General features: G+C 42.4%; 1 protein-coding gene across 1 annotated transcript; it reads right to left on the bottom strand.

The window, feature by feature from the left end:
- Positions 1-87,245: 87,245 nt before the first annotated feature.
- CPLX1 (complexin 1) lies at positions 87,246-216,690 on the bottom strand. The gene is made up of 4 exons (XM_049796405.1): positions 216,485-216,690; positions 215,455-215,557; positions 132,085-132,260; positions 87,246-92,053 (listed from the first exon to the last, which is right to left on the bottom strand). Exons 2-4 carry the CDS (start codon positions 215,483-215,485, stop codon positions 91,856-91,858), a joined length of 405 nt encoding a protein of 134 aa, XP_049652362.1. The 5' UTR covers positions 215,486-215,557; positions 216,485-216,690; the 3' UTR covers positions 87,246-91,855.
- Positions 216,691-288,358: the final 71,668 nt, after the last annotated feature.

Below are 288,358 nucleotides of genomic sequence, written 5' to 3'. Positions count from 1 at the left end.
GATCATCAATGTGTTTTATCTGTCAAAAAAAAAAAAAAAAAAAAAAAAGAAAGAAAAAAATTAACATGGGAAAGATATTCTGAAGTGGACAGTCTTGACTGCTTGTGCTGGGGCAGACAGTCCTCCATAACTCATGTGGTGCGGGGCTAAGGAACATGGACATGACATTAACAGCACTGAAGAACACAGAGCCATCCCTTTTGTATGTGCTGGCTTGTTAGGAAGCAATCCACAGGAGTTACTGTAGGATGCCAGCAGCAGTTGAGAAGTCTTGAGTTCCTTTTAGAATCGAAAAATCTGGAAGGCATTTGGCTGGAGCTCTGTTTCAGCACTCGTGTCCACCTGATGCTAATAGCAATACATCACATTTTTTCAAAAGGAAAGCACACTTCCCAGTCCTCTTGTTCTTGTTCCCTTCTCTGTCTTAGTAGGTTGCCATAGACAGTTTCTTGCAAACACACTTGGTAAGAGTTATGCTGTGATTCTTTGTGAATTTGTCCCTTGCTGAATGCCAGGTGACCCTATCATAGGCTCTGCTCTGAGGCTGCTTAGACTTCAGGTAATTCAGAAAATATCTGTGGTTTTGTTTGCAGCTTACCATGAATATATTAACTCTACAGTCTAGAAACCAGCTTTCCAGACCATTTCCAGGTGCAGACTCAGTGCTGAAACTAATACTTGTATTGCAGCAACACTTCTCAGCATTGGAGAATAGTCTTGAGGATGACATTTCCTGTGTGCATATAAACTCAGGATTGAGCGGTGTGCCTGCAGGAGCTGTTTGTCCCATGAGAAATGAAGACTCTTCAGGTATTTAAAACCTTCTCTTGGAATGCTGAGTAACTACAATTTTCCAAAGATGGACTTTCAGGGAGGCAACTGTCCCTTCTGATTTTCGGGCTGCTTCTCTAAACTGGGAAGCATTTCTGAAGCTGACCAAGTGAGTACTCAAGTGGCTTAATTTGCAAGATTATGATGTTGCAGGACTGCAGAGTTTGCAAAGAAGACATGGCAGTAAACCTAGGTGTTTAGGAAGCCTGGAACACCATGTAGCTAACTGGGAGAGGCAGGAAGCAATGGGGAACATTTGGTCTGCATATCTGCACAGGGAGTAAAAAAGAAGTTCCACAAACCTGGTGGAAATGGGCAGCAGGACTGAAAGGACGGCTATAAAACAAGGCTGGGAGAAAAACAAAAAAATACACATCAGTCATAATCTAAGCAACAGTGTCAGGATGGCTTGAAGATTCACACTGAAAAGAAAAAGGATTAATATACCCAACAGCATGGATTTCATAAGTATGGAAGAAATATGTATTTCTTTAAGATGCCATAAAAGAACAATAATTCCAGACACGACCGTTAGATAAGCAGCCTATTTTTTATCTATTATTAGAAACATATTCAAAGAAAATGCCTGATGCAAAAGAAAATTTCTGATGTATCCCATCAGCATCAGGCTGGCAGGCATGTCTGGTGTCAAATAAAGCTAACTGCATGTATACAGCTCTCATACATAGAAAATCGCATCTGTGGAAAGTAGTTGCTCTGCTGTGGAAAGCAGCTGCTCTTCTTAAAATGTATATGTATTTTTAATGCTTTCAATGCTTATATGTAAGGTTGTATGTTTTGATGCTGTAGACAAACAGTCCGAATGGCTTTTAGCTTGGATGACAGAGTATATTTTAAAATGTACTGAATACAAACAGAAAAATAAAAGGCTACATTTGACTCAGAAATTTGTAGAGAAATTAGTACAGTGAATTAGAAATTAGTACTGTGAATTAGGAGACCCGATGCCTTGGTGCACTGAAGAACTGCTGAACAACCCTCCCTGTTATTCTTGGTTGTTTTCCTTAAAACATGACTAAACAACAGAATTGAAATACTTAATAAAAATTAAATCTTACAGGAAGTGTAAGCATAAGAGAAATTTTACTCCCACTCAGATTTTGCAGGTGGGCCACATGCTTTGGCTACGAGTGCTAATTTAGGAACTGATTGCACATTTCAGCATATAGGCTACCAATGGGAGTTTGCAAGTGCAGTAGGAGTCATTGAACAGTAGCATACCTTTTCAGCAAAGTCCCATACTCTTGGGATTAACAGAAGCATTATGAAGATTCATTTTTGCTTGGTGGTAAGAGGAGGCAAGAATAATAGATGAAATATTTCCAACCCTGTCAGGCATTTATGTCACTGAGTGGTTTCTTAAGAATAGAATACTTTGCTTGGGATGTACCAGCATCAGGAGTGACTGCATCTCATTGCCCACCTGCAATGTTACACTCTGGTCCCTCCCCACTCCAATGTAACAGGCTAAAAGCTCACAAACTGAGAAGCATTTTAAAAGCACCACTCTCCCCTCTGATTGAAAAGATGTTTGTAAGTACAACTGCCATTTCTTAAGTTAACTGCAGCAATGTTCTGATGAGAGGTGTTCTTTCATCTGGCATTAGCCAAAGGAAATGACTTTATGTAGACATTAATCTCATGACAAAGGAAACTGCAAAACTAGAGCACCATCATCGCGTTCCAGGAAATCAGTCACAATCCACCCTGACTCAAAAAGTGCTGCTCACCCCAGAACTGTTTCATACCTTGATACAACCAAAAGCATCCTACTGTAATCTAGAGACAGCCTCAAAAAAGCAGCAATGATTTCTTTGTATTTTCCCCACAGGTATGACTACCAACCAAACCCAACTTCAAAACTGTATACAGGGGAAAAAGCTATGCATTAGTTTCAAAGCTGTTCCACTTCCTGAATGCCTAACCCCCACACCCTATGACATCAGCCTGCAATGGACCTGTTGCTGAGGTTTTCCTGGTTTTTTGCCTCTTCTTCCTCCCTTCTCCTCCCTGTTCTGGGGACATTGCATCGGAGTCATGAGATCTGCCTAACAATGTTACATCAAGATATATTTGCTGATTATCCAGGTTAAATTCTAATGGGCTTTCTGTCATTGTCTTCATCATGGCCACACCCACAGGACCTGCAGCACCTAGTAGTGGTTGCAAGAAAAGTGGAGCTAGGGCTCGGAGTAGGGCAGCAGACTGCAACTTCTCCTTGCACAGAAACAGTCTCAGACACAAGTCTCTGCAACATGTGTCAGCAGAAAATGCCAGGTGGTACAACTAGCACAGTCCTACACTCAATTGTCGCTGAGGTCAATCTTAGGCTGTAGCTCCCATGAACAGGTTCTGTGCTGTGAAAATGTATTTTCTGCTTGCTCCCTCCCCACAGTTTTTGCACTTTTCCTCACTCTGCTGCATGCTGAAGAGTAACATTGTATCCAACTAGCTGTGGTCTGTCAAGTATGAGAAATGCATCTAGGCAAGATGGATTACACCTATTGGGTCATCTACAACACAAATCTTGCTGAATCCTCTTGTTAGAGATTATGGAGTCCTGGACTCCCTTGCTTATGCATCTTGGCTAAGGCACTCTTGAAAATCAAGACCTACCAGAGTACCTCTTGCTTTCCACATCCTTGTATAGCCATATTATTGGGCTCTGGTTAGATTCATGTTGTTGGTGTGCACTCCTTTGACAATTACACTGGAGATGAAAAAATATCACAGAAGAAGGCTGTCAGGGATGGTGACTCAACCACTTCCCTGGGCAGCCTGTTCCAATGCTTGACAACCCTTCCAGTGAAGAAATTTTTCCTAATAGCTGATCTAAACCTCCCCTGGCACAACTTGAGGCCTTTTCCTCTTGTACTATAGCTTGCTACTTGGGAAAAGACACTGATACCCACCTCGCTACAACCTCCTTTCAGGTAGTTGTAGAGAGCGATAAGGTATCCCTCAGCCTCCTTTTCACCAGGCTAAACAGCCCCGGTTCCCTCAGCTGCTCCTCATGGACTTGTTCTCTAGACCCTTCCCCAGCTTTGTTGCCCTTCTTTGGACATGCTCCAGCACCTCAATGTCTTTCCTGTAGTGAGGGGCCCAAAACTGAACACAGTACTCAAGGTGCGGCCTCATCAGTGCTAAGTACAGGGGGTAGACCACTTCCTTAGTCCTGCTGGCCACACTATTTCTCATGCAAGCCAGGATACTATTGGTCTTCTTGGACAGTATCTTTGCAACTACATCAGCCAATTCCCTCAGGACCCTGGGATGCACCTCATCAGGTCCCATAGATTTATGTATATTCAGGTTCCTCAGATGGTCACAAACTGGATCTTACCTTATGGTGGGAGAGACTTTGCTCCTCCAGTCCTTGTCTTGTGGTCCATCCACTTGAGAGGTGCAGGAGAGAGTTTGCTAGTGAAGACTGAGGCAAAAAAGTTGTTAAGTAGTTCAGCCTTCTCCTTGTCTATTGTTACTACTTTGCCAGTCGTGTTCATTGGTGGTGGAACACATTCTTTGACCTTTCTTTTTTGGCTGACACACCTATAGAAGCCCTTCTTATTATTCTTTGTGTCCCTCGCTGAGTTCAGCTCCAGGTGTGCCTTAGCTTTTCTGACCCCATCCCTACAAAACCAGGCAGCATCCCTGTACTCTTCCCAGGATACCTGTCCCTACTACCACTGCCTGCGCATTTCCTTCTTGCCTTTTAGTTTGACCAGCAGGTCTCGACTCATCCATGCCAGTCTCTTGCCTTCTTTTCCTTATTTCTTACAACTGGGGATAGCAAGATGGAAGCAGCTTAAAAATTTGGAAGAACAGGACATTCATATGAGCAGTGACACAATTCACTTTCCTACATTTTATGGTGTTTCTGTAGGTTGGGGAAAATACTTGTAAGAGCTGTCAGCACAGACTCATAAGAGGTAACAAAATTTTCTAATCTGCCTTCTTGATTTGCCCATCAGCCTTAGAGCAACAGCCTTGGTGCTGGTTTGGTGCTGTCCTCTTAAGACCTAGATTCACAATGAACAGTCAACCAGCTACTGCCCAGAGTGTCCATACAACCAGCATTGTGAAAGACAAAGTACATACAAGAATGCTTCATATAAGCATATGCCATGACATTCAGAAGGCAAAACAAATAAAGGGGCATCAGAATAGAGCACATCTGTCTGTCTGGCTCTAAACTTCTAAGACAACCAAAGAGCAATTGCTGATCAGAAATTAGATTTGTAGGTCAAGCAAGAAACCTGCTTTAAGCCCTGACTAAATAATTTTCTGTCATTTGAATTATATGAATCTCTCAAACCAAGTCAAGCAAAGCTGAAGAGGGGCAGCAGCATTTGAAGTGGCCAGGGGGCACAGTGAATGTTTTGTAAGTCATACAAGTGTCTCAGATAATAATGAAATTAATGAGAGGCTATTCAGCTAGAATAACTTTTTCCTCCAGGAAAAACACTACTGACAGAACTAATGGGCTTTAGAAAACCAAACTCAAGCGAGAACAGTGTATTTAAAGTGACTGTTGGTACAAAACAATGTAATTAGATCTCTGTGTTTTCTTTACAGTCACAAATTATTGCAATTTGCCTTGCTCCCTGGCTTCCTGGGCAGTAAAAGGAAGATGAACATGAATAAATCTCCCTCTGGGCCTTGATATGCTAGCCAAGTCAGTCTAAATCAGACACTGCTCATTACAGAGATGTTAGTTCACCCATGGACATTAGAAGGATGTATGACATCTGTTCTTTATTTAGAAAGAATATGTATGGATTTATTAATCCTTTCATTTTAACTTTCTTCCTACCTTCCTACTTCTCCTCCCTGCCTTTTCTCCTTATTCAATATTTTCTCCATAGTTGCTTATGTCTAATCCCCAAGCAGCACAACAGCTCTTAGAGATATAAATACAAGCAGCTATTTAAACTCAGTAACTAGATTAATGGACTTTGAAAAAAAGTAATTAATGCATTTATCTCTGCTGCAGAACCTTCCTCTGCCTTGCATGTTTCCTACCTGATCTGAAGAGTTGCCAATGGACCCCTTCACACTGTCCCTCCATGTGTCCCTAGAGAGATATCACTTACATCCTTCTGTCAGAGTGAGTGGTCCTGCAGCCTCTCTAGGAAGAAGGTTGCCTATCAAAAACTATTTATGATGTTTTTTGTTATCAGCAGAATGAGCTCAGAGAGTTGTTTTCCCACGGGCTCTGGGAAATGGCCCTGAAAGTGAAAGTATTTGCTTCTCATGGCAGGAATCATCCCCAAATCAAATGCAAGGGAAGCCTCTCCCTGTTGCAAAGCATGTGTAATACCATGTTTGTAAATATGCTCATTCCAGCACAACATCCACTGAAAGGTGTCCTTTTAAAAAGGTATCCTATGAGTTGCACTGTTGCTGAAGCTGTTGGGACATTCTCAGTATCAGTATGTAGGGTCAGATACAGACAGCAGCAGACAATGGAAGCCTTCGGTCTTTGCGAAATGTTGCAAAATACACTGTCATTTTTACAAAACACAGCAGAAGAGAAAGAAGTTATTCTTCTAAAGACAATGGAAGCACTCTCACTCCTGTGTGGTATGTGACTAAGTATTTATGAAGTAACAATTAATGAAACTACCACTCAAGGAAAAACAAACCTTGAAACAGGAAAGATTAATGTTTCAGCATGGCCTTGAGGTTGGGAAGTGATAGAGGTGTTAGAACACTGAACAAACTCAGTGAGCCAAGACTCCAGGCCCCAGGGTACTATTACCCCTGGAACAGCTTACCCTTGGGGAATATATTTGACAAAATACATGAGAAAATGATTCTTGTTTCACTTATGTAAGAGGCCAAAAAAAAGAAAACATTAAATTGGAAGCTTTATCTACCCAGACAGCACCCTGACCAAAAGATGCCTAGATGAATCAATGGATCGATTCGACTTCTATGTGATTTTTGCCTCAAGGTGATGGATTTTACTCACAAATGTTATTCTTTGCATGTTTCAGAAATTTCCAGCTATATTACAACTGCTCAACATGCAGATGAGCTTCCATTTTCTGCATGCTTTGGGAGCAAAAGATCTGCAACGTATCCTCCACAAAAAAAAAAGAAAGGGGTAGAGCAGCTTCTGATGGTAAACAGCCTACAGGAAGGAACAGCTTTACTCAGGGTTCTTAGTTTCCTTTTTCCCCCAAGTTCTTGTATGTGTCAAGGCAGAAATTAATTCTGCTATCAGAGCTGAGTATAAAACAAGCATAAGTACATCGTGCCTCCTTTTGTTGTAAGATACACAGATACGCCTCTTGCAGCAGTTGTGTAGCACTTGCATATTGAAAGACATGAGCTCTGCATACTACATACGTTTTCAGTTTCTAAGCAACATTCACTTTTACCTTCACCCTTACCATGTAAATGCAAGAAGATGGATGAAATTTGTTACTGTGTGATGTGTGCAGTGTAGGTCAGGTTTCACCTCTGAAAACCACTTCTATCCCAGCCCAGTATCAATCAGCATGGAACAGAATCATAGAATCATGGAATCATAGAATCATAGAATGATTTGGGTTGGAAAGGACCTTTAAAGGTCATCCAGTTCCAACCTCCCTGGCATAAGTCTGGAATTCCGTAGATCTGCTAAATAACACTAACAAGAAAAAGAACACTTCAAAGCCATCTTCTTCTGTGGAGTTTTTAGGTGACCGTGTGCCAAATTAACACTTGTTTGTGATTCAGTTTTCCTTACTGGGAGAGGGGGAAAGATCCTGCCACGTTTCATGTAAACCCCTTCTAATGAGATTCACCTTCTTCCCCTGCTATCTCAGCCTCTAGACAGTTTAAAATGAGAAGAATAACAGTGATTACCACAGCAGGATCTTTGCTGCCTTGAGAAGGGAAACACTGATTGGCTGGACTGTAGCTGCAATCAAGCCATTGGAGGTGGAGCAAGCAGCAAGCAGAGTTAGACAGATACAGGCAAATGCATTGCAAGGCTCTCCTACATCTAGATTGTGCTAGTTAGGGAAGGCCATCAATGACATGCAAGTGCATTTTTGTACAGTGCTTTATAATTGCTGTGGACATATGGTCATAATGAGGAAAAAATCAACAATAAAATATTATAATCCACAATCATTCCTCTGCTTTGTTCAACTGGTAAAACATCTGTGTTAGATAAATGACTTTTTCTGCCTGACTATGGGATGCTAGAAAGCAATCAAAAGACATCCTTAACTTCACTCAAAAACCTACCATCTTTGGCAGTAGGGTAAACTGGGTAGATCAGTAAGTATATATCTACATCATTTCACTGACTTAAAAATGGTTACTGGATTGTTTTAGTGAGATGAGAAATTAGCCTATGCCACCCATGTGAGGAATCCAAAGGTGTGAGGTACAGAAGAGCCTGGTCTACAGTCAGAAGATGCTGTGGGTAGCTGCAATAGGTGTTGAAATGGTGAAAACAGAGGGATTGTAAGAAGAAAAGAAAAGAAAGCGTTGTCTAAAAGCTCAGACATCACTGATTTTTGCTGTTTACAGAGTTATTACATATTAGTTCAACTGTGGCAGCACACTCCACTTGTGTATGTTCTCAAATCATGTAGACAGAGTAAGATAAACAATGCTATTTAAAGCCTCTTTACTGCTTTAAGCTAAAAGGTTTTCCCTCATATTGAGGCAGGTTAAGGGGGCGAGCTGCTATGACACAGCTCATATGGGGAATGCATGAAGCCACTATACCCAAGTTGCGTGTCTGGACCTGAGTTCCCCATGGCTGTTTCCCATGTGCCTCTGAAACACAGCTGTCTGCCACACCTGTGTTGTTCTCTGCAATGTGGTGAACAGACAAGCAAGACATGGAGTGGTAGAAATATTTATGTAAAACAGTGCTGTGACACCTGAGTGGGAAAGAGCCTCGAGCTCAATGCAAGTACTTTGGCCTACCCTGGGAGGGTAGCAGGATATACTCCCACTCCCATAAAAGATAGATCTGTGGCAAGACAATGTAATACTTTTGTCTAAATTAATAAAACTGGCAGGAAATTAGGAACTGAAGGTGACCTATGGAAATGAAGTGACTGACTGCAAGAAAGGCCCAACCAGTTAGCATGTTCACATTCAACTTACAGCTTAAGAAAAATTGAGTCTTAAAATAGAAAGTTTGAGAGAGAAGGAACTGGAGGAATCAATGCAATGTGAAACAGCGTAAGTTTGCCTTTCATTCCTGCATTTTTCTTCTGATAAATAAAAGTGTGTATCACGCACAGCTTTGGCCAATCCTCAGTCCCAAGACAACCCTGAGAGTCTGATGGGAGGGAGTTGTCTGCTGAGTGACCAAAAGTTATGCCTTGGAAGTTATGGTGCTTTTCTAGCCTGTTAGTGGGTCAAACAAAGACAGGTGGCATCTGAAATCTCTGAAATCTCTTTAGCTACGTTGAGCTTTTTGCGACAGTGTCTGGGGTTGAAAGTGCAAAACCTTATTAAACCAGAGGATTTCATAGCAGTTACAGTAGGAGAAGCACACAGCAGTCAGTGGGAGCAGAGGAGAGTCTTGACAATGATTCCAACAGGTGCTCTCATAAATTCTGCCTGTGACCATGTCACAATCTGTTTCCAAAGCACAGAAAAGTTTTAAGGATCAGCTAGCGTATGGTGCTCAGAAGACAGGCTGTTCCTAGAAAATGAGTGCCTTTCCAGTGGCTAGACACAGAAATTTTATGGAGAGGAGTCTGTTGGTGAGGCCAGTGGAAAGGTTTTAAGTGCAGCAAAGCCTGTGCAGCATAGAAGGGCTGATGTTTCTCATGCAGCTCCTGGGATTCAGTATTTACTTTCTGCCACATTAAGAGAGAACCTAATAGATAAAGCACCAGGCAGCAATCCAGAGGACATCGCCTTTGTTTTTAGTTTGATTGAAGGTCTAGCCATGAGGTCTCTCATGAGGTTATCTCTTCATCCTGCTAGTCAGCGATGGTGTTTCTGGATCTCCTGGGAGTATGTAGACAGCAAATTCCATTGCAGTGTGGCAGCACATGTGTCCAGACAGCTGGGTTTAACTCTGGATAGCCAAAATCTTACTGGGATAGTTCAGATCTGGTTTGCTGATGACCAGAAATAATTTGAAATCATGAGGAAAAATAAATCATGTGACTATTACCCACTAAACAAAACATGAGTTTTAACACCATGCTACAGCTGTAGTACTCACCTATTGCTCCTCCTCATGAACTGCTTAGGAGTTTGAGAGTGAAAGAAACCATGTTTCTCTTTATGATGACTCATTTGCCACCACCTCAGAGTGATGGCATTTGTTAAAGTGCATGGTAAGAGTGTCTGCCACTAAAATGCTCCTATCTACTAGACAAGAGATGGAACTGAATCTCAGGGCACAGCCCAGGGAAACAGATTTCTTACAAAGAGGCAGAATACAGCTTTACATGTGGGTATCTAGATTCACTTTAGAGTTTGAGCTGATGGCATTTTCAGCCTGGTAGTATTTCTTCTTGCTTCTCATGCATTCAATTCCAGGGAAAATCTGGGCAAACAGCAGATGAATCCACCTGACAATTGAGGTCAATTTGTAAAAACCTCTTGGGCAGATGTGACAGAAGTGCTTTTTGTACCAAGACTCTGCAAACATATTATTTCTAATGACAAAACTGAAGGGACAAAATAAGAAGACGGGAAATGATTGGAAGCCACAGCTGTGCCATCTGCAAGTGTGCGCAGCTAAAAAGTTTTTACCACAACACTTTCAGAATGGTACTCACCACTTAACTCCTCTTCACAGCTGGACTCGATGATCTTAAAGGTCTTTCCAACAAAAATGATTCTATGATTCATTTCTGGTCACTCACAAGACACTCCGTTTATTTGTCTCTTTATACAAGTAGGTAAGCAATGGAAAGCTGATGCCCCACACTAGGAAAACAGAATAGGTTTTTACTCTCAATTATTAGGAACTGGCCATGAGAAATAAAATGAGACAAAGTACTGAACAAAAAAAGCCAGGTCATTAATGACTTTATGAATCCAAAACCTCAGGCACAGGTAGGACTGGATGCAAGCTTACAATCTAACATTCCCCCCCTGCCGCCCTGCCCTCCCCTGTTATTTCCCATTTGAACAGATTTTTTTTCCAAATAGTTTTCAGCTTCTTTCAAAATAGCCTGGGTCTCTGCTGTGATTGCCTGTTAGCTCTTACTCCTTTTTGCACAGTTAAGGTCTTGAAGCAAGTCTTCATTTCAGCCTGTTAGGAACTTTGCAGTATTATTCAGATACACAGTATGTGTGGTGACAATACACCTTTTTCAGAATCGTTGAAGTTGATATAGATTGGCTTATGATATTATAAGTACTGTCTGATAACTTGCTTAGAGGTAGGCAGTTGACCCTGGTCCATGCTAGCAATCAGCTTGAATGCTCTAAGCTGCTCCTTGAACTGTATTTCTTGGTTGATGGGGTTGCCTGCCTTGGCACTGAGAGAGGAATTATCCTTTTTCATTCTGCACCTTTGTCATTGCTTTTGCTTTGCCCTGGTGGTAGGAATTGCTTTGCTACCCCAAACCTTGCAGACAGTCTGGGTACATCAAGTTCCACAGCACCTCCTCAGTGTTGCCTTCAAACTATCCGGTATCCTGGCTATGCAATGTGGCTTGAACTCAGACCCAAAATTAATGAAACATCTGCACATGTCAGCAGAAGGCTTTCTGGAATGTGGTGCCTGCATAGCTGCAGGTCATATTCTTTCCCACACTCCTTGCACTTGTCAAAAATTCTCCTTCCTGATATTTGCAGACCTAACAACTCCCTAAGCCCTGCATAGGCAATTCTTACCCCAGAAGACACCTGTGAGGTGCCCTGCCCCCAGCTTCCAGCAGAAGCTCTGCCCCCCGCAGGCAGACCTATGCATCTGCAAGTCCTGCCCCTCTTCTGGTCACATGGTCTGTTTAGTGCACTTTGTTTTGCCCCCACAGGAAGCCATTTTGTAAAATGTCATTCCCCAGGTGTTCACAGGCTGCCCTGAGACTGGCTGGCAGCAGCTGCCACTCCCCATAATGCAGGAAGTCCCCTTCCACTAGATACACAGGGTCGTCCACCATGTTGTTTCTGCTGACATTTGTCAGAAAACTCTTTCCAACAAGTTGAAAGGGTTCATGTCCACAGACTTGGCTCTGAGAGGTCTGTGGAAATCATGGTTATAGCTCTTCATAAACTCTGATAACGCATGAGTGTAGCAAAAAGTATTGCACACTAAAATAATTCACACATCTTGGTTCTGAGTGTCATGTTAAAATGTTCTACAACTGCTGCATTTAATTCATTACTACTAAGAATATGATGAACATTGTACTGCTTTAACAGACTGTTTAAAACCTGATTTAAAAATTCTTTTTTCTGGTCAGTCAGTCTGTAATTTCTGAGGTGTCTGGCCACCTGCTAAAAATTGTTTAAAAAGCCTGGGCTGTTTCAGAGCTTGTTTTACCTTTTGAACTGATGGTTCAGGCATGCTTGACTAATATGTCTGTCACCATTAAGATGTACTTAACACCATTGTCATGTGTGGAACACCACTGCATATCCATTAAGTCTGCCTGCCACTGCGCATCTGCCACAGTCATCTGGTCTTTTAAAGTGTTTTCTTGCCACCTTGTGTAAACTTTAAATGTCCTGGTTTGAAAGCCAGGCTAACACTTGCCTTGTGTTCAGAGTGACCTTCCCAGGAACACAGAACATGTCTTTTAACAGAACCAGTGATGCAGGCCTGTCTAGCAACCTGCTGCTACTACAGTCATGTAAGAAATGCAACACCTGACAATCAACTGAACTCATGTATAGATAAACCGTATTAACAGCATATGAGGGGTATTGGTTGCTAAGCTTCTCCAGCCTTTTTCCGCTGAATGTCATTGTTCCATCTATGTCTATTCTCCTTTCTGTGATTGTGCCAGGCCCTGGACAGGAATATGAGCAGGTGATGGCAGACTTCTGCCTTCTGCCTCTTCAGTCAGCCAGCTGGAGCTTTTTGAAGCTTTCTATAAGGTCACTGACTTAAGGATAAGGAAATAAATTTAGCACAAGACTGCATTGCATAGTGGTCTTACAGGTAGCTTTAAGACACTCCCCCCAACTCTGCGAAAAGGGAGATAACCATTACCACTTGCCCTGTATGCGTGAAACTTACTGAAAATTTCACTTTTCAGTTCTTGGGCCCATTGGCCAGTTCTCTCAGTCTATGTGGTCTGAGTCAGAAAGGCTTTAGCAGCTTTTTGATTTTGTCCCCATGCTCACATTCTTCCAAAGTTGGCATTCTTTTCTGTTTTTCCTTTTTAATGCACTGTGTTGCCTGTGTCTTGCATCACTGTGCAAAACACAAAGTCTTCCCAAGTCGTACTGTGTGGTCATCCAGCTGGGCTGTGGCCAGGTGCAGGGGCCTATTGGTTCAGCTCATAGGACTGGTCTCTTCTGTGCATAGTACAGGGGTTGCACAGGGGACCACTTAATTGGTCTCTGAGGCTAGGTTCATAGCCCTCAGTCATGCTGTACCTTGTTTGTGTCTCCCACTCTTGTAATGCTTCCTGCCCTCACCCCACCCCAGATCTGATAAGGCGTGTTCAGCTGCCTTGTAAAGTAGGTGGGGACTGAACCTATCTTTTACTTTTGGTTAATTGCTTTTGAGTCACATTTAAACTTTAGTTATAAATTTCCTTAGCTCTTATTAAAGAGTATTTTCTACTTCTTATACCTACACTCTTATGAATATATACCTGTATATTTAATGTATGTCTTTACGTATGTATATACCTATATATGTGTGCAATATATAGGCATGATGGAGTCAAGAAACAGCCAATCACAGACCAGTATGAAAACACCTGGGGCATGACAGTTAACAAAATGGTGGCTACTTGCCATAAAGTTGTGGCTGAAACAGGTGTATCCTTGCATATTTAGAGGGTAGGGCTTTCCTGCTCAGAAGTCCTTATAGGGTAGGCAGGAAGGGATATCTGGTGCTGCCAGCCAGTCACAGCACAGCCTGTGAGCACTTGGGGTATGATATTTTACAAAATTGTGACACTCGAGGCAAAAACAGGTGGAGCAAACAGTCTCCATGACTGGAAGAGGGGAGGGACCTTTAGGGCACATAGACAAGTGACTGCCTGCAGGGGGTGAGCCTTCTTGGGTAAGAATTGTCATTATAGTACTTCCATACAATTGTCCTACCTTGTTCTTCAAACCGTTAACTTCTGATTCTAACTGCTTTTCAAGCTGCCTCTTGGGGAATTAACATATTTTCACAATTTCTACCAAGAGAATTCCAAAGGAGTGAAAGAGAGAAGTCAGCATTTCTTTCTGGGACATGGCTTATCTGACCTACTTTGTTACTGCTTATGACTTAGGTTAATCATAAAGTGAGTCTAATTCACACAGAGTCACCTACTCTCCAGATATTTAAAGTTATGTAAGGTGAAACATCCTACTCCTGGGAAACTACCCAGAAATAAGAATTATTAACACCTCCACTGCAAGAAAAACTATGAATAAGTCATAGCACTCTGCCAGACAATCAAGAATACCTCCAGGACACCAAAACCTGTAGAATACCAGGCTGGAATGATTTCAAGAAAGATTTTAAGCTGGCAGAGTTTGTATCTCAGGAAAACTCTTGAGGACTTTTCTGTTGAGTCGGGCCATGCAAATCTAATAACAAATCCTGAGACAACTTGGTTCTTCTGTAGAATTATTGGATATGACCCAAAGACCAGCTACATCTATCTTGGGGTCTTCAGGTTGACTCCTGTGCCTCCTTTCACTCAGAGCCAATTGCAGAATACTCAGGCCAACATAACCATGTTTAGCCTACAAGGTAGCCTCCAGTGAAGTAGCTTAGGATTCCTTACCTGCTTGAATTTGGCTGAAGTAGGAACCAAAACTGATTTTTCTTGTTCCACCTCTCACCTTCATTAGCTTTCACCTAGAGCTTAAGGCAGAAACTCAAGCATGAAACTAAGGGTTTTTCACAGGATTCTTAAAAGTGAAATGGGGAACACTGTTATTCATTTTTTTAACATTCCCCAGTCTTATCTTATGCTGTGTGTTCTAAGGAAATTGATGGCATACTCCTTATCTTTTAACTAATGCTTGATATTTCTTAAAATTGTGCAGCTGATGAATGCCTGCCAGGAGGCTTTTTTTTTTTTTTTTTTTTTTTTTTTTTTCTGCAGAGTGGTGAGGAATATTATTCTTGTGTTGAATCATAAACCTCTAATATCTGCCAACAGATTATGATCCAGCTATCAGCAGGGCACAGAGCAGAGTCTCTGGTTTTGGTGCCAGATCATGGTTTGAGGAGGAAATACATGCTCTATAAAGGACAGGATACTTCCAAATTAAGTTTTTATTCTTCTGCATACTATTGCAGAAACATTTTAATGAAATTAAAGTATGTGGGGAAGTACACTTTCAATCTCATGGTCTTATTAAATGTTTTTGACAGAACGTCGTCTTTTGTTGCTTCCTGCGTAAAGAGACCAATGATCATTAGACAGGAATGAGTTATATGAAGCAATAAAAAAATTATGATGCCCAGTGCCATCTCTGGAAATAAACAACTATAAATTAAAATGACAAGTTCTGTCCTGTACTGAGTATGAATTAGAGTTCAAGGTAAGTAAAGCACTGGAGTAAGATTTTTCAGTTGAGCCCACTAAGATACAAGATTATAAACCATGGAGGCTCAAGATATCCCTTGTATAAAAAGGTCCTGATAAGAGTTAAGAACTGAGGACTAAGCAGAGAGGAGTGAGAGAAGACCCACAAGTAGCAAAAGCAGATATCAAAGAGCATGACTTTGTTGGGGAGGAAGATTGTCCTTTTCCTGTGTGCATAAAATAGTTTGATTATTCCCTGATGAGTCTCATGGTGTGCTACTGCATGAAATTTTAATGATGGTCTGGTTATGATGGGATAGGTCATGCTGTTCACCAGGGGAGGCACACTGTGGAGCACACAGTGCTGCCTACCACCCTGTAGCACACTTCAGTGATGTATGGTAATCCCTCTGTGCCTGATCTTTTGCAGGAGAACAGCCGATTCCTGCAGCAGAGCTTCTTGTGCATGTAGGAGAGAAAAATCTCTCTCACACCAATTACAGTCAGACTCCTAGCATGTGAGGTCTGTTCACAGCACCTCAGAAGGCGACACTTTTTGGAGAAGCATCACTTACACAGAAACAGTCGCTTTCAGAACCCACAAGCTGTGATGTACGCCAGGATCACTGCTGATCTGCTTGAAGCCTGTCCTGGTTTCAGCTGGGACAGTTAATTGTCATCTTAGTAGCTGGTATAGTGCTATGTTTTTGAGTTAGGTATGAGAAGGATGTTCATAACACACTGAATTTTTTAGTTGTTGCTAAGTAATGTTTAGTCTAAAGTCAGGGAATTTTCAGCTTCTAACGCCCAGCCAACAAGAAGGCTGGAGGGGCACAAGAAATTGGGAGGGGATACAGACAGGGCAGCTAACCCAAAGTGGCCAACACGGTATTCCATTCCATACCGTGTGAGGTCACGTCTAGTATATGAATTGGGGGGGTGGGGATGGGGACTAACTGGGTGTCAGTCAGTGGGTGGTGAGCAATTGCTTTGTGCATCACTTGTATATTCCAATCCTTTTATTATTACTATTGTCATTTTATTAGTGTTATCATTATCATTACTAGTTTCTTCTTTTCTGTTCTATTAAACCATTCTTATTTCAGCCCACGAGTTTTACATTTTTCCCAATTTTCTCCCCCACCCCACTGGGTGGTGGGGAAGTGAGTGAGCAGATGCATGGTGCTGTTGCTGGCTGTGATTAAACCATGACAAACCCCTTCCTTGGAATAGTTCAAACTTGAGCCATGCACAGAGGATTTGGAAGACCATCACCTTGGTTTCTACCATACTTCAAACAAACAAGGAATGAATATTTTTCAGGTTTTTCCCTGCCAATTAGAAGATTTACCATTGACCCATCATGTGTGTCCCTTGGCCTGTTCTTCTGCTTTGTGTCTTGATTTGTTTCACTTTGAAGAAAAGAAAAATAGCTTTCAAGATCAATAATAGCAATTATTATTAAGAGTCTACTGTGGCCAGAACCCTCTCCTCTCTGCAAGTTTACTACTGGGCCTCCCCTGTTCCTTCCTGCCATCCCAGGCCTCTGACCTCTGAAAACCTGTAGCAGTACTCCCCCCCACAACAGGAAATAAAGCTTCTCCAGGCAGGGAGAAGAGAAAAAAACCCCAAACCCTGGAGGCTGCAGGTTGAAAGTTGAACAGACCAATCAAAACGTGCCAGGTACACTGAGGTGACCTTCTTGTCCAATAGGGATTAAATGACCAGAGGTCAAATTCGGCAGGGGTATAAACTGGGTCCCACTGGAGGACATGTTGGAATCAGTCCTCCTTGGAGCACAGGGTCTGCAGTTGGGTTCTCCCCCCTGGGTCGGGGCACCGCCCAAGTTAACTCCTTGGGGGAGAGGGCCCTCATCTTTTAGGTGCGTGATACGCTCGTTTTGGAGCCATCATTTTAAATCTTAAGGATTCTTAAGTCGGCTGTGTAGTAGTAATTCCATTTACATCATTGAGCCTGTGGTTTATAAAATGTTACCGGAGTTCTAACTAACTTTTCTACTGAGGTATAAATCTGAGCTTTAACACATGTTGGATTTGAATGTGCATGCATCCTACTGTGGCCAGAACCCTCTCTTCTCTGCAAAGTTTACTACTGGGCTTCCCCTGTTCCTTCCTGCCATCCCAGGCCTCTGACCTCTGAAAGCCCTCACACCATTAGTTGTATTTTTTGCTGCTGGAACACCTGTGGACAGTGGCTGTTTTCTAGCTTTCTCTCCCATATGCAGATGTGTCAAATGGCTGTGACTCATGTCTTCCTTGGCTAAAGCCAAGCCTTTAATGGTGTTTTCCTCCCAGCAGGAGAGCTCAGGTCTCCTCTCTGCTATGTGGCTTTGTAGTAAGTGGCACAGAGAGACAGAGAGTTGCATCAGGGCAGATGTGTTGCAAAATCACCTCCATAGCACCTGTGTGGTCCTTCTTCTGCCCGCTCTTATTTTAATTCCCCCTCTTGTTCCCTGCACACATCCAGGCTGCAAGTATGGTCTGCTTACCATACAGATGGTACTGTAGTGCTGAGAAGTCAGAGCAAGCTGTCTTCTTACCTCTCAACATCCTCAGCAGAAGGGAATTGCATGCTTGTGCTCACACCAGAGAATAAAAGACAATTCATGTTTGACAGGAAATGTAGTTGAATCCTCAGCACCATGAGGTGGGTGATCTTGCAGAAGCTTCTGACCAGTTGGTCTGTGTGAGACCATTGCTTCCTAAACACTTTGATATTTTTGCATACCCCATTGTCAGCACTGAAAATGTTGATTTTCTTCCCTTTTCTTTGACTTCCCTAATATTATTCCAGTCTTAGAACTGATTTATTTCCTTATGAGGCTGGAGAAGACCTCACAATCTTTGTAATGCTCTCCTTTCTTCCTTTTCCCCCTGATTTAAAATCTCCATTACACCCTCTGTGGTCTGCTATTTTTGTTCCAGTGGAATAATTTCATCCCAAGATGACTGAACATCTTAATTAGAAGTGTGTGGTAAGCAGAGGTTGTTCAAGATGTCCTTTGTGTATCCACCCAGCTGTGACTCAGACACAAAAGCACAGGATTCAGAAAGCACATGACACTGCTTCCATGTCACTGTCATCACAGTGCACCCTGTTGAAATAAATGCTCTAATCTAATGAGACAGCAACTCTGCCATTGCTCCTTGACCAAGTTCTTCTTTGACCTGAGACAGGTCAAAGGCAAAGCCAGAGCAGAAAGCTGCGATGTTTAGAGTTGATCAGCCAGATTGGGACAGAGAGTGCATTCAGAAGGATGCAACCTGTACCTCCTCTTTTGATGAATTGAGACAGGCTAAAATATGCAAGTAAAAGAGTATCCACATCTGAAGAATCTGAGACATGAACATGAAACCTACTAGTGACTGTGTTGGACTCCTAAGGGCCTGACGTCCACACATAATTACAGGTCATCCCACAGTTGTTATAAGGTAGAATTGATCTCAGCTGTGGGATGGAGTGCATGATGAAGCTTAGGATAATGTTTGTTATCCCTTTGTCCCCCCCGTGCCATCATTCTGCAAAGGGCTTTCCTCCCTCCGGTTCTAAGTGACCAACTGAGGGCACCCATGGATCTTTGTCAACCTCACAGCTCTTTCCACAGGCTACAGTTCTGCTCACTTTTCAGCTGGCTGGTGACTGTCTATTTCTATAGCTGCAATGATTAAATGCTTCCTTGCATCTCGCCCCTGGCAAGTGCCATGCCCTTCTACATTTTTCAGTGGGACGTCATCCAGCCTATGTACCATTCATAGTGATCTTCTATTAGATGACCATTTCCTTCCTTCCAGACTTCCCTTGCCCATGTCAGACTAGGTATGATAGAAGTTCTTTCTATACCAGTGCATCTACACAGTTCAATGCCCTTATACCAGGTTCCTCCAGATTCTTCTGGATGGTGGTTGCTAGGCCTCCAGCAAAGTTCACAGCCCAGCAAAACAGCTGTTGTAGATTTCACTAGGTTCAGAGGCTTACAGATCAGATACCTGTTCTTAAGTTCTGATTTACTCTATTGTGCAAAACAGAGCAAGTATTTTCATTCATATTTGGGGAACATATCTCAAACATAATACCCTTCACTTAGACCTATGGGAGTACCACATTGTTGTGAGAAATGCAGCTGAATTAGGGTGTGCTGTCTATTCTCTTCCTGTTTGGCAGGGTACTGACAGAACCTAAAGCTGGGTCTGAAAGAAGAAATTGTCCACATCTCATGGAAAAGACAATACGGAGAAGACAGCATGGAAAAAAACCAGTGATAACATCTCTGGCAGACAGAGCAATTCTACTCAAGAATTCTTTGCAGGTGACATATGTGCAGACACAAGCAACATGTGTGGCTCCCTGGAGAAAATTCAGTCATAACTGAGAAACTTGAACTGTTGCTTTGGGTCCATGCCACAATGAGAAGAAAGAACTTGTGTGACTCAGAAGTCCACTCATCAGTCTAGCACCCTCTCTCTGGAATGCCTTCTGCTTGGGAAAATTAATCTGATAAAGAACGGTAGGATAGAATTTCCTTTGTCTAACTGAACTGAGAATTTTTCAAGGATAAAAGCTGCATGCAACTGTATGCTTAGGTGGAAGGATAGGCACACAAGCTGCTTGCTTAATGATTGATATGCCACTTGCAAATTTGCTGAGATGGCTTCAATTTCCTCCAGAAATGTAGAAGTGAATTTTGGGGGGTCAGACCCTAGCAGCTCCATGACCCAGCAGATCTGTGATGCTTAGAGTGAGAAAAATGACCTCTAAACTAAAAACCCAACATTGTAGACAAATATAGACTCTGGTGAGCCTTTGGAACTGACAGAGATAGGGTTGCACTATTCAGCATAAAAGCCTCAGTGTGCAGTAAATAGATTCACTGCCCTCATGGTAATGAGGATTATGACCTCAGTCAGAGAGAAGAGATGCTGATCAACCTGTGCTGACCAAGAGCAACTCTACCCTTTTCACATCACATTCTGCTTCCTCATTAATTTCAGTTGCTTCATATTTTTCTACTTTGCTGTCAACTAGGTCATCATTAGGCCTATTCTATGTAATTTTTCTGCTGGAAACGGAGTGATAATAATGAGAGATACCGCCATTTGATTTCAGTCTCTGACTATTTAATGAGTCATATATTCATGGAGTGGTTTTGCTTCAATAGATTGAAGTGGATTGATTTCTCTATAACATTGTTGGTTTTTGCACCTTGGAATTTGCAGGAACTTTATGCCATGATGCTGAAGAAAAGGTGAAATTTAAGAGGTGCTTTTACTATGTACAATCATTGCCTAGGAAGGATAGTTACATTCATGAGCTGGGTCTATTCAGAACCACTTGTAAAGGTCTGCACACAGCTGCTCGTACAGGTTGTAAACAGCATTTCATAGACTTAAACTTTTTCTTGTTTTTCAGAGATACACATGTATGTTTACTTTAGACTTATCTCTTAACAACCTCACATCTCATATAACTAGGTGCCTTTCCTTTGATTTAATTGGCTTTCCACTGTCTTTTATGTGACTGGGAATTTAGAAAATACATACATTTCTCTCTGCTGACTCACACTCATTTCTTTACCTGTCTTCCAAGGATCCAGTCAAAGATATGGTCAAAATTGCTTTTGTTGCTCTATTGAAAGCCCTAAGTTCTAAGCTGGATTAAAAACAGTAGTCTTCATACCTGTAAAAACCTCTCTCTTCTTTAATATTTTGCCTGTGCCTTGCCCTGAAAAGCTTTCCAAAGAACTGACTTTGCTCTGTATGAGAAGGTGCAAACTTCTCTTAAAGTCTGGCACTTGAGAACAATACCTGATGGGACTGTCTGTCATTTATGACACCTTCCTGCTTAACAGAGAATTTATTTGAAACTGTGGATGAATGGATATGGTAATTTTTTTGGTGAATTGCTGTCAGTTATGGGGGTTTTTTTGATCACTTTAATTTGCTTTTAATAAATAGCTTTATCACTGGAGTTTCCTTCCGCAGGTCAGAAAATTTCACTGATTTAATTAATTCTTCTGTTTTGTGATTCTCTCTTAGGCCATTTTACCTTGAACTAAATTTCTCTAAGAAAGCTCACTTGCATCAGGATCAGAGGAATATTTACTATTAAAGCATTCTGAAACAGGCTGGCTCCCTTTAATTTTTTAGTTGCAAACAAACTTGTCAACTCCATGGGTAATTTTTCAATACATTACTGTCTCCATTTTTGGTTAGCATTTAGCAAAATCTTTCTAAGTGTACTGAATGTTAGAGGTGTTTTTAACTGGAATTATGCATAGCTTTTTAATTATTTTTTTAAGAATACCTAAGCAATTTAGTTCTGTTTAGTCCTGTATGTGACTTTTAATGAAACTAACTCATTACACAGTTTTCCAGTTCATGCCAACAAACCCTGAAAAGCTGAGTGACATTTTTAGATGTTGAAGAAAATGAAATTTTGAAAGAAAAGGAAAAACATCACTTATTATACAAAAACTGTTCCCTCCAAAATAAATGCTTCCTCACCAAAAACTTTTCAATTAGAAATGTGGCTAGTCTGATGCATTGATAAGGGACTTTCCCCTGCTCTCACCTGTCTCACCATTTGTCTCTCAATATTCACACTACAGCATCCTTGCTTATGTCAATAATTTCCATCTTAGAAAAAACTCCTCCAGAAAGAGATGTGGATGACTCATTGGCTTAAATATGACTCTGACTCAATCAGTAGCACTCTGGTGATGTGCATAGACTGAGAAGTAGAGCCTTTTCCCAGGAGTCTGGAAGAGGGCAAGAGTGGTCTACCTGTGGTAGAATAACTACTGGAAGAAAAGCTGGAAGAGGAAAGAGGAAAACAAGACAAAGAAGCTGAGAAAACCCATAAACTATTCTGGAAAGAAAAGCACAAGTTAAGGGGGTAGGAGTGAAGAATAGCAGTGCAGGTGAAAGTAAAAGGCCAGTACATGCATCAGGGAAGACCACGCTCAGTGAGAACTGCCAAAAGTTAAGCAGTGACACCTCCTCCCCTGGTGCTTCAGGATATCCTTCCCCGTGTATCCTGGAGGCTTTGAAATTCTGTAGGGAGCATAACAGAACAAAATCAGGATACAACTGAATCCCTCAGAAGTTGACCATCTGAACTTCAGATCTCTTCCTCAGGTGCTGAAGTAGACATTTGATATTCCAGCTGGACTATTCTGAAATCCTGACAAGATTAAGGCATTTGCCAAATGACTTGTCTGAAGCACAGTGTGCTTCAACTCTCAGCCTGGCTCTGGTGGGCTCTCTCAGTGAGTAATCCAGTTTCCTTTGATTTGTCTTCAGTAGTGGCCAGCCATCCAATTACTGGTACACATGTACCTATCTGTGAGACTGGAGCCCTGAGTGATCATGACAAAGCACAGTAATACCTCTGAATACATCCCTCTTCAGGCAAGCAACATGGGCCTGTATACCACTGTTTGGTACTGTTTCATATTGTTCATCTGGTTCTTCTCTAGAAACAGCTCCTACCTCTGCAAAGAACTGATCTTTCCATATCACATGTGGTGTTCATGTTTCATAGAGAGACTGAAAGCATGATCCAGCTCTGCTCATGATAGTCAGAAATTTGCACTTGCTCTTTTAAAACAGACATTCCTGCAAAGCTTTTCATTTCCTCATCCATTTAGAGAAGACAGTACTTCTCATTCAATTTTTCTTGTTTTGAGTGTTCCAGCTGTGGGAGAATTTAGTAATTCATAGACTTTATTTTGTCCTAGAAAAGATGGGTTTGGAGTTACCCCATCACTTGCAGACTCTGACAGTTCTCATCTGGAACATCTTTTTACATTTCTTGACATCTTCTTTCGTACTCATACAGTAGTCACTCCAGTTATGCTCTTCTCAGCTATGATTCTGCAAACTGTTTATCCATGTCTTTGAAACTCAGCTGAAAGCATGGCTAAGCTGAAATATAAAAAATTGTGTCATTCTCCATGAAATTGCAAGACTGACCTATGGTTTGTACCTATAGCAGATGTGGAGTTCATTTTATTTGCCTTACAGTTTTAGAGCTCTTGCAATATTGTTGAATCATGTTATCTAGCTCTGTGCTATATTCCTGAGGGCTAGAGCGTATCGTACTTTGTGTGGAATTTGATTTTTTTTCTGTATTAATAGAACTCCAGTAGCCTTAAGAGAATAGATCAGCTCTCACAGAGCTGCCACTAGCGTTCAAATTCCCCTGCCAGGGTTCTCAGAGATGGCACTGAGTCTGAAGCTCAGCTGAGAATTTGCCTAATAAAACCTGGTCCTAAAAGTTCAAACAAGAAAAAGCTTGAAAAAAGTATTAAAATATATTTTTAAAGTTGTCACCTCTACTGTTTGAAGTGAGAGTCAGCAGATGAGTATTTCTAGAAATGGGGTTATTTGTGTGTCATTTAAGATTGCGTCTGTTCCAGGACTGGGTTTCCTTAACTACACTAAGAAAATACTCAGATCCTGTATACCCCATTTCTCTATAAATAGGAAACCAACCTGCAAGAAGACCCAGATATCTGCTACAGATCTGAAAGGGGCAATGTTGTCCCTTTGAAATATTAGTTTGCCGTCCAGGGGCCTGTCTCTCTCCTGCCTGTGGGTCTCTGAAGACATGTCTCCTTGCTACTTAGCAACATTTCATTTAGTCCAGGTTCAGATAACTGTTCGCTGTCCTGGGGAATGGGCAGAGCTCCTGAATGCCTTGTCAGTCACTCCTGTCTACCTAAGCCTCATGATTCACTGATCTCTGTAAAGAGCTCTGCATGGCCATGCAGAACAACAGCCACTCATAACTGGTTTGCATAGTATCTATTTAGTGCAAAGTACAGTATAGAGAAGGGGAACGATCAGAGATCTGTGATGGTTTTGGGAATGAGTAAACAGACTGCTACTACTATGAAAAATAATAAATAAACTTCACCATGGAAAAGAGAAAACTGAGAAGGGATATGGCAGGTGTCTGTAAGTTCTTGTGTGGTGTGGAGAAGGTGAATGGAATTTGACTATTCCCTGTCTCTTCAAAAAATTAAGGAGCAACACATGAAATTAGAAGGAAGGAGTTTCAAAACAGGATTGGTTCTTTGTACAAGTTACCATTAATCAGTATAATTCCTTGCCACAGGATACTGTGACTGTTAAAAGTTCATACAGGTTCAGAAGGCAACTTGACAGACTCATAGAGAAGAAATTCATAGGGGTCTCTTAAATACAAACCCAACTTATCTGGCTGGGGAAATCATTGAACTGGAAATTGCTGGTGGTTAGGAAAGTATTTATAAAGTATTGCTGCATGTTTGCCCTGTTCTGCTCTGTCCAATATATCTGCTGTTGTCTAGTGTTACAGACAAGCTGGGATAAATGGTCCTTAGGGTTAGACAAAAAATGGCCATTTTTATGTTAAAAGAAGAGATTGTGTGCACAGTGTTGGAAAACCCAATCCCTAAGATTTCCATGGGGTTGCAGCTATCCTCGAATTCCAGAAGATGGATATTATTTGTGGCAGAGGAATATAGTGCAATATTTTGCTTTCTCTTACCATGCTGCTGATTGTGACTATGTGATTCTTTGCTTATTAAAAACATAACAGTTGTTTCATCCCCTCTTCAAACTATACTCAGGCAGAGAGATGTCCTCCTTATCGTGCTACCTGAACACCTTCCAGGAGTGCACAGACTGACATAACTAATGACCGGGGGACAGCTGAGAGAAGGGCTGCATCTGTAGTGTTTAGGCACAGCCTATAGTGTTTCTCTGTTCTGCCTTTGTTTTGAGCAAGGCTGGCTAGAGAAGCTGCCTAGCATAGGAGATTAGTGGTTGATGTGCTTTTTGTTCTTGCAAATGCTCACACTGTAGTCTTATAACAGAGACATTTAAAGCCTTCTCCAATGCTTATAGACCTTCTTTGAAAGACAGGTTGATTTTGTCTTTTCTTGGTTAATTAATGTGCCTTTATATAAGCCTCTGCTTTGTGAAACTCAGCTTTTCTGCTCCTGTCATGCCTTTTGATGTTTCTGTTTTAGTTTTCCACTTGTTTCACTGTTATCTCCAGGAATTAAGACTTGTATTTACTTCTTAATTTCTAATGAATTCAGGATTTTTCTTTGCGTATTTTAACTGCATTTTATCCTTTCACCCGCCATCCTATTCTCCAGTGTGAAAGGATCTCCTTTGCTCTTAGAACTCCATTTATCAGCCCTCTTAATCAATTGATAGTGGCTAGGATATGCAGTGCACTTCTGGATATATGACACACTAGTGAAGTACTTGATCTTTCTGACTCCTGCTGCTCAGTCTTCTTGTCAAAGGAGCTTTAAGGAGGCATTATCGATTAATGAACAAGATGGTTGTCTTATGCCCTTTACTTCTTTCCTTGGCTACTCCAGCTGAGAACCTTGCGCTCTTTGTGTGCATATAACAGAGTGCAGTCCAACGTCCTGAAGCTCTTACAGCCCGAGGAAGGCTTGTGTTAGGTGGGGAAGCCATAGGTAACTGGTCTCTGGTTGACTGTCCATCAAAGAGGATAACCACCCCTAACCACTGTTAGGAACAGTGGATAGCAGGTTCTCCTGGAGTGGAAGAAGCCAGACCTGAATAGTTACATAGTCCTCAAGCCACGCAAGCACAGTCCTACTGGAGAGTGACACAGGCACAGTGGAGTTGTATCATCAAAACCAAGAAGTGAGTCTTGCTGCCCCATCCAGTGCCTTTACCCCTACAAGACCATAGTACCTTGCTGCTGGGTTAGTTTGGCCTTCTGATGAGAGGAGCTTGAGTCTGTCCACAGCCCTTACAGACAGGCTTAAAACAGTGTGAACTAATTTATGTGGATCACTACAGTGGTCCGGTGCTCCACAGGGCACCATGGCTGAATACCATCAGGCTGAACAGCACTGGCGTATAGTAGTGGTGATGGGCATTAACACCAGATGTTTAGCTCCCTGGGCATCCCCTCACGGAAGAAAAGCCTATCCTCTGGCAAGGTTGAGTATGTCTGTGCTTCCAGTAAGCTATCCTTAGAGCCTGTGTTGGGAAAACCTTTCTTTGAAAAGGAGTTGGTGTGCCCTACAGAAACAGTCATAAGATCAGAGACCGAAATGTATAGATCTCCAAATCCTCCTATGGTAGATTGTCCTTGTCTCTGTGTTAGGAACTCATTGATGCCTACTAAGCCTTCGTGCTTCTCCAAGAGCACTGGGAATGTATGCTGACTTATCCCAGCTCCTGAGAGGTTGCACGTCCCTCCTAACCCAGTAATCAACTCTCATCACCTTTTGCACAAGGCACTTAAGGTGGGCCCCTTAGTAGCAGCCAATCTTATGCTTCTCATGTTACCACTGGAGCATCAGTGACGCTTAGGAAGGTTCAGTCAGCAAAAGACATGGATGTCATTTTTTAAGCAAGAAGTCTTAACTCAAAAATCTGTAAGTGCCTCCAATCTTTCTGCCTTTTTTTGTAGTTGGGAGGACTTGAAAGTGAGCTTAGTACATAGTAAAGAAGGGAAAGGTGAGTACTCCATAAAGTTGAAGGCCGCTTTGGATACATTTGTGCACCCTCAAGGATGCTCATAACTTACAGCAGTCCTGCTGAAACAGGGAATTCTCCATGGAGTCTCTTTGCTCAGAAAAAAAGAGACAGTTTTATGTACCTCATTAGCATGCTTAGGGAAAGATTTACTTATAAAATTCTGCCTTGTTGGACAGAAGCAGTACAAGATGGTGATATTTTTTAATGATGAAAACATCCAGACACAACCTCCCCAGTGTATTTCCCCATAAATCTTCTTCGTATTTACAATCTGTTAGATCATCCAGGAGACAGAATGAGTCATGTGAAAACTTCTCTTGCTAAGTTATTGACTTCAAGCAGAGCAGGCAAAGACTCTTCAAAATGAACCCAGGGAAAGAGGCCATGTTCTACAGTTAAGACATCCTGACAAAAGACAGTGATTAAGGGTCAATATGAAATCTGGAAGGCTTCAAATCAAGAAAGCAGAGGAATCTATGTTGCACTTGGTTGGCTTGGTGTGTGAGAACCCTGAAGGGATACATTTACTATTGTAAGTGTATAGGGCCTGAAAGCTAGTATGCACTCTGTTTTAAGACTGCTTTCAGCTTCTTGTGCCTTGGAGGAGTCATTAACATTCATACCAACCTTATTTTTCCCCTGTTGCATAAATGTCCATAGGAATGAGAATTAGTTCCCAATTTTTGTTAATGCTGTATGAAGACCTACCCTAGCTGCCCAAATTCCTCCTCCACAGCCCAAACCTGCAGTAGCTGGCCTGTGCATATAGGCAGTTTTATAGCTGGCACTAGAAAGTGTTGTGGACAGTCTGTGGGGCTTGAAGACACTGGGAGTTAGAGAAACATGTACCTCTCAGGACAAGTATAGAAGTTTTTATTCCTTCTTGTGCTCTCCAGAGATGTCTCAGATGAACAGATACAAGCTCCATCAGTTCTTCCAGAAGTCACTTCCCTGTTACACCATATACATGTTTGAGAACAGTTAATGCAAATTTTTCAGAGAATTTTGCTGAAAAACTGCAGAAAATTTTGAGTGTGGGTGAAAAAGAGTAAAATTCAGAAGGAAAAATTACTTCCTGAAGAATAAATGCCTTTATCTTTTTTTTCTCTCTCTCTTTTGTGTTTGCTTGGGGTTCTGTTTGGTTAGTTTTGTTTTTACTAACTATTTTTACTCACTATTTAGTGAGACATTTCCAAAATTATGCTCTTAGCATTCCTTCGCAGCACATTTTTCTGTGTCAGTTTCTGAACAATTCTTTTAATAATGGATGGTACATGTGAAATCTCATGCAGTATAGTTGGTTTTAAACCCAGTTCTTGCAGAAATGTATGGCTGCTTTCTTCCAGCTGACAAACATACTTCTTTAATGTGTTTCTATCACAGCAGGGATCGTTTAAGCTTGATAAGCAAACAGACATGTACAATTATGTATGTGAGCAGCTGATAAAGTTATAAAGCTGGGAAGGATCATCAGTTTGAGATTAGGCCTTTAATTCCAGTGACTTAGTGGGTTGGATGGTTGTTGGTGAAAATCTGGGAAAGAAAAGGAAGAAGTGTCAACACAGTTCACATACACACAGTTTTTGACATGTTGACAGCTTGTTCTTCATTGCTTATAATTTTTTTTATTATTCTAGCTGGAATAAAGTGGAAAGTGTAAGCCAGCCATGGCTTTTTCCTAATAATTCAGTGAGCAGAAGTTTGTGGTCTGCATTTTCACATTGCTGGTAGGAGGGAGACTGAACATGCTGATGCCTGAGTGTACAGCTGCTTGCAGAGGTTTATCTTGCCCACCCATATGATTTTTCTTTCTCATCCTATTTGTCAGGGTAAAGAATTGCTATTAATAGTATGTTGGATGAGATATTACAGCAGTTCCTAGCTCCCTATCTTTCAGCACAGATGGCATTTTTCATGAAAAAGTAGATAAATATCTCTGCTGACCCCAGATGAGGATGTCCAGGAAGGTTGGACTGTGTGTTTGGTGTACAGTCTTTTATGTTCAGAAAACCTCAAATGAAAACCTGAAAATAATTGCTAGCTTCTATTAAGATAGATTTTCCCTTTTATTTGTATCCTTCTTTCTTTTATTCATTTGTTCTTTTTTTGGGGGGGAGGGAGGGGGAAGTATTTCAATTACAAAATCACCAGGGGGAGAGAGGAGGAAAAGATTGGGGCTGGGGACTATAGTCCAGTTTGGTTGCATTGGCAAAACCTGAATTTCTTTAGTTTTAATAGCCAGATTCTGCTCTGTGTCAAAGCCCTGCCAGTGAAACCACAGGCTAGGAAGGCCATCAGCAAAGGTTCTTGCTAATGTCACTGATCAGACCCTTCAAAGACCAATGCTGCTGCAAGGAACAACTTTCAGTGAGGCAAAACAGCTGTTCTTTGCTTATAACCTGGGTTGCTGAGTCCCAGAGATAGCTGGTGGAAAGAAGGTGAATTGTCATCTTTCTGAGACTTGCTGTCAGGTTTTATTACTGTGAGATGTAAGTTGGGCCCTAATAGCGTATCTCAGTAATAAAACATTTTTTCACTGTTTCAGGACTCAGAATGACACCAGCACATTGAACTGCTGTTCCCACCTGCTTGTTTACCTTTTAGCTTCAGTTTGTAGAGGTTTCTCCAGGCTATTTCTCTTGCTCTGTTAGAGCTGATCAGGCAGAGAATTACTACACAACAAAACACATCTGCAGCACAGCAGGCTAGGACATTCAGACAGGCAGATGATTATGTACTAACTTGCTGAGGCTTTCAGGTGCACACAGAGCTTTTTATTTTACCTTCGTTTGCCACTGATTCTGGATAATCAGCTGTGCAGTTCCTCTCTGGTGCACAGAATTCAATACCATGCACGGGGCACTGTCTCCTGCATACATAGGAGAAAGGAATGATCTGCTAGCATGTGGAACTGGTCCCAGGGGCCTGAGGTAGGGAAAGGTAGCAGAAATTACAAAGGAAAGAGAGGGAGAACAGACAACTATCCTCCACGTCTTCAAAGCATTAGCACTGCTAGGGTTGTATTATGAATCTGACAGCATCCATCTTAGCTCTTCCTTCCTCCCTAGTGCCACAGTTTGCAGAAGGCACCTAAGTTTTATCAGAAAACCAGAGACAAACTTCACTATGTCATTTACATCTCTCTTGCCCCAAAGTGTGCCTGATCCATCTGACTGGACCTCTTCCAGCAGTGGTACAAATATGCACAAACTTAGCAATAATGAGGTTTTGACTAAGCTTCAGACTGCGCCTGTTTAGTCTTGCACTTCTCATCTGGAGATTGGTACTGACTCCCCAGCCATTTCTCCCTGCAGACCCTTTTCTGGAGATGTCAGTGATGCATATGTCTTCAGAAAGACTGACTGTTTAGTCATTAGATATGCCACTTGCTGATTTGTGCTTCTCAAAGAAAGAGAGCTAGAGTCAGTCTGGACAGAAAGAAAATCACTATGACTGGTCCTGGTACTGCTGGGAGAGCAGCTAAGTATGCTCTGTGGCTGATGATTTCCATGACAACCCGCCTGACATGATTAGAGTTTGCTATACTCAGCATCCAGATTGATACTTTTCCATGCCAGGTGTGCGACTGGCTGAATGCTATTTAGAAAGTTTCAGCTAAACCTTCTCAGCTGTGGTTGTGAATGACACTTGGAAAAGCTTCACTGGCATAGTCCTGCCTTACACTGGAAAGAAACAGGCCAACTGGCATGAGCAAAAGGGAATTTCTGGTGAGAAACTGTAAATGTATGAGGTGCATCTGAAGGTCAGACCCACTAAATAAGCTGGAAACTACGTGTGTAACTGGGGCCCACAGGTTCTATCTACCAGGATTCCTTGCTTTCCTGACCCTTTTGCTGTCTGCTTATAGCTATATTAGCAACAGCAACCAGTGTCATACATTGTTTCTGAATAAGGCAGAAGATATTTCCAGGTCAGTATATCTGAGATTGCTTTGACACAGCTATGAAAAATTCACCAATTTCAGAGCATAAAGGAAAATTCCGATGGAGTTCATTTTTCAATTCTGTAATGGCTAGATTAACAGAAGCATTGCATTTATGAATCATTCAGAAACCCTCTACCACTCTGCCACTGCTCTATGTCTTGACACAAGGCTTTAGCCTTTTTGGCTTTAGATGAGCAATTCACATTGAAATTTTTATTTATTGGCTCCGTGCTGTTCAACTCCAAAGCACAGTTCTCTACTGTGATACTTTAGATCCCCAAAGCACTAGTCTTCTTGTTGTGTAATCTTGAAATAATTACAACGATAATCTAATATGTCTATATGTTCTGTACATGTACTGTGTTTGCTCTACATACTGATGGGTTTTATTTGACTGGTATATGGGGCAATCGCAGAACTGTTTTCCTTATAGTACTTTAATTTCTCCCCATGTGCAAAAGAAGGATAATTTATTTTTCCTCCTTTAAGGAATAATGGGGGCAGGGTGTGTGTGTGTGTGTCTTACTTGTCAACACACTAGGAAGGAAAAACAAACTAGTTGTGAAGGCAAATTATTAACCAAAAAGCATAGCACTGATCCTGGCTTCCTCGCTGTTTTTCCCTTCCTCACCATGACCATGAAATATCTTATGCACTGCATTCCCTCTCCACCTATTAGTCCCCAGTCCTGTCTCATTCAGAGAAAACTTATCTAGCCCATCACCAAACTTCGTCTCTGGCTCTTCAGCCCCATGTGCCAGATCTCTGCCTCCCAAAGTAAGGAGAGATAGATAGCAGAGTGGCATGAAGGAATATGTGCCACTTTACAAATGGCTCTTAGAAATTAATTTATGATATGGCAGAGACAACAAAACCTCAGTTGTAGTCTGTATCTTTGCTGCTTAAGTAAACACTCACTGTGTTTTCTGAGTCTCCAGTGTGAAAGAAAGGTAAAGACATTCCTAATTTGCTGAAGGAGTAGATAAATGGCATCAGGTCTGTGCCCCAGTTGCAGGGAAAGGGGTTGGCAAAGCCTGGGAGGAAAGTTTAGCTTTTTATTGCAAAGAACAGCTTATTCAAGATGCAAGACACAGCAATCAGTGTGATGGATCATGACAAGTCTGATAGACTAAAAATTCTCAGGAGAGCTGCTGTGACAGTTTCAGGGTTGCAACATTTGCCCATTTTCCTGTTCTGCTTCTGTTTTCTGTGAAGGGAAAAGTTAATTTAAAAACCATAATAGTAAAAAAAGACAGATTTTTTTTCCTTTTTTCCAGAACTGCAAAGTTCCATTATGCAGTATTTATCAACAAGATATATTCCTCATCATGCCTTTTGAAAGGATGGCTCTATTCAAAGATGAAGGGGAAGAAAGGCAAAGTCTGATTTCTGGACTTGAAAGCATTCTCATAAAGGCAGATGTTTTGATGAGGCTGAAATGGCCTGAAACCATCTTTATTTTTCTGCAATTCAGGCAGTCAGTTTTCCTGCTTTAAATTCCACACTCTTTAAAGATGAAATATATTATTTTGACGTACTCACTGGCTGCAAGACTCCCCATCCAGTAACGTATTTTGCAGGCAATGAGTTGCAAATAATATATGAATATATGTTGGATCCAACTGGGCAGTACTCCATACTGATCAATTCTACAAGCAAAACACATAAAGGACTTGCCAGTTAGCATGTACACTATGCCATAGTAAGCTAGCATTTGTCTTAGAGGCTGCTTAGATACATACTGGTCTCTGTATGGAGTTGCCAGACTCTTGTATTTGCGTGAACAGCCAATAAATGGCTGGTAACATCTATCTCCTTCCCCAGAAGTTTCATCCAGGTTGCACATAGCTTTCACCTTCACTCTGGTCCCACATGGAATGGGGAGGAAGCGGTCACTGATGTCACATGGCATGTAGATAAGCTGTGGAATAAGAGCATGCACCGTGGACTCAATTAACTATATAAAAAAAGCAGCATCTAACAACTAGGGATACAACTAGACACAGAGCAATAAAATGCAACAGACACTGAACAATGGAAATTGGCTCTAATTAAACAAATAAATCAAAGTGGCAGTTAAGGAGAGGGGATCACTGAGCAATTTTTCTACCTCAAAGGTGGATACCAGAAAGGGTCTGAGGAACCTCTGGAGTGGAGGACCATTCTCAGCTCTACAGCCAGTGTCAAAATATTTTTTGAAGTTATGAGCAGAGCTTGTGGGAACAGTCATACCCTTTCAGACTCTGAATCTCTTTAAATGATCATCCCACCTTTTGTTTCCAGCATTTGGACAAGCATGGATCTGTTGCATGTCTGAGTGCAGGGGCTGAACTTAGGAAGCAGAACATGTCCAAGCTACTACTTGCTACTACGTACTGCCACCTACTCCTGCATACTGCTTGGCTCAAAGACTGCAGTGGCCCATTTACACCAGCTGGGCCAGAGTGTATTCTCCCCACCAGGGGATGCTGCTTGCAGGCAGCAGCTATTCTTATGTTGGTCTGCCTTCTCTTTCCCCTCAAGTATTGGCAGTCCTTAGGAAAATGGAAATACTGTCTCCAGCACTGGTATCTCTGTGCTGTTGAAGCTGAGCAGTTGCAGCTTCCTGGAGTACCAGGAAAACACTTGCTTGTTCTCTTTGGATTGGTAGTGCTTTGGCACACTTACTGTCCTCCCCTTCCCTATTCAAATGCCTGTTGATAAGTATCTGAATGGATTTTCCTGGGCCAAAATTCTTCCTAAGCCAGAAGATCTCAATTTCTGGGAAAAAAATTTCAGCAAAAAAAATTAAGAAGGCTTTTTCTGCTGTTGGTCTGGCAGTGCCTTGTGAACATTTCCTGCCTGCTTGTTCTGCGTGTTTGTTTTCCAAACCAGATTGTTCTCTGAGCTCGCATCTACCTGTGGTCTTCCAGTTGCTCTTTTTTAAAATTTGTTTTTCTTTTATATAGCCACCATCAAGGAGGTTGATTCAGTCATTGTTTGCAGCTAGTTTTACCTCTAGATTGCTCTACCTTCTCTGCCTCCTGCCATATGATGCATGAGGCCACTTACACGTTCCCAGGCTGTCAGGAGAACTGGCATGAATAGGAATCATCCTGCTTTACTCATTATCCCTAGAAAATCCCACATCCACCATTTCAGTGTTGTTCCCTGCTTGCTCTCTCCTGCTAGATAGTGTCACAGAGGACAGCTGTGAGAGCCTGCAGAGGTGAACTTTGAGGGAAAAAATTCTTATTTAGGGAGATCATGGCAACCTGGCCACTTTGTACAGCTGTTCTACTCAGCTTGTCACTGGAACTGGGATGCTGAAGTTAAACTACATGTTGACAGGCTTGTTGTTGATGACTTTTGACACAGTCTGCCTATGACAGCAGATTCCACAAGTTTATTCCCTACTGGATTCTTTTATTGCTTTAAACCAATTTCCTACTAATTTCATTGAGTGTCCCCTTGCTCTAGAACTGCAGAACAGCTCTACATTTACCTTGTCCTCCACTTTCATGATTTAGTAAATGCCCATGTATTCCTCTCAGATTTCTCCTTTCCAAACTGAAGAGTCCTGGTCTATTTAGTCTTTTTCTCTAGAAGTCCACCACCTGATTGCCTTTATCTGTCTGATTCTCACCACCACCCACTTAGAGAGGTAGAGTACAGAATTGCACACAGTGGTTATGAGGTAGGTGTGCCCTGTTTTTATGTACAGAAGAATGATTCCCCCCATCTTGCTCTCCATCCTGCCCTGGTGGTGCTTAACATTCTTCTGGTTTTTGTTCAACTCAGTGCTATTACATGCTGAACCAATGATTGCAGACACCTGTCTGCAGTGACTCTGAGAGCTCTGTCCTAAGCTATAATTGCCAGTTCTGCTCTCAGTGCCACACTGACATAGCTTAGATTTATTTTTCTTTAGACATATTGTCTTGGTTTTATTTATGCTGGATGTCATCAGCCATACTTTTGCCCACTAAATCAGTTTTGAGAGGTCCTTCTGGACTGCCTCATCATTAATTGTGGCATTTGACTACCTGAAAGACTATCATCAGCAGGATTGGAGGTTTCACTGTACAGCTTCCTCATAAGTTCCCTGATGGGGATTCTAACTAAAATCTGAGGGACATCAGTACTGAATATTTTCCATCCAGCAAAATGACCTTTAAGCTTCCTTTCCTTTAACTAGAGTTCACTCTATGAAAGAACCTAGTTTTCTTAACAACCCTAAAGATTTTGGGATTCTTTCTCTCCTCTCCTTTCTATTCTCCAGTCAAGCCAAGCTATGAATTGCTCAGCCCCCTCAAAAAGGAAGTCTTTCTGGACAGGAGAATGGTGAGGTCCTGAGGGATGATCAGAGTTGATGGTGCTGGGGACCCAAGAACAGTCTGGTGGATGATGGTGGAATGAATCTCAGCTGAGATGTGCTGGGTTCTCACTGCTGTCTATAGAAGGGGCCTCAACTTGCACATATGTGCCTTACTATCAGACTGCTAAAATTAAGTGCATATATTTACCTGTGTCTCTTATTGCCACCCTGTTCTTTTATCTTGTCTAACATGAGTTGCACAAGGACGTTTCAGAGTCCTGTGGCAGAACAAGACAACTCGCTCATTCTGCTTGTCCTCTCCTCTTTTTGCTGGTGCAATGTAATCACTATTAAACATTAATGCACAAACAGTGTCAGCCTTACCTGCTGAAGGAAACAAAGCAAAGCTGTTGGGATCTCTGCAGATTCAGGAAGGGGGAACATAACCATGTTAACCATCAAGCAAAGAAATTAACAGATATTTTCTGCACCAGCTATTTTTTTCTGCATTTTCTATAGAGTGATTTACCATCGTTTGCTGTGATGGTTATTTCTAGGCAGATGAAGTATGAGCTTTCACTTATTGTAACCTTCATGTGTTGTGATTTGCTGTGTAAGTAATACTGCTTACAGATTTCGTACCCCCTTTATTCCTCCTCAGAGGAAAAATTTGTCTACAATCTTCATATAATGCATAAACTTTCTCTCCTGCACTGATGTCAGCAGAGCATTCTTCTGAAAGGATACACTGGCTTCTTCCAGCAAATTCCCTGTACCTTCACTTCAATACTGTGCAGGCAAGAAAATTGTTTCAGAGGGATATAAGGAGAGGTCCCTTTGTATATTCAGTGGCATTAGTATCTGAAAGACTCTAAATCATGGGTCAGTGTCAAGAAACACCTGTGTCATTCTGCTTTTACAGGGCTGTGAAGGGACGAGTTGGCCAGAAAACAGCTTCTTGGATTTCATCTATAGAGAATGATAGTCAGTTCAGGAGCCTGGAACTGCCAAGAGAAGGCCACCAGGAAAGTTCATAGCTGTTGGTAAGAGCAAGAAAGGATCTTTTATCTCCAGGATGTGCTTTTAGGAATGGACTACAATAAAGGGAGCAGGAAATAGCGTTGGGTTTTTTCCTTCTGTGGAAAGATATTCTGGTGTCTATGGGCTGTTGCTAAAAAAGAGCTCTATCTGGAAAGTAGAGATGGAGAGTTAGACCCCAGCTTTCAATGCTTTACCTCCCATTTTATTACAGAGAGGAACTCTACAGTGGGAAATAAAACACTTAACACAAAGGGATTTCTGTGTGAACTCCTCACTCCTTAGTCTGGGGCCAGATGCAGAAATCACAAGTTTAAGGTCACCTGAAACAGAGTTGCAGAACTGGATGGGTGGAGCATGAGTTCCATATTGCTGTCTCAGCTGTATTTCAGATGACCTTGAACTTGTGTTTCAAAAAAATGCCTTTGTGATATTAATTTCCCAAAGCTCTTCAGTGCATTGATAATTTGAAGGGACTCTTGGGCTAGGAAAATAGCATGAAACATCTGCACTTAGTTCTCTGTTGTAACTGAGAAGGCTACAGGTTTAGTTCTGCTGAGACAATGGAATGCATTAATCAAAATGATGGTAAGAACATTCCTGACCTCACTTCACCTGTCTTGTTGACAGGACGAGGCTGAATTCCTCTAAATAACAATGAAGTGCTTAAGAGCAGTGTGGTCTTAAAAAGTTCACCTTAACCATCCTGGTGAATGGCATATTTAATAGTGGCATTGCATGCAGCAATATGAAAGGAACATATCCCTTAATTATTGTGCACATTCATACAGGTATACCTCTGCCAGCGATTTCCATGCTTTCTAACTGCAGGATTCATTACTGTCTTTTTGTTAGGTGGGAAAAAAAAAGTTTACAAAGAATTTAGTCAGTAAATTGATGAAGAAGAAATCCATGATTTTAGACTTCTGCAGAGTGGCTAATCCACCACTCTCCTCACACCTCATTATGCTTTCACCCTGAGGCTCTAAGATTACATTTAAATCAACTGTAGTTGCAGAAGCTAACCCTAATAATAGCAAACTTCAGAGAAAAAGAAAGAGAAAGAGAAGACAAAAGAGAAAGAAACAAGTATAGTATTTTTTATGTATCCCCAAAAATGTTACACCTTCTTCTCCTTAAAGCTTCTGTTCCATTTGCTTGGTGGGCTCTGAGTCTCTAATGGATGCAGAAGTCAAGCGCCAAGGGTATAGAAAGAAAAGTGTCATAACTGAGTCTGTCATGTCCTGTCTGCAAGGCAAAGTCATTCCAGAACAAGACAGGGTTCAAATTTAAAGGACACAAGCAATCCCTTGTGTCCTGTAACTACAGCATTTCACTGTAGTTACAGTCACAGTTTAGGCTCCCTCTATAGTTGGTGGAGAAGGAGGCTTTTCCAAGTGTGATATAGCCCAGCTAGTATCTGCATCACTGGGGAAGAGCAGCTGTCCACAGGCCACAGTTCCTGTCAGAAAATATCCACCTCCTCTGGCATGAGATCCTCCATGGGCTGCAGTGTGGACATCTGCTCCTGCATGGTCCCCTCCATGAACTGCAGAAGAATCTCTGCTCCATTGCCTGGAGCACCTCCTCCTCCTCCTGCTTCTCTGACCTTGGTGTTTGCAGGGTCATTTCTTGCATTTTTTTGCCTCACTCTTCACAGCACTGTGCCCTTTCTTAAATACATTTTCCCAGAGATGCCACAAACTTGGCTGACAGGCTCAACTGTGTCCTGTTTTTGTTCTATTGGAGACAGCTGGAGCTGCCTGGCACCATCTGTGTCCCGCACAGGGTAGACCCTGGCCTCTTCTCACAGAGGTCACCCCTGCAGACCCCCTACTACCAAAACCTGAACACCTACATCAAATATTTTCCACCCCTTGCCTCTGTGAATCTGAAGTGCCATTAAATTATACATTCATCACACACTCTTTGCAAACTTCACTTGTATTAACAAAAAAAAGCTTCTTACCTGAAAACCAAAGGAACATCATCACAAAATCAACAAAGATGGACAGTTTTACACACAAGATCAAAGTCCACCCCTTGTCCCCTCTCCGCATTGCAACAACAAAATTACTGCACTATCTAGCAATGTCCAGCCTTTTCCAGTAAAGCAGGGCCTCAGCACATGTACCGCCACCTGGGGAAGACAAACGGCATAACCATGAACATGTCTCCTTCCTCTTCCTTTCCCCACGCTTTTATTGCTGAGTGCAAGGTTATATTGTATGGGGTATCCCTTCCGTCCACTGGGGTCAGCTGTCCTAGCTACATCCTTTCCCAACTCCTTGCTGGCCCTCAGCCTGCTCTCTGTGGGGCCAAGTGAGAAACAGAGAAGGTCTTCATAATATGCAAGCGCTGTTCAGAAATAACTAAACCACTGGTGTGTTATGAACATTGTTTTAGTCAGAAATGCAAAGCTCAGCACTATAGGGGCTGCTATGAAAAAGTTAACTTTGTAACTTTGTCGCAGCCAGAACCCAATACAGCAGTAAATCATTATTAGCCCTGCTTTCTATGGCTAAAAAAAGAGATTTGCCTCAGAAGAGTTACAGGCATGTCCTTTTGCCAAATAAATCCTCTCATGGGAACAGTCTGCCTAACTGATACTAATTAATCTATATAAAGAGAAATATGGACTCCTTTGGTTCAGGGATAAGGTAAGTTTTATCTTAACCAAGTTTTTCAAGATACGGTTTTCAAATGCCATTGTTGGACCTGAAAGGGTATATTACTGTGGGAGAAGGTTCTGTCTAAAAATCCCAAGCTCAACAGAGGATGGCTCAGCCATGTCAACTGCAAAACCAAAAAAAAGTGAGCAGTTTCATAGCTGATAAATGGGAGAAACCTGACTGAAATTTTCCATATTAATTCTAAAAGCTTCAGTTAGGGAAAGAAAAGTCTGTTATTTTAAAAGGCATTGCAGTGTCCAGTTGCTCAGATACTAAAAATGCGTTCATTGTAACTGTTCCTGAAATGTGCTGCTTTGATAAGAGATGGGACTGCCTGGATGCCCCATTTCTATAGGAAGTGGCATGTTCTTAGTGTTCTGTAAAATGTGACTGGAAGGGTGAAAATCCAGTATTTATAATGCTCTTTTTGAAGAACCATTGTAAATTTCTCTCCCTTCCCCAGCTCTGCAAGCCAAGATGAAAAGGCATCTGTTTTGTAGGCAATGAGACAGTGTCTCTAACTGCAAACCGATGAGTCCCCTTCTCCTGAAGAACATCTCCATGGGTTTCTGTGGCAGCACAGTGGGGAAGGAAACGGCTACTCTATCTGTGAATCCATAGCCCATCAGGTGTGTTTCTGAGAGGGAAAGGGTATATATGGGTGGACTCTTCTTGGGTTTTATGGAAGTAAAACAAATTGGATACCCAGGACAGACTCCAAAGACTCATTCCATATAATATCATGGGCATGAGTTAGCCTTCTCAGACCTAGGACCCTGAAGGTGTTTGCTCAAACATTTTGAGAAATTTATCGCATCCCATGGGCTCTTTTGTTTGCCAGCCCTCTTCCTGGTCTGTCCCTGAGAAGAGAGATAGTGAGAAAGGAAAGAATTAAAAATCCGTTTAACATTTCCTAATTCTGTATTGAAGGATTTGCATACAATACTCATGGAGGTGCCTCTCCTGTATTTCTGACATGCAGGATTCATTCACAGTTAAGAGGATGGTAAACAATCATGACAAACATCTTTTGTCTCCACATGTATGATGTTCTACCCTTCACTAGGAGCTTTGTCACACTTCTGCCCTGTTGCCTGTGCTCCTGGCTCTCTGGGAATGCTGAGTCTTTTTGCCTCCACTTGCCAAAGGTGACTGCATGCAGGCTGTGTTTCTCAGAGGGACTTTCTGCTTTTGCAAAGGGCAAATGCTTGACATATGGCATAAATTGTAAACTGGCAGTCATAAACAGAGCACAGCAAAAGCTCATGTTTTCAGAACATCAACTAAATAATGTGTCCCTGTGATCTGTGCTCAGTATCATCAATATCAAATACAATTCCATGGTGGGCAGAGAGGTAAGGGAATTGCTGGCAAGCTAAGGTTACAGCTATGAGCACTGTAAGTGCTGTAAGTTTGATGTTTCAATTTCAACAATGCAGTTTTTCTTCAAAATGTAGTTCCTTTATTGTAATTGCTATAGCTACTAACTTGTAATTGTTCAGTTTATGTAAATGCAGGATAGCGCTATTGTTTAATGAGTAAAGCAATCTCAGTCTGAAAAGATATGACTACAGAAGGAGCTTTTTCTGCTGGTACACTTATTACCTAAAAATGAATTGATCTTGCAAACAGAGAAAGATGTAACAGGCTTCCATGAATGGGTTGTTTATGCAACTGTTTGCAAATGTACTACCTGAATACTTTTTCTTCCAAAAAGGCCATTTCATCAGAATAAAAACCTTACAAAAAAAGTCAATTCTGATGACATTTCCTTGAAAAGATGGAGTACAGTGCTTTGATAAGTTCAACACTTTTCAGAGCAGACTTTCCACTTTCTGTGATGCATCATTGGTCTTGGTTTGTTTCAAAATTTTTTATAATAGTAAACACAAACAGTTAATATTGGACTGCAACATTGTGATGATGCCATAGTATTTGACTTATTGTGAGATAGTTCCTTCTTTTCTCAATTTTTTTTTTTTTCTGGGGGGCAATTAATAATTTAGTTTTTCTACCTTTTTATGATTCAAGAACGTGGGATTTCTCATGTCCTTTCTTAGCCACACAGCCAAATTGTTAGTGGGCAGCCATGAGCAGTTTCTCTCCTGTCATTTCTTCCTGTTATTTCTTGTTATTACTCCCTGGTAAGTGTTGTAGTGTTCTTAGGCAGTGATCAAGGAAACAACTGTATTGTGACCTTTCAACTGAGACAAATGTTTAAAATACCTTCAATAAAAAAAAAATTAAAAAAAAATTTATACACTGAACATCTTTATTTCTGTCCCATGCCTGAAAGGGGCCTTGAGATTCAGCTGAAGGAATAAGTCTGGTTGTGCTCTGCCTTGTGGCCATCTAGAACTGAACTCTGGAGAAGTCACTGAGTGAGGTTCCCTTTTTAAAACTAGGAAATCAATTAGAAATCTACTAAATTAGTTCATTTTCTGTAAGACACTGGGCTGTGTGTTTCTTACTGCATTGAAGAAATTTGCTGAGCAGAGATGGGTGACCAGCATGGAAACTTGGAGGTGCTTCAGCCAGCTTTGCTGAGTGAAGCTGGACTGTTGATTCATAAGGAGTGTCCAACAGAGTGTTTGCAGTTGCACCACGGAAGTCAGAGGATGCATGGTGGTTGTTTGATCTTTGTGATATGATGGGAGTTAGAAAGTGGTTTTATTTCAGATGTTTTCCAGTTTGTGGTGCTTGATTTTGAAAGTTCCCTTTAATTTTAATATTTTTGTAAATTTTTTTGGTACATATATGTGGGTGTATGTATAGTTACGTGGATCTTTTTAAACTATGCAGCAAATTAGATTCCTCTCTATTATGTTTAAAGACCCAGAGTTCAACATCTGTATCTCAGCTGGCTTCTCTTTTTGGATGTTAAGAAACATATCCAGACCTGTCTTGAACCCTTGTCTGATGAGGTGAATACCTCTGGTGGTCCTATTCTTTCCCTTTTTGTGTGAAGAAAGTCTTGAGTAACTAATTCGGTCTTACACCTCTGACTTCTAGGTAGCTCATTCAGGGCACATGAATCTCCTTTCATTGCTTCCACAATCAAAACAGAAATGTGTGGGTCCTATTGAGAAATATGTTTCATGGCACCTAGCCTTACATTAAATATTCTAGCAGAAACATATGACCATTACCAGCTCATGTACAAAACTCATGAAGTGTCAACCATTTCAGTCCTACAGTAACTTTTTCCTGAAAGAATTAGAACTCTGTAATGACTGTAACAGTAAATTCTGATGTTACCCCCTTTAATAGAAAGACAACACATTGCCATAGATAAACAGGATAACTTCTCAAATCAGATTACGCCTTTTGTTTCAAGCTCATGACTTATCCATGGTTATATGACATAGAAGTTGGTACCATGAAGCATGTGAAGTACTTGTGGAGCTACATGCAGCTCATAATTCATCTGTGCATCTACCATCAATTTACAGTTAAGTTTTGGGTGCCATAACTTAAACGAGATGAGATTTTCAGATTGTGTGTCTCACTCCTGGTCACTGCTCCTGCTGTCTCCACCAATTTGTGTATTCTCAACTGCCTGGAAGTAAGTATCTGGTAAGTACTTTTATTCAGGGGCAGGTGTGCATTGAATTCCCAAAGGCCCTAACACAAACCCACCCCCAGGGACTTCTTTCTTGGATTGGAAGACAGGCCTGCAGTTTCATAAATGGATATTGCGTTAGTGCCTCTGTAGTAGATCCAATGCCTTACTGTACCAGTTGTAGTACAAACAGAGGGTAAAGCCACAGACCTTGCCCCAGAGCTGTTATCTCCTGTAGTCTAAAGTTTTTGTCACCAGCCTAAAGCTGACAGTTTTCTCTCCTAGGTTTTATGTGCTTTCTTTGTTCATTCCTTAGAAATGAAGCCAGAGAATCTCAGAATACCTTGAATAAGATAAAGACCATCTGAAGATGAACATGAGCCAACATCAGAATGACTGAGGAAAGCATTGCAACAGGGATGTATAGTCTAATGAAATTGCCTGTGCTGTGGTTTTATGGGTTTACCTCTTCCTTGCTTGCAGGCTTTTGCAGATGTTGCAGTAGGCTACCATTCCCCATCTTCCCCATCCTCCCCAGCATGCAAGACCCCAGCCAGCCAGCCAGTGTGGCATGCATGTCTGAATGGTATCAGGTGTTGAGGGGGAGCCTGCAACACTAACCAGCAGTGGAGAGGAGAAGCTTTACCTGCCAGCAGAGCCTCAGGACCTAGTGAGAAAGGACCTATTGAGAAATAGGACTTAAAACAGATGCTGCACAATAGCACTCCTCTATTCTCTGATCCTTACAGATCACATTCAGGCTTAGCAGCTGCAAAGAGGGAACAGGAGACATGCAGTGCCACTGGCAGCTTAAACAATTTACATAATGCAGGGGACTGATGCAACTTTTGGGACTTTTGGGAAGTGTCTGACTAAGATCAAGTTCCCTCTGTTTTATGTTTCTAGCACCCAAGCTGTGTAGTTTGCCTCTGTTAGGTTCTGGTTTGTGGGTGCTGGAAATACTTGTACTGCATTCAAAGTAAATAAGGGCCTCCCCTGCTCCTGCTCCCTCCATGTGTGACTTTCTTTTTTGACTTCTCTGTGTATGGGCCAAAATGCAATAGCATTCACAATGTGGAGTCAGCGCTGTATATTTATGCATATGTGTAGGCACAATGTAGGGAGCTTGTGTATATTCAGTCATACCCAGGATCTGTGTAGCAAGCCTGCTACATAAGGTGTGTTTCGTTGTCCTCCATTTGTGTGTGTTTTGAACTCTCCAAGGTAGCATTTAGAAGGACGATCATCTGTTTGCAGTAACGAAAGGCACTATCTCCCTGTAGTTGGAGATAGGCTGTGCCAAGGCTGATCCTGGAACTGAGAAGGCATGATTGAAGATAATCCCTTTCTATTAAGGTCACAGAGCTTTAGAGGTAAATTTCATATAAGAGCAACCACTCAAAAAAAGGAGCACACAAAAAAAAGCTTGCTGTCAACCAATGAGTTGTTTCCTCACGAAGGTTCTGACTCAGTCACATACATTAGCATGCCTTAAGCATTTGCATATAGTTTCTGGTGAATTAGCTCTGAGATCTTTCAAATGTGCTGTAAGCCAATATATCCTTTCCAGAAGATACTTCCTCACTCATTGCAGTAATGTGTATGTGGTGGGTTATAGCCTCTTCAATTTAAGTTTACTTATGTGCTGTTAAAGCACTGGAGAGAAATGTTTTTCTGATTCCTTATTTCTAAGGTTCCAAACAATGCTTTTTATATCAGTGGCCATATACAGTAGATATAGTATTCTTTATGTTTCATTTTTGCCTCTCCCTATTTCTTTAAACATATGCCTTGGTCCAGGCTCTGCAGAAAACAAATCAAAGATGTGCATTAAACTGAGCAGAAAGCAGATCATCGTCTGACTTAATTGCCAAGATGCAACTAGAATGTTTTTCAAAGGGTAGAACTGGTATGTCATTCTGTCTCCAGGACATTATTTGCTTGTTTTTTCAAAAAACAAAAGTATGAACTGTTTTGTTCTTCCCTCTTGCAAGATCGATAGGCTCTTTTTACAGCTGGATTTGTGGTGGTAGGTGGTCACACTGTTGTACTAGAGTTCTCATCTCATCAGGTGCCTCTGGTTTTGTCACACTGTTGCTACCCAACTGTTTTGAAAAAGCAGTCTCAGACCACATAATTCTGCTCTCTGTGCTGGCACTGAATTCAGCCAGTTCTGGGCCACAACCCTGATTTTCAGAGCTCTGTGATGCAATTCACAGAGCATACAGCAGGAGGGATCCTCTATGATCTCCTAACTGGACTTTTTGTGTAACACAGGAGAAAGCCTCGCCTGAGAGTTCTTGCATCAGTCCTGGAAAGGGTGGAAGGCATAAGTCCTAGCTCTATCAGAGGAAACTCCCTCCTCAGTCATCACCCTCTTTGACAGCTGGCTTCCACAGATATTTCTCACAGTAAGTGAAGCTAGACACACAAATGACAGAGAGGATGGGTCGGAAGGGAAAGTGAGGACATTTCATGAGAGCTAGACTGACTGTTAGAATCCACTGCTATAAAAATAGCTTTCTCTGCAAATCCAGGTCTCCTCTTATACAAATGTTCTCCTTCTTATTTTGCATAGAAAGAAATAGCTAATAAATAAATAAAATCCTTTTGTTCCTCTTTTGTGAAAGAGGAGAATAGTCATTTATTATGAAAGGGTGGTATCTTAGATAATTACTACTAGTTTTGGGATTAAAGTCAAAGATGCATAACTGTCCTGGTTTCAGCTGGGATAGAGTTAACTGTCTTCCTAGTAGCTGGTACAGTGCTATGTTTTGAGTTCAGCATGTGAAGAATGTTGATAACACTGGTGTTTTCAGTTGTTGCTCAGTAGTGTTTAGACTAAAGTCAAGGATTTTTCAGCTTCTCATGCCCAGCCAGGGCACAAGAAGTTGGCACAGGACACAACCAGGGCACCTGACCCAAACTGGCCAACGATGTATTCCATACCATGTGACGTCCCATCTAGTTTAGGAACTGGGAAGGGGGGGGTGGGGGGGTGGCAGGGAATCGCAGCTTGGGGACTGCCGGGGTGTCGGTCGGCGGGTGGTGAGCAATTGCCCTGCGCATCATTTGTACATTCCAATCCTTTTATTACTACTGTTGTCATTTTATTAGCGTTACCATTGTCATTATTATTTTCTTCTTTTCTGTTCTATTAAACCATTCTTATCTCAACCCAGGAGTTTTACTTTTTTTCCCGATTTCCTCCCCCATCCCACTGGGGGGGGGGGAGTGAGTGAGTGGCTGTGTGGTGCTTAGTTGCTGGCTGGGGTTAAACCACGACAATAGCTCTTCTATCTTATGACTAAAATAGCTTCTGCTTAGTAGTTCATTGAAATGGAAATATACCGAATGCATTTCATCTACGGTAACTGTGGAAAGCTCATGATGACTAGTCATGCTTTGGCTTTTCTTCTGATGGTGCCAAATCTTTACATTTCTGCAAAATTTCCAATTGTAGATACCATCACAAAGTATAGGTATTCAGTAAGTCCCACTTCAAACTGGCTTTGATCTTGTCTTGTGCTGTTGGTTGTTTTTCATCCGGAAGGTTTCCCTCATGGAGCCTTTATTTTGACAAAGAGAACTTTCATGTGGGTATCTTCTTTCTCTACATTTTCCTTGACACTGTCTCATTCACCAAACAAATTCTGTTGCAAGACCTGGAGCTCTTTTCTTTTGTAGAACGTCAGCATAGTTAAAAATTCTACCAAGGATGAGTTTATCAAAGAAAGACTCATGGCAACAAAGGTTTGCAGAGACTACAGATCATGGGACCTCCTGTGAATTTTTGTTTATTGGAGTGGAGTCTTCATGTCTATTAATTCTGATTTTGATATCCATTTCCTGTCTGTGCTATTTTCTTATAGTCTATCCCCAAATTTTTCAACTATCCTGATGTTTCTTTGCAGAATTAGCTTGCTAACTCCCCTAAATTAAAGTCAAATAGTCTGTGGCAAACAGGATGAGCATAGTTAGGAGATGTTTACTAGCAGTATTCAATATTTGCATTCATATGTGTTTTTTGCTGTGTTTGTCTCTCCTTGTGGAATACAATTTTCCATAGCTCCTGAAGCACTCTTCAGCATGATACGGCACAATATAACAGGACTTGCTGTAATTAAAAACTCACAAATCTGAAGTCAAACCTGTTGCAGAAAGATTGCCTCCCACTTCTAGAGGCTTATTAAACACCCACAACAGCAAGCAGTCTGTTGGCTAGTACAGCTTGCTGGGAGAGGGCTTTAATCCTAAACCAATGACTGCCTCAGACTAAGGGTCTTTAACATGTCAATGACTTAGCTGACTTTGCTGGATGCTGAGAGTGGAGCCACATCTGTGGGAAGGGCATGTAGGTTACTAGATGAGGATCTGAATCAAAGTAACTTCATAGCTGGAAATGAAACATGGTAGTGTATGGATGCTGGGGTCAAAAGGCAGACAGGGGAGAGAAGCAAGAGCACTCAATACTTCTTCTTCTGCTACAGACAATGTGAGCAGATATGTTGATATTTTTAATAGCTTTTCTGGGAAAACACTGTCTGCTCCCTGAGCACAAAGAGAGCACAGATGCCACAATCTCAAGATTGCTGTTCGTTCCCTTGAAAACCTGAGCTTGACAAGAAGCGCCTCTGAAGCTGTTCTCCCACCACAAAATGCCTCGCAGGTTAAAAATATGAATAAGTGAGAGGTAAGAGAACTAATACTTCACTGCATCTGTTCTGCTCATGCTGTAGAGCTGGGGTCTTATAGGCAGCACACAGAAACCTCCTCTTCTCCCAAAGCTTTTGGAATAAGACACTGTTGCCCAGTGTCCTGGGTTATGGACAGACATATTAAACTAGCCCAATCAGTGGGCTCCTCCTCTTTGGAGAGTGTCCTGACTTGCCATTCAGGGCAGCATAAGTTACAGGTGCTAAGGAAAGCACCTTTTCATAGAGGAAATAACCTGATGGGAAAGGATCCACAGGCTAGAAACTACTTAATATGGTCTGTGGTCTACTGTAAGAAGAGACAAGAGGTAAGTTGATGACTGTTCACTGTTTTGACTTAGTTCTCCCTAGTGTCTTGTTTGATCTGCCAGTAAATTGGCTTCCTGAAGAAGATGACTGTAGAAATGAGAAGATCTAGGTCTCCCTTGCATGCTGCCTAAGGGTTGGAACAGAGATTACTTCTAGCAATAACAGTTCTGCTTTTCTCTCTGACCATTTGGCCAAAGATCCCTTTGCCCACACAGGTAGCTGAAGCCTGGTGTAATCAAGCTAAGTACACACAAACACAATTTGGGGGAGAGAGGCAGAAACAGCTCCTGCAATGTCAACTGAATGGATTAGGTAACAGCAAGATTCCCATACTATCTGAGGATTTCTGATTCAGAGTGGGCTGGAAGGAGGTAAGATTTTTCATGGCTTCCGGAGGAGATTTGGTCACCCAGATTAAATCACTGAGACAACTGGTAAAATACATGTGTGTCAGGATCGGTGGGTGGTAGTACTGGGGGTCATATTGTGATCCAGGGTAGAGGGGTCTTGGTATACATCCTGGCGTGTCGGAAGAGGACAGCCTTTGGTGAGAAACCACTTTGCCTCATGCACAGTGACATCAAACTCTGATGCCAGGTGCCAATGTTGTGGTTTAACCCCAGCCAGCAACTAAGCACCACACAGCTGCTCACTCACTCCCCCCCACCCAGTGGGATAGGGGAGAAAATCAGGAAAAAAAGTAAACCTCCTGGGTTGAGATAAGAACAGTTTAATAGAACAGAAAAGAAGAAACTAATAATGATAATGATAACACTAATAAAATGACAACAGCAGTAATAAAAGGATTGGAATGTACAAATGATGCTCAGGGCAATTGCTCACCACCCGCCAACTGACACCCAGCTAGTCCCTAAGTCGTGATTCCCTGCCCCCATTTCCCAGTTCCAATACTAGATGGGACATCCCATGGTATGGAATACACTGTTGGCCACTTTGCGTCAGGTGCCCTGCCTGTGTCCTGTGCCAACATCTTGTGCCCCTCCAGCTTTCTCGCTGGCTGGGCATGAGAAGCTGAAAAATCCTTGACTTTAGTCTAAACAGTACTTAGCCACAACTGCAAACATCAGTGTTATCAACATCCTTCGCATACTGAACTCAAAACATAGGACTGTACCAGCTACTAGGAAGACAGTTAACTCTATCCCAGCTGAAACCAGGACAACCAGCAATGTAAGTCACATCTGTTTTGAAGCAAGGACTCAAACCCAGTGTACAAAGACTACCAGAGTAGGTTTCCTCTCTGGAAGCTTTACCATGTAGTCAGGGAACTGAGTTTGGTAAGTGATGTTAGGAGTATGACCACCTCCTCCAGCAGCCCAAGAGTCCTTACTGCCTGGCTGCTTTAGTCCAGCCCGGTGCCCAGGGACCCAGAGTCTCTGCCTGTGATGAGGCACATGGCTGCTGTTTTCCCATTTGCACATTCAAACAGCTGAGCACATATCCCAGACTTATACAGATACATACACACACAGAGGACACTGACATGGCTGGTCACACGCACTGCCCACGCACTGCCACAGACAAGGTGTTGCCTCAGGCCTTCAGAAGACTGATTAACAAATAAGAAGGTGGTGATAGCTTAAAGAAAAGAACTAAAACATGAAAGGTGTGGTATGCTTGCTATTCAAGGACTATTTAGATTATGTGTAGTCAAGGTAAAACTTACCTAGTTTAAGATTCTGCTTAGAATAGAGGATGACTAGGGAGTGTTTGGGTAATATTCAAGGCACCAGATAACAGACATTTCAGAGTCACAGACTTGCTAATTAAGGACATACATCCTCCTTCGGCATCGAAAAATGAAGGGTTGGCAAGAGAAACAAACACCCTAGTGTCCTCAGATGGCTCATGACCACAAGAGGAGTAGGGGTATTCCCCAGACGACCACCAAAGACCACCAGAGACCCCCCCGCGGGAGTAGAAGACTCTGGGATGATCAAGAGAACAACATGTCATGCTTGCTCAACATAATGAATATGCCATAGTTAGGTGGAATATATGTATTAGACAGGCATGATGTTTTTAAATGTAGTTTATAAGTATGGACTGAAAAACTCAGTAGATGTGCTCAATTTGTAGAAATCTTCCACCTTGCACGTTGCACAGAATAAAGCAATATTTCCTTTCTAAACATAATTTTTGTGTTATGGGAGTTACTTTCTGATCAGGTAACAGTAGTTAGGAACAGACAGGACAGACCCTGGTGATCAGACGCAGGGCTCAGCCAGACAAGCGTACTGACCAGCCACAGTTTACAAATGACTGGCCCCTTTTGTACCCTTGTCTCTCTACCCCCCCTCTTTGTTCCTCCATGCTCCCTCTTCCCGTGCACATTGTCTCCTCAGCTGGCATAGTCCCACTGACCCCTCTATCCTGGACCCTCAGGTTTGCATTCTTATCCCTTGTAAAGTTCCAAGTTTGTCTGTGGTTTCTTGATAGCCCATCACCTGGTGTGACTGACCAGGTTTGTTTCTGGTTATTGTCTTTAGTAATGCTAATTGCTGAGATTTGACTCTGATTGTCTCCCTCCCTTTCCTTACTGTCACAGCTGAGAAAATAAACATTCTCACATTCCACATATCCACACATGACTGTCTCGTTTATAAGCTTTTCTGTCTAACCTCCTCTTCTGCCCCTTGCCCCTGCATGTCCCTCATGTGTCTGCAACTCTATTGATTCCTACATGCCACCAGTTTGGTGTCTGCCAGCTGATTCACAAGCTTATCAGTTGCAAAGGCCAAGATTCTAGTGCTGTGCATTGTGCCAGTAGCTGCTAGATGGCCCATCAATTAGTGAAACTGACAAGGTTTGTTTCTTAACTTATTGTTTGGGTTCTTTTTCAGATCTATGCCCCAGCATGTTTGCTAATTGTCTTTCTTTTCTTTATCATCACAATTAGAAGTCCTCAGTCAGATGCCTTGCTGATATAAACATTCTGAGCTCCACTTCTTTCTTCATCAATTAATTAGTGCAACCGAGCAGGTTTCTTTCAGGTCATTGTCTTTGGTAACACCAATTGATCAGGATTTCTGTCTGTAACTGTTTGTTCTCTTCCCTCTCCTGGCATCTCAATTTTGAGAAGCCTCTTGTCAGACAGTCGTACTTAAAGCAATAATCATTTTCACACTTCATATGTTCTTTCAGTGTTGTGTAGCAGTTGTCTCTAACAGAGTTGTCAGGTGAATGGAAAAATTCAAAAGTAGGTATTCCAGCCTGCCAGGTAGGTTAAGTTGCTGCTTAGCTTGCCCAGCTCCCAGATTTCCAGTCTTCCCAGCTACCTGACTTCCCATCTATCATCTAGCTTGAGCTGTGTTGACAGAAATAGTAACAGAAAGATTTTTTTTTTTTTTCAAAAATACCTATATAGTTTTGGGATTTTTTTCTGAAAATGAAATTATTAAACAAATTCAATCCCACTGCAAATGTTGCTTATCTATATTTTCATTCTAATTCAGGATGGAATAAATTGATATTTGAAAACTTGGTATTTTTCCAGTGGGTGAAATGTCCATTTGCTAGCCTTCTCTTTGTGTTGATCTCCTTCATAGACAATTGGAAAAGCAGTAACTGCACTATCTGGAGCCACATACTAAGGAATTAATTACTTTTTTTTTTTTTTAATTCATTTTGAAAGCTCTGACTCTTTTGGGGTGCACCACAGAGCTTTATAAACCTTCTAAGTGGCTGATTTAATTTAATAAGTAGTACAGTTGTACAAGATAATACATTTGTATAGAACGGGGAGAGGGTTTTGCTGAGTAACGCAGTAAAAACATTTGCACCAAAATTGGGCAGATGAGGCCTGATTGTTGTCTTTCTGTCATTTCATTTTATGAAGAAATATCCAGTAGTTTCTCCATAGAATTGTTTAGAACAATGTATCAAGAAAACAGAATAGATCAGACAGGAACTTGTAAAAATCTTGAGTATAACATATGATGTGACCTGGAAAAGATTAGATTGAACCACACCTTGGAATGAGCAAGGACTTAAATTTTTCATTTTCCATAAAGTCATTTCTCAATTTGAGGAGGTATTTTACTGAAAATAAGAAGCGGCTGACAGCAAAATATCAATAGAAGCTGCACAAAGGAGGGCTGTTTGAGGGTAGTTCTTACAAAAATTGTATGCATTTTTGTCACAGACAAAATCTCACAACTATCAGAAAACTCAAGACTTTTCTGTGTAACCTCACTGAAAATATGCAGATGACAATTATGCAGGAAAATAGCAATCGAGGAGAGGAAAACTAGCTGTGTATTGTCACACATGACAGACTGATGGCTGAAGGAGGAATTAATATTCTAAGTAAGCACCTTAATAAATTGAGCTGAATTAGTTGAAAAATGCTTAATTGTTAAATATCATTACACTTCTAAAATATTAAACACAGGAAAAATAATTCTATATTTTTCTGTTACCTGTCACAGTAATGATCAGAAACTCACTGTGAGAAGTGGGAATGATCGTTTTAGCAGAAGTTGTCAGGGGGCTTCTAGTACACATATTAGTCTTTCTGTTCATAGAAATCTCTGAATGACTTAAGTAATACTTTAACAGCTCTGGGACGAAGACTAGTTCTTTCTGTGGGCATCCAATAACTTGTATGGAATTTGGTTAATTAGTGGCCACTCAATTCATATTTTTCCCTCTCCCACTTCAACATCCTTCTCTTTATTGCATAACTGCAGTCTTCCTGCAGCTTTTATAGGAACACCCATTGGACAGTCTCTGGCAGGAACAGCATTTTTAATTTGTGTATGACTAATCCTTGTTAAAGGAACTCTGATGGCAATGCCAGACCTTCATAAAAGACACATGAAGATGCTTTCTAAACTCCTGGTGCTCTTCTGCCCAGCCTTGGCTCTCATAACCACAGTAACAGATGCCGCTCAGTCTCCTTGGAAAATGCTGATTTTTCTGTTAAAAATCACAGAATCATAGACTGGCTGAGGTTGGACAGGACCTCTGGAGGTCATCTTGTCCAAACCTCCTGCTCAAGCAGGGCCACCTACAGTCAGTTGCCCAGGACCATGACCAGGCAGCTGCTGAAGATCTCCAAGGAGGGAGACTCCACCACGTCTCTGGGTAACCTGTGCCAGTGCTCAGTCACCCTCACAGTGAAAAAGTGTTTCCTGATGGTTGGAGGGAACCTCCTGTGTTTCAGTTTGTGCCTGTTGCCTCTTGCCCTGTTGCCAGGCACCATTGAAAAGAGCCTGGCTCTGACGTCTTCTCAGCCTCCCTTCAGGTTTCTATGTGCATTGATGAGATCCCTCCTGAGCCTTCTCTTCTCCAGGCTGAACAGTCCCAGCTCTCTCAGACTTTCCTCGTATGCAAGATTCTTTAGTCCTTTAATCATCTTTGTATCCACAGCTCTCCGCTCATCTACCAAGACAGTCATTTCATCATAGAAGCTTATCAAGTTGGTCAAGCAAGACTTCTCCCTGGTGAATCCATGCTGACTTCTATGGATACCCAGGTAGAATGAAGATTTGAACATAGGACCTGGCTCCCTACACTGCGTTTCTTCAAGGTGTCTTGGAACAATATATAGAGTGCCTCATGTGACCTCTCTGCCAATCCCATCTCTGTATACAGAAGTGCAAGTATAAAACCTGGCTTCTCCTCCGAGCAAGTGTGAGGATGTGGTCATTCATTGCACACAGTTGCAATGTAGACCCACAGAGTGTAATGAGGACTCAGATGGCAAATATTTAGTTTGGGAAATCACGGGACCTCTGTATCCAAACACTTTGAATCAACCCAAGCCGTAGAGCCAAAGACAGCTTCTAAACATTCAGGGACTAGCTGTTCCCTTTCCTAGTAGACTCACACTGCTTCTTTCCAGCCCTCACAGTTTAATAGGTAGCTTGTGGAAAATACAGACTTTAAAAATATCTGTCAGCAGACACTTTTCTTTAGCACAAGGCATCTGTATTTTGAATGATCCTTTTATCCTGATTTGTCTTCTTCAGGCATATCTACAATGACCAGTGTAATAAAGATGTCTCTTGGTCTCTGCATTGTCATTTGTCTCTCTCTGTTTATCCACAAACAGCGCAGACCTTCAGAATAGATCTGGACAGCATTTCACGGATCAAAAAATGGCTTCTACCTTCCCCAAATATTTTTTTTTTCTCTGAGCTTTTCCTTTATTTCTTTCATTTTTCTTCTTTTCTGAGTGGCTGAATGAAAACTGAAGAAAGCAGTGACAGAATTCCTGACAAAGAAAAATGCCACTAACGCTCAAAGCCCCTAATAAAAATATTAATGAAATTTCTGAAATACTTCACTTAAGAAATTGTTTGCATTTTCCAAGGGGCTTTCAGTACAGAAGGAGCACTGAGAGGTAGCTGGGAATCTTTGTACGGCACACCACATAACAGGTCCTCTGCGCACCTGACACTCTTCATGTGATGCCCATTCTTGTTCCCTCTCTGTCTCTCCTATTTACATGTAGTAGTGTTTTTCCTCCTGTGTTTTCCGTCCAAATCATGTTTTAGACCTTCCAAATCCATCTGCTTTTTTGCCTCCAGGCACTGACCTATGGAGTGCTATCATTGTGCTATGTGATATGGACAACATTATGATCTCCAGTAGCTGACTGGCACTAGACCAATTCAATCAGCTTTTGAACTGATTTTATTAAAATGCAACTGATACAGAGAAGTGTATTTAGATTTCCAAATCATGCCTAGATGAAGCCTTCTGTGGAATCTCTCTGGTGCTAGTGTTTTCACAACAGCTTCTGTCAGCTTGCCAGAACATCCCTTCCTGTTAAATTTCTGCCTTTTTAATGACATTTAGTTTTGTTTTCAAGGCTTATTCTTTTTTCAGACATTCCAATTGTTCTGCCTTTCATTTTAATGGACTAATGAAAATAACAGCACCTGGTATCATTGTGCCCTATATTTATGAGCATTTAGAGTGTCCTTAGGGATTTTCTTTATGTAAATGACAATCTTTTCTTTAGTTGGCTTTTATTGCTCAGTTTCTCCCTGATGAAATGAACCTTTTTTTTACTGCTTTGGGATACTCTTTAGTGTTTTTCTCTAAAGGTTAGCCAGCTGACCTGAGGAAAAATTAATAATTTATGTTTCTGTGGCTGATTCAGAAAAATGGAGGAGAAATCCAGAGTGAGCCTAATTGAACAGGTGTTTTCTCTTCTAAATGAGAACCCAGATCCACTTAACTTCAGCCTGTTTTGTACAGATTTTTGATGTTACATAAAAAAATTGAATTATGTAAGCCTTTCTCTATAGCGCTATTTCTCCTGTTAATTGAAGATAGGTCAAAAATGCCATTTGTAAATGAAGGGTGCCTTTAACTTGCACAAAAACCACCCAGAAGAACATTTTTATTGACTGAAAGCAAAGAATAACTTAGAAAACAGCAACAGAGATAGTTTGATATATTAAAAAAAAAAAAAAAAATCTTTATTTTTGACCAAAACATTTTTTAAAATATGACTTGCTTTTTGTCCTTTTTTTCTAATCACATTCTCTGTTCATTCCTTATGCTTTGCTTAGTTCTAGTTACACTCTGTCCTATATCCATTTCTCATATACAGTGGTATTTTTCTGCTGGCATGTGCAGATTCACAAAGTATTCATTACTCACATGAAGGTGCTTTCCCATGCCTACCCTATGCAGTGTGCTTTTCCCTCAGTTTTTCACATATTTGCAGTAGCCAGAGAGTTAGAAAGCCATTCCTGGGGCATTCTGGCACAGTGAAATTGATGGAGAGCACAGAGCTTGTTTCATGCACTTATCCTGAGTCTAGAGAGCCTGAGGGACTAAGTGTCTCCCTTCCTACTTGTAGTGAAGTAGTTGTCGAGCCAGATCTGGAGCCCTCCATAGAGGGAAGAAAGTATTGTGAGATGAGCTGGGTAAAGCACAAACCTCCCAAGGTCTGAGAAAAGGGAGTAAAGCTGTTGGGAACACTCCAGTCAGTGACCACTTCTGAAGGGAGGAGAAAGCTAGAGAATTGCACTGACCAAAGGATGTGAAGTGTCAGTTCGTGGTGAGCAGTGCTAGGGACCCACTTGGCTGTGTGGGCTGGTGTGGGTCTTTAGGTGGGCTTAGACTGGATTTCAGGAAGAGTTAGATCAGAAAATGGATACTGTGAAACGGTATGGGGAGCCAGTCTATGTGGGAGAATCAGTCTTCCATGCCTGGATTAGAGATCAATGGGTGGTTCTTACATTGTAATCTGGGACAAGGGCTTCATGTCATGCAACATGGAAAATGGGTGAAATCATTGCAACCTTAAGCAAACTGCCCATGAAATTTCCACTGTCATGTGCTTATGCATGTTTTGGCTTCCTGTACTTCTTACCACAAAGAGGTATTTCACTGACACCCAGTCTTTCCTGTTGAGAAGAACCAAAAGCATCCTTTAAGCTGTGACCTGGCTTAGGACTGACTCCATCAGTAGTTGCCCTTCCTAATATTGCAGCAGTGATGTCTTCCTCTTCCCCATGTAGGTATGTGGTGGATGTAGCATGGTAAGTGCCACATGGACAACATTCAGCCATGTGTGTTGCTCAAGAAAATCAGCAATATTTAATTCCTACACAGACAGGTTCAATTAGTTGTGTCCTGAGACAGAAATATACTTTTTCTTTTGTTTGCCCTGGGATTTGGTTTATAATTATCCTTTTAATACAACTCATACTGCAGGAATTTGTCTTTTCTCTATTATTTTTAAATATTACATATAAGCAATCAGCAATTAAACATTTTTCCTTTCCTTTAACAGATGGCATCAAAATCTTCTTTTTATCTGTTAGAACCACATCAGTACCTGTCAACAAAAGTCTGTAACTCCTTTTTTTTTTTTTTTTCCTTTAAGAAAGGCTTTTTTTGCTTCCTTAACATACTATGGATTACAGATATTAAAACAATCTTATGTTTTAGAAATCTTACTGTTGACATTTACATTTGGAATTGAAGATCTTTTCTGGTCACTGTGAAGGCAACCCAGAGAGCTAATATGATAAGGTAAAACAAAGGAGATGATAGAAAGAATGGCTTTTCAATATCAGAAGGAATGTCTGGGGAGGAGGAGGCATGAAAAGAGAACTATAAAAATTCACATCTAGACAGAGAAGACTGAAAATGACAAAAGACCCTACTGTGTCTAAGGCTGGGCAGTTCTAAATGGAAGTAACAGCAAAGAATTGTTTTTACAAATTATGCCAATGCCATTTTATTCCCTTTAGTGCTAGGTGTATCTCAGGAAGTTAACTCTTAACAAACACTTGCAAATGTAATGTGCCACTGAAAGCTGATCTGAATGAAAATGCTCACTTCCTGTCCATCCCTCCAGCATGGTTCTCATCAGGCATGGGTGTTCCTAGAAAACTGGGTGCTCGGATGACTGTGTAGGGAGGAATGATTTACAAGCAGCAGTCATCTTGCTTCCTCTCCCTCCCATGATTCTCAAGAGAGCTGCTTGCCTGAATCCTTTGTAAACCACATCAGTCATGATAGCATGGTTCTGCAGGAGAGGCAAAACTGAGTTCCTGGGCATGGTACCTCCTTCACTGGCAGACCTGTGTCTGGAAGGTGATACCTGGGTTACAGCCTTGTAGGTGACAACACAGCCTCCTAGCAGTCTTCATAGAAGTGGCCTGTTTGATATGGAAAGAGGCTGTTGCAGTCCAAGATCTACCTGCAATGTCTTGGCTTGCAATTATTAATATGAATTCCTCAAGTCACAGGGCAGAGAAGAGTCTGGAAGGATTCTTAGCAGGCAGACCATTTCCATCCTCCCATTAAAGGTATTCACCACTCTGTGATGAGTGGGGGATTCTTTTCCTATCACTGGAGAGCAGGTACCTCTGTTCTTTGCAGAAGGTGATTAGCACTGTGGTCCAACAGGCCCTTCAGTGTGACATTTAAAGCCTTCCTTGCAACCTCAGTGTCCCTGAAAGAGCTTGGTTCCAACTCACTACCAGTGATGTGAATCTCCTAGGTGTATTTGCTTGCCCACTGGTATCCAGAGGTCATTTGATTGCACCTCCCTCAGACTGTTATTTTGAGATTCTGTCTCTCTACAAAGGGAGTTTAAGTGGATAATTTTGAGCAGATACCTGACTTTCAGACAGCTGTATTTGAACCAATAGAATCTTTACCTTAGATCTATAGCCAGCTACTGTGCAAAGAGCATCAGTATCTCTCTCTGATTCATGGAATAGTTTGAACACTGACTTTCTTCTGAAATGACTGCCTCTACACTTTGCCATGGTGTTGTTACAGAATAAAACAGCTTATATCTCCATTCCCTGTGGGTAATTGCTGTGTCAATGGAATAATTGCTTATGGATGTTCTCTGCATCTGCAAAGAGAAAAAAACAACCCATGACCCAGGATCTTCAGATCCATGTCTGAGACATATTTGACCCACTTCAGGTAAATAAGACAGGAATAACCAATGGTTCCAAGTTGTTTGAAAGGGAAGTCTGGCTTCTATAATTATCTTCACAAGGAACACACAGTTTCTGAAGATCTCCCAGAGTTATGAAGGATTATTAAGAAGAGACATACCAATATGTATCACAATTCCATGGCAACTGGAAATACAAATGAATTAAAAGAACTTGGGAGCATCATTCTAATGCACAACAGTGTTTGCAATGGTGACTGTTGCCATTGGGATGATAAAGATCATTGACTAAAACAGTTACGTCTAGTTGTGGACCTTGTCCTGGGAGTTGAGAGGCACATCTCTCTTCCATGTTGATGGGTATGAATGAGGCTGTATCTAGCACTTGCCACCCTTCTTGTGGTGGCATGGGTCCACTGTGCAGAACTACCCCAAACAAGTTGGAGCAGGAATCAGTAAGCACAATTGGCTCAGTGCAGCACCATGGACCAGGTTAAGTTTCATGAAAAGCGCTTGTCGTGGTTTCAGCCCGGCCGGTAACAAAGGACCACGCAGCCGCTCGCTCACTCCCTCCTCCGCACCCCTCCGGTGGGATGGGGAGGAGACGGAGGAGAGAAAAAGAAAAAGAAACTGGAACCTCGAGGGTTGAGATAAAGGCAGTTTACTGGGACAAACACAAAGAGATTACAACAACAACAACGGTACTAATGAAAAAGTATACAAAAAGAGTGATGCACAGTGCAACTGCTCACCACCTGGGACCCGACTCTCCTCCACTTCCCCCACCGAAAACAGAGACCACCCCCCCGGCCCGCTCCCCATTTATATACTGAGCATGATGTCCCATGGTATGGAATAGCTCCTTGGCTAGTTCAGGTCAGCTGCCCCGGCTATGCCCCCACCTCCCAGGTTCCTGTAAAAATTAACTCTATCCCAGCTGAACCCAGGACAGCACTCATGCCAGTACGATTTTTCTCCTATCCCTTAGCAGCCCAAGGATGCGTGGCTGATCAAGCTTCTTGAAAAAGAGACAATATTACTGATGGCAGGCCCTGAAACTCCTATGAAGCAGCAAGTAGGTAAAATTTGCCACTGTCAATTTTTCTTTTCTTTGCACCAAATGGTCTATTTTACTGCCTTTATCCAAATGCTATACTTCAGTTAGAGATGTAGCTGGTGTGCAGGATGCTATACCAGTACTTAGCTAAGGTTTTCTACAGTATACATCACATAAGAACAAAATTAAGCCTCATATGTAAAATGTTCTATTACAAGCCTTGTTAAGACCTAGCTAGAAATAATGATAGCAAGAAATTATAATACACATGCATCTGAATTGCAGCCATTACAGGACTTTTTGCTAAGTCATCAATATGCAAGTAGAATGTATGGTTATGAATAGATGGGACAAAGTTTGTCTCAGACAGAAAAATCCCTAGGACTAACGTCTTCTGTGTTAACGAAAGACAAGGAAGGAAGGGACACGTGAAAATTTGCAAATTTCACAAATTTGCATTTGTGAAAACTGCTGAGTAAGAAGGTGCTCCATTACCAGCAGTTCCTACAGTTCTGAAAAACTGAACAGAGGCTTGGCTTCTTGGAGCCTGTTTCCATGTTTTTTCTCAGCATGGGAGAAGACTATATTTCAGTGGTTACATTTGGTACTTGAGTGTGTCTCTAGCATTAACTGTAGCTGTATATCTTCCACATGATGTTGTTTCAGATTAATTAGATTTCTGAAAATAAAGCACAGTAGGAAACAGGTGTGCAAATATTGAACTCTATCCAAAGTGCAGCTGGTCTGGGTAACAAAAGCTGTCTTATGCTGGACTCTCTGGCAAAATCTCCAAAGTTGTTCAAAGACCTCACAGTTCTTGGTGGGAATGTAAGATTTTTGCTTTCTGTGATTGGGCATGGGGTGGGGAAAGAATTAAAAAAGGACAGCCCCCTCCCCCAAAAAACGTAGACACTTTCTGAGAATCCAGTTCTTCTGCCCCAAGGAAAATTTGTCTGTGAGCATGTTCAACCCCTGGGAAACAATAACAAAACAAAATTATGATGTGCTATTAAGAGGAAAAAGATGATCCTAGAAAGAAATGACAACTTTCTCTGTCTAGTAAGGACAAAGAAAGGCAGTGTCCCTGACCAACAGGTGGAGTGGCTTTGGGCTGCCATTGAATTTCTTGCTTCTACAAAGAAGGCAACCCTACACTGGAAAAGAAATGAAAGAAAGTGGAGCAGTGGAATTGTTTTTTAAAAAGAAATCATAAAAAGCACAGCAGTAGCCTTTGTTCAAGAGATGTTTGTGCATCCATGTGTAGGGAAGAAGGGCTTAGCCTCTTGAACATGTTTGAAGCAAAAGACATATTTGTCTTAGGCAGACAGAAAATGCATGTTGCCTGTCATGTGGCAAGCAAGTAGAGTTTTGCAGTGACCTTCCTAGGTCAAGGCAATACTGTGAGTGAGGGAGGGAGGCAGGGTTGCAGGGTTTGGAAAAATTTCTTGTTTTCTGAAGCTTGGAACCTAAAGTCATCCTTATGCTAGCTGCAAGACTAAAATTATCAATGATATTAAAAACGTGGCCAAAGAGGTACAATCTAGGGAAACTGAAGTCTTGTATCTTGCTAAGTCTTCTGCCACTGGATTGTTATATGACTTCAGCTGGAGGCAAGTGGGGGCCACAAGGTCTTCTAACTTCTCTTAAATCCCATTTGCAGACAGGAAATAATCCAGAAAATAATTCATTGGTCCTACAGTATAGCGCTCCATGCTGGACACAGTACTGCAGCTGAAACCTTTTCCCATCCCCTAGAATATATATTCAATATTCCTATTAACAACAGGAGAGGTGCTGTAGCATCCTGCTGCTATTTGTGAGCTAGTTTCACCCTCAACCCTCCTAACACTGTACTAGCCATCTGGCTACCTTTTTTGTGATGACACATTTGGTTTTCCCCTTCAAAATGTATCACTTGTCTCTGTGGCATTTCATTTTGCTGACCGCAGGGCATCTTTCCAATTTGTAAAAATATTTTTGAATTTTGATCCAGCCCTCCTCAGTGCCCCTCTCCATTCTGTGTCATCTGCAAATACTATAAGTGCACTTACTCTTCATCTTCATGGTCATTAATGAAACAATTGAATAACACAAGGCACAGGATAGACACCCGTGGGAACCAATTTGCAACTCTGTCCACAAATGACAGTGAATCATCAATAACTATTCTGACCGTCTTCTAAAAAACAGACCACCCCCCAGCCATCTGTCTGTTCCCTGAATAGCTCATTGGAGCCATAGGTTCATTGTTTGCTAACAAGGAAATTATGTGCAGGTTTACTGAACCTGATATGTATTGCACCCACTCAGTACGCTTATGAGTGAGGCAAGCTACTCGATCCTTGACAAATGCCTGCTACCTGTTCTTGTCTGCTTTTCCTCCACAGTGAGCTTCATTTAGTCCCAAATACTGTGGCTGAAGTTAGAGTGATTACTTCCTGGGGCTGAAGTTAGAGTGATTACTTCAGAGGTCTCTAGGATCTCTTTTTCCCTTTTACAAAAGTAGGTGTTTATGTGCCCTGCACTTTCATGGGCCTTCACCTTTCCTCTACTAGTTCTCAGAAACAGTAGTCTTTAAGATTAGTTTGGCTGTTTCCTTCAGCAGACAATGATGAATTTATTCAGACTTGGCCAACTTGCCCAGTATTTTTATCCTGTTTTTTTCCTTACTATAGCCAGTGTTTTTCTTGCCCTGTAACATTGTCTGGTCACAGTTTTGTGAAGATTAAAGAGAGGGGGGGAAAACGTAGAATATCTCTTTGTATCACCCATCTTTTTCTCTCTTTTCCCAAGAAGTAACAGACCTATATGCTGCTTTGAACTCTTCTGTTGTACTTGAAGAATGTTTTCTCATTGCTTTTTCCAGTGTCTCATACTTATTCCTCCCTTTTTATATCCTAGTACTGCAGGTTTTGAGCCTCTAGGGTAACATTTGGAGTATACATTCGCACTTTTTGCCACAGCTGTGAGGATTTCCATCTGTGGAAAGGAAATTTGATGAAAACTACACTACTCGTGAAGATAAGATACTAATAAAAATGCAGATGTGATGCCATGTAATGCCAAAATGTGAGGAACTAATGGGGTAAATGCTAAGTATGGTTGGTAAGGTCATAACTGAGTGTCTTGTAGACTAATAGGACAGATCTCTGAGAGGTAAGACTAGAACATGCCCTCACCATTTAGCATTCACTTCGTGTTGCTGTATTACTTACTTCCCCCTGATTAGGATCTGGCCTAGTCTAATCAGGGAGTAGATGGAAAAATAAGAGAACTTGGGGAATTTGGACAGGACACTTATTTTTCTGATGTTGTTCCTCTTCCAGCATCTTGTTTGTAGGCTACAAACTCTAGCTCAGCCAGTTCACTAGGAATAATCATATATTGTTTCTCTCTAAAGACAGCTGAATATCTTAAATAGCTTGATGATATGAGCATTTTATATGTCTGTCTGAATGACAATGTTTGAGGCTAATATTGCAGACTGGAACATGAATTTTTAAGCAGAGTAACTGGAAGCAGTTTAGGACTGTGACATTGATGGAAAAGTAATATTTGCAGTTTGTGGGATGAATTAAGCAGATCAAAGACCAATCTTGTTGGTGGCCCAATGTTAAAAAGTAAACACCCACACAGTGAAAGTGCAGACGGCTCACAAGTCTTGTATGAGAGGACTGGCATTAATTGCGAGGCTGAGCTGGAGAAACAGTCTAAGACGCCTACTATTTAGCAGGGGTTTCTCACTGCATGATTACTCATTACGCATCTTACTGGATGTGGAATAAATATCCATTGCCTTGGTACCCACAGGGCAGAGGTGTAAGTGATACTACCTGACCACTACAGTGTTAATTTCCCAGCTGTCATCAGGTCTGCAGATGCTACAGATCCATCAAACATTAGAAAACTGTTTTTTTTCTTAGTGCAGGTAACTGGCACAGCTTCCTGTGACATGTGCTTCCCTATTTGGGAATGCTGACCTAATGGCCTTGCTCAGCACATACTCTGCGGTGTTGAGCAGGAATGATTGCATTTGAGAAGGCATCTTCAATCAGGTCAATTTCTGTTCATGGGAATAAGAATACAGAGACAATAGTGGTCATGTCCAGCAGGGTCATGTCTGCTTGTTTACAGAGCTGGTAAACTGACCTTTTCATTTCTTGGGTATAAGTATGGGGTTTAGCCAAGATACCTCCCTTGTGGTTTTTTTAATTGAAATTATGGGCATCAGATATCTGTGTTGAGTAGGCAATAGGCAGCAGATGTGTGTATATATTTAGCTGCCTGTTGTGGTGTGGTTTAGTTGGTTTAAGAATGTTTGGAGATACTATTTGTTTTTCTTGTAAGAAACTACTTCTCTGAAGAATGAAATTCTTTGTAGACAAGATGAGAAACTAGTCATAACTGACATTCCAGTAACAGTCAGGCATTAGTTCAGAAGTAAGTGTAACTAACTGATCTATGTTACTACAGATATCATTAAATTTTATGTTCTGCTACATTGTTCCTTGCTGTGATGTTATGCATGGGATATCTTTTGCTGTCATTGCAATTTGTTAGGCATATACAGCACATCTGCTGGTTAAAAATGCTCTTAAGTATGAATTAGAAGAGTCCTTCCCCATTTGACAGCATTGTTTTGAACACTGTTTATATCCCTGTATTGTAGCTTTTGAGCCTCTACGGTAACATTTGGAGTTTACATTTGCACTTTTCGCCACAGCTGTGAGGATTTCCATCTGTGGAAAGGAAATTTGATGAAAACTACACTACTCCTGAAGATGGGATACCAATAAAAATGCAGATGTGATGCTATATAATGCCAAACTGTGAGGAACTAATGGGGTAAATGCTAAGTATGGTTGGTAAAGTCATAATGCAGTTTTGAAGCCAACTCCCACTTGTTTAATGGAATCCTGTGTGCACACAGGAATGTTGAGCTAGAGGCAAGACGTGAACCCATTCAGCTTTGCCTCAAGTTTCTGTGTAAAGCTTCTCATCTCCTCTATTAGAAGTTCCTCTCCATTGGAATAGGCAGTCTGCAGTCAGGAGGAATCCCTCTATTTCCTCCAGCATGCCTCACACCTGACAACTGGTGAATCAACTTTTAACAAGTTCCAGAAAATCTGGTTGTAGTCTAGAGGGTACTATGAAGAATTATAGCCTGTAACTTCTGGCTTTTCCTGCTTAGTGAATAGGAACCTTCTTTTGTCCCTTCTGTCAAAGAAAGAGGCAACCTGAGTGTCTGGTTCTGACTTTGTCTTTAGGCAGTCACGATTTTTCTGCAGTTGTTCAGGGCAAGACCAAGAACAGAGTGAAGCAAGACTGAGGAAAACATTGTTTTTTCATGCTTGCTGTCAATAGGACTCTCCTCTTCCTCCAGTCTACAGCACTGAAGGGTTCATGCTCTTCCTTTTTTTCTCTTTTTTTCTGTTTCTCCTCCTTTTCTTCCATCAAGCCCTTAGTTATTACCAAGGCTTTACACAGAGGAACTGCAGTCCCATTCACTCCAAAGCAATTGGATGGGAAAGTGCCAAGAAGGAAAAATAGTTCTTGATGACAATATCATAACAGAAGAAAAAAGAAGTTATTCTGGAAATGTTCCCTTTTCATTGTGTTTCTTCATAATATCCATGCAGACAATCTTCATTCCTGATTTCCCAAGGACAAATTTACCAAATATGCTTCAACAGCAAGAGAAGAAATTGAGAAGTGAATTTTAGAATTACAGAGTCCTGCCTTGTGGATTAGGTCCATGTGGGACTATGAGAATGTCTTTAGCGTAAAACTAGACATGAGGTGTTGTTATTACTGGTGAACAATAAGTCCTATTTGAAGAAAAGTGCAGTTTCCAAGGAAGGAAAATATCTTCATTAATTTGTACTTAATTAACAGATATCATTGTTTAGAACAAAAAAAAATAAGAGAAAGGGTATAAGACAGGAAACATTATATTTAAGCTTTGGGGTTTTTTTGAAGTTTGACTTTAATGTCAAAAGGTTGCAAAATAAAACAAAGCATTAAACCCCATTTTTTCTTTGTCAGGCTCCCCACACATCAAAACCCCAGTCATCTTTTGCCATAAAGGGTAGAAAAATTAAGGGGAGTGGAATAGTCCTGCAGTTCTCCCCCATTTGTTTCTGCAACTGAACTAATACAATGAGAAGGAAGGCTTGCACATCTCTGACCGAGTGCATTACACCAACATATGCAGATGTCCAGCACTTCCTGCTTATGTATGCTTTACCTTTCACAACAGCTTGGCTCTTTGTACACAATTTGGGAGAGTTCAGATTATACTGGGATATTTATGTTTAGTATTACGAAGGCACTTCAGAGCACTGATGTGGCTAGGGAGTGATTCTAATGCACGATGAGTAGAGAACACGATGCTGCAGATGTTTTCTAGGAAAGAAGGTGACATGGCAGGACTCTGGGGACAGCTTTGGACAGTGATGAAGGAAGTCACAGGGAAAAAGAGCTGATGAAAGGCTTACAATACCATGTTCTGCAGAGGACAGGGCTAGAAGAATAAGCATTTCCTATGGAATGTGTTGACCTAGTCATGAAAACTTCATTAATTTTACAGCTGTTCACTTATTAGCGCTAATGAAATGCATCCATAAATAAGTAAAATTAAAAGGGAGTTTGGGGATATCCTTACAAAGATATTAACAAGAAGGTAATAAAACCACCTCTAACTCAAGGCTGTGCTTCAGCTAACACATAGGAAAAAAAACTGGCTTCACAGCTTTGCCATGAGATGGGATAAAGTATCAGCATTTTTGAGATGGAAGAATTTGGAAACTTCAGACATTTCAGGAATTCAGTTTTGCAGCAGCAGTGGTTATATTTCCTAAGGAAAATTGGTTTTGAATGAAAAGCAGGTTTCCTTTTGTGGCAAACATTTCTTTTGACCCTTTGCTTGAGGAAGAAATATGTCATCGAAAAATTCCTGATCAGGCATAGTTAAAAAATAGTGAGATTGATTTCTTCTTCTCTTGCATAATATTAAGTTAAAATGCTATTCATGTAACTGTTTCTTTTGAATATTGTGCTCCTCCTGCTGACACTATAAATCCCATGTCTGTCGAAGGTACAGAAACAGTGAAAAGGAGAAGTCAACCAGGCAGCATGTTAGTAACATCACATCAAGACATAGCAAAGAAGTCTGTTTTCCAGCCAAAACAGTTGGTCCAAGAGAGTGAAAAGTTGACATATCTTTAATCAGGGAACAATGCAAAGTCCAGGTTATATAAAGAGGTTGGGATATATTAGATATACAGTTGAGCCTTCCTATCTTGTTGCGATAACAATGGATAAAAATTGTGTCAATTAAGCAGCCATAATCACCAATTTTAAGGTAGCTGCTGGTACCAAGAGTAAGAAATAACTGGTCACAGCTCTGCAACCAGTATCTTATTTTCTGGAATTAAGTGAAACAAATTGTATGAAAATGAACTTGAAGCAGGTTGACCCCTCTGTAAGGTGTGCTGTGAAACACTGTACCAGTTGATGTATTGTGTATCAGAACAGCTGGATAGCTTTCCAAAAATGACAAATTGTCTTCCTTTTTCTCCCTCATGGGAGATGGTAGGCTCTGGCCTTTGGATCATTTGCATTATGAGACATTGTAAGGGTCATTTCTGTTTTGGTGTTTGCTGTTAACTTTCCCTGTTAACAGAGCTTCCTGGAGGAAGAGTATTTTCTTCTCAACAGTAAAGAATTAAATAGTGGGTTGTTTTTTAATAATGTCTTGATGAAATTAGTTGTGTTTCCCCCCCCTGTCAGTTTCCAGAGAGGAATTTCATTTTGCTCCAGCTTATGGAAAAAAGAAACTTCTGACTGGCAAGTTTCCTCATTAAAGAGGACACAAAACACCCTCAAATGGCATGAAATATTTACCAAAAGAACAAAACAGCTTTTGATGCTGTTACTGAAATAGTGCAACAAGCATGTTCCATTTTCATATTTTTTCATCTTGTCAGAAAACTCAGAAGGGAATGAGAAGTATTGTGAAAGAATTCTTACTGTTTCTGATAAGTTTCTTTCTACTTTAAAATTGAGAAGATTGTTTCACTCTGAAGTCAGCATTTTTAACATGTTCAGAGCATTGCAAAGATATCGTTATTTCTGGGATGAATCTGCCAAAGTGAAAGAACCTCCACTGAGGTTTACTTTGTTGAGCTAAACCAAACTACCTGTGGTGTTAAACCAATAATGCATGTACTCAACAGTCTTGCATCTGATTTTTTTGAAAGAGTGCAAGCCCCAGTGTATTTCAGTAGAATGAAGTCTGAGGAGAATATCCATCATTTGAAAAGATGACTCTACCTGTAGATGCCACAGGAGAGTTCAGGAAATAATCTCTGGGCACCTGCAGCTCATCATGTAGTTCTCTGACTTGTCCCAACTTCATAGAGGCCGGTTGAAGGAGACCTGAAAGTATTTATATCAACATGTCTTTGCCACAAGGTGACTTCTCTTTGTCCCCAGGGTCAAGCTTCACTTAGGAAAATGTATGTGGCTGTAGAGTGCTTCCATATCTGGAGAGAACCCTCCAAGGCCTTGCTTCTTGTGCTTGGTATTGCACATAGCACATGCCCTTATACTGGCATCTGGGAGATGGCATATTCAGATGCCTTTGATGTTTCAGGTTTATAAGGTCCAGAAGCATGCTGTGGAGGAATCAGGGGATAATTACCTACTGCTTCTTCTTGCCTGCATGAAAATTAATGCCTAGAGTGTTATCTTTCAACATGGGCTCACCAAATCCATCTTCTTCCACTTTGGAATTGGAAAATAAAAACAGGCTACCCAGGATTGAAGGAGGTTTTTTCCAAGCCACCTCTCCTTGCTCACAGATCTGCTTTAAGCAGAAGCCTCTGCAAGCAGGAAGCAGTGGGAGTAACTTTGAATTGGGGAGCAGACATCCCACTTGGCCTGCAGTACCCCTGTTGAGCATTGCAGCATCCCTGAGATGGCTTATTATCCATTGCAGCTGGGATTTACAGGAATAAATCTCTGATGGAGTCTTTTTGTGTGAGCTAATATGATTAATTCATTTGGTTCCATATTAAGCCTGGCACAGGCACTCTGAGATGAATGGCTTAGAGAGTTCTTTCCTGGGAAATTATGTGATGGTGAGTCACTTGGGAACCTAGCATGAATAGGTGGGGACAGCAGTTTCTTACCTTCATCTGTGCTTCCAGAATATTTTTGTTTAATGTTACTTTGATGTAGTAGGTTGGGGCAGGGGCAGTCTATTAATTTTAAGAAATATTAGGCAATCTTAACCTGCTGAGTGCTTTCAGAAGCCTCATACATGAGCAGTTCCAGCTCTGAAATTGAAATTGCAGAAAATACTTGGGTTTGAAGGAAAAAGTACCCATTTAGATTACAGTCACAACCTTGGTGGATTGTGACAGACTGACACTTGTACATACCCTTGGAAACAACAGTATTGCAAACAGGAAGGTGTCAGACTTCCCGAGCAGACATGGAAATTATTAAAGCCCTAAAGCATGTCAGAGCTCTGACTCCAGAACCTGAAATGTCTGGCACTGTGCTCACATTCTGCTGTCAGCTCAGTGCTGGGGGCAAGCCAGCATGAGTGTCAGTGGCAACATGACCAGATGTGTTCCCTGCTCCTGAAAGACTGATGCGAAGTTGACTAGGAGCTGTTCACACTGAGTGTCCTTCCTACACAGCTCCAGGAGGTCTGTGCTTCAGCAGGCATTGTGGAAAGAAGCTGGGGGACTGTCTGTACTCAAAACATTTTCCTACTACTTCTGCTGTGGGACTGTGCTCCTAAAAAAATCATAGTTGCAGTCCCCTGCTCAGTTCACATGGGCCTAAACCAATGCCAGAATAAGGTCAATAATTTTTTTGTGCCAGCAAGAACTTTCAGTTAGCTTGACAGGCTGAGCTAACTAGTCACCACAAACAAACAATATCTGGACAAGCTTCCCCTTTGAGCAGATAAACAAAATGATGCCTTATGCCAACTGTTTTGTTTTGTTTGCAATTTCATCAAAACAGTCTGTTTTCCTTAATTTATCACTGACTCCACCCTAATGTTTCCAGAGAACAAAGCAGGTAACGTTTGCTCAAGGAAAGGATCTGCCTTCAGCTACAACTCTGCTATCCTGTACTGAAAGGTGAGGACAAGCCACAATGATGTTGATGTGAAAAAATGCTGTCAGCAAGTATTCTCACTCACTACTGAGTATAGACTTACAGTTCGGTGCCTCTGCTAGGTCTGTGTCCGGTACATGTAATGCTGTGAGGGTCAAAGGATTAATTATATACTGTACAAGATGAACTAAGCAATGGATTTCTTATGAGTGTTTTCTAAGTACCAATTATTATAAAAGCTAGTATTTTAAAATTATTTTTGCAATTCTATTTCCTGTGCAGTGATTAATCTGCCTGCTCTGTACCACCACTAAAATCATGTGCAAAAACTGCGCTCTTGCATCAGGCTTTGGTTGTGATGTTGTTCATCCTTATTAATCAAAAAAAGACCAATTTAATGAAAGGGAATAAAGAATAGCAGCAGAAGGACCAGAGACCTCTGCATGAAAAGGAAGAGACTTCAGCTGCCTGAAGAATCTGGCCTAGTTAGTAGCCAGTGTTAAACTAAGACTGAGGAAACTGTTTGCCCTAACTGTCAGCTGTGAAGTTCCATGTTCTATAATCCTGTCAACAGCATTATTCAGTGTGGGCTGAATCCTTATACTGGGAAAAACTTATGACATGAAGCAAAAGAGGGATTTGTGGCAACCCCTGTGTTGAAAACACAGAGCTGGCCCAACTCTAGTGTCTCACCCATTCCTTACAGCCCTGGTAGTGGTTACAGCAACAGAATCACCCTGCCCTGAGGAGTAAAAGACAGACTGAGGAGGTGTGGATAAGCTGAGGTGTCCCTCTCCATGCTCTGTGACCCCCCGGGCTGCAGCACATGTAATCTGTGCACATGTCGTTATTTTCCCTGTCTGGTTTTTATTCCTGAAATTTTGCTTTCATCTACGATTTCTTCTCCCCTGTGCTGTGCACCCTCAAACTCTCTGCACCCTCTGACCACATCACAGAGTTCTTGATGACAACTGTAGCACGCACCTTTGTCTTCCTGTCTCCCAAGAAAATTCCTTATTATTTTCTTCTACCTTTACCAGTTGCTCTTGCTCATTCATCCACTGCTAATCTTGCATGCTCTTTCCTTTTCTCCTCTTTTCTTCCCAACATTCTGGTGCATCATTTACAACCTTTTTTCCAACAGCAACAATTTGTTACATTTCTCTTCCCTTCCTCCCTCCCTCACTTTCTCCCTCTCTTCCTTCCTTCCGTCCTTTCTTTCATTCAGTAGGTTTACTCAAAATAAAGTATCTTTTTCTGTCCTCATGGTGCAACAATGATTTATCATTCCAGTGACTTGATATGAAGTTTTCTGATCTCCTGAACTTCCCCAAACACAGGTTATATAAACGGGTCATGGTATATTGGATATGCATTTTCCTGTTCAGGTTTTCCAAGACTGCTGGTCAAAATTATCTTATGTTTCTCACCAGGGGATGTCTGACCCCAGTATTTTTATCTTATAGAAGAATACAAACCCTTTGTTCTCATTCTAGTTTTGCTTCTGAGTATGGCATAGTGACTCAGGAGAGCCCTACACACATCTAGAACAATCAATATCGACATCCCTCAGTGGAGTTCATTAGGGAAATTGTTTGTGAAAGCTCCTGTTTTGCATGAAAATGGCAAAAACAACTGATTCACTTGACAGCTGCAATTTCAAAATATCCAACAAGCTTTTCCCTGGTATCAAAGAAGATACTGAGTGCTTCATCTCAGACAGCAGCAATTTTGCAATGAGCTGTGCTCTGCCTATGTGCAGACCAGGGTCCTCACTCCCAGTTTGTGGATATGGGATCTGTCACCAGTCACAATTTCTTCTGATTTCCTCCTCAAATCTGGAGTGACCTCATCACTGTGGACAGTATGGCATGATTATCTCTTCCTGTCGTGGTTTGACCCCAGCCAGCAACTGAGCACCACGCAGCCGCTCACTCACTTCCCCCATCCAGTGGGATGGGGGAGGAAATCGGGAAAAAAAGTAAAACTCCTGGGTTGAGATAAGAACGGTTTAATAGAACAGAAGAGAAGAAAATAATAATGATAATGATAACACTAATAAAATGACAACAGTAGTAACAAAAGGATTGGAATGTACAAATGATGCACAGGGCAATAGCTCACCACCCGCCAACCGACACCCCACCAGTCCCCAAGCGGCAATTCCCTGCCCGCCCCACTTCCCAGTTCCTAAACTAGATGGGACGTCACATGGTATGGAATACACCATTGGCCAGTTTGGGTCAGGTGCCCTGGTTGTGTCCTGTGCCAACTTCTTGTGCCCTGGCTGGCCATGAGAAGCTGAAAAATCCTTGACTATAGTCTAAACACTACTGAGCAACAACTGAAAACATCAGTGTTATCAACATTCTTCGCATGCTGAACTCAAAACATAGCACTGTACCAGCTACTAGGAAGACAGTTAGCTCTATCCCAGCTGAAACCAGGACACTTCCATAGCTAGGTGTATTGTTCATATTACAAAGAATACAGTGGACTGGGGGAAGGGAGTTGATGGGTGGGCATAGGGAAGATCCAAGACATCCCTTGATTAGCAGCTATACTATGAGAATATATGCTTTCAAAATGGTGTCAGGAGGAATTTGGCAAAGCTCAGATAAATCAGAAGGAATGCCTTGATTTTCAGGCCATGTCACAAGGACCTTTGTCTTTGTCTAGATCTGCATCACATGGACAAGAGTATTAATTTTACCATCCCAATAAATAATATTCCTCCCAGCATGCTGGCCTAGGGATTATGTGCGTGTTTTTTTTTAACTCTAGTCTCTGTGGCTGTGCTTACCTGTGAAAAGAGTTCACCTTCAGTCTATGGGCAATACAGTCAGCTTTTCATCACAACCTTCTTGCAGCCTGCCTGTTTGTGGTTTTGCTTGTTAAGCTGCTGATGGGTCAAAGCATCTGTCTCTCCTAAGAAGCTCCCAGTCTCACAGGAATACAAGCATCCATATTAACAGGAAGAAAGACAATTCATAGCCAACATAGAAAAGCACCGTGGTCATCAATTTGGCTGTCCCAAAAAGAGGGCCTGCCACATCCAGCACTCACAGAGGGTTTGTCCCTTATCTGAAGTTTGTCAGAGCTTCTGCCCATCTTGGGAAGATCACACTGTCTGTGGCTCAACATCTGCCACTACAGAATGGCAGAATTTTCTGCTCAGAAGCTTGTCATGGTGTGCTTGAAAAGAGATTTCAGTGCTAAAAAAGTTTGTCAGTGTCTGTGCTTGAGGGGACATGGGTTCAGGCCAGACCTTACTATTTGATTTTTTATTTGACCATGTAACTTTGGCAAGTTACAAAGCCTAAAAGTTCAAGACTACTGAAGACTCTGTTGTGACTCAAATGTGACCATATAATTTTGGGCTCCCTGGTGTCTAGTGATGCTGCAGTTCTTGGACAGCATCAGGGCCCATTCTCAATGTTCTACGTCCAAACCATTTGCATGCAGGGTTGTCTAGCCTTGCTTGTGAACTTCTTTTTCTGAATTCTCTCCCCCATCCCACGGGGCAAGGAGTGAGCAGCTGTGTGGTCCTTATCTGCCCACCAGTGATACCGAAAAAGCCGGTCAAAGAAACTCTCTAAGACTCGTTTTGGAGTTTTAGAAAGCAGGCATTCTTTATTGCAGTGCTGGATGCATGGAGGATAGTTCCACCTAGCATGCATACCACAGCTTTAGCACTAACAGGTTATATAGAATAACTAATTGCATATTAATCAGATTAGTATACATATACATAAAAATAATTGCAACTGATTATCTTAGTACTGCCTACATCTGATCATGCGCAATGAAGGATCCATTTGAGTCAAAGGGCTGCTTTTGTGACCACTGACCCATTTGAAGTTCTTGTTGGCTGTCCTTGAAGTCTTTATTCCTGTCCTTGTTCTTCGATCTTGAAGCTTAATGCAGCTTCAATCACATGTGGTCAGTTTCAACATTGTTCTCATCTAGCATACAGGAACCTCTAGTCATAAGGGCAAAGAACTGCAAAACTTATGAGTAACTACCTCTACTAGTTAATTGCTTGGCTATACTTTTGTCTATTATTTCAATCATAATGTTAGTATAAGATTTCTAATAATTATTTACCAAATCTCACTTTTACAGTCATCTAGCAGCAAACCAGTTTCCACAGCTGGTACAAAATATTAAAACCATCAAAATATGTAGACATACCATACAGAATGTATGGAAATATGCTATCACCAGGGCTAAACCACCTTCGTTGATCTTGTGCAGTAGGTAAGAGTTCCTGAATTGATTTGCTGTTATGCTGCTCAGCCACACCAGAGGTTGAGTTCAGAACCAGCTGAATCTGTTCACTACAACCTTTTTGAAAGATGACTGGAGACTTCCTTGGGGAAGAAAAAGAAAGATGCTCAAAAAATTAGGCAGCATGCAATGAGACAAACCATACCTTTATTCCACAAGGAACAAGTATCTTTTATGCCTCAGCCTTGTGAGGGGCAGCAGAGATCAGGAAAAAGCCAAAGACTTGTGAACAGGCCAAAGAAATGGGAAACAGGAAACAGCAGTCCTGAATCCTTAAAGCTAATGGTTGTTTACAACCTCCTGTTGAATGCACTTGTCCTTTGAGTGCCAACTGTTCCTTGTGTTGAAGGAATGAAATTCCCACTAATACAACTGGTGCTCCAAGGTACTGGAAAGAGTGCCAGCTCTTCATGTTACTATTTATAAAAATACCTGGAGGCAGTAAAGTCTATTCAGAATGGCATTTAAAGGCTGTAATTTTCAAAGCTATCTAAGAATTTCTGAAGCTTTTTTTCCTGAGAATATCCAGTGAAATGATTATCACAGTAGCTTGAATGTGGCAGGAGTCAGCTCCACTGATTGGCACTGACTCACAGATAGAGCACTAATGAACACCCACATCAGGACAATACCTAAGCTGTCCCCAAAGAAGCAGCAGGGGGTGGAGAAATGGGTGGGGTGGAAGGCAAGAGAAAGGTGGGAGGGGGATAACATGGCTGGTTCAGAAATATGACCAATAACCCTCGAGCCAGTAGATCCATCTCAAATCATTCTGGGCTTTCTGAAGGCAGAATTTGCTTTGTCTGGAGCCAGCTGGATGAGGAACACTCCTGAACTCACTGCCCTGTATCATAAAGCTGAAATATAACAGAGGATCAGCTAGTGTTTTACTGTAGATGTCAGGGATAATTAATCTTTAGACTCTTAATTCACTGTGACTGTGTTGGCAGACATAAGCCAAGTAAAGAAAATTCCTACTTTGTTTTTTTTTTCTAGTGAGTGAAGTCATTTACACCCTAACACTTCAGCCAACTTCTCACAGGCTATGATTTTTTTGCAGTGGATGTTAAGTAACTCAGGATTAGTAAAACAAAAGCTCAGCATAGGAACATTTCTTGGTGACAGATTTTAATTAGTCAGCCCACAGAAAGCAATTAACTGATTTTTCTTGAAACTCCTTAGACAATCCAAGTTTTATTCACAGACAATTGGCTGAAAATATGGTGAGGTGTTTTTTTTTTCTTCCTTACAATAAACCCCACAGAAATTCCCTTCCTAAGGCACGGAAGTGATTGTATCTTTAACCGTGAAAGTTGTCCTGGTTTCAGCTGGGATAGAGTTAACTGTCTTCCTAGTAGCTGGTATAGTGCTATGTTTTGAGTTCAGTATGCAAAGAATGTTGATAACACTGATGTTTTCAGTTGTTGCTCAGTAGTGTTTAGACTATAGTCAAGGATTTTTTTCAGCTTCTCATGCCCAGCCAGCAAGAAAGCTGGAGGGGCACAAGAAGTTGGCACAGGACACAACCAGGGCACCTGACCCAAACTGGCCAACGGTGTATTCTATACCATGGGACGATTAAATGAAGTCAGCTTTTGCTAACCATTATCTTCAGAAGAAGTACAATTAGAAAAAAGGCCCTTCCAAAGATAGCTCAGAACCTGCAGAAAATGTTCTCATCTGTGCTGAAACACCCTTTAAACTCAAGTTTAAAGTTTTCATTAGAGTACCAGATGACTGATGCTGCCTCTTTGTGGGACTGCCACTGCAAAAATACATTCAGCTTTCTAAGACATAAATGGTGCAGCCTGAATTACTTTTCACATGCTTAGAGTGTAGTGATTCATTGTATCCTCAGAAAGTTGTCTCAGATACAGGTGAGATTAGCTTGGGCAGGATGCTTGTCTGACCTTGACAGCATGCTGTATTGGTTTGCTTTACAAGAGCTTCTTCTTCTTCCTTCTATTGTAGGATGAGAACTGAGCACAGGTACTGTCTGAGACAGAATTGGCTTAGTCTCCACTACTTAGCCCAGCATGATCCCAAAGCAACAACAAATCCCCAGCAAACTAGGACTGGAGGAGGGGAAGATCAGAAAATGACAGAAACTGGACTTTCAGTAAACCATCAGGCTTTATCCCATGAGGAAGCACGGCTGAAAAGGGTTTCAGAAAGAGCATATAGCAGACCTGAAGGCAGCAGGGTGAGAGTTGTTGCGGCAGGAGATGTGATGCCCAGTTATCTGCTGGAAGTGCTGGGATTGACAGTTCAGAGCAGTGAAGCCAAGATAAGGCATCTAAGATTGGTATCACATGAACCTCCAATAAATTTTCTTGCAGAAAGGAAGCTCTGAAAAGCGATGAAAAATTATAATTATTTAATTGATTAGAAATTTACAGCAAGCACTTACCAGCAGCAGACAGTAATAGTATTCTTAACCCCTATAAACTTGTTCATATTTTTAATTCAGTTAATGCTTGGAGAGACATGCAAAAATACTCTTCTACTAAACTCCTCCATGGAATCTGTTAATACCATAGGTCAAGTTTAGAAATACTGTAGAAGTGAACTTATTCAAGGATTACAAAGTTTGGAGATGGTTTCAGTTTTATATAATTTTACCTTGGTGCCATATGCATAACTTTGTAAATTATTTCACATCCCTGAAAGTAGTATTTAACACAAAAATTAAATAGAAATTGATCGGTAAGAGGAAAACTTCAGTAAGCTACTGTCTATCTGCACCATTAGATATGGAAAAGCTTTTCTATTTCTGTTTTCCCACCCCATACTCTACAGGCTGTTAGTTCATGATGCTGTCTTTGCTTTGCTGCACTTCAGCTGAGTAACTCTTTCTTTATTCTGGTATTGTCACCAATTTAAAATAGCACTGTCATTTCTCAATATGCATCACATTGTAATGCACAGTAAGCATGTGGTTAAAAATCAGTATTGCCTAAGTTTTAGCAGTGAAGTTTTTTACTGACTGTGAATCTCTCTTTTTAAAATAGTCTTAGTGTTGTTGACTAAAGACCTAAATTTCATCCTTATTCTTTCGTACAAATCCTGTCTTCCAGCATGTAACATAAAGATGAGAGAATATTTCTCATAGCTCCTGCAGAAGGAAAACTCCTTGGAGTCTCAGATGGTTGGGTTTTCTTGCAAGAAGAATCTAATAATTAATCCATGCCACAGGATTTAAACACCCGATTTCTATGGATTTTTAACTTGTTATATTTTTAAATCAAGTTCAGCTCTGTCTTGGCAGTTTCCTTCTTCAATGTAAATATACATCTATATCATGTTTTATATTCTGGGAGCATCTCATGGTCTCAGGCATCTAAAGCCATAGTGGCACCCAGCACTTGAACAAAACATCAGTGTGAAATTTCTTGCTTCCAGGTGGAAGGTAACAAAAAGAAGAGGCAGAGAAAAGCCACCTTAAATCCTAATCTGGTGACCTAGCTCCTGGTCCACCTGTTTCTCTCCAAGCCAGTGACACTCCAGCATCCTTCCTCCGGGATCCAGTTCACCACCACTGGAACAAGCCAGTTCTTCCCCAGGGCATGAAAAAGAGAGCATTGTTCTTCTTTCATTCTTGTGTTCACTCAGCTTGGTTTAGTATCAGCCATGTAGTATTCTGAGAGCTGGATGACAGAGCAAACGCTGAATCTTTGCCTTATTCTAATCATACTTTTTGCCAGCCAGGTCTCAAAGCCAAGAAAATATTAGTGGAAAAATAAGCACTCATCTCAAGTTTGTTACTGTGAAAGGAGACTTTTGCAAGCCAAGAACACAGTGTTTGTGACATAACTTTATGGGGGGGTTTGTGTGCTGGGATGTTGTGTCTGGTGTGTGTGTGTTTAACTGATTGCACATCCTATAGCAGCCTTTTCTCCCATATGCATTATGGATGTGCTGGGCAATTTTAATAGGTCAAACTCACTCATAGCTATAACAATTGCTTTCATCTGCAGCTTCCTATTAGCTCTCCAGCATTCAGGCATTCTTGTCCTTGTAACGGAGGGAGGTTTTGAAGGCTGTGTTTATTGCTGTGGGATTAGTTCCTCCACTGCTCCCATCAGCTATAATTGTTAGTTTCATGCAGTCATTTTACAGTGACAAAACCACGCTTGCCTACAGGTTTTCATCTACAAAGCTGTGATTATGATTAAAACCAGACCTTGTTTGTTGATCTGTGCTGCCTTTTTTTTTTTTTTCTTGAACAGCCTAACTTTTGCCCAGCCTCCAAAGTAACGAGGTTTTTTTAAAGTCCTGATAAGCTGTAATGCTGCACTTCAAAGTAATGCCTACTTTGAATGGTGTGGCCCTATCTGACTTTTTTTCTGCGGTGATTGCTATTAAAATACAAGTGCTTGGTAGTGGCTATTGCATTTGTGAGTTATTTTAAAGTAGAGTGGACATGGTTTGGTTATCGTGTATCACCAAACACTCTCACTGTGAGCAAACATTGGGTTTTTTACTGTAGGGTTTGTATGTGGGTGACATCTAAGGCAGAAGTTAAACAAACTGACTATTAGTTCAATTTTTACAGTTTTGTATGTAATGCTATTAGAAAGCAGCCTGTGCTTTTAGTTAAGTCTGAATTTAAGAGAAAGCTGGTAATTGTGAAGTAGACTGATAGATCTAGTCTTTGGGGAGATGGCAGGGGAAGCATTGCTAAGTGGGGCTTGAGTTTGTCACTTCTTAGCTTTAGAGGGTGTGTTCACAGAAAATGTGCAGGACTTTAATGATAGAAAGAATCTTGTTCTCTTGAATGTCCTTGTCTTCTGCTCTATCCTATCTCATATTCCCTTGGAAGACATTTGCTACTCCAAATGAGGAGGTTTGGTTTCTCTGCTTCCTCAGGCTCTTTGTGTCAAAAAAGACCCAGGATGCATCTGGTGACTCACAGAGGCATATAACAGTGCATTCTTTTCCTAAAAAGACATTTCCACAGCAAGCCTAACCACAAGGGGAGATTAAGAGCAGGGAGCCATGGAGGGACATGTACTGTGTGGAGTCAAGTCTCAGTGGTGTACCATAGCCATTCATCTTCTTCCTTAACCTTTTACAGAAGCTCATCCTGCTGCATGTTGACATGACACAGCTCGAATACATTCACTGGCAACATGTCCTTGGAAGTCAATTTGCCCTTACCAGTCAGCCTGCAAAAGCTAGTAGTCTCCCAGTCTGGTCCTCCCTTTTCTTGCCTAGTCATACTGTCATTTGTACCACATTCTTCCCCATGCACCTGCTGCTGTAGGATGGCAGGTGTTCAGCCACAGATCTTGGTTGGATTACAGCTTCTATTTGGCACAAGAGTATGCTACAGTCACATGGCACCCATGGTCCGGCAGGAATGGGTTTCTCCATAAACACAGGGAGATAGTGAAGATGGGAAGCTTTTGAGAATCAGGCGGATCCTCACACAAGTACTTCTGTTCCGCTCATGTAAACATCTGGCATGATGGCTACCACTCACGGGGGAACTGTTGTGCATGCAGTTTGGAGTTATGTTAAGCACTCAGCAGAGACTCTCAGTCCCAGAGAAGATAAAGGGAGGTTTTCCAGAACTGTCTTACACCAAACTATTTGTCAGCCAAAGGTAAGACATCTTATATTACATTAACATTTAACAGTACTTCTAGGTCTTAGTAGTGCCCCTGAGATGGCATGCCAGTTGCTCTGACAGTAACAAAAGGTGCTCCTGCATAATTGGGCAGGGCAGTCTGAAAGCTGCCATTGCAAGGCATGATGAGAGCAAGTTTTCTTCCATGATCAGCAGTAAGGACATCACTCTGGCCTCCACCGAGACCATAGTAGGAAGGGCCTTAAAGGAATGTGTGACACATTTTCATTAAATCCTGGTGAAAGAGGGCTTATGTGAGAGGGTGAGAGAGTAACATAGTCATGTTGAGATGATGCCTGCTCACATGATCCCAGTGCTGCTCAGAGGTGCTTTGAACTTAAAGGCCTGGCTTTGCATGTAGTGCATTTTTGTTTAGACAAATCAAAGTTCTAGGCATTGGAGGGTTTTGTCAGATCAATATCTCTTCAAACCCACTGAGAAATGGTAGGGAGAGACCAATCTTTGATCAATCAATTAAAATTAATTTTCCAGCAGCCAAGACAACTTCAGGCTCATTAATATGGGTAAATTTCTTGTTGGTCTGTCATGTTTCATCACATTTTTATAACACCATCCCAATAGCATGGACAGCGTAGGTATAATTAATTCTCCTGCAGAAGAGAGTTGTTGCTTTTTTTCCATCCCTTGATCATGGAGGTCCTCCTCAGAGAAGCATGAATAGAGTTTCTTCACTGTCACCTGCTAATGTCTATTGGCAACAGCAAGACAGTCTGTGAAAGATGTAAGCTTAAGTCTCCATCAGTTAATGAACCAGAGTGGTGTTAAATGCCTGCAGAGACTTACAGTGGACCAGAGCCAGATGTTCTATGCCAAACAGCAACACAGTGGGGAAAAGTTGTTGTGCATTATCTACAAATACAAGCTTACAGATGTTCCTTGTATTTTTCTTATTTGAATACTCTGTGGTGACTGCATGTTAAAATGGTCCATAAGCCTGGGTGAGGTACTAACTCTTGGGAAAGAACTGGAGCCAGCCTGGCTGGAAAATATGTTTGTCCTGGTTTCAGCTGGGATAGAGCTAACTGTCTTCCTAGTAGCTGGTACAGTGCTATGTTTTGAGTTCAGCATGCGAAGAATGTTGATAACACTGATGTTTTCAGCTGTTGCTCAGTAGTGTTTAGACTATAGTCAAGGATTTTTCAGCTTCTCATGGCCAGCCAGGGCACAAGAAGTTGGCACAGGACACAACCAGGGCACCTGACCCAAACTGGCCAATGGTGTATTCCATACCATGTGACGTCCCATCTAGTTTAGGAACTGGGAAGGGGGGGGGGGTGGAGGGCAGGGAATCGCTGCTTGGGGACTGGCAGGGTGTCAGTCGGCGGGTGGTGAGCTATTGCCCTGTGCATCATTTGTACATTCAAATCATTTTATTACTACTGTTGTCATTTTATTAGTGTTATCATTATCATTATAGTTTCTTCTTTTCTGTTCTATTAAACCATTCTTATCTCAACCCACGAGTTTTACTTTTTTTTCTGATTTCTTCCCCCATCCCACTGGATGGGGGGGAGTGAGTGAGTGGCTGCGTGGTGCTTAGTTGCTGGCTGGGGTTAAACCACGACAATGTTTCTTAAGCCTACCACTCAGGAGAAGCAAGTGCTAGGCCCCTAGTCACATTTTTGCCCAACAACATGGAAGCTTAGTGAGAGCTCAGGTGTCATATCTGTGAGCAAGGAATTCAAATCTCCCTTCCTGGCCCTCTGATTTCCAGAAGTTGGAGAAGGCCCCAGGTTCTCACCAAACATGTCAGTAACCAGTCAGGGTGCTGCTAGGCAGACCATTGAAGGAGATGTGGAAGGGTAGTAGGGGAGGAGGTATGGAAGCAGGAAGAAAAGTATGAAGGCCCTGTATGCTGTCACTGACCTTCTGTGTTCCAGTGACATTTGGAGAACCTGCTGGTGCAGTGTGCAGTTTCTGGGGCGGTCTTTCAGAACAGATTTGGACATCAGCTTGCAAAGCTGCCAGTGAAGGCCAAGTAGACCTGTCTGCTCCACTGCCTGAAACTCATTGTTCACAAGCTTCTTTTCTGCCTGGGAAAAGCTTCTCTACAAGTCTGAGATGGCTGACATAAGGGACAAGGGAACAAAGAAGCTACTAATCTTATAAACTGACCGCTGTGGGTGTAGAGGTCCCAGCTCTACATCATCAGAGAAGCACAGACAAGGAATGAACCCTGCAAACAATATGGCAATGGAGATATAAGAGCCATTTAAGGCAAGGATGGAGCTAGTCCAAAATGTTTTCACCTGGAAATGCCTCATCCTTTCACTTTCCATGTAAAAAGGAGAGAGGTTTGAAAAGGCAAATATGTGGGGTCTAGAGGCTGTGCTTTAGAGAAGACCATGTGTTGCTTTGCAGTCACTAGGTGGAGCTAGGAATGGGCCTTCTATGCTGGGCAAGGAAGGCAAATGGGTTTTCTGGCAGAATTTATTTGACACAAGAAATGAACGCATAATGATTTAGCTCTGGTCAGCACTTCTGATATGCCTACAGTCAAGCCCTGAGCTTCCCAGGCTTATGAAACACTTTCCCCCATGATGGCAACTCCTTCACTGCTCAGCAAAATGGAGCACTGTCAAGAGTGACTGTGCAGAGACTCACAAACTGTTGAAAGTCAGATGAATTTTTACCCCAGGCTTACATCTCCAGAGCACCTCAAGGGTCCCTCAGGCTTGCTGAGCAGCCATACCCTGTCTCATCATGTGCCATACCACTATGAATGTATGTTTGTACCCTTTCTCAAATCTTTTGTTTTTATTTTAGTCATAAAATCTGGGTGCTTTCTTTGGATAGAACCAAACCAAGGATTTACAAGCCAGGACAGACAGGGTTTTAGAAGCCTTTTACAGTCATCAGTGGAGAAATGTGTTTTAGCACAGTAACTCACTTTCTCAGTGCAATGCTCTCTCTCCCCTTTCTGGTCTTTTGACCAGACAGTAGTGTTCTGGCACAGGAGATCTGCTGGGAAGTAGGCCCCTACCGACAGGCCTGTGTTTTTCCCTGGCAGAAGCTTGTACCATATCTGAGACCTTGAGTGTAGCCCAGCCTGCTTCCATGGGGAATCCGGTCTTCATTGGAGACTTCCAGTCAGACAGTGACTACTACCAGGCATGGAACTATGGGACATGACTCACAATGAACTCTGCATTTGTTCAGCCCTAAGCATTGCTTTCCATGTTGACTACAACCTCTCCTGAGCCCTCACTCAGAGCTACTCATGGGAGAGAGGCAGGAAGAGGACTTGCAAAATTTTTTCTCTTCATTAATCTCTTACATTACTTATTAATATGTAAAATCTTGAGAAATTTAGTGCTTTAACTGTTTTTTTAAACAAGCCAAGAATTTTGTCTTCATTGCTTTTCCTGGAGGATCCTTGGCCTGGGGTGGCTATGATGATCACAAGTGAGTAGAATACTAGAGTAAATACTTTTATTTCAGAGAACTTCCTGACTTGGAACAAAAGCTTATGGTGAGATGCTTGCCATTTCACTTCTGCTGAGAGTTAATTTAACACCCATGCAACACCTGCTGAATGCCTTGAGTGAGACAGGACTTCTTGTCTCAGCATTTGAGAAAGGAAGTGAGGGCAGAAAGGAATTTTTTGAGTGGAAAACACTTGCAGTCTCTGAGAAACAAAAAATAACATTAAGTGAATAATGGCCACTTTATGGTGAACTTTAAAGAGGCTTCGATCAGTTAATGCAGGAAAAAAAATCAACAGCAGGTAAGTTTTATCCTCAACAAGCATTTAATTGTAATGAACTCACTATTCTCTCCTGTTTGCTAAACTGCTTATGAAGCACAGTCAGCTCTTTAAGGGGACACTCCATGTGCTCCACTTACAGTGGTCTTTACAGCAGGTAAATAAATTTCCATCTGAAAAATACATACATTTAAATATCTGACTATCACTTAGGCTGCTCTAACTAACTTTAGTTGGTGTCATAGCCTACAGTAACATTTGGTAAGTCATGTCTTTTCATTTGTTTCATGTCATCAATTCCCAAGAGTCTTTCTGACATACATTCCTTGGATATTGTTGACATCTGAGTTGCAGGAGTCCTCAGAGAAGGCTGCTTATATAAAGGGCAGTGCATCTCACTGGGACATCTCAAAGAGGGGTCATTATCATTATCCTCACTTCACCAGTGGAGGAAAACAAGGGGCTCTGTAGGTCTACCTTTTTCTCAGGAAAGTGAACGAGACTCTAATAACTGCACAGTGTTCTCCCTTGTACTTTGCATGGGGATGGCTGTCCACTGCCTGCTCTTGTGCATGACTGAGTGTTTCTGCTGAGCTCTCCCTCACAACCTCAGTGAATAAGAGAACTTGTGTAGAATGCCTAGGAAAATTGCACTAAAAAGTTCTATTCAAATTTTTCTCCCCCTGAATGTAGTGCAGACCTGTGTTGAGCTGACCTAAAAACCCCATGAGCAATTGCCATCTGCCAGCCCACGATTTTAACTGTGTAGTGGACCTTTTATTTTTCCTCTCTTTGTCATAGCCTATTAAACTAATCAGGCTCATCTCTACACTAAAAGAGCCTGCAATCCCACAGAGGATGAAGGATCTATTTTTTTTTTAGGTAAAACAGATCATTAGGAGTTTCCTAATGCTATACTGTAATGTTACTGATTTGTTATTGATTTGTTATTAGTTAGAATTAATCATATTCAATTTTAATAGGAATATAGAATTATATATCTCTATTGCATTTTATACATTCAACGAACAACCAACAGCTGCTGTAAAATCCTCTGTGTAACCCTGTACCAAGGCCGGAGGAATTGCCTAAAATCATGTAGTAGGAACATTTAGAACTTAGATAACAAGCTTAAGATTTAAGATAATTTGGATATAGTAGGAGTATATTATAATCTAGAAGAATGTATAAGATGTCAGAATTTTAAATTAATGGAAACTGACACGTTCTTTATGAAGCAACTTGTGGTTATCTGCCAAGAAACAGTTAATTACCTGCCAAGGGCCAAACTGCGCAGAATCACCTAAGGAAGGTCAAGAAGCGGACAAGTGAGGAAGACTATGAAAGACCACCAGAGGACTCTAGAAGACCACCAGAGACCTTCAATGCGCTTGTGTAAAGGACATTAACATATGCTAATAACTTCCCAGAAATCTAATGAATATGCATAACATTTCTCTGAAATCTAATGAATATGAATGAATAAGTTTAATATAAGGTGTATGATTTTGGTGTTCAGGTGTGCATGGTTTTTTTGAGAGGACTCACCCGCGCACCCGGCCATCAATAAAGAAGTGTCTGCTTATCTACACTAAATTGGTGTTGACAAGTTCTTTATTCTGAGTTTTTCGGCAACAGTAACACAATGTGAAAAACCTCCAAATGCCTTGCATCTTGCCCCCATTTAGTACTATGAAACCCAATTCTTAATTTAATCATCTAAATAAGAAGGTCTTTCAATCTGTAACCTGATTGCTAACAGTTGGCAATAGATGTGCTGGAATTTCTTCAAATATTACTTAGAAAGAAATAATAGTTGTGGGTTTTGTCCCTGTTTCCCAGATGAGTTTCAGTACCAAGATATTTTTTCAGAGTCAATCTCTATTGATCTGTTTATTTGTAAATGCATTCACCTTAAAATGTTCACATTTAGACTGAGATTTGCCATGCTCAGTCTTCACAGAAAAGAGGATTCTTTGTGACTGAGGGGTGAATATCTGATGAGAATCTGTTCAGCTGTTGATAAGATAGGGAAACCTGGAAAGGTGTCTCACTTTCAACATTTTAAAAGCCAGCTGCTATGTATTGGATTCATGTATACAGCAAATTCACAGCTGATCAGGCTGGAGTAGTAAAGAGTCCTATCTCAACCATGCGTGGGCTTCAGGATGATGGCTTGCTTAACCAAATTTGAAGAGATTGTACACATACTTTGGCTATTTTCAGCACCAATAGGTGAAAATTGAAACAAAATATAAAGTCTTAATATCTTAATTCCATTTCAGTACACATTTTCATGTCTCATGCAGACTGGCTTTTGCTGGGGTTTGACTTCTTTGACCAGTAGCTGAGAAATTGGAAAGATGATGTTCCATTTTGTGTAAATTTAAAATAATTTTTTATTAAAAATGAAAAGGAACTGAATTACATTTTAGTGAGGCTGTTGTTGCTTGCCGTGGTCTAAACCTCTCTCAGCCCAGCTGCAATGTTCACCACACAAGTTTTAAAGATGTCCTTTTCTGACTCAAAACACGCTCAGCTGCTGCAGCTTGAGCTTGCCAAATACACTATTATATCTGACCCTCTAGTATAAAAATAGGGTTTAGGAGGAAAGCAAATCTCAGAGGAAAAAATTGTTTCCATCCCACAGCCCTAGCAGAATTCTGCTTCCCTCTAAATACTGAAGGCTCAAGAAAGCACAGGTGTTTGACATCACATGCTCCAGCCACTTGTCTTTCTCAGTTGTGCTTTCAGCACCTACATCAAACCATCTGTAAAATCACCAGAGACAGGGTGTAGTAGAGTTATCTTCAACAAGGAATATCCCAATGTAATTGTAACCTTGTTTTTCCTGAAGAGAGAAGGGACAGTTGGAGAGGGAAAATAAAAAAAACTTGGTTGAGATTTTTTAACTGGGGCTATTGATGCTTGCCACAAACCTCCTAGGATGCTAATACACGGGATGGCATTGTGCCAGCATTGTCCAGTAGCATTCATTCAAGTCCCATTTTCAAAGTAAGCTTTATGAGGCCTAGATCATCCATGGTACTTCAGGAAGAAATGAGATGAAGCCATTAAAATGGACTTACTCGGGACAACCAATGGTGAGTATCATTGCACCCAGCTTTTCATTTAGAAGTTTAATATCTGCCCCAAGCATGTAGTCTGTGCCTCCATTGCTGTGAGCAAAGGTTGAGAGCTTGCAGTAGGGCTAATCATTGCATTCTAGGACCAGTGTCTAAGAAGTAGATCACTAATGCACATCCATAACTGGAGTGATTTTTCACCAGAACCACTCATGATGAGCCTGCTGATTTCTTTTTTTCCTTGTTCTCCTCTGGAGAATGTTTCACCTGACAAAGTGTACTTTAAAAGTGGGAAAATGTAGATTGCACCAGCCTAGCCACTGGAATTTCCCTTCTGTATCTTTTTGATAAGAAGGCAGAAGCTGGTTCCAAAGAATAATTTACCTCCATTGTAAAACGAAACCTGTCAAAGTCAACTGCTTTCCTTCTTTGGTATCTGAACCCTCTCCCCTGACCACACTGGTCTCATATGATTATTCTGGTTCCCTTGAGCTGACTGTTTCTTACAGGAACCAGTGAAAAATACTTTCTTGTCCTGTTACCTTCCTCAAGCACAGATCTTGCCTGGAACTCGGAGTAAATGAAGGGCCTGCCCTTGAACTCATAGGCTGCAGTAGCATTAGAGTGTGTTAGCCTTAGCCGTGCTGGGTTCATAGTCTGAGTAGGTATTATGGGATGTAAATACTATGGGTTGATTTCCTGTGACAGTCTTGTGACTGCTTCTGTTAATAAAAAACCTCAACACATCGCCATGCAATGGTCCTAAGGAAGAGCTTTCCTAGAGGAAAGGGTATCAGCATTTCTTATGAGATGTATCATTATTTCTCTTTCTTTTTATAACATGATGCAATGTTGGGTTTTTTTTAATGCTGAACATAACAACTATTGATTTGTACTTGAGCAAGTAAAATGAGGCTTAGCTGTGTGCAACTTGCCACCCAAAGAGTTTTGTATATATCCCAAATTCTGGATCCAGAGATATATTTGATGTCATTGTAAACCAGCTTTTTACTTTTTTCTTTTAAGGGCCAAACATATTGTCACTAAACCGTAGTTAGATGCCTGTGTTTCTTTCAAAGGAATGTTGTTTTGCTCTTCCTAAGGAAAACTAATTCCTTATAGCAAAACTTATTTAAAATTTGATAATCACCCATAGATGTCAAACCTCATCAGTGTTTTTGAGAAATGAAAAAATAAACATATCCATTTAAATAATATCCATGTTTCTCCTTGATTCTGTTACCATTCAATTTTTATATCAGCATCCATACTTCCATTCCAAGTGTAGCCTGGTAAGAATTTCACAGGAAAGCATTGCAAAAAATGTATGAAATCACTGGGGTTTTTTATTGGCTGTGATTCCATTTTAAAGGAGCATCATACCATTTACCCACATCATGCAGAAAAAGTAGCAGGCAAATAACAAATGAAATTCACATTCACAAAGTCTCTACTTTAAATCATCTTCTAGTTGCTTGGAGACTACTGCATGCATCTGAAAGAAAGCTGGGGAGCATTTCTACTAAAAAAATGCGTGGCTAAGTTCAATTTTGCTCTGTGTGTGTGAAAGACAGAAAACAAGCAATTTTTTAATGACAGTACTGAAACATTTTACTAACTCAGTGCATGAAGAAACAGTTAATTTGATATTCAGAACAGATACAGACAACTTTCAGATACATAAGACATTACGTTGAGGTCACAACAGCTAATTTCTAACAATGCTTATTCTAGCACAGTAAGCTTGCCTAAAAGATGTATTCAGCAGCATTGGTATGATCTTTCTTGACAAAGGAGAGGGGCTGGGAGGGACCTAAGCCAACGTACGGTACTAGAAACATAGACAGAGGAACTCCAAAGTGATTTAGCACATGATCTTATATTTTGTTTTATTTATTTTAAACACAAGAGTAGCATTCATCATTAATATTGCAGTCTGATTTCATATGGCTTTCTCTAAATATAAATGTGAGTTTACAAGGTCAATGGCAAACTGAATCATTTACCCTCCAAATGTGGAGGCCCTTTGACTTTTTTTTTACTAACAAGTAAGGTCTTGGAGCTGTGAAGGAAAATGGCTGCAGCGTCTAGCCACCAACCTTTCTGTGTAAATAAAAACTAGTTAAAAAAACAAAAGACCTCATTTACCTGAGATTGAACAGACCGGTGATGTAAATAAAACAATGGCATGGAAAGACAAAGAGATATTCAGAATCCAAACAATGAACCATGCTTCTCTTTGGTCTTGTGTAAGTGCTTCGACACCTGCTTGACTGCTGAGGGGGAAAGTATCTGGGACAATGCTTCTCACATTCACACGTGAGCCAAAAATGTCTGTGTCCCATGTTGCCAGTTCAGAGTGGGAAGGGAAAGGGATGGGCAGAAGGGAGGGGAGAGTGCCTGCTCTCAAGTCTGTTCAGCATGGCTTAGGCACTTTGGGGACAGTGGAATGACTTGAGGAGAGGTCCAGAACTCACGCAAGGTGCCAAAAGTTATGTGAGGCAAAACCTGTCCAGTATCTGTGGCAGATTTTCTGTCATGTTTCTTTACTGAAAGAAAAGGAAAATTAAAATAGGAACTACCAGCTCACACTTGGCTGAACTCTTTGCTGTCCATGGAAGAAGAGCTGCTGTGGGTGTGGAGAGCTGAGGTACAGAACTGATAACATGGCTGGGTTGGGAAGCTCCCACAATAAAAAAGACTCAGTAAAGAGTATTTAATAAACCACCTTCCTTTTTTTTTCTGCTTTGTGAGCCTGGCATGAAGCCTAACAAACTCAGCACAGAGTTCTTGTGGCCCTCTTCATGGTTTGGATCCAGAAGTTCACACATCTCAGGAGCTCAGCTCACAAAACAAGTTTTTTTAATGCTCTGAGCCCAGCAATAGCACTACCTGCTTAAGAAATTTGAGCACAGGCCACACAAGATCCTGACTTAGACCAGTCATTCAATGGTACAGCTGCTGAGGCACAGTTAGAAAAAGTAATACCAAACACTCTTCCCTTCTCTCTCTTCTCCCATTCTTCTTCTTTTTCGTCATCTTCCACACATATGTGCACACACATACACATCAAACTGGCAGTGAGACTGTGAAAACAAACAATTGGCAGTACCATTCTGCAAGTAGGACACTAGGCTTAAAAGTCAGGAGCAGTATTTGGCTGGATGAGGAATTGAGTCCATGGTGGGGGCTAGGGAAAGGTCAACAAGCAAGTGGTAGAGAAAGGCCAAAGCAAAGCGGAATGAGCTCATCCTCTTTGTTTGCAGAGTTCTTCAGCACAAGGCCAAGGGAAAATATGAATGGATGTGTTCCTTTTAGCAGGAGCACATTTCTGCTGGTTATGTTTATGCATTAGAGGATGCAGGCCACAGAGATTGTGTTGATGTCTGTGTCAGTGTGATCTGGGCTAGATTTCACTACCAATGAGTGGCTGAAGCAAAGAGCCAGCCTCTGCCTTTTAGCTTTCAGGGGTGTTGGATTTAGTTCCCTCTGTGGCAGATCATCAAAAACAGCTGCTGCCTTTGTGACAGGAGAATTTTCAGTCCTTTGAGGTTCACTTAAACAGGCTCAAATTACTAGTTGCTGAATTTGCACGGCGTGAGTAGGACAGTCTCACTAAAAAATGGTAAATTGTTCAACACTGCTATGCTATACCCAAGCATTGATTCAGAGAAAAGGAATGCTCTGGGTCATTAAAGTTTAGGGGGGAGACACTCATCTTGCTTTAAATGAAAGTTAGGGCAAAAAATCACTGACATTATCCGAAAGAGTAAAACCTGCCTTCTCTTTCCTCTGGGGAGCCCTTGGCAGCTTGTACGTGAATGAACATGTCTTGTTTGTAGATCCAGCCTGAAATAAGTTGCATCTTTATCAGCTGGTTCTGACTTGTAGATCAATCAAATTTTCGCAGCCTCCACCTTGGATTTGGTAGAAACTGACTGTTGAAGTTATTTGTGAAGAAGCAAGGACTATCATATCTGAATAAGAATTGGGTGAGGAGGACAAAATAAATATATTTCTTCTTTTTCATAGTATTGTTCTCCTATTATGAGAGATGCTGTTAAAAGGCATAGAGTTCAGAAGCTCACTGCCTTAACCATGATGCAGATTTCTTCTGCTTACCTGAAAAGACTTCAGGAAAGTACTGAGATATTTGCTTAAACTCAGTCCCACTGAAGAAGTGCATCAAAGTTCCACTGAAGTAAAATGCTTAATTTAGCTACATAATGAAGTGTTTGAGATCACTTCTCTTTTTGTTGTCAGTAGAAAGCACATATTTGCTTCCAAATGTCTTCCATGTACTTAGGAGATTTTTGTTGTTCCCATGACAGGGACAAGCAATGCTAGTTCTGCCAGACAAACCCCGATTCTCTTACAAGATTGTGAGATTGAGAAGGCATGATGGTCTCACAACAGCAACTACAGAGACCTAGCCAAATGCAAAAACTCCAGGACTGGTTCTTCAGATGACAAGCCACATACCTGGTCATGAGAGTCTGTGTTCAAAATAAGTCTGTCTAGGTATGTGAGTGTGTGTATGGGCTAGCCAGTCAACAACTCCAGCAGAATTTGGCTTATCCTATGCAGTTACTCAATACCTACAGTGGTGTATTGAGAAGCCCTCTGTATCTGTGTCTGGGTAAGGCAAAAAGATAATGGTGAGAGAGAGATTTACTCCCACCCCACTAGAATCAAGGGATGCCACACTCTGTTATAATATTAATTAGCTCCTGCACAACACTACAGAAGCATCCTCACTTTATGCCTTTATAGTAGGTAGAGACTGAAACCTACATTTTACAGCTGGAGAAGCTGGATGGGGCAGAAAAAGAAGTGACCTCACCAAGGCAACACAGTAATTTAGCACGATACATAGCAGGCATACTGAGGATCTCTGGATCTCCGGAGCCACAGCTAACATTCAGGCCACCACATTCTCCCACACACTGTAGGAAGGGGTGGGCAGGACATAGCTGCAACAATATACTGGAAACCAAATGTCCATCCTGCAAGCACTGCTGGGCATGGGACAGCTGAATATGGCACTGGGCAGAAAGAGGAAGGTTAGTTAACCAGAGAGGTCTATGTACTTGGTCATTGTCTTCAAAGTGGTTGGGTAGGTCCTCTACCAGAGCACTATTCACTCTCCTGTGGTTTCAGCTCTCTGTATGGCAACTGTCTGACCAAATCTTCTCTTTCAAGTTAAATATATGGCTAATTCCCAAAGTAACATGACTCTTGCTTAGATTCTGAGGCATTTAACTTCTACCAGCATCTGAGGGAAGACAACTCACATCTTCCACAGTTCTGAGTGATGTCAGCTGTGTAAGTCAGGCGTGATTTACCTTCCAAATGATCTCTTATTTATGCCAATGATGGAATTAAAATGGAAAAGCTCTGCTTCCACGGGAGAACTGAGATACCCCTTCCATGGGCAGATGTGCTCAATAACAAATGGCTAGCATGAGCCAATCAACAAGAACATTAATAATAATGACTAATAATTATTATAAATAATAATAAAAAGATAATTAAAGAAAATTAAAGAGGTCACTGTTCACACTTAGTGAACACTCCTTCCTGCTTTGGATGGAAATACACGAGGTTGTTCCTTTTCTATGCTTAATGTACAGTTGCCTTATTGAACATATATAGTACTATGGCTTATAATAAAAGTTGTGTAGTCTGCAGCTTTTTAATCTTTACATCCATTCAGAGGCATCTACTGGATGTGACTATGTACAAAAAAGGAATGGATGAGTCTTGGGGTGGAAGGAAGGGAAAGAGGCAATCAGAAGGGAATGGGACGTGAAAGGACTCCTAGTGAGCAGTAGAGGGCAGAGGTGGGGAAGGCTGTGTGATGGATGGCAAGATTGTAAATCCCCATTGGGCAAAAGAGAAATCCTTTGCAGTACTGTTTATGCCCATCTAACAGTCTGCAGCTATTATTTCTTGAACATGTCCTGCAGGGGCCCTGGTAGGTATTTGATGACTGTGTCTAGAATGCTCTCTTCTTCCTCCTCCTCCTCATCCCCACAGCCAGGAGGGATCGCCTTCTTTGGGCGCGTCAGGCTCCCTTCAGCATTAGCTTCCAGTGCAGCCTGGGCCTCTGCTTCCTTTTCTTCCTTCTTCTTTATCCCATACTGCAGGGGAGAGACAACACATTGTCAGTCACCCACTGAACAGGATGACTGATGAAGCCAGCCATCATACACAGTACCTCATATTTTGCAGCATGAACATCAGTGTTAATATTCTGCTTTTGCTCTTTTACACAGACACCCAAATTACCCATCCTAACAACTCCCCCACTAAGTACAGCCCAGGGGATAGACAGGTCTCACAGGACAAGATGATCAGATGCTCAGATCACTGAGAAACAAGCACAGCAGAGAATTTGGGACTATACAGCTGTGGGCCTAGCAAAGACAATACAAGCTCTGTGTTAGTAAAGTTCTGGTTTACTGTTCTACTGGTGTTGATCCTCTTCTTTACTGTTAACAAATCTGATGCTCAAGTCCATCATCCACAATAATTTTTAAATTCCATCTGCAGCATTTTATAGTAAAGATTTATAGATGTGGCAAAAATTCAGGAAAAAATTAATTATCAACAAAAGAAAGCAAACAGGACAGGACAGACAGGCAGACTGCACTGAAAATGTCAGTTTTGGATATTCTCATGTGGGAGATCCCACCTCATCCCTGTTCTTTTTGTATAAATGGGACAGAAGACCTCTTAGTGAAAATAAACCTTCATGAGAAACTCTCTCTGTATTTGCACACTCAACTCTGCATTTCTGGGGGTAAAGCTGACTCATACTGTCTGAAGAGAAACATCCTTAAACCTGCGAGTAGAATGGATACCTGCAATTTGCTACTCCCATTAAGAATTAAAGGCACACCACTATGACCTTACATGAGTAACCAAACTCCCATTTTATAATTTTATATTCAAAATGCTAGATTTAATAGAGAAGTAAAGATATGCATGAGTGCATCAGACTAGGGAGAGAAGTGCTGTAGTATCTCAGCTTCCATAGTGACTTGGACTTTCTTTCCAACTGCTAGTTTGAAGGTATGTCCAAGGAAAACAATTTTTGCACCACCAACCCCCATAACCCCTCAGCCTTCATACATTTCAGTAATTCTCAGGTTCTTCTGCTATTTCCTTAACTATTTGCACAGAAATTTTTGTGATTATGCTGACATGTGCTCAAAAAAAAAAAAAAATCAGCTCAAACTGTTACATGCAAATCTACAGCAACAAAGATACCTGCGAGCTACCCTTTTTATTATAGAATAATACAACAAGGATACCTGTAAGCTACCCTCTTTATTATAGAATCATAGATTTATTTGGGTTGGAATGGACCTTTAAAGGTCATCTAGTCCAACTGCCCTGCAATGAGCAGGGACATCTTCAACTAGATCAGGTTGCTCAGAGACCTGCTCTGTTTATTCAGATGAATTTAAATTTCCCAGACTGTTTCCACTTTTTCTGATGATACATGGAGGTTAAACTTGGTTTTATGATCATCAGTGCAATCTCAGGAGTTATCCCATTTCTTGGTGCCCAGCTGTGCTTCAAAGAGGCTAGCTGCACATTTCAAGGATGCTTCTGGTCCCCAGGCTCACATCTCCCAGGCTGGCAGGAACATTCTCCTGCTCAGTCATTTCCCCTTCTAACCAGCCACTTTTATAGCTGCTCACACTTGCCTGCTCCTGCCCCATCAGCACCTCAGCCATCAGTGACCTCACAAGCACCTCTACAATTACTTACAATCATTGCACTCCAGCTACATTAGGGAGGCATTTGACCTTTGTGAGGAAGAGGAAAGGCATTCAGGTTTGCTGTAGTAGCTATCAGCCTCAAAATTATTGCTCTGTAAAAGCCATTCCTTTATTTATGCCTAAATTTTAATTAAAGTACCAAATGGAATTAAGATTGCTCTTAGTACATCAGAACCACAAAGTAACTTAAATCCATCCAAAGGCCAGTAAAACATTTTGCATGTATAAGCTGGAAAAGAACTTTGAAAAGAAAATCAGATATGATTTCAAAAACATCAAAAAACTATGTTGGTACAAAGTACTCAGTATTTTCTAGTATCAATAGTATGGTACGGCTGAACAGACATTAAGTAGATGCTCTTTTCATTATTTTCTCTTTTCATTTTTTTCCATTAAGACTAGCAAACTTGTTTACCAGTAAAGAAAAATTGCATTGCTGCTGTCATAACTTTCTGATTTCAAAGGGCTCTGGGGTTTGACAAGAAATTCCTAAACATTTCTGAGCAAAGGCAATATTTTTGCTTCCTTTCTTCATCATCATTAAGATTTAGGATGACAGCCTGCAAGGTGAAAACCAGTAACTTCAAAATCCCCTAGTTCATTAAGGACATTTGTCTTACGATTTTCATATCTAGTGGATGCAGGTCACACCAGATTTCATGGGAGAGATGTTTAAGACAAATGATGTCTCTATTCACATCTGAGGTAAACAAAGCATTTGATCAACTTGTAGTTACAGGGCTGAACACCACAAACGAGATCCAACTCAGGACCAGCAACCACTGCAGGGGGAAACTCGTACACTCCTAGACTGTGGACAATCTGTATGGGTGGCTGATACTCTCCCTTTCAAGTCACAGGTAGATGTCTCTAGGTGATTCCCAGCATAATTTATCTACTGACTTTACCTTCCTTTGCCAGCTAAAGGGGAAGAGCAGTAGCAGAAACAACACAAATCATAGTAGCACACAGGTCACCTCATGCTCTCAAATCCTCCATCTCAAAACAAGTATCAGCTCATGGCAGGTTGATCCTCTAGCTCATGAACTTGTTGAACAAACTTCCAGGCCACAGGAAAATTGGAACAAAAACAACAACTCAAGTGCTTCTTTGTGCTAGGACAGAGGCAAGCTCAAAGATTATATGGAGGAATTAGCACTGTACTTAGCAGACTGTGCCAACACATTTCCTTAGGAAGCCTCTACTGATTGACCTCAGAGAATTGCACAGTGATAGACAGACATTAGCTCTTACAAGTTATGGCCAGTCTTACGGGGCAGCTGCAGAATGGGGTAATATATGGCCTGGAAAGAGATTTTTCACCATAGAAGGGCATTATGGAAAACCAGATTATATTATTCCACCTTACTGACACAAATGCCAAGTACAGAAATTCATTTTTCTTGGTTCCTACCCATACTGATGCTACAACATGTAGAAACAAGCCATTTCCTCATAGTACCTATGTAACACTCAAATACAAATTTATTTTGGACAAAAGTATACTTCTCTTGGAGAAAGATGACATTCATCAAAAACAATTTTTATAGGAAAGAATCAGTTTTGAGAATTCAGTTTTATCATTTGAACTTGGTGGTATTTTGTAATGCTTTACATTAATCAAAATGTAATGCTGTGATGATTCATAGGTGAATAAAATGGCATTTTTCAGGTTTGAAATTGTTTCAGAGGAAATCAAATTATAGAAATTATTAATATGAGCAAAATTTTTAAAAAGCATCTCAGTGTCTTCACATGAAGTCTTCTAGGTGGAGTCAACAAATAATATTTAAAAATATAACTGAAAATAATGAATCTTTTTGTTGCTCTGGCTTTCCTGAGGATGGGAAAAATTGCATTATCACAAAAAAAAATTGAAGGGTGAGAATAATTTCATTTTTTTTCAAGGTCCAACCCCACACAATTTAATATCAGAGGCTTTATGTATATCATTATCTGCTTGGCTTTCACTCATGCCACCATCTAGTTAATAGTGTAGAATTATGGACCTAACCCAGCAAGATACAGAAACATTTTAAGTATGTGAACCACCTTACTGCTTCTAAAGTCATTAGTATGCTGTCACATAAGGATTGTTTTCATTGGGTCATATGTTGGTGAAATATTGGCAGTCTGGAGTCCACAGTGATCAGGTAGAAAGAGTAGGGAAAAAATACCACGGCTCTTGCACTTTACTAACTGCATGTCAGTAAACGACCTGACTAACAATGCTGCCACCAACTTCCTCTCCATCTCTTTCCTTCCATATTCCTTCTGCTTTCCACAGGAAGCCAAAGTAAGTGCATGCACTAGAAATATGTTGAAAATTTGATCTAATTCTAATGGCAGAAAGGGTGTCAAGGAACAGGGGGCCTGCTGAACCAAGGTGGACTGGCAGCTAAAATGTCAACCAACCACAAATATAGTTACTATCTCTTATGACAAGCTAACCATTGCTTACTAAAAAGGAACATATCTATCTAGAAAATACCTAGGCCACAGAATGAATAAAGCAGTAACATCACAGTCAAGACACTTGCAGAAGTAACTGCTTATCTCTGTGTCAGTTATGGAACTGACCCTCCAGTAAGACAATCAAGGTGCAAGTGAGTGGTTATCTTTGGATCAGATTTGGAACAGACTCTTTAGGAACAACAAGTGATTTATATGGAGAAGCTAAGGAAATAGAGAAAGACTTTTGTGGGGGATACAAAGACAACTCAAAGGCTGCGTGGTGGGACCAGCAGAAGATTATCAGTGCAGAGGATCCTGGAGTCTGAAAATAAACTGCTGCCAAGATGAACGTCTTTCCCATCGGCACGCCAGGCAGGTTGCCCTGTATGGGGATCCGAAAGACCAACAGAGTGGTCTTGCTGATGTTAGCAGGTTGGGTTAACCATAATACAATAACCATAACATTATGCTACTAATATTTACCATGATTGTATGCTGCTAAGATTATTATAGTTACTCACCAATATTATTATAGTTACTCACATAACTGTATCTACTATTGACATGGTTGAACTATCATGTTTTACAGTCTCTAAATATTACTATGTATATACTTCGTATAGTCACAGCTTCTTTCAGCCCTGTGTATTTTCACTGCATCCTGTTCTTCCCTCCTTATACCTGGATAAACAGGGAATGGGTACTGGTGCTCTTGGTACTACACACCTGTCCTGCAGTCCAGACTTGTAGCATCAGCTGCTGCGCACGTAAAGAAGATAAACAAAGGCATGTTTCAGTCCTTGGAGCACAGAAAGGAACCATGTTCCCTTGGCTAGCTTGCCATGTTCACAAGTCCAACTAACACAAGGGTCAGCTGACTCAGGGTGTGTGTGTGTGAAGCCTACAGCAGGCAGTGGGATGCAAGTAAATGTTGTAATGCCTTGATAAGATAAACACATGCAGGTATGGATAGCAGGAATTTTGTAATGGAACAGCATGTCCTAGATGGACCTGTCTGGCCAGCACTTCTTGTGGCTGGTAGCAGCTGTCATCCAAGATTCCTCCACTGTGGCTGCATCTGGGTGATTGAAATCTGAGGTATGCATACAGGAACCCCGCAACACAGCTGTGCACAATGTGTGAAGAATTGTTCATGGCTGGTGGTTTTCACTATGGACAACTGACAACATTGCTCTTCTTTCACTCAGGAGACACCTCTTCCTCGCAAGGTGCTCTGAGAGCCTGAAATTTGTCTTCAGTCTGCATCCCAAGAAATAATACTGCATATCAGCTAACACTGAGTTTTAGTTTCTGGGAAAAGGTTGGCATATGAATGATACTGGTTACATTTCTGTTCAGGGAGTTTTGTGTAGCTGCAGGTGGTGCTGAATCTATGTCTGAACAGATGTGGCAGATACACCCATCTCTGGAATTATTATTTTATTTACCAGATGAGCTTTTAAAAGCTACCAAGAGATTCCAATGCTTGTTCCTTTTCTTGCTTCATATACAAATTAGGGGAGACCTTGTCTCTTCTTACACAGTCCTCTTAAATTTCATTCACATTCCAACCCACAACACAAGAAAAAAAGAACAAAATTATCAGTCAGACTTGAAAGCATATGGTTAGAGAAGATACTGAGAGGGCAACTTGCCCACCCTTCCACCTCAAGGGTTAACTTGAGCTGAACTCATCTTTTTCTTAGAGACCTCGGCTGGTGAAGAACTCTCACATGATCTGGAACTTAACTACCCTTTACAATTAAAATATTTCTCCTCATGTCTAACCTGATTCTTTCTGAAATGCCTTCTTAAAAGAAAAAAAATCTGGAAAACTGAAAAGACACAGCTACTGCAAAAAGATTTATCTTTCATCTGTCCTTTTGGGCTTCATTTATTGTGTGCCAAGTTATTTTTTTCACTTCCATTACTAAAGAGAAGACCAGCCCAATTAAGATCTTCCCATCATTACCTCATGGAACCCTCTGCCAGGGCTATATGTAGGACTGAAATAAATTGAGAGCAACAGGTAGGGTTTAGTACTGACCTTTAACTCCACAACTGTGAGAGTCAGGAGTACAGAAAAAGACTCCATGTGTATTTCATTTATATAAGCCTGAATTCTTTCTACACTATTTCTTTGGTCTCCCTGTGAGTGAACAGGCTGATAAGCATATCTTTGGCTTTAAGTTTCAGGTGAAGATGAGGCAGTTTTCAGTCAGAGGCTTAGGAAAATATCTGCCATTGCGATGGGCTATGGTCTGGTTTGTCTTTTTATTAATGCTACAGTATTGCTTACAGATCTTCCTACAGTGAGAGTTCCAGCTGTGGTAAAGAATGAAAGGTATGAGCAAGAGTACTGGGTGTCTCAGTCCCTGCCACTCCCTGCTGGGCTCTGTGTGTGTGTGTCTTTGAGTATTCTTGTCACTGCATGCTGCTGCATAGCTCTGCTGACCATGACCCTGTGTTAGTGGAAGATGACTGATTAATAATGGAAAAGAACAAGGCAAAGTCTGGAAACTGCAGTCCTACATTACATTGTTCAATTGTGTGTAAGCCAAACAGGAGCACAACTCAGGAGAGAGGTGGCACATAGAGAGAAAGGAGGACAATAAAACTTCGGGAAGAGGGCACTTAAGATGCAAAGGCAGAGCTGTGGGTATATGAGCAGTTTCTGCTTCATGCCTCATCTCTCCTGGAACAGACCTTCCCCAAGCCATTTTCCTCGGGGCCATCAGAGTTCTCCAGCCAGCTCTAGCAGAGGTTATTTGTACACATGGCTTCTGTCCTTTGAGTTCTTTACCTCATCCAAGGCTCCATCTCCCCACAAGTTCCTTGTGGCTTGCTGTGCCTCGCTCCTCTCTGCTAGCTCAGGCTTTCAGCTCTGTCAAAATCACAGCAGCTTTTAATTCATCATCTATCTTGGTTCAGGTCTTCCAGTATGCGTTTCAGTCTTATCACCTGTTTCCCTCAGGGGGATCCCACGGCAGGTACACAGTGCAAGTTTTCCGCTTGCACCACAAGTACAGATCAGATGCAGATGTGGATTACAAAGGTCTCATCTGATTTTCTTCTGCCTCCCATCAATATCTTCTTCTGGTAGCACTGGGGGAATCTGACAGTCACTTCCTTCTACCTCATGGCAACATTGCTGCCTGAGAAGCCCACACCTGTTTTCGTCTCTAATTAGCTCCAGGATTACAACACATTCCTATTGGAATACCCATTGCCCCTCCCCATCCAAGAGTAGTGCTGCCCAAATCAATAGATATAAAAATTGTTTTTCTGCTGCCCCATAGTGGAGACAGTGGAATATAAAGCACTGCTCTCCTGAGCAGGTCTGATCTGTATTCAACAAGCCTTGCTACTTTACCTTAATTGGAAGCAACATCACATATGTCCAATGCTTGCTGTTTGCATAACTGTAAGTTAAAAAACAGAGATGTATCTGGATCCTGGTTGCAGAGGACACGGTGAATTTGCTGCAAACTCAGATCAAGGGGAATGTTTCCATTGGCCTCAGTGGAGGTGAGACCAGGTGTACATGAGAGACATAGACATGGGAAACATATCATGGCTTGATCCACTATGCTGACTCTATGCTGAAGCAAACTGGCCCTTCTGCTTACTGCTCAACTGCCTGGATTATGCTACGTTGTCCCAGTCAAAATGCTTCTTTCCCATTACCACATTCAGGTGGTGTGAACTACAACTTGTGAACAAATTTATTCCTCTCTGAGAAGCAAGAATCTATGAAAAAGAACAGGCATAGATATCACATATCATGAATTTTTCAGAATACTCAGCAAAAAACATGTTTTCCTTTCCTCTGTGTTTGCAAGTATGTTAATTTACTTCCTCTTGTGTACGCAGCATCCATATTAAAAAAAACAATGCCTTACTGCATAATGGTCAGCCTCAGTGTGAGGGAATGAGGTTTAGAAAGTTTCAGGAGTGGAGGTGATTAAATTACTGCTGAATAGCAAAGACTTCCATCTTGTAATCAGAGAAGAAATCTCCAGAGTAAGCAGAGAATATCTGACTCATGAAGAAGAGCATAGGATCAGAGGCTCTAAAATACTGATTTTAGGTACCTGGAAGATTGAGTGAAATCACCACAGTGATTCGTGACCACAGGGCCCAAGATAAGTACTGTACATATGGTAGTCCTAAGCCTGGTAGGTCCTTTGGTAAGTCTCTCCCCCAGAATCCAACTTGCAGCTTCAATTAGGAAAATCTGGGTCAATTCTATTCTTTGAAGCAGCTGAGACAGGATAATAAGAAAGAAAAGTTTCATATTCCACATGAACAATTATAGTTTAATTGCTTATATGTTACAGTGAAAATTTAGTTTTGCTCCGTGATCACCAGGATGGGGTCAAGCTGCAGAAGGTTCCCGTGAGAACAGAGGCATTTTCCAGTGATGCAGAGAGCAGGTGTGCTCCTAGCCAAAGTGGGATATGATTTCTTGTGTCTCCAATGACATTTAGTTTTTGACAAGAAAAACTTCCCAGAAGCCAACAGCAGGGACCCTGGAAAAGCACAAATGCAGTCACTTGTGTAAGTTTAGAATGCATCTGACAGCATAAATAAATGCATAGGATATATCTGTGTTTATATGTGCACTTTGCAAGGTCAGAACATGGAGTATAAGCTGCTTGTCCTCCTTCCTGTCTCCTGCAATTTTTTGCTTTGCCCAATGACTTCCTTTTAGTACAAGTCTGGTAAAATTAATTCCCCAAGATGATGCAGTAATTTAGATTAGATAGAACTATTTATTTTCCATAGTCTCCATTTACCATACATGAAAATATCTTTTATTCTTTTTTTTTAATTTTTATTTTTGCATTATTTAATCTTATTTTGAAAGCTCTGGTTCAGTCGGTGTACATCTGGGCTTGTGTTTCTACAAGAACCTAATACATATGCTCCAGTGGATAAGGAGTTGTTCACTGCAAGATGAGGAGTCAGCTTTGTCTTATGGTACAAAGCATCATAAATATTGTTTGTCCTCTCCAGGGGGATAGGGAACTCATTGACTGCTCACGAGGCTTAGAAATTATTATCATCCTGCATTGCCAGGTTTGTGCTTGCTAGCGTTCATCATTTCATTGCCTTATTGATCATGAGCACTTTGGCAGACTGGAGGTTGAATCCAGCTGAAATTCAGAGTCTGAACCTTAAATGACTGATTCATTTCAAGTTCAGCTCTTAGTAGATAAACTACATGAGCTCTCTGCATCTGATCTCTTTGCAAATCTCTAGGATTCTGAGTGCCAATTTTGTTTCTAGATGTTGCATGCACTTCTTTGTGCATATATCAGCTCTTGCTATTAGTAACTTTAGGTTGTCCTTGGCATTTTGTAGTACATATAGGAGTGTGTTACCAGCAAAGAAAAGGGGCAGGTAACAGAGCTCATCACGGCAGATCAAGAAGGAACTTAGAAAGCATTCTGGAAGCGATATCATTGTACATGATTGAAAGTACACCACAACTAAATTTCTGTCCCCGACTGTAGGTCAGCACTGTGGGGTCAGTTGCATTCAGTTGTACTCTTCTATTAGTAGATTTGAGGGAAATGAGGAAGACAAAAATCTGTCTAAACAAAGACAACAGATCATAAACAGCTTAATAGTTACAGAAGCAAAATAGAAATATATTCCAAAATACTAGAAGAGATAACAGTCCCAGATATAAAAAGAGCACGCATCACCACTGCTGAGAATCCTGGGGACTAACCTGGAAGGAAAATAGTCTCCTGGACTGACATTTAGGTATGCATCTGCATTTTTTTCCCAGCTTTCTGGGTGACCTGTATGGGAGAGAATTCATTTCTTCTTGGTGAACAGAAAGCTTAAGTAAGATCTACCCTGCCAAAGGTGCTGCAGTGAGTCTGCTCTGAAACACAGTCATTGCTTATGACTCCATACTGAAATACAAGTTGCTTCCACACCATTCTCATAAGGTTATTTTGTCCTCAGTAACTTCCCTAGATTGACAGGATGAGTTTGACAGGACATTAACTTTTTGCTAAGAATTTTTTTTTCCCCTCAGTAACCTACACCAATGTTTTCAATGATGACTTTGCTGACAGCACAAGACAATGTAATTTTGCAATAGTAAGAGCTCAGGAAAGATTAGTAAGGTGATTATCTTTAGTCCTTGCTGTGAGACTATTTAATTTTTGTCATTAACTCCTTGGGTATTTTTCTGTGTGGAATAAATCCTGCCATACCCCATTGTGGCTAGGATCTAATTAGCACCCCCACCCTGACAGTACATCTGTGGAGACCAAGGCATTGCCATAAGCTCAGAGCCAAAACTCAGTAAAATCAAAGGTAGTTAACCAATTAGTTTCAAACCTTTTACATACATTTCCCTCTGAAGTACAACAAGTACTTCTCAATCCCATCAGCTGGCAACAAAGAGGAGAATTCTGACATCAAAATGCTTTAAAAATGCGAAGAACAATTTTGACACCCAAAAAGATCAAGTAAGAAAGTATGAGTGTTTATTCACATACTGCAGCCCTCCACAGGGACATGAAAAAATGCAGGACAAGACACTTACCTTTCTCTAGCCCTTTTTGATCTGGCACACCAGCCTCTCCTTTTTGTAATTCAAGGCAGTTTTGTTGCTCCCCAAGAGGCTCTGGAAGTCATGGTTGTAGCAAATGAAAGTTGGTAAGGGAGACTATCCGGTGCATCTTAACAATACAACTGAATAGCATTAATGGTGTTACAGTGCTAGAGAGACACGCTCAGGGTCTATAGTGCTGTAAGGCTGGGTTGCTGTTACAAATTTGGAGAACTGCTGTCACCTGCGAACAGCCACTGCATAATAAAGCTCCCACCATTGCAACAGCCTGTAACCAGCTTGGCCTGATAGCTAAAAGCCCATAGTAGAGATGAGGTGCATGTTTTGCATTTCTTCCAGGTGGAATCAACTGTTGAAATTTTCTCATCCTTTTTGTTGACTGGCTGTGGTCAGAGAACAGATGTTTGGCATTTTCAATATGTGAGCAGGGGCAGATCCTGTGAAGCTCACAACCTACATCAAGTTAAGAGCTCTACAACTAAAGGGAGAGACAAACCTTGTATAGAAGAGCTTGTTGACTCTACTGTACATTTCCCATAGGCATGCCTTTGCTTTATGGCAACAAGACAAAGGAGTTTCATATCACTCCTACCAGCTTCTATTTACTAAAGTAAGGAAAAGAGCCTTTTCAAGGGATAGCAGTTACTATAACCATTTTCAAAGGTTCTTGAGCTCTTGGTTGTTACCTGCAGTTTTTATTGCCCTCTCCATGTATGCAGGAACTCATAGCAATTCAGATTGGAGGGAATGGAACCTCTTGTGGGGTGGAGCAATTCATCCTCCAGACAGTGAGTCAGGACAAAGTCACAAGCCCATTTTCTTTCTCTTTCTCAATCTGATTGGGTCCTTTTTTCTGACGCAGCAATAAATGGGTTCTTTTGCAGTTGCGTGTTGGCTTTTTGCTGTCTCCACTTCAAAAAGCAGCAGCTCTAAGTACTCACTTATGGGTTAAGTGATACCCAGCCATGCTCACGTTATCCTCCTCAAGCTAGGCAAGTGAAGGCTGGCTCTCTTTTTTATACTGTCTGAACACTTTGTCATCATTAATGAGACTTCCAGTTCTCTTGGTGTGGGGGAGCAGGGGTGAGTGAGAGACCTTACAATCACACTGAAATTGAGCCTTGGGTGACATGAAATGGCAGGGAGTTTTGGAAAGAAACACATCAGTAACTGAGCCTGCACACACCTGTGACCATGCACACCAAAAACGTGCTTAGCTGATCATGCTGTTCCATGCCCCTGCCCACATTGACCTTGCCATAATTTTCCCTTCATAAAATATCTGTGCATGCCTAACAGAGCCATGAACCAGCAGAATGCTATGACTTCAGAAATTTCCATCTCTTCAGGCTATTAATGAACAGTTATACTTCAAATGTAAAAAGAGTAATTAAAAAGAACAGCTAAGAAAACACTTCACTGAAACACACATGAGCTTTTTTTGGATCAGGTGGGGTGTTTTTTTTGGCCAAAACCTCAGCACATTTCGGTAAAGGCCCTAGTTATCCAAACTGCTGCTAAAACCTGGAATATTTTCATGTAATAGCTTTTGCTGAGAAGCAGGGAGAAAACTTTCAAATCTCAGTGTCTGCTGCCACAAAAGAAGCCCTGTGTTAGTGGGTCTCTTTTACTAATAGTAGAGTATTTAAAAATTATTACCATGCAAGTGCCCACAGAAGAAGCTAGCACAAATGTGGTGAGGAAAACAGAAACTCTGATACTGGCAGAAGGAATATTATTGCCTCTGAGAAGTGTTAGAAAGAAAGGTCTCTCTGTGTGCAAAACAGAGAAGCCAGTAACCACCTCAGTCAAACTGAGAGCCAGGGCAGGACAGACAAAAAGAACAAGTAGAAATGATGCTCTGTGTCTGAGCTGGCTGGGTTGCAGGACTGTAAGGAGATGTTGTGTTATGCCTAGCGATGGGCAGCTCCTTGCACTATGTCAACAGGTCAGGCAGGTGTATTACCCTGTGACTACTTTTCAAATCTTGCCTAGCAGATGATGAAGTTTGTGTTTGAGTTCTGGCACTTGTTGTGCTTGAGGGTAGAAATCCCCCTTCTGCAAGATTTCTGCCAAAGGGGCTTGTAGAATGTGGGAGGATAGGAAGTTTGCACATTGGAAAAAACTTTTGTGCAGATTTTTAAGATGGGCACAACCTTCTAATTCTGGAGCTCTTTCAAGGAGGGTGGGAAACATGGTGTGCATTTTCTTGCTGATAGAAAATTTCCCTCTTATTTATGTATTCATACATTCTGGGCAACCTTACTGGTAACAGCTTGCCTGTCACTTTCCCAATGTGGCAGGTTCCTCAGCCCCAGTTCCAGCTCTTTTTTGACTTGGTTCTCTCCCCAGAAAGAAACCAGCCCTTCCCACAGTTGTGTCAGGAGAAAAAAAAACGGGAGCCTTAGAGACACACAGTCTCTGATTGTCTGAAGACAGAACAACTCACTGGCAGCATGATTGTAGCTGGGTCTAAAAGCATCCACTTGCTCTCTAGATTACCCATCAATATTCCATCACACACCTGCTTCCCAGCACAGCACAGCAAGCTTGAGGACACTGTTCTTATTCAGTAATGCTGTGTGGAAATGTCATTTGCCTGGCTGTTCAGGTTTGTCTTTGGAAACTTACTTTTCTGGGGCGCTAACTTCATCAGCCTTTATCAGAGCAGGCGTGGGGCTCCCAAGAGAAGAAGGTGCCAGCTTATGCTGGAGGAGGGACAACTACGCTGCAGACAATGAAGAACATAGGAAGCAGGAAGCTGCTTTGTTTCAACGAATTTAATCAGAATACATTAACAATATTTTCCCCACTTTGCCCTGTGGCTTTTCCTGCTGGTATATCACCTGGAAAGTACATTAAAAACAAAGAGCGAAACCACCAGACACTAGAGCAATTCCCCTCTGCACCATGCTTTAAAAATGCAGGGCACTTCTACAGCATGAAGGACAAAGCCTGGGAAGCCACACTGCATTGGGTTTATGTGTCCAGGTGCTGGCAGCAGGGATCTACAGGGGTGGCCCCTGGGAGAAGAGGTCAGGTGCTGCCCTGTGCCAGACACAGACAGTTCCAGCTCCAGAGAGAGAGACATGGACCGCAAGCAGGTAGTTGGTTTAAGGCCATGATCAAAATGAACTAAGCCAATTATTTAGCAAGATCTTCTCCCATTTCAGGCACACCTCCCCACAAAGGCTTTGCAATGAATCTGGTAATAGAAGAATAGGCTGCCCATGAGCACATTGATCAGTTTGACACCTAGAAGTTAAGCATCTGTTCTGTGCTTTCCTAGACAGTGGGGAGAGACATACACTGTGGACAGCAATACATCGTGTCCTAAGGCAGGCACCTAGGACATTATCCTTTGAGGTACGCGTTTCTCCCTGTTGAGTAGTCAGGAAGAATTGATCAGCAGCTTAGGTGGAGACAATGAACAGTTTGATCATTAAAGCTTAATAAGGCAAACCCACTTCATGAACTTGGTTATCCCTAAAATGATAGCAAATATTCCCAGGGCTCCCTCCTCAGCTGAATTCATTTATTTATTCATTTATTCTTTATTTTTTTTTAAATAGATAATTACCTGTTCTCATTCTGACTGATTCACTAAAATTAGAAAGCAGCAAGGTTCCTCCTCCTTTTTCTCCTCTCTCTCAACCTCCCTTCCCTTAGGTGTAATCATTTCTTCTGCAGAAGTGGAAACAGCCTGGCTTCTTCTAATGAAAACTGGCAATAGCTGTGAGATTCACCATAGCATGTCCCAACTAGTTCCAACGTGTACCGTGTCACACACACTATCATTTCACAGCTAACAGCTAGCACAAAGAAAAAGAAAGAGTCTTTTCAAATGAAGGCCAAACTACCTTCATGTAGTGCTGATTGAATATACTTCTTGGCTTATTTGAATATACTTCTTGGCTTATTCATACATGGATTCAATTTAGATGTCTTCTTGCCATTCTCATTTCCTTACAATAAGACTTTTTTGTTGCATGCCAGATCTTACAGTTTTTAAATGTAGGACCTATCCCTTTGAGGAACCAAAGGTCAGCTTCACTAGGTCCTGTTCTTGCCCTCTTTGGGAAAAAGAAGATATGTCTCCCCTGACTAATATGAAAGACCTTCCACAGAGTTAATGGCTTCCCAGTCAGGATGATAATACTCGTTACTTGCCCCTCAACTGAGAGACCATGCGCCAAATTATCATTTCAGCTGGGGATTGTGCAGCAGTAATAGATGAGCTCTTGAGATGTCAAGGCTGATGCCCCACCTCACTAACTATCCCTGTTTCCCTGAGTGACCTGTGGAACTTTTTCAGTGATGCTGTTAAGCCGGAGAGTTCCTGCAGGTAAAATTTCAGGGAACAAGCTTTGGCTGTTTTTCTCTGCACATTCTGAGCCACAGTGTAGTAGGTTCATCTCCCAGCAGCCTTTTCTTTGGGTACTGGTCTGCCACCACTACTGTCCTGCAAGATGAGGCCCTCCCAGACTGACTCCTTGAAAAAAGCTAGGGGGTCTTAAATTAGAATGGCTGCAGGGTACTTAAATGTCATTGGCCAGAGTTCTGGAGAACATTTTCAATTTCTGGGGAGAATCAAGATTTTGCTACAAGAATGACGTTTCATCAGGTGTCACTTGACGACATTCCAGAGAAATGATGTCAGTAGTTGTGTGTTGGGACAATCTGTGAAACTGAACACCGCATGTTTCTTGCAGCAGAGATGCAGAAATAGCAGGTAGGGGGACAAGACTAGAGAAGAAAGGAGCGTTGGGCAGAGTGTGGAGGTCCATAGTTGGTGGAGTCAGGTGCAAAAGGATAGAGCACAATGCTGTGTAAATATTTCATCCCCATAGTATTTTTCTAGTATGTAGTATCCAGAAAACTACAGTGACTTTGTCCTCCAGATAATACCTTCAGGTTCCCACAGCCCTATCCCAGTGTCCCAGGTTCTTCCTAGCCCTGTCACTCCTCTAGCAACAGCTTCCTTCACTGCAGAAGATTAAAATAGTCTTCTGCTGAGCTTTAGGCAGCATAGTTGTGCTGTGGTTTGAACAATGGACCCTATTCAGGCTCTTTTCTTTCTGCCTTCCAGTATGACACAAGACCCAGACATATCACTTAGAGACAGGACGAATCAGGATGAGTTTTGAAGCAGAAAATGTGGATTTTGGTAGAGTCATTTCTGTGCCCACCAAAAGCTGAACTGCTTTTGTCTTTGAGTTTTATCCTAAACAAACTCAAACATATTTTGGGCAAAACTTCCGATGAGGATGATGAAAAATGTTAGGAGTCCATATCCCAGACTAAGATGTCCCATGCTTAATACAATCCAGGACAGAGAGGAAAGCAGAGGAGAGGAGAAAGACACAGTCACCAGCACTAACAGCCTGGACATGCTTTCTTCTTTATATGTAGTAGAGATGAGTCACAGTCTGGGCTTATAAGAAAGGAAAGAAAAAGAAAGGAAAAAAAAGAACCCACAGCGCTAAATGAGTAGCAGGAATGCAATGGTACAGGGTCCAGTTAGCTGGCCAGAAGTTGCTGCTTTGAGGAGGATTTTAAGAATTAAGGTAATATTAAGTGATCCTGTCTCTGGCATCAACTACTTTCAACTATCAGCAGTTTAGGGACTTTATGAAACCAAGCTTGCATTTGGGCTGTCATATTTAGCTCTTCTCCATGAATGGTTTTAATGTTTCTTCTTTTTTAATCCTGTAATATTTTTGCATTTCCAATTCTGGTGAAAGACTTCAGACATGATGCTTGAAAGTGGATGCAACCTGCACATAGAGCACTGCAACACACCTGAAGCTGGGACAAGGATTTCATAATGCCTGCAAAATCCTACATCCCTCCTCTTTCTTTGATGAGTTGCTAGGGTGACTTTCCAAATCCCACCCTCACTGGACATCTCTGTGAGAATTTGCAAGTGTTGTACATTCTTCTGAGCACCCATGTTGCAGCATCATACCTCAGGTGCTCTTTCAATCACAGCTAGAGACTGAACTATTGCATTAAGATTGAATTCCAGAGACCATGTGTTTTGGTTTTGTGTGGTGGGGTTCTGGTAGTGGGGCAGGGGCTGCATGGGTGGCTCCTGTGAGAAGTTGCCAGAACTTTCCCCAGCTCCAAGTCAGACCCACCTCTGGCCAAGGCCAACCCAATCAGCAACGGTGGCAGCACCTCTGGGATAACAGGTTTAAGAAGGGGAAACCCACAGCAGAGAGGAGAGTGGTATGTGAGAGAAAACCCTCTGCAGACAGCAAGGTCAATGAAGAAGGATAGGGAGGATGTGCGCTGGAGGAGGTGATGCCCCTGCACCTGTGGTGAGATGGCAGGCTGTCCCCCTGCAGCCCATGGAGGTCCACGGTGGAGCAGATGCCCACCTGCAGCCCATGGAGGACCCCATGCTGGAGCAGGGGGATGCCCCAGAAGATGGCCATGAGTCCATGGAAAAGCCCACGCTGGAGCAGCCTGTGCTTGAAGGACTGTAGCCCATGGAAAGGACCCATGCTTCAACAGTTCATGGAGGACTGTCTTCTGTGGGAGGGACACCATGCTGAAGCAGGGGACGAGTGAGGACTCCTCCCTCTGAGGAGGAAGGACCAGCAGAGACAATGTGTGACCAACTGACCACAAGCCCCATTCCCTGTCCCCCTGCAGTGCTGTGGGGACGAGGTAGAGAAAATCTTGAGTGGAGTTGAGCCAGGAACAAGGGAGAGGTGGAAGGAAGGTGTATTAAGGTTTGGTTTTAATTCTCATTATCCTTATTTTTATTTGATTGGTACTAAATTAAATTGATTTTTTTTTTTCCCCAAGTTAAGCCTGTTTTTTGCCCGTGGCCATAAGTGGTGAGTGATCCCCCCCTGCCCTTGTCTCAACCCACAATCTTTTCTTTGTATTTTCTCCTCATCCCACTGGGGCCGGGGCAGGGGAGCGAGCAAGCAGCTTCATGGTGCTTTGTTATTGGCTGGGCTCAAACCACAACAGCGTGGAAGACTGAGTGTTGTGGGTGGATGTGACCATTCTTCAGTATGAAGGAGCATTTTTTCACTAAAAAAGTTATTATTCAACCAAATGTAGCACAGTTAGATACTCTGCTAATTGTTCATTATATATATCAAAAGACTTATGCATAGAGCTAACTCTACAGCCACATGGAAATAAGAGGTCTAACTTTATTTGGACTCAGAAAAAAAGTTTGAGTCCTGGAGGACATGCCTACTAACTGGCTTCTCTTGTTCAAAGCTGTAGTGCAGAGTTGGGACAGCATACACTTAGAGGAACACTTTTGTGCATGATCTTCCCATTCTGTGTGTTTTCAATTCTCAAGGCTTTTTAAAAAATCAAGTGATTCTTCAATGTTTAGTGAAATCAGTTCTTTACAATCCCTTGTTTGGCTTCTGTTTCTCTTTTCTAGGCAAAACTGAAATGTGCTATGAATGAAATTACTCTTGTAATTTACAACTGGTAAACAAAAAGCTCAGAAATCTGTCAGCACTTTGTTATGTCTTGGAAGTGTATAATTAGAGAATAAAAAAAAAGATCTTGACACTTCATGAATACATACCAGATAAACATAAAATACATCCTATATTTTACCATGCTGGTCTTTATGATTGAGTTAAATGTTGTTGTCATAATGAGACTTCACTGAGCTTACTTAGCTGGTACTTACACTGGTCTGAAGATACAGGTCAGAGATGACTTTCTAATTTTCCATTCTGTGAAGGTACCAGATGTACATATTTCTAATTGCTATGCTTACTCCTTTCTGAGTTAACCACATCCATGCCCTTTACCAATTTACATTTTATAAATCTTAAAGGCACTGGAGCCATATTTATTACTTTGTGTTCTCTGATCATAATACAAACTTACATTTCTTAATGTAAGATTGCATTTTCAACTGTGATTTCAAGCTAACTTAATGCTCATAAGAAGATCAATCCATTCAAATTAACAGTAGTGGAAGTCTCTTTATTCTCTGAGCAGGGTATCAGGCTTGGCACTGTCTTATTTCTCATCATCATCCCTATTAAATTGAATAAATTTTACAAATATTACTCTGCTAATCACTTCAGAGCATTTGCACAAGGGAGTCTGTTTTGCCTAGTCTGCCAGGGTCTAAAGTACGAGTGCTTTGCTTTTCTCCACACCACATGAATAGTGTCGCAATCAGATTTCTTTTCTTCTTACAATATTGGAAATCAGTGGGATTACCTTCTCATGCTGAAAAGCCATAGAGTTAAGCAGATACAGGAATTCAAGGAACATGCATTTTTTTCAGCTTTGCCACTAAAGTGCTGTGTCATCCTACTGATGTCACTTAACCCATTTTGCCTCCTTCTTCTTTGTCTTTGCTGTCCTGAGCTCTTTATGACTAGCTATTTAGACCTAAACTTGCACCACAGAAGTCAATGGTAGTTTTGCTATTGTCTTTAACAAAAACTCATAGGGCACACTACTTTTGCTGTTTTGGAAGAAACTTGCCATGTTTGATTTTTTCTCCCTCACTGAAATTGTTCTTTATTTAAAAAAAATAATAAAGCTGTACTACATGAAAATGAGTTCCAAACATTGGCTGAATTCTGAATTGATCTGTTTTCCTAAAATTAAGACATTCCACCTACACTGTTCTTTTCACTTGCTCTCAACAATGAATCCTCATTTGAAGATCTATTTCAATATTAAAGAAAAATAGTTCTTGAGATAGTGCTGTTCCATCAGGCCAGAAACATTTAGTTCTTCTGTTACTAGATGGAATCTCTTTCAAATTGATGTATTTTCTTCAAAGGTTTTCAACATCAGTGTTTTCAGAAACATTTTCTTCTCTGACAATTGGTTGACAGGACTTTCAGTGCTACTCACAACACACATTCTGCTTGCTTAACAGTGTGCTTCACATTCATAATGCTCCATTGACCAAAACAGAGATATGCTTTAGGCAGTCAGCATAAATTTGTCTAAAATTCATCCTGCAGCTGTCAGTTCTTCTGGGAGAGGGAATAGTTTGGTTCAGGGGGTTGCAAACTTTTACTCCCCTCCCTTTCCTCCTGCCAGGAAAGGGGAAAGAAAGCAACCTGAAATCCATTCAGATCTCAGGTAACTCGGTGACTCAATTCTGGCAGCATCAATGGATTAGGTTGAGTCATTAGCCAGCAGAGCTGTGCTCCTACCCTAACATCATCCAAAGCACAATTAAGTGTTTCATTCTTGCCTTTAATTGTCTGAGATAATGCAAAGCAATTTCCAACTGTAGGAGACATTTTTTTCATCAAATGCGTTTTTCCACCTTTTCTTTCTTTTTTAAATAATTCATTATTTTAATAAGTTTCAAAAATGGTTCTGAGTAAAGCTGCAATTTTTCAAAGAATTGGATCTGCCTTTATTTCCATCACCAAACCACAGGCTTGGTGACTGAAATGAACTCTTTACACAGCATTGTTATTGTCACATGATTCACATGAGTTTTTCATGGGATGTTATTTCTTGCTCTTAATCTGGCCTGCAGAAAAGGAAATAGATTTTCTGTTCTTTCTGTACACAACTGTCTTTATCTCCTTAATAAAAACATTCACTAGGTCTAAGGCCAAGGGGTAATCATTCATGAGACTTAGAAGCTACCTATTTGACAAGGATTCTGTTTGCAAAACCTTTACCCATTTAATATGTATTTAAGGCTAATAATTCAGAACAGATATCATGGTAAGCCTAAGAATGTCTTGTTCTATTATGAACTGAACTTCTAACTGCATGCAAGAATCAATTCTGTCTTCCTACCTCAGACTGTCAAATGCAGGATCACTGGTATTATCTTATCTCTATTTCTTTTTCTGATGTATCCACCTAACCGGCCCAGTCTGTAGTATCTACAGCATAAGTCATCTAAGTTCGGTCTTTTCACTTCAGAGCTGTTATCTAGCATCATCTTTAGCTGTGAATGACTTTTAAAAATTTTCATCTCATATGCATGGTTTGTGTCTCCTATACCAGGAAAAATATTTTCAGCATTATTAACAGTTGTGCAGAATTCATTTAATAGCAGATCAATATTATTGGAAGTATTCTTTCTTGGTACATTTTTTTTTTTAATCATTTTATTGCCTTTAATTCTGCCAGTTCTAAAGTTTTACTTCTGCTCTTTTTTTTTCACTTTATAAGTTTTGGTACTTTTTACCATCTTGATTGTGTTATTGTTCCACAATGTCTTCATTCCAGTGTGTTTTCTATTTTTAATGCTGACTTTTGTTAGACTATCAGGACTTTTTATATAAAGTGGGCGTGCATCTGATAAAATTTCTTCAACTGTTTCAAATTATTAATTATGTTTTCCTGGTTAAATATGATCTTCTAGCTTGTTTAGGACATTATTGATTTGAATGTTCCTAACCCACCCATCAGAAGTACCAAATAGTTGTTATCTGCTCATTTAAATTTAGCTTTGCAAATATGTTCAGACCATGATCAGTTGCATCTAAGAATCATCCACACTTAATATTGAGATTGAGTCCTACTTATCTGTCAAGATGAGGTCTAATATACCATTCCCCTGTGAAAACAAAACCTCTTGAGCTAGGAAAAATATTTCCAAGGATGCTTTAATATTGGCAGTAGCAGCTATGCAGCATACGTAATTTCAGTTGAAGTCTCCCATGATAAAGACTTTTTCTATACTTTCTACGTAAGTATTTAGGACCCTTGGAAGAGCTGGCTGTGCAGTTCTGTGTTGCAACACAGTTAGCCATAGCAGACACCAATTTACAGCCCATCTTGTACGTGAAGCATGAGTGTATTAGTTCAGAAATATTTGGGATCCTTTGCCTCAGAGCTGCCTCAGAAAGCACAAGCATGTCAGAGGAAGGGTGGGGAATTCAGCACAGGGCTGACTAAGTTTTAACTTTACAGACTTTCCACCCACAAGTAGAGAACATTTCTGTTCCTAGATGGTCTAGATTACAGGCACAGCAAGTTGGTGGCATGTTGTCCAAACTGCTTCCTTGCACCAGAGCAGTGTGGACACTTGTATGTACAGAGCCCTGGACAGGGGGCAAGCAAGGTGGAAATACTCTGACTAGTCAGGGACAAAGCTGTTTGGCAGAGCACTGGTTTTACATTAGTTTATAAGCACTGCTACTGGTTCTGTACAGAGCACAAAGGAGAGCCAGGAACTGCTTGCTAGCAGCCAGCAGACTGCAGAGACATGGAAGTAGCTCATGGTCCTAACTTTACATGGAGTACAGGAGACCATGGTATCATGCCCATGGTCTGAAGTACAACTACAGGATACTTTACATCACAAGATTGTAAGGCTGAGCCGTATCACCAGAGCCTCTGTTGTGTTTAAGCTCTGCCAATAGCACTCCATTCCTGCACCTGACAAAATCCAGCAGGTCATGTCAGTCACAAACCTGCTGTCCAGAAAGGTGCTGAGGACTAGGAGTGACCAGCAGCTGCACAACTGGTCTTGGGGACAGGTGGCTGAGATCTACTACCATGTGCACACACATTCAAGTACCTTTTTTTATGGAGAGAATGTCTTTAAATCTTGGCTTGACTTTTGCATTTTGCTCCTTTAGTTTGCATAAGTTAATGACCTAAGTTAAGCAAAATTTAAGTTATGACTTAAAGAGTCAAAGGACAGAGAAAATACTGTCAACTCCATTTCATACATAGTGAACATTTCTAATCATGTAAGAAGATATTACATACAACATTAGGTTCTGACATTTTCTTATCAGTTGACATTTAGTGATACTGTTTCAAGAAAGAAAAACCACCTACAGGCTGTGTGAAAAGCAGTCATAGAGCAGAAGAAAGGCTGATATCTTGGGTCAGATAAACCATAAACAACCATCCCATGCACACATACCCAAACAAAACAAATTTAACTGTCCACACAGAAAGCATTGAAAAGCTTCCTCCTTTACATTATGTGCAATATCCATGGCAAAACAACCCACATTTTTCCCGAAAAATGCTTTCATAGGTTCAGAACACAGAATCAGAGCACACCAGCTCTCAGAGAAGCAAAAGAAAGTGAAAATCAGCCTTTAGTGGAAAAGATGAAAAAAGTTGTGATTAGCATAACAATATCATTGTTCCTGTATTAATCTGTAAATTTCCATATAAACAAGTTGAATAATGTAGGACATTTCTCTGCAGTTTAAGAGTTCTAAATAAAACTGTCAGTTACTTTAATTTGTATCTATTTTGGGTGGGTTTTTAAGTGGAAAAAAAAACCCATTCATGTGTTTTCTTGTTTAAGCTTATAATCAGCAACCTACTGTGACTTTGAATTAATTTTGTTGCTTTTTTTTCTTCTCTGGGGGTGGGAGGCCAAGAGTGGTGTGGAATCCAAATTTGTCATGGGATATCGACTCAAAAGAAACTTGTACCTCTTCTTGCTATGCTCTGTGATGGTCTTCACAGTGGGATGCCTCCTTAAATGAACAGTGTAGCAGAAGTGATAGGAAGCATGACAAATTTAAATTCTACTGTCATCCTTAGGATAGCAGAATCATTAACAACACTTCACTACCACAGGGTATTTTTCTCTAAGCTGTGGTATCATCTTCCTAAAATATTCTGCTTCCCAGGTAAAGGCAACTGGCTGAGCGAAGTAGCCAGACAAGGACCTGTAGTATCATAAACCAATTTTTCAAGCAGGATGGAGGAAACCACCCACCAAGCTGTGACCCAGGCCCTGCCATATACCTAGCCCACACCACACCCCGCCTCTGCATCTGCTTTTCCTTTCACTTTGGCACATCTATCTAGCAGTGTCCTCAGGTCAGAGATAACCCTGAAACCAAGTGCATGCTGTCCTTCCTATTCAGGACTGTGGCAACCAAATGAACCATCTTATAGCCCTAATTCAGACAATTGCTGGAAACAGAAGCCAGGCTGCTTCTTGAGACTGAGATCCTTTTCTCCAGGCTGCACTGGAGGTGAATTTATCCCTGTCCTTATGTGTTGCTTCACCTTTCACCCTGTCACAAAAGCACCACTATAATTTCTGTTTTAGAAAGCATGAGGCTGCTTACTGGGGTGGTACTTACTGTATTTTGTGGATTATAAAGCCACTGCAACTCTTGAATTTTCCCAAGCACTACCCATAACTACAAATGAGGTTCTTGCCTTTGAGTTCTACTTTTCTAAACCAGGAACCATGAGAATTTTTAGCCACTGTGATCAGGACTATATTGCGTACAAGACTGGAGGTTTTTACACAAGGGGAGCTGCATTTAAGAGCATTATCACTCGAAAGTGCATAGATTACCTGATTTAATCAGGCTTGTAAAGAAAATATTGTGTTTTATTAACCAAAATCATGGTAAATTGATCCAATGTAGCCTATTGTTAGCTCTGTACCAACTTAAAAATTAGTCTGTTTCCACAGGCATCCCATTGTGCAGCTTCCAGTTTGATTTTTCATTCATATTGTCAAGTTGTTCAGCATGCCCTTGAGTACACTAAAGCCAGAGAGACCTGGCATCTCCCAGCAAGAGCCAGGTGCTTTAATAACTGTTACTCCACTTAGCCAACACTTTAGAGCTTTCAGGTTTGATTTTAATTTGAGGAGCTGTGACATTTTTAGTATCTTTTGAGCAACCGCCTTACTTCGCAGTCACGATGCTCTGATTACAAAAGACTGGGGGAACAGGAACTGTGCAATGATGTTGCAAGACAGTTGCACTAGGAAGAGCCATAGTTTTGTCCTGTGGGGTTCTTAACAAATTCCTTTAAAGCTGTGCTTACCTAGCATTGCAGCTTTGAATTTTTTATTTCAGGCTTCTTTGTCAGAATTTTGTACAAACTTATATGTGCACAACAGTGCAAGGCTTCTTACCACATTGCTTCCGAGCCACTGCAAAGCAAATAGCAAGAAATTCTCCTAAAAAAGCAGAGTTACATTTTGTGTTAAAAGCTTGCAGGGTGTATGTGTGAGATATGAGAATGGATTTCATGCTGTTTGGTGCTATCAGGACAGACAAAGCACTTTGCGTCGTCTTTCTGCACCTGAATTACTCCCACCCTTCAGTAAATCCATAGCTGGTTTCTCAACTCTATTTCACATCAGACTTGGGAGAAATTGATGAATTTTTACATTTAGTTTTTGAACCAAAAAATCAAATTTCTTTCTAAACTACTTCAGGCCACTAGAGGAAAAGAATCCATGTCAGTCAAATAAATCACTTCAATAAGCCTGAAATATACTTTTTTCATTTCTGGGCATCCTTACTAAAAGCAGACAACAAGTCACAATCTTTCATACAGCTACTGTGTTATGCTGGTGCTCTTATTCACACTGCTCTGTGGTTAAGACACCAAGATATATGTTATAGAAATAGTCAGGGGGGAGGTTTAAATTACCACCTCCTGCCAGGATTTCAAATATTGTCTCTGCCTGCCTCAATAATATATACAAACAACACAGGAAAAACACAAGGGGTGCCCAAATCACTGGGACTGGAAACAAAGGTGTCTCAAAACTGCCCAAGTGGTGAGACTTCTTAAAAAATGTAATGTCACTGAGCCTAAAACCTGTCACCAAAGGAGTTTCATCAAGAGTACAGTTTCATAACTGTGTTAAGCAGATTTAAATTATTTTAATGGGTTCAAACTCTATGTTACTGTTGGATATTTGGTCATTACCTGTCATGTGGTACCTCTAATATTCATGTGTTCATTTGGATCATTAAATTGAAGAGACAGAAAGATTTTAGGCAGGTCAGTTCCCAGTTCTGGCACAGTGTGGGAGAGCTGAATCTAAGGCAAAGGACCCTGCCTTCTCTCCTTTGCCTGATGCCTCTGTGAGTGCTTTCAGTATTCAAAAATCCCAGGCTTGCTCTTGAGAAGTAGCTGTATTTTTCAGGGAGAAACTGCCTTTTGGAAACTTGGGACCAGTCAGTGGAAGGAAAAGAATACAGCCTTGTTTCTTTGTTTGTTTGTTTTAAAATCTGATTTTGCAATTGCGAGGCAAGCAGAGACAAAAAGCAGTACTGGGAACATGATTTGACCATTTTATGTGAACAGCCAGAAGGCAGAAGAGAAAAATCAATACAAACATTAGTGTGTTGAGTTCTCCCATAATCTTTGATTGCATTTGCCCCATCACTGTGATTGCTTTGCCAACCAAATTCACTCAGAGATTCTTGCCAAAAATGTCGGTGAGCAGACCTGTGACTCCAGATTCTGGAAGGGCCTGGAGGATGCAGAGTGCCTTTTACACAGGCTCTAATATAACATATCAGCATGAGAGGCAGATTATGACTAGCGTAAGTGACAGGCCTTTCTCCTTGACACTCACTGAGCCTGTCAAACAAGGTTGAGTGCTAAATCTCTGAGAAAATGGAAGCTTAAACAAGGGACCACTCACACCTCTCAAGGGTAAGAGCCTCCAGAGCAGTTCTGAGCCAGTTAAATTCCTGTTCCTTCCCTCACAGTGTCAGATGCCCTGCAGGAGCAAGGATAGCCCTATCTCTGGGCACCCTTTGGCAGTTTCTCATTTGAGATTCACCCACTACCTGTCAAAAGTGAAGCCCTGAAACATCCCCTACCTCCCTCCACCTCCAAATCCATACCTAAAGCATGCAGCAGCACAGAATCAACTTAAACCACTTGCTAAACACCCAGTCTGAATGACAGAAGAGTGGCCATTCACCCAAAAGCACTGCCAGACTAGTGCTTTTCCATTTGTTTCTGTTTGCGGATTACCCTTTCCTAGCAAATCTCTTGGAAGAGGAAGACACTCTTTCACAATGCATAGGAATTTAACAACAGTATATTAACAACAGTACATTACTTTCCTTTGCAACAACCTGTAAGATATAGAACATATACCCTCACCCTATCCCTATACTGAAAACTGGTGATTTGGGGATGGGACAACCACTTTTCAAATGCCTGTAGAGACACCAGTCCACAGCCCTGTCACTGTCCGAGTCAGACTTTCCCAGCAAGAATTCAACATAAAGCCACCCTTGCAGCTCTCAGCTTCATCTGTGGTCCTCAGTCCCTCCTCTGGGAATCTGCCTCCTTTCTCAAGATACAGGAGAAAGACATATGAAGAGCAAAAGCGCACATCAAGACTGAGAGACTGTTTCGAGAGCACATGCAAGTTTTTGCGTCTTTTATTGAAGGAGACAACATAGTTAGGAGTGAAAGCTGGCTCTGTAAATTAGAAAGGACAGATTTGTAAAGGCTGGAAGACTAGCTGGCACATGGATAGAAGGCATTGGTGTTGTACTTCCTGACTTATAAAGCACTGTCAAACTTTTAGGAGTTAACCAAAGTGGGCCTACTTCTGTTAAATAGCATCAAACTGACAGGGCCCGGTGTGAAGTCAGGGAACTGTTCTCTCAGATTTCCAGAAGGCTCTGCAACATGTCCAAGGCTTTGTGGAGATCTGAGCATGCCTCAGAAACATCTTTCTCTGTTTCTGCTTTAAATCTTCTCATTCATCTCTACTATCAGAGCTGGCCAGTAGCAAAAACACTGTAGAGTTGTAGTAGTAGCAATGAGGTATGAATAGAGAATATCCCAGAAGCCTTGCTCTTCTAAAACTCCCACCCTCAACTCCAGATAAAAATTCAGTTAAATTCCAGCTACAGATTTGAATTCCCACCTCGAGCTAAAAGCCATGTTATATGAAACTAACTTGAAGTGGGCAGGGGCAGAAAAGTCTTCCTTGTCATTCAACTAGAGACTGACTGAAGAAAGTGGAGATGTTGTCTTCCACCTCATTGAAGGCAGTTTACTAGCTTTTTCTCTTCTAACCAAACCTAATACCCACTGCAAATTACAGTGCATGGAAATCTGTGAGGACAGGAAATCACCAGAGCATAGGAAATGTGAAGATAACAAGCAAGAATTTTCTAGCCAGATATGCAGCTGGCCCAAGCACACAGACATGATGAAGCTGATCCTCTGCTTCTCTGCAATACTGTTTTGCCACTTCTGCCTTTGCTGCCCAGGTTTATAGTTTAAAATGGTAGGTTCTGCCTATAGCATCTTGAGTGGTAGAAGCCACTCATTACAGACCCACTAGTCAACAAGCAGCGATTCATCAGAAACATCAGAATGTGACAAAACATTCTAGGGATTTTCAAGAGAGGTACACTGGGATGTCTCTATCCCCAAAACTCATCGGTAGCAGCTAAAATAAACTTCCAAAAAAGGAAATCAGTCATACAAGTCCTGAATAAAAAACACCTACAAGCACCATTGTGCTTTCTGCATTTAAGTGGATGAAGAGTTCTATTCAAGGGGCAATTTGTCAGCTGTCTTTCCCACATCAGGCCTTTGCTTGGACTATCTATCTGTGTCAATCTCTGGCTGAAGAATCCTTCCACTAATTTAGGGACAGCGTGTTTAATAAGGAGACAGAATTTACATTCCTATTACTGAGCATGACAGAAATAATCCAGCAGCTGTAAAATTACTAGTGAGATCCTACAGACCTATATGGCGCCAGTTTTGAAAGTTGTCTCAGCCCTATTATGATCCTAAATTTCTAATGGGCTGCTTGGAAGTCTGGCTGGGACCAAGAGCATAAAAGCACTGTACCTGCTCTATCGTATTTGTTTTAGGTTGATGGTCTTGTGAAGACCATGCCAACAGTTCCAGGAAATGTTGGGGAATTTGAATGTGGTGGCATTGAGATGACAGGCTGCATTCTTTCTCCCTTCTTCCTAACTGAGGAAAAACAGTTCCTCCATGAAGTCTCCCTCTCAGCAGATATTGAATAACCTGAGTCTGTGCTTCCCAGCAGGAGTAGGCAGACTTATGTGCTGTTTTGGCAAAGGAGGAGGCCTACAGCAGAGACAGGACTCAAGGCTGCATTGAAGGGAAAAGAAGGGAATCCCGGAAAACTGCATCCATTGGAAATGATGAAAGGGCAAATGTTTCCCCAGATGCCCTACTTCTCCCCCAGAAGCAGCCAGTCTGCCTTCCTCAAACTCCAACATGGTCAAATAAAGAAGGCTGCAGCCCTCTTCCTGCATCAGCAAGAGGGCTGCCCTGGCCTGGATCCCCAGACAGGATGTCTTGCACTGGAGTCTGGTGAGATTAAATCAGCTCTACTCATGGCTGCCTCAAAGCTGGCCAGTGAGGAAGGGAAGACAATTCCTGAGGCCTGTCTCAGACACTCAGGAAGTCCATATAAATTGGCACTCATGAGGCATGGGGCATGCAAACCCTCCCTTATTTTCCCAGCTTAACCAAAAGCAACAAGCATCCATGGGGAATGAAGACACACAGCAGGCAAAGGCTACACAACTACCACAAGTAAAGCACGCCCTAAACTTTATCACCCTGACCCATGCATGAGCTCAGATCTGGCCTTGTGTCAGCCCTTCTTCTTTCAGGCATGTGGGGTAACTAATTCTCCCTGACAGTCTCAAATCCCAGCCTGATGAAACCGAAAGCAATGTCAGAACAGATGCAGAGCTTTGTGGTGAGGCCAGCACAAAGTCATATCTTGCTCTAAGGAACCAGCAGCATTTCAGAGGCTGAGTCTGGCTCTGATAACTTTTAACAGAAAAGAATGATGCATCAGTTAGCTGACCCATGAAGGCATCAGGCTACGTTCTCAAGCAGGCATAATTCCACTGGTCTCATAAAGTCCTGGTGAGTTATCTGATAGTTCAAGGCTCAGATAACAAACTGGCAGTATGAGACATACTGTGGTTAATGCCTGGTTTACAGCAGTAACAGGAGCTCTTTGGCTGCAGGAAAAAGGGAACAGACTTTTAAATCCTGTTTGGTAACCTACACAGTCCTTCAGTTAACTGACACAAAAAAAGAACCAACAACTGTAAAAGCCATTCCGCTTGCATCTAATTTGTAAGCTACGGGAAAAATTAAAGAAGTTGCATGAAAAAAAAAAAAGGTGTAGCTGTACTTACTACAGGCAATGGTACTGATCAAATCACCCTCATGCCATTGTCTGCATTTTCAGGCTGACACAAGCAGCGTGATCCAGAAAAGAACTGTCTACATTTAGAGATGAGATGAATATAAAGAGTTGGAGACGGTGTGTTGGAAAAAACTCAGAGGTCCTCCATCCACTAAGCCAAACTTTATATGATCCTGACTAAGGGTTTTTTCCATTGAGGAAAGAATATCTGTCCTGCTTTCAGCTGGGATAGAGTTAACTGTCTTCCTAGTAGCTGGTACAGTCCTATGTTTTGAGTTCAGTATGCAAAGAGTGTTGATAACACTGATGTTTTCAGTTGTTGCTTAGTAGTGTTTAGACTATAGTCAAGGATTTTTCAGCTTCTCATACCCAGCCAGGGCACAAGAAGTTGGCACAGGACACAACCAGGGCACCTGACCCAAACTGGCCAACGGTGTATTCCATACCATGGGACGTCCCATCTAGTATAGGAACTGGGAAGTGGGTGGCAGGGAATTGCCGCTTGGGGACTGGCGGGGTGTCGGTCGGCGGGTGGTGAGCAAGTGCACTGCGCATCATTTGTACATTCCAATCCTTTTATTACTAGTGTTGTCATTTTATTAGCGTTATCATTGTCATTATTAGTTTCTTCTTTTCTGTTCTATTAAACCATTCTTATCTCAACCCACAAGTTTTACTTCTTTTTCCCGATTTTCTCCCTCATCCCACTGGATGGGGGGGAGTGAGTGAGTGGCTACGTGGTGCTTAGTTGCTGGCTGGGATTAAACCATGACAATATCTTATTCCCCAAAGCAGCAGAGCAGCAAATAAGCTGTTCTGCCTCTTAATGCGAAGGGATGCATTCATGCCCTTGTTGGGATTTAGCCAATAAATTGTTCCATGTGGTCTCGGCTTTACTGGCTAAAGAATTTCCAAGAGGAAGGATGTGGGCGTGGCAGTCACTTCTACAGACCAGTAGCAATGGGAACGCGGGTGATACATGCTCTGAGATGGTCTTCACTTCCAAGTCCGAAACTTCTGTCATGGACTGCTGCCTGTGGAGGTGCCCAGGTTTTTGGAAGGAGAAGAAACGTCATTTACACAGGCGTCAGACTATCCCTTGGCCTCCAGCTCAGGAAATCAATTCCCTACTCAACTACTATATGATTTTAGGCAAGTAGCTCAATTTCTCCACCTGTAAATCACAAGCAGTAATGCTAAGTAAAAATTAATTATAATAAAATTATTAATTAAACTATATAATTTATATAGAATATATTATATAATATATATTATATGTTATTTAAGTTATAGAATTAATAAATTAATTAGATTTTGGAGATGTCTTGGGAAAAAGCCCTTCCTCTGTGCAGCTTGGTCTTGCTGGCTGATGTGAACAAGACACATAATTTGGCCACACTTACAATCACAAAGAAGCATCTAAAAGGCAGAAACAGAGCTAACTGGTATTTCAGAGGTGAATGCATACTGTTACCTTTATGTTTCTCATAGGGAGTCCAGGCAGAAATCCACTGAAAAGACCTGCCATTGTTTTCTTCATACAGGTTGCTAGTTCTTTTTGTACAGACTTGAGCAGTTCCTGTTCTGGAGAGACAGAGTGAATGACTCCAGCCAAAATTCAGGTAGACAGTGAGCTGTGCCTGCTCTGCTGGGGAGGTAGGCTAAGACAAGTCTGCAGCCTTTGCAAAAAGAGAACTCTGGATGCAGCATGCATGTAGGTAGCTTTCCTTCCTTCCTTCTTCATATAGTGGATTTGACCTGTCGGTGTAGGGATGACTGTGAATGCTACTACTTAATAAGCTATAACTCAATAGCTTCTTTTTGCAGGTGTTAATCATTGCTACTCCCCCTGAAGAAGGGCAGGTCCCTCACAGAATTCCTCAAGCTGTGGACTAGACATTGTGAAGAGTGACTGCAGACTGCCACTGAAACTGGAATGAAGTAAGGCTTTGTCCATGATGCAGCCATTCCCTTTGCATTCATCTTCTGCAATACGCAAAGAAAAAAATCTTTCTGATTACAGAAGATCTGTTCAGACTCTCTCTATATACATTCCTCTGTGTGCACAAACTTGGTAATATACAATGGCTGTGTATATTGTTTCCCGATAGTAATGATGTTCTGTAGAAGTAAAGCAGTGCTTCATAGATAACACATTCTTGCTCTGCAATGTAGTCTGATGGCTCTGAAAAAAAGGAAAGCTCCTAAAACAGCAGTTCAACCAGGAAAAAAAGGCATAAGGGAAAGAGAGGAAGGAGGGTTTACTGTGAGATCAGACAATAAATTACAGATAGTTACTGCCTTCCCACCTTTCTTGTCCTCTGGGTAGTAACATAAATAAATAACTGATGGGGTGAGGGAGGGCTGTACTGAAGGGTTCCTTATTATGAATGCAGAATAATTTGTCAGTTAAAATTGTTAGATGTTAGTTTCCAAACAAATCTTCTGCTAATGGGACACCCTGGTATGAGGGCCAGAATTGTAGATTGGGACTGTGAGGTGGTACAACAGCACCTCTGGCTGAGAAGTAATGTGTGGCCGTTCAAACACAAATGCTCAGTTGCAATGGTACTAGAAAAAAGCTTGGAAAAGGCCATTTGTTTGGGACCGTATTTCTCGTCTTTCCAAGTAGGTGAGCCAAATGCTTAGAGTTTCAATAAATCACAGCCAAGAAGGCTTAAGACACCATTCAGATGTCCTTCCTAGTTACATTCCAGCACTAATCACTGTATGCCATCTGCTTGGGCTTATTTTGCACCCAGTCCTGAGTAGGTGAATCTGCTCTGCCCCATGCCAGCAATGTGCACAGGTTTTGCCAGCCAGCTCAGTGAGACCAAAGTGCTTTATGTGAGGATTTCAGCTGAATGACTCTACAAGACACTCTAGTCAGTGCATAACAGTAAAAAAGGCTGCATTTCAAGAGTCATTTCAGTAACTCCAGAAGCCTCACCCAGTGGGTTCTAGTATTGCTAGCAAGTATCCAAAGTGACATTTACTGGTATAGATTTGGGTTAGTGTGACACATAGAAACAAAGTTAGAGCAAGGTAGAGCTGCACAAAGCAGAAGCTGAACCTGCTGAGTTCTGTTAAGTAACTGAACCTCTATTACCAAAGCAGATGAAAAAGATGTCAGTGTGCTTCCAAGCTCCAATGGTTTGCTAATGGTGCCTCTCTTTTCTGAATTTAAAAAATGGCCTAAAGCTACAGTGCAGGAAGGAATCCATGTAGCTTTTCCCATCAGGGAAGATCTATTAGTTTTAATGCCAAGAGATAAGACCTGGCTCACAGACCTTCATTCAGACCACCTAGAGAATTGTATACATGTAGGTAGCTGGATTCCCAAAAGCCAAGACATGTTGCATATCCTGGTACTTCCAAGTGAATATAAAGATGAAACCACAGGGGTTAGGTAGGAACAGATTCCCTAAAATCACTGTGAAGATGACTATGTTTAATAATGGCGCTGGAGGTCCTTATCAGGTACATCAGTCCCTGTTCAATGCTGAAAAGCACATCTGGGAAGGCACTGTTCTCTCTCTCAACTTTCAAGAGAGACTGCTGAACTTAGGTATACCAAGATAACCTTCTTAACTTTTGGCTTTCTAATTGTGCTTCCTATTACTGGAGGAGACTAGTTTGTTCACCTTTTCACAAAAAGCAGTCACTGCCTCGCAGACAAGGGGACTTTTTTGGATATACAAAGAAGAAAATTAAATCTGGCTGGAATTTCCAAAGGTTAAAAGTGTTAGAAAAGAGAAGTGGGTGATTCAGTAAAATTGCAAAGGGTTGTAGTCCAGAAATAAGTTTGATGCTAAAGATTTGTACTCTAAGCTATGGAGAAAACTGATACAGAAACTCAAGAATCTGGCTCAGAGGCAACACAGGCCAGTCAGTGCATCATGCATACAACTGGTTAGGGGACAAATTCTGGCAGGAGGTCAGAAGTCTAGTCCAGGTCAAATCACTTTATCCCTTTGGATGTCTCCAAATGCCAATGTGAAAACTATCTGAGGTGTTATGGTGCTCTTCAATCACACTGCAAATGTCCTTTCCTTCTTCCGACTCTGCTTGGGCTTACTCCAGCTTCCACTGTCCTCAAAAACCAATGAATCCAATGTGTCCAGAACACAGTAAACACCACAGGACATTGCCCTTGCAGCCTTCTTCACCCAGAACAGCCCATGATTTAAGTGCTGCAGAAAGTGCAATTCTTCTCAGTTGTCATTGTTACTGGCATTACAAATGTTCCCACCCACCCCAGAGCACACTTCTTGGAAGGCACAATATAATCCCTGTCTTGCAAAGTATCACACTGGGAGTGTCATAGCCGGGCCTATTGCTTTCTCACAGCCACAGGGCCTGTGACCCAGGTGTAAACACCTGGTCTACAGTGCAAAGAGTATCTGCACTGAGCTAAACTAAAGAAAGAAATTTTTTCTGTTTGTTTTTTTTTGTCCTGAATTATCAAAAGCCACTGTGGAAGCAGGAGAAGAGTCAAGTTAATGATACCTCTCCACCTGCGCCATACATATATATCTCTGAAAATATATTTAAGGCCCACACACTGAACAGTAGCTACAGCTTCATTAGATCACAAGTGCTAGATAAAAAAATTGCATCACTAGTTTAATAACAATGATTTAAAAGGGAAGAGATCAGGCAAAATGTTTCTGTTCTTTGAGATATGAATTTTACCATTTGAATTACAGAACATGATTCATTGCTGAAGAAAATCTCTCCTTTGTTTAAGACCCTTCACCTTTTGACATGCAAAGAATACAATTTCTGCACTTTTTTCAGTTGTCAATAGTCTCCAATGAAAAATGTCCTATATATTTCTTCCTCAAAAGGAAGATTGCACATTCAAAATTACATTTTCAGGCAGTGAAATTTCATTCCTTTGTACAGGAATTTTTAAAGCCCTTGGCAATATCTGCATCTGAAGTTAGACAAGAATGAAACATCCCATAGATGTACTGACACCGAAGTTTAGCTAACATTGTGAAGTAGTTTTATAGCAACAAAGTTTTACCAAAGTTAACTTTGGGCTTGTAGCTTAGTTTCAAAGGTCTGATACTGCTGGAGAACAGAGTCAATTTACATTCTAGTAATTTTCCTGCCCTGAGACAGAATTTTCACAGCTATGCACCAATTACATATGGAAATATACACATTAAATATTAAAATTAAGTAATTATATGATGTTGCATGTTGATTACCTCACACAAGAATCTTGGACTGCAGCTATAAATCCTGACTGCCTTTTTGTCTGAGTGATTTAGTGCCAAAAGTGACTTCAGCAATCAGATTTTTTTAAAAAAAAAAAAAAAAAGGAAAAAAAAAGGAAAAAAAGCAGCATTATGAGAACACTTTCCTACTGGAGAGAGCAAAGGCCCTAACTTAGGACTTGTCCCATTGCCAGCAACCCAAATGTTCTCACTTTTCTAGAAGTAAACTCCAGTACCACCTACCTTAAACCATGGAAGATCTGGAAATTACATCTTAAATACCTACAAAGAACTGAGTAGTTTTCATGGTTTTCCTGGAACATGGACAATACCAAATACTGCAGAGAATCTTACTGCCTAACCTAACTAACTGAGAGCATTTAAAGGCCCACTAAGAAAAACGGGAAGAATTAATGGCACATATCTAGAGACAGAAGGACTCACACTTAAACAGAACAAGGACTGCACATTCTCTTGCTGTGTGATATGCTGCCTGCAGGAACAAATATCAGATGCCAGACTTCACCATTTCCCTATTGCCAGCAAAGGGATGAGGAAGTCCTGAGTGTTTCTGACTGTGCCATAGAGGCTCACTGATGCAACAAGATGATAACATTCTTCTGCCACCAAGGCTTTAATGACATAATGACCCTTCTGCTTTTGTATTTTGCAAACAGAAAAAACTCAGCAAAACTATTTGTCCCCCACCCAAATAAATCTCAGAAGAAACCATGCTTGAGTTGAACTCACTAACGATGTTAGTGAAAGCATAATAATAATAGCAACAAAGAATTAAACCCTCAAATGAGGAAATGCATTATGTTGCCATCAGAATTTGGATGCTGCATAGTAAATGAGAATACACATTGTAAGGCATGGCAGAGATGGAATACTGAATATGTGCTTAATAAGAAAACAGTTGACTTTGCTTGTGCAACAGGAGAGCTGAGATTCCTAGGAGCATAAACATATGGCCATGCAATTAAGCACTGTGCCACAATCTTTACACAGCACCCAAAAGGGTCAATTATAATTGTAGATACAACCCTAATTCTTCCAGCATTTGAATTTCCCATTTGCTACCTTTCCATACTTCTCATGCAGATTTCATGCTCAATTTGGAGGGCAGGAATACTTATCAATATAATTGGATTTCTGTTTTATTCCCCACAGCACATAAGGCTGGTCAAAGACAAGCTGGGCCAGAGACACTTCCCCCTTTCACACTGAGAACTGAGTATAGAATAGCTAGTGAAGCAGTTCATGCTCCATCTCAAGCATGGTCTAAATTCAAAGCTAAATTCTGTCTTGATGCCAAGCCATTTGGACACAGGACTATGCTTACATACATCTTGGTTGGAACCCACCAAGGTCTTACTAATTTTCAGTATGGGCTCAGCAATACTGACTCTCTAAAGCATGTGTAAGATTTTCAGGAAGCCAAACTACAGGCATTGTCTCACTAGCAGCCAAGACGGGCAGAGTGTTAATTACAGAGCATGGACTAGGGCACTCTCAGGCCTGGCTTCTACCAGAGTGGTGGCAATAATTAATTACGTAAATAAGTAATTATGGATCATAACATGAAGAAAGTAATTAGCTTTCACTGCTGAGGTGTGCAGGTATATAATACAAACAAGGTCATCTGTTTATAGAATGCAGTATTCTACCCAAGAGCACTGGAATCAAGATGGCTTCTCTAGCACAGCAAGATGATAGTACTTGGTATTACCAAGTTAACAGGGATATTAGCTATCCACAGTCTTACCACCAGGGCACTGGCAACAGCCTTGGCCTACCAGGCACAAGGGCACTACTGAAGGCCTCTCGGAAGTCTTGCCTGTCTTGGACAGGTGTGGCACCTCTCCCCAGAGACTGCTGTGGTAGGGCCCAGAAGATCTGTGAGACATTAGCGTTGAGATCAAGCCCAGATCAGATTGGAAAGCAAGCTGCATACACACACCTTGGGGTAGAAGGAAGCTGGAGTATACCTGTTATGTTCTTTACATTCTTTCCATCCATTTTCAGTATCAGATGCTGGACTTTAATGTTGGGTAGGAGCTGGCAGACAACTGGTGGTCCAGTTACTTCAAAATGTCATGTCCAAATGTCATCTTTAAAAATTCATTTCCAAATGAAAATGCTACATATTTTTTATGAAAAAAATATTTGATTGCTGCATAATCCATTCTACCCTTTCCCTAAGTAATTTCTGTGCCCAGCTGCCATGCTGGGCTGAGGGCATATGTATCTCAATTTAACAGATTGGATTTAAAACCTGATGTTAGCACATGTTGGAACATATCTGTTGTATCTGTCATCATTCCTTTCAAGCTCTGGTATAGCTCCCACATTTCCTGAAGCCCGAAACAAAAAAATGCATTCATCACTCTCGTTGAAGAGCCAAGGCAAAAAGCCAAAACAACAAACATGATGAGCCTGTCCTTTCTGTAGGCCTCACCTAGAGCCATATTAACTAACTGATGGAAGTCGTGATTGCCTGGCTTGTTTCCCTGACATCCTGCAGCTGCACTAAGGGAGTAACTTTGTAACTGTGAGTTCATGACCTAGGACACACACTTTCAAACTTGTATTCTGCATAAATAACCTGTTCCTACCCACTCATTCAACTCACATGCTCATTCTTTACTCTTTTATGTGAGAAATGAGCAAATATCACAGGGGAGACCTCTAATATTTAAAACTTCCTAGATTTAATTCATACCTGCTAACAACAACTTCTGTATGTATACATACCAGACAGAATCTCTGTTTCAGTTTTCTCTTTCGCTATATTTCTGCTTTTACTGGAGTTGGAGAAAAAATTAAGGTAATATCTAAATACGTAATAGAGGAAATAATCCAGCCCTTTTTTTCTGTTCTTTCAACATTTGTTTCACATTCCAGCCACCAATTCACAACAGTTGGAGACAGTCTTGTATATCATCAAATCCATCTCTGTGTCAGGACAAAGTAATCTCTCTCTTTCACGCAACTCTCAAACTTAAAAAAACCCACCAAAACCAACAGCTTCTTTCTACAGCTTTATCCATCTTTTCAGATTCTGCAGAAAACAGCTTCATCTTTCAAATGCATGCTACCTGGGATTATCCCCAGGAGAAAGAAAACCACAGGGAACTGAGCTCCTGTGTTTTCACAAGCCAGGTGCGCTCCCCAAAGCACAACTTCCTGTTCCTAATCTCAAAGGTATACCACCACATCACTAGAAAAGTTGCAATCCAGAGTTTTGACTCAGGTCAAATAACATTCCTGCAAGTATCCCCATTTACTCTCCCTGCAGAGACAACTGTTTGCCATATCACTCAGGAGCCAATGCATTTCCAAGAGATTTCATCACGCAGTACTCAGCAAAGTCTGGATAGCTGACAATACCCCAGGGAAATCCCTGTTGGCTGCATGTCTCATCCAAGCTCAGGCTGTACACATCCTACTCATGGATGTGTGAATTCTAGTTTAGATCACCTTGGAATTGTAACAGGGGGTATCTCAGATTTATTAAATGCTTTACAGCAGTTTGCCAAACAGCAAGAAAAATACAATTCCCATCTACTTCTGGGAACACTTCAATGGTCTATCAAAAGAGGCAGAGACCAGTGAAAAAAGGGCATTAGTCCATCTGCCTGCAACTCAGAAATTCATTACTCTTTCTTTTCCCTCATGCCTAATGCAGATCTATGTCATTGCTTAGAAACAGTTCCACCTATAAACGTACATTAAACATATACTGCACACATTGATACGTTTATAGTAATATATTACACTATCTAGATATATATTCATTAAATGTATTATAAAAATAATAAATTTTGACCAGGTAGGTGTCCTGAATCTGTCTGGTAACTAATATCCTCTTTTAAATGATCATATAAATACCTTTCTCTGGCAGTATCTCAGGTAGACAATTCTCTGTAAGTACTTTCTTTTCTTTGAAGCATAATCCCAATTTCTTTATGTGCAGAAAAATTCTTGATACCTCTTTACAAGATGCACTATGCCACCAGAGCAATTCATCCTTATCTGTGCTTCCCTCCTGAATCATAAGGATTGAGTGAGACATTTGGCCCAGTGCAGACATAGTTTTGTTTATGGACAGTGCTCTCAGCTCTGTCATGAGACTTTGAAGATTTCTCCCAGACTTGTTCTGGGAGGCAGGGCACTGTAACCTGCACAGAGCTAGGCACTGCATAGGAAACATCTCTTATGCTGAGCAGCATCTCCTCATTCTGTCTACAGGTATTTTATATTGGTTTTTGGCATGTGATGTAAGTCAACACACAGACCTTCATCATCAGAAATGCCTCCTCAAAACTTTACCCACGTTTCTTTCCAAGTTATCTAAGCTCCAGGACCTCTTCCTATAAAGCTAAGTTATTCTAAAGAGACAATTTTGACCCAGTCTTGAGGGTGAGGCAGCAAAACTGCCTTCTCCCTCCACACATCAATCTCTAAAAGTTAATGTATGGAAACAATGGGTTCAGCTACCTTAAATTAAGTTTATTTCGCTAATAAATGTTTGTTTTGTACATTTCTTTTCAATCTCATTCTGAATCCTCACAATTATTTGTTTCCTTCTCACACCAAATTTTATGTACAAGAACAAACTTAAGTAGAAGAGAGTGCTTCCCAATGGTTAAGTCCCTCAAGTAAATGAAAATCTCTCTCTTTCAGATGATTCCCCTGTGAGTACTGGAAGCCTAAATATGAAAAGTAGAGTACATTTGTCCCATTTCACCTGCCAACACAAAGAAAGCCTTGGAAGCAATACAGAAGATACTTGGACTGTATCTCTCAGAAACACACTGAAGTATGATATTTCTCACAAACAGTGAATGCAAGCTTGGAAAGCACCCCCATAGGGACAGAGAAGTCTCTAACATTTAAAATAATGTGAACATTTAACAGGTGATGAGAAAAATACACATTTTTCTTTCCTCATTTTCACTGTCTATTTCAACTTCGCAGGGCTTTTCTGTGTGGGAGGTGTATTTAAACAGGGACAGAGCTCAAAGGACAGTGCACAAGTTTAGAAAATTCAGTGTGGCAAAGTAATTACCTGGCTCTACCCAGGTGCTCAAGCTACTGGTCACAAATCAGCTGAAAACTGTAGTTCTCCACTGAGCATTATGAGTTACCCATTGTGCACTGAAAGCCAGATTCCTACCTTGTCTCGAATCCCTTGTCTCATAACTTCTCTTTCAGCCTCCATCTTGGCATATTTGGCTTTCCTCTCTTCTTCTTCTTGCCTGAGGGCTTCCTGTCTTTCCTCTTCTTTCTTGGCAGCATCTGGGTCTTTCTCCTCATCCCCGCCCAGCATCTTCCCCATGTCTTTGGTAGCCCCTAGAGAAAGCACATGAGAAAGTCAGTCCTGTGAGAATGTGGGAAAACCACCATGACACCAGCTCCCTCCTTCCCCACACTCAGGACCTCCTTCTACTCCCTCTGCATCTGAAAAGGTTTCTCCTTCCACTGAAGACGAGGCACACTCCCCACAGAGGCAGGATGTGGGCAAAGCACCCAGCCTGATCAGCTGCGTTACCTGATGGGAGAAGCATGGCAGTAAGAGGAAGAGACTATATCTGCAGACTTGCATGATGGCAACACAATTGGTTTGCAGTACTGGAGGGGGCAAGCTGCCACCCACATGATTTTTTCACTCCATCAGCTCAGTCAAGTGACTGAAGATTGATTTTGGAAGGTCTTTAATGTAACAGGCAGGTGATACCTCCAGAAAAAAGTGACACCAGGTCTAGGAAAGGAATTTGAAATCTTGAATGCGGGGATAAGTAATCAGAGTCTTAATTGTTGCCAGAAATTACATATCCTGTGACAGGTAGGAGGGCACAGCAGTAGTAAACATTTGGAGTTATTGATGATTTCTAGGGTCCTACCATAGATCAGAAAGAAGCAGCGTCTCTGCATGTGTCTTAGCTACCCTTGGACACCACTGCCTCTAATGCTTAGTATGTAGGTGGGATCCCGGCTCTGCCTGGTCCTCTTTCTACCCCTGCATGCTCATTGGTCCCAAATTCAGCTCCTGTGTGCTTCTAAGCCAGCTCTTTGTTATTGTGCAAAGCTCTTGCACAATCATCCCAATGGGGAGGCTTCTTGTATACCCCTCTGCCCCCGCAGGGCTGCATAAAGGCATTTAGCCTGTATTTCAGAGGCATTTTTATTATCAAATAACTGGCAATCATCCACCTGGGGAGGAAGGCGGGTGCTGGGGAAAGGGGGAGGGCATTTACAGTGATACTTCATCAACAGAGCACTGGAGGGCTGCAGCAGGATCAAGCCTGGCTACATGGATGAAGTGAAGACACATATCCTTTGGGAGTTGTGTTAGACTTTGCCTGGAGCAGGAAAACACCTGGCATCATTTACTAAAAAAGGCACCTTCACCCTGGAAGAACACTGTAAGTGGCTGGTTACTGTCCTCTGTTCCTGGGTCAGGACAGGTCCAGATTGGCTTACTTGCTGGCTGAGACTTAACGGAGTTAATCTGAGACAGCCTTGTTGTAACACACAGTCACATAAATATATATGTATACACACTTAACATCTCTTGCTGTGCATAAGACAAAGTTATCTGGCCTTTTCAGAGGCTTAGGCTGGAAGGAGACACTGTCAAAGTCCTTCCAAATACTTGTTTATTGGCATTATTAGAGACTAAGTAAAGGGAAGAGGTTTTTACAACCCCTTATTCCACCCTTATAAATTACCTCTTCAGTGTGTCAACAGTGCTAGAGGACTGTGTTTGCTCTTGTTTTCCATGTCAGTTTTTGGAATGGTGATGGTGGAACCTTAGTTCTTACAGGGAGAAACATCTGCAACCTGTCAAGATGATTCCTCCTGAATTGTCCCAGAGATGACAGTTATCAGATTAACTACTGCCTCTAACAACTACCAAGGAATTTATTGAGACATGAGAAGATCCTGTGGCTTTTCCCCTCTACGTTTCTTTTCCAGGTCGTGTTTTCCCAGAGCCCTAAGTTGAAAGCAGCCCTGAAACAAAAGCAACCCTCCTATCCCCCAAAGTGTGACAGAGAAATGGCCCCTTTACATCTCCAATAGAGAAGCATGGGGAAACTGATAATTTTAAGCCTGACAAGGTCTGATTGTTACAGACTTTTTTTTCCAGGTGAGTAATAATAACTGTAAACATGGCTGTCTCCATTTAGCTAGGTAACCACAAGTCTCCTAACAACACTTCCATCCTGTTGGGAAACCTGTGGATAAAAAAAGGAAGACACCCAGGGACTGCAAACAAACCCCAGCTGGATTATTCATGGACCCTAGCTACTGTCAGCCTTCCTCTACTCTCATTTTGCATCCTCCTCTGCAGGGTCAGAGTAATAGAAGAACTCTTGCATTTTGAGGTAAATTGACTCAGACCACCTGGTGATTTCTTTCCTGGGATGCAAGGAAGGCTAACTGAAATTACAAGCAAGCTACAATTTCATAACAAGTAGAAAGGTGATGCAGATTAGCTGGGTCACAAATCCCTATTGCAGAGACCTCCCCAAGCAGCCTTACTGTGCATAAAAATCATTGATGACCAATGCCAGTAACACCTTTAATTTCTGGATTCCCCTCAACAAATAATTCTGCTGATGATCAAACTGATTTTGGTTCAATAATCTATCAAGTTTGTCTCTTTTTAACTTCTCTCCACTTAGAGCTACCCAGGCAATGTATTCCACTAGTTACTTAGGAAACAGAATTCAGCAGCAGTAAGAGATTTCCCCCCCCTCCCCAAGCACTGCTTCTAGGCTATCATTAAGTTATAAAGTCAGTTCAGCTCATCATGTAAAGAATAAAACTGCACAGACTTTCTTTTGCCTCTTAGACAAGACCAATATTTTGAATACTTTAGGCATTTGATTTTGCAGCTATTCAGAACACAGGACATCTACAAGAAAGAGAATGTAGTTTCAGGATCCTCACAGACTCTCTTAATTCACCTCTGATTTCAAAGTCACCTTCTAAATGTGCAGAATGTCAGACTGTGCTATCACTGTTAACTAATTGGAAGGAAACGTACTAGGAGAAGAAAAATTTTATACTACATTTTAACTCCAATCTTTTGTGTTACTTTTGGTATAGAAAAGCTGTTTTTCTGTCTCATTTGTTCTTCATCCTAAACTTTATTCTTTGTTGTTAACATTCCCTGGATAACAGCTTCTGTTTTGAGCACTTCAGCAGTGGAGGCTCCAAAGAATTCATTTGCATACAACTGGGATGCTGCAGTTACAGGCACAAGCAAAAGGAAAGAGCAGAAGTTCCGTACTCAAGCCTACTTTTGAAGCTTTCAAGAAAACAGAGGGGAAGGACACACTTACTGAATCTGTTCACATGATAAGCCTGGGTCTTTTTGGCTTCTTTCACATGCCAAACATAACATCTACCTTGCCATAAGGAGAAGACAAAGAATGCCAAAATAATCACTAATCAGTAAGGAGCTTCAATCAACATTATTTCTAACATCTCTAGACAAGTCCACAGGAAGAACACAGATATGGCTAAAGCTCCAGGACATGTGCAAACTGTCACATTTCTGTCTATAATAAAGAGCTCTGCCCCAGAAGGATAAAAAACTTCCATGAGGGAAAGCATCTCAGAGGTCATTTGTTTAGAAGACAAGTGGCATGGCAGGCATTCCAAGCTAATAGTCATTCCCTTGATCTATATGGGCTAAAGAACTAGGCAATCAGATGTTAAGCCAAATACTATGAGTGCACTCAGATACACTTTCATGTGAGATTCACTGGTTTAAGTAATCATCAGTCATCTGAAAAACACTAATTCAGTTGTTTGGGCACATGTGGGAAACATTTCCCAGTGAAACAGCTGGAAAACACATCGGCTGTCTGGAAAACAGTTTTGCAGTAAAGGTCTTGGGGTCCTTGTGGACAGGAAGCTGACCATGAGCCGGCAATGTGTCCTTGCAGCAAAGAAAGTCAACAGCCTCCTAGGCTGCATTAGGACGAGAGTTGCCAGCAGGTTGAGGGATCCTTCCATTCTACTCAGCCCTGGTGAGAACAAATTTGGAGTGATGTGCCCAGTTCTGGGCTCCCACATACAAGAGACATATGGAGCTACTGTAATGAGCCAGCGAACGGCCATGAAGATGATTAGGGGACTCAAAGATTCTTATACACAGAGAGGCTAAGAGAGCTGGGACAGTTTAGCCTGGAGAAAAGAAGGCTCGGGGCGGGGGGGGGTCTCAGTAGTGTGTGTAAATACCTGATGAAAGGGAATGAATAAGAGGGAGCCAGACTCTTCTCACTGGTGCCCAGTGACAGGAGAAGAAGTAATGTATACAAACCAAAATACAGAGAATCCCGTTTAAACATAAGAAAAAAAAAAATTGGGTTGCAGAAAGAGGCTGTGGAGTCTCCGTCTGTGGAGCAATTCAAAACTTCAGAGGTCACAGACCTGAGCAACCTGCTGTAGGTCACCCTGTTTGAGAATGGGATTGGACTAGGCAACCCCTGTGGATCCCTGCCAACTTCAGATATTCTGTGACTCTGTGAGACCGCACAAGTAAGTGGTTTAAATAGCAACTGAAAGTGACTGAAATTAATACTGCAAGGAAAAGGGTGAAGAGCACATACCCAAACAGATCCTGCATCTGAACTGAGGGAAAGTAAATTCTTAAACTGCCTGACCTCTGCCACAGGAGCACCACCTTCTATGAGCTAACCTTTCAATAGCTGACTGACACCAATCCAGCTTTTACACAGAAAAAACAAACTCACAGAACCAACTTGCAGGAGCTGTGCTCAATTTGTTACTTGTTGAAAAAAAAAAAAAAAAAAAGAAAAAGAAAAAAATTCTCCTAAATATTGACATGCAAATTTATTTGCTGCAAAACCTATATGGAACAGGATTAGGTTTTTTAAGGATGATTTACAGAGAAAGAGATTAATAGGAATCTTGGGCATTCTTAATTAAGCAAAGGGTGATGGGAGTTTGCACACAACATTGCTTCAGGTAAGGTAATTAAGTGAAATCAGAAGAATTTCTTTTGCACAAATCTCATTTCATATTGCAGACAAATAGCACACCATACCTGTCTTTCAAGAGGGCTGCATATGTGTGTGCTTAGATCTCAGAGGATTTTGCAGAAGTTCCCCCTCTCAGTGTGTCAGAGGAAGCAGCGAGAGGTTCATCTGAAATAGGCATGCCCTGAGGAAATTTTGCAGGTGTTTTTTTGGTAGTACTGTTTGTGGCTGAGCTATATTTAGATCAAACAGACAGGACAACTGATGTCTCCAAGTTTCTAAATCACAGCATGATTTTTATCACATCATCCAAACATCTGGAGCTATTCACAGAATACTGTCCTGGAGCAGGAATGGGTCACTCATTTTTGCAGCATCACTTCAGAACCAGAACTAAGAATGTTCTGTTGATATCACTGGAGAGAGACCTTTTTTATCAAGGCCATAATACAAAGCTTGTATCTGGTATACAAGAAGACCTTTTCCAATTTTAAGGCTCATGAAAAAGATTAATTTGACATTAAGAAAAAAGCCTTATAGCAATCATTATGGGACTCCTTACTCTGTCCAGAAGTCAAGCTACTTAATCACTAATTTGTCAGGAAAGGCTAGGCTGGCATTTATATGAAGACATTACTGAATAAAGAAATTTCATATATAAATTTTTCCCCAATATCAAACATATCTAAAAGAATCAGATCTTGTCCAAGTATTTTTCTCCAGATCCCTTAGATGTTACAGAGATGCTTTCAAATTATTCCCCTTGGCTGCTGTGACATAAGCTTCGTTGTCTCTTGCAGCCAAAATACACACCAGTAGGTAAGATTCTTTTAGACAAAATACAAACTGCTCCTCTGTTCCCCCTGCCCTCAAAACATGGTGCTATATTTCCAACCTGTTTACCTTCCTCCAGCAAAGTCACTACATCTGCTGATTACACCTGGATGAACTAGACTGGCTGAGAGAGCAGTTCTCACCACCAGGGTGAAACCCAGTTCCCAACAGGAGTGGCTAGATTCAAGTTTCTGCTCAGAGATGTGTCCATGTGTGCTGGATATCTGGCTTCCTGTTAGAGTCCACTGTGACCTTTAGTTGCCTCTGTCTACCACTTAAAATTGAGGTTTCCTATAGACCCTGAATCACAGCCCAGGAAATGGAGTTGAAAGCTGCATCAAGCTTCAAGTAAAGCACAATCCCACCTTTGGTGAGTTTAGGTACCTATTTGCCATGTCAATACCTCAGGTAGACTCCTCGGTCTATGTGTCTTACACAGCAGGATGCATCTCCACCTATTCTGGTCTAGTAAACAGACAGCTAAGCATCATGCTGAGATCCAGATTTCTCTACATATCTTAGTCAGAGAGAGTTAAAAGCCCAAAGCTACAGCCTACAGGAGCAGAAGGCGAGGGGAGGTGTGTGAGTGTAACTTCTCTCTAGCATAAAATGTAGAAAAGAAACAGCAGGCTCCCAAGCATGTTATGTTTGGACAGCAATTCCATTTTAAGGCACTTCCTTTCACCCTCAAAGAAGAAAGAGGTGTTTCCAGCATATCACCAAGCTCCCCTGCATCTAAAACAAAGTGATAAGTGAATGATCACTGAACAGCATTTTATGAAGAAGCTAGTTCAGTCTCAAATAAAATGGAAAGTAAGGAGTATGCATTCTACAGCCAGACCTAATCCACTGATCTCTAGAGGTTGTCTGGATTTTTTCATTGCTACTGCAACACACTTTCATTCCACAATGCCTTGCAAAATCAACTGAATCATCCATGAGCTTTTCTGACTCCCCAAAATGAAACAGCCCCAAACTTACTACTCATGGTTCATTATCTTGTACACAAATAACTCCTGCAATTTTGTTTAAACCCAACAGAAATGTAAATTTTCCCTCTTAGGACTGGGTGAAAACAAAACAATGGCCTTGGGACTCCTGGCAACCAGATGGGACAAGCAGGAAGGAATAAAGAGCAGTTGATGATGGATGGGCTGCACAACCTCATTTTTGTCTTTCACTCTGAGAGTTCTTGACACTACAAGATGTTTTTGCTGACTTGCACTTTCCCATAGTTTTTTGTCTCACTCTTCTTTGAAAATGAGACCAGGAAAGAACGTACGAATTGAGCTCTTCAGGATCTCTGCCTAGTAAGATTTCCTGTGCTCCCTTCTGGGTTCTCTTCCATGACTTATGGTCTGTATATTGTGAGCTTTTTGGACATATGTTGCTGCATCTCCTTCCTTCAGTCTTCCCATTAGTAAAGCAGAAATGAACCTAGATGCCAGTATCACTCCAAGACTTTGTGTTCTGCAGAGATGCACAGTGTAAGGCAGCTCCTGATTTCTTACTTTTTTTGAGTCAGCTTCCACCAGGTGATGCCTGTTTCCATGCAGAAGCAACCCAATAGAGAGTTATTGGAGTTGACATGAGCAAAAATGTTACAAACTATGTAATCGAAAATCACTGTATTCAGACTAGGGCCAGTTCAAGAACCCTTAATTGCATGGACAGATTTTTTCTTGTCAAGGATGACATCTAAAGAACTCATCCACAAAGAGCCAGTACATACTGTCAGCTGGTCAAAATAGTGTCTTTGACTTTTCCATACCACTGGAGCAACCAGGTTGTCTTCCTGGTCTTTCTGTCCAATTGATTAAAAGCAGAAGGGCAGAGAGGGGCCTGGCACACAGGGATCCAGGTCCAGGCCATCACACCTGTTTTGGAAGCAAAAATATTCCTCATATCAATACAATAAGACAATAGCCAGGAAAGATTTTGTTGCCTGTTAATCTGCTGCTCTTTGCAAGTACAAAAAGTAGTCCTGCCTCTGCTCTTCATCCATTTAGGAGTAGAGCAAAACAATGTTTTCAGGAATGTTTTGGAAACAAAAGAGTACGACTCCATGCTTGCTGCAGAAAGCCATTTTCCTGCATATGTTTGCACATTTCTTCAGTGATAAGAACAAAGATGCCTCTACTATCTGCCTCCTACTCCTTCAGCTGGGAGATAAAGGAGAAGGGTCTGTTCCTTCTGCAGTTTTATTAGCCACCAGGTTACTATTTTCCATCAGAAAAGTAAATGCCACACCAATCCTTTCAGCTGAAAAAAAACCCTGACTTCCTTCTGTTGAAGTTTCAGTAAAAATGTAACAGCTCTTCAGCAGGGCATCGCATGATATTCCAAAATGGTACATGCATGAACAAAATACTGTGTTTATACATCAGTACTGAAGAGTTCCAAAGCAACCATCACAATTTATTAAGTAACTGTAACTAATACACCTACTGAAAAGTGATTCTTATTTCATGAACAAAGAACTGATGCCAAGTTTACCTGAGGAGCTCACTTTAAGAATCATAGTATCTCTGAAAATGCCATTTTCTGGTCTTTTTGGTATAGTGGGGATCTCTGATAAGGATCATTAACATTGTATTAAATGAAGAAACTCTTGATGAAATTGAAAGCTCAGAGCACACATGGAATTCTTTCTCTGTTTACTTTTCCAGATCCACTCAGTACAAGTGTCTTACACAACTGAGAAGGGGCATGTTTATATGCATTTCTGCTCCCTGGGCCAATCTATGGTTTTAGGCTTATTTCCAGGTCAGTGAGATGCCTATCCATTTCAGCATTAAATTTTCTGAGATATCACAGAAAAATAATATTGCAAGGATCCTAGTGAGGTCCAACTGAACATATCAAGTGGGAAACCATGGATCATGGGCACTGTGCAAGTTATATAGTGGCAGAACACAAATGGGCATGAGGAAGGAGTAGAAAAGGAACACTCTAAGCTTCAGTTTACATTTTTTTAATAAATGAACACTATTGAGAAAAAGCTGCACAGGAAGGTATGGATTTGTTTTGTTTTGTTTTGTTCTGTTCTCCCCCCCAACAAAGTGGTGAGATTACCTTCCAAATAAATCAGAATGCAAGACACCAGTCCGGACTATCCCTTGCCCCAGGCATCAGCCTTATGTTATTCCTGCCAGCCCTTTGTCTGACCTGCTATCAAAGGTCTGTAGACTTGAAGGCAAAACAGTGAATAAGGCTGTGGTCAACAGCTAGCTGACCACTGAAGTGCTCATCACACTGCAATACAGACTTGGTCTGCTTTCAGTCCTTTCATTTTTCCTCCATTTCTATTTTCCAGGTTGCTGGTTGGCTTGTTATGTTCTCAGCATTTGCAGCAATTCTCATTCCTCAATGGAATGTGGAAGTCACTGACTTGTTCAAAAGTCCTTTCTGTTCTCTGAGTGCTCATGCTGGGATCTAAAATATTCCCTACCATCAGCTAACTGGAAAAAATATGGTCTGAGGATATCCAACACCTAGAAGAAAGGCTTCACTGAGACCCATCCCATGTAATGGGTACCAAGACAAACAGATAGAGGTAATAGTAAGAAGTTATTCACAGAATCAGCACTGTGATGAGACATTAGGTGGTCAAGACATTAGGATGATCATCAGCACAATATCTATTGTCCAGCTTTCCTTCTTGGATTTTGGGATTCCTGGGATTTTTTTACCACACCTTTGTCTGTGTTCATGGTATAACATCAAAAACTCTCAAACCTTCCCATTCCCTGTACCTTCTTCAGAAAAAGGTCCTGAACAAGCAGGCATTTTCTCTGACTGTCCATGCTTAGACAGAGAAGACTTTATTTTACTGTCCCTGGGAACCTTTGCTTCAGTCATTTACCCCCCTCCAGACTCAGCTTTCTCTGTGTGTGGTATTTTAATTCAGTCTTTCTCTCTCTCCTTCTGTATCCAGCCAGATAAACTGCATTGCTCAGAGGTCTTCCTCTTGTGAAACAAGCTGGTAAGTTGAGCAAACTCTGTGTAAAGGTGCTTGAAATATTTAAGGATACTTGGAGGTATTTGGAACTTCAGCTATTTGGAGACAAATGCCTCTTCTCACCACTATGGTAATGTTTCATTTCCCTTATACAACCCAAGGCAGACTTTAAAGGCTCATATTGAACAGCCTTTTTTAACTTGGTACAAATCCATGTGGAGGCATATAGAACTTTCCAGGAATGATTTTTCCTATGTTTTTCTGAGATAGCAGTACGTTGTAACATGTGCAAGAGCAATGTTTCACTCTGCAGATGGGTATTGAAATCCAAAACTGAATGAGGTAGATAGCCATGTTAACAGAACATAATGATTTTCCTACTTTACAATCTGCTGGAGAGTCTCCTTTGGCAGACAACAGAAAATATTCTTTGTAGAGCAAGACCCTGCCAGCCCCATCAGCATAGTTTCTTTGGCTAAATTCTTAGTCTCTATGTTTTTATTTCTGCGAAGTCTCCATCTTTGCACAGTGACAGTTTCTCTCTAGCTGTGGAAAGCAGTAAGGTACTTGCACACAAACCAACATCTAATCTCAATGGTATTTGTGCAACAAATGGATGTTATAAGTCCCTATTCTATTTTCTCTTTCTATCTTACAACTATCAATTCATGTATTTCAGTGAATTCTTCAGTTACTTTATGTTTTATTCCTCTGCACTGGTAATAAGTCCTTTTTATTCTGATTTAACTAGAATAATAAAGTTGCCTGTGCAACGTATGTGGAGAAATCATTTTCAGGTGACTTTCATCTGATCTGACCTCAGACGCACAGTGATACTATGTGGACATATGGGGCTCTCTCTTCTTTTTCATAGAATCATAGAATCATTTAGGTTGGTGTCCTGAGTTCAGCTGGGATAGAGTTAATTTCTTACAGGAACCTGGGGGGGGGGGGGGGGAGGGGGAGGATAGCCAGGGCAGCTGACCTGAACTAGTCAAAGAACTATTCCATACCATGTGACATCATGCTCAGTATATAAATGGGGAGCGGGCTGGGGGGGAGATCTCTTGACTTTCGGTGGGGGAGTTGGCGGAGTGTTGGGTTCCGGGAGGCGAGCAGTTGCACTGTGCATCACTCTTTTTGTATACTCTTTCATTAGTACCGTTGTTGTTGTTGTAACTTCTCTTTTTTTTGTGTGTGTTGTCCCAGTAAACTGCCCTTATCTCAACCCTCGAGGTTCCAGGTTTGGGTTTTTTTTTCCTTTTCTCTCCTCCAATTCTCCTCCCTATCCCACTGGAGGAGGGCAGGAGGAGTGAGCGAGCAGCTGCGTGGTCCTTTGTTACCAGCTGGGCTGATAGCATGGCAGTCCTTTTTGGCGCCCAACATGGGACACAAAGGGTTGAGATAACGACAGATCTGGTCAGAGCGTGTTGAAACAAATGTCATACGCATTTCTTATATTAGATAAATAGATGTTAGACACAATGTTGGTGCATTTGTTTACATGGTGGCGTTTTGTAAGCTCTTATATGCTCTATGTATTGCCTGTAGTTAAGTTTATCACCTCTGGGAGAGTGATTGGGATTATCATTTTGCTGTACTGGGAAATGTTGACTTGTGAAATGATTACATCACTGGTCATGAGGTTAAGCTGGTATCTGTATGAGGCAGTGATACTTTCCATACTTCGGGCACCTTCAATTGGATTTTATTGGTAATTACACCTACTCCACGGGGAAATTGTGGGGGGATACTTCCCCCCATCCATTCACCTCCCTTCTCTCCTTCTGACTAATTACAACAGCTTTCAAGAATTTTGAATATCCTTGGGATGTGCAAGCCAGTGTGCTGTTAGTGCTATGCCTCCTGAATATGTTTCAGGTCTTCTTTAGGGCTACAAAAAAGCTCTTTAAGAGTACCACCCAGAGATCTGCCCCAAAGCTGGATATTCATGGGTGGCACGGCATGTGGGAGGATATGGGCAGGTATCTAGAGAACTTCTCACCTCCAGTGGCTTGGAAGTTCACTCCTGAACAACTACAGAACCCTCATGAAGTGATAGAATATTTGATAGAAAAATGCTGTGGCTATTCCAAAGACGTACAACTCGCCTCACTGTGCTGGGCCCTGGCCAGTATCTAACAAACACTGCTTGATATTAGGAAGCACCCTCAGGGAGAAAAAGGGAAAAAGATGGAAAACAGGGCAACAGGCACCGTGGCTACCCCAACCCAGACAACAGACACCGTGGCTACCCCAACCCCAGCATCAGGCAGCGTGGCTACCCCAATCCTGGTGACAGATACTGCAGCTAAACCAGAGAACCAACCTGTGCCAGTATCAGTCACCCCTGTACAGAAAAAGAAACACACAAAGAAATCAGTTTGCTTAGTGAGAGATGAAGATGAACCAGGGTCATCGTGAGAACAGGAGGAAGAGCCAGAACCTGAAATAATCACCCAATCTCTATCCCTGAGTGAGTTGCGTGACATGCGAAAGGATTTTAGCCGCCACCCAGGTGAGCACATTGTTACCTGGCTGCTCCGATGCTGGGATGGTGGGGCTAGTAGTATGGAATTAGAGGGTAAGGAAGCCAAGCAGTTGGGATCTCTGTCTAGGGAAGGGGGCATCGACAAGGTAATTGGGAGAAAAACACAAGTCCTCAGCCTCTGGAGGTGACTTCTGTTAAGTGTAAAGGAAAGATACCCCTTCAGGGATGAAGTTACATGTCACCAAGGCAAGTGGACCACCATGGAGAGAGGTATCCAGTACCTGAGAGAATTAGCCATGCTGGAGGTGATTTATAATGATCCAGAAAATGCGCAGTCACCCACAGATCCAGATGAAGTCCAATGCACACAACCCATGTGGCGGAAGTTTCTACGAAGTGCACCACCAACCTATGCCAACTCATTGGCAGTAATGTCCTGGAAAGAAGGCTATGGACAAACGGTAGACAAATTGTCTGTCCAACTCCAGCAATATGAAGGAAGTCTCTTTTCCTCCCTACGGGCCTGTGTCTCGGCTGTAGAGGAATTGTCCCAAGAGTTCCAGCAATTCAAAGTGGATCTGCCCTCCTCCTCACCTGTACAGTGCCGCATCACAGCTATTGGGAGTAAGCGTTCCTCCGCCCAAGAGAGAGGAGAAAGAAAGTACACATGACGGGCTAACCTGTGGTTTTACCTGTGTGACCATGGAGAGGACATGAGGAAGTGGGATGGAAAAACTACCTCAGTCTTGGATGCACGGGTACAGGAGTTGCGAGAAAAAGCAACCAGAAAAGAGGACTCTTCTTGGAAAACTGCTGCTCCAGTTTCTCGTGAGCAGTCCCCCAGATGCAGTAGATGGACTGATCTCATTTCTGATCCCATTTAAGGGACTTCTGATTCACGTGTGCGAAAAGTGAGTAATGGATACTCTAACCAGGATTAGAGGGGCCCTGCCTCCAGCCAGGTGGAGGAGAGGGACAACCAAGTCTACTGGACAGTGTGGATTCAATGGCCTGGCACAACAGACCCACAGGAATATAAGACTCTAGTGGACACTGGTGCACAATGTACCCTAATGCCATCAAGTTATAAAGGGGCAGAACCCATCTGTATCTCTGGTGTGACAGGGGGATCCCAGGAGCTAACCGTATTGGAAACTGAAATGAGTCTAACTGGGAATGAGTGGCATAAACACCCCATTGCAACTGGCCCAGAGGCCCCGTGCATCCTTGGTATAGATTATCTTAAGAGGGGGTATTTCAAGGACCCAAAAGGGTATCATTGGGCCTTTGGTATAGCTGCATTGGAGACGGAGGAGATTGAACATCTGTCTAGCCTGCCTGGTCTCTCTCACGACCCTTCAGTTGTGGGGTTGCTGAAGGTTGAAGAACAACAGGTGGCAATTGCTACCACGACAGTGCACCGGCGGCAATATCGCACAAACCGAGACTCCCTGATCCCCATCCATAAGCTGATTTGCCAATTGGAGAGCCAAGGAATGATCAGCAAAACTCGCTCACCTTTTAATAGTCCCATATGGCTTGTGCGGAAATCTAATGGGGAATGGAGACTAACAGTAGATTATCGTGGGCTGAATGAAGTCACGCCACCGCTGAGCGCTGCTGTGCCAGATATGTTAGAGCTTCAATATGAACTGGAATCAAAGGCAGCTAAGTGGTATGCCACAATTGACATTGCTAATGCATTTTTCTCCATTCCTTTGGCAGCGGAGTGCAGGCCTCAGTTTGCTTTCACTTGGTGGGGCATCCAGTACACCTGTAATCGACTGCCCCAGGGGTGGAAACACAGCCCCACCATTTGCCATGGACTGATCAAGGCTGCACTGGAAAAGAGTGAATCTCCAGAGCACCTGCAATACATTGATGACATCATCATATGGGGCAACACAGCAGAAGAAATCTTTGAGAAAGGGAAGAAAATAATCCAAATCCTTCTGAAAGCCAGTTTTGCCATAAAAGAAAGTAAGGTCAAAGGACCTGCACAGGAGATCCAGTTCTTAGGAGTAAAATGGCAAGACGGTCGTTGTCAGATCTTTATGGATGTGATCAACAAAATAGCAGCTATGTCCTCACCGACTAATAAAAAGGAAACACAAGCTTTCTTAGGTGTCGTGGGCTTTTGGAGAATGCATATTCCAAATTACAGTCAAATTGTAAGCCCTCTCTACCAAGTTACTCAGAAGAAGAATGATTTTAAATGGGGCCCTGAGCAACAACAAGCCTTTGAACAAATTAAACAGGAGATTGTTCATGCAGTAGCAGGAGATTGCTACTGCAGTAGCTCTTGGGCCAGTCTGGTAGGACAAGGTATTAAAAATATACTCTACACTGCAGCTGGGGAGAATGGCCCTACCTGGAGCCTCTGGCAGAAAGCACCTGGGGAGACTCGAGGCTGACCTCTGGGGTTTTGGAGTCGGGGATACAAAGGATCCGAGGCTTGCTATACTCCAACTGAAAAAGAGATATTGGCAGCATATGATGGAGTTCGAGCCGCCTCAGAAGTGGTTGGTACTGAAACACAGCTCTTCGTAGCACCCCGACTGCCAGTGCTGGGCTGGAAGTTCAAAGGGAGGGTGTCCTCTACACATCACGCGACTGATGCCACATGGAATAAGTGGATTGCGCTGATCACACAACGAGCTCTCATAGGAAACCCCAGTTGCCCAGGAATTTTAGAGTGATCACAGACTGGCCAGAAGGCAAAGATTTTGGAATGTCGCCAGAGGAGGAGGTGACACAGGCTGAAGAAGCCCCGCTGTATAATAAACTGCCAGAAAATGAGAGGCAGTATGCCCTGTTTGCTGATGGGTCCTGTCGCATTGTGGGAAAGCATCGAAGGTGGAAAGCTGCTGTATGGAGTCCGACATGACAAGTTGCAGAAACTGCTGAAGGAGAAGGTGAATTGAGTCAGTTTGCAGAGGTGAAAGCCATCCAGCTAGCATTAGATATTGCTGAAAGAGAAAAATGGCCAGTGCTCTATCTCTATACTGACTCGTGGATGGTGGCAAATGCCCTATGGGGGTGGCTACAGCAATGGAAGAAGGGCAACTGGCAGCGCAGAGGTAAACCCATCTGGGCTGCCGCACTGTGTCAAGATATCGCTGTTCGGATAGAGAAGCTATTGCTAAAAGTACGTCAAGTAGATGCTCACGTACCCAAGGGTCAGTCCACTGAAGAACATCGAAACAACGAACAGGTGGATCAGGCCGCCAAGATTGAAGTGGCTCAGGTGGACGTGGACTGGCAACGTAGGGGTGAGCTATTTATGGCTCGGTGGGCCCACGATACCTCAGGCCATCAGGGAAGAGATGCAACATATAGATGGGCTCAAGATCGAGGGGTGGACTTGACCATGGACACGATCGCACAGGTCATCCATGAATGTGAAACATATGCTCCAATTAAGCAAGCCAAGTGGCTAAAACCCCTGTCGTATGAAGGGCAATGGCTGAAATATAAACAGTGGGAAGCCTGGCAGATGACTATATCACACTCCCACAAAGCCACCAAGGCAATTGCCATGTGCTTACGATGGTGGAAACAACCACTGGATGGCTGGAAACATATCCTGTGTCCCACGCCACTGCCCAGAACACTATCCTGGGCCTTGAAGAGAAAGTTCTATGGCAACATGGCACTCCAGAAAGAATTGAGTCGGACAACAGGACTCACTTCCGCAACAACCTCATAGACACCTGGGCCAAAGAACATGGCATTAAGTGGGTATATCACATCCCTTATCATGCACCAGCCTCTGGGAAAAATCGAATGATACAATGGACTGCTGAAAACTACATTGAGAGCAATGGGGGGTGGAACTTCTAACCATTGGGATACACATTTATCAAAAGCCAGCTGGTTAGTTAATACTAGAGGATCTGCTAATTGGGCTGGGCCCACCCAGCGAAGACTTCCACATACTGTAGAAAGGGATAAATCCCCTGTAGTGTGCATGAGGAGTATGTTAGGAAAGACAGTCTGGGTTAGTCCTCCCTCAAGCAGAAGCAAACCCATTCAAGGGGTTGTTTTTGCTCAAGGACCTGGGTACACCTGGTGGGTGATGCAGAAAGATGGGGAAGTTCGATATGTACCTCAGGGAGATTTGATTTTGGGAGAGAATAGCCGGTGAATTAGGCTGTATGATATTTAAATGCTAAATAACGTGCCAATGTATGTCATTGTACCTATAGTGTCTATATGCCATATTAAGGGTATTACTGTAAGAATTATCCAAACGACTGAAGGATGGACTTTGAAACGGAGCCAAGTACAACAGTGATAGAACTTGAACTGGTGCCCAGCAATTTCCTCAAGTTCAGCATCTTCGACCTGCAGACCAAGGGTGTGGGTTGCACCAAATGTACCGGCCACAAGTTCCAGAGGCAGCATACAACAACCTAACACCTCACACCATCTCTCTTATCCTGAAGAACTGTTACAACAGATGGAGCCCCAAAGTGATGGACTAAATAAAATTGATATACACATTGGAGGGATAGCCCATTGACTAAGGGAACACCATTTGTGTGTATGGGGTGGGGGTGAGGGGTGGGGTGCATATATATATATATATATATATAAGACAAGGAAAGTGGTAGTGGTTGATTGGAAAATGTAAGATCTGGACATGACGTAGATGGTAGAGAATAAGGGGTGGATAATGTCCTAGGTTCAGCTGGGATAGAGTTAATTTTTTATAGGAACCTGGAATGTGGGGTGGCATAGCTGGGGCAGCTGACCTGAACTAGCCAAGCAGCTATTCCATACCATGTGACATCATGCTCAGTATATAAATGGGGAGCGGGCCGGGGGGTGCTCTCGACTTTTGGTGGGGGAAGTGGCGGAGCGTCGGGTCCCGGGTGGTGAGCAGTTGCACTGTGCATCACTCATTTTGTATACTCTTTCATTAGTACCATTGTTGTTGTAACCTTTTTTTGTGTGTGTTGTCCCACTAAACTGCCTTTATCTCAGCCCTCGAGGTTCCAGTTTTTTTTTTCTTTTCTCTTCTCCATCTCTTCCCTATCCCACCGGAGGGGGGGCGGGAGGAGTAAGCGAGCGGCTGCATGGTCCTTTGTTACCAGCTGGGCTGAAACCACAACAGTTGGAAAAGACCTTTAAGATTATCAAGTCTAAATGTAAACCTAACACTTCCAAGTCCACCACAAAACCATGTCCCTAAGTGAGTGCCACGCTTACACATATTTTTTTTAATACCTCCAGGGATGGTGACTCAACCACCTTCCTGGGCACCCTGTTCCAATGCTTGATAATCCTTTTGGTGAAAAAATTTTTCCTAATACCCAATCTAAACCTCCCCTGGTGCAACTTGAGGCCACTTCCTCTTGACCTATTGCTTGTTACTTGGGAGAAGAGACAGACACCCACCTCGCTACAACCTCCTTTCAGGTAGCTGTAGAGAGCGGTAAGGTCTCCCTCAGCCTCCTTTCCTCCAGGCTAAACAACCCCAGTTCCCTCAGCCGTTCCTCATAAGATTTGTTCTCTAGACCCTTCCCCAGCTTTGTTGCCCTTCTTTGGATGCACTCTAGCACCTCCATGTCTTTCTTGTAATGAGGGGCCCAAAACTGAACATGGTATTGGAGATGCAGCCTCACGAGTGCTGAGTACAAAGCGACAATTCCCTAGTCCTCCTGGCCACACTATTTCTGATACAAGGATGCTATTGGCCTTCTTGACCACCTGGGCACACTGCTGGCTCATATTCAGTTGGCTATGGAACAACACCCCCAGGTCCTTTTCCACCACTCTTCCCTAAGCCTGTAGCATTACCTGGAGTTGTTGTGATCGAAGTACAGGACTCCGCATTTAGTGTTGTTGTTTGTTATTAGTTTTGTTTGGTTTTTTTTTAATAGCCAATCACAATTTCCATTTCCATGACAAACTAGAAACAGCCACTAGGCTACCACATACCTGTTATTCAGAATGACCCAATAGGGCTTTTTCCACATTGAAGCAGGACCTAGATTTTATAATCAATTTGTGAAAGATGTCAAACACTATTGATGGCCTGTCAGTGGCATCTCATTTGTATGCATCAGACTCAGTGTTTTTCTTAGCTCTTATTGTGCCGTGCACATTTGATTTAGTATACTTAATATCTCTGAGCAGTGAAATGTTCACTTCAGTTGATTCATTAGCTTGTAAACCTCCTCTGCTGTAAATAATAAGTGCAATTCCTAGTTGAAATAGTTTATATTCCTTGACGGACTTTCATTCATTCTCTTTCTGCTCTGTGACATCTCATGAAGCCTACAAGGCAGTATGAACAATTATTTTCTGATATATATGTATATTGTATGCCAAACAGCTATTAATATCATAAGATGACACCATTTCATGTTGGGAACTACAAGATGGTGGTACATGATGAGATGATTGATATGAATGCACAACACAAATGTGGGAAGACAGAAGCTGTGGGAAGGTAAACATCTACCTCTGACTTGGGGGTAAGATTTAGCAGCAGAAAGAAATCTTAGTTCCACACATACACACCTCACATTCTGCAGGAGATGATTGGTTTCCTTTTCATCTGAGTGCATCATTCTACAACACTCAAACCACAATGAAGCACTTCTCCCATTGTCTTTGTAGACACAGAGTCCTTTAGGAAAGGCTGATTACTTCAGTCACTGGTAAAAGTAATACTGCTGTTGATTGCAAATTGACTGTCTGGAAAAGTGGTGAGCTCACCTAAGCAGGTCATATTGAAGATGAGACTAGAAAACTGGCTCAAAGAGTAGTTTTTCTGCAATATTTCAGACATAATTTATATTCTAGTGTGGTTACAAAAGGCTTTACTTCAGTGTGCATATGTCTTGAAGTAGCACACCTGCAACTCCAACCTTGTCATACAAGGGAACATCTGATGATGCACATGCAAAGCCCAGGGTGAGCAAAGCCAATGATGTGTCTGGGTCAGCCTACCGCAAAAAGATGCCTTGGGTTGGGGACACACCATCAGACAAACTGAATTTATCACCTTACTGGCCCAGATCGCTCCACAGGTAAAAGTTAGGCTTTCACTCCCACATACTTTAGGCAGTCACTTTTACAAACTGGTGTCTTGAAGGAAGATTCTCCCTTCCTCATCCCACACTGATGCCTGTATCCACTGCTGGAGGCCACCAGATCATGAGCCTTCAAGGTCCTGCAGCTGTACAATGAGGGGCCAGCAGGAGGTATCTTTGTCCCTGAGATCAACACACACAGCAGGCAGGTTCCTGAGCCTCCTTTTACCTAACTCCTGCCAGTTACATCCTGCTACAAGGCAGCAGGAGGAAAAAGAAAAAAAAAACTGGAAACTAAAGCAATCATCAGCTTTCAGCACCCGGCACTAAGAGGATACTCAACCACTGCGCCCCTGCTGGGTACAGGCAGCTTCCACAGGAACAGAAATGAAAACGATGCAGACATGATGGGAAGTGATCCTGATATACCAGACTGAGCTGCCAACTGAAGACTGCAAACCTGACTGCTCTTTTCGAGAGACATTACGCCGTTGTCCTGGTTTCAGCTGGGATAGAGTTAACTGTCTTCCTAGTAGCTGGTACAGTCCTATGTTTTGAGTTCAGTATGCAAAGAATGTTGATAACACTGATGTTTTCAGTTGTTGCTCAGTAGTGTTTAGACTATAGTCAAGGATTTTTTCAGCTTCTCATACCCAGCCAGCGAGAAAGCTGGAGGGGCACAAGAAGCTGGCACAGGACACAACCAGGGCACCTGACCCAAACTGGCCAACAGTGTATTCCATACCACGGGACGTCCCATCTAGTATAGGAACTGAGAAGTGGGGGGCAGGGAATTGCCGCTCGGGGACTAGCTGTGTGTCGGTCAGCGGGTGGTGAGCAATTGCACTGCGCATCATTTGTACATTCCAATCCTTTTATTATTGCTGTTGTCATTTTATTACTTTTATCATTATAATTATTAGTTTCTTCTTTTCTGTTCTATTAAACTGTTCTTATCTCAACCCACAAGTTTTACTTCTTTTTTCCTGATTTTCTCCCCTATCCCACTGGATGGAGGGGAGTGAGTGAGCGGCTACGTGGTACTTAGCTGCTGGCTGGGGTTACACCACAACAGCCGTGATACCTGGAAGGCCACAGACCTTTACTTATGCTGCAAAGTGTGTGCAATCCTAGTTAAAAAACACTCTGCTTGCCTTCAGACTCATTGTATTAGTAATTGGTTTCAACTGCATTACGCCAAAATAATAAGTCATTCACTGTGTGAACTGTTCTTTTAAACTATTATACAACTCTTTCCCCTAAAAGAAATGATGGTGCCTTTTATGACTGGGTAAGGGATTAAGAGACAGTTTAAGATTAACAGAATTAACAGAGATTACGATAATAGGATGTTCTGTTGCCTCCTCTGTTCCAGAGCTGCTGTATGCAATTTGGGAGGTACCTCCATGTCTCCTTCTCAGGAATTTTGTTCATCTTCACTGTCTGCATTGTAAACTCTCTGGAGGCAGGCATTTTTGAGTCACATCTCTGTAACTACAACTGGAAGGGTGCAGTCCCATTCTCAGGGGGACACTCCATGCAGCCCCACAATCAAAAAGCAGGGACAAGTTCCTCTATACCATAAACATAGAGGCTTCTGTTCCTGTTCTGATCCATAAACCCTGGCAAAGGCTCATCTTGTCCTCCTGAACCCTATGACCCAGCTAGGGTGCAGCTATAAATAACCTCTGCTAACCAGATGCCACAAGCCAGCTGCCCAGGTTCCCTTACTAGTCCATGGAGATCTACTCCAGATAGTCACAGAGCTTGGGATAAGATTCTTCTGGCCAAGTGGAAGCCTCTACTTTAGGAGGGGAATTCTCCTCTGGACTTGTTGGCTGGATATCTACTGATGGAGAATTGACCTAGACATCTTGTTTACATGAGCCCACCTGGACTGCCAGCATTCTGGCATTAGTCATATGCAGCTTGTAGTTCCAACAGAAAGAAGAACTTCAAAGCTGGTCTGCTTGCCACAATATTTATTTGCCTGGGATTTATGACTGTGTCAGTCCTGTTTCCCTGCTTCACAGAAATTATTCACTTTGGCACAGAAAGAACAGCTGAATCAAAAAAAACATTACTAAGTGTGCAAATCTCTGGTGCTCTAACAGATTTCCTAAATTCATGCTGGTGACAGATTCCAGACCTTCTCTGTTGCCTTGGAAAATGACAGTCTACCCCATGGTTTCTGACTGATGAAGATGATGAGCCTATCCAGGAAGCCCAGACAAGATCAGCCTGCCAGACAATCCTGCTGACTGGAATCTCCCTGTTGTTTTAAAGAAAAGCTAACAGAGACTGGAGCAACACCATACAACAGTAACTTTGGTGGCATGTTTAATACACAAACATACAGTGTTTCACAATTGGCAGCAGGCTCGAACCCATCTAAAGAGAGCAGTGAGATTGAAGAAGTCAGAACAACATGACTTCTCCCTCTGGTGGGAGGGAAGTCACCTATCTCTGCTGCTATGGAGGGGCACTAAATACTGCTCCCTATGTGGACTTCTGTGTTCCAAGGTACTCAGATTATACCAGTTAGCTTCAAAATATCATGCTAGCACTGAAGTCAGATGAATTCGCTCAATTGTATTGAGCAAGACAACAAAACAAAATGAATTTATTTAAAAACCAAAAGACAACAAAACAAAACCAGAAGACCAGACATTTTAGGAAGATGTTATGGCTGTCTCAGTTGCTTCCTCAGTGGCTGGGTGGGAGATTGTAGACTGTTCCCCCTACCCCAGCAGACTTCCCAGGAAGGCACATCTCCTTGAAGGAAACCCTTATAGGAGCCTGTTGGCAGGAAGAAATTATACAGCATAAGGGCACTGTGACTGGCCATGAGCTAAACCATCACTGAAACACAACATCCTCCCATAGCAAAGTTTTAAAGGGACTGCAATCAATTCTTCAACAATCATTATGAGCCTTTCCCACACAGTTGAGTTCTTCTGATGAGATATCATCATGAACCTCTTCATAGCAGCAAGATAGCTGTAATATACACTAGCTGGTTGTCGTGTTTTAACCCCAGCCAGCAACTAAGCACCATGCAGCCGCTCACTCACTCCCCCCCATCCAGTAGGATGGGGGAGAAAATCGGGAAAAAAAGAAGTAAAACTTGTGGGTTGAGATAAGAATGGTTTAATAGAACAGAAAAGAAGAAACTAATAATGACAATGATAATGCTAATAAAATGACAACACTAGTAATAAAAGGATTGGAATGTACAAATGATGCACAGGGCAATTGCTCACCACCCGCTGAGTTCCTATACTAGATGGGACGTCCCATGGTATGGAATACACCATTGGCCAGTTTGGGTCAGGTGCCCTGGTTGTGTCCTGTGCCAACTTCTTGTGCCCTGGCTGGGTATGAGAAGCTGAAAAATCCTTGACTATAGTCTAAACACTACTAAGCAACAACTGAAAACATCAGTGTTATCAACATTCTTTGCATACTGAACTCAAAACATAGGACTGTACCAGCTACTAGGAAGACAGTTAACTCTATCCCAGCTGAAACCAGGACAGTATCCACCCCTTATTCTATACCATTGATGTCATGCTCAGTTCCTGTACCTTTAGTTACACCCTGATCAATCATCACCACCTTTCCATCCCTTTGAGACATATGAACAATGATATATATATATGTACATGTATATGTATACACACAGAGAGATATTATTCCTTTAGTTCATGAGTTATATTCATAAAACATTTGTTGAGTTCATTTAGTTTCCGACTCTGGGCTCCATCTGTCATACCAGTCTGTCTGGACAGGAGGGATGGTGCAAAGTCCTCTCAGTCGGTAGAGCAGAATTGGGCTTCAGTGCGGTGTGACGAGCAGATGACATCTGACGCAGCAGGAGGATGGTGTGCACTGTTGCATTGTTGCATGCTGGAGTCAGTTCTGGTTCCATCACTACTGTGCTTTGCTCAGCTTTATCACAGTTCTTTCTTGCTTGATCCAAGTGATTCTTACTATAGTACTATGGATATAGCATATAACAATTATAGTAATGATAACATACAGTAGCAGGGTTATATAGCAACTAATATCATACAGTTTAATTCTGGCTATTCTCACCTAAAATCAAATCCCCTTGAGGCACACATTGGACTTCTCCATCTTTTCGCATCACCCACCAAGTGCACCCAGGCCCTTGAGCAAAAGCAATCCCACGAATGGGTTTACCATTGCCTGAGGCAGGAGTAACCCAGACTGTCTTCCCCAACATATTTTTCATGTGCACTACAGGGACTTTATCCCCTTCTACAGTATGTAAAAATTCTGATTGGGCAGGGCCACTCCGATTGGCAGATCCTCTGGTGTTGACTAGCCAGGTGGCTTTTGTTAAATGTGTATCCCAATGGTTAGAAGTTCCACCCCCCATTGCTCTCAATGTAGCTTTTAACAGTCCATTGTATCATTTGATTTTTCCCAGAGGCTGGTGTGTGATAAGGGATGTGATATACCCCCTCAATGCCATGCTCTTTCGCCCAGGTGCCTATGAGGTTGTTTCGGAAATGAGTCCCGTTTTCTGACTCAGTTCTTTCTGGGGTGCCATGTCACCACAAGACCTGCTTCTCAAGGCCCAGGATAGTGTTCCAGGCAGTGGCATGGGGTACAGAATACGTTTCCAGCCATCCGGTGGTTGCTTCCACTATTGTCAGCACATAGCACTTGCCTTGGCGAGTTTGTGGGAGTGTGATATAGTCAGTCTGCCAGGCTTCCCCATATTTATATTTCAGCCATCACCCTCCATACCACAGGGGCTTTAACCGCTTGGCTTGCTTAATTGCAGCACATGTTTCACATTCATGGATAACCTGTGTGATAGTGCCCATGGTCAGGTCCACCCCTCGATCTCGAGCCCATCTATATGTTGCATCTCTTCCCTGATGGCCTGAAGTGTCAGGGGCCCACTGAGCCATAAATAGCTCACCCTTATGTTGCCAGTCCAGGTCCACCTGAGCCACTTCAATCTTGGCAGCCTGATCCACCTGTTCGTTGTTTCGATGTTCTTCAGTGGCCCGACCCTTGGGTACGGGGACATCTACTTGACTTACTTTTACAACCAGATTCTCTAGCTGGGACGCAATATCTTGCCAGAGTGTGGCAGCCCAAATGGGTTTACCTCTGCACTGCCAGTTGCTCTGCTTCCATTGCTGTAACCACCCCCACAGGGCATTTGCCACCACCCATGAGTCAGTATAGAGATAGAGCACTGGCCACTTTTCTCCTTCAGCAATCTCTTTTGCTAGCTGGATGGCTTTCACCTCTGCAAACTGACTTGATTCACCTTCTCCTTCAGCAGTTTCTGTGACTTGTTGTGTAGGACTCCATACAGCAGTTTTCCACCTTCGATGCTTTCCCACAATGCGACAGGACCCATCAGTGAACAGGGCTCGATAGGCATGGGCCAGGCCCCAGCACATTGCAGTGATTTCTATCTCTCTGGAGCTGCCGGGGTAACAGCATACCTTTTCCAAATATTTTACTAGTTCTTCTGGATCCTGCACTTGTTCAGGGGTGAATTTCCAAAACATTGGAGGTGCCCACTTTTCTAGGTACTTGCCCATACTACCCCACACACCCTGCCACTCAGAATTATCCAGCCTTGGGGCAGATCTCTGGGTGATCTTCTTAAATAGCTGTTTAACCTTAAACAAGAGCTGAACCACTTTCAGAAGTATGCTAATTCCTAGCAGTAGGGCTGGGACCGTGCTAGTCCCAACATCCCAGGAGGATTCAAATTTTTCAAAATTCTCAAACACCATTGTAACTGGACTGAAGGAGAAAGGAGAGGGGAAGAAAGGTACCCCACCCATAGACTGGTTTTCCATGGAGGAAAGGTAAATGGTATAATTATTAATAGTTTCCCACAGATGGCTCCCGCAGTATAAAGGTGACAATGCTGAGTGCAAATACTGGATTAATCCCACAGCCGATGACTTTATTATACTGTAAATCAGTGTTATACCATACATCAAAGCAAAAACCTAATCCACCTCCCACCGATGATAAGCAGCAGAAGAGGAACTACATACAGCAAGCAACGTGATACATAACAGAGCTTTAAAAACCAGAGCAACCACTCTAAGAACACATAAATCAACATAATGAATGCTTAGAACAAATTTGTTTTAACAAGCTCTGGTCAGGTTTGTTGTTATCTCAGCCCTTCGTGCCCCATGTTGGGCGCCAAAAAGGACTGTCGTGGTTTAACCCCAGCCAGCAACTGAGCACCACGCAGCCGCTCACTCACTCCCCCCCATCCAGTGGGATGGGGGAGAAAATCAGGAAAAAGAAGTAAAACTCGTGGGTTGAGATAAGAACGGTTTAATACAACAGAAAGAAACTAATAATGATAATGGTAACGCTAATAAAATGACAACAGTAGTAATAAAAGGATTGGAATGTACAAATGATGCGCAGTGCAATTGCTCACCACTCGCCGACCGACACCCAGCTAGTCCCCGAGCGACGATTCCCTGCCGCCCACTTCCCAGTTCCTATACTAGATGGGACGTCCCATGGTATGGAATACACCATTGGCCGGTTTGGGTCAGGTGCCCTGGTTGTGTCCTGTGCCAACCTCTTGTGCCCTGGCTGGGTATGAGAAGCTGAAAAATCCTTGACTATAGTCTAAACACTGCTGAGCAACAACTGAAAACATCAGTGTTATCAACATTCTTTGCATACTGAACTCAAAACATAGGACTGTACCAGCTACTAAGAAGACACTTAACTCTATTGTAGCTGAAACCAGGACACTGGTGAAATTACCTCCCTATCAGAAAAGGTAGGAACTCTAAAAATAATTAATGTACCTTCACTTATTTTCTTAATACGCTTCAAGAAATGTGGATGCTTGATAACAGCAGCATAGCAATACACTAGTGCTGTGATGCTTCTTGGCAGCTACAGTGATATCAGTGGGGTGGTACTATACCAGACAGAGAAAAATGTTCTTTGGTATGGGCTGTTACTCAAATTATGTGCTTGTAAACCTCAGCTTATTGCATACAATTAAGTTTTTCTTGAAGAAATGTTAACATATTTTCTGTCACTGATTTTTCATGTTTTCTCTAGCCTGAAAGTCAGTAGATAGGCTGTGAATAGAGGAGACAGAGTTTTCATGAGAAGCTGTCAAGAAACAACAGTGATTGCAGACACACCACGTCCAGAAAGATTCTCCTTAAATTTGGTTTTCTCTCAGCAGTTTCTTCATACACCCACAGACAGAATCATAATATATACACTAACACAGACAAACAAACACGGTATCTGCTAGCCAGACTAGTTCTCTCTTCACTCTGCAGCTTGGGCTATTTCACTTCTATGTGGAAGGTTCATCTAGGATGAAGCACTGATGGTACATAAAGAAAACCCCAAGCAGACAAATATATTTGGAAGGAAAAATTCAGACAGAAAAAGGCAAAGTGTGCCTCCAGGACTTTCAGAACAGAAGCTATCAAAAGCTGTGACCTTCCCTCAATTTAAAAAAAAAATAAAAATATAATATTGCTTTAGAAATGTGACTTCTTCTGAAATCATCCATGTCATAATCCTGACAGGCTTATTAAGAGATTTGACATCATTTGAGGTGACAGGATTCTTTGTCAATGCCTGGAAAGTTTCCTTGATGCAATGTTTCAATGCCTGAAAATTTTCCTTGTCAATGCCTGAAAAGTTTCCTTGACAAAGGGAATTCTATGGCACCTTTCACAATCCCTATCCTTGCAGAACACTGCCAAAGCTGGCCCAGAGTCAGTGAAAGGGTACACACAGATACCTCTGCAGGACAAGAACAGTGTAATTTGCAATGTCTTTTGCATGGAGATGCCAATTAGGAGTCCCAGGCTGCAAGGGCTTCCTTGGTGAAACAGAGCCAGAGGAGCATGGTTTTGGCTTCACATGAGAGGTGCTACAAAGCACTGCACCTGCATTGAGTGACTTCTCACCCAGGATTCTATGTCACCTGCTCCAGAGCATTAGGCCATTCCTTCCTCTGCATCACTTCAGAGGCAGTCCGCCTGCATCCCTCCAGCAGCCATGCCCAGTCTGACCCTTCCCAGCCACTCATCCATGGGCTTGCCAATCACTCTGGCTTGAGAGACTGTATTGGGTTTGTGTAGTGGGGTTCTGGTAGTGGGGCAGGGGCTACATGGGTGACTCCTGTGAGAAGCTGCCAGAACCTTCCCCAGCTCCAAGTCAGACCCACCTCTGGCCAAGGCCAACCCAATCAGCAATGGTGGCAGCACCTCTGGGATAACAGATTTAAGAAGGGGAAACCTGCAGCGGAGAGGGAAGTGGTATGTGAGAGAAAACCCTCTGCAGACAGCAAGGTCAGTGAAGAAGGAGGGGGAGGAGGTGCTCTGGAGGAGGGGATGCCCCTGCAGCCCGTGGTGAGATGGCAGGCTGTCCCCCTGCAGCCCATGGAGGTCCACGGTGGAGCAGATGCCCACCTGCAGTCCATGGAGGACCCCACGCCGGAGTAGGTGGATAGCCCCAAAGATGGCCATGAGTCCATGGAAAAGCCCATGCTGGAGCAGCCTGTGCTTGAAGGACTGCAGCTTGTGGGAAGGACTCATGCTGGAGAAGTTCATGGACAACTCTCTCCCGTGGGAGGAATCCCACACTGGAGCAGGGGAAGAGTGAGGACTCCTCCCTCTGAGGAGAAAGGAGTGGCAGAGACAACGTGTGATGAACTGACCACAACCCCCGTTCCCCATCCCCTGCACCACTGCTGGGAGAAGGTAGAGAAAATTGGGAGTGGAGTTGAGCCAGGGAAGAAGGGAGAGGTGGGGGGGTGTTTTAAGGTTTGGTTTTACTTCCCATTATCCTTGTTTTGATTTGATTGGTAACAAATTAAATTGATTTTTTTTTCCCCCAAGGCAAGTCTGTTTTGCCTGTGACTATAACTGGTGAGTGATCCCTCCCTGTCCTTGTCTCGACTCATGAGCTTTTCATTATATTTTCTCCTCCCCAACCCACCATGAGGGGAGGAGTGAGCAAGTGGCCTCATGGTGCTTTGTTGCCAGCTGGGCTTAAACCGTGACAGGGAGCCACCTACATACTACAATTAGGCTATGCTGTCCTGGCAAAGAAGTCCTGCAGATGCTCCCAGCCCATTCTCACCTCCTGCTTTGCACTGTCTTTGATTCACACGAAAGTTACACAGCATGAACGGTCTCCCGTCTCCCCCCACATACACACACACCTTGCAGCCTTTTCTCTGAGGCAACAGTGAAACTTAGGACAAGCATTTCCTGAAACAAGTTGACCATATGCTGCTACCTGAAGGCAAGCTTAGAACGCAGCAGAGCATCCCAATCTGCTGAAACAGCAATTCTGGCTACCTGTCTCCATAATTTAGAGCTATTAGCAACTGTAGACAGAATCAGTTCATGAAAGAACTAGTATATTCTGCCCAGTGTTGTCTAAACATTGTTGCCTGTCCAGTGGCCTCAGGTCTGGTTGCTATTATGGAACTTAGCAAGATGGTTGCCTGACCTTTTAAAGGATTCCATGCAAGTCACTAAATGGACTATTTTCAGAAAGCTGAAAAAATGACAAATATCCCCAAAAGTTAGAGAGGAAGCAGTGCTGGAGCAGTTGGACCTTGCTGAGTTCAAAGCTTTCAAAGAGATCTGACATGCCAAAACTCTGTCTCAAGAAACAAAGGACTGAAGTCTGTTTCAGGCTGAGACATATGGCTTTATCTGTAAAAAAGTAATAAAAAAATCACAATGACAAGGCAGTCATTACCATATTACATTGTTTCATGTTCTAAGAGACTGGAAGTGCAAATGGAAGGCTGAAAATGCATTTCAAAAAGCTAAAGAATAAAAAAAAAAATAAAACAAGAGAAATAATCGTCTTACTGTCTAACTTAAAGGGAAAGTTTCCTGAACAATTGTTCATGCTTGAAGTCTGATAATTAGGTAAGATGTGTGACGTTATTTTCAAAACTGTTATTGCTGGGTTATTCTGTGATGATTATATCTCTCCTAGAAACCTTAAAATCTTTGTCCTGGCAAGAAGCAGATTCAGTATGAAATGTTTGATCTGCAAATCCTTTGAAGTCTGTATCCATAGAAGAGAGACCTGAAGAAGTTGCCTTCACAAGCATGTATCCAGAGATTAACAGAATTTGGATCCCTATGCCTCCTTATTCAGTAAACACAGCTCCTGCATTTGGCCTGGCTATTGTTTCTTTTCTGATGCACCACACTATGATTTAGCCTTTCATGTTGATTAACACAACTCTGAACTCCACATCACTATCTTCCCTTCTACCAAGATGACTTTACACTTTTGTCACTTTCTGCAAATGCTTCTCAAAAACCTCATCACACAGTCTGCAACTCAGGCTTTTGAACGCCTCAACAAAAAAAACTTTGCCATTTTTTCCTCATAGATTTTGAGCAGTAAATCTACTCTGACATCCAGAACACCATCTCTCAGGACTAAGAACATCCCAAGGTAGGCCCATTTTCTTCAAATATCTGTAAAGAACAAGAAAGATCTTCTACTCCAAAGCAACAAATGTAGCATTTCTGTTGCACGTGTTCCTACCCTGGAGGTAGGCCTTCTCTTTCACCCCAATATTTGTGATTCTGGGTCCTGCAGATCCAAATGGGCAACACCCTCAAAACAAAGGCTGCTCTTTCTTTTTATATTGACAGAAACAGATTTGTGAGACAGCTTCTAAGGTAGGTTTTATCATTTGCTGACAAATCTAAGGTCATTCCAGCAATCTGACACTACTGAAGTTTATGTTGTAGGCTATTCTGAGGATGTCAAGATGGCATATATTCAAAAGAACCTGCATTTATAATTTAATCTAAACAGTTACCTGATCTGAAAGCAAGAACAAGGCAGGATTTCTCTTCTGTGAAGCAGAACATCAAAGGACTCACTGAACTATCCCAAGGCAAGGCCATCAGGATGAGAAGCCACAATGGCTGCCCAGCCTGCTATCAACTTCTATGGGCCTTCCCTCCAGACCAGGCCACATAACCCTGTCACATATAATGTAGCCAGGCTGCATAACCCTGAATCATATACAATTCTGATTCAGCAGCTCTCTTCAGGCATCACTTGGAAGAGAACCCCCACACAAAGAGAACAGATGACAAGAGTCTAAATAGCTTTGTTCTTGATGCCTCTTTCATACCCTGGTATCTTTTTCGGTCTCCATCATAGTGAGACGTGCACAATCCTTCTCAGATCTCAGCAGATCTCAGCACAAATGTTCTTAAAAGAAGGAAGGTAAATTTTCTTGCAGAATTACAGTAATTTACTTCAGGACACAAAAGCCCCACAGTACTGTTAAACACCAAGGAAGCAAAGATGTCTTGCAAGTCACCTTACAGCCTTGATTGTACAAGATGTTCTATTTTCAGTCTTCCATCAGTAGCTTTTTCTCTTACCCTCTTTAATATATAGGCCATACCTGCTATTGATCCCTGCATTTTTTCAACATGCTATGGAGTTACCTCAGCCTATAGAATTACTCAGAAAAGCTCAAGGGATCAGGAGATAATTGGGCAAGAAAAATAATTGATGTAATTTCTGTACTTTCTTTTTACTGCAGGAGAGTCAAAAGAAAATTTAAGTGCACTTTTGAACCTGAAAAAAATGGGGTTTGGAATCTTTTCTATAGACACTTTTAAAACGTTGCCCAATTTGAGATTTCACATCCTCATGTAAGGATGAAAGATGAGGAAAGCAAGATTTAATGGCTCACAGCTCTAGATAAACCTCAACTCACAGAAATATTACATAAATGAAAGAGCTAACAATGCAATCCTAAAACAAAACATATATTTATAAATGCCTATCTAGTGAAAAAGATAAGGAAACAGTTGTGTAAAATTGTTGCTCTGACTCCTTGAATTCATTCTTGAATTCATCTGGGTTTACATGGGAACAGCCTTCTATCCAAGCAACACAGCTTCATTCATTACTTTTATGAATGTTACCTTCTCTTGCACTCTAGACCAAGTATTGTAAATAGTGGTCAGGATTGCTCAGATACCAACTATAACTCATAGAAATGTATTTTTTCCTTTGGGAATTGCTGTCTATTGTTGTAAGTCTACTAAGCCTGTTCTCCAGAGACACACTGTCCCTCCAGCTGTCCAGCAGAATGGAGGGTACAGCAGGAGGCTACAAAGCAGCCCTCCACAAGTATTTCTTTAAGAGCCACAGCCACATCTGTTGCCTTATCTAAGCAACAGAAAGGTCAGGGTTTGAAAGAGACTCTGAGGGGACAGCCATGCCCAAAAACTTGATTACTACACTATAGGTTTGCCCTAGGCAAGGTGTAGAGCATATGGTTCTAAATACACTAGCAGCAAATCCAGCACAACCAATTGGGATTGCATTCTGCTCTTCTTTGAGCATTTTAAGGTGGGGTGAGCCGTATCACTTATAGCTGTGAAGAAAGGACCACCATACTCACTTGGTGTATAAAATGGCTACTTCATAATCTGAGATTCCAATATCATGCTAAAAAGCTGCATTTTTTTTTCTTATGGTAAATAGATATTCTATGCAGGCACAGTCTCTTCATTGAACACTTGAATTCACAGATCTGCATCTGAATTATTACCGAACTGATTGGTTCACATTAGAAGTGTGCAATATTCAACGGCTTGTCAGGTAGCTTAATCCTGTCATGGAAGCACCACAATGAGGCCTCTTACCTAGAGGAAAGATAACTATTAAATTCTCTCATTCCAATTTTTTCCCCAGTCCATCCCCTATGGACTGTGCTGAATGAAAATATGACTCAGTATGTCATTGCTGCCGAAATGGAACCAGAAATAGCATGATGCAGACTTAAGAATGGAGAAATTGGAAGATAACATGAGACTTTGGCAATAGCTGACTTTGAATGGAAAATTCTGCAGCTCTGAGTTTGGTCCTGGTGTTCCTGTCTCCTCTCCTCTAGACTTAGGGAGAATCCACACACAGCTCATTAGTTACACTGACCTCTCTGCTGTGAACCTGAGCACTGCAGTATTTGCAGTAGGTAAGAGGAGAGAATATTGTTGTCAGATGTCAGACCAGTATTTTTGTTGGCAGCAGAGCCCCTGTAGCTGCCTAGATGTGTGCTTGTAATAGTAGCTGATGCACCTGGATGAACCCAACTGGGAGGTATCCAAGGCAGGTCCTCCACCACACTCCTTTCCAAGCTCTGGGTGATGTTAGCAGTACTGCTGAACCCAGGTAGTTCCCAGCCAGTTGGGAGCCCTCTGGCCACCCAAGCTATCCAAAAGAGAGCAGGGGAATTCCTAAGAGCATCTCAACACACTTGTGGCTATCTACAAAAGGTCATCAGGATTCAGAACCAGAGTGTTTACCGTACGCTGGGAGTGCTATCTTTCCCTACCCCAGGCCAAGAGAGAAAATAACTGGCTTTTTACTACCTACTTTCTATGGTAGAATGTGGAATTAGCATCTCGTACAAAACCCTTATCCCTGCTATTACACCACTTTGCCATTCCACATGCCCACAAGCCCTGAGACCCAAGGGAGCTTAAGGACCAAATATAAAGCTTTCAGTACCAAATAAGAAAATCTGATACATAAAGACCCCAAGTCCTCAAGCTTCAACTGGGATAAGCTAGCACTGGAGAAAGACACTGTTTTTAACTCCACTGTCACCAATGCAGTAAAGACTTACTTCTCCAGTGCCACCCAGTGCTGACAAGCATGTACATCATTTGCTAGGGGTGAACTAGTTCAGGCTAAGTCTATTCTACCTTTAGTACTTGCTCTGGAATTAACAGTCACTGGAGAAAAACTGACATGACAGCACAAACAGCATCCTTTCAAGGCTATAGCTTGCTTGCTGTTAAAAACATAATCCAATGTGTGGCCTGCTGTACTTGGCCCTGTTCTTCCTGACCTGTAATGCTGTAGTCATACACAGAGACTACAGGGAAAGAAGGGAAAGGCACAATTAGAAGCTTTATATAGAGAAACAAACACTATTCACTTCAATAGCCAATTAAATACATTTAGGATCCTCATTTACAACCCGGAATTGCAGGCATAAGGAAAGACATGAAAAGGACAGTTTCAGCATTGAGATGTTTAGCAAATGCACTCCAGAAGAATTAGTAGGAGGGACTGTTATTTTCAATCCAACTGCAACCTCAACTGCAACCGGATTCAGTCTCATTTTTGCAGGCAGATGGGCTGCAGTACTTAGAAGCTGCCCATATTTTCCTGTGAAAAGCATGGAGCTAACCATTCACTCTATGCATGGGAAAACAAAGGATAAAAAAAGATTTAAAGAGACTATATTCTCAGCTATAGGAAGTGAATATCTTTTAAATTAAACTTGCTAATCAAAGATTAGAAAGATCTTCTAGCAGTGAAACAAAATTTATCAATGTCCACTAACAGAATTAGTCAGAAATAGTAACCTGAAAGAAGCACAGTGCATTTTGTGGTTTGTGCATGGAGTCAGCATCTGTCATGATGTTTAATTTAGACTCTGTTTGCACTGCAGGAAAGGTCTGTGCATCTTGTCAAGGTAAGTGAGATGACATGAAAGTAGCTTACCAAGGATGGTAGGTATGGGGCAGCTTTGATCCAAGAAACTATTAATAGAGTGTAACTTTCCAGTCAGGGAAAAAGACACGTTGCTGGAGCTCTACAGAATTGCAAATGACTGGGAGAAGGAATGACTCTTCACTGCCTCTTTAAATATAAGAGCTAAGCAAGAACTAAGGAGGAAGCAAGTTTCAAAGTAAGTTAGTCTGAGGAAAACTCCAGAGAAACAGAAGAATGTGGTTATTCACGAAGCAAGTAACTGACCTGTGAAACTACTCGCCACAGGATATTGCAAATCCTATGAATTCCCATGGCATGGAGAGAACAGAGAAGATCAAGAAGAAAAACAGGGCTGCTAAATATAAAGAAACTGTTTTGTTCAAGAAGTTCCTGAACCAGCATTGCTGGAAGCTGGGAAAATATTCGGAAAAGCATGATTCTAAACTTCCTTTATTCCTATAGCCTTCACTATGAGCAGCAACAGGATGAGGGGGCTCAAGTGACCTGTGCTCTTATCCTGTTGGACTGCTGTTCCAGCAGTACGTGATGTTGAGCCTAGATTAGGACTAAGGTAAAATCGGAGTTTATACCCATAGATTATTAGGTTTCAGCACTAGGCTGGGGGCAGGGGAATGAATGGAAACTGAGGACTTTTTTCAAGAGTCCTTTAAAAAAAGAAAACAACATGTGACATTACAAATTCTATTACAGCTTCTGGAAGCTGAGGCACATCATCTTACCTGATGACGCATCAAGACATGATTTCCTTTGTTGCCTTTTATTTCCTGCAGTGAAAGCAGTGTGTATTTGTGTGTGTCTGTTACAACATTACAACATGGTATGGATAATTTCTTTCATGTTTGGAAGTTTAAAAAAGGCTGTTACCATTAAAAGATTTAGACACACCAAGTCTGTTCTACCAGCAAGATCCTTTAGTAACTAAAATGAGATATCACTAAATATAACATACTAAATTATTGCACTTACTTCCATTTCTTTACTAGCTGGGGAAGAATTCCTTCAGGCCACAGGAACGGACTCTGTTAAGGGAAGGGTGCCTGAGCTCATGCTGATCATCACTTTCACAGATGAACCAAAAGTCTCTTGCTAAAAGTTGAACTAACCCTCCTTGCCCCTCAAATACACCCACTTTTAATGGAACGATTTTGTGCTTCCTGGACAGGAAGCAACTGTAAACCAACACTAAGGATGGAATGTGAGGAAGATGTATCGACAGCCTGACTTTACATAGCTAAGATGGATCTTGTCTTTTCAGCATGATGAGAATAATCTTCCAGCTTTCTTTTTTCTTCCACACAAATGAATAGCATGAGTGGATGACTAAGTAGAAAAAACAGGCTGTAAACTATGTAATAGTCACATAACCATTAGTGAAGGAGAAAATAGAGCTAGACCAAAAAGAATATCATCCTTTAGCATGTGGAGCATGTCTAAGTATTGGTTTATGAGTTTAACAAGATGCAGCAATCTGCTCAAGTTCAACAGCTCTTTGGTTACAGACATTCAAATTAATCATTCAGATATGTATTTCTGCTAGTAATTTAAGGGTACAAGCAAGATATTCACTCAGGGAAGGTGTTTGGGAAATAATATCCCCAAAGCCAAATAGAGCCATTTTACAAGTTCACATAATTTTGTTTTTCTTTGGGAATTAACACATTGTCTTTCTCTGCTACATGAGGAATGTGCTTCTATCAGACTAGGAGCTTTGAAATAACTAGATCAACTAGATATCCAAGTATGCTTCAGGCTTTTAGAGATCAATACACAGACTAACACTGCACTTCAGTGCAAAATTGAAGGTCACAACAGAAATTAAAAATGCCATCAGACTTTGCAGCAGGACAAGGAGATCCTTCCAAGCCCCATCATCAAACACTTTCTTTATCCATAAATAGAAACTTTATAGTTGAACAGAGAAAAGATAAGTTGCTTATTCAGTACAACTTGATTCTCTTGCAAGAACATAGTTGTATCCTCTTTAATCCCAAGAAGTCCAGAAGTTTGAAGCCAGTTCCATTTTTAAAAAAAAAGTAAGCCTACTGTTTTGATAGGCTACATTTTACTTCATCAGTACTTTACCATTAGCAGTTGTCAAACTTCAGCTGTGAGGGTTCCTCTGTGATGTGTAATGTGCTGTCTATATGAAATACAGCAAGCAATAATCCTTCATCTCCCCATCTGCTCAGTGACAGAATTACAGGGCACCCCACTGGTCATGCTTTGTCAACAACTGACACAAGTACTTTTCATTTGAATTGCAAATTTGGTGGAGCTATTTATCTAATACAAATTCTCTTCAAAGAGGCATTTACAGGTAGCGGACTCTTCCTTGGAAAGGGAAGAAGGGAAATATGTATACTCAAGAATTTCATATTTTATTTAGGCATCTGCTTAAGTCACAGATTCTATCCATGTGCATGTGTGTGACATGACTGCAGATCATGCTGTTGTACTGAATGCTGCACTGCAGTGTAGCTGAGATATATGGATGCAGAAGCACTTGCCATGACAGTGCCTGGTGCCCAGAACCTTCATTCTGTTCTGGGAGTAGGTAAAGAGTCCCCTGACAGACTAAAAATTTCTGTTGTTACTCCTCAAATTATACACACAGACTGAGATTTTGCTTTCAATCACAGAGTTGGATTAAGTGTTTTTGTCCTCGCACTTCATTCCTCTTACTCTTGTCCTCACACTGTAACCCCAAATGTCCCTGTGCAAATCTTTGCAGGGCTTCTCTTAAAATGGATGGGAACCTATGACAGAAGGAATTGCTGTGTTGAGGACTGCCACCATCTACTATTCCTGGAATGACAGCTTGCACTATGTGTTTCAAAACACATGAGGCTGAACATAAAACCAGATCATTTTTCAAAAGCCTCAAGAATCCTACAGCCAGTTAGCCCTTGGTGTCTTTTCAAAAAGCAGGCCTCTTCACTGGATACAGACAACATAATATTGCTAGGACTTAATAAGTTCAGCCATTCATTCCCCTCCCTTCTTTTTCCTACCAGAAATTATCTTCCTAAACTCTTCAATTCCAGCCATGTGGCTGCGATCCAAGGTGATCTGTGAAACCAAACTGGCCAATTTGATTGGTCTGGGAGGCCTCAAGTGTCAATGAAGCAGCCCGAGCAACACCTTTCTGAGCCTTCAATATATTCAGCTGTCCAAGGAATCTCACCATGAAAACAGACACTACTACAAAGATGTTTCCAATCCACTGTTGCTCAATCCCAGGCTGGGAAAAGAGCAGGTTAAAAGAGCATAAGGCACCTCTATACAAAGGCTGACTGTGTCTTTGAGTGTAGTCATAATACCAGCATAACTGTACAAACATATAATTAAGTAATTAGACTGGTGTCCTCCCATACTCCTAAATCAATTTGTATTTGACACCACAACTGCCAAGAGTGTTAAGACTATACAAAATACAGTTCCCTAATAACAGACTTTGAGTTACCTTTATTGTACAGTCCAGGCTACAATAATGAGACTCTAGCCTAGTATTAGGTGACTATTCTCAAGAATGGTTACTGTTGCTAAATACAGTGACTTACTGCTGCCCCAGGCACCACAAACAGCATTAACTGCCACAGAAGGATGCCAAATTATTCCAGAAGACTGCTCCTGTAATACACAATGGAGCATCCAGTCCTGTTGCCAGTACCACCACAGACCATACCTGGCAGTATATTCCTCCCAGCTCCACCTAGATCATTAAGGACTATCAAGCAAAGATTTTTCACTAGCTGTGTCCTTATCACTGCCAAGCCAACCAAGGGGAAAACATGTAATCTGCTCCAACATGGAAATATTAACAGCACAACATTTAAACCTGTCTGTGCAATGGTAGGGTTTGTACAGATAGTCTCTCCCAGAGGGCCTTTGTTTACAGAAACTGGGGATACAGACCTCAGAAGGACAAGGATTTTTTGTGATGTACTGGGACAATCTTCAGAAGAAGAAATGCAGCTTGGTAACCGATGCTGGCCAGAGTGTGGATTCAGGCTAGTGAAACTCTGAATCATGCTGAAGCAAAAGTTGTACTGAAAACAGTAAAGAGACACTCACTGACTTCAGTGCGTAGCGGAGCAGGTTGCATCTGTGAGCACTATTAAAAGTGCAGACTTCCTAATCACAGGAAGCCTGGTGCTTATGATGTCTTAAGAGCTGAATGGCTTTCTGGGGGGGAAACAAAAGTGAAGCCACCACTCTGGTGGCTCTGCAGTCTGAAGTGCCACCTGTTTATACCTCTGCTCCATTTAGATCACTGCACTTTCATTTGTTGTTTTCTCCTGCCACCATTTTTGGGTTTGACTACATAATTTTTCTAGTCCAGAAGCTGCCACTATTGCACTTCTCCTCTAACCCTTTGGACACCTCAGTGTTTCTTGCCTTGGAAACACTGTACCTTGACAGGTCCCCCAGACCTCTAATAATGCACCAGAGGGTGAGACAATCTTCAAACAGATGTGTAACATAGAGCTTTACTTGGAGAAAGAGTTTCTTCGAACTGGCTTCTAGGTTACCATGGCATGCATGCCTTGTACTATTCTGGCTTTTGCTTGTCATAGAATCATAGAATACCAGCTTGGAAGGGACCTCAGGGATACCTCTGGTCCAACTTTTCTTGGCAAAAGCACTGTCTAGACAACATGGCCCAGCACACTGTCCAGCTGAATGCTAGAAGTGTCCAATGTTGGGGAATCCACTGCTTCCCTGGGGAGATTATTACAATGGCTGATTGTTCTCACTGTGAAAAACTTTCCTCTTGTGTCCAATTGGAATCTCTCCAGGAGTAACTTGTACCCATCACCCTATGTGACTCCTTGTAAAAAGGGAATCTCCATCTTCTTTGTAGCCAGCCTTTAAATACTAGAACATGTTAATAAGGTCTCCCCTAAACCTTCTTTTCTCAAGGCTGAACAAACCCAGTTCTCTCAGCCTTTCTTCATATGGCAGGCTTCCCAGTCCTTTCATCATCTTTGTGGCCCTTCTCTGGACCCTCTCCAGCCTGTCTACATCTTGTTTTGCATAGAAAGATAGAATCATTTAGGTTGGAAAAGACCTTTAAGATCATCAAGTCTAAATGTAAACCTAACACTTCCAAGTCCACCACAAAACCATGTCCCTAAGTAAATGCCACGCTTACACAATATTTTTTTTTTTAATACCTCCAGGGATGGTGACTCAACCACCTTCCTGGGCACCCTGTTCCAATGCTTGATAACCCTTTCGGTGAAGAAAGTTTTCCTAATACCCAATCTAAACCTCCCCTGGTGCAACTTGAGGCCACTTCCTCTTGACCTATTGCTTGTTACTTGGGAGAAGAGACAGACACCCACCTCGCTACAACCTCCTTTCAGGTAGCTGTAGAGAGCGGTAAGGTCTCCCTCAGCCTCCTTTCCTCCAGGCTAAACAACCCCAGTTCCCTCAGCCGTTCCTCATAAGATTTGTTCTCTAGACCCTTCCCCAGCTTTGTTGCCCTTCTTTGGATGCACTCTAGCACCTCCATGTCTTTCTTGTAATGAGGGGCCCAAAACTGAACATGGTATTGGAGATGCAGCCTCACGAGTGCTGAGTACAAAGCGACAATTCCCTAGTCCTCCTGGCCACACTATTTCTGATACAAGGATGCTATTGGCCTTCTTGACCACCTGGGCACACTGCTGGCTCATATTCAGTTGGCTGTGGAACAACACCCCCAGGTCCTTTTCCACCACTCTTCCCTAAGCCTGTAGCATTACCTGGGGTTGTTGTGACTGAAGTGCAGGACCCCGCACTTAGCCTTATGTGAGAGACTGTAAGAGTTAATGTCTCAAATATTGTGGTGGGGCAAGTTCCACTTAAAGACGAACTCTGCATAGCAACAAAACCCGCACAGCAATGAACCACAGGTGAAAAGCCCATCAGCACAGACATCAGCAACAGGGTGCGGAGGTCATGCTGGAGGGTACTCAGCTCCCTGTTCTGATAAGCTGTTCTGATACAAAGAGCAAACAATGGCCAAGTCTGCAGAGAAGGAGAAGTTACTCCACAAAGACCCCCAAGTCCAAAGGCTCACAATCTGCTCATTAGCCTAATGAGTTTGAGTGCCCACCTAAAGGAGGGGCAAGGATGATAAAAGGATGCAAACTGAAGCCCCAGGTGTGCAAGCCTGCTGGAACTGGACTCCTCGGCTGACTGGACCCCTCGGCTGACTGAACCAACACTGGACCCAGGACCAGTGAAATCTTTTTCTTCCTTTTTCTTTCTCTGTCTTGTTCTCTCTTTCCTTTTCCACAATCCCTACACCTCATCCCCTTAAGACATAAAACCATTGACCAAGTCTGGGACTAGGAGTGGATCCAGCCACCCCTAGGCTCATTTCTGACAAGGAGTCTAGAAAGCAAGGAGGTCTGCTCTGAACCTCGTGACCCAATGGGAGGGCTCTCCTTCTGCCTTAAATTGATGTATATGGTTACCATGGGTTACACGGGTTACTGAGGTAGTTCCTGTTGTGAGAAACTCTGCCACCTACTATTTTGCCTCCCAAGTTCAGCTTACTTCTGTCATGAATGAAATGTTTAACTGATAGTTTGCCATCTTTTCACCTTAGTTTAGCCCGAGGGAATTCCGAATTCAACAGGACTCCCTGCTCTGTCTGGTCCAAGTCATGACACCCTGTTGAAGCTCATACAATTGGCCTCAGCCCATCAACCCAGCCTCTCCAGATTCCTCTGTAGAGCCTTTCTGCCCTCAAGCAGATCAACACTTTTCTTCTGTTTCATCATGTCTCCTGCTGCCAAAATACACATAGCCTTGAACATCTTCTGGGCTTGACATACAGGCTTTTTTTGTCATTCCCTCACACATCTCAAAACATATTTGTTCTTACTAAAATCAGCAAAAATCACAAACTTCCTTCTTGCACAATCCATGTAATGAAGGGATTGCCACTGATATGCCCCAGAAGTTTTTTTTTACTAAATAAACATCATTTTGGGATCATTTCATTTAGCTGACAAGCTCCATCAAGCTTTCTGCTGATGTCCCTGCATTGTCAGCTTTCTTTTTCTCCCTCCATCATAAAAGTTTGAATTTTTCTTGTGCATAACATCAAACAAGATTAAGGTCTCAGAGTGTCTTGACAGCAGCTTTATTTACAGTGTAGGTAAGACTTGTATGTAGCCATCAGATAAATCTACTCTGAATATTAATCTTATGTTGCTACAGCAGCATATATATGACTCTCAAAACTTGTCAACTTTTATTACTGTAAATTAACTGTCAGAATAGTTCTAAACATAATCCTCTTGCTGGGTTTTAGGCTGCATTCAAGGCATCAACCAACAAACTACAGTGGCCTGGCGCAGCCTGGTCTATCACTAGCCAGGCTGTAGCTCACAATGTGCAAAGGCCCAGCTTCTTTTCACAGATTCCCTAGCTTCCACCAATATTTATAGCCTTTCTTGTATACTCCTTCAGCTGCATTGAAAAATATCAGCCAACAATGCTGGTCTGAGTTTTATGTTGATTGTGATGTAGCATAAGGCAAAAGCAAGGAACAGAGATCCCTTCTTGCACACTTGCATGGACTCTCCCATCTTTCTGCTAGCTCAAAGCATAGGAAGCTGCCAATATTTACTGTGATACTGGTCAAGAACACATTTTCATCCTAATGTTGCCCAGAAGTGAGCAAGGAGGTAGAGAGGATGGGGCATGCTTAACTACTGTCCTATCCTGAACAAGCTTATCCTGAACATGCTGAAAGTACATTCTGGGTCTAAATGAGGGTCATGAAATTCTTGGCTTAAATCTGAGTACAGAATTAGTTGTTTCCACCACAAAGCACAGACAGGCCCTTGGCTACTGCTCTACCCTTGGGAAGAATGCTAGGCCTGTTTAAGCTGTCAATATCAAGTACAGAGTCCATCCTGAACCATCTCCAGAGAGTGATCATTTTGCTGCCTCTCTGAAATCTCAGAGCAGCCATTGGGAGGTACTGTACAGGCCCACCCTCTTTTCTAGGCTGGGCAAACACTCTACTCCAACAAGAGCAAGATGAACCTGTGAATATGCACACAGAATCTGAGCCTTCTGTTACGGACTTCACTATGCACACTCCCAAGTCTTGTCCCTTTGCACCTCCAACACCCTAGCAAAGCTGCACAAATTTTCCTGGCTAAATGACTCACTGAAAAGACTGGTTAAAAAGCAATTTGGCATCATGCATGTGGAAAGGATATTGCCCTTAACTTGGGCAGAGTTGGCAAATCCACATACAAGCAGCCTTAACTGTCTCTGAAAGCCATTACTTAGTACCTGGCATTAGTGTGCCACCAGAATAATGCTGACATCCTTGTGGTCTCTGTGGCACTTTGCTGGGTCATGGGGCCAGCTGGACACCAGCAGCATGGTGATCTGGACCACAGCATCTACTTCCCATCAGTTCAGCATAGGCTTACCAGCCCTTGCCTTGCCAGCCACGTAACAGCGCACATGGTAAGCCCATGGTTTTTGTTTAAAAGGACATTCTGAGCCTGACTTAAGACTCAGCTTTAATCCATTCAGTATGTTGTTTGTTGATATCCTAATGTATTCAATGCCAGCAGGCAATGCCTACCTTCACACCTTCCAGAACCCAGCAAAACTGCAACTCTGGCATGTCATCTCATTTCCAGAAGGAACTGGCTTAGTGTAACATGATATACTTTTAAGAAAATGTATATTGACTGGCATCAATTGAGTCAGGCACACTGAAGTATGCATTTATCTTCCCTGTGTCAGACATTTTCTTGATTTTTTCAACATACAGATGAAGCTGGGTCATCCCCCTTCCCTTTCAACATTTAACTGTTGAAGGAACATCAATTTTCTTCTGGACTTCCTACAGTATTCAAACAACTTACTGGGAAAACACAATCTTACTTTTTCAGAGAGTTCCCTGGGCAGCAATTTTGAAATTTTGCAAAAGCTCTCATCCTCTTGGGGTGGAAAGATTTCACCAGTTTTATACATCCTGGCTGTACCATTTGTCCCAGTAGAAATACTTACTGAATGCATCCCTTCTTGTGCAGAACACTGCACACTCAGCTGTCATTAAAAAAACTAAATCTAAGCCTTTGGCCACTTGCTAATTCTTCATGCCTCCCTTGGCATTTGAGTAGAGTTTCCCATTCAACGTGAGCTTGCTCCATTTTGCTTATACACCCACGTAATTCAGCTAATTTATTGCCAAATATGGCTTCAATGGAAGTTTTTGCTCAATGATACTTAAAGCACAGGCATACTATTTTTTAAAATAAGGATGAGTAGTGATCAGGCTAGAAATGTGAAGCTGACGAGAAGAGAGGGGGTTTTTCCAAGGGAAAATATTTGCTGAACTGCTTTGCATGACTGTTTTTACAGTTTTATCAATATTTAGATAGTTCTTTGCACAGGGACACTTTAAAATTATTTTAATTTTAATTTAAAATTTAATTTAATTTAATTTAAAATTAAAATTATTACACTTCCGTCACTAACAAGGACTGGTTCTATTAAAACAAAAAAACATAACCCCACAGTAGCAAAATCTATTACCTTCATATTCAACAGCTAATTCTGATGACAGCCAGGAAAAGTTCTTTCTTTAACAGGCAAGAATTGTGTGCTAGTATGGTCAACAGTCCTACAAAATGCAACTCGATGTGTGGGATATTTCTTCCACAACTTCCTTCAGGTTAAGGGAAATTGAAAGTGTCAAGTGCAACACCTTTAAAATGGAATTAAGCTACTCTGGACTCCAAATGATTCTGCAACAGGCATGTTCAGACATGCAGCTATTCCCAGATGAGCTGTTCTTGCAAAGGGAACATACAGATGAATTTTAAGATAAATGCATTTCATTGTATTTCTTTTTGATAATTTGTAGAGTTTGCTTTAAGACAGAGTGACCTGAATGCTAACACCTACTGAAAATATCATTGGAGCTGCAAAACCCAGGTCTAAATGTCCAGCAGTGAAACGACAACAATTCTAAACAATGTCAGGAGCTGGAAGCAAAAAGAACTTGTATGTCTCTGGTCTTATGAATGCAAGTCTACGATTGCCTGGAAATACAAGGCTATGTCAAATCTATTCTACAGAAATGCTTCATCACAGATTGAAGACATATGTCCACCTGGACATTTGAATCAAGAATTAAAAGCTTGCCCCCAAAAGAGGAAAGACTGGAGCCTTTACAGTCCCTGCTCCTATTCTGACATCCTTGACAATAAATCAACAGAAAGTCTCCTGAGTGATATTTTATAAGTGGACAAGGGGTATCACAATACTCTGACCAATAGAAGAACAAGACTTGGAACTGAGCAAGGAGGGTTGGCAAAGACAGGTGGAAATGAAGCCTGCAGGACTGATGTAAAATGTGTATTGGAGCAGTGCCAGACCTTGCTATCTGAAGATGATTTTGACTATCACCTTTCATCTTCCTTCTTTACTCGCCTTCCTTTTCCCCCATAGATAGAGGAGGAAAAGGGCAGCAGGCTACTGGAAAACATCTAGCACTAAAGTAGGATTTTGGTGAAAAGGGCTTTGGTAGTAATTCCACAACCAGCTTTCCCATGGACAGTGCCTGCTCAGGATTCATTTCTGATCTGTCCTACTTTTGTGTTATAGTCACAATGCACAGGGTGGACTGGTAAACCTCAGGTCTGGATCACTAGCTCAGGGAATTGGGTCTGAAGCACTTAAAGCATTAGTCTAGCATCTTTTGGGTGTGGGTGGAGAGTGTTGTGCTGAACATTTGGGACCTCTAGAAGGGATTATGCTGCATGCATGGACAGAGTCACACCGGCTTTAAAAAGGTCTTGATGGCCTCCCAGAACTGCTTTTAACTGCACTATTTCTCATCTATATCCCAGCTCAACCATTTTTCTTCACACATCTCAAGAACAGACAGAGGCTGAGATTTCACAGTCAGTACTCAGCAGGAGATAATACAGAAGACATTAGTAGAAAATCTCATCATGTCCCAGAACTTTTTAATGGTATTGGGGCTTTTGGAAAGCCCAGCTAAAGACTGATACCTCCAGCTTGTAAGTTCAAGCATCCAGCCTCTGACAGATCAGACCATCAAGGTTTTTCAGTTTGGTACTGATAAACATCTGTGGTCCCTTGACTTTCTGCTGCCTTTTGAGAAGTGAATCTTTCTCAAAACATAAATCCAAATCCATATTCTATATCTCTGCCTTCCTTATGTGGTAACATGTTGATGACAACTCACTAAATTAGACTTTCCTTCTCAAACAATCCTGGTTTACTTCTTTGGTCTGAGGTACTCTAGGCATTCTTGGCAGTCCATGAATTTCTGGGGAGCAAGGAGGAAAGTGTCTGCACGCCTTATCCTGGCTCTGTGTACTGGATCCACAAGACCACATCCCTCGGTTTCTCCCCAGGATCATCTAACAGAAGAGGGTAGTGTCTAGTTTGTAGCACGATATAGGCAGGAGGAGATGCAAGCACATGCAACCAAGCTCTGCAGTGATAGAAAGAGATTTTCACAAGGAGGAGGGGAAAGTGTAAAATTATTTCAGCAATATAACAGAGAATTGATTTAGACTGAAACCCAGGCTTGAGAGACAACACATCTCATAAGGACAGAGGCAGGGGAAAGGTATTTAAAATGGTTTTTATTACCTATTCATTTTAAGAAGTGGTTTTTAAAATTTGTTCATTCAAGAGTCAGAAGCCATCTATTTTTAAGTCTTGTGGTCCACATTTGAAATTAAAAAAACCTACATGCTCTCCATCCTGCATTCAAAGTCATCATGTCAACCCTGCATGGCTGACAAACATTCTCCAAAGGAGAATTTAAGCTTCAGTCTCCTGCTTTGTGGCTGTTGAACCACCTGAGGGTGATCTCAGCTCCTGATGAATTCAAGGCTGTGCTTCCATCAGAAGAAAGTAACATCTACCCAGTGTTTACAGTCAGAAGAGTAAATGACTGGCAAAACTAGGGCTCCAGAAAAGTAAAAGTGTTCCTGGTTCATGTTTTCAACTAGAGAGCAATATTCACACCTTACAATATACATAGCTTTTGCCATCTCCAAAATGCTTTACATTTTAGAAGCTTCCTATGCCCAGTTCATTAAGCAGAAGATAACACTGTAATTTAAAAACATTAGAAGCAACAATTCAACACAATCTAAGTTTCTCTGACAACCTTGTTTTAGCACAAGTGAATCACTGCTGTGCTTAATATTAGTCTTCTGCATTAGCCTTGTAATTACCTCTGAACATGGACCTTGCTACCCCATACCCTAAGAGTATCAGTTTTCCACCATAGATAAAGGTACAGTTTGTACAATGAACCCTGGTGCCCTGCAACATGTCTCTTTTCTCTGTGTTGAATATTTCAGCTCAGTTGTGGTTTGAGAGGAACTGCTCTTCAGTATTCCTCTATTACACTTTGGTAGATTCACAACCCATTCCTTTGCAGTCCCAGTGATTCACTCTGTTTTAAAATTTGAGAAGGATATCCATGAGACAGACAGGGACTTCCAAGCATGGCATCTAGGAGTAAGACACACAGGAAAAAGTCCAGAATACCTTCCAATGGCTCTGACCAACACCCCTCTTAACTAGCTAAGTCACAGAACACTTTAGGCTGGAAGGGATCTCTGGAGGTCTTTAACAGAGCCTTCTTCTCTAAGCAAGGCTAACTACAAAGTTGAATCAGGCTGCTCAGAGCCTTATCCACTCACATTTTGGAAATCTCCAAGCAGAGGGATATCATTGCCTCTACATTTAAAGTGTTTTTCTAACTGAAGAAGAGCAAGAATCATAAAAGCTTTTAGAGGGTGCTTGCCCCCCCAGAATAACTGGAGGGCAAGGCCACTTCCTCATCCAGATGTCTGGTATTCTACAGCACCAAGGGCCTTAACTTCTATGACCAAAACACATAATCACATCAAGATCCTCAATAATGCTTTGAGAGGCTCAGATCTGCCAGCTTTGTATCACGTCCCCCCAGAACCTTGCACATCTTTGACTCCCGTTGGGGAAGTAGTATGAAGCTCTGTTTTGAAATTACAACAGACTGGCTGACTCTTAATCTTGGTTTATCTCCAGGTCTTCAGCCTTCTGTGGAGCACTGTGCTGGTGCTGTCTCTCATAACTTAATGACATTATTTGCCTCCAGTTTGCTTTTATGCTATACAGCTGCCTATCATACTTAAGAAACTACAATCATCCAACATGCCCCCCAACTCTGCCTCTAATGCTGTTGTTTTTTTCTCTTTATGCTTTGTACATAAATTAAGGACTTCAAAGGAAAAGCTAGGAAAGGGATGGGGCTCTTTCTTTTCAGCTTTTCCTCCTATTGCTGTCAGACCTGGTTTGATGCTGGCATATGCAGTCTGCCATCCCAGAAACAGAATAAACAACAGCACATCACCAGCAGCACTGTGTTGCTCACAGATTCACTTAACTGCTTAATGCCTCAGAAGCAATACTTGTTTGGAAACTGACAAAAAGCCTCAGCCCTGCAAGAGGGCTTCCCACTCCTTCTCCAGGATCCTGGCTTCTTTGCAGGCTTTTGCTTTCATCCTTGCATAAATACTGCTAATTCACTAACATACAGTCTACCTCAACTCCAATTTCATGTTTAGGTATTAACAGAACTGCCAGATTTGCTTCCCATTGTAAGATTCAGTGTAGCCTTTAAGGATAAAGTAAGATTATTTGACTTGATTCTGCTTAAATAAATAGGAGAAATTCTTGGCTACTAACAAGGTGGTTTGGGGTTTTTTTCTGACATAGCATAAAGGCATGAGCTCTATAAACAAAAATCATACCTGGCATTGAAGAACTAACTCTTAAAAACCCAGGAATCTGTTAGTCTCTTGTCTCTTTGTCTGAAATTTGCTGAAGTTTTACTAGGTTAAAATGTGTACTGTGCTCTCATTATTTCATGGTCCACACAAGAGTGATGCTGTCCACTACCTAAGTCTCCTTCCCTGGGAGTTGGTGAGTGGAAATATATTTTCTTGTATGGTTTCGAAGAAAGAATGTTAATGAACAAGGAGTTAATGCCACATTGTATCATACTGGTCATGAAGAGGTAAGCTCTCACTGCAGGTCTTCCATCATATTCATGCTATTTCTAAAGTATTCCTGCATTCATGTGATGGGAGATGGAACATTTTTTGTGTGTGTGTGTAGTGGGAAAAAGATATTCCAAGTAGCTCTTTAATGGCTCAATAACTACTAAGCACAGTGAATCAAAAATGACCTAGCATGACTTTTACACTCCCCTCACAAAATACACTGAGCCATATGGACTCAGCTCTCTGCAATCCTAAACTGCCTACTGGAGTGACTTGGCTCTGGAGATCAGAAGTCACCTGCCCTGCTGCTGTCACAGCTTATTCCACAGCTTTGGTGGGATTCTAGGAGAAGACTAAGCTTTTAAAGTCCTGGGGAGGCAGTAGCAGGCAAAACTGCTACCTTCCACCCCTCACACATACCTCCTTCCTGCTGCAGAGCAGGCCCAGCTAACATAGAGGACAGCAAACCACTTCCAACACAGATAGAGTCAAGTGTAATATAAGGACTTCTGCTCTGTATGAGGAGCCATCGAAAAATCTTGGGGGGAGGGGAGGGGGGGGGGGTATCAGGCCAACCACATCTCACATCCTTACATCATTCAGTCTTCTGCACAGATTGCTTTGCAGCCAGGTATAACCCATGCGAACGTTCATCTAAGATCTGGCAGTACAGAAAATCTACTGATGAGGCCAATGCAACACTCTCTGGCCTCTTGAATTTGGTCACAAGCAATAAAGCACCAAAACCAAGTCTTGAAGCCCTCAGGGTTCATCCAGTAGAGAAAGGGCCCTGCCTAAGCAGAACAGCTTTTATCTCAAGTCATTCATGTCCACCTATTTCCCTTTTGTTACTTTTATTTCTTCTTTATCTTGTACCTTCCTGGGGCATGACTTGAGGCTATGCAGGCTCTGCTACATAAATAATGACAGAACAGCCTTCAGCAGGGAGAAAATGCAAAGGTGAGGATACCTGAGGTCCAAGCTTTGGCATCCAGTCTGCAAGCTGGGCCTGTGTCAATGTCTCACATACCTATACACTAAGTAAGCTGAGTGGATCACTCAGGCCTGCACATGGCTTAAGGTATAAGTCAGCACAGTCGACTCACCCATACTTGCACCATTTAGTCTTCTAAACACATGAAATTTACATCCTAGCTGTGAAATCCTAGATAGATGGAGGGTCAGAATGGAGAACAAGTTGCTTTTTTATCAGTAGCAGATCTCACGGCAGGTTTGGTTTGGAGAAAAAGGCTTTCCAGAAAAAGGCTGCCTCTAAGTTGATCAAAAAGATGGCAAGAGAAGCTGAGCATTTGCACCAGCAATTTGCAGCAAGAACCTAGGTGTTCCCTTAGCTGCCAAGCAAGCAGGCTTATAACAGCTCCGTTCTCACTGAGCACACCTCCATTCAAAATCAGAAGGAAGATTCCCTGTATTTTGCAAAAGGGTAGGAAATGGTGGAAAGGTATGACTCATTTGAGTCCTCAGCATTGGCAGAGGTCACCTCGGCGCTAGAGGGCAGCACAAGGGGGTGAGCAGAGCAGTGCACATACTAGGGTGGAGTACAAATGAAGGCAGACACACTTCTACCCCACAGAAAAGTCCAGACTACTAATTCCTTCTAGTTCAAAACACAATAAAGTGACCTGGCCATGACACTATTAGGTCTGTTTGACTTTATGGCTCATTGCAGAAACCAGCCTTAAGGATTTGAGTCAGTGCTGTCTCTGGAGGTTGCAACAAGAACTTTCTGCAAGTTTTCCCAGCACAGGAGGCTAATAAGGACTTGCAAAGTAAATTGCCATTCTATATATGAAGAGACACACAGACAAAACAAAGATGAAAGTGAAAGGCAGGCTACTATTTTTGTAGAATCTTATTTGTTCATTAGGGCAGAACATAGGACAGAACAGAGTTTGATGTTGTTTTGACATGTAAGTGGATGACCAGGCAGCCTACAGCTCATCTGTTTCCACCCTGCCTGGCTTCATATCTGCCAGTCCTGCTCTCTGGCTTATTAGCTGGGCAACACACCTGGGACTTTCTGGTTTTCTGCCTCCACTTGACAGAAGCCACACATGCCTCTCAAATTGAGGCATCCATCATTCCCACCTTCTACACCTTGAGCACAGAAGTGCACTCAAGTGGCTGTTTTTCTAATGGCATGTGTTGATCTTCAACCACAAGCAAGTACGTGTTAGGCAGATCTTCTCTTTCCCACCAACAGTCAAATGACCTTCAGCCCAGGTCTTCAGAAGATTCGGGAGTAAAACCTAGCAGTGGAAGAATTTATCAACCAAAGTGCCAATTTTGTGCCCCTGGAAGGGACCAGGAAGATAGGAGCACAGCATCATGCACAATAACAAATCCAGTCCTGTCTTGGGAGCTCATTTTTCCACAGTCAGCTGTCTCTTAACTTTTGTGACAAAAAAACCCAAAACAAACCATTGAGAAAATGAAACTCTGCAAGCGTTATGGCTAGCAAAAAATAATTCTTTATTTCCCTGATCATGCAGGCTAGGAACCTGGACTTTGCATGAAACTTAGTCTCTCTTTGAACTTTGGAAAAAAAGAAATGATAGATGATAGTCTGGCAGCATCCTTAAATTTCTCCATGGCAGGAAGGGTAGGATTCAGCAAACCTACTGACCAAGCTTTAAGTTTTGGCAAGCTCAGTTGATCTCCTGGTTAGGCCCTGAGCCTCTGAAGCACTTTTCTCATTATCTTCCCACTTTGATTTCATTCTCTCCCACCATGGAAATCAGATCTGAGCAGGCCAGGAAAAAACCTGACTTCATTCAAACCATCAGAGACAATTTCCATTTTCCTGCTTAAAATGAGAAGAAGTTGGAAAGAGAGCAGCAAGACTAAAAAGAAAACTTTGCAATCTAATCATAAAATATTTCTGTATATCCAGATGTTCAAAGAACTGTGGCAAGGGCCCTGGCTACTAAAATAGAGCAAACCCCACAAAAATTAATAATATTTCATTCAAGTGTTTCTCAACAAGACATTCACAAACCAGCTGGTCGATTCATCTAAAGGCTTTTTCCTACATCTTCAAGTGATTACTTGCTACAATAACATTACTTTCTGGGGGAATCCTGAGAAACAGCCAAAACCCAGTACATATTCAATAAAAATCTCTGGAATAGTTGGAGCATTGTCAAACTTCTTTGAAAGACCTCCCTTGGCAGGGCTGGATAGGACGTCTTCATCTCCTCAGAAAAATACCAACTATAATACCTACTGCATCTTTTAGTCTGGGTTTTTTTTCCTGATTTTTAAGCTTTCTTCCTTGGAGGATTATTTATATGCCATCACACTGTGGTATATAAATATGCCACACTGGCCGTCTCTGTGCTATCCCACTGACATGGGGACATGCACAGTATCAGCCCTGTTTTCCAGTTGCCCAAAGTTTAGATGGAGCAGGCCAGTTTGAAAGCTCTTGACATGTTATATAAAAAGGAAAAGATAGGGGAAGATTGATGAACTGAAATTAGCACCCACAGGGACAGAGACGATAACCTTCCCTTTCCCAAGGGGCAGTGATCAGAAGATCAGCCAGCATTTCTTTAGCCACCAATGCTGGCCATACAGATGGGCAGTATAGGAAAAAGAAGAGAGAACTGTGGAGCGGGAGCAAGAGGATACGAGAGGTAGCTGGGTACTCTTAGAAAGCTAGTGCCCAAGGTGGTGAACTGAGGGGACCGCAAGAAAGCAGAGATAGGTTAGCTATTAACATGAGTTCACAGGAGGTGAGGATTTATTCTGCTGATTCCCAAGACATTTTGGTGGCCACATACACTCAAAAGGCACTGGACTTTGCATATTATTTGGTTAGTTTTGCATCCCTTCAGAATGACCAAAAGATCTTGGGAGTGCCACTGGTTTTCCTGAAGTGGGCAGAGGCCCCTCCAAACCTGCAAGGAATGATTGATTCTAGCATTGCAGAACTTGTTGGGGTAGGAGTGACTCAGTCCGTGGAGTAAAGTCTTTTCAATATCCAGTCTTAAGCATTTTGTAAGTGCAATAAAAGAAAAGATAATCACTGAAGATTAATTGAAGTCTATTATTCCCCCCTCAATCACCTTTATGTCACACTTAAGTGGGGATATTTTTTTACTCCAGCAAGCAAATGGCTTGATTATTATTATTATTAAATAATGAAATAAATTACATGCTCTCCCTTTTTTTTTTTTTTTTTCAAAGAGATAATACAGGTGACCAAGATCCCCTTGTCTCTATAGGCTCCAGTGTGGTTATGTTTTAGCCTCTGTTATAGTAAGGAGCTGGGCCATAACATAAACCTGGAAAGAAACCAAAGCAGACAGGAAATTTGTTCCAGGTAAGTCAGGGCAGGATGCAGTCTTGCTCAGGCAGTCTTTGTGGGCTGGCTATAGCTTCACCTTCCTACAGAAAGCCACAGATCTGCTACCCACAGTTGTTAAGTGCAAGAGAAAGGTTTACACTGGAAGAGAAGTTCAGAGTGTGCTTCCCTAGCAATATTTTCAAAAGAAGGAACAATCCCTGAATCATTTATGAATCAACACCTCTCCATAATCTGCTTCCAGTAGAAAGTGTTTGCAGTCCAACTCACTCCCTTGCAAATCTCTGCAGGGACCTGAAATATTCTTGAAGATGCAAGCAGTTACATACCCATTGTTTTCCCCAGTGCTCACTGTTGGCTCATGCTCCCTTGCAATTGGTTCAGACAGGAAAGACCTGAGGGGTAACTCATGTTACATCTTCTAAACTTAAAAATGACATAATTGAGCTATATTACTATAACACATGGAGGCCTTGTTTTGAACAATTTTATTTTCATCAGCAAGTCCTTCCTAAGAATGACAAGGAATTATGTGCTAGGTATTACCTTCCCCTCTAGAAATAAGGCAATATGAAATCTATCCAGCAATGGAGCCAGGAAGTATTTCCACTCTCCTTATAATCAGCTGAGCTATGCACCTGGTGCGGACTTCACTCACTTCTACAGAAACAACCATGGTAGGAGCCAAGCTGGACTCCTAATTTCACATCATGACAACTTATCAAACTTCACTGAATAACCCTGGCCATGCATCTACATAGTGGGCTCAAAAGCCTTGGAGATGTCATGCCAAATCAATTTACAGAACACTGCAACCATTCCAGCAGAATAGCAGTCTACTGGGGGAAAAAAAAAAACACCACCACCAGCTCCACTCCCCCCAAATCCTAAACCACTCCTTAAATATGTTTAAAGATAACAAAAAACCATGCAACACCAGGTGCATTGTATGGCAGGACTCAGGCTAGCTCTATAGTCAGGGTGAGACATCTCCCATTCGTAAGGCTCTTAAAGCAATGTTTGGAAGTCATTCCTCATTTTTACAGTCAGTCCATCATAGATCCATACTCCTTCTTGCACCCATGACCCATCTTATCACAAACAAAAGGGCTGGCGGAAGGAACTGAGTGTAACTTGAACATACCAGTTGAAAATGCATCATCCAAACTGCACAGTGGAGAATAAGAAACACATCTGAAGGAACAAAATCAATAGCAAACAAACAACTGGAAAAAAAAGAAGTACTATAATTCCCAAAGAACATGTTAATTGTTACTAATAAAGTAATTAATATTTTTTTAAAACCTCTGAAAAATTAAACTGGCTATGCAAGTTCTAATTAATACTATAATAATTTATCATAACCTAAAATGAGAAATCTTTGCTCTTCATTAAAGCAATAATTCAGTAAAATTTTATCAGGGAACAACCACATTGGGAAATAGGGCTGGAAAGATCCCAAAGAAATCACACACTCCATTCTATGACCATGACTAGGAAGCTGTTTCTGTATCACTTTATCTGATGGATTGTTTTCTCACCTATTACTAATTCTTCAGAGGAAGAAATTCAACCCCAGCCCACCCCCAAGAAGGAATTTAATTTTTTCTCTGCCAGATACCTGGACCCTGGCCTCTTTCCTCTCCCCCCTCCTTAAGTCAGTATAAACCAGTACTTTGTTACCATGACATGCATGGAGAACTGTTTCTCTTTTCCTCCCAGAGTATATACGGAGATATTCCAAACCTAACTGTAAACAGTCCTGGGGGCAGTTCAAGCTGACCCTGCTTGAGCAGGGGAGATGGAGCAGAAAATCTCAAGAGGTCCCCTTCAATTTCAGCTATACTGTGCTTCTGAGAGAACTCCTGCTAAGTGCAGGAATTACGATCCAAACCAGCAGGCACTATCCTTCAGGTAAAGGTTTGGTCCAAGACATAGCATTGTGCTTTTCTGGGGTGGAAAGAAGCTACTGAAGGCTTCATTACTTCTCATTCTCTGATATTCATGATAAATTCTGTCAGACAGATCTGTCTCTATGTATTCATAGACACCTCATCCAGGAATCTGCCAAGATATTGTGTTGGTATGTGAGCAAAAACTCAGCTGTAAAAGGCAACCATCATCTCCATGTCCACTTTGCTCAGCAAGGGACTGTGCTGTCATTGCTATGACACCCCACCTCACAAAATGAATGTAGCACATGGCCCAGATGACAACTATGCTCAGAGCTGAAAAGGTAAGAGCCACAGAAGGACAAAGAAAGATTCACAAAGCCTTTTCCTGAGTGCTAAGGAAATTCTAGATTGTTGGTTGTCTCAAAAATGCCAGTTTGCTGTGTGCCTGCAGTAACAACTAAAGCTTCCAAGCCATCCATTCTCCCAGTTGTTTTCCTGATTTCAGAAGCACTTTAAGACAGATTAGTTACCATGAAAAAGTGAAAAGCAAAAGAAAAGCACCATTTCTCTTTTCTATTACTATCTTATGCCTTGCCTTCCTTGCCTTACCACAGTGAATTATGAGCAAGTTCATTGTCTAAATGTGAGAAAGGGATTTTAATTTTCTGCATGTGCAAAATTTTGTCAGGGATGACACGTGAAAAGCTGCAGGTTAGGATAACTTGTAGTGTACAAGGCAGCCATGAAAAGTTGGATACCTAAGTTTCCTCAAATCTCTTCCCCTCTTCATGACCCCACTCAGTCCTGCTGAACATCAAATCTAACTGGTGTTTTCTTTCCCTTGCACCCTGGTAATTGAACTGTAAACTGACACTTCTGCATCCAATCAAGGCATCCTATCAAATGTGCTATAGCACCATGTCAGGAGAGAGAAACTCAGGGTTCTCCACCGAAACTACTCAGATGAGGGAAATAGGTAAAAGAGTGCTGCCAACAGTATCATCTACCAGAAATCATATGCACAGGCAAAATATTAAGGCAAAAGCTGGAACTTCTCTGCTTCAAAAGAACCAGAAGCCACATTAGTAGTATTCCCACAGAAATTACTTTTTGGCTGTGACATGCATACTCGCAAAAATAAGCCTTTAGTAAGGACACTGTGGCCTGCAGAACAATGTGTCAGTAATGGGATTTTCTCCAGGGGAGAATACCAATTCAAAAGGCACGGCCAACACAGTCCCCCTGAGACTCTCCAACAGTTTGACAAGGACAAGTGTGGGCTACAGACTGTGGCTGTTTTACAGGCAAACACCATCTGTGCTTACCCCACAGAAGCATGCTAGCACCTCTAATGAACTGAATTTGACCTTGCAACATCTTCTCCATGGAACACATCTCATATCTGGTGAATTTAAATCCATGAAATTCATTTACGCTGAAATATTTCTGTTCCCAATAGCACAACGTACTACCAACCTGGAAAACCCTTTCTAACATACCTTGGCTACAGGAAGACAAGAGAAGCCAGTTCTATAACCTGCACAGAATACAGATTTTGGCAGGGGGCGGAAGGGGGAAGGACATGTGCATTACACTTACAGCCAGATTTTCCATTTTTAATGTCAGAAGTATTCTTACAGCTAGCTTAGGCAAAAAGCCAAGACTTGGCATGTTCCAAACCCCATTCTTATACCCACTGCTTTACAAAGATCCTGTACTAAAATTGTTATACTGAGTTGGAGAAGAGAGAAAGTCTGAATACCCAGCCCATTAGAGTGTTTAGTGGCTTAAGGTATGATTTCACCAACTGGAGAGTCTCTTGGAACTTCTTTAGGTCTCATGGCCACCCACATTCTGCATTGATATTTGACTCATGAGTCTGGTTTTACCAGCTGAGGCAGGGGGTTATGGATAAATCTGTGCTGGCAAAGGTGGGGGGTTATGTTACACCATCCTCTTCTTCTGAGAGCAGACATCCAGATATTTCTCAGCTACGACCTTTAGCACTGCAGTCATTCAGTTGCAAAACTATGAATGGTCCAGAGTTTCAGCTCTCAGGCAAGTTAACACACAGTTTCTCTGCACTGGGGGATAGGGTAGGAAAGCAAAATTAATTTCACTTAACCCATGCTACCTCTACAAAGCACAAGCAACCCTTCATGCAGAAGCAATTTGCTCCATACAGGTGGCTCTCACACAAAGCGCTGCAGAGGAAAGATGCAACTGCCCATTTTCTGCTCTTTTGTAAACACTTTCCTTCCTCATTTGATTTACCCATCTGTTGTCAGCACAAGAGCTGATCCTTTTTCTCCATTTTTTCATTGATACTAATTTCCCCAGACTAACTTAAAAACTGTAAGCAACAACAATAATAACAACAGCAATAATAGTTTAAAATGACCAAGAGGGAACTGTTCCTTTCATCCAAAGGCAAAAAAAAGATGGAGATAGCTAACAAATCTTCTTCTTTTTTTTTTTTTTTCTTTTTTTTTTTTTTTTTCTTCAAGAACCTTCTTTCTAACCATACATGTGAGGCTATCATCTGGGTTTCTATCTCAAGCCAGCCTTAGACTTAAATGAAATCAGGTGATCCTACCTGAGCAAGTCAGGGAAAGAATAAACAACTGAGCCCTAATCTAATTATTCCCAACACATCCTTTTTGCTGTAAGCTTAGCAGTATCACTCAATCTTCTTTCTAGTTTCTGGGGGTGCTGCTGTTAATTCTTCATATTGCCAGCAGACCATGGGCAGAGAATTGACAAGTGATGGAGTTTTCTGAACTGTTCATTCATAGTTATGCTGCTGTGTCTTTCTTATGTCAGAAAGGTAATTATTTGCTTAGGTCACACAGCATTTTCTATCATTCCTTAACTGACTTACTGACTATTTAGAGACACCTTTGCAGAAATACAAAGGATTCTGGCAGGTAGGCAAATATCAATTCCATTTGTTTATGAAAGCTGGCCTTGCTCTTGTATAGCAAGAAAACTGTACTCTTGATTGATCAAATTCAGTTATTGATCAGGATCAGAGCTACTGCTTTTAAGAGTCCCTTTACTACAAGAGACTTTCAGGAGTCTTTGCAACTCTGCTCCAATGGCACAACAGTGCTATCCCTCCCAATGTTACCTTGTTCTTTTCACAAGTCTTCTTAGACTCCTAGCAGACAATGTGGATTTTGTCAGTGAGGATGTGATTTCCACTTTTGATTATGCAACCATCTTCAGCAACAAGTTCTTGAATGCTTAAGATGTGCACCGGGAATCATGTCTCTTGGAAGAATTCCTTTAGGTGTGGGGTCATGGGAAAAAACCAGACCTCCTCACTGCAGGAAAACCAATGCATTTCCCATGTTCCAAAAAATCAGCTGAGAGAACAAATGAAGGTACAACGAGCAAGATTCAAAACCATCAGAAAGAACTGGATCTTCATGCAACAGGTAGCAGGCTGGTGGAACACATGCACAAAGTGCTGTGGACATTGGAAGGTGCCACAGGTTCAAGGACAGGCTGGACAAGCTCATGGTGGAAAATTCCACTGAGGATCATTAAATACAGAGAAATTACTTACAGCCCAGGAAGCCCCTGGACTAAAAACAGGGAATGAGAGAGACGAGAGAATGTTAGGCAAAGTTATTGTTTTGCCCTGTACTTAAACTTTCATTAAGTATCTACCTTTGTCCAGTACTGGAAACAGGATGCTGAAAGAGGCAGACCATTGGTTTGATCCAGTGTAGACCTGCCCTCCTACACATATTTCTGGCATATTGGATCCCAAAACAGTAAAAAGGCCCTACTGTGAACAGATGATGTGAGACACTGGTGAAACAAACAGTGTGAGCTGCCCACACCACACATAGTATCACAAAGGTCTGTGCTGCTTTGCTCAGCCTTTTCAGAACTTAAAAAAACCCTACATTAACTTCAGTAGTGCAGGATGTAGGCAGAAATCTGCCTACCTCTTTGCAGAAAAGGACAGCCAAAACTAGCATCTAAATGACAGTAGGCAACAGCTTTTTGGTAAGATTTTCTAAATATTATGTATCCTAGTTACACAAATGGACAGCCAATGAGTTGCAAATTCCCCAGTAGAGTCTGCCTAGCACAAGAGTTTTTTAACTCCACTTTTCAAGTGAGTAGTTTCCAGGAAATATGCTAGAGATTTCAGTGCTGACTGCAATCAGACCCCTTATCTTTACAATGAGCATGATTTATAGCAACTTTATGCTGATAGCCCTCACCCATCATTACCACAACCAGAGAGAGTGTATGTCAAAATTCTGTATTCACCCCAAATCATACATCACCCAGGTTTTCCATCCAATGGTTTTGTCTTTTCTTGGGACCTACAGAGGCAAAAGGCACAGAGTGCTCCACACAACGACTTTCACAGCCTTTTAAACTCTCCTATTGCTTTGGACAGCCTATGAAATAGCACGGTTTTGTTTATTTTGAATGACAAATCCAGTTCAATACAAAATCCAGATTTGGGGGTGGAGATCCAGTTTTACAAGACCAATGAATAACAAATTTTTGTCTCTATTCAAATCCTGTATCAAATTAATTTTTGACCTGAACACTCCCTTGCACCCAAATAGAGAGTTCTCATGTTTATCAAATATACAGAGGTAACGTGTCTGGGTCTGAAAGCCACTGCTACTGGAGGCTGGACAGTGTTCTGGGGCAGATCCCCACTACACTTACCCAGTTGGTGTCTTCCCAACACATCCACTGTTGGAAGCAACATTGGGCTAGATGGTCCTTTCATTTGATCTGCTAGAGTCCTGCCACCTAATATACTTTTGAACTGACTATAAACAACAGTGAAACTGATTCCATATAATTCTAGTGTATCCACTTGTCCTGGGTTCAGCTGGGATAGAGTTAATTTTTACAGAAACCTGGGAGGGGGGGGCATAGCCGGGGCAGCTGACCTGAACTAGCCAAGGAGCTATTCCATACCATGGGACATCATGCTCAGTATATAAATGGGGAGCGGGCCGGTGGGTGGTCTCTGTTTTCAGTGGGGGAAGTGGCGGAGCGTCGGGTCCCGGGTGGTGAGCAGTTGCACTGTGCATCACTCTTTTTGTATACTTTTTCATTAGTGCCGTTGTTGTTGTTGTTGTATTTTCTTTGTGTTTGTCCCAGTAAACTGCCTTTATCTCAGCCCTCGAGGTTCCAGTTTCTTTTTCTTTTCTCTCCTCCGTCTCCTCCCCATCCCACCGGAGGGGGGCGGAGGAGTGAGCGAGCGGCTGCGTGGGCTGAAACTACGACACCACTGTTCAAAGGAAGGATTAGGAAGGATACAATTTACAGCATGAGGGAGTGTCCTGGGTTTGGTTGAGATAGTTAATTTTCACAGGAAGCTGGGAGGGGACACAGCCGGTACAGCTGACCTGAACTAGCCAAGGGGCTATTCCATACCATGTGACATCACGCTCAGTATATAAATGGGAAGTGGCTGGGGGTGTTCTCAGTGTGGGAAGTGGTGGAGCGTCAGGTTCTGGGTGGTGAGCAGTTGCACTGTGCATCATTCGTTTTCAGTCACAATCCCATTGTTCATATACAAAGCAAGTGATGCAACTGCTCACCACCTGGAACCCCACACTCCCTCACTTCCCCTACAGAGAGAGAGAACATCCCCCAGCCTGCTCCCCAGTTATATACTGAGCATGTCGTCACAAGGTATGGAATAGTCCCTTGGCTAGTTCAGGTCAGCTGTCCTTGCTGTGCCCCCTCTCAGCTTTCTGTGAAAATTAACTTTATCCCAGCTGAACCCAGGACATGGAGTACAATAGGAATTGAATCTTGAGGGAATTTCAGTGATAGTAGGCACAAAGCAGCTGCTAGGAACTAACAGGAGCTAGGGCACAGAAACAGACTTTGCAGTATTAAGATTTGCCTGCCTGGTGCTTATTCCAGCTGGATTTGCAGTGAAGATTTTCAGTTTACATGATTGCAGCTGTGTTGGTTTCAATGATGCAGGCTGTCCTGGTTTCAGCTGGGATAGAGCTAACTGTCTTCCTAGTAGCTGGTACAGTGCTATGTTTTGAGTTCAGCATGCGAAGAATGTTGATAACACTGATGTTTTCAGTTGTTGCTCAGTAGTGTTTAGACTATAGTCAAGGATTTTTCAGCTTCTCATGGCCAGCCAGGGCACAAGAAGTTGGCACAGGACACAACCAAGGCACCTGACCCAAACTGGCCAATGGTGTATTCCATACCATGTGACGTCCCATCTAGTTTAGGAACTGGGAAGTGGGGGGGGGGGGAATCGCTGCTCGGGGACTGGCGGGGTGTCGGTTGGCGGGTGGTGAGCTATTGCCCTGTGCATCATTTGCACATTCCAATCCTTTTATTACTACTGTTGTCATTTTATTAGTGTTATCATTATCATTATAGTTTCTTCTTTTCTGCTCTATTAAACCGTTCTTATCTCAACCCAGAAGTTTTACCTTTTTTCCCGATTTCCTCCCCCATCCCACTGGATTGGGGAAGTGAGTGAGCGGCTGCGTGGTACTTAGTTGCTGGCTGGAGTTAAACCACGACACAGGCCAATCCCACTGCATACTGAGCAGCGTTGAGTGCCACAAGGCAGTATCTTTCTTGCTCAGCACTTTTTCAGTTCCTATCAGGATCCATTCTGTGTTCCTCCTGGGTTTATTTATAACAAATGCTTTACTACAGGCCTGCTATGCCAAATACCAAAAATTGTTCCAACTGACTGCAAGGCAGAAATTCTGTCCCTGTGTCATTTATTCTGTCTTTACATTTCTAACCTAAAGTACCATTTGCAACCTTTCATCATTTTCGGGTACAATGTGTGTACCACACTAATCTTCAACATATATCAGTCAGCTTACATCACCCGTAAGACTGTAAGGGGGACACAGAAGCTGCTGCTTCTGAGAGCTACAGGTAAAAGCTGAGTTCTTACATTCTCTGAACTAGGCTGCAATTCTGTGAAGTCAACTTCAATGGAGAATATGCCCTGGTGATTAGAGACCTGCTATCTATTTTGGTACACGTCAGAAGAAGTGCAGGACAGGTAACCTACATGCACAGTGAAAGTAAAAATTGTAGCTCATCCTCAGCAGTTTTTTTGATGACCAAGTGGCTATAGCTAATTTGTCTTACTCTTCCTTATCTTTCTACAGTAAAATATTTTTTTAAAAGACAGTGGAAGCAGGCAGTTATTCTATGTAGTTGTATCTATGACTCTAGCATAGTTTACTGTAAAACAGATAGCAGGGGCCTTGAGAAGTGGAGACACAGGATGCTGTAAAAAACAACTGATGTGAGCAGCCATAAAGGTGACCAAGTAAACCTACTGACAAAGATGATATCTACTTAGCTAGGGCCCCCCCACCCCACCCTGAGGCCTCCCTGATGAGCTCAGCACTCTGGTGAACTCAGCAGGAGTCCCAGATATTCCCAATGACCTCATCGAGAGCCCAGGATATCTCTGATAAGTTCTCTAGGAGCCAAGACACACTTGATAAGGTACCACTGGCAGAACAAAGAAACCATAATGATGAAAAAAGCTGGGAACTACATCCTATGCCCCATTATGTGTCTACACCAAAACTGTATAAAAATTAACTGGCTATCTACCCAAGATGAGCTTCTCTGTAGGACCTTTTCTCCATGAACTTCTCTGAGAAAATTTCTCTGCATGACATCTCCCAGACTGGACCCTCACTGGGGATGCCTGGCTGACTCCAAAGTCTGTGACGTGGATCATCTATGTAGAGACGCTTTTCCAGCACTGATTACCCACACTCCTGGGAACAGTTTGGTCAGTGTTGTACTGGTAAGACCTCTCATAATATACATATGTGAGCATAAAGGTAAATGATCATAAGGAAGTATATACTTCCCTGTGGCAGTTCTGTAATAACAACAGGTTACCCAGAGAAGTTGTGGGTTCATTAGAAGTGTTGGATGGGGCTTTGATCAGCCCTACCTAGTAGAAGGCAGACAGGTTGGAAATAGATGACCCTCGAAGCTTCCTTCAAACACAAACCTTTCTTTGACTCTTAAGAACTTGTTATATATATATCTATATATGTGTGTGTGTGTGTGTGTTTATATTTACTAGTGGTCATTTTGTAGTAACCTGTAATATATACTTGCTTTACTAGTGGTAATTCATAGTGATCTATAAATCTAGAAATCCAAACCCCTGCGTCCTTTTGTGTTACAGAATCCTGAGCACCCCATAGTCACAATCTTACATACCTGCAGGGCGAGTAAACCCTTGTAGGTCATGTCTTTGACTGCTACAGGACCATGGGATAGAAGACGGACTGGATTGGGATAGGACTGGAGATCCTGCAACTCACCAATAATCAGTTAAAGAAATGCAGACCTGAAGGTGGACAAAACCAGTTGCAGAGATAGCAGAAGAAAGAATATACATGTATGGCATCATAGGTAGTTTATCTGAATATAGACTAAAAGAATGAGCAAGGTGTAAAAGCATGCTAAGAAACATAAATCCAACTGGATCCTTGAGTGAGGAATTAAAAATCATTATCATCATCATGTTTCTCCTGGTGAAGGACTCCCAAGACTGATGACTCAAACCCACCCTCAGCCAGATTGAAGCTACCCTCCTTAGGACCTCAAGGAGCAGTGGAACAACAAGCATACCATCACAATATGGGGTAGGAAGATAGATACTAGAACGTGTGTGTTGGGAACTGGCTTGATGAAAAAGGACGTGGGTCTATAGAAAAGTTGTGCGAGCAGAGTTCTGTGTGAAAGAATGTCAGTTTGAGCAGCAAGATTAGGCCTTGGCCGAAAATAGCTGGCTCTACTGATAGCAGGAGAAAAACAGCAGCTGGTCTCGCTGTTATCAGGAGAAAGACAGGGACGGTGTGACCTTGGCATAACTTCATAGGTAACTTTTGAAGAAGTTCCCATGAGAAAGTTACGGGACATGCATAGCTGCAAACTACAAGTGGGTGTGTTTTAGTAATGAATAAACATTAGCAATGTACCAATCATATTAGGACTAGTAGGCATAATTATCGCAAACTGTATAAATATGAGCTATCCATGCAAATAAAGTTGAATCACTTCTATCACTCATATTGGGTCGACTTATGTGCATTCCTCCGCCGCTCCAACACGTGTGTATGACAATTTTAACTGTATTGTTATTACAACTGAGAATTTTTTTTGTATAGCAGTACTCATTTCTGGTTTTCTTTTTCTGTAAGAACTAAATCAGAACTAATAATACATCTTTGATTAGACAGTTAAGTTTTTAATTCTACTAATAATACATTCTTGGCTTTAGATATGTAACATAAGTTTCCCTTGTGCCCGTAACAGGATTTTGAGATTAACAGAAGGGCATGCTGGGTTTCTACTTAGGCTGTAAACCAGCACATCCAACAAGAGACAAGTTCTTATCCCTAGTTTGTCTTCACTGAGTGCTCTCTCCAGGAGGACTGACATGAACCAGCACAAAGAAGACTTCACATATCACAGAAGCATAGAACCACTTGAGTGGCAAGGGACCTTGAGACCTCTCTAGTCCAACCTCTGCCAAAAGCAGGTCTGAATTCAGACCTGCATCCTCTTTAAAGTATATTTGCTTAATTTGAGTTTCTAGCCAGGGAAACTTCAGAATATCTCCATTCTTGTCTCCTTCCCTCACATGATGTTCCCATTTCCTTCCCTACTCCTTTTTGCTTGCTGCAGACTCTCCTCTCCTATCACAGGGACGCTACCCCAGGTACCTTGATGACTGACTTCATTGCAAAGCCAGTCAGTCTGCCAACTGCTGTTTCAAAGGCTAATACCTGGGGCTGAAGATAGGAGAAGAAGAAAACCATCTTCCATGCCTGTGTCAGCCCTCTATCACTCCACACATACAACTGGACAGATGAGCATTGGGAACACAGCTGGTTCTTAGTCAGGATGGCAAGTTTACCCTACTCACATCCAAGTGAGTGGGCTTTACCTCTGAGCCTTAGCTCTCTCTTCTGTGAAAAGCAGCAAAGACCTTCCCATCCTTTGGAAAATACCTTTCAGTCGAGTGAGTTCTAAAGAAGTAGGATCCATAATTATTACTGAAGAGGTGTCCCAGTGCATACACCAATGCCACACCTAGTGAAGGAGGTACACATATGCTTAAATTTTAGCCCATGCTTTTTACCTAACTGATGATAAGGGTAAACTTTTGAAATGCTTCTTTCAGCTAGGGTCGTGGATAGAGTCTGATGGACCATAATTTAAAGCATCTCCATATTAAAGCCACAAATCATCAGCCGGGATCACAGGAATCCCATTGATCTTCATCCTCTTATACTAAACATCCCAATTATTCAGCTTGTAAACTCATGCCTTAACATTGAGTTAAAACTTACACTGTTAAGGCAAGAATCAACACAACTGCTAAAAGCTGATGCTTTCCCCCCCCCATTTTAAGTTTGTGGCAAGGCTGACAGACAGTGACTTAGAGACAGACGGACAGATGGGGGGAGCTGGGGAACAGATAGCAGCACCAAAATAGCTCTTTGAAGTGTTGTTTCGGCTTAGAGCCAAAAACAAAGCCCCAGCTTCAAACAGGAAAAAAGAGAGAAGACCACTAATAGAGAACAATTTGAATGCTCTTGAGGTAAACCTTTGTAGAGTACCATACCACAACTATGACCACCACTGCAAATAGGACAATCTGGATAATCCTTGAGTGACTTCCACTCTGTTTCTTCCTTTTGTGAACACTACCAACAAATTTCCAGTTATCCAATTTTAAAAGAGCAGAACAGGTTCACTTGTTTTGTGAACTCAGTGCACTGTTCTCCAGTACAGAAAGAACTCTTCTCTCACCACCATGTAGGCAGCCTACACACACGGAGGCACTATGTTGGTCACAACTGCTGGGAAATCACACCTCCTCCTAACAGCTGGCCTGAAAAAAAACCAGACTAAATGCCAAACATGCTAGAAGAAAACTCAAATGTGGTCCCAAATCAGCACACACCTGAAGACTCCCATGGGTTTAGATGCTTTTGCAGAATGGAAGACAGAATTAAGAAGAGCTGCCTGCCTCTTTAGGCTGGAAACTTGAAGTACTGTTAGATTGGTGGGCATATTTACAATGAATGAGTCACTTAGAAGTTTATGCCAGTTACTCCCCTTCAAGCAAAGTGCAACTGTGATGGATAGTCAGAAAGATGGGCAACATATCTTATTCACAGCAGCTCCAGGCAAGTGTTCAAGGGACCTACTCCCACTGTACTCTTTTTTTCAGCTCCTGTAAACCATATTTCTCTTCTTGTGAACATGGCATCTCAGATACTTCTCCCCATATCCTCAACTCTCACCTTCATTATGTTGTCCCTGTATAAGATCAGCCCCTTCTTGGTTCTGACAAGAGTTCTGAATTTGTCTCAGAAGCACAACTGATGATCAAGTTGGGAAGGACAAAGCAAAAGCAGGACTGTCACCATTGTTGCTCCCACAGACCAGCTACAGGTACATCCATCCTCTGCTTGTCTTGTCAGATAACTTGCCTTTGCAGTCACACAGCTGAGAGAACCAAAAGAATTCCACCATATGACATCTTATTTTCATTTCTGCCCTGGGGGGGGGGGGGGGGGGGGGGGGAGTTTCTAGTTGTGTTGCACTGTCTCCTTGTGTGGCCACACTCTATGGGAAGCTGTAAGTACCTAGAAAGGGCAGTGGGAATAACAAAAACATAAATAGACTCATAGGAAACATATCCTTGAACTGCTTTCAGTTTTAACAGCTCCAGTTCTAACTCCCCTGTGGGCCTCTTGGACACACCATGGAGCAGAAAGTCTGCTGCATCTCTGTGCTTTCAGCTTATCACTGATTTGCCAAAATAGTATGGCTGTGGAAGACAATTCCCACAAGAGAGTCTAGAAGGAATTTGTCTGGTACCTGGCTGACATTCTGAAGACTTCCTTCTAGCTGTGGAAGTGACAGCTATGTGAGTGGTCTTTTCCTCCCACTTCACCTACCTCAACTTAAGATGTCTCCAGTGCAGAAACACTCCCTGCACTGCTTCAGAAAAAAAAATCTCCTGCTTGTTTGCTATAATTTCTCCAGGTGACTGGTATACATATGCAACACTGAAAAAGTTAAAGGGAGCCACAGCACATAGAAATGGCTCATGCTGATTATGTCTTCCTTTCTATCAAAATACAAAGCAATGTCCCTGAAATATGTGAGCACACATCCATGTTGCCTCTTGCATACTGAATCAAGGCTCAGATGCCTCCTGCTTTAAATGCTACACTTTATGAACACAGTTCTTCTTTGAGAAGACTTCCATACTGATAGAAGGCTTTAGTTTGCTCAAGAAAAGAAGACCAACATCCATCAAACCGGACTGAAGACCACACAGAGGGAGGTAACATGCAATAACCTGTTCCTTGCACCTATAAAGGGTGCAACACATTAGAAGACTTAACACAGATATTAACTTGGTTTATTGACTTGAGTGTAACATCAAACACAAACTGTATGGATGCTTTGCCAGCTTTATTCTGTAAATTCTAGAAGATTAGGGACATGTCTTGGTTCCAGGAAACCCACAGCTCCAAGGCAGCTAATAATACAAAACCAGTCAAATTCCAAATTCTGCTGGCAGGATACCTCCTCATTCCTCTCAAAACCCTCTCCAGTCTCACAGCACCTCTCCTTGTTCCATTTGTCTACCAAGTTTTAACAGGGGCAAACAAAGGAATAAGAGAGTAAACTGTTGCAATGAAGCTGTAAAGTGGACTGCTGGGTAGCAGACATGAAAGCAAGAACAGACCTTCTTTTTGCAAACATTCCAAGCCAACGTAAATCAGGTCTGTAGCTGTGACCATTTAGGGCCTTCTCCCAGGAAGACAAACCTAATGGGATCCATCTCAGCTAATATGGACATCTAGCAGATGTGGTAAAGGAACATTGCCTGTGCTCTCTCCATTCTCCTGAAAGGAAGCCAGTGCCTCTGGGAGGTCCCTTAGAAGTTCAGCTAATATTGCTTCTCTGAGGGGACCTCAGAATCTGTTAGTTAGGTGTGTTAGTTGTATCCATCAGTGTGTTTGCAAGAAGCAAGAATAAAAAGGCTCCTGGAGATGATTTGTATTGCTTTGTTAAGTCTGGAATCTGATGCACAATTGATTTGCTGTCAGGCTGGAGGGATGTGCTGCAGGGAGGGTGTTCTGCAAGGTGTAGTCCCCATTTTAATTAATCGCTTGAATGACAACATGGACACTTAACCCATTGTTGCAGTAGTGTAAGTGTAAACTGTGTAATGTAAGGAAGTAAGAGATGCACAGCTTGTTGGGAGACAGAAGAATACTTTGCATTACCAGACAAAAAAACAGAGCAGCTTTCAAGAACACCAGCCTTTCTGCAGTTCTTTATCTGGATGATGACAAGCTAAAATGGGCTGCCACACAGGCCAAAATTAGCATCACAAGTGCTCTCAAATAATGGCATGAAACAGAGGGTGCAAAACCAAAGTTGTTTACCAAAAGAGGAATATTCAAGTGCACAAGTACAAGTACACTCCCTGCAAGGGAGTGGGGACTCACTGGCAGTTCTGCTGAAAAGGAAATGATAGCAATCTAAACTACTGTCACAGCTAAAGCATGGAAGACACTAGAAAAATGAGACTAGATTAGGTTTTGTTCTGCCTCTACAATTATTACAAGATCATGATGAGATAGAAATCAATGCAATGTGCCAGGAAATAGCTCAAATTACAGATAAAGAGAAGAGCTACTAAATACAGCTCTCCTTCATCCTGACATAGTATGGGTGTATCAGGCAGCAAATCATCCCGAAGTTCTGAGTGATTGTGTTCTGCTAAAAATGTTTAAATGACCTTCACCCTGTTCCTTTTACTGGTGGCCAGAATATATGCCAATGTTGTATTTCATCCTTATCTAGCAAAGAACTACCACATATCCTTTTAAAGACCTCATTATCAACTTTTGAGCTTACTCATAGGACAAAGTTGTAAATGTCCCCAAGAGGTGCTGAGATCTGCTTGACAAAAGCACATTTTTAAAATGTTACATAATGAAACAATCTGTGGTTAAAATTATTTGTGTTACTTTCCACTGTCAAGCTGGTCTATCTAGTAGAGCACTGTAATGAGCTTGTTCAGGAACTTCAATACTTCAGCTGGAAAGTTACACAGATGAGTCTGTCACAAGTTAATTAAGCTGAAGTTTACATAACGATGAACAGCTTTTTATGACAAATATATTCTTCCACCAAAACCAGTTCAACTGTCTGCCTCCTTCAATGTCATGGTGGCTTACTGGTTTGCAACACACAGCCACATGTCTGTGGTTGTCCTTATCTGTCTGACAGAGATCACACAGCACTGAAAGCATAGCACCATTGTTTTTCAGATGGGTCATCACAGCTGAAGTCCAGCCTGCTTCTGCCATGACACTGCACTGGAAAACTAAAGGCCATGCCCCAAAAAGCAGTAACAGCACCACTGGCCGTCCAATTGGTTTCCTCCCACACTTTGTGGCTACAGGCACAATCTTGGAAGAAAGGCATGTTGGGTTCAGGCATAAACTCTGCACTCATCAGTTGACTAAATATAATCATACTGATATACTTAAATGTCAGTGTAGGTATAAGCCAGATTGAGCGTGTTAAAACCCAGAGGCCTGCTGACAGTACATGGACAGTGTTGAGAAAATGTCTAACAATTAACTGCCATTTGAGACCAGAATTCAATGACATGCCAGGAATGAGAGCTAAAGAAGTAGCTCTTCTTCTGATAGCAGGCTAAGATGATGGTGGACAGTAAAAAGAAAGCTCTTTGCTCACAGCTTCTGTTCCACAATATCCCCTCTGGTTCCCAGAATATGCTGTGAAACAGATAGGACTTCCCATATTGCCTGTGAAAAATTATGTAATCCAACAAGCCAGAAAGGGAGAAAAATCCCTGTTATTCTCCCTCATTTACCAAACTGGCATATGCTCATGACCACAGAGTCAGCCAAAAGTCAGCCAGGTCTGTGAGTGGCTGATTACATGTGTTGTGCTCTCTATTCTTGAGCAGCAAAAGTTGCAAGGGTAGGCCACTTTGTCGAAGGAGAAGACAAATTATGCCAGTACTCCCCTCTCCTCTCACTGTCCCAGTATGTCCTCCTTGGTTTGTTTTCAAGGGCATGGGAGTGGATTTGAATGAGAGAGAGAAAAAAAAAGAGCAACAAAAAACCCCGCAACAAACCCTGCTCTGCCCAACACAACTAATTCCTTATTTTTTAAAGAGCCGTTACTGCCAGTTTTAATACATGTATTAAAGACTGACTCATGAGTTGGCCCCCTTACAAATGCTTTGTAGTTAAAGAGAATGGGAATAGGGACGTTGTTAAAGTGAAAGCTCTGTTGACCATTTTGCATTTTAAGCCAGCTACCTCTTATCACTTTCTCTATTTGGTTCTCTAACTAAAAGGTTAGCAAACATGAACAGTAAGCATTTGCCACAACACGAGGAATCTCAGGTCTCTCTGCTTGAACCTTGAACTGAATTTAACTACTCAGAGACTGTCAGCGATATAATCATGGCAAGTCTTTTCAATTTCCTGGTACAAACTTGCACATGGAATGAAAATTATGGGAAATGGTGCATAACAGGGATTGTTCTCCTACCTCTCAGCCTACTGTTCTCATATAATGAATATAGTCAAGGAAGGTTTCCTTCTTACTCATATTCAATGCCCTGTACAGCAATGGTACTCTGCAGTTACTGTGTATGCACACTAGTATAAGGCACAGAGAGGTCACCTTCTCAGCAAGGCTAGCAGTTTATCAAAGCCAGCCTGGTGTTTTTTCAGTGTGGCAATGAACATATCTAACAGATGGAGAGGGAGAGAAAACGCCCTCTCAGCACAGAATGGCTCTTCAAAGGGTACCATGGGCTTTCTGGGAGGAGAAATCTGCTGGAATTGAGGTTGTGAGCAGGCTTCATCCACTGTGGTCCATGGTGCAGTACACCCAGCAGCAGTACAGAGTACCCGACTTGCACCACATGAACAAGGTCCTGCGCTTACTGCTGGAAGCTCCAAAGCATGCCCCATGCATAAAGGAGCTCATTTTCTCCCCATCCTAGGTCACATTTCTGCCAAAGGTCTCCATGGTTTCTCATTGAAGCTAAGGCCAGGTCTTTCTCAGGGAGAGCTGCACATACATTGCCCCAATATAAATTGCTACAGTTCCGCTGTGAGTCCAGTTCATCACAAAATTACCACATCAACCGTGTCATCATGAGCACAGATAGAACCAAAGCTCACTGGTTGAAAGTCTCTGATAGCATTAACCCCTATATGTATGTTCCACTGACAGTTCACCTGAGGTCCTTCAGCAGCACCATGTGAATATTAGCCTTGTAAACCAGACTGCTGAGCTGTGTAAATTAACAGGGTATCATTTATTTGTCCTCATCCTCACTGCTGGGCCCAAGAAGCACCTGGCTTAATGGCAAGTACCAGAACTAAGGCACATAGCTGCAGGGAAGAAGTTGCAGCAGTCTAAAGAAGGGTAACAGGTTTATTGGTGGATAACTGGAGTGCTGAGCCCCCAGACAAGATTTGTTGTTTCATTTCCACACTTCCATCATTGTCCTGATAAGAGGTCACCAGGAAGAATAGACCCTAGCATTTCTATGAAACACAGACAGCAGCTCTGGCCTTACCGAATAGCATTAGTAAAATATCAGTAGATTCATGTTGTTACCCCCTACCAGCTGCACCATTAAAAACATCTGCTTCTAAGGAATACATGAGAAAGGGATCCCCAACAGTGTCATGTAGGCACACAAGGGTTATTTACTGCTCTGTGCAGGGTGATAACATGGGCATGAATCACTAGGTGCCTTCAGAGAGCAGCTAGACAGGAGCTTGCATGACAAGGAGGACAGGCAAGAAAGCGTTATCAGGGCCAAGCCTACCTGCCCTTCTCACATGGACTAAGTAAAGCATTCCTGATCCTATGGGAGTGACTAAACAAAACAGATCTTCTCTGTGCCTCCTCATGGCACTGCAGCAGTCCTGAAGTAGCTGAGACAAGTGATGCCAATGAGATCCTTCTGCTAGGCACTGTGTATTAGACTAGGAATACCACACAGATAGTCTGATCCTGGTGGATACATCTCAAGAAACAGTTCCCAAGCTCTCCTGTTAAGTGGTTATAGTGCTATCTTAGCACCAAAGTGAAACAAAGAGAGCTAACACCCTGACAGGAGAGTTCACAAAATGAGGAAAATAAGATGACTGTAAGAAAGCCCAACATCCATGATAGCTATTGAGAGAGGATGGAAAATTAGCCATGAAAGTCAATATAAAAGCACAACATCGAGGAGATGCTGAAAAACATCTGAAATCATGTGTAAGTGTGTCTCAGATGCTTTCAAATTTCAAATGGCACTCAGATCATTTGAAATCAAGTGTGGTCTTCTCTTTATGTCAGTCATCTTTAAGTCAAGGCCTTCTAGAGCCTTCAAGGCCCTCAAATAACATGACTGGCTTTTAGCTTCTGTGGTATCTTTGATGAATCCTTCCCAATGGAGGAAAACTTCCCTACAAAGATGAACAGCACTTCATTCTTACAAACTGTTTGAAGAGAGAAGAGTGTGATCTTTCTCTTTTGCTCAAAGTGAGCTGCACTTGGAACAGATCTGGCCCTTGCCATAACCAGTGAACTCAGCCATCAGCTTGGTATAGTGTCTCCCAGAATATTTGCATAGTGCTTTCTTACCAGCCCACTCCTCCCCAACACAGGGAAGTTCAGCACAAATACAAGAAAGAGGATTTTCTCAGGCCCTTCTCCCTGAGCTCTTTTCTGATCCCTGAGGAACTTCTTTAAGCCCCGAAGCATCAAAAGCAGATTTTGGCACACATGGATACTTCTTTCATGTGTTGCTGAAGCCAAATGGAAATCCAGGCAGGTAAGGAGAGCATTCATTTCACACTGTATAGAACAGACTTTGCAGGTCTGAGACCACTTTCAGAGACTAAAGTACTAAGTGAGCAGCAAGACAGCACACAACAGCTGAACTTGGGTAATGGGACTTTCCAGAGCAGGAATGGGTAGGCTTCCTCTGTCCTGCCTTCAGGAAATGTATGTACAGCATCAGGTTTCCACAGCATCAGAGACAGAAATAAGAGCAGAATGCCAGCTGCCTTTTTACCTGGCAAAGTTGTCATGCTTGAATGTGAAGGTGGAAACAGTGTGAAGGCACACTGCTCAGCTGCAGGTGAAGTGATAATACAGCAAGAAGTCATGCTACGCATCCAGCCCAGAGACAGACGGTACTCCTCCCACCACTTGGAGCCCATGCATAAATCTGGTGCTGGGTTCCATCCACAGCTTCATCCCTGCTGCAAAAATCTACCTAGAGATATCTAGCTAGGAGTGCAATTTGACTCTCAGTGTCTTCAGGGATTAAGAGCTCTCATTGGATCCTTTCCCTCCTTGAACTTCATGGGAAGAGGATTTTTAATTTCCAGGTTATCCTGCACTGAACAGATTTGCTTTTGTTCTGTTCCCTGAGATTTAAGTGAGAGGAGAAAATAGATGAGGAAACCAAAATGACACTGAGACAATGACAGTTTCCATTAAATACAGTATTCTTAGCATGGACCACATGTTAGCTGGCTGTCATGTCCTTACCCTAAAGGATAATTCTGTTACCAAAGGCCATGTAGGATGGGTTGTTTTCAGCTGGAGTTTGGTCACCTCCTTTGCAAACTCTACCTGGATGACTTATTTGGCCTCCTGATGCCTCTGATGATTTGTTAGAGAATTTGCAGGTGCGTTAAAATTATAAATATTGTACAAGTGTCAACATGTTTTATATATTCACTTCAAACAAAATGTGAACTGTGCTGTGTCTGTATTTGCTGACTTTGGGCTTATTTTGGATTTAAAGCTTATTTCAAATCTTTTATAAATTAGACCATTACTTTTTTCTATTGCCACAAAATGCACAAGTTTTCATTAAATCTTTTTGCATTCCTTACTGCCAGCCAAGGCTATTTTGTGATGCCTGTCACCCAAAAGCTACTAAAACTAATGCTTGTCAATTAATCCCAACCATAATTTCCAGGTAACCCACAAGGCAAAAAATAAATTTCTTTATCAACTCCAATCTCTTTACCTCTGCTTTATTCCCAACTGTACCACAACCAGTTATAATTGAGCTGCAGTTTAATCAGCTAAGTGGGCCACCCTGTGAGGAAATAGGGGGAAAAAAAAAAAAGAAAAAAGGAAAAGAGAAAGAAGAGAGAATCTAGGTCACTCTGTTCTTAAGACAACAAAATAGATAATTGCTTCACTCCAAAGCATCCATGCTGCACTTGGAGTATGTTTGACACCTTATGTAACTAATACCATCTCTAGGTTAGCCAGCCACTTCTTAATAACGTGTCACAAATGCCTCTTCCACGCACATCCAGCAATGGAGATGGTATATCTGACCCATCTTTTTCAGAGTGTGGAAGCAAGAAATACTGCAACCCATGAGATTTTGAGGGGATTTTTGTGAACTTTTGAAGAGAAGAGGAAGAAAAACTCTGTGATTATTTTACTTGCATCTGGAAGAAATTAGCAGAAACGCTGGTCTTCAGCTGCTGTAGACTGACAGATCTCTGTCAAAAAAGACATGTCTAGAACAGCTGAAAATTGTAAATTACATTATGCTGTATCAGAGCAGTGCCCGTGAAGGCTCAGGATCCTATTGTGCAGAATCAGGCCCTGGGTTTCACTGGTCATCCAGAGCTTGTCTCTGTTGGGCTAGATTAACTCAATTTATTTCTTTTAATTTGGACTAATTTTTTAAGCACATAAAAAGGACCTAATCTTCTACAATACCAAGCAAAATACACACTATAGTGTGCCCTAAATAAATATCAGACAAATAACCACATAAGAACCAGTAATAAGACAGCATGTCCACAACTGAGAGAAAAAATAATGGGTGTTCTTAACTCAGGGTGGTTAATTCACAATAGCTGGCTGGAGTTAAAACAGCATGGAGGCTGACATACCCTGCCTTTAACCTGGGGAGAGGATTCAAGATGGAAAGCAGAGTTAAAACTGTAGCAGCTTTGTCTTCACTTTAGCTGGTGTGGAAGCAGAACACTCTTTTCTGGGGTGATGATCAAGAGGATGTGTTTTACTCACCTATTTTAAGCAACTGTTAGCGCAGCTGCCAGCATAGCAGGAACACATATACTGTCTTGGAGGAGAGAAACTGAGGTCAAAGCAGAAGCAGTACCACCTGAAAAGTTTTACCAGATGACAGTTAAAAAGCAAAACTAGAAATCCCAATCAAGTGTCTTAGCCAGGAGGCAAGTCATTGTCTGCCTGACAGGAGAACTCAGGCCACATGACCAGAAAAGGGAGCACCTTGACATGGTGTTCAGAGAGATATGAATTGCACTGGGAATCTCTGCCTGGCAGAGTGCTCACTGGCAATACAAGATGCACAGTCAGCAGAAAGGGATGGCACATTCCTCTTCTCTTCCAGAAGCCAACAGCTTGTTAAGGCAGTGATCTGGTGTCCTACCATCTGTGGGTGTGCCCTTGCTGAAGGTTTCCTTTGGGTAGGCACTCCTGAAGTTATCAGGCAGTTTTAAGGAGACTTGGGTGGAAAGTTATCAGCTGTGGGGACAGAGCCTCACAATGCTACAGGAGACATTTGAGCCCAAGGGATTCAGTCCTGCATGTAAAACATGCCTCTTTTCCTGGGTGCTAAGCCAGCATAAGGCACTCTCCTAAAGTGCCTAGCTGGGTACAGATCTAAGTCATATTAGAATGTGAGCCTGAGTCCAGGATATTTCCAGGGTAGAGAGCAGGAGCATAAAGTGAGGAGCAAAAACTGAGTCTAAAAATCTGCCATCACAAGTAAAATAGTAAATATTGGTACTGAGAAAGAATAGCTTGGTCTCAGACAACTGTTCAAAACTGGGAGGAGATTCCAGGAAAATATGTAGTTCTGAAATTATTTATTTCTGAACTGTAGCGTAAAACAAATGAACAAATGTATTGAAAACAGCTGCTTCCATGTGAACTGCAGGCAGAAGTTACCATGGACAGAATTTCAAGCTATGCTTGTTATGTGAAACTCAAAACCTCTGCCTGAGTGGAAACACCACAGCTGGAAAAAATATCCAGTGTAGCTGTGAGCTTGCTTTACTCAGAAGCAACCTGACCAGCTATTCTAGAAATCACTTTGTAAATCCATCAAGTCCTTTGAAAAAAAATCATTTTCAATCTGAATCTGATAGTTGATTTCAAATCATCCTTGGAGCAGTGAGATGATATATCTGGCAGACCTCTCCTCCTCTCATACAGACATAACAGGGCTAAAAAGTTTTCAGAAAAGGGAAAATTAATCACAGCTCTGTGACAACCTTCTCCAGAGCAGCACACTGCTCATTCCCACTGAGCTGGGGAATGCTCAGACCCCTGGACCCCATCAGAGACTATCACATATTGTAACAACATAAAAATTGAGTGTAAATACTAAACCTCCTTTAAAGACAATTTTGTTATTATGGACAGTCTTACAGTGAAGAGTCAAAGGTGTTGTCTGCTTTCTATAGGTACTCAGGACAGAAAATTATTCCTGCCTCACTGGCCCCATCTCTCTGGACATATACAATTACACTGATAAATTATTTGAAACCCATCTGAGATCCAGCTTCCATTTCTCCCTGCTTTCCCCAGCAGCAAGCTCCCCCAGCACCTCTGTCCTCTTCCACTATTCAGAAACACTCTTCTAATTCCTGACTCAAGTATGTTCGTGGCCAACTTATTCACATTATTCTTTTACCAGTATTGTCCTTTACTTTAAGTAGCTCTTCCTTCACTGCAGTGTTTACCTCTCTCATGTATTTAGAGAGAGCAGTTGTGTCCCTTCTTAACCTTTTTTCCTCAGCATTTTAATGCATCTCTATGTAATTATAAATTTTCTCTTTCATGCTTCTTTTAATCTGCCCCTGTGCAGCTTGGCTGACATGGAACAGCATCTGCTGATATTTAAACTGTGCAGTAAGAAAAATACAGAGGAGAAAGCTGCAATTGTCACAAGTGTTTTAAATATACAAAATGAAAAAAAAAAATAAATCAAAAAAGACTGGTCTATTTCTAATGGAGCCTGGCGTTTTTCTAAACACTATCCCAGGTAGTTTTATTCCCAGCTAGAACTGTGCCCAGGAGTTGCTACATTGATAAGCTGGCAATTACCAAAACCTCTGAATATTTTCTCTTTCTCCTCAATTTTTTTTTTTGTTTGTATTTTGTTTGTTTGGGTTTTTAAAATAAAACTTCTTTTATTTAATGAAAAATTGAATCTCAAGGAAACTGCAAAGAGAAATTGGTTCATTCATAAATAACAAAAAATTTCACTCAGCAAGAGCCACACGTTGATTTAGGGAAGAGTGGCATGCATACACTTTACTCCGGCATAAAGGAAATGGCTGTCACAGGTTAAAAATACATCTGTTTGGATATAATGTCTTAGTCCCATGCAGACTTTCAGGTTTGTGATGAGTCTTTCTCTTCTTGGTTGCTGAGAAAATACAAACTGTGCGTTTAAAAGCTTTTCATGAAAAAAACATGTTTTAGTAAAACCCTTCCAAAGTCCTCTTGCAAATTAAAATTTTAATTAATACATGCATTTTCAAGGAATTTAATGGACACGTACACTTGGGACAGGCACTGGAACAGAGACCAGGCAGTCCCACATAGTTTCTGCCCCTTCAGGGGACATGCAGAAGGTCTGACACTACTTGCAATAACATGGTGGGAGGGAGGCAGAATGAACAAATCATGCTGCAAAACCTTAAGTAGCTGCTAAGAAGCTTCATTCTTGTAGGTACTGACAGATTCAAATTGTAAAAAGATACACACCAAAGACAGCAGATTAAATTTATTTTTTGTATTAATACATTTCTGCAGTGACAGCACCCACCCAATTTGAATCAGCTCTTTTAAAACTGCAGGGCAGGGGGAGGAATAAATTTTCAAATTGCACAGTGTGATTGATTTCTCCCTAGTAGAGAGACACAATTTGTTTATGGTATTTTGTTTCTAATGCACTGTGATTTGGACCAGTGATAGAAAGGTCACTAGTAACCTTTGCCATGTCTGTAATTGCAGCTGTTAGCCTTTAGCAAACCACATGATCATCTGCTCAGCAACCTGTGGAACTTCTCAGCCAAGCTTTACATCATTTGAGACCTATAGTCCATCCACTAAAGCCAACCTGCAAGAAACGGAACTGACTATATGTGATGCTCTCACAGTCAAGCTGTAGGTGAGAAAATAAGACAGCAACCAACATAGTTCTCAAAGCCATAACTTAGCAAATGTTTAAGGTTCTGTGTAGCCTTGTGCAAGCAATTCATTTCAGCACATGGAATGAGTATACAAAGTGCAGAGTTGCAGCCTCCCGAAGAGGAGTGTCCAAGGCTAAGGAAGACAGCCCTCTGCCCCATCACTGAAAGAGGAGAGTCAAAGAACTTGGAAGAGCCTCAGCATGCTGCATCTGCAGCTGTTGGAAGCGAGAGTTGAAATTCTGCATCTTTGAGGGACTAATGTCCCAGAGTCCTTAGCCGTTCCTCACAGGACTTTCCTTCCAGCCCTTTCACGAGCTTTGTTGGCCTCCTCTGGATGCATTCAAGTATCTTAACATCCTTTTTAAATTGCAGGGCCCAGAATTGCACACAATATAGGCAGAAGTTTTCTGAGAACAAAGGTGGATGGTCCCCCAACATCTACCACTTGCTACAGTGGGCTGGAGATGTCCTGTGTCATCTCAGATTCTCCAGTCTGTGATTTGGAAGCACCTGACTGCAAAATTAAAGACCTCGTGTGTCACAGGTTTCAAGGATTACAGGCAAAATAGACCCCAGAAGTAAATACCAGCGCTACCTGCTGGCACTACAACTTGCAGTTCTGCATTACAGTTTCACTCCTGCTCCAGGACTTCATAAATTAACATAAGCAGTGGAACACCGTCTAGCTGATGCATGAGGTCCTAGAGCAGGAGGGAGGCTCAGCAGAGAACTGCAAATGTGAGAAACAAGCAGCTGAGCTGGGGGAGGAGAAGGCAGGAACCACTGTGTTTATTTCAATGTCTCTTCCATCCTGGACAGGTCTGCATTGCCTCTAACTGCACTCAGTCTCCCTGACTTCTCCAGGGAAAATCAAGGACTTAACCCCCACATCACAAGCAAATAAAGTGAGCAAATGCAGCAGCGAACTACACACTTCATAAACCACACAGAAGGCCACTACTAAGATGTTGACAAACACTAGTACAGTTCCTATTCAGACTTATCTGGCATTCACACACCCTCACATCCTCACTAATGTAAGCTTAGCCCAGGGGCTGCTTTTTCAGAGCTTATGGACAGTGACTTAAATGCCATTATCTTCTGGAGGGTTTAAATCTCTGCCTACCTTCGAGAACAAGGGGACTCCCTCTGGACTGTTTTGTGGTGTACCTAGCTGAACAAAAACTGCCAGTAATGGACGTGAAGTAGTTAGTCCCCCCCCCTGCTGGCATATACCAGGAGGCAATCTGGTCACATTTGTCTTCTGCCTACAGTATTTTAAGAATCTGTATGAACCAAAACAAGTCTCCACTGAATCTTGACAGATAAAGTGAATGCCAAGCAGCAGTCCTCACTCTAAGCTGCTGCCAGTAAAACAGAAAATCATGTCTGTGATATAGCTCAGTGAATACATATCCAGAAACTCAAATGTACCCTTCCTCCTGATGAGGCTTGCATTGCACAATGAATTCAAGGGGTACTGGTAGCATGAAGAAGAAATTTAGACAGTACCATTCATATGCATCATTATTTATGAAATTTGTTACATGATCTATCCACAGGCTGACACTAGGAAACGTCACTATTTAAGGCAGGCATCCCAGCTAGACTTTTCTCCTATCCATGGCAATAAAATGAGCACATCAAAAAGGGCCCTGCACAACACCATATAATAGAGTTAGAGCTATTGTGTGTTCCATATATCCATACTGTCACAGCATTCTGGTCTGCACAATGCTAGTTTCTGCTGTAAGAAATCTCTCTCTCTTCAACCACATAATAATCCCACCTCAAACAAATCCTCCTCACCTTCCCATGAGCTTTTCCCTTCTCTTTTTCTATTTGAAAATGCCTAAGACCCTTGGCCCTTGAGGTCCTCTCAGTAATAGGATGACAACCAATAGAGCTTCATGAAGTTTATTGTCTTCTACTTCAGCCCGGTTTCCCTATTTCTCCAAGCCACCAGTGACAGTAGAAGTGAGACAGTGTAGTATGAGAGGTGTTAATGCACCCTTTGCTTTCACACAAACCTATGGAGAAATAAACATTCCTCTAGCGAATTCCTCAATTCCTCTAGGGACCATTTCAGGTCCTCCATTTCCAGCTTTTTCCTGGGAAGTCATACACCTTGGTCATTATGACAGTGCTCCAGAGCTCTGTCCTGGCTTGGTAAAGAGCACTCCTAATGTAAAATGCAATCATGAAATCACTCTGGTTGTCTTCATTTAGCAAACTGTCACAGGAACAGCACAGTGACCAATCACCCTAGCTACACACACACCTATGTCAATGTCTGCTGGTGTGGCAAGGTCAGACGTACAAATTATCCCTTTGCTGTCTTTTACTTCTACGGAAGAAGTAGCAGCAATTTTAAGCCTCTAGGCTTCCTCTTGCAATATTCTTCTTGTTGTCCTACACAGCTAATCAACACCATGACTGCATTTCATCTCTATGGCTTCTGTCACTGTCAGACAATAAAGAGTGGTTTTCACACAGGGTGCTGAAAGGTCTCAGGAGCACAAAAAAAAAATCCACAGAAGCAAATTGGCCAAATAAGCTAGTATTTTGTACTGCTTTTCCTGGACCACAGTCCACACTGCTAATGAAAGGGTCAAGGATTTTACCTTGAAGATGGCAGGGATTTGCAAAGACACATTTCAGACTTGTTAACCACCAGGCAAAGACTCTGCTGCCAACACCAGCAGCAAAATCAGTGCTGGCAGCACAGCAGAGGACGGCCTTCTACTGCACAGAAATAGCAGGCTTCCGCAGGCTGCCTTTAACCACAAGTGAGGGAAAGAACACATTCTACTTCAGCAATACAATAACCTGCCAAACTGATTTCACAAAACCTAAATCCCCTAGTCACACAGACTTCCAAATAAAGCAACTCTACACAAGATAACCGCCTTTCCTTGCTTGTTAACTTAGCTCACCTACCTTTTAAAACACCTCATTGCTTTTTTCCCATCTGACTGGCAAAACTCCAAGGAAAAACAAATCTGATTGTCCTGTGCCATTAGGGACAAAGGAGACGTCTTCAAGGATTGCTTCAAAGGCAATGGGAAAACTCCCACAGGAACATTCTGCTAAGGCTACTGTTTATTGTTAATTAAGCAGAGTGTGAGACATCCTCTTCCTCAATAAGGTGAGTGAGGAGGTGGGAGAACAATGCTGTTTTCTGTCCAGTACCTCCTCTGATCACCCCAGTATGAAGAAACCTGGTCCCAAAGTTCTCGTATGCTTCACGGCCCTGCAAAGCCCTGTCCAGCAGGAAAAGGGTAAAAGCACCCCACCTGCAAACTGTTTCAAATCCAGGCTCTTAGCTACCACAAGCTCTGGCCTAAGCCCCACTTTGGTGCTGGATGCTGGAAAGAAGAAATACTATGCCTATAATGCTCAGGCAAGGAAACCAAATTGTCCCTCCGCCTTTGTGAGGTATCCCCAGCTGAGACAGTGAAAGGGTTAAGCTATCATAGCTGTAGGTGGTCTGCAAACAATATCTATAGCAAGTCTGATTCTCTGTAAATTGGAGGCAACCTTACTGACAAAATTGCAATATTTTTTTTTTCTTTCTTCCAGGAGTGCCAGAAGAGATTTTGAGGATGGGATAAGAAATTTTGCACCATTCAAAAAATCCCAAGCAGACAGCAAAGTGAATTCAGAGGTGTTCTGGGAAAAGCCACATTAAACTAAAATCACAAAGCCATGAAATCCACAGGAAGATCTCCCTGAAAGTGGGGATAATGTATTGTAGCCAAAGCAAGCTTGTCATCCAACAGAGGTTTGGTGCTTTGCTCAGTTCGGGCATCTCCCTCTGGATGTTGGAACTGGAAGACAAAAAGGGTTCTGGCCCCATATTAAGGAAACAAAATGTAACCTTTGGTCCTTGGCTTGCTGTGCCAGTGCGGCCAGATTGCATGCTCACGTCAGCTTGGTCTTTAATTCCAGTGGGAAACAAGTGTCTAAAATCACTTTTACTATCCATGCTACATTTGCCCTGAGAGATCTTGGTTTTCCTCTTTGAAACGATTTCTAATTTAAAAATAGATCCCTGCTTAATAAATTAACATTTCCTGGATTTTACCGTTCTGGAGAGACTTCTCCTTTATTGAGTAAGTGGGCAAGTTCCAGACACATTTTGCTAACACATTAAGTCATCTGGCAGAAGAGTTGGTGCCCTGGGCAGCATCTTGACAGACATCAGAAACTCAGGCTTCACCAAAAGATGCTTTTTTGAATTTGCCTTCTTTTGACTAAGTACCTCCTATTATAATGCAAATTCTGATCCTGGCATGCAACATTATGTTAGAATGAATGTCTGCCCAGAATAAATGCTGTTAAACACAGGCAAACACTGCTTCCAACTCAGGTTAGTCTCTAAGCTGCAAGAAAAGGCATGCATCTCAGCTATTACTCCTTTGCTGCAACCCTCCTCCCCCTGCCTTTAACTGCAGTCTCTAAGGAGTTATTTCCCTTTAGAGGATTCACAGATCTCCAGCTGCAGTAGCTATATCTCCAGTTTGCAGGTACACTTGTTCATTTCTGTGCAAGCAACCTTATTTACACCATAGTGAACAGTGCAAAGTTTGCTCTTCTCAAAACTATTTCTCCTTCAAAACAGGCACTGAAGAATAATGAAATGTAACACTGCTACCATATGAACTGTTATCTTCTCAGATAGGTATCTTCATATCTTGCTATTTTATGCAATCAAATTAGACACTTTCTTCTCCAGTTTGATCTTCCCATTCAAAACACCCCAAATAAAACTTGGGTTGCTTGCTCTGTTCTTGACTGTGAGAAATTTGCTTTCTTGGTGAATAAAAAAGAAAATACAGTTCCTTTGCTTTCAAAGATGAAAATCATGTTTTCATGCCATGGATAGTGTCCTGCAGTAAATGTTGAAGCTGCATATGACATCAATAACACCATGCATGAAACATTCCCACAGTGCCATGACTCTATAGTTTCTCCAAAGGAAAATGAATGGAAAATGCATGCATGAGATACAGTACAAAAGAGAATGATCAGAACCACCTCGTCAACTTCCTCTGAGGACAACTATTCCAGTTCTCAGAAGCAGCCAGCAGAGCAGCCAGCATTCAGCATTGTCTCAGTGACAGCCTTGTTTTGACTGAATGTTCAGGCCAAGCAGCCCAGAAAGGCAGCATAACTGTGGCAGAACAAAGGAATCTTATTCCCAAATACTTCCGTGTTGTTTGCAATTTCTCCCCCCCACACCACTGCCTTTTCTATTTCCCACCATTAGGTTAAAACAATTCATCACACATGGAAGGAAATATACTGAAACCATAAAAGAGGTTGGCTTCAAATCCAGGTGGCATGTGTGGGGGATACTTTATTACTGTTTCCCTGCTTATTGTGGCAATATTCTTATCAAAAATAACTCTCCAAATACCAGGTACAAAAATTTCTACACTGGCCCTTTTTTTGGACAAGGTCTGGCCAACATTTGCAGGGAGGATGAAAAGGATGCTCATACAGCTACACAAAATGCTACTCTTTCTTTGGGTTTACTCTGGTTAAACCTGTCTGCAGCCTTTGTAATACCTGCCTCAGTGGCATGGCATGAAGCAAAGCAAGACCTGCACGCTGTACAGCAGGATATGCAGCCAGCTGGTCCGGTGCCAGATTAGGCATGACCCAGGGCCTGCACACCTTGTGTGGGAGGTCTCTTCCCTGCCGTGGAGCTTTGGTCGCTGCTCGTTGCTGCCCTCTCCTGCTCAGATTCTTCAAACGCTTGGCTCTAGGATCATGAATCGGTGAAAGGCATGCTCTTCCGGGTTCCCAAACAGCTCCTCCAGCTGCAGACCCCAGCAGAGGCTCATAGCAGTCCATCCCCTCTCTTGCCATGTGCAAAGGGGACGGGGTGGGGGGGGTATGCAAGGCCCCTTATATGCCAACCACACTTACCTCCTAGAGCTTGTTTCATAACAAAGTCCATGGTGATGGCTTAGGGGTGCTGCCCACCTTCACAGCTCACATGCACAGAGACCAGGGATCCTTGGAGGGCAGCCTGTGAAGAGGCACAATCAAAAGAGTGTCTCTAGGAGGAGAAAAGGCTGATGCCGGGTCATTCTCACCTCTCTCCCCACAGCTTTCCTTCCCTTGCCTAAGTGCAGGCAAGTTTCCAACCCCCCATCCCTGCAGACCTGGCTATGCAGAACAAGGCACCTGGGGAGCTGAGCTGAATGCTGGCGGGTGGGGAACGGGCAGCAGGAGGAGGAGGTAAGGGGACACGGCTGTTCCACCAGACAGGGCAGGTGGCCGGGAGCGAGCCCGGAGGAGCACTGGGGCTCCTCCCGGCTTGTCTGCTGCAGACGGACAGGAAGGCGTTAAACCTTTGAACTTTCTCGTTTCCCCGCCTGCCTCTCGCCCCCTCGGTTTTCGGAGGGCTCGCTCTGGAGTGACAGCTCCGCCGGGGAACGCCAAGGGGGCATTTGAAGGTGAAGCGCTCCGCAAGTGCCCGGCAGGGGAAGCGGGGGAAGCTGGGCGACTTGGGTGCGGATGCAGCCCAGGCGGCGGGATGGAGAGCACGGATGCGGGACAGGGTCCCCCGCCCTAGCCCTTCGGAAACCTCACCCAGATTGCCCCCAGCGCAGTGCCAGCGAGAGCTGCACCTCCTCAGGAAAAGCCGGGACGGCTCAAGGTTGAGACCGGCCGGCCCCAGGTGCAGCACAGCAGACCCGCCGCGCAGGCTGCAGCCTCCCTCTGCTGGCCCCGGCCGCGGGGAGCGGCAGGCTCGGCTCAGGGGCAGGCTGCCCCCCCCGCCCGGCACTGGCTCCGGTGCCGCGTCACAGCCCTGCCGTGGGGCTGCGGGGCCCGCCAGCACCTGGGACGATGAAGGCTTCCCCCTTCCCTGCGCGCCCACACCCCACCTCTCCTCACTGTTCTGCCTCACGCCTGCCGGCACGGCACGGCCCGCCCTCCCCGGCGCCGATACCTCGCTCGGCGGTGGGCGCTGTGCTGAGTTGAGCCGGGCCGGCGGCAGGTGGCTGCGGCGGCTCCTCTCCGCTCCTAGAGGCTCCGGCCGGCGCCCATGTGCCTGAGGGCTGCCGGGGAAGTTGCGGGTGCGGGGTGAAGGAAAGAGAATGAGTCCAGAGCTTCTCCCTACTTTTCCCCCGCGCCCCTCTTTTTATCACAGGATTTCCGGACCATCCCACCGACACGGTCCCTCCTTCCTCCTCCCCTTGTTGCGGGAGCTGGGCTCTCTCCCTCCCCCTGCCTCCGGCTCCCCCGCCCATTCCCTGCATCGCCCTCACCCCTCAATGCTCGCCGCGGAGGAGGTCCTCAGCGCTCCCCAACCCCTCAGGGGGTTGCGTGTGTTTGCATGCATGTCCCCCACCCCATCCCCGCCCGGCTGTCTGCAGAAGCCAGGTGTCCTTGCGCTTTGCTGTGGGGGAAGGATGGGAGGTTGTCAGCCCGCTGTTGCATTTAGCAATTGCTTCCTTGCACCTTCTCGGGAGTCCGTGTGTGCGCGCCAGGGGAAATCTCTGCAAATACTGCTTCCTGCGAGGAAGTTGGAGAGGCAAGGAAGAAGACAGGGAGGGAGCAGAGGCTTTTTCTCCCTCCTCCTTCGCCTCGGATTTTATTGTGGCCGGAGAAGCATCGCCAGCTGCTCGTCTCAGTTCTTTCGCTATCCAGTGGTGTTTGCAGCCCAAGAGGAGGCTGGGGGGAGGGAGGGGGGGGCGGGCTGGGTGGGGGAGGGCGAATTCCCCTCCCTGCCGTTGCCACTTGAAGGGAGCGACTGCCGCGATCCGTTGTCGAGAACGGATTCGGGACGGCATCTTGAAGGTGAGGAGGAAAGAGCTGCGTGCGCTGCGAGCGCTACGTGGCAAAGCAGAGCAACAGCCCCTCACGGCACCGGTACCCACCTTTAGGGTTGCCGACAGCCGGCTTGGGGCTGGGTAGGGAGGGGACGAGCTCTGCTGCTGATGCGCCCTTCTGTCGCCAGAAGGAGAGGTGGGACAGCATCTCCCAAAGCAACAGACACGGGGCTAAAAGGGGGGTGGGGGTGAGAGGTGCGGGATGGTGCTGGCAGAAGTGGGAGCCTGGGGGTGGGGGAGCAGCAGCGCCCGCATCCTGGGGAGGCGCTGGCATGGCCCGTTGGGCGACCTCGTCTGAAGGTCAGGGAGGGCGCCGGGGCCGCACCTGGCACCGCGGGGAAAGGCATGCAGATGCAGCAGGCACGGCAGGCAGACCAGTCCCTCTCAGGACAGCGATGCCAGCCACCAGGGCTCCGCAGGCTGCAAAGGTCTCGGGTGCCAGCTGCAGATGCGGTAGGGCATGCTTCTACACCCAGGACAGTGCCTACCCACCTGGCCCTGCCTTGGTGTCCCATGTCTGTCAGCGTTTAAGAGGCATTTGGACAATGCCCTTAATAACATGCTTTAACTTTTGATCAGCCTGAAGTAGTCATGCAGTTGGACTAGATGATTGTTGTAGATCCCTTCCACTGAATTATTCTATCCTATTCTAGTCTACTTTAGTCTAGTCTAGTCACTCCCAGAAAGGCACTTTTCCAACAGACACTAACATCAGCCTAGGAAGCTCGGCTGGGTAGGCATGTGCTGCACATTTACTAACAAATTTCAGAAAGGAAGAATTAATACCAAGAGGGGGTGGGCAACCCTCTTGTTTTAGCCTTAACTCACCCCCAGCATTTCCAATCCAAAGGCCATAGTGATATCTTTCTGATGCTCTCTGTTCCATTCATGCCATAGCAGTAGCTCAGCATAGATGGCTGTGGCCAAGAAATGAACCTGGGAGCCTGCTGGAGTTGTGTGGCCAGGTTCCTGTGCAATTAACACAGTTTTGCCAGGTCTGCGTTGCTTCCCCAAGTGCCTATATAATTTTGAGCAAGGCTTGTAGTTTGGCTCTGTCACACAACACTTCACATTCTTCCTTCATCATGTTATTGCTCTTGGAGAGGATGACAGTGTGCCCGCCCCACACTACTGAATATCCAGGTTCACACCTTTCTCTTATATCCTGGAGTTTGGGAAGGAACAATTCAAATGCTCTTAAACACAAGCATCAGAGAAGTATGGGCTACAAGTTAAAACAACTAATTGCCTAAAACCAGGTTTCTCCTCCCTGCTTTGGGGATCCTGGAGCATGCTATGTGAAGGAACTCCTGTAGCAGCCAATGGTCAGCACAGCCAAGTGGAGTTGCTGAGAAATATTATCCTTCCTGTGCATAAGCTCCTTACGAGCTTCGCAACAGCAAATGTCCTCCCTTCCCTTGTGTGCAGAGAAGAAAGTGATGTCATCCACAGGGTCTCTCACAAGCTAGGCAAAACAATAGGCACTTCAAGGAGAAGACCCTGAGAGGTACTTAAGCTTCTCATTGACCTGTTTAGAGCTGCTGATCTGTCCCCAGAACCAGCTGACTCTCCAGAAGTCATCTACCCATGGTTCTGTCCCCAAGCTACTCCCACTCTTTCCAGATTATACAGCTGCCACAGAAAAATCAAGACATGTGAGGCAGTGAAACTTGACCCCAGCACCAACTACTTCACAGCTCCCTCTTCTTCAGAAGAACAAGGGGCAGGATCACCAAACCACAAACCCTGCTGTGATACTCCAAGTCCCAGCTTCAGCATCTCTTCTCTACCCCAAGTGCCAGCTTCCAAGCAACTCCCACAGGATGTACCTTCAAGATGAAAACCCAAAGGCTTGTGAGCCTGATTTGGGTACCTCCTATCCAGGTGGTACCCTGACTTATCAGTCAGGGAAGATCCCACCACTACCCTCCTCACCACAGGCAAGGGTTCAGGCACAGAGGCAAGAAAGGACATGGTCAAAAGGAAGTGATGTAGTCTATAGATCTGTGTCTAATAGTGGTCTCAGAAAGGCTTCTGGAGAAGACTTTTACATTGGAAATTGAATGGAGGGGTTCTGACACAACCCTTCCTCAATTTGCTGAGAAACCCAACTGGACAGATGGACTCATGGAGATCCATTATGTGATTTACCTGAGATACATGACTTCTGCCTCAAGAGAAATAACAGCTTGCCCAGCCATGCCAATGATATGAGCAATGCCCCATGGATCTTCTTTCTGATAACACATAACAATACATTGTGTCCAGAATACTTTATGAATATGTATCTGACAATAATGCAATTTAATAGCGTATTTACTAGACAGCATCAAATCTCAGAAATAGAAACATTTTCTCATCAGGGCAAGGGATAGCAATTGTTATCTGTACATGGGTTCTAGAGGAAAGCATGGACAGAGGAGAACTGCTGCACACACCGAGGCTACCACTGACACCTCCAAAACTTCCCAAAACACCAAAGTCAGTTCATAGTCTGGTTAGCATTGTGTGACTGAGATATACCTGCTCCTGCTTGTGGGAACAGGCTTATTCTTCCTTTACAGAACCAGAATGATACAAATCTACTCTGTGACCTTGCTTGATGCAGATCAAGAGTACAGAAAACTCAGAGCAAAGATATCCTCCATGGAGCTTTGACCATGGAACTCATACTTCTTGGCCACCAGCTGGAAATCTGTGCATTTACTGATGTCCATGTAAGAAGGTGGAGTAAGCCAATAGTTGGTTTTGGTCACATTTTCCATAGAAAAAGGAATATTCAGGTCTCCAAAAAGAACTAAAAGAATCTGTTTCCAGAAAAAAAAAATATTAAATGAGTCAAGATGCTTCATTTCAACATCTTTAAATTCAATGTTTGATTATACAATTCCATATGGTGTTTGACTGCTAAACTGAAATCAATGCTGTGTAAAAACGATACTAATAAGAAAGCTCACAAACCAAGTATGAAGGTTACAGAAAATACTTAAGCAGCTGCCCAAAATGGATGTACTTTTTTTTTGCCATCCTATTATCAACACACACTGACGTAACTGCAGCATTGTTCAGTGCACTGCAGGAAGGACCTGGACAGCAGCAAGATGATTAGCTTTTAATCAATACAGCTACTGAGACAGAGGAGTCAGACACTTGCTAAGGGTAGTTTGTGGACAGCAGTTTAGTTTGTTGAACACAAATCTACTGCATGTTTCTGCTTGCTCTTTAGTTGTCAATTCTGGCTGTTAAAACATTTCAAAATTCAAGCATTTTTGTCTCTTTGAAGGTATTGCTTTGCTTCTTGTTGTTCCACTCAACTTACAGCAGACTTCAAGTAAGCTCTTTATTTTCTAACCAAATAGAAAAAATATATATGCATTCTTTTAAAGAAGGGGGTTTTTCCCTTAAGTCAAGTCTGTGAAAGAACTTATTAACCATTCCTGCTAGCCCTGAAGAAAAAGTCACTTCAGATTTCTTGCAGATAGCTGTGCAGCTATCACAAGACCAAATTTTAGCTGCCTGCACTTATAAAACCTGGAGCAAACATGTATTGATTGCCCTGTCTCCATGACATGCAGGCACAGGCATGCATATTATAATTTTGTGGGTGTGAGCACAGATGTCCAAGCCTGGTTTATGAACAAGCCCCTTGGTAGGCTGCCATTTACACCTTCTAGCTCCTATGTTGGTGGTTTCTTGTTTGTACTCTCCCTTTTGTACTCCCCTTGTCCCTGTAGCTCCTTCCCTTTCTCAGTTGCCTGTTCTCCGAATAAGCTTTTGCCTTGCCAGACAGATTAAGTCCAATCTCAGCAGCAGTCTGATTTCTGCAGATAGGTATGATGGGGTAAAGATCCTGTATGTCTTATCTCCAGCATTTACCACTTTACATTATAAGGCTTCTTTGACAGGCAGAAGTTGTCCACAAAGCTGAGAATCCTTTATCACTCAGATGATCAAATCATGATGCCTCTTATCCAAAGCATACCAAGTTTTTGTTGTGAGATTATTATTTCAAGTATTTTTGACAGGAATTTTTCCACGAGTAAATAAGACTCACCCAAATCTGTGCACTTTATGGAAATGTATCAGTTTATGCAGAAGTTTAAAGGCAAACAATCTAAAGAAAATATTTTTAATTTCTTGTATTTGATGCAGTTGAGACATTCTGCTTTGATATGGCAAAAACACTGCACTTGGGCAATGACTGAATCATTTTGCCTTGAATTTTCTCTTCTAGCAGTACATGTCTGCATCAAAACTAAACATATAATCATATCAGAGTATCTCTTTTTTCAGATTTTCCATGTCATGGAGGGAGGAAAGGAGGTCACACTTTTCCTCTTTGTTGCAATTTGGAGTGGAAGGAAGAATCAAAATGTCAAAGATACTTCAGAACAGAATTTCCATTTTCCCAGCTAGTTCAGTGCCTCACCTTCTTTTATTACTCTCCTTCTTGGCAAAGAAAAGGAACAGAGGGAAACGGCATACTCAGCTGAGATGCTAGCTTGGTATCAGATGCTGTGACCTGTAGTTCTTTCCCTGCCTAAAAAGAGTAGCCCCAAGTTCTGAACTCAGCTTGGAAGGGAGCTATTCCCCTCAGTAGGCATAATTTCCCAGCCATAATGAGCACCTTACTTAATTGTTTATTATTTTTAACTTTTCATTAGGCATGAAGTGAACATGTGCATATCTCTTTAGATACTTCAGATACTTGTAAAGCATTTACTCTTAGGTGTGATATGTGACACTGGCAAATTAAGCTGTTAGAATACTAAGCTGTTTACACTTAGAAGTCTCTGAAGAGAACATAACAGTTAGATGAAATCCAACAGATGTGGAATCCTCATATCTTCCTATTTCAGTCTTGAACTTACTCTCCACCATCTCACTTTGATAAGTAGCCTAAGCATGTGATGAAGTAATTTTCTAGGTGGAGAGTATTTGCCGAATCAGGATAAGGGAAATAGCAGTACCTGGAAATAACAAGTCTATGTAATCCACAAAAAATAGACATACATTTCACCTCAGAATGCATGTTTTTTTCCCTCAGTGGAACTGTAAAAAGTAACTGGTAATAAAAGTTTCTAACCAACTTGTTCCCTACCTTTACTGGCATATTTCTTGCACTGGTCCATACAGTGTCAGTTAACTAAGAACTCCACAGATGGTGTGGGAACATGGTTACATGCAAGTAGCGATGTTGGAAATTCTGTCCCTGGTTGCACAAACAAACACAAGGTCCACCATGCAATGAGGAAACCCACCTACAAGGGTGGCCACAGCCATATAAAACAGGCTGTTCTTTCATCAGCTTCTCTCCAAAAGGCTCCAAGGACAACCACTACTATCCCTCTTCCTGCTTCATCCTTGTCTTGGCAGCTGATCATATATGTCATAATCACTGTAATGTGGGTTTTTTCCTTCTGATAGTTAAGACTGTCTCTCTTCAGTAAGTGCCACACACTCCCGACAATACTGTAAGTTTGCATTTCATCTCTCTTGCTCTGAAAGTATCCACGTGTGTGTAAATCAATGCAAGTGAAGCTAAAATGTTGCATCTGTTTTGATTCTTTTCTTACTAGCATGGTTTTTATACATCTATTAGGCTTATGTTATCCCACTGTCTTCCTGGGTTATAGCAACTAGTAAGTGAGACCCCAGGGATTTATTCTGATCCTGTAATAACTTTTACAAGTAAAATTGATCAAAAAAAAGAGCTAAACTTTTTATTCTTTCCATTTCCATATCCTCCCCACGCCCAGTACATGCAAGAGAATTCCTTAACAAAAAGGAAAAAAAGTTAGCTATGCTATACAATGTAAGTGTCTGTGGAACATCAGCTGTGACCCTATTAAACAGTCACAAAATGGATGGCTGACTACTGGCCAGCAGAAATGAGACTCCAGCAGCCATAAAAAGTTCTTAAATCTAAATGCCATGAGTATTAGACAAGAATGGCCAAAACACAGATTCCAACTTAAGCTAAAGCACTAGAGAAGGAGTTTGGCTTAAAGCACCTCCTTAAGCTACAACTGAAATAACTGGACTTAAGGATATTCTTCCATTAGTACACTTGTGTAAGTGCTTTGCTGAATCTACATTAGCTCCTGTAGGCTGGAACATCTCAAATGATGGGTTTCCCTGAATACAAATGATGTGATTTGGAAACATGATCTGTCAATTTAACTCTTACACAAGGCTTTCCTATATGATCAAACTTTGCTAAAATTAGTTACAAAGTAAGTGAGAAAATTCACTGTGTTTAGTGAATCTTCAGGACACGCAAATATGAAGAGCAAAATGTCCTGTGTTGAGAGCCAAAGCATTTCAGAATTCAATAAGTCAAATACTTAATCATTAATGTGCCTGAATCTCTGAAATACAAGCATTGTTCCATACGCTTGCCTGCCTTTTAATTTCATGTTGGTTGCCACTAATTAGTTACGTGCCGTTTCTCATCTAATCCCCTTTTGTAAAATTTAATCTTCAAATGATAGCATTTATGAAATACACAAAGCCTGCTGATGCACATCAAGCAAAACAGATAATTATTCTTGCAGATGAAAATGAATGTTTCTCTGCAAGCTCCCCCTTGCTGTGCCAGTTACAGCTTAGCAGAGTGAGGTCATTCACCCACTGTCTGAAACTAACTAGCATGCAGAGGCAGGGCAAGGGGAGCAGAGTTGAAGAGGCCTGGCTGATGTTGCATTCATGCTTGGCCCATACAGGACTAAGAAACATGTGTTCAAAGCAAGCTTAAGCAACCATGCAGAAAATTTTGGGTTCCTATTCCATTTGTGTTATTTCTCATCTGGGTTTTCAAGCTGCCTGGGAATGGTGGCAAATTCCCTGCAGAGGCTTCATCTATAAATTGGTTTTTGTTTCACACCCACTCAGTCTGTGCCACAATTATACTTTGGACTAAACCGCTCACTTTGGAGAGTGTCCTGCTTCAGTATCATGGTGGAATAGGGAAAAAATCCAAATAATGAGTTAGGACTCAGTGGCTGCTTAAGCAACCTGCCTGAAAAACATCTGTGGCTTTATTCATACCCCAAAGGAGCAAGAAAGAATCTAAGTTTTTTTAAGGTGGAAATAGAACTTATACAACCCAACTGTGTATTCATTTGGTATTGTCTATCTGCTCCATAATTTTTGAGTCCATCAGCAAGTTTCAACGTCACATAACACAGGAGTAAAAATCTCAAATTATGAGTTTTGACTAATTTCATGGAAATTGTTGGCATGGTAGAGAAGAGAGAGTTAAGTTTAATAAGTTTTGATGAGGAAAAAAAGTGTAGTAAGAATCCCTACTGTGCAATAGAGTCTACTCAGGAGTGTTTTTAAGGAATTCACATTATATTAGCTTGGTAGTGTATTGCTTTTGTTTTCCCCTTCAGTTCGAAATGATGAGGGACTCAACTGAATCCACTTTTCCGCACTCCACTTTTTACTTGGAGCTACCTCTGGCACAAAATGACTTTATAAGCTAACTTTAAATGAATGTCTGCACACTTGTGTGATCTGAGATTCCCTTCTGCTCCATGCAATATGACACTGCACTGATGCTAGAAAATTAAATAAATGGTAAGCAAAACCAGAAAGGCATCAGCTTTCTGCAGGAGCAGGATTTGAACACAAGTTTCCAGAAATGAATGTAGAGTGAACTCTTATTCCTAATATGAACCAACAGCTCTAGTATTAACATTGCATGATAACACAAATATGGATACCTGAAGTTTATCAGCAAAGTCAAATGGAAGAAGTATTGTGATAATTACTAGAGGAGGCCATGAAAAGAAGTTTGACCCATGAGAACCACAGTGGTGTATCCAGAGGAAAACCTATCCCGACTCACCTTAGTGATGGAGGCAGGAACAATAGCAAAGGTGGGCCTCCAAGCACAAGACCAAGTTTCCCTTGAAGTGCCATTTCAATTCCAAATGATAAGTGTGATTTTCACTGTCCTAGCTTTAGACAAGTTAGCAGTCCCATAGGATCCCCTTAGGAGTTTGTTTAAATAGTGCTGATACCAAAATACTGATCGTGCATGGATGGAGTCTCCATGAACAGAGAACTCAAGGAACAAGTGGGATTCCACTGCCTGTATAAAGCCAGGCCAGAGCCAGCTACTGGACTTTGGCTTGCGCCCCAGGGGACCTCTTGTCTAGATTAATCATGTTTATTCATTGGCTGGCAGAACTGATGTGGCTAGATGTGTCTTGCTGTCAACTCAGAAGTGTGTAGGCACCCAGAGAAGACCACTGGTCCCTAAGGGACCCATTTCCTGGGACCATGCAGAGTAGGATGCTGAGAGAGTCAATATTTGCTAAGGTGAATAGTGGTGGGGTGGGGTTAATTTGCAGATCAGAACTAGTTCCTTCTTAGGTAGTTTTGTCTTTACAGAAGCTCAGAATTTTTCTTGTCAAAAGAATAAAAAGAATTATTTTATGTGCTATCAATGTCTTATAAATTGAAGATGTTGGAAAATTCACAGGTAGGTAGGTATGTTCTGTTTACCCTGCCGGGTATTTACTTTCTTCCCTTGGCCACAGATCAAGCTATAAATGTACAGACACCCCAAGGACAGTAACACAGTCTTCAGGGTAAGAAATTTTTTGAGAGTTTTCATGGAGAAGGACTTTTCTGTGATGATGAGTAACTGTATATAGGGTATACAGGTGTACAGGGTAAATCTTGCTACATTCTTGTAAGATCCTGCCACATTGTTTTGATCCTTGTCTGTCAGATTATACCACATCAGGTAACCTAGCTCCTGACATCTGACCTCATAGCACATACTGAAGAGTGGAGACCCTCTGCCCCTGAGATCCTGCCAGCATCCTGTATTTGGGGAGGTGAAAAAAGGTTGAGGGTCTGAAAAAATTACTGGCTTCAGTGGTGTAGTGCTCGAAATCACTGGGCAAAGTCAGTCAATGCCAGTGCACCCAAATGAGATCTCAGAGACATGATAATGGAGTGGAGTGTGAGATCAGTTAACTGTACTGAAAAGTTCAGTGCTCTTTGTGCTTGGCATTGTGCCAACTCAGACCAAGTATCCTGTGCTTTCCAGCTTTCTGTGCCCAATTTTACTGTCACTTCCCCACTTTAATTTTAGTAGCTCTCTTCAGGCCTACTAAGGGAGGAAAAGGAACAAACAGGTGCAAAGCTTACATTTACAGGGACCACTCTTCCACCAGGGAGTACTACCCTGCAGGACTATTTCCACAGTCTTGCTAGGTCTGGTTTTATGACCAGTTTGCATGCCCTACTATGCACTCACTCCAGAGGGAGTCCATATCTCCTCAGAAACTGACACCCTTCGCTGCAGAAGGTCTTCCCACTGGAGAAGCTGAAGACATACTGAAAAAACATAGCTAGTTTCTTTATGCTTGTCTTCTGGCTTAATTTTCTTTGCATGCTGATTTGGGAGAATGTTATCCACATAAGGTCTGAAGGAGAGAGTCTCTGAGTCTGACGGGCCTGGTGAAAATGCCTTGGTCCAAGTGCTAGAAGAGAAGCAACAGCTCTCACTCTCAGAAAATTCCTTGACTAGGAAATGTTGCTTTCTGCTAATTCTGGGAATCATTTTGTGAGTCTGTATTCAGTAGGGACTTGTGCAGCAGAGTGGCTTTATGCATTTGTGCATGTGCACATTGTTGGGAGCCCATTCAGTGTCCTGTGAAACACAAGCTGAGGTGTTATGGATGCAGGCTCTTTTGTGCCAGAGGGAAAAACACTTTCTGGTAGGAACAGTGCCAGGATGGAGGGGATACAAAACTCAGCTACAGCCAGGAATCCCAGCTGCGCATCCTTGCTCTGTGATAAGCAGGCATTATGACTGATAGCTGTTCCCTTTGAACATGGATGGCCTATTCCCCCACACCCCCAACAAGAACAAGAAAAGCAGAGTTGGGGATAAAAAGTAATTGGCACAAGCATGGAAATGAACAAAAAAAACCCACAAAAACCCAAAACACCAAAACCCAAAACAAAACCTTTGAATTTGCAAGCTGATGAAGGAGAGTTTCCTGAAGTGTTGCATGTTGCAGTCCACAGAAAGTTTTGACTCCATACCCTCCAGCCACTCTGAAGTTGTTGCTCTCATCAGAGAATCACAGAAGCATTTAGGTTGGAAGGGATCGCTTGACATCATTTAGTCCAAGCCACCTGCTCAAGCTGGATGACCTAGACCAGGTTACCCAGGACTATGTGCAGTCAGATTTTGAATACCTCCAGAGATGGAGACTCCACAACCTCTCTGGGCAACTGGTTCCAGTGTTCAACCATCCCCTTGGTAAAAAAGTGTTTTCTTGTGTTGAGATGGAATTCCACTCTTTGATTTGTGACTACTGACTCTTGCCCTGTCACTGGGTACCACTGAGAACCATCTGGCTCCCTCTTCTTTATTCCCTCTCATCAGGTATTTATACAAATTGGTAAAATCCCCCTGAGCCTTCTCTGAAGAGGCTTAACAGTCCCCACTCTCTCAGCCATGCTTCTTATGCTCCAGTCCTTTAATCATCTTTATGGCCCTTTGCTGAGTTTGCTCTAGTAAGACCATCTACTGGGGATCCCAGCACTGGACCCAGCTCTCCAGATGTGGTCTTACAAGTGCTGAGCAGAGAGGAAGGATCACCTCTCTCAACAGGCTGGCAGCATTCTTTCTAATATAGCTCCGGATGCTGCTGACCTTCTTTGCTGCAAAGGCAGGTTGCTGGCTTATGGTTGGCTTGCGGTCCACCAGGACCTCAGGATCCTTCTCTGATGAGCTGTGTTCCAGCTGGTTGGCAGCCAGTGCTTACTGGTGCCTGTGGTTATTGACTCTTCAGATGCAGGGCTTCACACCTCTCTTTGGGAACTTCATGGGATTTCTCTCTGCCCACTTCTGCAGAATGTTGAGGTCATCAAACAGCTGTCATGGGCCCCTCTTCCCTCTAGGGCCATATCCTTTGGGATTCCTCCAAGCAGATCTTTGAAGATGTTAAAGTGTGATCTCCTGAAGTCCAGGTTTTTGCTCCTGCTTTTTAACCTGTTCCCTCCTTGCAGAGTATTTCACCATCTCATGATCACTGCAGCTAAGGTCAGGGACCTTCACATCCTTGACAAGACCCTATTCATAGGCACATCTCCAAATGGCAGAGTCTACCTTTAAGACTATATTTTCTGCAGGATCCCTGGGGCCAGCATGTGTTGACTGATGTCACTTTGCACTTAAGCCCTGCTCAGAGAGCTGCCAGAGGATTTTCTGAAGGGAATGTAAGTCCAGTGAAGGCATTTTCAGAGTAACTTATGCACCAGAGGAAGAAAAGTCCAATGGTGCAAAACAAAGGGGAGGTGGCAGTCTGCCACTGCCACATTGGCAGCCATTGTGTAATCAATGGAAAAAGAAGAATGTGAGGTGCCCACTGCACCCACTGTTGCATGTGAAAATATGTGTTTGTCTAAACTGCCACTGGACTGAACCACAGTTTGCGTACTAGAGAAATACGTGATTTGACCAAAAGGACTAAGGAGCATGGGAAAACATAGTAACCTTTTTTCCATTTGAGCCCTTTGCACATCTTGCCAATGGGGACAGAGTCAGGCTGTTGTGAAGCACCTAATACAAATGACAGCAGTGGAGCACCCATACCTAGTGTTCTTCCACAATCCCCAATCTTTGCCCTTACGTGCATCACCATGTCCTCTCTAGTCCATGCAATTAAATGTGTTGCTTTGTGTGGCTAGTCTTTAAAAGCTCAGTGTCTCTAGGAAGCTATACTTTTTCTAGATGTCCTGGTTTCAGCTGGGATAGAGTTGTCTTCCTAGTAGGTGGTACAGTGCTATGTTTTGAGTTCAATATGTGAAGAATGTTGATAACACTGATGTTTTCAGTTGTTGCTCAGCAGTGTTTAGACTACAGCCAAGGATTTTTCAGCTTCTCATGCCCAGCCAGTGAGAAAGCTGGAGGGGCACAAGACATTGGCACAGGACACAGCCAGGGCACCTGATCCAAACTGGCCAACAGTGTATTCCATACCATGGGATGTCCCATCTAGTATAGGAACTGGGAAGTGGGGGCAGGAATTTGCGGCTCGGGGACAAGCTGGGTGTTGGTTGGCGGGTGGTGAGCTATTGCCCTGTGCATCATTTGTACATTCCAATCCTTTTATTACTACTGTTGTCATTTTATTAGTGTTATCATTATCATTATTAGTTTCTTCTTTTCTGTTCTATTAAACCATTCTTATCTCAACCCGCAAGTTTTACTTTTTTTTCTCCTGATTTTCTCCCCCATCCCGCTGGATGGGGGGGAGTGAGTGAGCAGCTGCATGGTGCTTAGTTGCTGGCTGGGGTTAAACCATGACACTAGAGCATCAATGTCAGACATTTCATGTGTGTCAATCAGAAGTTCAACTGGCTCTGCTACAGTCTGTGGGGCATTTCAAGATTCACTGCAACACTGATAACATCACTGTAGATTCAAAAAGAGGAATAAGGGGGATTTATTTCCCTTCTCTTTCCTCAACAACCACCTTCCCATCAACTCAAACAATTATGGCTTTCCAGCATGCTCAGAAGTCAAGACACCATCATTTCTTAATCTCTAAAGGACTTTTGCTTTCAGTCTTGCTTTGTAGACACTAAGGTATCTGTTTTCCAGGCTGCATGAAGAGCAGATGACCGACTAGTGGACATTACCTGGGTTCCTTGCCTGGGTCTGCCAAACTAATCCTGAAAGACCTCAAGTGAACCACTTGTCTCCATATGGACATTATTGCATCCTTTAGTGTCCCTTAGATTTGAAATGGATTGTTCCCAGACGCATTGTTTTTAACATGACTCCTCAACCCCATTGCTGATCAGCAGCTCTTCCTCAGGGGGAAAAAATACTGCACAGCCACTTTTGTTGTTACAGTGTTCACAATCACAATCCATCCTGACAGATCTGCATCTGAGCTGAATGTGATCCAGTCAAAGCTCTTACACAGGCGTGCTGGAACAATTTTTAAGACAATGTCAGCTAAATTGCTTTTCAACCACGGTGCTGTTTTTCTGCAACTGGCTCTTCTGAGTATCTTAGGTCATTATACAGTCATCACTCTGAGATGATAGTGATAGTCTAGGGGTGAGGGAGATTTCAGAGTTAGCAGCTACTTCATACCACAGATTTTCCCCTAAAAGCTGACACATTGTAGTGATTCAGATTTTTTTTTGTTAGAAATGTCATTAAATTTCTGGCATGGCCTCAGCGTCGTGAAGTTCATCAGCAGGTTCATGTAAGATGTCTTCTAATTACTCTTGATTTTCTTTATTTTAATACTGGCCTTTGAAAATTGGCAAAGAAGCCCATGATCTCTGAGAGCAGCCCTGGAGAACTGACACTACTCAGTGGCTCAGAGAAGCAGGAAACACTTATTCAAAAGTCCTGATGTAAGATAATATTTTCCAAAGCATTAGAAGAGATTAGTGTAATCAGAACATTTTTCAAGGGACCTGTTCTCAAAGGGCTCAGTAAGAAGGCATGAAGACACCTCTTCCCTCACTTCATGGGACACAGAGTGTTTAAGCCTTTTTTCTTCCCTTTTTGGGCCACATCTTCCCCAGAGTGTGTGACCACCTGGTGTGGTGGCCATCACCAGAGTGTGGCCCCCAGCAACTCCAATTCTTGCTGTAGTATGAAGCGCTTTTATCTTCTGATTACCATGACACAACCAGGGTGGTCCTGGCAACATGAGTGATGATAGAAAAGGAAGAAGTAAATGTCAGAGCAGGAAGTGTAGCTACTTTAGCCAGCCTCTTCACATTTGGTAAACTCTTCCCTGTAATAACACAGAGTCTCTTAAGCTGAACACACAATGATCATAAGACCCCTTTGGAAACATAGCTTGAAAAGAAAGTTTGCTTTTTTAGGCTCCTGCAGCAATAGCAAAAACATAGTATGAACTATAAACAGTTCACTCCATTAGGTAACATCAGTGTGAAGTATCAGGGAACCATTACTTTCCATTCCTCAGAGGCGCTCATAGTGAGGGTCCAGGAGTAATGTAGTCAGAAATAACAAATAAGAGTGTGACATGCCACAGCCTTCGATGGTACAACTGTTGCTGGATAATTGGGGTTTAGAATTGTTCTATAGAGAGTTTTAACAGAAAGAGAACAATTGGTCTGGAAGACAAATTAATGAAAAGGTGTCTATTTGTGTGTGTGCACATGCATGCTCCTAAGAACACCAGAAGAAACAATAAAGTAAGTTTTACAAGAACAGACTGTATTGCTAACCAAGGACACTGCTAAACACTGGCAAACTGGGGATTTTAGCATTGACCCCAGAAAGTGAGTGCCTTGTAAAGTCACAGCCCATGACTTGTCACTGACACCTTTCTTAACAAGAAGATGGCAACATGGTTATAGCACATCCTATGCTGGTCCTCTTCCTCCTAACTCAACAAGAAGACAGACTGTACTCTTAAAATGATCTAAAAGTCAGGAAACAAGGACAATGGGCTAAATTTATATAGTATTCAGTATTCATGGAGGATGGAGTAAGCAAGACTCAATGCAAAATACCTGATGGTTCCTGAAGTGTGTGAAAGCCTGTCTAAAAACTAATTTGTCCAAGAACCTACCAAGACAAACCCAAGAGATGTAATGAAGACTCAGCAGCAAGTGTCCATTGTCCTCTGTGTCATACATAACTGATCTTAGTCAGAGCAGCTGGGCACACTCATCTTGGTGCTGGATGTGAAAGTGTAAGTGCATAGCTTTTATCTACTTAGACGTTATTTAAATAAAAGTCCCTCCCCCTTCCATAAGGTCTTGCACTGAGTTTTGTTACATGGATCTCCTCCAGTACATATTAGTGGAAAAGTACAGAATAGTATGGTGTACACTTCCTGAAGACCCAAGAAGATTAGTGGGACATGTTAAGTCACTTTGGGACAGGAAAGCACCAGAAATGTCATGGGTAATTGGTAATGAGTTCCTTCCTTGCTTCCCTGTACAGGATAGAACTTTGTAATTAGCACACAAGCAAGTCTGGGAAACCTCATTACAGTTCTGGGATTGAATTATTTTAATGCTAGAATGAAACGGGTATTCAGCAGGTAAAGGTCAAACTTTCACAATTGTACATCAATCCAGAGGGGATGGAGAAACCCATCCATTCAATTCACAAATCCCAGATGTAAATTCAAGTCATAGTGATATATTTAGCTGGCTGAAAAGGGCATGCCCTGTGATGCAGCTGAGATAAGAGCTCTTCTGACTTCATGGAGGCTGCAGTTTAAGATATCACAGGAGGCAGAAAATGAAAACAATGAAGCAGAATTTACCAAGCACACAATAATGAGAGCTTAACTCCAAACAAAATAAATACAACTTGTGAGAACAACGTTACCCCCAGCACTAGAAAACAGGGCTGAAATAAAACCCACAGGACGACAGTATTTTTCACGAGAGTTTCTTGCTTTAGTTTGGTTGTGCTTTTTTCCTTTGTTTTTGTCAAGTTTTCATTCAAATTATTTTTTACTAAAGCTGTCAAAGAGTTCAAAATTGTTAAACTAAAAAAAAAAATACTACAAAAAAAACAAACACAACTTCCATTTTTCAAAATAAGGTTTTGATTAAAAATAGTGGTAATTTAATTTCTGAAAACTGTTTTTGGTATTTTAAAAAAAATTAAACCTCACGCATTTCTATCAAAACCACCTGAAACCCAAATACTTCAACAGAAAATGTTATAGAAAAAAAAAAGTTTGAAATGGTTATTGCTCTTTTCTGCTTCCAGTTTCTAGAAGAAAAATATTTTCAACCACAAAAGAAAGTTTTCCTCACAAAACGTTTCTTTTAATCTTACAAGGGGTTACTTTGATCACAAAGAAGTCTAAAACCCCTTTGTTTTTGTAAAGGGATTCCATGGAGCAAAAGGTAAGAGTTTGATATCTTTTCTGGTAGGAAAGGTTGCTAAAATACAATGGTAGAACCCTTTTGTAAATTTCTGAGACTAGACTAGCCTTTAGAGAGGAAAAAAGGATGGGAACACAGTGTTCTTCCTTTTAAAATAAAGTCTTCCAAAGCAAAGACAACGGACACTGTCAGAAAACCAATTCTCATCAGGCTTCAGGGGAGATAAAAATAAGTAAAAGGGGGCCTGAGACTTACCTGGAAAGTAGTTTTGTCTTCTGACAGGCTATTTATACATTGCTTGGCTCTTACTAGAAATTCCAAAATTGAGGGGCTTAATAACTAAACAACCTTTTCCACATGATTACCAAATTGTATGCGGAGCTATGATTGAGTTATTTCTTGATGGCAGTACAATTCCATGGGGGCCCCATTTTAGGCTGATTACTTGCATTGCTTAATTATGAGGTACATCACTGCTTGAACTGATTTACTGTTTTGATTATTACATCATGGGATTGCCTGGTTCACAAAAGCAATTATGCTCAAACAAAATCTCTACCAGAAGCTTGGAGGACTGAACTCCTGCAGTGAGCAAACTGTGTCTTCCCATGTGGGTTTTTGTTGTTGTGGATTTTTTCCTTCACCCTTTTCATTTTTAAGCCTTGTGCTTAAAAAGGCATACTATGAAATAATACAAGTATGTGTTAGGACACAGTATGAAATAGCACATTGATTATTTGCTCTGGATTGATTGTGTGAGCTCATATTTTATGGCACATAAAGCAGCATATGTGAAAGATAATCTCTTTCAGCTGTCAGCTGAAATCAGACAGGTCTGACATTCTTTCAGTGTGTCAGGAAGGGGTGGTGGATGACAGCACTCACAGGTTGTCTTGTTACCACCCCTCCTCACAGGAATTTGCAGTTATATTTTCACCTGTGCATTCCTGCACCTAGATGAGAAGAGATAATGTATGAAAGAGGAATTATCACAAAACCTCCAAACACAAGTTTCCCTTGTTCCCAATCTCCACTTAAAATGTGCTATTTTTTTAATTTAGAATGAGGAAATTCCAGTGACTTTTTAGGTGAAAATTGTCATCCCCATATGCACACTCAACTTCCTGTAGGAACCATTCTCCTTTTCTTCTTCCCTTGAAAAAGTTTTTCAATATGTCGGGAAAGGAGTTAGTGTGATACATCTTTTGCTTCCACACACCGCCCCCCTTTTATTTTTTTTTGAGAAAAAAAAAAAACAAAAAAGCTGAATGTTTCAGGTGGGGGAAGGCAGGTAGAGGTAAGCCAGTTCTTCAACCCCGAACATTTACCAAGAGAAATTGCCTCCTTTCCCTCCCTCCCTCCCTCCCCCCCCCAAGAAAAAATACCCAATTTGTCAAAGGTAGAGAGGAATCTGCCTTTGGGGGGCTTTAAAGGGAGGCTGGAACATAGGAAAGAATTTGCCCTAAGAAAACTGAAGATGAAGTTATGACTAAGGCCAAATGTGATGTTGCACACTTTGCCTGTGGTGGACAGATTTCAGCATTGTCACATCAAAGGTTAAATCCAATCTTAGGATCAGATCCTGACCCTTATCAGGAAAGGAAGCCACAGGAACGGAGGAAGGAAATGAATCACTGAATCCTTTGATGTTACTGAAATGGAAATATATTAAACTACCTATAGTAGTAATCCTCAGGAAACTGCCTGTTTCCCACATCCAGAACAGCTCTATCTGCCTTGCCAGCAGCATTTCAACCAGGATTCATAACTGCAGCAGCCAGGGAGGAGCAACACCAGAAAAATAATACCAGTGGATGGGGGAATAGGGTTTCAAACGATACATGCTACCAGCAGAGCCTTGTTTAACAAATGCCCCTTTCAATCTACCATCCATCCAAAAAGTGGTGGGTGGCATATTCTCTGGATGGATTATAGCATATAACAATTATAGTAATGATAACATACAGTAGCAGGGTTATATAGCAACTAATATCATACAGTTTAATTCTGGCTATTCTCACCTAAAATCAAATCCCCTTGAGGCACACATCAGACTTCTCCATCTTTTCGCATCACCCACCAAGTGCACCCAGGCCCTTGAGCAAAAGCAATTCCACAAATGGGTTTACCTTTGCCTGAGGCAGGAGTAAGCCAGACTGTCTTCCCTAACATATTTTTCATGTGCACTACAGGGACTTTATCCCCTTCTACAGTATGTAAAAATTCTGATTGGGCAGGGCCACTCCGATTGGCAGATCCTCTGGTGTTGACTAACCAGGTGGCTTTTGCTAAATGTGTATCCCAATGCTTGAAGGTTCCACCCCCCATTGCTCTCAATGTAGCTTTTAACAGTCCATTGTATCACTCAATTTTCCCAGAGGCTGGTGCATGACAGGGAATATGATACACTCACTCAATGCCATGCTCTTTCACCCAGGTGTCTATGAGGTTGTTTCGGAAATGAGTCCTGTTTTCTGACTCAGTTCTTTCTGGGGTGCCATGTCACCACAAGACCTGCTTCTCAAGGCCCAGGATAGTGTTCCGGGCAGTGGCATGGGGTACAGAATATGCTTCCAGCCATCCGGTGGTTGCTTCCACCATTGTCAGCACATAGCACTTGCCTTGGCGAGTTTGTGGGAGTGTGATATAGTCAATCTGCCAGGCTTCCCCATATTTATATTTCAGCCATTGCCCTCCATACCATACATGCTTTAACTGCTTGGCTTGCTTAATTGCAGCACGTTTCACATTCATGGGTAACCTGCGCGATAGTGTCCATGGCCAGGTCCACCCCTCGATTACCAGCCCATCTATATGTTGCATCTCTTCCCTGATGGCCTGAGGTATCGTGGGCCTACTGAGCCATAAATAGCTCACCCTTATGTTGCCAGTCCAGGTCCACCTGAGACACTTCAATCTTGGCAGCCCGATCCACCTGTCGGTTGTTTCGATGTTCTTCAGTGTCCCAACCCTTGGGTATGTAAGCATCTACCTGATGTACTTTTACCACTAGCTTCTCTATCCGAACAGCGATATCTTGCCACAGTGTGGCAGCCCAAATGGGTTTACCTCTGTGCTGCCAGTTGCCCTTCTTCCATTGCTGTAGCCACCCCCATAGGGCATTTGCCACCATCCACGAGTCAGTATAGAGATAGAGCACTGGCCATTTTTCTCTTTCAGCAATATCTAATGCTAGCTGGATGGCTTTCACCTCTGCAAACTGACTCAATTCACCTTCTCCTTCAGCAGTTTCTGTGACTTGTCATGTAGGACTCCATACAGCAGCTTTCCACCTTCGATGCTTTCCCACAATGCGACAGGACCCATCAGTGAACAGGGCATACTGCCTCTCATTTTCTGGCAGTTTATTATACAGCGGGGCTTCTTCAGCACGTGGCACCTCCTCCTCTGGCAACATTCCAAAATCTTTGCCTTCTGGCCAGTCTGTGATCACTCTAAAATTCCTGGGTGACTGGGGCTTCCTATGCGAGCTTGTTGTGTGATCAGTGCGATCCACTTTCTCCACGTGGCGTCAGTCGCGTGATGTGTAGAGGAGACCCTCCCTTTGAACATCCAGGCCAGCACTGGCAGCCGGGGTGCTAAGAGGAGCTGTGTTTCAGTACCAACCACTTCTGAGGTGGCTCGAACTCCATCATATGCTGCCAATATCTCTTTTTCAGTTGGAGTATAGCGAGCCTCAGATCCTCGATATCCCCGACTCCAAAACCCCAGGGGTATGCCTTGAGTCTCCCCAGGTGCTTTCTGACAGAGGCTCCAGGTAGGGCCATTCTCCCCAGCTGCAGTATAGAGCACATTTTTAGCATCTGTCCTGTCCGGACTGGTCCAAGGGCTACTTCATGAACAATCTCCTGTTTAATTTGTTCAAAGGCTTGTTGTTGCTCAGGCCCCCATTTAAAATCATTCTTCTTCCAGGTCACTGGATAGAGAGGGCTTACAATTTGCCTGTAATTTGGAATATGCATTCTCCTAAACCCCACGACACCTAAGAAGGCCTGTGTTTCCTTTTTATTAGCTGGGGGAGCCATAGCTGCTGTTTTGTTAATCACATCCACTGGGATCTGACGACGTCCATCTTGACATTTTATTCCTAAAAACTGGATCTCCTGTGCAGGTCCCTTGACCTTATTTTCTTTTATGGCAAAACTGGCTTTCAGAAGGATTTGGATTATTTTCTTCCCTTTCTCAAGGACTTCTTCTGCTGTGTTGCCCCATATGATGATGTCATCAATGTATTGCAGGTGTTCCGGAGCTTCACCTTTTTCCAGTGCAGTCTGGATTAGTCCATGGCAAACGGTGGGGATTGTGTTTCCAGCCCTGGGGCAATTGATTCCAAGTGTACTAGACACCCCTCCAAGTAAAGGCAAGTTGTGGATGACACTCTGCTGCCAGAGGGATTGAGAAAAACGCATTAGCAATGTCAATTGTGGCATACCACTTGGCTGCATTTGACTCTAGTCGTATTGAAGTTCCAGCATATCTGGAACAGCAGCTCTCAGCGGTGGCATAACTTCATTCAGGCTGCAATAGTCAACTGTTAGTCTCCATTCCCCATTAGACTTTCGCACTGGCCATATGGGACTATTAAAGGGTGAGCGAGTTTTGCTGATCAATCCTTGGCTCTCCAGTTGGTGAATCAACTTGTGGATGGGAATCAGAGAGTCTCGGTTGATTCAATATTGCCGCCGGTGCACCGTCATGGTAGAAATTGGCACTTGTTGTTCTTCAATCTTCAGCAACCCCACAATCGAAGGGTCTTGAGAGAGACCAGGCAGGGTAGACAGCTGTTCAGTGCCCTCTGTCTCCAAGGCAGCTATACCGAAAGCCCATCAATACCCCTTCACGTCCTTAAAATACCCTCTCCTGAGATAGTCTATGCCAAGGATACACAGAGCCTCTGGACCTGTCACAATGGGGTGTTTCTGCCATTCATTTCCAGTTAGGCTTACTTCAGCTTCCAATACAGTTAACTCTTGGGATCTCCCTGTCACACCAGAAATACAAATGGATTCTGCCCCTTTATAGCTTGATGCCATTAGAGTGCACTGTGCGCTGGTGTCTGCTAGAGCCTTATACTCCTGTGGGTCTGACGTGCCAGGCCATCGAATCCACACAGTCCAATAGACCTGGTTATCCCTTTCCCCCATCTGGCTGGAGGCAGGGCCCCTCTAATTCTGCTCAGAGTATCCAGTGTTCACTTCTCATAAAATTGGCTCAGAATTCCCTTCAAGAGGATCAGAAATAAGATCAGCCCTTCTACTCTGTTTGGAAACTGGAGCAGCATTTTTCCTGGTAGAATCCCCTTTTGTGGTGTTTTTTCCTCGCAGCTCATGTACCCGTGCATTTAGGACTGAAGTAGGTTTTCCATCCCACTTCCTCATGTCCTCTCCATGATCACATAGGTAAAACCACAGGACACCTCGCAGTGTGTACCTTCTATATTCTCTCTCTTGGGCAGAGGAGCACTCACTCCTAATAGCTGAGACATTGGTCCTTACAGGTGGGGAATAGGACATATCCTCTTTGAATTGCTGGAAATCCTTGGACAGCTTCTGCACAGCTGAAATACAGGCTTGTAGGGAGGAGGAGAGATTTTCTTTCTATTGACGGAGTGGGCGAGCCACTTCATCCACTGTCGGTGCCTCTTCGTCTTTCCAGGTCATTATTGCCAGTGTGTTGGCATAGGACGACGGTGCACTCCGTACAAACTTCTGCCACATGGGTCGTGTGCATTGGACTTTGTTTGGATCTTTGGGTAATTGTGGGTTGTCCGGGTCATGATGAATCATCTCTAGCACAGCTAATTCCCTCAGATATTGGATACCTCTTTCCATGGTGGTCCACTTGCTTGATTGACATATAACATCTTCCTTAAAGGGGTACCTTTCCTTCACACTTGACAGGAGTCACCTCCAGAGGCTGATGGCTTGTGCCCCTTTTCCAATTGCTTTGTCAATGCCACCTTCCCTGGCAAGCAATCCCAGCTGCTTGGCTTCCCTACCTTCTAATTCCAAGCTATTAGCCCCATTGTCCCAGCATGGGAGGAGACAGGTGATAATATGCTCACCTATACGGCGGCCAAAATCTTTTCGCATATCCCGCAGCTCACTTAAGGATAGGGACCGGGTTATTACCTCTGGTTCTGCCTCTTCCTCCTGTTCCCATGATGACCCTGGTTCACCTTCATCCTTGCTAAGCAAACTGATTTTTTTGTATATTTCTTTTTCTGTACAGGGGCAACTAATACTGGTGCAGGTTGGTCCACTGGTTCAGTTGCAGTATCACTCGCCAGGTTTTGGATAACCGCAGTGTCTGTCGCTGACATTTGGGTAGCTGCTGTGCACGTCGCTGGGGCTGGAGGGACCGCAGTGCCCATTGCCAAGGTTTGGGTAGCTGCTGTGCTCATTGCCATGGCTGGAGGGGCTGCAGTGCCTGTTGCTGAGGTTTGAGTGACCGCAGTGTTCGTCGTTTTGTTGTTAGGTCCAGAGACTTTCTCTTCCCCTTGAGGGTACTGAGTGGTGTCAAACAGGGCTCGATAGGCATGGGCCAGGCCCCAGCACATTGCAGTGATTTCTATCTCTCTGGAGCTGCCGGGGTAACAGCATACCTTTTCCAAATATTTTACTAGTTCTTCTGGATCCTGCACTTGTTCAGGGGTGAATTTCCAAAACATTGGAGGTGCCCACTTTTCTAGGTACTTGCCCATACTACCCCCCACACCCTGCCACTCAGAATTATCCAGCCTTGGGGCACATCTCTGGGTGATCTTCTTAAATAGCTGTTTAACCTTAAACAAGAGCTGAACCACATTCAGAAGCATGCTAATTCCTAGCAGTAGGGCTAGGACCGTGCTGGTCCCAACATCCCAGGAGGATTCAAATTTTTCAAAATTCTCCAACACCATTGTAACTGGACTGAAGGAGAAAGGAGAGGGGAAGAAAGGTACCCCACCCATATACTGGTTTTCCATGGAGGAAAGGTAAATGGTATAATTATTAATAGTTTCCCACAGATGGCTCCTGCAGTATAGAGGTGACAATGCTGAGTACAAATACTGGATTAATCCCACAGCCAATGACTTTATCATACCATAAACCAGTGTTATACAATACATCAAAGTGAAAACCTTAATCCACCTCCCACCAATGATAAGCAGCAGAAGAGGAACTACATACAGCAAGCGAGGTGATACATAACAGAGCTTTAAAAACCAGAGCAACAACTCTAAGAACACATAAATCAACATAATGACCAGCAACTATTAGACCAATATAATGAATGCTTATAACAAATTTGTTTTAACAAGCTCTGGTTAGGTTTGTTGTTATCTCAAACCTTCGTGCCAAGTGTTTTTGGCGTAGGGCGCCATAATGGACTGTCGTGGTTTAACCCCAGCCAGCAACTAAACACCAAGCAGCCGCTCACTCAGTCCCCCCCCCCACCCAGTGGGATGGGGGTCAAAATCCGGAAAAGAAGTAAAACTCATGGGTTGAGATAAGAATGGTTTAATAGAAAAAAAAGAAAAGAAAATAGAAAATAAGATACTAATAATGATAATGATAACACTAATAAAATGACAACAGCAGTAATAAAAGGATTGGAATGTACAAATGGTGCACAGGACAATTGCTCACCACCCACTAAACAACACCCAGCTAGTCCCCGAGCTGCAATTCCCTGCCCCCGCTTCCCAGTTCCTATACTAGATGGGACATCCCATGGTATGGAATACCCTTTTGGCCAGTTTGGGTCAGGTGCCCTGGCTGTGTCCTGTGCCAACATCTTGTCCCCCTCCAGCTTTCTCACTGGCTGGGCATCAAAAGCTGAAAAATCCTTGGCTGTAGTCTAAACACTACTTAGCAACAACTGAAAACATCAGTGTTATCAACATCCTTCGCATACTGAACTCAAAACATAGCACTGTACCAGCTACTAGGAAGACAGTTAACTCTATCAAAGCTGAAACCAGGACACTGGCAAAACCACACCTCTGATTATTTTTCCAGCTAGACTGTTAGTCCTGGCTCTGTGGTGAGAGCACAGCAGGCATCCAGAGGGAAGAAATAGCAGTGGATTTACATGTCACAGGGGAAATTTTCCCTGTTGAACTTGGGATACCTTGCTGCAAGGCCTACATTAAAGCATGTGCAAAAACCTGCTAAAATTTTCAGTTAAAGTAAAAAAAGGAAACACATGTTAAAGGGGAGAAGACCTGTTCAAGAAAACTCTGCTCTTGGATTCGATACCTGGACTAAGTTCCAGGCTGCCAGTAGTGGTGTACTAGTTTGGGGTGGAATGGAATTAATTTTCCTCATAGCAGCTCATAGGGTGCAATGTTTTGGATTTGTGACCAAAAAAGTGTTCATAACATTGGGCTGGTTTATTTATTTCTGAACAGTGCTTACACAGTGTCAAGACCACCTCTGTTTCTTCATGCTATGCTGCAGCAAGCAAGCTGGGGGTGCATGAGAAGTTGGGAGGGGATACAGCTGGAACAGCTGACCCCAACTGACCAAAGGGATATCCCATACTGTAGGACATCACACTCAGTCATAAAAACTGGGGGAAAGAAGGAGGAAGATGGGGATGTTTGCAGTTTTGATGTTTGTCTTCCCAAGTAACTGTTAGATGTGATGGAGCCCTGCTTTCCTGGATAGCTGAACACCTGCCTGCTGATGGGAAGTAGTGAATGAATTCCTTATTTTGCTTTGCTTGCATATGCAGCTTTTGCGTTACCTATTAAAATGTCTTTATCTCAACCCAGGAGTTTTCTCATGTATACCCTTCTGATTCTCTACCACATCCCACTTATCCGGGAGTGAGCAAGTGGCTGTGTGAGACTCAGCTGCTTGCTAGGGCTAGCCCTCTACAACTGGTCATTTAAATGTGGACAAATCACCTAACTCTGGTGTTAGGACTTTCATGACTAGCCCCATTGCTTTTGCCACACACACTGCCATTTGTCTAGGCTATGTATCACCTGTGTGCATGGAGTTAATCTTAATGTTAGAACTTCATTGCACATTCACGGCCAAAGCATCTCCACATCTGCAAAATAATGTGCTGTTGTATTCCGCCCCTTTTTCTGTCTTCTCTGTTTCTGTAGAAAACTCTCTTGTGTAGCCAAAGGAAAGCTCTCATATGCCACATGACACAAGATCACACAGCTCCTAACACAGTTGGCCAAGAGAAGCAAAGTATGGTTTCTTTTGCCCTGTATTAAGAGCTGCAGTCATGAGAGAAGAATCTTCTCTTATCACTCTTGCTGAATTGATCTCCATCTGCTCCTGCATTTTTCAATGCTGATGAAAACAAGCAATGGCAACATGAGCCTCTGCCCCTCTGCCCTGATATAAAACCAGCCAGCTTGTTACTTAGCGGAGCTGGTGTTGCTCACACAGGACCTGCACAAGCCACCCTTATGCTGGTACACATGGAAGTCAAGGTCCCTCTGAATAGCAGCACAACCATCTGGTCTTATCAGCCACTCCTCCCAGTTTTGTGTCCACTGAAAACTTGCTGAGGATTCACTTAGCCCCTTAGTCCCAGTCAGTATTGAAGATATGATAGTATCAGCCTCAGTAACACATTCGTGAATAGTTAAAGTGAAACCTTTTCACAGGCACCAGGACAACTGAGTTGTCCTAGGCCAGCCATTCTCATCCTTAGGCCCATCCTCCTAGGACCTTGCTCAGATGCAGAGGTACAGGCATGCAGGCTGATGACCTTTGCTAGGCACACAGCTCTCAGGGATGTCACTAAACTTTGCTGGTACGTCTTGTCTTTCCTGTTGAATCCTGTGTTCAGGACAATGGGCTGGTTTTGCAGAGGTGCTCAGGTGAGTCCTGATTAATGACCACATTGAAAAAATCTTCTCCCCATGTACATAACATGTACATAACACAGATCTGCTGCTGCTATTTAATTACTCCTGTACTTACCATGCAACGGTCAGGTCAAACATTGACAGCTACTCTGACACACCAAGAGAAGACAGAGTAACCAGAAACACTACCTCATTTAAGAACATTGCTAGTAGCCCCTACGCCAGACACATAAAACTTTTGAACCACTTGTGTTCAGACAAAATTCCTGAAAAGATTTTTTGGAGGAAGAGGCAGTGTTGCCAACTTGTTTCTTCCGCAAAGGCTCCCTTCTGGCATAATGCAACTGAGAAGGCTGAGAGGTGGGATGTCTCTGTACACTTCTACTCTCAACACGGCAGTGGGAAGCATAAGACCCATACTTGATTCACCAAGGCTGGAGAGAAATAAGACTGTATGCTTACAAAATGTTCCTGAATGGAGCAAAGACTTGTGATGGAGCACAGCAGAAATTCCCTTTGTTTCTAACCCTTTCAAAACTTCAGTAGATCCCGTTTGATTTGCAGTTTCTGGTAACCCTGTCTCCTCTGCATTCATAGATCCCACTTCCATCAACTGCCTTCTGACAAACAATTTGAGGTGGACAGATTACTGAGATTAAAGATTTTCCCCTTCAAGGATTGTACAAGGAAGGTGACATTTTCTTCCAGCTTCATGCAGATTAAAAAATATCAAAGATCATAACCCAGCTGTCTAGATGGTGTCAACTAAGACCATGTCCAGGAAAGCATATTCTGGTCAGTTAATTTTGTATTTATTGGATCTGGAGGACGGGCAAAGCAAAAGGCTAATTCTTGTTAATTTTTTGATACTACACTTTCAAGGAACTTTTATATGAGTTATTCCACTAGAAAGCTTTGGTATCCAATTAATTACAGTTAAAGAGGATTTTTTAAATACAAATTTCACCTTTTACAAAACAAACAAAAAATACTTGATAATTTTTCCACACTTTAAAAGCTTGTTAAATCTAAAAAGAACCACTCATTATAAAAATGGAGCAAGAAGAGAATAAATATTTGAAGTTTTGATCACTGCCAAATTACTCAGTGTTTTGTAAAGCTGACCTTTCCCCTCAATTTGACTTTCCCAAAGTCTATACCAAAGCAATGTTTTAGTAGCTGTGAACATAAAAGCTAATTAAAATGAAATTACTTGTAGAATTGAAGACTTCTGGCTTTGCCAAACAAAATGACAAGGTTTTAACACAGCAGAAAAGAGCTGTCCCATAACTCATCTCCAATTGCTTTACAATCTTTTTACCTTTTTTTTTAATTTTTTTTTTAAGGCCAGTAGTTAGCAGTGTTCTCTGTAAGTTTATCTCAATAAAACTTCTTGGGGTAATTCCCATGACATTCAACTACATACCGTAAGGGTATGCAGAAGGAGAGTATCTGCTCCTTTAAGGGTATTTGGTCAAAGGACCCATAAATAAGAACGTACAGAGACAGAAACCTGACTGACAAATAGTAAGGGAGGTCATGATAAGACCAAACCTGGTCAGTCACACTAATTGGTAAGGATATGTAGTGTGAGAATGTTTATTTTCTCAGCTGTGACAAAAAGGAAAGGGAAGAAGACAATCAGAGTCATAAAATCTCAGCAATTAGCATTACTGAAGACAATAACCAGAAACAAACCTGGTCAGTCACACCAGATGATGGGCTATCAAGAAACCACAGGCAAATTTGGAACTTTACAATGGATAAGGATGCAAACCTGAGGGTCCAGGATGTTGGAGGGGTCAGTGGGACTATGCCAGCTGAGGAGGCAATGTGCAGGGGAGGAGGGAGCAGGGAGGAACAAAGGGGGGGGTAGAGAGACAAGGGTACAAAAGGGGCCAGTCACCTGTAAACTGTGGCTGGTCAGTACGCTTGTCTGGCTGAGCCCTGTGCCTGATCACCAGGGTCTCTCCTGTACATTCTTAACTACCTCTCTGCATCATCTTACTGTCTACCCTGAGCATGTGAGTACTGTGAGGACTCCATCCCAGCTGCTGGAGTCAGACCAGGGGTGTGGGTGCCTCTGGCCTGTGGTGTTGGCTACTGGAAGGAGTGGGGTGTCTCAGTGCCAGTGACTGGAGCAAGGGGGGCTTTAACCTCCAACCATTGGGGTGGGAAAAGTTTGTATCCTGAAAACCAGCCGCTGGGGGAACTGTTGTGAGTGAGGAGCTCAGCACTGGCAGCTGGAGCAGGACCACAGGCCACAGCCCAGGTGCCTGGTGCCAGCTGCTGGAAGGGCAAGTGTCTGTATCTTCCCCAAACCTGCTGTGCATGGGCAGGGGGACGGGATGGTAGCTGTATTCACTGGCAATCTTCAAGCTGGACCAGCTGGTGAGTAGGGGAGCCTCAGGTCTGGGCTGGGGTATCCGGTGGGAGGAGAGTCCATGCTGGTTTTGAGGGGACCTGTGAGTCTGGGGTGCCTGTGGGACAAGTGTGTGAGTGCTGTGTGTCTGCAGTGAGCACCAAGCTCAACCAGCCAGCGAGTCAGGAACCCGTGGGGCAGCTAAGGGGACCAAGGATTGGGGAAGGGGTGCCAGGCAGGCAGAGGGGCCATGATGATACTTGTGCTATCCATGAATACACATGTGCTTGTGAAGATGGAGAGTGTCATCTGTGTGTGCCAGCCCACAAGGAGGAGGGGACTTGGCTACCTGTTCTTGTGTTCATGTGCATCCTGTATGTGGGTGCTGTTGAAGGCAATGGCTTGTCTGTGATACTGCATGTGACCAGCCATGTCAGTGTCCTCTGTGTCTGTATGAGCATCTGTGTGCGTGTGTGTCTATGTCTCTGGTTTACGTGCTCAGCTTCATTACTGGTTGAACCTGCAAACAGGCAAGCAACAGCTGTGTTCCTCAACCTGGGCAGAGACCCCAGTTCCCCGGGCACAGGGCTAGGCTCCAGCAAAACCTTGGGCAGGAGGGTCCTGGGCCAAAGGATCTGGAAGAGGCAGCTACTCATAACATCCCTTAATATCTGGAGTAGTCAGAAGGATTATCCTTAACATCCCTTAACACATACTAGAAGAGAAAACATATGATCTATTTTATCTTTATACTTGACTACTTTGTGTCAGGAAGCAACAAGAAGGCTGCTCTTGAAAAGAAAGTGTGCTGAGAGCAGAGCACAATAACAAAGCAGGCATGAGCAGGTACCTCACCAACAAGGAGCCAGGATGCAGAGCAGCAAGTCCAGGTCTGTGGGATAATTAGAAAAATAGACACATAGCGAACAAGAGACACAATGGGGCTGTTCAATCTGAGCCAGAGGCACCTGCAAGCAGCAGGCCTCAAGGACACAGCGAAGGCTAACTGTTGCTACAAAGTTTGATGAAATAAGCACAAGAAGCTGAACAAGGTGGGCCTATGTGACTGAAAGCAGGACACCAGGCAAGACACAGACAGGAGGAACCATTTGCGTGATCAGAAGACCTTATCCAGTTGAACTATTGCTTTAGGCGCCTGAACAGCACATGTTAACCAATCAGTAGATGGCTTGTGCATGTCTATGGTATATAACCAAGTGTTACGTAGCAATTAAATGGAGAAATCGCTTGATCCACAGAATCTCTGTTGGTCCGTTTCTCCCCAGGGCAAGTCTCTGGTGAAGCATCATTTCTCCTAGATTGTTGCGATGGGAAAGTGCGACACAGGTCAGGATCAGGGCTAGAGACATTGGTGAAGGCCAGATACAGTCCACTGACCAACCAGCATTTCTGTAGTGATGAAGCAGGTCTGAGCTCAAACCAGGAAGCCAAGCTGTTGGGTCTGTGTCAGGGTCAGGACTGAGGAAGTATGAGACCACGCATAGATATGGCTGCTGCACAGTTGTGATGTAGATGGCAGGCAGGGGCCTGCAGCAAAGCTTCAGCTTAAAAGTAGTTCCCAAGGAAAAAGAGGGGCAGGCCCTTGTTTCTAGCTTTCCTCAAAAGAGCTCTTATCAGTGAAGGAGCTGACCTTGGGCTCGGTCAGCTACACTCTTTAATTTATCCAGCTAAACTAGAAGGAGGGTGTGCTCACATCGTGTTGGGTCACTCAGGCTTAGTCAGTCTTTGCAGACTTAAAATGTGCTGATGTATTGAACATCATCAGACAAAGCGTAGCGTCAAAAGGAGAGGAGACTCTTCATACCTTGGAGACAAGGCTTGCAAGCGCTCTAAAGGCTTTCTTCCTTACGTTTTCAAAGCTGCCTGCATCATAATCATTTGGGAACTTAAAGATCAGACTTAATTTTGATCCAACCAAAAAAAGAACAGCTGGGTTCGCTATACACTAAGAATTGGGCATTGTGATGCATTTACCTTTGCATTTACCTGTTGGTCAGAACAATCATCTCTGGACAGTGTCTGTCCTTGCTCACCAGCACTTTTCTGACTGACCAGCATGTTGCTAACCCTGCTTCTTCCAGAAGTTCTTCCAAGGAGTTAGGAAAGCACTCAATAAGGATGATAGTATTTGACTGGCTCCATAGCACAAGACACAGGGAGAAACCATGTCTCTAATACCTGCACCAAAAGCTACAGGTGTGTTTTTTTCTCAGCATGGTAGAAAGACAGAATAGCAGGGGCATAGAGTTGAACAATGACTGGCATAGGTTTCTTGGGCCCAACAATTCAAGGAGGCAAGGCACAGAAGTATCCTTTCAAGGCCACTCACATTGCTAGTAGCAGAAACAGGAGTTAACCTACTTGTTTTAAGCGTTGACCACCAGCACTAGCTGATTTTTGAAACATTTAAGGGTGCTCTCTCAACTACAGGACAACCTGGCTACCTCCACAGAGCACTTGTCTTTGTCTTTGCCCCCTTTGCCTACAAAGGACAAAAGTCTTAGGCCAGAAGATGAACATGACAATAGATGCCCCATAGACAGTCCACAGCTCTCCAGATCAGCCCTTTAGTCCCAGTAAGACCTTTCCCATATCCCTCCCAGCCCAAAAAAATCTTGCAGACAAGAGGAAGAGGAAAGATACTAGGTGTATTAAAACACACTCTTGTCCCCACCTCCACTGTCTCCAACTATGGATTGTATACAAGTCCAGACCCTCCAAGGAATACAGCTTTGAAAACTGTACCAGCTTCTTCCCCTTCACTCAGTCTAAGCAACAACCTTAGTGTGAGAGAGAAACTCCACTTCACTCTACAGTCAGGCTGGACTCAAAGAAGCTCTTAGGCTAATCAGTAAACTCTATATTCACCAGAGAAAAGATCTGAAAATCCCAAAGCAGTCCAAAAGGGGGGAAAGGAAGTCCTAGTTGCTTTTCAGACTCAGGTCCCAATGACTGACCCTGTGGTAAGGGCTGAAATTTCCTGCTGATCTCTAGTTTCAGCACCTGGATAGTGCTGAGACAGCAAGATGCAGAGCAGCTCAATTAATTATTGTTTAGTTACCAGCTCAGAAGTCTCCTTATTAAGAAAGCTTTCTGAGCAGTGCTAAATAAGGTTGCAGGAGACAGACTAGGGACAGCAATGCTGCTGCAGAGCTTACTGACATTCACCTCTTCCTCCAGCTGATGATGAAAACAGATGTGGCCAGATATAGGCTGTACATCAGAGGGGCTGCCATTAGTCTGTTCTTATTTGCATGGTGAATTCACATTAATGTGGAATAATGGTATTGTTCCTCTTCTGTAACTGACAGGAGCAAGACAAAAGGTTGGAAATTTTCTAACTCTAGATGTCAGCAAAATGGATAAGTTCTTGGCGTAGAAATCTTTTAAAAATTAAACTACATGGAAACTCCTTTAGAGGACTATATGAATATCCCCAATACCTATGTACTAATATTTGTATTTATATTTGTATTCATAATTCATTATATATATTTATAAACTTACAGATCTATTTATATATTTTCCACAAATATTTTCCACTTCCTGAAAAGGAAATGACAAGCTCAGAAAACATCCTCAAAGGAGGCCAAAGATATCAACCAACCTTCAGGTGAACCCAGCTGAAAAAAAAGAGAATGATTTAATGTAAATTGACACTGACCACAAATGTTTTTCTAACTCAGAGTGGTTGTAATGTCTAATTTCACCTCTCAAAGAACAATGTAAGAAGAGGCATTTCTGTCTTGCTATATTAACTACTGCAAGTACTGCAGTGGCACAAATGATGTGTTCTACTAACATGGAATCCCATTCACGCAGGGTGTTCAATGTAAATCTGACCATAAGCACACTTGTTTTTAACTTAAGAGTTTCAAGTTCCTCTTCATCTTGTCTGGTTGCAATGTGTCAGACTCTTACTGAAGCCCTCTTCACCTACATTTTTATCTGAGATTCATAGAAATGTAAAGGATTCTTATACTGTGAATCACTGCGATTATTTGTTTAGATTTGATTTCTGGCTAACAGTGAGACTGAGATTGGCAAATAGAAAGCTTCCCTTGGGCAACCAGGGAAATCCCAACTCACACACCTTTCCTGTACAAGAGAGGATGAGGAACCAACACGCCTAGGTCAGAATGCTGACTTCTGCTAACAGAAAGAGTCAGACACACTGAAATCTTTCCAGTGACTCCACTGGATGTTGGAGAAAATCATTAAAGTGATATTAGATTCAGTATGCCATCAGTGTCAATAAGAACCTGTCCCTTCACAGTATAGCGAAAATTCACTCATGGATTTCAGGAAAGCAAAATGCCCGCCTATCCATTTGGTCTCTCCTGCTTCATGTTCTAGTTTCCTAAATATGGTTGTTGTACCAAGTTGGGCAGAAAAAGTCTTCTGAGGATACTATGTCTTTCTCACACATCTGCAAATGTGGGCTTCATGCCCTGCTTTTCCATAATTTGTGTGAGCTTGGGAAAAACACTTTGCTTATCCACTAACAAGATGGTGTTAAAGAATATCTCCATCTGTATAAGGAGGACAAAAATGAAGTACTGTAGAGCAGATTCACTTGCATGAAGTAACAGGAGTCATTTGGAAGAGGAGAGGATGTCTTCTATAGGAAGGACATTTTTCTTGGTTCCCTGTTGTTTAACTCTGGCATTGATTGTAAAAGTACAGAAAGTTATTTTCCCCTCTGAGCCTTGCTACATTTCTTTTTGACCACCAGTAGTAAGATACCAGTTCATTTTTTAGTGAAAACAGCTCTGAATCTTCCCAGGCTATGTGCATTTTAACTTGAGTTGTGCACATCAGAAATGCACTTACATTTCCATGATATTTTTAATTCACTTCTGCATGGGCAGTGTGAAGCAGTTAACACCAGGCCTATGGATTCAATCAAGATCCAGGAAAAAAAACTGATAAAAATGCCATACACTGAGAAAGGAGACCAGCACATGAATTGCACTTGTTTGCAAGTGATTTATAGTACAAAACAAAGCACTCAGTAATTCATTCATCTTGAAGGATATAGACAGGTCTAACTGGAAACCCTTTGTTACAATACCATGGTCTCACTTGTAACCTGAATTACAAAAAAATCTAAAAAAAAATTACAGATATTTCAAAATTCTTAGAGAAAAATTAAGCAATTATATCTGTTTAGGACATCATGGGCTCAATCTTCAGCCAGTGGTTAAATGAATCCCATCTAGGTTTGAGAATTGCACATCAGAGTCCTCACTGGACAATCCCCACTCCCATGATGTCATTAATGGCAGATTTGCACTTGAATAGCTCCCATGTGTTCTGCAGTCTCTGTTCTTGGATTGATTTATTGTATGTTTTCAGGTGAGCAGGTACTATCTCCAGTAATTTTGGTGTTGCTCCAGGGATTCATCTGGCCTTGCTAGATCAATCCAGACAGGTAAAGCACAGATATGTTTTGCAATTATTTCTTTCTGAAGAAGTGCCCAGCTGAGCCCTGCTTCGTATCTTTCATATAACACTACCTACAAACAGACAGACTTAGCTTTACAGATGAGTATATCACTAGCTATGAAAAGTCCAACATAGTAGCAGCAACAAGAGAAGAAATACTTTTCGTATGTGTAAGAACAATTCCAGCTGCAGCTCAACACCTTGGTTAATAAGCCTTCCAAATGTCACCATGAAGATGTTAACTTCTGCATTTTATCATTAGAAAATAAAAACTTCCCACGAGTCTTATGCCCAGAAAAGGGAGTGCATAAGTTGGCATCTGCAGTTTTCATTTCTTTGCAGCAATGGGACTCCATTCAGCTATACAAAAACATCTGAGTGCTCAACTCTAAGTCAATGAAAGAGCTGTGGAAGAAGGTCACCATACCATACAGCATCAGAAAGGATGAGAAAGAGATGAACTGGATCATGTCTAAGAGACTGCAGCTTCAAGAGCCTGAACCTTCAGCTGTAACAGAGGGGCAGGGAGAGCCTGTGCATATGAAGTAAAAGTGAAAACTTCAGATATCGTGAAGCCTGGAAGATGGTGACAACTCACATTAAGAGGAAGGTCCTGCCCACCTAAAGACTTGCAGCTACAGAATACATTCACTGTCATCATTGCTGATGAGAAGCTGGGAGTGCTGCCAAATGGATCTTTCCTTGCAGATGAACCTGAATCACTCAGGACCACTAGAAGGAATTAGTGAGTGATAATGGTAGGAAACTCTACTGCAAGTGATGAAGGCCCCCAAACTTATTTGTCATCAAAGATTTGCTGCTTGCTAGAGGCTCAAACTCAGCATGATGTGTAGAGGCTACTAAGGTTCATCCACCTATTATCTGGGACTGCTCTTCTACATGAGCACTGCTGGTGGTGACCTAGGTAGTGACCTCAGGGCTCTGGGGACAGTGACCAAGGGCATGGGGAAGTGAGCTGCTGCTCTCCTCAATTCTGCTGGTGAGGGACAAGGGCCTGAGGAGGACTGGATGGATCCTACAGATCAACAGCTTGAAGGTCAACAGCTGCTTGGAAGAGGCAGGATCCACCTGGCAAGGTGGGGCACAAGGATCTTTGCCAACAGGCTTGCCAACCTGATAAGGAGAGGTTTAAACCAAGAATGATGGTGTCATAGAAAGATTCCTCAAATAACAAGTGAAGGAGTTGTGGATGAGGTAGGATAACCAAGATCCCAGGGTGACTGGAACAGAAGGGAGATAGCAGTCAACAAAATAGAGGTGAAATGCAATCACTTCAAGCATAGGCATGTAAAGAAGGAACTGCCTGCAGAACAGCCTTATGGGGAGAGCTCTCATGCCTGTTCTGGGGAATCAGCATGCTTAGGTGTCTTTCTGAAATGTCTCTACACTAATGCATGCAGCATGGGGAACAAACAATAGGAATTAGAAATCTGCGTGCATTTACAGGGCTATGACCTCATTGGGATAACGGGGATATAGTGCGATAATTCACATGACTGGAATGCTCTGATGGATGGATACAGGTTTTTCAGCAAAGGCAGACCAGGAAGGCAAAGAGGGGGAGTTGCCCTCTATGTGAAAGAGCAGCCAGACTGCATGGAGCCCTGCCTAGGTCAGGATCAAGTCAAGAACTGGTAAGTGTAGATTAGGGTGCAGAGTAACATGGGTGAATTTGTAGCTGGTGTCTGCTATAGACCTAATCAAGAAGAATTAGATAAGCCTTTCATTCACCGGCCTTGGTCCTCATGGGGAACTTTAACCACTCCAATATCTGCTGGAAAGAGACATAGCAGAGCACAAACCTAAGAGATTTCTAGAACACATTGATGACAACTTCCTGATAGAGGTGTTTGAGGAACCAGCAAAGAAAGGTGCTCTGCTGAGCCTGATGATTATAAAGAAGGAAGAATTGGTTGTGAATGGGAAAGTTGGGGGCAATCATGGCTGGAGTCACCATAAGGTGGTGGAGTTCAGGATTCTAAGAGAAGGGAGCAAAGCAAAAAGTAGGGCTGCATCCATGGACTTCAGAAGGGCAGACTTTAACCTCTTCAGATATGTGCTTGGAATAAGCCCAAAGGATATAGCCCTGGAGAGAAGACGGACCCATGACAGCTGGTTGATATTCAAGGGTCCAACCTGAAACTCTAGAAAGAGCCATCCTGAAAAGTAAGAAACCAAGCAAAGGCAGCAGGAGGCCTGCATGGATAAGTAAGGAGCCCATGACGGAATTCAGACATAAAGAAGAAGTATACAAGAAGTGGAAGTGGGTGAAGATGACCTGAGAGAAGTATAGAGATGCTGTCTGATTGTGTAGGGGTGGGGTTAGGAAAGCCAAAACCCACCTAGAATTTAATCTGATGAGGGATGTGAAGGACAACAAGAAGGCCTTCTGCAAGCACATCAACAGAAAAAGACAGACTAGGGAAAATCTGGCTCCTCTATTAAATGGAGCAGGAGCCATGGTGACAAAGTACATGGAAAAAGCTGAGGTAGTCAATGCCTTCTTTGCTTCGGTAGTTACTTGTAAGACCAGCACTCAGGAACCCCAGGCCCTTGAGACAAGAATGGAAGTCTGGAGCAAGGAAGACTTACACTCAGTGGAGGAGAACCAGGTTAGGGAGCAGTTAAACTGGAAATGCAAGTCTATGAGGTCTGACAGGATGCACCCACAAGTGCTGGGGAAGATGAACTGATGTCACTGCAAGGCCAGTCTTGATTATCTTGGAAAGGTCATGGTAAAAGGGAGAGGCTCCTGAGGACTAGAAGAAAGCAAATGCCACTCTCATCTTCAAGAAGGGAAAGAAGGAGGATCTAGACCATCTCAAGAGTTCCCTTCCAACCTAAACGCTTCTGTGATTCTCTGATGAGAGCAACGACTTCAGAGTGGCTGGAAGCAGAGAACATACAAGCACAGGAAGGACTCAAAACTTTCTGTGGACTGCAACGTACAACAACTCAGGAAATCCTCCTTCCTCAGCCCTCAAATTTAATGTGGGTTGGGGTGTTTTTCATTTCCACCCTATGGCAATGTTGCATAACAAAACTTGATGAGAATCATCTCTGAAATGTGCTACAGTTCTTAAAAAGTCTTACAGGGTGCCTAACGAAAATAAACATTTTCATCTGATGAAATAGTTTTCATCAGATAAAACATTTAAAAATGTCAGAGAAAACATTTAAAAATAAACATTTTCATCTGGTGAAACATCACTAGAAACCTCAGAAAATATTATTCTTCTTTAAACAGTGGACTTTTCCACAAGTCTGAAGAAACTCTTAAAGCTCAGCTGTTCATTAATGTTTTATATATTTTGCTGTCCAAGATATCTAAATCTGGATTCATAAGGCTTTACAGATGGGAGTTTGGAAGCTTTTTTGCAGGGTTTTTTGAAAAACCCGATAATAGTTCCAGTTAGTCAAAGATACAATAATCCCAGCAGTCCTGCTAGAAGAACATCAGCAAGAATAAACACAGTCCTTCCTCATCTCCACAAATTTCATTTTTGATTGGATGAATGCAGTAACTTCTGATGGAAGAAAAAATGTTATTCTAATGTCCATAAATATAATTTACCAAACGTTCTTTTAAAGAAAGACTGAAACCTTCAAAAACATACTTTGTCATGACTTTTGGTGGAAAACTGGGCTCCAGTATCCTCCCCAAACATAGGTTGGAGATTGTGCCAGTACTGTGCTCTTGGACAGCCTGATGGATTGGGGCAAAGTGCACATAACCTCAGATACACAAGAGCTATTACACGTCTTGTGGTGTTTGCACAGCTAGCACTGACTGGTTCATGACCGTTATACTATATGTTATTTTATACTATCTATATTAAGTATTATATATTGTATGTGTATATTTAAATGAATATAATATAGAAAAAGCTATTATATATATACAGAGTATAATATACTATACAAAATATATGTGTCATATCCTATCAGGAATAAATTAATACTGCACCTCTTATACATGTACATGCGAACTATTTTTCACACTTGAGCAAGGCTTGCTCAATACAATCATGACACTCTAAAAGCCTTTATGATCAGTTCATCTTTGAAGCTTTCCATTTTCACATATAAACTAGCTGACAGCCTGTTGGGAAGAAAGTTGATTTGCATGTACTTGCCCACCTATTAAGGATATTGAAGAATGAAAATGCCTAAAATAATTAGAGGAAATATGTACTATATACTTTCTTTAAATCTATATTGGTGACAGCCTAAATTAATTTAAATTGAACAAGAAATAAAAAGAGAAACTTAAATATTGACTACAACATGCTCAAGCACAAGTAGTTTCAAGTTCTAGCCACAGCAAGCAATCTCATTTCTCTTTCCTCCATCATACATAAGCACAAATTAAAGGAAGAAAAAGCACACATAAATAATATCATATCTCTGAAGACATCTGTATGCCATAGGATGTTACACAGCCTCAGCCTTAGGCAATCCTAATGAAGTACAGTTTCTTTTTAACCATTTCTAAAATGGCTGGTTTTCATGCAAAACATTTTTTACACTCAAATTAGGGTCAAATAAAAAGTTCAGATAAAGAAGAAATAAAATCCTAACCTATTTTTCTCTTTAAAAATTCAGTCAAAATATTTTGACTATTTAATCACAAATTCCATACCAGGATCTCAGTTGCCCTGTTGTTGCGGATTTCTTGGCTGGGCAAGGGCATGTGAGCAATTCAGCCTTTAGCTGGGAATGAAGCATAAGTTTACAAAGTGCTGAAGCGGACAAGGACGCTGTGTCCTTGTACGCTGGGAAAAGGAAGATAAGAAGAGCCTGACAAACAACTCCTGAATGCTGAAGAATGAGATGAGTAACTGCTGGACACTTTGTGAAGAAGCTTGCCAATAGCCAATGGAGGATAAGATAGCGCTGCGTGAAACGGGGTATTGTACCAATTAGAGTATTGTATAAGGCGCGTGCACAAGCGCATAAGGTATGTAACTGTACTAAAAGTTGTAGTAAATGGGCTTCACTTGATCACATTGGTCTGTGTGTGATGTCCCCTCTGGATCCTCTGCAGCAATTGGCGCCCAAACAGGGACCCTCAGATCAGCACTTTATCGTCTCTATGAGAATTTCTGGTGCAACTGAACCAACGAGGGAGCGGAGAAGCCAGCCGAAACTATCCCTGCTGCCCCGGCAGGATGGCATGAGCTTCAGCTGAGCTGGGAAGACGAGGAGGCGCCGACAAGTGAATAGAAGCTTGAATCTCGCCCTGATCAGGTGAGTGGTCGGAGAAGGAGATTGGGTTGGACAAAGAGCAGGAAGCGGTCCTAAAACTCCTTTGATATTTTCTCTCTGAGAGAGGACTGAAATGCGATAATTCTGTGTTTAAAGGGGTTGCTTTTATGGGCTTGGAAGAGAGAACTTATTCCGAGTATAAATGTTGCATTCGAAGTAGCGACCTGGGATGATACAAGCAAGGCGCTGTGGGACGCTATTAGAAGCGGGGGGGATAAGGCAAAGGAGGCAAACAAATCCGCAGCGCACTGGAAGGTAATTCGAGACGCGCTGCAGGCACTGAGGGCGGACCGGCAGGCAGGGGTGACCCCCTTTGCTGCCTCCACCGCTGCCGCGTCAGCCTACCCCGCTGGAGTTGGGGGGACATTCTCTACACAACTATCTCCACCCCCACCCCCCCGAGCATCCATTTCTGCTAATGCTGAGACGCCTGCACAGACACAGCCTTCGCCTATACCCAGCCAGGTCGCTGGCGCCGAAGATATCCCCCTGCCTGTTACTCCGCGAGTAGCGGGGGAATTGGGGGCGGGGGGGCGGGGGGGGCGATTGTCGCCCGACAGACTCGGAGGTGGTGAACCAGTTACAAAAACTGACAGTACGGTCAGAAGAACCAGAAGTGAGGGGGAGATATGCATCCTCCCGAAAGGGTGAGCCGAGAAGGCAAGAGAACGAAGATTTTGGCCGTATGCCAGCCTCCGTCCGACCGCCGCGGCGTGTGTCAGCCGGCCATGAAGCGGCCGCCGCCAGCGCCCCCGGCACCGCCGGCCCCCGGGCAGCACCGTCCGCGCCCCCGCCACCGCCTTTCAATCCATCCCGCCTCTCGAAGCCGAAGCCATCCGCCCCCGCGATAGACGCGGAGCCGCCTGTAAGAGCCGCTGCAGACGAGAGGGAGAGGCATTGGAGAGGAGTAATAAAAAATGCCATTGTGGAAGGGACTATGCTCCAAGCATTCCCCGTTGTTGTACAAAATGATGGACAAAAAAGATGGGAGGCGTTTGACTGGAAAGTCCTTGAGAAATTAAAGACTGCCGTGAGTCAGTACTGAATACGCTTATTGATAAGGCCAGTAAGAAACCCTCAGTCAAGTGTTTTAATTATGGTAAACTTGGACACATCAACAGCCAATGTAGAGTTTCTGCTAACAAAAAGACGGTGCAAAAGTTGTAAGAAAAATAACCATACCACCCAAGAATGCAGGAAGAACGGAAACTTTACACCAAGCACGAAGGCCCCTCGCGCAATGACACAAATGCAAGGGGTTTGGGCTGTCAGCCCTCAGGCAGCCTCACATCTACCAGATCTGCCACTGCAGGAAGCTCCGGAGTGGATGTGGAAACCTCAGTAGACATTATGTTGGTGGATGCAGGAGTCCACTTGGTGGATAGCAACATAAAGGGACCATTGGGGTTTGGGCTTAGTGCATTTTTAATGGGGCGATCTTCAACAGCTCTAAAAGGAATTCTGGTAGTCCCAGGGCTTATTGATGCAGATTTTTGTGGGACTGTGAAAGTTATGATTCATGTTTTAATCCCTCCTGTTTCTATTCCTAAAGGTACCAGAATAGCACAATTAGTTCCATTCAGGTTGTGTGTTCCAAACCCAGGTGAAGTACAACGTGGAGATGGTGGATTCAGCTCCACAGGGAAACCGCAGGTATACTTTGCCATGGACACAACAAGAGGTAAACCAGAAAAGGTAGTGCAATTGGAAGGGCCTGATGGAGTTATCGTCAAGAAACCGATGACAATCAATACAGGAGCTGATGTTACGATTATTTCACGATGCATTTGGCCTCCATCATGGCCATCGATCAATCCAAATTTTGGTATTGCAGGGATAGGGGGCACACAAGCCACCTTAGTAAGTCAGCTACCGATTACATTTGTGTTCCCCGATGGTGAGCACGTTACGACACATCCGTATGTCATGACTACCCCAACTGAATTGCTTGGCCTCATAGGCCGTGATTTATTGAGCCAAATGAAGGCAATGTTAGTGACCCATCCTTTTTAGGACCGGTCACTGAGGGGCAGCCAATCCTGAAAATTGGCTGGAAAACAGATGAGCCTGTTTGGATTGATCAGTAGCCGCTAAATTCTGAAAGGCTGCTAAAAATACAAGGGTTAGTTGAGGACCAATTGACAGCGGGACATGTTGTTCCTTCTACTAGTCCATGGAATACAGCAATATTTACCATTCCCAAGAAAAGTGGGAAATGGAGACTGTTACATGACCTTAGAGCTGTGAATGCGGTGATGCACAGTATGGGAGCCCTGCAGCCGGGTTTGATATCTCCAGTTATGCTTCCAGAAGAATGGGATTTGTTAATTATAGATCTAAAGGATTGTTTTTTCATCATTCCCTTGCACCCAGATGACGCTGAATGGTTCGCCTTTTCGGTACCATCAATTAATAAGGCAGAGCCCTATAAGAGATACTATTGGGTCATGTTACCGAAAGGAATGCGCAATTCCCCCACGATGTGTCAGGTGTATGTGGCCTGGGCTTTAGAGCCAGTAAGAAAGCAGTTTCCTCAGTTAATCATTTATCATTATATGGATGACATTGTGATAGCTGGAAGGAACTTGCCACAGGATAAAATTTTAACTCAATTACAGGACACCTTAAGCCATCGTGGATTAATAATTGCTCCTGAAAAGGTGCAAAAGTCAGCTCCTTGGAAGTATTTGGGGTGGCACATAGATGCTAGCAATGTTAAACCTCAGAAGGTTCAAATAACATCAGAAATTTCAACAGTGCATGATGTCCAGAAGCTTGTGGGAGACATCCAGTGGGTGCGGAATCTTTGCAGTATCGCTACTGACGATATGGACTCTTTGGTAGAACTCCTGGGTACGAGCGCACGTGCAGATGAGAAACAGGAAATGACAGGAGAACAGCAAAAAGCCTTACAATATATATCAAAGAAAATTGCATCTAGCTTGGCATCCAGATGCAATGAGGATTTACCGATCATGTTGATGATCATTAATACAGGGGACTCTCAGAGACAACACCCTTATGCGGTAATTTGTCAGTGGGACACAAAGCGCTCAGATCTCTTGAGAATTCTGGAATGGGTCTTCTTGGCCATGAGACTGGACAAATCTATTGTAACCCGATTGGAATTATTTGCACAACTGGTCATTAGGGGAAGAATGAGGATTGTAGAGATTGCAGGGACGGAACCAGAAATGTTGCTAATACCTCTGGTAAAATGGTATTTGGAATGGGGAATTCGGCATTCTGTAGTGCTACAAGTGGCATTAGTGGGGTTTGGAGGTATGACAAGTAATCAATATCCAAAGCATAAGTTGTGGTCACTATTGGAACAGCAAACCTTTGAGCAAAAACCATGGAGGTCAGAAACACCTGTACACAGGGTAACAGTGTTTACTGATGCTGGGAAAAAGAGAGATACGGCCGCCTGTACGTGGAAAGATGCTAACAATCAGTGGTGTGAGCATGTTGAAAAGGGAGAACCTGGGAATTCTTTACAGATGCTAGAACTAAAAGTGGTGATTTGGGCACTGCAGCATTGGGCTAAGGAGCCACTGAATATCGTCTCTGATTCTCTTTATGTAGTTGGGGTGGTGTCATGGTTTCAGCCCAGCCGGTAACAAAGGACCACGCAGCCGCTCGCTCACTCCTCCGCTCCCCTCCGGTGGGATAGGGAGGAGACGGAGGAGAGAAAAGAAAAAGAAACTGGAACCTCGAGGGCTGAGATAAAGGCAGTTTACTGGGACAAACACAAAGAGATTACAACAACAACAACGGCAATAATGAAAAAAGTATACAAAAGGAGTGATGCACAGTGCAACTGCTCACCACCCGAGGCCCGATGCTCCGCCACTTCCCCCACCAAAAACCTAGACGACCCCCCGGCCCGCTCCCCATTTATATACTGAGCATGATGTCCCATGGTATGGAATAGCTCCTTGGCTAGTTCAGGTCAGCTGCCCCGGCTATGCCCCCACCTCCCAGGTTCCTGTAAAAATTAACTCTATCCCAGCTGAACCCAGGACAGGTGGTACAAAGGATGGAAAGAACAATGGTAAAGGAGGTCACAAACAAAAGATTGGGAATGTTTTTGTCATTACTATGCTGCTTGAACTCTTGGCGTGTAGAGTATTTTATAACGCATATAAGAAGTTGTCAAAAGCTACGATGTTTGTCAGAGGGAAATGATAGAGCTGACCAATTGGTTGCAGTGGCATGGAAGCCTCCTCCAGAGAATTGTTTTCAACAAGCACGTCAATCACATGCGTTCTTGCACCAACCTGCTAGGATGTTAGCAAAGCAATTTGACTTACCACTCACTGATGCCCAAGGTATTGTTAAAGCATGCCCCGATTGTCAAAAGGAGGGGCTGAGCCTGGGCTGTGGGGTTAACCCATGAGGTCTTTTGCCATTGCAGTTGTGGCAAATGGATGTCACCCACGTCATGTGTTTGGTGCAAAGCGTTATGGGCATGTGTGTATTGATACCTATTCTGCTGCCATGTGGGCCATGGCACAAACTGGAGAAAAGGCCTTACATGTTGAACTACATCTTCACGCTTCTTTTGCAGTGCTGGGTGTCCCTAAAGAAATTAAGACAGACAACGGCCCGGCCTATGGTTCCACACGATTTGCTCGATTTTGTAATTTGTGGGGAATTCACCATGGTACGCGTATTCCACATCTTCCCACAGGATAGGCTGTTGTTGAACGAGCCAACCAAACCCTAAAGAGCATGCTGCAAAGACAAAAGGGGGGAACCCAGGGCTTACTTCCAGAGGAGCGATTGGCCAAAGCCTTATTTGTGCTAAATTGTCTTAGATTAACAGGTGATCACAAAGACCCGCCGATGGTAGTGCATCATGCTCTTTTACAGGTGGAAAGACGCAACAAAGTACAGGAATCATGGTAATGTATAAGGACCCAGAGTCCGGGCAATGGTGCAGACCTGCAGAAGTAAAACTTACTGGGAGAGGGTATATGTGTCTGCTTACAGATAGAGGCATTTGCTGGATCCCAGCCAAGTGGGTCAAGCCATGGCTTCACACTGATGCTGGGTCCAGAATCGTCCCAACGGCAACTGGCATGGTACCGGCAGGTGCTGGAGCCATTGATCCAACAGATTCTGACTAATAGAGTATTACACTTTAGAGGACTAGCGGACATTGAGTCCTTAAGAGAGGTTTTTGGTTAAGGCATTATAAGGAAGTATATGATTTATCGCTTGTAGAAGACTTAGGACAGCGTGCTTTATTGTATATAGAACTTGCATTAGGTAAGAAGTGTGTTAAGCATAATTTGATTAAACATAGTGTGATTACGGGAAGACAGTGTGGGGTAAATGTAAAAGTTAGCTAAAGCCAAAATTAGGGGTAAGGTCATGGTTTTAGTTAAGAATCTAGAAACAGGGCAATGGGAAGATCCATTTCCATTAATAACCTGGGAACAAGGTTATGATTGTGTTTCCACAGATACAGGCCCACGACGGACTCCCGCTCGATTTGTACAACCATCATCATCTGGAGCACCATAGATGGTGCGGCAATATGAATACCACCTCAGCCAAAAACTAACGTATACGTCACCTTGGTTAACATAACAGGTCAAGATTCTCTGTGCATCGCAACCACATCACAAAGCCCATGAACAAATAGACAGGATGGCTATGACTCGTGCAGCGCGTCTGGCCAGTGAGCGCATGCATCATAGGTTGCAACCGAGGCGGATTTTTGGCACCAGCTGGCCACGTGTGCTGAAATCCATTCCTCTGCAAATATACAAATACCGGGATTTTCCAAACAGCATTGGGCTGGTAAGAGTACGGTAAGGTCATTGCCTCTGTGGGGACACCCACGGAAAGCTGGCACCTACCGATTGCTGGACTGAGTTCACGGAGCAAGATGGCACAGGAATGTATGGGTAGTTCATCTTCCTCATAGTCCTCATGGTTTGGGTCATTAGGGGTAATGGGTTGGCTTAAAGAGTTATGGCCATTTTTGTAGTTATTGTGATTTTAGCTATTGTAATAATTTTACCTTGTTTAGCTTGTTGAGAAAAAAAATGGCATCCCAAGTTATTAAGCAAGCCTGGATTGCTCAAAAACAAAATGGGAAATTGTTGAGGATTTCTTGGCTGGGCGAGGGCATGTGAGCAATCCAGCCTTTAGCTGGGAACAAAGCATAAGTTTACAAAGTGCTGAAGCGGACAAGGACGTTGTGTCCTTGTACGCTGGGAAAAGGAAGATAAGAAGAGCCTGAAAAACAACTCCTGGATGCCAAAGAATGAGATAAGTAACCGCTGGACACCTCGTGAAGAAGCTTGAGCAACCAATAGAGGATAACATAGCGCCGTGTGAAACAGGGTATTGTACCAATTAGAGTATTGTATAAGGCGCGTGCACAGGCGCATAAGGTATATAACTGTGCTAAAAGTTGTAGTAAATGGGCTTCACTTGATCACATTGGTCTGTGTGTGATGTCCCCTCTGGATCCTCCGTGGCACCCTGTAATCAGGCATTCAGGTGAACCAGAAGTGTTATTTGTGCCAAACCAACAGAGAGAGGAAAACACATAAAAATATCAAGCATTGGTTACGCTATACCTAAATGCCCACAGTTGTTGACTGTGCTAAAAGATTAGCTACTATACTTCCAAAGCAGTAACAGGATCATAAATTTTTTATATATATTTTCAAAGATAACAGATCTTTTGGCAAAGCTGGCTTAGAAATAGTGTCTCCAGAATAGCTGTAAATGTGGAGATTCTAAGAAACCAAATGCTTTTTTTAATCTTAACTTTTAAAAAAAAAAAAGGTTTAATTCCAGATAATGGGTTGTATATGAAGGACAAAGAGAGAGAAAGGAAACTTAGACAATTTCAAGCTAAGGTTCAGCAAGTGCAAAAACCTTGTCTAGTCAATTTTGCTTGATGCAGGTGAGAACATCACTCCTAAGTCAGCCTTGTCTACACACTTTTGTCTTGTGACTCAAATGGCTCTCCAGCTAAACGGTGACCACACACACTTACTGGAAATTCAGTGCCTTCAGCTGCAGATGAGGTAATCACTTCAAGCTTGGGAAGCATTAGTAGAGGTAACTAAACACCAAGAGGGGTGTAATGATTCCAGATGTGCAGGCATTATAAAATCTCTGGCAGGGTTGCTAAGGAGTCACGAGCATGTATGCACTAAAGGAAACTAGTTGTGCCTAGTATGTACATCCTGAGATTTGAGACAGAAGGCAAATTTGCTGGAGCAAGTATTTACTGGAGCTCATTCATTTAGCTGTTGCTAAATATCTGAAAAACAGGCTGTATAATAGGAAAGCTGACAAGGTCTTAATTAGAACAGCAGGTATAGGTACCACAGCAATAAATTACATCCCTGTTCCATTTCATAGACAGGAGGAGATACAACTATATCTGTTGTAAAAATGTCTGCTTTTGCTGTTAGTACCTGATGGTTCTTGATGGTAATCACCACAAAACAGCACACACGTCACCTACAATAACAGCCAGTGACTGTCTCTGCATTAGATGGAGTTCTGCAAATGCCCTACCCTAGTTTATTGCACTGATTTTCCATGACCTTTACAGTCTGTATTTTACTTTTTTCTGCAAAGGCAGAGGAACACTATTGTTGCTCTGATGTTGGAAGGAAAAAATTATTTAGTGTGGGCTGTTTCTGGGATATGGGGGCTAAAGGCTGTGCATAAAGTGTCACAGGGTGGTAAGCCCTCAAGAGCTTACTATTTAAATGGGGTAAAGTTGGCAACTAAAGTTGAAGTCCAGGCTACAAATAGTTCCCCAAAATCCTTTCCTCCATCTGATTCTCATTTCAAGAAGGCTTCCTTGCATTGCTCTGATGGCACTGCTTATTTTACACAGTTTTTTTGATCCCAGGCATGTGTCATAGCCATGTTATGAGATTCCTAAAACTGAGCTGGGTACTTGCCCTGGCAGAACAACAGCAGAGAGGCTCCATTACCACACCACACAGACCAGTTGACACCAGAACAAGATCTACAGAGTGCAGAAATACACACCTGGCTTTTGACCTAGAGGAGTCAGTGCTTCTTTCAGTGAGGAACGGAAACTCATGGACCTGATCCAGTCCTGGTCCATTGCATTGGATCTTCATGTAACTGTCTTAGTTCCTACAATGAAGCTGCCTCCTCCTCAGGGCTCTTTAATATCATATTTTGTTCTCTTCCTTCTTAGGCTACCTAGCACAGATCAATACATGTGTACAAGGTATAGTAACAAGGCTCATTAAAGCTCTACAGCATTTCTGGACTCCAAACCCACTGCCCCACATCCCCTCCCCCAATAGCAGGACTCAAAAGTCACTAGGTTCAGAATGACAAAATGCCCTTGCATTGCAGATGTTCTCTGGGTTTAATACACACTGATTTCCTCTGCCCACTGTGGTATGTGCTGGCTCAGTCACTACAAATAGGAAGTTATGGTTCTGGTACTAAACAAGACCCTCTGTTGAGGATTTCTTGTCTGGACAAGGGCATGTGAGCAATCCAGCCATTAGGTGGGAATGAAGCATAAGTTTACAAAGTGCTGGAGCAGACAAGGATGCTGTGTCCTTGTACGCTGGGAAAAAGGAAGATAAGAAGAGCCTGAAAAGCAACTCCTGGATGCCGAAGAATGAGATAAGTAACTGCTGGACACCTCTTGAAGAAGCTTGCCAATAGCCAATAGAGGATAAGATAGTGTCATGTGAACCGTGGTATTGTACCAATTAGAGTATTGTATAAGGCGCGTGCACAAGCACATAAGGTATATAACTGTGCTTAAAGTTGTAGTAAATGGGCTTCACTTGATCACATTGGTCTGTGTGTGATTTCCCCTGTGGATCCTCCACAACATCCCTCCAAACAATTCTGTGACCTGGGAACACTCTGCAGTCTGTAGCTAGAGGTATTGCTCTTTCTGACAAGATCAGGTAGTCTCTAACAGGCTTAATGACTCCAGGGGAGCAAGTATGAACAGAATCAGACCCATATGCCCAGATTTTAATTTTATGACTATTGAGCTCCCAAAATTCTTCCACGAGGAAAAGCCAGATCAAAGATGGGCACAAAACTGGGATCCCACATATCCCTTCAGAGCTGTTCTGATCCCTTCTCAAAAACAGTGCACAGCTTCGATATGTCTAAAATCTGCCATGAATTCAAATAATTCACAAATTTCACAAAAACTCACTCCTGCTCAGAGCCAATTCTTGTCAGAGGTTATTAAAATATGAAGGAGAAATTGTGAGCTTGGAAGAGCCATGAGTATGATAGTGGTGACCATATGGGCTGAAATGGTAATGATAGGTTGTTTGTAGAGTTTCTGTCCTTAGATTGATAAGCCACTTGGAATATCCAAGTTTATTTTATCCAGAAATATTTATTTATTAAAGTTTTGGTGATGCTCTTATCCCAAGTGAAATATGGAAACAAGTAAGAACTTTCCTAAATCTTGAATTTAATTTCAAATACTCACCAAAGAGTGTGGTATTTAGTCATTTTAACTTAGTAATATTGTCTGCTCTTGCTTAAAACTTAAAGGTTATTTTGTCTGCAGATATAAAAGCAAAAATGAACAGCTGTCTATCTGTATTGTGTAAATGACTGAAAGCCCCAAAGTCCCATGTCCACTTCTAAACCAGTTTGGTAGATAGCAGACAAGTATTTCCCAAACCTCCTTCTAAGCCAAACTTACATACATTATGGAGGGCTCTTCACAAAGACACATTCACTATCCAAGTCTGAAACAGAGGTCTTTCTGTGTGAGAAAAATCTATCCCACCATGTCCATCTTCAGTCTTCCATTCACCCTTCCTTTTGTGCCACCTCACAGCAGTCAGCTGTGACTCTATGCAGATCACTTTCTAAGCTGCAAGCAGTTACTGCACAATCCCATGACATTTCTTGGAGCTGTTTTCACTCACAAGTCCTTTTATTAGCTAGTTTCTTCATAATTTTCCTATACCTTCCTGTTTGTCCTGCTGTAGTAGTCAACAGGAAGACCAAGGACGTGTTTATCGCCTACTCTTCTTCCATGAGACAGAGAAATGCAAAACAGATGGGGAGTCCAAGCTGGCAAAAAGTTAAGATGTCTGGAAGTTAAACATTGACATGCATCAGAATGACAGAAGTATCACATAGGACCCAGCTAAGAACTGCAGTTCTTCAGAAAGTCAAGCTATCTCTTCTGCTTTCCATCTGGCAGCTGCAGACTTTTCTAAATCTGACTGGAAGCACCAATACAGAATTTTATGAACACATGCTGGTAATAATTGGGAAGAACATGCACTCCAGAAACCTTTGGAAAAGGGTTTTATCAAGCAGATAAAATCCAAAGCAATACTGGAAAACTTCTAAGCAAGAATTTGTATTTCTTTTTGTGGTAGGTTAGCCTTGGCTGGCTGCCAGACCCCCACCCAGCTGCACTCTCACTCTGCCTCATTAACAGGACAGGGGAAGAAAATAAGATGGAAAAAGTTCCTGGATTGAAATAAAGACAGTGACATCACTTACCAGTTACCATCATGGGCAAAAAAGACTTAATTTGGAGAATTCAGTTTAATTTATTGCTGATTAAAAACAGAGCAGGATGTTGAGAAACAAAAAGAAAACTAAAACACCTCACCCTTTCTTATGTTCAACTTCTCTCCTTCACTCTCAATTCTTCAACCTCCTTACCTCACAAATGACACAATGGGGTAGGGTGACACAATGGTCAGTCCATAATGGTTCCTCTCTGCTGCTCCTTCCTACTCACACTTTTTCCCTGCTTCAGTATGAGGTCCCTCCCTACAAGATACAGTCCTTCATGAACAGCTCCTGTATGGGTTGCCCACAGACTGCAGCTTCTGCTAGAAAACCTGCTCCTGTATGGTCTCCTCTCCATAGGCTGCAGCTCCTCCCATTCTGTTCTGGTGTGGGCTCTTCACGGGCTGCAGCTGCTTTCAGAACATCTCCACCTGCTGCAGCGTGGGATTCTCCATGGGCTGCAGTATGGGTATCTGCTCCACTGTGGTCATCCACAGCTACAGAGGAATCTCTGCGCCAGTGTCTGGAACACCTCCTCCCCCTCTTGATTCTCTCACTTTGGTGTCTACAGGGCTGTTTAGCTCATATTTTTCTCACTTTTCACTCTCACAGCTGCTGTGCATCACTTTTTTCCATTTCTTAACTACATTCCCAGAGGTGACACTGGCTTGGCTGAGGGGCTCAGCTTTGAGGCTCAGCAGTGCTCTGCAATGAGCCCTGCACAGGGCAGCCTGGGCGTCTCGTCACAGGTGTCACCCCTGCAGCCCCTCCCATTCCCTCACTACCAAAACCTGGAAATGTAAACCCAACATACATTTCTAACACTCTCTTCCTCTCACAAGCTAGCACAGGAAAACTCACTTCCTTTTCTTCAATCCCTTGCCATAAAAACACTGTGGAAAATAGCAGTGTTAGAATGGGAGGGGACTAAAGATGAAATTATTTCCCCTTAGGGAGAAAAAATCTCTGAAGAAATTTCTTCTTTTCCTATCTCACTTCTTAACTATCCAAAGAAATATTTATAAAATAGGGGTTCTGGTCTGATTTGCTTTCCTGGAAGAAGTTATTTATTTCTCTCAGAAAGAGCAGAAGTCAGAAGGAAGCTCACCTCCTTTCAGACGTCTTCAAAAAACTGTGCTCTCCTAAAAACGTTAGTAAAATATATCTCTGTAGATAAGTTTCATTAAAAAAACCTTTGGATATTATTGATTCTGTGGAAACCATTGTCTTTTTGTATGCAGCAGAGAATGAGTCAGAACTGCATATTAAAGAAGGTTCTCAATATAGCACACAAGGCCATCAACTTATTCTGCTCCAGTTTGTGGGCTGGACAGAGTGGGGAGATGTAGAATAACTGTAAGTTATTCCAAAAAGACGGAATGGCAAGAGAAGATGTCCAAGTAAGTCAGGTTTGTCTCTCAGGAATGCAAGTTAAAGTCCTTTGCTATTCCTAGAAGTACTATCATACTGTAAGTAGCCTGGGAGTATCATCTGTGTGCTGCCAAATTAGCACCGTGGGGCATTACCGCTTCTACGTTTCTGTAACACTGCCTTGAAATCCATTGGGGCAAACTGTCTTACGTTAAATTGCATGTTCACCTACTAATGAGCCAGCCTTTTCAAAGCAGAAGAGTGCACAAGTTAACAGAATAAATCAGGACAATGTCCATCCATGTCCACATCTATTTCATAAATAAACACAAATAACTATACCTTTTCTAGCTAACCCTATTTGTAGAAAGAAATGCTCTGTATGATTTATTTTTTTTCTCCACCACATTTCAAAGATAGCAGCAAACTCAGGGTTCCTTTACTTCTTGGGGCTGAGTAGGGCTTTATACAGCTGATGGCTTGTTCAAGGATACTGACATCACCATGTACAGTGTCAGCTTCAGTCAAATGGTAAAGTGGATAGAGTAACCTTTGAGGCCATGGGAATATGGATCAGACAGAGCAGATAACATACTACAAAGAATTTATGCCATTCAGTATGAAACAGACCATGGGCAAGGCTTTTAATAGCTTCCATCTCTCTCCATGTAACTTCTAGTGGGAGAGACTTGCTCCTTTGGGTGGATGAGACCATGTTCTACCCTTCACATTCAAAACGGGAGTTTGTTCTCTCTACAGCTTTTCAAGGCTGAAATATCTAAACAGCTCACTGCTAGGAAAGAGTTCTTCACTGAGAGGGTAGACAGTCACTGGAACAGGGTCCCCCAGGACACAGCAATGACGACTGAAGCAAGGCTTAGGCCACAACAGGGAAAAACACTCAGGTCTGAAGAACAAGGGAGATGGGATGGATTGGAAGGCATTTGCAGCACAAAGGCTGTGGGCCAGCAACCCTCACAGAATGAACAGGGTGTTTTATGTAGCATCATTCACCAGCCAACAACGACAGTCTTTCCATAGACAGAGTTTTTCAATGGCTTTCCAGAGCAGTTCATTTGTGTGGGAGATGGACTGTACGCAGACAGTCCCATGCTTCACGGCATGTTCCAGGTTGGAGAGTGACTTGCAGAAGACCAAGATAAGCATGTGAAACTAACACCAAAACCAAGTCCCATTTTACAAGGACTCACTTGCCTGATTTGAGTATACTGTTCTGCCTGGACTTGGTTCAAATGTGAAATACAAAACTAGACTCAAAAGATTTCTTGCCTATTTACATGTTCTGACTTACAAAGTGGGCTTATGAGTGGATTCAAGTAATTAGCCTGGTCCTTTAGAAAGTCAAACATGATGTCGGTGTATTCACATTCTACAGGGGCATGAACAGGGGAAATGTTGAGAATTACAGCTCTTCCAGACCACCCAGAAGCCACACCAATACCTGAACCCTGGTCTCACTATCAACTTTGTAGAGACACTCTGCTCAGTGGGTCTTGGCAGAAACAGCTGGAACTGGTACAGTCGCTTTGATTCCCATTAGTAGCACTCCCATTTCCTTTTAAACAGAAGGACAGCAGCCTGTTCAAAAACAGCCCTGCACTGCACAGACCACTGCTTTGTTGCCCTTTTGGAGCAGCAGTTTGCCATTCGGCAGCAATGGGTCTCAGCCTTTCTTGAACAGACCAGTTTTCCTATGTGGGTTGTAGATTCCCAGGTTCTCTGCAAGTCATTTCTCCTCAGAGCTAGTGTAAGAGGGACCTCACCCCAGCTAGCTGTGCCTCTGCCTCAGTGCACCATGAGTGTTCGTGTAAAGACTGTGCCAAGAGAAAGGTGTGCTTCTTCACCACCTCTCAGTGTCAAAGCTTTTACACCAGTGGACTACAGCTTTCAACAGCTGACTCTCCTCCAGACTGAGGCTCTGGCAAACCAGCATGGTAATTTAATCTAATAATTTTATATATTGGAGCTCTCTATGGTAGACAGAATGCAAGGCAGACAGTGGCTTTGCCAGACAAATGCAGAGGAGGGAGGGCCAGGCTTCTAACAACACCAGATCTATTGTAAAGTATGTATTTGAAAAGGGCTTTGAAGACCAGTCAGCACTGTGCATCAGATGGCAGAATGTGATTACAAAGTCAAACTCCAATTACAGTGTCATTACAGTAAATATTATTTTTTGATAATGTACAACTAATTAACCCAAACTAGATTATTAATTATATTTGCAAGACTAAGGCCTCTTTGCTTTCTTACTCAACACATGTGGCTAGGACTTTCACTGGAGCTTAAATGTTTTCATTTAAGAGCCTGGAGGGGCTTTGCAAATCTTAGCCTATGTTTTTGTGACTTAGGACCATTAACCACACTGTATTGACACAGAAACAGAACTCCATCATGTGGTTAATCTTCTGGTTATGGGAAACCACTAGTAACTGTGACTGTTGAAAACCAAGTTACAGCATAATTAGACACTGCTTGGTAGAGCAAAAGCAGAAGAAGTTCTGGTTTGGACAGGGTTATCTTCAGTTTTCCCATCACTCACTTTGCTCATGGTCTGTGCAAAGTTGAGAAGAGAAATCCACGGAGCATACTGGCTTGGGGACCTCTGGCAGTTCTTTCAGAGTGGCAGATGTGCATGACAGTTTGTAATGGAAAGCTATCTTTCCATAAATTTGGGCTGTGAGTATCTGCTGGGCAGCAAGATGGCTCTGACAGCCAGCCTCTCCTGGGGGCTTGGTTAGGTCTTCTGCAGAGGCAATGCTCTTTTCTTCTAAAGAATGATTTTATCAATCCTGCCTATTAAAAGAAATCAAACAAGGAAAATTCCCTTGAAATTCAGGCTTTTAAAGCCCTTAAAAAAAACTTACCTAGTGCTGTTGTTTTTTCTGTGGCTCATACTCGCTCCTCAGCGAAGCCATTCCTCCTTCTGCTTTTTTCTAACACTTTCATTCTTGGGATGGTAGGCTAGGCTTAGCTGGACTTGCAGATAGCAGCTTATTTCTGGTACCAGTTCAGCAAGGACCAGAGACTGACTGGTAATCTTTTCTGTATCATAGTAGGAAACATTTGTCCAGCTTTTGTGACAGCACTGATAGGAAAGGTAGTCACTCTTTAAAATGTTGGCTGTGTTTCCTTCTCAGAAGAGGCAAGGGAATAACAATCTGATTTTCCTTCAGGCTGAGTGATGAACACTGTCTCTTAAGGTCCCTTTCAGGTCCATTTTCCAACACCTGAAAGTCTTACAGAGATGAGGCTGAATAAGATTTTCAGTTGAAAGGACTTTCCAGTGAAGATACAAATTGGTCGAAGCTCAATGTTTTTGGTAGTAAGCCAGCATGAACTCTCAATGCTTAGATTTTGCCCTACCATAGATAGTTCCCCTGACGGGAAGATATCCACAACAATGAATGTTTTGTGCTCTGGTCTGACAAGATGGATGGGAGGAGTACCAGGGAAAAGGGGTTTCTTATACAAGTATCACATGTTTCCAGCTATCCCAGATCCACCTATGCTAGATGCGTCACCAAGGTTAGGTCAGCCTATTCCCTGCATCATGACCAATTCTATGATGAAAAAATGGTGAGTACTTTTCTGAAGTGTCTCCCTTCTGGGAGTGTTACTGATTTGTTATTGATTTGTCAGAATTAATCATATTTAATTTTAATAAGAATGTAGAATTATAAGGAATTTAACAAAACAATACATATCTATTGCATATTATATATATTTGGCCATGGGAGAGTTAAGTAGAGATGTAGTCATAGGAACAAAGGAACTTTAGAGTATTGTCCAAAATCATTTAACCACAGAGACTTGGACAGAGATTAGTTGATTGGTAGTGTTTTGTTTTAAGGAACTAAGGAAACCATTATGGACACCAGTTTGCTGCTTGGAAACCCCTTACCCTTCCCACCTCGATCTAATTATCGAGGATTCCAATCAGTAGAGTTAAGTGAGATTAACCAATGATTGTTTGAACATAAGAATATTAATAAGATGGTGTGACTGAGGACCAATCACTAGAAACATTAAATTCAAGAATTAACATTGAATGTACTTTTATGTGAATCTAATATATGATGGTAAAATCGTACTGCGCAGAATCACATAAGAAAGGTCAACTATCGGACAAAGTGAGGAAGACTATGGAAGACCACCAGAGGGCTACTGAGGACCACCAGAGACTTCACCATGCCTGTGCAGAAGGACATTTGCATATGTTAATAACTTCCCAGAAATCTAATGTATATGTATAACCCTTCTTGGAAATCTAATGAATATGAATGAATAAGTTTAATATAAGGTACATGATTTTGGTGCTCAGGTGTGCATGGTCTTTTGAGAGGACTCACCCATGCACCTGGCCATTAATAAAGAAGTGTCTGCTTATCTACACCAAATTGGTGTTGATAAGTCCTTTATTCCGAGTTTTTCGGCAACAGGAGGAACAGAAGGTCTGATCTGTCAACCAGAGCTACTTTTCAGGCAAATTTGCTGCCTCCCTGGGACTCGAGTTAAATATGTTACCAGGAAATTTCCTAGCCTGGTATGGTCCACAGATTATTATCTGCTATTGCTTTGTCATGTGAGTACCAACAAAGTCGTAGTGAAAAGTCCAATGGCGATCAAAAGGGACTTCAGGGCCTTGGTGGGATTGCTGAAAAGATCAGGAGTGCACGTAGTATTGCCTTCTATACTCCCAGTTGTAGGGAATGATATCAAAAGAAACAGGCAGACCCATCTTATCAATACCTGGCTCTAAGTGGGGTTTTTTGATCATGGGATCATCTGTACAACACCTGGCCTGCTGGACCCAACAGGATTCACATTTCTCAGCAGGGGAAAAATACTTTAGCTCACAAGTTAGCAGGGTTGATTGAAAGACCTTTACATTAGGTTCAAAAGGGGAAAGGGATAAAATCAGGCTTACTAGTGATAAGCTAAGGGATGCCATGTCAGTGTTTGAGGAATGGTGTTGCTAGTGAGGGTTTTCACTCTGCACCATAATGTACTGAGTACACTGGAACACTTTTGAAATGTTTATGCATTAATGCATGCAGACTTAGGAAACAAGAGGAACTAGAAACTTCGGCTTAGTCCCAGAGCTACAAAATCATTGGTATAAGTAACACTTGGTGGGAAGAGTCCTGTGACTGGACTGCTGTGATGGGCTGTTATAGGCTCTTCAGGACAGATAGGCAGGGCAAGTGAGGCAAAAGAATAGCACTGCATGTGAAGGAGGAGTTGGACTGTACAGCACTTGCAGTTGGGGATGACATGGTCAAGAGCCTCTCAGTAAAGAATAGGGGAAAACTAATAAAATGGGTGTTGTTGTGAGAATCTACTAGAGATCACCCAGCCAGAATGGTGACACTGATGTATGATTATTTTATAAAGAATTAATGGAAATCTCTAGATCTGTTGCCCTTGTCCTTATGGGCAACTTCAACTTCCCAGATGTTAACTGGAACTAGCATACGGCAGGTCCAGGAATTTCTTGAATATATCAAAGATGAGCTTTTGATACAGGTACTGAGGGAGCTGACTAAGAAAGGTGGCCCCTGTCTAAGACTGGGCCTGATTCTGTCTCAAACCACTCAAGCAGAAAGCATTGCAAGCAAGGAAGCTGTGCAAGGAAGACAGACTGAGCTCTGCAGACTGTTTTTCAAACTTTTCTTTCCTCTGTGACCACAACCATGCCTGCAACCACCAGAAGGTCCCCTGAGGAACATGGCCGCAATTGCACAAGTGTGAGGAAGCCTTGATTGACAGCACTCCCTCGAATTTTCTGGAAACCCTGACAGCGCAAGCATGAGGTGGTCACTGCCTTTAGGGTGGTCCCAAACTGACTGGACTCTATAAAAGGCAAGTACATACGGGCACCTTTGTTGACCCACCACCTGAGGACATGAACTGTTGAGCTCCCTGTCAAGACATCAACACAGGGTCCAAAGAGTGCTGAAATCCCCTCCTTTCTCTATTTCCACTTTCTTCCCTTTTCCCTTTCTCTTTTCTGTCTCCTCCTCTTTCCAGGTTGTTTGAGATAAGGAACTGATGCTGATACCACCTATTGTTTAATAACATCTTCGTACCTACACCTTAGCTATTGTTCTTGTTAAGATAAGGAATTGCTATCAATAACAAAGTCTCCATACCTGCAGTGCCTGTTGATCGTTGATGAAAGTTGGGTTAGGGAGATTTAATAAACACATTTTGTTTTGAATTGTTCTGAGTCACGTGTACAACTCCACTACTTTTTCTGCAGCTCGGCTGAGCAGGGACAGCCCTCTCAGGGGATTCAAAGATTCACCTCCCCTGTCATCCACTGATTGGGATGGGACACCCTCCTAAATCTGTTGTTTGTAAATAGAGATGGTCTTGTGGGTGATGTGAGGGTTGGTGGCTGTCTTGCCCACCATGATCATTAAATTGTTAAGTTTAAAGTCTTCCGTGGTATGAGAAAAACTGTCAGCAGAGCTTCTACCCTGGATTTTGGACAAGCAGACTTCAGGCTGCTCAAGAAACTAGTTAGTAAGGTCCCCTGGGAATTTGCTTTTGGGAGTATTGGGGTCCATAAATTCTGGCCACTTTTTAAAAGCCATCTTTTAAGAACACAGGAGCAGGCAATTCCCATGTGTAAAAAGTCAAGCAAGCAGGGCAGAAGGCCAGTTTGGCTGAACAGGGATCTCCTTCTGGAACTTAGGAGGAAAAAGAAAGTGTACAGACTTTGGAAACAAAGTCAGGCTACACAGGAGGACTACTGAGATGCTGTAGAAAGAAAATTCATATGGTTTTAGCTCAGCTGCAATTGAAGACAGACAGTACTGTGGTGGATAACAAAAAAGGCTTTTTAAACAATTTTAACAGCAAAAAGAGGACTAAAGAAAACACTGGTCTCGTACATAATGGGGTTGGTCACCTCACAAATAGAGATGAAGATAAAGCAGAGATATTTAATGTCTTCTTCACCTCTGTCCTTAACAACAATGATGGGCCCTGTAACCCCTGGAATCCTGGGTGGAGGACCACAGCTGTGGGAGTGATATGCTCCAGGATTTCCTGCTGCAGCTGAATGTATATAAAACTATGAGACCTGATGGGATTCATCCCAGGGTACTGAAAGAGTTGACCAATGTTATTGCAAGACCTCTCTCAGGTTTTTATCAATGGTCTTGGGAATCTGAAGGGGTCCCAGTCAACTGGAAGCTGGCAAATGTTATTCCCATTTTCAAGAAGGGCAAGAAAGAAGACCCTGGTAATTCAAGCCTGTCGGTCTCACTTCAGTGCCTGGTAAAATTCTGGAGAAACTTATTCCGAGAATTATTGACAAGCACTTCAAAGAAAATTCAGTCATCGGTGAAAACTAACATGGGTTTGTGAAGGAAAAGTCACGCCTTACTAACTTAATATCCTTTTACATCAGGTTACCCAGCTAGTGGATGAAGGGAAGGCAGTGGATGTGTGTGGCTTTTTCTTTTAGCAAAGCTTTTGATACTGTTTCTCACAGTATACTTCTGAACAAAATGCCCACCATACAGCTGGACATGTACACAGTATGGTGCATGAACAATTTGCTGAAGTGTCTGGCTCAAAATGTAGTAAAGGGGTAACATCTGGCTGGTGACCAGTCACTACTAGTGTTCCCCAGGGCTCAATTTTAGGGCCAGTTCTCTTCAATGTTTTTATCAATGACCTGGACACAGGATCTGAGTGCTCATTAAGTAAGTTTGCCAATGATACTAAGTTAAGTGGAGCTATTGATTCCTTCGAGCGTAGAGGGGCCTTACAAAGAGATCTTGATAGATTAGAGTGCTGGGAATTGCCAACTATATGAATTTTAACAAGGAAAAATGCCCGATTCTGCTCCTGTGATGGTGTAATCTTGGATATATGTGTGGATTTGGGGACTAGAGGTTGGAATGCAGCCCTGCAGAAAGGGATCTAGGGGTTTTGGTTGATGGTTAGCTCAACAATGTGCCCTGGAGGCCAAAAGGGCATTAAGGGGTACATTAAGCAAACTATAGCTAATCAGTCAAAAGTAGTGATTGTCCCAAGATACTCAGATTGGTGCAGCTTCACCTAGAGTGCTGTGTGCAGTTTTCGGCTCCATGATGTAAGGAGGCTATAAAAATATGAAAATGTGTCCAAAGAAGGGCAACAAACATGGCGAAAGGACTAGAGGACATGATTTTGAGGATGCCCTCACAATAATAGTTTTTTTCAGCTTAAAGGAGACTGAGGGGTGACCTCATTACTATCTACAACTTCTTCATGAGGGGGAGCAGAGAGGGAGGTGCTGATCTCTTCACTCTGATGTCCAGTGATAGGATGTGAGGGAACGGCTTAAAGCTGCATCAGCAGAAGCTCAGACTGGATATTAGGAAAAGATTCTTTACTGAGAGGTGGTCAAGCACTGGAACAAGTTCCCTAGGGAAGTAGTCATGGCCTCAAGCCTACCAGTGTTCAGGAAGTGTTTGGATAATGCTCTTAGATATATGATTTAACTTTTTGGTTGCCCTGTGTAGAGTCAGGAGTTGGAGTCAATGATCCTTTTGGGTCTTTTACAAATCAGGATATTCTGTGATTCTATAACTTAGTGAAAGAGCTTTTCCCCCATTGTCAGCTGATTCTTTTCTGTAGGACCCAAATGAGAAATACATCACCAGACTTTCCCATCTTCCTGCCCCCATAGTCCCTCAGATTTCACTAGGGCAGATGTCATGGGCCCGGTGTGTAGAGGCCTAATTTGATACTCGATTACTGCTGCACTTTGCAACAGTACTGTTGCCCTGTGAATCTGGACCTTGGAGCTCACTGGGCCTGAGCAATCCCGTTTCTTTTGTGAGGGGAAACTTCAGGACCAGCATCCAAACTGCAGCACCAGGTGGTCCCCTTTGTCTTCCAGTCCCAGGGGAAGATGTCCTTTTCTATCCAAAGTGTTTCACCTATAAGTCTTCATGGAGAGCAGAGGAAAGCAGTTTCTGGAGCCTGGTCAGCTACCTCCTCTTTGCTTGAGACAGCTGGCATGTATCTGTGTTCACAGAGGTGTCCATGAAAACAATTCTGGCATCTGTCTCCAAACCACCCTAACTGGCTGCTTTATCTGAGCTAACAAAGGCACATTTCCACAGCAGGACAGTCTTTTCCTGGGTCCTAGTCCTGTGCTTACACAGGCTAGGAGACATCCTTTCATCCGACACAAGTAACCATGCCAGATGCTTCTTGCTTTTACCCTGACTGTGTCTGGTTAGGCTCATGCATGTATATCCACGATAAGTGCCAGGAAAAACTTCTGATAATGGACAATTGAACACAGGCCTTGGTGAAACTCCCTTCCTGTTAAACTGGCATCAGGCACAGAAAGAATAAATGCCAGCTAAGCAAAGAAAGAAAGGGGCCCATCTGAACATGTTTGTTTGAGTTGTCATAAAAGATATTTGCTCCATGGCAGAGACCACAGAGTCATAGAATGGTAGGGTTGGAAGGGATCTTTAAAGATCATCTAGTCCAATCCCTCTGCCAGGGGACATCTTTCACTAGATCCTGTCCCCAGGGCAGGGACATCTTTCACTAGATCAGATTCCTCAAAGCCCCATTCAACCTGGCCTTGATGGGGCATCCAAATTTCTCTTCAAAACTTGTTGCAGTGTCCCACCAGCCCCACAGTAAAAATTTCTTCTTTATATCTAATCTAAATCTATCCTCTTTTAATTTAAAACTACTGACACTTGTCATATCACTACAGGCCATGGTAAAAAAATATATCTCCATCTTTCTTGTAAGCCCCTTTTATATATTGAAAGGCCACAATAAGGTTTCCCCAGAGCCTTCTCTTCTCCAGGCTGAACGACCCCAACACTGTCAGCCTTTCTTCATAGGAGAGGTTTTCCAGTGCTCTATTCATTTCTGTGGCCACCCTCAGGACCTGCTCTAACAGATGCATATCTTTCTTGTACTGGGGGACAAAGAGCTGGATGTAGTACTACAGCTGAGTTCTCAGGAGAGCAGAGGGGGACATTCACCTCCCTTGACCTTCTGGCCACACTTCTTAGGCAACCCAGGATACGGTTGGCTTTCTGGGCTTCAAGTGCACATTGTCAGCTCATATCTAATTTTTCATCTACCGATATTCCCAGGTCCTTGTCTGCAGGGCTGCTCTCAATCCATTCATCCCCTAGATTGTATTGATATGGGGGTCGCAGGACCCTGATCTTGGCCTTGTTGAACTTCATGAGGTTCACATGGGTCCACTCCCCAAGCTTGTCAAGGTCCCTCTGGATGGCATCCCCTCCCTCAAGTGTATCAGCTGCATTACACAGCTTGGTGTCATTCACAGACTTGCTGAGGGTACACTCAGTCCCACTGTCTATGTCATTAATAAAGATGTTGAACCATACCAGCCCAAATACAGACCCCTGAGGGGTCTTATTACTGATCTCCATTTGGACAATGGAGAGTTGTCCAAATGAGATGGTAGAGGTGTTTAAAACTCCTAAGTGCCACTTCTTTAGATTTTACTATAAGTAACAGTTTTCAAACCATGTAACACATGATGTGGTGAATCTGTTCTGAGTAGAAGGCTGAGAGTGGGTAAAACAGATAAGTGGGATCGTACAAGTGTGTGGAGCTGTCCATCTGCAGGTGAGCAGATAAGCTCATGGTGGGAACACAGGAGGACAAATCCTTGGCAGCATGTCTTGGAATTTCACAATCTGTCACCTCCAGACTGACAAGACAAGGCAGGAGGGGGTGTTTGTAGATTACTCTGCTGACTCTCTTCTGCATAGTCAGTCAAGGGAGGAATACCAGGGAAAGAGGCAAAGAACTAGACAGACACAAAGACAGCTACAATTTTCTGAAGCATTTTGCCTAGAGATGAGAATGAGTCCTTGGTCTCTAAATTATCTCAAGGGCCCAAGTTCCAAGGAGCAGCAGCTGAGAACAGCTCAAAGAAGCTGAGAACAATGGAGCAAAGAGACATTCAAGGAAGTATTTCTGAGGATTCTATATGGTTCCTTTCTACTGGGTCCTTTGTCTGGGATTACTAAAATGTGAGGTAGATAGGGCATTCTCAAATCCTGAATCAGAATCCACTATGCAGCTAAAAGATTGCCCCCAGGAAGAAAGCTGTATTTTGTTTCTGGGAAGTGTCAAACGGCAAAGGTTAAAGCTCTTCCCCTAGTATGCAAATAATTTTAAAACACAAATTTTGTTTAGTATAAACAAGGAAAAAATAATCTATTTTACTTTGCTCATAGACTTTTAAAATATATATAAATATGTAAGTTGCTATGTCCTTATGAGCAAAAGTCAAGCTTATTAAAAGCTCAGCCCAAGAGAGAGAGAATTCTTAAGTTAGGGCTATCAGTATAGAGGGTTTCATACAGGAACCTGCTGCTCACTGCTATCTCCAGCTGCCACTGCAGCATTAAATATTCTCTTGTCCTTGACATTTTTCTTGTCAGAACATCCTGAGACTGTCTTCATTACTCGAAGCACTTGTTCCTCCATGCCGTAGGTCAAATTCTACCCTAAGAAAAACCCTTGGAGACCATTTAGGTTGTGGGTGAGAGAACAGATGTTACTGAGATCAGAGCAGCCCACACTTAACATCGTACCAGGGCAGTTTAAAAGCATTGCCAACTTATTCCACAACATTGGTAAGCTGACTGGAAGCAGCCTAATGGCTAGCACAGCTCTAAAAGAAGGCAGTTCAAGGGAAAGGGCTGTTCTAGAAATTAAGAGCAAATAAATTCCCCTTGCAGGCAAACTTAGAGGGAAGTCAGCTCTGGGAACAGTTGTTAGGTAACTTTAATTGCTCATTTATAATGCAGCAAAAGTAAAACCTGCAACTTTAAGCTATCAGGTGGTTTGTGGTGTTAGAGTACATTATGGATTCCCACAAGAGTGCCTTAAGATGGAGTTAAAGGGCAGAGTACATATTGGTAAATTTAATTGCACAGATGGTGTAATTCCCCAGAAATAAGCATCAGAAACAGAGGGAAGTTAGTGTTGCACTTAAAATGACATCTTAATATATGTAAATGTTGTTAAAGCTCTCGGAGAGCCTTAACTCTGCCTTATAGTGACACTATGAGGGAGAAAAGGGAAAGGGGAAAAAAGCACTAAACAAAATGGGCCTTCAATTTCACTTGCAAAATCTACAATATTAAATGTGTTATTATAAACATATGGGCTTTCTCTTCCCCTACAGCAAGAGAGGGGATCAACAACTTCCAGCTTTTTATTGCTGCTGGATTACAGACTTGATCCTTTCTCTACTTTGGGGGACAACTTGTAAGATCTACAGGTCTTGCAGGGGAATAACTCTTCCTCCCAGTGCTAAGTCCTAATACTTGGCTTATTGGCATTCAGCACAAAGACATCTCCATTTCTAGACTTAGTGACAGTACTTTTAAGTTATGTGTTTTTCAACAGGAAATTACAGACAAGCAGCTACTGGTGTCCCTGAAGAGACTGAAAAGATGGTACTGGAGGCAAGGAAGCAGCCTGGGAATGTAAGTATGCCATAATGAAGGCAGGATCACAATCAGCTCTCTGCAGCTTTGTAGAACAGGCTACTGTTTGAGATTTTTCTGGAGTCAAATAGCTGAAGGTCTGAAATGAAGGACCAGCATCGGCTCAACAGGCTGTTAATGGCCAAGTTGTTCTTTTGAAGCACAGTGATTTGTGATATCCATCTGAATCAGTGGAGAGGAGACGCCCCAGATTTTTTTATTAAATTTATCAAAACTATGAAAAGTGGCCAGCAGAAGAAGCCAGACTGAAAAATAACCTTTTGTGCCAAGAAGAAGGGGAAGGATACGCATCTTGTTAAATTATGTGAGTGCTTGGATATCTAGGGTTGTTGATTAGAGGTTTGTGTTTTGGTTCACATCTGCCAGCTAACCAGGCTTCCTTACACCGCTGCTTATGAAGAAGCATCAATTTTCTAGTACAGAGAAGTTATGAAAATACAGAGTATCTCATCTTGCAAGACATTTCACACACAAAGAGCAGATGCAATGACAGAATGAAGTCCACAAGCAGTCTGTCCACCAGTCCTCCAGTAAGACTTTATACAGGAAGTGGAGGTTTTTGTGGGGGATTAGAAAGTTGGCTTCCTTTTCAGCACACCACCTCCTAAAGCTCCACTTCCCTTTCATGAAAAAAGTCTTAGCAGGTTAGCAGTGTCCAATGCGCTCCAAAACTTTTCTTTCCTTTAAGTAATGATTCAAACAGTATCATCTCTTCTTGGATGCCTCCAGCAGCCATCTCTCTACCTCCAATACTCTCAAACAAGGTGAGACCTGTCCTTGGGAGACCTCCTGCAAAAACAGAGATGTTGGTAAAAGCCAGAGAATGGCCAATCAGTCACTCAGCAGATTGTACACCTCATGCCCAGCCGACTCAGCACTCCAGCATTTGGAAGGAGTTATGAGAACAGAAGCACAAGCCATTGGACCTTTAGAGCCACAGAGGCATTTTTATTATCACCATGAAACCTAAGTGAATTCCCACCCAGGAAATTCAGTCTTTATCTGATTTTAATCACAGCTATCATGTTCAGTTTTCATTTGTCCCAAAGGTAGTTCTGCTTTCCTAGCCAAAACAGCTGGAGCATATAGGTTCACATCCCTTCACAATCTGAGGTGTTTCAGACACTCATCACCTAGAAAAGCACCCCCATGTGTCAGGATTTGTTAGTGAGGAGCAAGGAAAAGCACTGAGAGGTCACAGATTATCACCTGGGACTTGTGATCCAGCCCTTGTTCCAGTGTCTCATCCAACACACACACACACACACACCTTTTGTACTTCCAAGATCCCTAGGGGCAGTTAGGTAGTCAATAACATTCAAATACCAGAGGAACTGCTGGGTATCTTTTGTGTGGCAGTCTCAGAGCAGTGGGTTTTATTGCTTGCCATGAGGTCCTTGCTAAGAATTGATGTGTTTAGTCAAAACTAAAACCAAGGATAATTATTTTAAAGATTTAAAACATTTATGGTGCCATATTTGCTCTGTCCCCTTCATATCCAAGCTTCCTCTTGAGATGAATGTGTTTTAGTGCATTAAAAAAAATGTTCTGAAGGGAGAGACAATGAGAGAAAATAGCCTTGAATCACACACTAAAAAGCTTGCCAAACGCGTATCTGTAGAAACTAAGGCCCAAATATAAAGGCCCAATGCAAGTGTTGCTGAAGTCAATGGAAACATTACAGAGGCTGTTCAAGCATCCCACTAGTAGGAATCTATTCATTCAAGGTTAGTTTCATCGAGTTGGACATAAAGAACTTGGTTTAAGATACAGGAAGAAAGTGGAGTATGATTTTTATGGCATAAGTATCCTCCATAGAACCATTACTGTCTAAGATGCAAGGAAAAGGTATACACACACATGCACCCCCCCTCAAAATACAGAGAGCTCAATTCAAAAACAAAGCTTTTATGGCTCATCATTGTTGTGAGTAAGTAATGCAGATTCTGTTTTTCCAAGAGAAAGACCACTTTTGCTAAACTCTAAGACTCCTTTTCCCCTGACACAGAAAAAAAAAATCAGTTATTAAAGGAGTGAGAGCAGGCTCCTGGTAGCTACCTAGAGATGGAAGGCTACCTAGAAATGAAAAGAAAGTATATTGCTTGCCAATATATGAACTCACCAGAGAGTAAATTGCCATTACCTAGAGCAGTGCCATCAAGATACTGTTTCACTGTGCCTCATGGACAGTTCTGATACTAACTATGGTTGCTGGTTGGCTTGGTCTGGAGGCACAGGGCATAACACAGAGAAAAATCATTGCTTCCCAGAGAAGAATAGAAGGGTGCATGGGCTAACTTCTGCCCTTGGAAAAAAGACAGCTCTTGTTTATTTTTTCTTCTTCAGTGAGAATCACTTGTGAATGTCCTAGGCAAAAAGATGCTTTTCAACAGACTGCAGCAGTCTGAAGAGCTGTCAAACTTGCAATGCTGGATTGCTCTGTCGCTCATTTTATTCAGACAACTTGAAGATCTAGCTTATTTCTAGATCCAATTGCCTGAATTTACTCTGACTGTGTCTGGCAGCTCAGATGATTGACTGTGGCCCACATAGCACTGTGAAAGTGCATGTAGACATTGAATGGGGTAACATCTAGCTACTTGATGTGTAATGCTGGCAACAGGCTGATAATACATGTCCAATTCGTCATACACATCAGCACAGGTTCTGACTACCTTTTGCCTCCTTAGAAATGGTTAGTTATGGTATGCCATCTCTAGGCAATAGAAAGAAATGCCTGTAGCTCTAACTGAAGGTGGGATGCCCATGCGGTGCAGTGCTTAAGCCCTGGAAGGAGGAATGCACTGCCTACTCTTCTGGAGCTGGACAGGCCTCAACCTACTGCATCTCTGGAGAGAAAGGCACGTGAGCTACTCTTTGTCACCATGGGCCCACCTGTGGTACTTGGGCTAGAAAAAGATTTGCTACCTTAAGGATCCTATTAACATTTCACTTATTTTTGTTTGACTTAAGTAAATGGCCCTGAGTGGTAACTGCCTGGGGAATGAAAGTGAATGTGTTTTTAACATGAATGCAAAGAAAATGGCCATTAGTGTGTGTTGGAAAAGGTATTGCAAACATATTTTACCTGCTTTTCTGGGGAGCAAGCCTGCTCCAGACTTAATGGTAGAAGACTTGTGACTAAGAAGGACAGCATTGACACATAATTTGGGAAGGGACAGAATTTCTTAGTTACAGTGATGCAGCTTCCTGTTCATAATGGTCCAAACCAGACTGAACCACAGTAATATGGCATTATTGCCATATTACGATGCCAAGTGGCATTACTGCTGGATTATGGACCCAGTGCTCTGTCCCTCTCCAGCCCCCATTGATTTGTTTGATTGGCCTTATGCTGAGCTGTGATTCTGATCACCAGAACACCAGTAAATCAGCACCACAGTTCTAGGTGTCCCCCCCAAAATCCCTTTGTTTTCAAACCAGGTCAGCACAGTTAATTCAGCAGTCCTGCAGTGAGCAGTATCCTCTACATGTCTACATGAGCTCATACAGTGTGACAGAACTGAAGCACTATTAATCATTTAGACAGTCAGACACAGGCTGTAACTCATCAGTAGACCTGCATAAGAATAACTTTATTTCCATTCCTGTTGCTCATCCTTCAGGATTCCTTCTGCCAAGAATTTGCCCAGTATAAATATTTTTGGCTGAGTTAATTTCCTGAAAATAAGCCTTTGTAGTGGAAATGACAGAACCACAGCTCTAATGATGTAGCAGGCATTACTGTAATATTCTTTCAAATCAAATTGAAATCTAAAAAGTGACTGAAAAAAATTTAATAATCACTGTTTCTTATTGTCCCTAACCAAGTAGCTTGTACTCCTAGATAGATTTTTCCATGCAGTCATCACATAAGGATTACAGACACATCTCTCATTAAGTACATATTTAAAAGAAAAGCTTTGAGCACTTGTCATGCAGTCAGGGGAAAAAAAAATATTTTCTAATTCCATGAGAGGTACAGTTTCTTTATCACTTTTAATTCTTTGACCTCCTGGGTTTTTGTCCACAACTTCCAGAGACTTGCTTAATTTATCAGCGATTGGTGTGGCATCCTCACCTTCTGTCAAAAGCCTGGCCTGGCAGAGACAAGTGCAGCTACAGGAATCAACCCAACCTGACAAGAGCAGCTGATGCTGCAATTTTTTTTATTTCTGAGGCATGGTACCATGGATGGGTTTTATTTGAAACTTTCTTTACCAAATAAAGAGTGTTTCAGTTTCAAAGATATATCAAAATTCAGTGGGGGAAGAGGTTCATGCCTTCATCCTAATAGAGGTGAGCTAAGTCACCTTTTGGAGCCTCACAAACACTCTGGAGGGCACTTGCCTTTTCTAGAGAGCTGAAGTCTGTCCTCAAAGTCTGAGGGCATCCAAACATGTATCAGGAGCTGCTGACTTAACAGAAGTGTCTGTGCCCAGGTGGTCTGCTCTTCTGGAATTAGTCACCTTCATTCACAAGCCACTCTGTTTCCACAAGAGGGATCACCTCCCTCCCTTCTTGTATCCTTCTCAGCAGTATAGGTATCAATATGCTCGCATGCAACAATTCACTTCACATAAGCCTCCTCCAAACAGTAGACACAGCACACGCACACACACAAACCCCATTTCCTGCATACTTCTTTATGGGGACAGGGAGCAAGGTCCCCTCAGGAAGTAGTGGATTAGTAGGTGTGGCTGGCATTTGAGTTTTTACAGCATATATGCAGGACATGACTATTCTGAGAGACAGATCTTCCAATTACTTTTGCAAGAGAGTAATTTAACCTTCCCATTGAACCTCATTTAACTATGAACCTGTAATCAAGATTCAATGCTCATGAAATTTAAATATTTCTGCTATTCACAAATATACTGTGCTACAGGAATACTGAAAAGAGGGACAGGAAGGTTGTGACTGGCTGTCTCCCACTCTGAAGTCATGACAGAGTTGGCTTAACCTAAGACACTCCTCTGAAAGATAGGTATCTAGCATGCTCTCCAGCAAGACTTTCACCACTTTCACCACTCCATCCCAATACCCCACTATCTTTGCTGTAGATTGATTTTCTCAGGTCTAAGTTTCTCTTGTTGCAACTTAATCCAGTCTCCATAATTTCTAGGAGATCACGGTATTTCAAACGGTATTCCTACCTGTGATTTTGGGCTAAATCCACTGAGGAACAATAAAATACTTTGGCTCTAAGACTGTTTAGTTATTCCATTTGGACTGGGTCAGGCGTAATGGAGCAGAAGCTTTTGGATCAGGAAGCAGGACAAAATGATGTAAGTAAGTGTCAGTCTTGTTTTACATTTGTAAGTTGTTAGCTTCTGAAATAGGGAGTTGGATTGGAGTGTTTTTTAAATTTTAATGTAATTTTTGGTGATCAGGAAGCCATGGCAGGCAATTATATAATATATAGAGAGACGGTCTTAATTTTATTTAGTGCAAATGCATCATAAATGATTTTCTTAACATGGATCAGGTCAAGTTGTGTTTGAACAGAAATTGAAATTAATTAGAAGTCTGCAAAACAGCTTTTAAAAATCTGCTTTTATTTATATGGTCTGCCTTCAGTCTGTTGAATGTACAAAGAGACAAAAGTTAATCAGAACAGGTTTTGCATCCTGAAATTGATTTTTTAAACAAAATAAACACAACTAATAAGCAAATGGGTTTAATTGCCCAGTTGCAATCACCATGGTTTTCAAGAACTCAAATTCAGTTCCCACTTAAATTACACAGGAAAAAAAACATTCTTCTGCTCTTTCTCCCAACTTCAACCACTTTCCTCAACTCCCAGTAAATCAGTCGCTGAAATAAATTTGGTAAATAAAGGAAAACCTCAAGGACATTCTTGCTGCAGTATGTACACGGGTGTCAGGCTGAGTTTACCTTCCTACACCAATATGGCCAGGTTTTTCAACAGAGCCTTTCACAGGCCAGATTTAGCCAGTGTTTTGTCCCTGAAAATGCACAAAAGAGCTAAATCATTATAGCAAATGCTAGCAAAGGTAGTTACCTGCAGAGTTTATTATCACACAAAATTTATATTCAGTGAGTTTTCTGTATTCATATTCAATATTTTCATTTAAATTTCTAAGAAAAATTGGATTCACTTGGAGCTATAAAACAATATAGTAGCCTGAGGAAGACAACAGAGACATCTTCTTTTCAGGCAGGAATACCTGTCTTTCTCTGCAGGCATGGAGATTACATAGAGCAGCAGACCTTTATAGGTCACAGCCATTAAAAAGTAGATAAGGTATCCAAAAAAGACTGTACAGTGATAAGACCATTTTTTCTGGTACCTTTGTTTTGCTCTGTAGCTGTTATATCATGAAGTCATGATGCCTTTTTGGAAACCTTCTGTCGTGGTTTCAGCCCGGCCGGTAACAAAGGACCACGCAGCCGCTCGCTCACTCCTCCGCCCCCCTCCGGTGGGATGGGGAGCAGACGGAGGAGAGAAAAAAAAGAAAAAGAAACTGGAACCTCGAGGGTTGAGATAAAGGCAGTTTACTGGGACAAACACAAAGAGATTACAACAACAACAACGGCACTAATGAAAAAAAAGTATACAAAAAGAGTGATGCACAGTGCAACTGCTCACCACCCGGGACCCGACGCTCCGCCACTTCCCCCACCGAAAAGAGAGACCACCCCCCGGCCCGCTCCCCATTTATATACTGGGCAGGATGTCACATGGTATGGAATAGCTCCTTGGCTAGTTCAGGTCAGCTGCCCCGGCTATGCCCCCACCTCCCAGGTTCCTGTAAAAGTTAACTCTATCCCAGCTGAACCCAGGACATTATCCACCCCTTATTCTATACCATCTACATCATGGCCAGATCTTACATTTTTCCAGTCAACCACTACTACTTTCCTTGTCTTATATATAAGTATATGGACTCCCCCCCCGATCTCACACACACACACACATGGTGTTCCTTTAGCCTATGGGCTATCCCTCTAATGTGTCCATCAATTTTGGGGCTCTATCTGTTGTAACAGTTCTTCAGGATAAGAGAGAGATGGTGTGAGATGTTGGGTTGTTGTACGCTGCCTCTGGAACTTGTGGCTAGTACATTTGGTGCAACTCATGCCCTTGGTCTGCAGGTCGAAGATGTTGATCTTGAGGAAATTGCTGGGTGCCAGTTCAAGTTCTATCGCTGTTGTACTTGGCTCAGTTTCAAAAGTCCATCCTGTAGTCATTTGGATAATTCTCACAATAATACCCTTGATATGGCATATAGATACTATAGATACAATGACATGCGTTGGCAGGTTATTTAGCAGTTAATATCATACAGTCCAATTCACTGGCTATTCTGTCCCAAAATCAAATCTCCCTGAGGTACACATCGAACTTCCCCATCCTTCTGCATCACACACCAGGTGTACCCAGTTCCTTGAGCAAAAACAACCCCTTGAATGGGTTTGCCTCTGCTTGAGGGAAGACTAACCCAGACTGTCTTTCCTAACATACTCCTCATGCGCACTACAGGGACTACATCCAGGTGGCTTTTGTTAAATGTGTATCCCAGTGTTTGAAAGTTCCGCCCCCCATCACTCTCAATGTAGTTTTCAGCAGTCCATTGTATCGTTCAATTTTTCCGGAGGCCGGTGCGTGATAAGGGATGTGATATACCCACTCAAT

Source organism: Accipiter gentilis, chromosome Z (assembly GCF_929443795.1).
Source record: "Accipiter gentilis chromosome Z, bAccGen1.1, whole genome shotgun sequence".
Taxonomy (NCBI): domain Eukaryota; kingdom Metazoa; phylum Chordata; class Aves; order Accipitriformes; family Accipitridae; genus Astur; species Astur gentilis.
This window is presented reverse-complemented; position numbering and strand designations above follow the sequence as displayed.

Excerpts from the sequence above, each read along its gene's own strand:
- CPLX1 (XM_049796405.1), bottom strand. The coding sequence starts at position 215,485 with ATGGACTTTGTTATGAAACAAGCTCTAGGAG. Across the intron at positions 132,261-215,454 it reads TATGAAACAAGCTCTAGGAG|GGGCTACCAAAGACATGGGG; the intron begins GTAAGTGTGGTT and ends TGCTTTCTCTAG. Across the intron at positions 92,054-132,084 it reads GACAAGGGATTCGAGACAAG|TATGGGATAAAGAAGAAGGA; the intron begins GTAGGAATCTGG and ends TCTCCCCTGCAG.